Source organism: Indicator indicator, chromosome 20 (genome assembly GCF_027791375.1).
Source record: "Indicator indicator isolate 239-I01 chromosome 20, UM_Iind_1.1, whole genome shotgun sequence".
Lineage (NCBI taxonomy): Eukaryota > Metazoa > Chordata > Aves > Piciformes > Indicatoridae > Indicator > Indicator indicator.
In genome coordinates, this window is record NC_072029.1 from 6,833,780 (window position 1) to 7,122,137 (window position 288,358).

Genomic DNA, 288,358 nt, shown 5'->3' on the forward strand with positions numbered 1-288,358 from the left:
ATATCCCAGTACCACACTGTGGAGTCCCAGTGAGACCTGGACAGGCTGGAGAGCTGGGCAGAGGAGAACCTCATGAAGTTCAACAAGGGCAAGTGTAAAGTCCTGCATCAACACAGGTGTGAGGTGTTGACCTGCTAGAACACAGCTTTGTGGAGAAGGACCCAGGAGTGCTGGTGGACAAGTTCACCATGAGCCAGCAATGTGCCCTCGTAGCCAAAAAGGCCAATGGGCTCCTGGGGTGCATTAAGAAAATGTGACCAGCAGGTCAAGAGAGGTTCTCTGCCACCTCTACTCTGCCCTGGTGAGGCCACCCTGGAAGTATTGTGTCCAGTTGAAGAGATACAGGGAACTACTGGAGGGCTGTTGAGGAGAGGCTGAGGGCTGTTTAGCCTGGAGAAGAGCAGACTGAGAGGGGATCTTCTCAATGCTTATCAATATCTAAAGGAGGGGTTGGGGGGGGGGGGGGGGGCAAGAAGATGGGGCCAGACTCTTCCAGCAACAGGACAAGGGGCAATGGGCATGAACTAGAAGAAAAGAGGTTTCACTTGAACTTAAAGAAAAACTTCTGTGCTGTGAGACAAATATCTAAGGCCAGCTTTGCAACTGATGAGATGCTCTGCCTGGACATATTGCATGTGATCCATCCTCTCCTATAGCTCTGCTCCAGGAGATTTCCATACAATTCTCAATACACAGCAGAGTGTTTTGATTAGGTCTGGGGTTGTCAATTTTTTTGTTGTTGTTGTAATTTAAGTGCTTCTGTTTCTTTGTTTAGCACATGTGGGCAAGTGTTACTGACAGCAGTAGAGCTTCTTGGACCTTGCCAAGTGTAAGAGCAGTTGCAGCAGGTCAGCTTAGAGATCCAGTCCAACAACCTGTCTCAAATGGTGATGCTTATCTAGGGCAGAATGCAGGATCAAGGAGAGTATGTAGTGAAACTTTAGGAACATCCTCCCAACAATATATGGGTAAGAGATCACTTGAAAGAAAACAAGGAGTGTGTTTGGGGTTTTTTTTAACAGTTCTTAATGATTTTTTTTTCCCCATTCACTTTTTCATTTTTTTTTTAAAACTCTCTTAAAGTCAGCAGTGTCCTACAGCAAGAAGTTCCCCATCTCACCAGCACTTCCATAGTGCTCTGTGAAGCTGATATTCACATCTATGTATTTTTTCAGTCACAAGCCTTCTTGTTTCATTTGATGACCCTGCAGGCTGTGTTGAGAGAGACAATGAACAGTCTTTCCCTATTCAGCTTCTCTCTGTCACTCATGTTTATAGACCTCACGCAGATGTTTTGAGTCATCTGTTTGCAGAATGGAGAGTCCTACATAATTTAGTTGTTCCTTGTACAGAAACTGTTCCATAACTTTGATCATCCACGTTGCTGCCTTCTTAATATTTCTATTTCTGCTATATCTTGTCTGACCTGGAGTGAATTAAAACCGCATGCAATATGCAAAACGTGGGGAGGCTGTGGACTTGGACAGTAGCACGAGGATATTATCTGTCTTGTTCACTATTCTTCTCCTCGCTTTTTCCATCATCTGTTTGGCTTTGTTTAATCACTAATGAGCACCCAGCTGAAATGTTCATAAAATGTTTATCACCTCAGTCTCTCTTTCGGAGCAGTAATCGTCCGTTCAAAGCCAGTGTGCATCGCTTTACATTTGTCTGCATGGGGTTTTGTCTGTCAGTTTACTGCCTAGTCAGGGGATCGTGTGGAGTGTCATCTTCATAATCAGCCCTTGTCTTCACTGAATATGGTAAAGTTCTCAGCAAGCTCTGCCACTTCCTTTATACCTACTCTTCCAGCTCACGACTGCTGAGAGCTTCCTGAAGCAGTGTGCTCTCTGTGATGCCATTGGTAATCTCCATCCCCTAGGAAATTTTGCTCCTGCAGGGGTTTTCCTATCTTTATTCAGGTTTGGTTGTTTTTTTTTTAATCATTGAGAGGATCTCGTCCCTTAGTTTCTTTACCAAGAATGCCCTGGGGAAATCCAAGGGAGCCATATCTGCTGGCTGTCACATGTCTGTTCGCTCACTGAGTTGGGAAATGGAAATGCACTTCCTGCTCCTGCTTTCCTCAGCCCATACGATCTGGTGTTCCAGGTTCTCCATGCAACATTTCATTGTTAACTTCACAGGACCCCATGTGGATTTTTCTGCTTGCCCAACACATCCCACGTGCAGTGAGTCAAGAGTCCTGCTGGGGAGTGACATGTCCTGCTTTCTGAAGCTGGGGGAAAGTGTTTATGGTTCTTATTTTAGCTCCATCAGCAAGAGAAAATTACAAGCGGTAGTGCCTCTGTGGCTGAATTTGTGGTTCATTGAAAACTGTGGCAGAACCCACAAGATGAGGAGAGAAAATAAGGTCTGATTTTAACTTTCAGCTGTTGGCTGCAGCTGCAGCTTTCAGAAAGCTTTTCAGCCTGGTTTCTGCCCCATTTTCTCCTAGCTTCCTTTTACTGCAAAAGGAAGCTCTTTTACCCCATTTGGACACTCCATGAGTTAGGTTCTTTAGCAGGCAAGCAAATATGACTTCAAGTGTCACAGCTTTGAGCATAGGTGTTACCAAATGTACTTCACTTAAGAAGGGGCTGAAGATACAAACAATTCTAATTAGTATTTTTTAGTCTGAATGTATAGCAATGAATTCTGTTTTAAAAAACAGAAAGTGAATGAGTTAAGCTGTCTGCAAGGGGCTGAGGTTTTGTGTTTTAAAGAGATGTCACTCCCTCCATGAGCTAACAGCCTCAGAATTCAGAGTTGTTTATCATATATCAAATAAAGCTGCTATATTCCTACAGCTGGGGACAACTTCTGCAAGATGAAGGGGAATTAGTCTTTAACCAAATAAAGAATACCTGTGGCATGGCAGTCCCATGCTGATGAAGACAGCTGAGCAACTGAAAACATGCTACCTTTCAACAGCTAAGGCTTTATTCATGTCTTGGGAACCCTCCTGAGATTCACATGGAGCCATGAAGTAAAAGTCTTTAGTGCTGATTTGCAAAGCACTGCCACAGTTCTAATGCTTACAACTAACATCAAGGGCAGTGTAAGACAGCGTTGAAAAAGGACCTCATGCTGCCCAGCAGGCCCAGTGCTGCCTTGTCCTCAAGAGGAATATTTCTCGGACCCTTAAAGTCAGAAGACCACCCAGTCTTTTCCTTGCAGGGTGGAGAAAACAAACAAATTACCTTCTTAGATGGTCGGGCAAGGAAAGTGATTGATAATTACTGCCTGTAGCATTCCACACACACCACCCCACCCCCAGTTGTGGGATTCAGCCTGTATATTCTGGCTGTGTTTAGGCACTTCTTTAGAATCATAGGATCAGAGAATCCTTTTGGTTAGAAAAGACCTCTAAGAACATTGAGTCCGACAGTCAACCTGAAACCACCATGGCCATTGTTAACCCACATCCCACAGTTCCAGGTCTACATGGTTTTTTGAACACCTCCAGGGATGGTGACTCTACCACCTCCCTGGGCAGCCTGTCCCAATGCCTGACCACTCTTGCAGGAAGGAAACTTTTCCTGATATCCAATCTAAGAAAACTATTCAGACTTGATTTGATTTAGGTGTTTCAAGTGATGTTAGCCCTGTAAAGGCCTCTGTCCTCATTTCCATTTTGCAGACTATCTTGTGCTCTTAGGTTTACTCCCATAGTCCTGGATAGAGGAGAGCTCTGGATAGAACTTCTGTACTAGGCTCCAGTTACTCTTGCTCTGAGCTCTTACTCCTTGCACAAAACCAGACTAGAAGCATTGACTGAATACTTCTCAACTCATCCTTCACTTACCCAATGCCCTCTTCCAAGGGCATTTCTATGTTACTCTCCACTGTGAGAGAGGATTTATAGGTCCTTCTAAAACTGAAATGGGGGCTTATAAGTAATATTGTCACCTTGCCTCAAAGAGATTTTGATACTTCTTTCTTTCCAGTACTTCACCCAGAATTTGCAGTGAGGTAGGTGTTGATCTCTTCTCCCTATTATCAGGTGATAGAATGAAAGGAAATGGCCTGAAATTGTGCCAGGGAGGTGTAGGTTGGAGATGAGGAACAATTTCTTTGCTGCAAGAACAGGCTGCCGAGGGAGGTGGTGGAGACATCATCCCTGGAGGTGTCCAAAAAACATGTAGACCTGGCACTCTGGAACATGGGTTAATAATGGCCATGGTGGTATTGGGTTGCTGGTTGGACTTGAGTATTTTAGAGATTGTGGTGGGTTGAAATTACCCCCCAACTAATCTGGAGAAAAATTCCTCCAAAATAAAATTGCCGGACTAGCTCAATTTGGGATGGAAGCAAATGCAGCTCTAGGTACAAGCAAACTACAATCTAGAAATATGAAATGCAATGAATATGTACAAAATACACAATGTATGTACAATAGATGTTTATAAATTGTATATAAATATATATATATATATATATATATAACACAGAAACTCCTCAGATCCCCTGGATGGATCCAGGGGACCCTTCACCTCCTCCCCCACTCCCTCCCTCCTTCCTGTTACCTCACACAGTAGTCAAAACACAGATACCCCTGGCAAGGCCACAGAAGAGAGAGAGAGGAAAGCTGCAAGCAGAAAGCAACAGAAAAAGAAGAGAGAAAGAACTCTTTATGCCTCTGCTCTATATTCCCATTAGCAATCCAATGAATTATATAGACCTTATCATTGTTTTTCTTTTGCATCCAATGGTAATTTGTTTTCAGTCTTTGCAGTCAGGGACTAGGTGAGAGTTCCCCCTGCAAACTGTAACAGAGATCTTTTCCAGCTGAAACAATTCTATGATTCTATTTGCAAAGCCACCTTATCCCAGGTGAGGCATGAGACTCAGTAGTTACAGTGGTGACTGTTGCAGGATGGAGGATCATGGAAGTCCTGCTGCTGCTGGCCATGGTGTGCCTGAGCTGTCAGCTCCAACAGCCACCTTTCACGGCCCTTGTGTGCAGAAATGCCCTCAAATAACAGCCCTGTAGCACTGGAGAGCAGCTCCCCATGCCTTTAATCACTCAAGCACACTGCTTTGTACTTTTGCAACCAGAGCCTGCAGAGATCCCTGAAACCAGCAATAGTCAGTCAGTATTTCAGACGTTAATTCTGTTCTTCTGGCACTGTTAAGAAGTTGGACCACTTTGAAGCCAAACTCTTACCAGAGCTCTGTTTGAGTGAATTCGTCCAAAAGGGAACTTATCAAAACCAAAATGCTTTACACGGGGGAGAAATAGAATTTGAATGTAGAGCAGATGGACTTAAAAGCGACCTTCTCCCCTCCCTCTCTTCCACCTCCCTCAGAAACAATTCCCTGCACTGTTCCTTCCCACCCACATACTGCTTTTTATTTGATTAAACTCTAGTGATTGAAATTTCCGCTATGTAAGGCACATTTTCCTTCCACAGAGCTATTTATTTGGTACCTTACAAAACAGATGTTCATATTTTCTATTCCTGTGTTTGCAGGCTGACCTCATCCCTTACCATAGGTGATCCTTCATGGCAAGTGTGATGTGTTGGCCAGGCTGGCAGGTGTGAGGAGGAGCTGCAGTGTGACAGTGCACTAATATTGTGCACTAACTGCTTCCCATGCTGGGATGACAATGAGGGGGGATAAAAAGCCTGAAGTGAGGTGTTGCATTACATGAGTCAGAAATGTTCATCCTGCAATTATGTCCATTTAGCTCTGTTTCACCTTACCTTGAGTAGCAGGAAGGGAAGTTTTGTTAAAATGTGCCAAAAGTTAACTTTATTGGGATTGTTCCCCATTAGAGAGGGAGGTAAAAGCTACAGGTGAAAGACAAGAATCACCTCTTTTGTTTTGTTTTGTTTTCTTTTGTTTTGTTTTTTGTTTTGTTTTCCCCTGTCTTCTTAAATGTTAGCATTTCTTTGCTGACCACAGCCTCTTTTCTCAGTTTGATGCTGGGCATGCACAAGTGTATACTGCTTTCAGACCTTCCAGGAGGAGGAAGGAAACGAGGCTAAAGCTTGCAAAACAGGAAGTCTAACCTATTTAACATGATGTTAAGTGTCCAGGTGGGAGAGCTGTAAGCTTGAGCAAAATGTCTTTTGGAGTGAATGAAGGATGCTCTGTTGCTTGGAGATGTGTAAGGCACAGCACAGTGCTTGTTGGCAGGAGGTGGGACTGGGGTACTGCATCCTTCAACCTGAGAGCTTGGTGATGCCAAGTAACAGGTGATTATAGCTGCTCCCCAGAGCTCTAGCTGAAATGGCATTGGAAAGATGAATCTATCTTCTGCCCAAATATCTCATATTCAACCTCTTAGTGAGTCTTTTTAATGGTTGTTTTAGTGATTAAGGCTGGTGGCAGCTCTTGGCACCACTGTTGGTCTCTGAACTTCTCTGAAGAGCTGAAACCTGTAGATCTGACTTATGGAGATGTGGAGAGGAGCTTATACTCAGGTTTTGGTTTTGCTTCAGCTGGGGTGTTTCTGTTGCACTCCTTGGGCTACATTTTCCTTGCAAGTATGAGAGTTCTTAACTGGACTGGAATGTATGAAGCCTAAATATTGAAAGTCCATGGATTTTTTAACAGCCAAAGCAGTTTCATGATAAATAATCCCAGAGGTTTCATGAGGTTATGTGTCATCATAACTTTTATACTCCAGTTCAGGTGTTTTCCTTTAAATTAGCCACTGAATAACTGAACTACTATCCTTGCCTTAGAAAAAGGACCCAATTTATTGAAATCCCTTACTGAGCAGGTGAGACCAAAGGATGATAAAGCCTTCCCCCACACCCTAAATCTCTGATTCCTTGTTGTGCCATACCAGACAGCAGACAACTGCTTTTGAAAAGTCTTTCCCCTTCAGATCAATTCCTATCAATAGACCTCAGAGATTTTTATTCTTTTAGCTTGTACAGGTGATTGTCTGCTATGAGATAATCTTTGGTAATACCCTATCTGAGCATAGGCCTTTGCTCTTAGAATTGTAGAATCATTAAGGCTGGAAAAGACCTCTAAGATCATCAAATCCAACTGTCAACCCAACATCACCATGACAACTAAACCATGTCTCACAGTGACATGTTTTTTGAACACCTCCAGAGATGGGGACTCCACTGCCTCCCTGGGCAGCTTATTCCAATGCTTGGCCAAAGGAGTGAATTCACTTTGAAGCACTGAGAGACCACAGCAAGGGCCACTGTGACCTTGCCAAACACTAAGGGCAGTAGAGACCTGCTAAGGTGGATTGCAGCAATGAAGCTGCTCTCTGCTGTCCCCAGTAGAAAGCAGAGTTTCTCCACCCTCTGTGCTGGTTTTACATATTTTTTTTAGTTACTTTCTCCATTCCAAACCTGACCAGTTGGCAGTGAATGGCTACCTACAACTCGCTGGTGTGGAAGGGAAGTTTCCTGACCTGCTGGAGCATCCCCTTGATATTGCTTTCCTCCAGGGCAGGCCCAAGCAGTCTCTGGCTGTGTGATGACTAGGAGAGGTGCTGCAGCATGACCCACTTGAGTGCTCTTAATTCCTTCCAGGCTTCTGCCTCACCACTCCACGTCCAATATTTCTTTTGTTTCTGGACTGCAGTAGGCTAGACAGTGTCAGGCTGGCTTCTGTAGAGAGCCTTCAAGATGTTTTTCTCAGTGACTCCATGATTTCACATGGACATTGAGATAGCTCTTTAATTGCAGAATGCTTTTTCTGATTTAACTATTACTAATTAACTTCCCTTTTTTTCTTCACTTGTGAATAATTGCTACAGCCATGGAGTCATTGTTTTATATATATATATTATAATGTTGACTAATTGAGCACAGCCAGTGTTTGTTAATGGTTCCTGTTCCACACACACTAAACCCAGAAGTGTTTAAGCCACTCTGGGACACTAATTTTAAACACAATTAAAGCAGCATAACCTGTAGGCAATTATTCTCTGTGTATTGTTTTGATATGGATGGGTCCAGATCTGAGCACAGTAATTAAAAGGAGGCACTGTTGTTGTTGATCCCACTGATAAACAAGCGCTGATTGCGTGCTGTGAACTGGTTAATCAAGTTTATTTAACTTGTCCTTAGTGATTCATCCCAGTGACTGTGCTGGGGAGCTCTTTGAGCCTAACAGTAGAATGCTTCTGGCTGGCTCCAGTTTCTCAGCTGCCAAAGAAGTTTCACTAATTCTTTTAATCAGACTTAGGTAACATCTTAAAGAATGGCATTGTTACATACATTAATTAAATCCAGTTTGGGATCAAGGACTTTTCCCTTTTCCTTTTGAGGTCTTGCTGTCCTGAGCAGCAGCAGAGGTGGTTATGTTTCCTCTGAGGCTGGGCAGGCTCTTTTGTTTTGTTTGATTCTGATGGTACCAAAGTGTGTCACGTTATCTCTCTCACCTTTTGCCAGTGCTCTTTAATTCCTCTGAGACTATGTCTCAAGCTGCAGAAGTTCTCCTAAGATGACACCCAGTTTTCAAGTCACAGGTCCAGAATCAAACAGGCAGCCTCTCTTAGATCATCTCTGCATTTTGGAGGTCTGTGTTGTTCAGGCCCCTTAGCAGCAGCAGCAATACCATGTACTGTCATTCTCAGCAGTGGAAGCATCTTGCTGTGGCCATGAAAGCAACAGTTCCAAAAGAAGGCTGTCACTGTCTCAATGGGCAGCTAGCTGCTCACTAGGACATGTCAGTGGGGGAGTCTGCAGACCAGCTCTCTGTTTTGTGCTTTTGGTTGTGCAAACTAGTGGTGCTAGCTAACAGTAGAGATTTTTATTTTAATTAATAGTTTTTTAATCTTAAACCTAATTTTCTAGGTTTGTTCTTTATTCCCTCACCTCAGAATTGAGGCAATGCCTCCAAAGGAGGTAGAACACATTGATTTTGATCTTATTAAGGCTTTTGGTATAAACTGTGCTGATCTCCAGAACTAACCTAGTTTTTTTTATAAGGCTTCAAGCCCACCTTCCTTTCAGACATTTGTAGGAAAGTGTGTTTTGTGCTTTCTGGATAAGGTTTCTGGGCTGCATCCAAAGCAGTGTGACCAGCAGGATGAGGGAGGTGATTCTGTCCTTCCATTCTGCTCTTGTGAGACCACACCTGGAGCTGGACCCCGCTGCATCCAGCTCTGGTGCCCACAGCATACAAAGGATATGGAACTGCTGGAGCAGGTCCAGAAGAAGGCCATGAAGATGATCAAAGGTTTGGAGCACCTCCCCTGTGGGGACAGGCTGCAAGAGTTGGGGCTGTTCAGCCTGGAGAAGAAAAGGCTCCAGGGAGACCTTAGAGCAGCCTTCCGGTACCTGAAGGGGGCTACAAGAAAGCCAGGGACATTTTTCAAGGGCTTGTTGTGATAGGATGGGAAGGAATGGATTGAATCTTGAGGAGGGCAGATTTAGACTGGAGATTAGGAAGAAATTCCTTACATTGAGAGGGGTGAGACACTGGAACAGATTGCCCAGGGAGGTTGTGGATGCCCTCTCCCTGGTGATGTTCAAGGCCACGCTGGCTGGGGGCCTTGAGCAACCTGGTCCAATGGAAGATGGCCCTGTCCATGGCAGGGAGGTTGGAACTAAACAATCTTTAAGGTCCTTTCCAACCCAAAGCACTCTGTGAATCTAAAAAAGATGCCCTTAGTTCCCTAACTCTCAGTTTCTGAGCCCTGTGTCCAGGTAACATCTTGGTACACCTTTCATGTGGCTACTCCAGGCAGCTGCCTTGGCTTCCTTTTCCCATCAGGGATTTTGGAGTTCTTTGGATGTTTCTTGAAGTTGTTGGTGTTCATTGATCACTATTCCTATAACAGCCCTCTTCTCCTTCCAGCTGGCTCTGCATGTAAGTTGCAAGAGGCTCATCATGCTTGTCCAGAGTCTGGAAAACGTCAGTGTTAACTGCACATTCCTCCACGTCACAACAGGCAACATCAGATAGACGGGATGGCTGGCCATCACTTCTCCTAAAATAGTCCACAATCAGAATGAGCAGGAGCAACCCATGGCCAGTAAAAACACTAATCTGAATATATATATTGCAGGCAACTATAGGAGTATTCTATTGGGAGCACTGTTCTGCAGACCTTAAATAGCATTGCTAATGTTTAGGTTGTATTTTCATCTTTTCTGTGTTTTCTGTGCCAGATTTCTGGGAGCTTTGCCAGACTCTAAGACCATATAGAATTAATTGTTAAGAAGGAAAATAAATATTTCTGAAGTGCCAGAGAATATGTCTGTCTGCTCTAATGAGCAATAGTTTTGTTCATTTATCAATCATTCATTGTAGTTTCCTCAAATGGTGGTTCTGTCTGCAAGGGGGAGGATTGGGCCATGGGGAGAGTGATTCTCCTTGAGCTTCTCTATTGAATTTATATATACACAAAACATTTCTGCATTCAATAACCTAAGTAGATAGGATGACATTTCTGCCAGACAGAGACATGGAAGGAAGAGAAGGGGAATTTTCCTAGCCTGTCTGGACTGGGTAGTTGAGAGGTCATTGCAAGCAATTTAGCTGATGTTATACTGAAGTCAGAGTTGAAGAAAGCTTGGAAGATCAGATTATGCTAGGTCTGTTTCAAAAGGCATCCAAGATACTAACTGCTATCTGGTGTTGCAGTATGAGGTTGATTTAAATGAGAAATTGCATATTTTTATTGGTATCTCAGTTATGCTTTGTTCTTAACCTAATTCAGAAGTTGTCGTGCATAAACTTTCTGGTCTTGATGCTGTAACTCAACACTCAGTCTGCTCCACCATTTCTGGCTCTGAGTGATGATTTTGATAGACTAATTTAGTTTGATATTCTCCACTAAATCAACACATGTGGCATCTGTTGGAATCTGTGGGATTTGATCTCGTTCTTCACAGCCACATTACTTTTTGCCTCCACAGCCTGGTGGATCTATTGATGCTTATGCAGGATTCCAGGCTCTTATCTGCCAAAAGAGAATTAGTGCTATGTTTCTATATGCTTTGCTACTGAGGCTACAAAATCCCTCTTAACCAAAGTCACTGCTTACATATTGCTACCATTCATTTTTATTGGCTTCACTAAAGTTGAATTCTTCTATCTTGATTCCCCCCCGCCCCCCCACCTAATTCATTCTCTGAGCAGCTTGAAAGAATTCAACAGAAAACAAAACCTCAAAGCTCTTTATATAATGAATTACTTTTAAACTAGACGCTAAAAAAGACAGAGGAGCATTTATCAGGACCGTTTGTGGGCTTGGTGGTTACGAGCTTAAAAAAATATTCTGTGGAAAGGCTTTTGTCCCATGACAGAGATTTAAAAGGCTATGGATTCGGATTCCAGCAGAGACTCAGGCCTGTAATCATGTTTGCAATGTTCCCTTTCATACGGCTGCCTGGCTGCAGCGGGAAGCGAGCCGGCTAGGGGCGAGCCGGCAGCAAAGCCATCACCTGTTGGGGCCCAGGGCTTGGGGGGCGCGTCCGGCCGCTGCCCGCTGCCCGCCGCTGCGGTGAGGAGCCCGGGCATGCGGGGCGCTTAGCGGAGGCTTGGCACCGCCAAAAGGAAGAGTTTTTTTCCTTTCCCCTCCCCGAGCCTGGCGCTGACAAGTCCGAGCGCTGAGCCTTCCAAGTTGGAGCGAGGAGCTTGTGCCGTAGGCAGGGACAATGGAGGAAAAGGAAAGCCAGAAACTTGAGCTGTGCCTGGCTTGCTCCACAGACAGCAGACAGATGAAGGGTAAGTAAAGAGAATCAGGCAAAGATGGAGTTACATTTACACGTGCCCCTCGGTGCCGATTTGTGTGCCTGGAGGCGGAATGGATGGGGGGAAAGAAAGGCAACAGGCATGTGTGTCTTGTGGGCTGCTTGTGCTAATGGCTCTGCAGATTTCCCTGATGCACCGACTCCCAGAGTGTAACTTTCTCTTCAGAGAGCTTGGAAGCAGGGAGCGTGCCGAGTGTTGCTGTCACAGCTGGCAGGACGCTGCCTGGCGTGCAGGGTGCTGCTCCTGTGAGGGGGGAAGACGTTATTTAACGAGTGCCCCCACCCCTTCTAATGCTTGGTGTGCTTCACCTAGGCTAGGGAAATAGCTCTTCTTCCCTGACTGGGTTTGAGCTCATCTTTTCCTCAGGACGGCTTTTGCGAGAGGGGAGATTCACGGCAGATTGTCACAGGGTTAGTTTACTTTGTGTGAAACCAGTTGGATTTGTTTTGGAGTGGAGCCAGGGACTAGGGAGTGTGGTTTCACGGTGGGTCAGCTGTGGTGGGTTTCTACACTCGCTGCTGCACTCCGTATTTTGTCTAAAAGTGAATGAAAACCATTTCCTAATGAATTCTATGTGGGCTATTCCACGTGGAGCATAACGTTCAGGTAGCATGACAAATACCTAATCTAATCTTTAGCTATCCAAGTATTTGTGGAGCACCTGTGACCATTCCCAGTTTCTGTGTCTTGTGTTCCTTAGAGGCACTTCAGACAAAGTTGTGCTGCTGTGCTTCTGTGAGTTAAATAGTGCCTGGGTGTGTTCACCTGGGTTTAAAAATCCCAGACAACAAAATAGTGCCTAGAGAACTTAGGAGAGAAAAAAAAAAGCTTTTTTTAACCTTTTTTTTTTTTCCTTCTTGGGGTTCATTAATTGCTTGATACTCTTTGAAATAATTGGTTTAAGTTAAAAAAAATTGGGCAATGCAAGTCACATGTATCTGTCTGTAAATGTTTATGTTTAGTGGGATGGAAATCATCACTTAAATTATGTGTCTTAATAGAAGGGGAGGAAAAAAAGAAGCCTTCAGTAATGTTTCTACTGCAGGAAGATACCTGAGATGCAGGTGGAGGTAGGAAAAGAGAGGCCTGACCAGGCAGACTTATGAAGTCCACAAAATTTTGAATGCTGAAAGCTCGTAACCAAATGTAGCAGTTTTGCCCCATAACCTAAATTTGCATTTGAAAGTTCCTTGTAAAGAGAGCCAATTTAATGACAGTGGAATAAACTGGAACAGTTCCAAATCATCTCAGCTTTACTGCTAACATAAATCTAACGGAGGTGGCTTTGACTCATGCTGTTAAAATTGTATTCTGTTTTAAACTCTCAGTAGTGAATGTGGTTTGCTTCAGGGCTCAGTTTCACAGTATCGGGATGGGTCAAGTCCATACTTGGTCCTTTCTGAAAGGGCTCTGACAATGTTCCTCTCTCATGGCACCTGGGTTGCAAAACAGGACTATTAAAAACTTCACAACATTAAAAGTAATGAAGCAAAGTGACTGTCCTGACCTTTGTAGACTTGATGGTGGGTGTGACTTAAAAGAATTGCATACCAGGACATGATGAAGAACTTTTTTTCCCTTCTTTTTCTTCTTTTTTTCCTCCCTTTTTCTACTCTTTTTCTTTTTTCCTTTTTCTCCCCTCTTTTTCTTTTTTCCTTTTTCTCCCCTCTTTTTCTTTTTTCCTTTTTCTCCCCTCTTTTTCTGTTCCTTTTTTTTTCTTTTCCTCTTTTCATCTTTTTCCTATTCTTTCTTCTTTCTTCTTTTTCTTTTCTTTTTTCTTTCTTCTTTTTCTTCTTTTTCTTCTGTCTTCTTTTTCTTCTTTCTTCTTTTTCTTCTTCTTTCTTCTTTTTCTTCTTTTTCTTCTTTTTCTTCTTCTTTCTTCTTTTTCTTCTTCTTTCTTCTTTTTCTTCTTCTTTCTTCTTTTTCTTCTTCTTTCTTCTTTTTCTTCTTCTTTCTTCTTTTTCTTCTTTCTCTTTCTTTCTTCTTTTTCTTCTTTCTCTTTCTTCTTTTTCTTCTTTCTCTTTCTTTCTTCTTTTTCTTCTTTCTCTTTCTTTCTTCTTTTTCTTCTTTCTCTTCTTCTTTCTTCTTTTTTCTTTTTCTTCTTTCTTCTTTTTCTTTCTTCTTTCTTTTATTTTTTTTTCTATTTTCTTTTTATCTTCTGCTCAATCCTTCATTACAAACTTCCTGATACTCCTGGGCATACTGCTTCCAGGCTGCAGACCTGGGCTTTTCCTGTAGCTATATCTTCTGTAGTAATGGGTGATGTTAAGAAATCTTGAAATGTGTTTTCAGATTGGAGAAGCAACTCAACTGTAAGATTTACTCAAGCCTTTGATAACCAGAGCCCCTCCCCTGTCAATCAGCAGGCCCTGCTGTGTGTTGCCCTCTAGACTTGCTACTTTATTGAATGGGAAGACCTTCAGCTTTTAGCTTATGAATATGAGGGAGGGAGAGAGGGAGACAAACTTATCTCACACCTCTGTGTTTTCCCTCAGCTTCTCTTTACTCCTTTTCCAAGGAGGGTACTTGCATAATTCATCCTCTTGCTACTCTTTGCTCTCTTCTGGGAACCATCACATGATCCTTCACACATTTCACTGTTATCTGTGGGGATTGATTTTATAGGTCTATTATCTTCGGTTGGAAGATATGGAAAGTTTGGCCACACTGTTATTGAGCAACTCCAGAATCCAGAAATCCTCTCTCAGTTTCTCCTCCCTGTAGCACTGTGGCTGACACAGCAGCTGTGGAAGTTTATGTGTCTCAGGCTACATAGGGAGTGAGTTTCACCATCCCAGCTTTCAACCCTGCCATCAAAGTCACTTGTCTCTGTCTAGGAAGTGGTCAAGGAAGACTTTTTTAGCAGTTACTAGGGGAAAGACCAGATTCAAACATGACAGAGAGTTTGGTTTGCAAAGGAGGTCATGCACTGCTGTGTGCTGTAATGCTGCTGGGTCCTGCTGAATGCCCAGGTCAGCTCGCTGGCAAGACTAGCAATTAGTTTGCATAGTTTGCATTCCTTTCTTTTCACTGGTATTTATACAGTATTTTCCAAATATATGAAAGAAAAATAAGAGAAGTTGTTGATCTTTCTAATATAGCATAAGAAAAATATGGTTTTTTTGGATTCTTTCTCAAGGTTTCATTCAATAACAAAGTGGTAAAACACTTTAATTCCTATGTCTCCTTATGTTTCAAATAATCAGCTTGCTCTTAAACTGTTGAAATGATTGAATTGCAGAGTAGGTAAAGGCTTTGCATGAGAGAGTTAGGACCCAAAAATCCACATTCATGGTTTCTCAGTTGTGTTTCTCAGTGCAGGTTTGCCTGCCTTCTTGAGAAAGTGCCTGACACCCGTTCAGTGATTGAAGCTGCTGCTGTGACCATACTTTCAGGGCTTATACCAAATTGCTGCACTCAGTCACCCACCCTCACGCTGACTCCTTCGAGCTCCAAGGAAATCCCTTATTTATGTCTGCTGCCTTTGTTCCAACAGCCTCAGGGATATAACCTCCAGACTCTTGGTGCAACAAATTAAAGAGGGTAAATTCTAGCAAGCTTCATCCTACCTCTTTTTCCTCCTGTGTAAAATCCATTGAAATGACTGTGCAGCTTTCAGGCTCCATTTTGACTGAGTGTATCTAGAGTGGCCGCACTTACCTATTGCAAGCAGAACTCTTCTTATTGCCACTTTTCTCAAACATTCTGGGTGTAGCTGGCTCTGAATTTTCAGTAATCAGTGAGGCTGGATGTGTTTTAATGGAAAAGTTGAGCCTGTGGAAGTGTGATTTGGCAGGGGGGTTGGACTAGATGATCTCTCGAGGTCCCTACCAGCCCCTAACATTCTGTGATTCTATGATATACATGTGAGGCTGCTGCTCTGAGGGTTTAACAAGGATTGTACTCCTAAGAAGGTCTTAGAAGGTGCTATGGAGAAGTGGTGGAGTCACCATCCCTGGAGGTGTTAAAAAATAATGTGGACATGGCACTTCATGACATGGCTTAATGGCCATGGTGGTGTTGCTGGCTGGACTTGATCTTAGATGGCTTTCCCAACCTTAATGAATATATAATTCTAGAATTTTTCAGTCTGTGTGAGAGTAAAACTTCCCCATGAACCAAATCTGTTTCCAAAGTCTGTATCTGTGCTCATGGAGCATGGTGCCACCTGAAGTCTTGGCTCCTATGCCCAGTTCTGCTTTCAGGATAGGTTTCTATGAATGGAAATGGAAGGGTGGTGGTGACATTTTGGAGTCCTTGGGCATTAATAGGAAGCTTACAGAAACATGCAAGTCTTTGAAGACCTTCCAGGGCACAGTCTTTGTGAAATCCCTGGGAACTGGTTCCCTGTGTGAATTGTGGTGGGACATCACACCAGCAGTGGCTCCACAGATAGAGAGAGGATTTTTATTTTATAACACTTCATTACCAGGGCTTGATGTTAGGTGGGAGTTGGCAGATAATTGACAGCACACACTAGAAAGCTGAAGAAGCCTCCATGTACATTCCTGAGGCAAGTGGTAAGCAGAGTGTCAAACTGCCTGGCTGAATGGTAAAAAGCAAGTGAGAGCCTGCTTCCAAACAACAGTGCCATATAAATGGCAGCACATGAGGGAGGTGGTTGATGGGATAGCTAAGGTCTCTGAAATGGAAAGTGTTAGAGGGAGAGAAATAGAAATGTGTTGAAAACACCTAGAGGAAAGAACTTCTGCTCCTGTGCAGGTGATGCAAAGGGTTAAGGCTCACAGGCATCTGAGCCTGCCCAGGAAAGATGGGAAAGGCCACATCAGACTTGGAGAGGCCTTTTCAGTACTTCTGATTTTCTTTTTTTTTTCTTTGCTGACAAAGGAGTGAGGGAATTTTCAAAGGTATTGGGTAACAAGGCTCCAGACAACACTTTGGCAAGCACGAGAGGGTTTGTGTTACCCCCTTACCTGAAGATAAGCCAGCATTTAGGTACCCTCAGCGTCTGCTTATCTCTTTACAGTTGTCATCATGGTCTTTGGTCTTACAGTTGTAAAATTTCTCTGAGGATTTTTTTTTCATTTTATATCACACAAAATTGTCTTTTATTCTGCTTCTTAAGAAATTCTTTACTGAAAAAGTGATGTAGTATTTTCCAGTCTGCTGTCCTGAGACATATAAAATCCAAGGGAGATCCATGAAATTTAAAACCACACCACAGTCAGAAATCTGGGGCGGGGGGGAAGCCTCCAAAACTCTCTTATTATTTTGTAGGTGTTTCAAAGCACGTTGAAAGCACACTGGAAAGAGATTAAGGATTTCAGATCTCCTCATCAAAAGGAATTTTATCAGTTGCTGTCTTTTGGATACTGGTTATAGGGCCATTAAGTTTACTGGAGCCTGTTGAAGAACTCACCTCTCCTATGAGGACAGACTGAAAGAGCTGGGGCTGTTCAGTCTGGAGAAGAGAAGGCTCCAAGGTGACCTTCTTGTGGCCTTCCAGGATCTGAAGGGGGCTACAAGAAAGCTGGGGAGGGACATTTTAGAATATCAGGTAGTGATAGGACTGAGGGGAATGGAATAAAGCTGGAAGTGGGGAGATTCAGACTGGACGTAAGGAAGAAGTTCTTCAGCATGAGAGTGGTGAGAGCCTGGAATGGGTTGTCCAGGGAGGTGGTTGAGGTCCCATCCCTGGAGGTGTTTGCAGCCAGGCTGGATGAGGCTCTGGCCAGCCTGCTGTAGTGTGAGGTGTCCCTGCCCATGGCAGGGGGGTTGGAACTGGATGATCCTTGAGGTCCCTTCCAACCCTGACTGCTTCTATGATTCTATCATTCTGGGGGCAAGCATGCAGATTTTAAAGATCAGGGAATGAGGGCCCTGTCAGACCTTCTTTTCAAGCCACAGAGTAGTAAAGGTGACACAAAAGGAACATCTTCACTGATGCTCACTTTCCTGTGAAGCAATGTGTGTTAAAAGTACCTTTAGTCCTGTGCATGGTTAGAGAAGTGATTCTTTGCAGGCCACTTCTTCCCCCACGTGCACGCTAACGATGCAGAGCACGCTGTTGAACACGGGCAGACTTGTGAAAGAACCTAGCTTTGGCACCCATGGTTTCCTTATTGAGGTGAACGTGGGGGTGAAGTCCCTTTCACCTACTGTTTGGGTTTGGTTTTCTTTCAGACCAGGCAAAACCCAGTCTGCATGTGACGTCGCTAGACGATGCGGAATGCCTCCGATCTAAAGAGCTGCGTTCGGCGCCCGGCAGCCACACTGCTCCTGGCTCAAAGGCAACCCGCAACATCCCTCGAAGACACACCGTAGGTGGCCCTCGCAGTTCCAAGGAGATACTGGGAATGCAAACCTCAGAAATGGACAGGAAGAGGGAGGCCTTTCTTGAGCATCTGAAGCAGAAATATCCCCACCATGCCACAGCAATAATGGGACACCAGGAAAGACTGAGAGATCAGGTATGACCCCCAAATTTCTATCTTGGTTTGGTTTTAAACAGTCCTCCCAACTCCTACAAAACTTGAGTGTTGCTTCGTTCCGAAAGGTGACAATATAACACAGCATTGCACAGATTCTTTTGGTGTAGCCCAAGAGTCAGTTGCTCCATTGAAATTCAGGGAAAGGATCATAACAACGAAACTATTCAATATTACCTCCAAATTGTTTGTTGAACTGACATTTTTGAAGCACTTTCTTTTTTTTTTTTTTTTTTAGAGTATGCACAGAGAATGAGATGAAGGTGAGACTCTTGATCTCAGTATATGGGTCTCTATCTGCTTTTCACAGCTGAAGGGAAAATATGGAACAGCTGTTAACTTCTGTTGCACTTTCCATGCTGGCACCACTGCCCAGGAGAAAAGAAAATATCTGTGGACTGTGTCTGTATGCTTTAGCTGGCTCCGTTACCCTTTCATTTGTTTTCTTCTCTGGTTTTGAGTCTTTTATTACAAACAGAATGGACTTATCCACAGGTATCTGCCTCCTCCGAGCTGTTTTGACATCCACATTGGTCTTTCAGCAGCATACCTTAAGGTGGTTTGCTTCTTGCCTGCCTTCAGTTGTTCTTCAGCAGTGCAAAGTAGATGCAGGGTCAGAGGAGATGTGACATGTATTTCTCAGAGCAGGTGGAAGCTGTTGTCACTCTGCCTTCTGAAGTCACCCTAACTCTGGGCTCTGGTTTTGGGTGCAATGCTAGAGTTTAATCTGTTGAGCCTTACTTTACAGACAATCTACCTTCTATTTCATAATTCATTTTTTTTTCAAACAACCATCATCATTTAGAGTTGAGGCTCAAAAATCTCATGCCTGTTATTCTCAGTTTAACAAATGATTGACAGCAAAAGCTTTTATAAAAGTTTTCTTAGGGTACTGTAGGTTTTTCAGCACTAACAGCAAATTGATGCTCAGGAAGCAATAAAAAACAAGCTGGGAAAAACATTGTACTCTGTCATGGGAGTTCTTAGTGAATTCCCAGCCTCTTTTGAAGCCTTACAAACCTTTGGAGATCAGACTCTTGTTACAGGTTTGGAGAAATTGTCACTTGGTAACTCCCCCCTGCAACTTCTCTTTGACACCTCCTAGAGATCCCAGGTGCTGTCGCTGCCTCAGAACACAGCTGCTACAATCCATATGTAGCCACCTAAAAAATTGCTGCAAGAATTCAGCCCTAAGGAGGATGATCTATTCCTTATTTTTAAACAGTTTCCCTCCTAGCCTTTGAAAGTCTCGATTTTTTTTTTCCCTTTCTTCCCACTTATCTCTTCCATGAACTTTAGTGACTGTGTGGAATGTGCTTGAGTGGTGGATAAAGATAGCATACAAATTAAATAAAGGAGGTGGGGGGGGGGAGGGGAGATGGGGTGAAATCCAAAGATTAGATCTTTTAGAGTCATGTAAATATTTAGTTCCAGTGTTGCAGACGTTGCAAACCCAGTTTGAACAGCCTACAGCATTACACCCTACACATTTTGTAATTTGAGCCTTTTCTGAAGGCAATAAATTACAGAAGGAATGCAGTAACTGTTCCTGCTATTTGTTTAAAATGTGTCATCCTTGGCTAATTTATTGAGGGTAAAATTCGTGTGAATGTCTCCTGCTTCTATTTTTTGATAATTAGACGTTTGCGCTGTGTGCAAGGGGCTCTGAAATCGTTTTAAACCAAAAATAACTTTAAAAATTACTATCAGAGCGTCAAACAATCTTTCTTGGGAACAGGAAAGACTGAAAAAAAAAATCCATCCATTCAGCACAGCTTAAAAACAAAAAAACAAAACAAAACAAAACAAAACAAAAAAACCCAAACAAACAGAAAACCCCAAACAAACAAAAACAAAACGAAGAAAGAAAATTATAAACTGGGTGAAGTCACATTAAAAACACACAGAAATAAGTTGTAAGAGCTGATTGTGAGAAATCTGCTTGGTTGAAATGTGCTGTCTCAACAGCCTGGCTTATCAGATGCAGTAACATTTAATTTTCAGGTGGTACGTGAGGGACTTTTCCTAAGGGTGTCCATGATTGGATGAGGGGGAGTGGATTGAAGTGGAGGGAGAGGAGGTTTAGACTGGATCTTAGGAAGAAGTTCTTCAGTATGAGGGTGGGGAGACTGTGGAATAGGTTGCCAAGAGTGGTTGTGGATTCCCCCTCCCTGCAGGTGTTTAAGACCAGATTGGCTGCGCCTTGGGCAACTAAGTCTGGTTGAGAGGCATCCCTGCCCATGGCAGGGAGGTTGGAGCAGATGACCTCTGAGGTCCCTTCCAACCTGAGCCATTCTCTGATTCTGTGGTCATGGCATTACAGTTCAAAGGGGTTTTTTTCTTCCTGAGTGTGTCTGTGTGTGCACACACACGTATCTCTGTGTTCTGTGTGCATGTTTGAGTGTGTGCATGTGCATGCACCTGTGTGTATAAGTACACATAGGTGTGTCTATGTATACACAGCTACATCTGTGTATATATATATATGTGTGTGTGTGTGTGTGTATGTACTATGCACACTTGCTTAGCTCTTTCATGAGCAAGACCATAATATTATTTTGCTTCAAAGGGTGTATGTGTGTTTGGCATACATACCTCCCTTCCCCCCTCCTCTTTTTCTATGTGTATGTGTAGCAGTGGTACAGCAAACAAACTAAAACGTAAGTAGTAGGGGGGTGTATATAACATACATACATATATATATATACACACACACATGCATAGATATATAGATATATCACATATAAAATCTGTAAGATGTCCAGGTTCCTCTCCTCCATTCTTACTTCTCCAGCTGCTCCAATATTTGGAAAGTGGCAACATTTAGTTCTCCAGCAGAAAAAGACCTGGAGGTGCTGGTTGACAGCCATAGAAACATGAGCCAGCAGTGTGTCCAGGTGGCCAAGGTGGCCAACAGCATCCTGGCCTGGGTCAGTAAGTGTGACCAGGAGAAGTAGGGGAGTGATTGTGCCCCTGTACTCAGCACTGACAAGGCCAGAGCTTGAATATTGTGTTAAGTTTTAGCCCCCTCAGTACAAGACAGACATTGAGATGCTGGAGCAGGTCCAGTTAAGAGCAACAAAGCTTTGTGAAGGGTCTAGAGAACAGGTCTGGTGAGGAGTGGCTGAGGGAACTGGGATTGTTAAGCCTTCAGAAGAGGAGGCTGAGGGGGGACCTCATTGCTCTCTACAACTCCCTGAAAGGAGGTTGCAGTGAGGTGGGGGTTGGTCTCTTCTCCCTAGTGTCAGGTGATAGAATGAGGGGAAATGGCTTGAAGTTGTGCCAGGGGAGGTTTCAGTTGGAGATTAGGAAAAATTTCTTTGCTGCAAGAGTGGTCAGGCATTGGAACAGGCTGCCCAGGGAGGTGGTGGAGTCTCCATCCCTGGAGGTGTTCAAGAAACCTGTGGACATGGCACTTTGGGACAGGGCTTAATGGCCATGGTGGTGTTAGGCTGAAGGTAGGTTGATGATCTTAGAGATCTTTTCCAACTGAAACAATTCTATGATTATCCACAATGGGAATTTCCCCACTGTGGGAGATCTATAGTAGTTAATGCAACGCCTATGTCAAATGGTGAAGCTAGAACATAAAACATTCTAATATGTAGAGTAAGAAGATAGTCCCCTGGACATGATATAATTTGTCTTCTGGGTTGCTCTGAACCCTGTCAGGTCTAGAACCAATCATAAATGGTCCAGAAAATCAAGACTGGCTATTGTCTTTTTTGTTGTGCTCTTTCTTCTCTTGTCCATTTTAACCATCAGTATCTGAGTATGGCAAACTGTCTTCTGGCTTACAGAAAATAAACATCAGGGAAAAAATATTTTTACTGTTGTCAGATCATACTGTATCACCTCCCCCAGCAACATCAGCTCTGAGTGTTGTCCATGTCTTCCACTATGTATTAATGGTTTCTCCAGGCTTCGTTTACTCAGATAAATCCCTCTCTGGATGTGCTTCCTAAGGACCTGTTTCTTGCCTTGATAACCTGCTACAAATCAGCAGTACAATGATGGCCAGGTAAAATGCCAGCAGGGATTACTGATGGTTAACCACTGTGGTGACCTGAAGCCTCCCAGCTGTGCACACAGCTCATTCCTCCTCCCCCCTGCAGGTTTGTTGCCCTCTGCAGTATCTTATTCTGAAAAGGAAAGCTCAGAGGCAGGTCTGTCTTTATTTGCACAGGGCATTGGGATTCTGCTGCAAGGCAAATAACCTGCAGCTAGGCTGGTCTGTGTGGTAAATCGAGGTGTGTGTAGCTCTGCCGTGCTTTGTGCACCCCAACATGCCTACAGCCCTGCAGCTCACCCTCTTGCTTCAGGTTTTCCCCCCTGCAAGACAACCCTGCAGCTGGGCCCCTGATATCCTTCTACCTGGAAGCCTGAGAAGATGAGGAAGAAAATCTTTTTTTATAGGTAATGCAAGTTTCTGCAGGATCTTTGGTTGCCTTGTCTCTGCCAAGGCTGTCTCGTCTAGGTTAATGAAAGCAAGGTGCTAATGTAATCCCCAGGAAAGTTAGGAAGAAAAATGAGAAAGGAAGGAGGAGGAAAACAGTTTTGGTCTTCTGAAGTCTGAGGGGGTGTGAATCATCTGCTAAGCTCATGGCAGGATGTGGTCACCAGTGCGGGACTGACTCTGGTCAGCAGAGAGGAGCAGGAACAAGAGTAAAAGCTGGGCCAGCAGCTGCAAAGATGAAAAAGAGTTGGCAATTAAGAGGTTAAAATGGTAACCTGGCTGTGGGAGGGGGGGGAAATCTCTGCCATGAACCTGTTTTACAAGTCACCTCTCAAAAAAACACAATTCTTTCTGAGGGGCAGAGAGTAAAAATGAGCATGTAGAAGTTTTTCAGAGCCGGAGCTTAGCAGCGTGGCTGAAGAAAACGAGCTGGAAGGTGTTTGCCACAGCTTTCTTTTGTCGTTGTTTGACTAGGAAGTACACTGGGAGGTGTGGAAGGGTCAGGAACAGCTCTGGTATTTCAGCCAGTGCTCTGTGAAGAACAAATTTATTGGCAAACAAAGTCAGATTTCCATTAATTTTAGAAGAATCAAAACCTTCCAGTGCCTGTGCAAGGCTGAGTGTCTAGAAAGTGGTTGTTGAGAGGGTTTTTTGTTGTGCTCAGCTAGGTCTGAACATGACAGGTAACTCTGGCATCTGGGCAGGTGTGGTTAAGGTTACCATGGAGATCCATGATGTCATGCTTGATAGAGCATGTCAAGACAGCTAATCTAACATGTAGATGTTCAAAAAGTCCCATAGGCCAGGGCTAAGCTTTATGCAAATAACAAAGTTAGGCTGCAAAAGGGTGAAAGAAAATACAGCTGAGATATGGCTGTGCTCTTTACCTGGCAGCTTGGGAGGGTTACTACTGGCTTCATCATAAATTAAAACTTTTTTTGGAACTAAAGGAAGAGGATTTCAGACCCTCTCTGGCCTCACCTGTGGAGCGTCTCATATTTCGGTAAATAAGCCTTTTCCTTTCTTTCTTTCTTTCTTTCTCTGCCTTTGCTGTGAAAAAAAAAAAAGTGCTTTGGAAGCTGTGGAGTTTGCTTCCCCACGTTGTTCCTCCTGGCAGCAGGGCTGTGTCAATACAGCAAGCTTTCTGGCATGGCACGTTGCCTTTCCTCTTTCCAAAGTGAGCTCTTTATTGAATGAACTGAGAATTCGGAATGATTCGAAAGGCATTGTAATGTATTAGGCTGATTACATGAATCATGCTGCAAAAATGTCCTAGGTAGTGTTTTGGAGGAGAAACTGAGAATGGAGACACTGTATTTATTTGTAGATTACTGCCAGATGTCTCTCCTTTTTAACTATTAAAATAGAACCTGAAAGATTACAACGGCATTTATCCCAGGGTTTGATACCTGAAAGAATAGTGAAGCTTTTGGGGTTTTATTTTGTTAAATGGATTCTAGTATCAGCTGGTTGAATTGACTTTTGAGTTTGTGCTTGGATATCATGGGGTAAAGCTGGAGCATTTCTAAATAGAGTTGTGTTTTGGTTGTTTTTTTTTTGTTTTTTTTTTTCTCTTGGGTAAAAGTGCATTAGAAAAGGGTAAACACATTTGGAGGTAAAAGTCCAGAAAGGCTACTGAGAGTCCTGGGTTTTAGGTATAAACAAAAGGGGTATTTTCAGCCCCTCTGCAGAGAGAGTCAGTTCCCTGGGTTCTTAGTTGCAACCCCTTTTGTGCTTCCATTAGTGATGACAGGGCAAGCAAACAGCAGTAGGGAAGGGATAGCTCCCCCAGCCCCGCACTGCTGTGAGGTGATAACGGGGAGCAGGCTTGGGGATCCAAAGTGCAGTTGGTTCAGTCACTCAGCATGAAAAGGGTTAGATCAGGGTGTGAAAGGTGGGAAGGGGGGTGGGAGTCTTGCCCTGGTTAATGTTAGAGCTTAAAAACGTGAAAAATCTCAAGTTCTGCTGAAAGACACCTGAGAAATGTAAACCCGAGAGAAACTTCAGTCGAGTGTAAATCCTCGGCAGGATTTAGGGAATGAGGGGGCTGCGGAATATGGGAAACACATTATCTAATTCCAGGTGAAAAAACAGGGTAGAAAAGTTTTATAACGTTCTGCACTGCTTGATCAGGTAAAGTTAAGTAAACATCATTTGGAACCTGTATTGATTCTTAAATGGAATGGATTGAAAGGAGGACAGAGTGAAGAAATCACTAATGAATTTTGGCTTGGTCACATCTCTTTTACTTCCTAGTTACATCTTGCAACTAAACCAGTAGTGGGGATGGTTTTGAATTAACTTCAATTTAACTTTTCTCCCAAACTCTGAGTGTTAATTAATTAGTACTAGAATAGGTACAAATGACACCGTGTCAAATGACATTGGTGTATTTTGCACTCATTACACTTTTGCTTCTTGATGCCATGAAATTGGGTAAGGAGAAATTGATTTACACTTAATACTGTGTGAATAATTTTCTGGTCTGTACTGGTTGGCGCAGATGGTTGGACACAGTGATCTTAAAGGTCTTTTCCAGTCTAGGCAGTGCTGTGATTCTGTGGCTAAAAAACAGAGCCTGAAAATTATATTTGATTTTAAAATGTACACAGTGCCTTGTGAAGAATGTGGGTTTAGTATGGATAGATGTTGCTGCAGACTTTCCTAGTCAAGAAAATCTTTTTTGTTCGGATTTGTTTCGGTTGGTTCCCATACTGGGGTTGGACCTGATGATCTCTTGAGGTCCCTTCCAACCCCTAATGTACTGTGATATTGTGATATTGCTGTAATGTGCCATCAAAAAAAAAAAAAAAAAGAAAAAAAAAGCCTTTTTTATCTGAGAGGTCAGAGGTATAGCAGCTAGAACTTGCTGTTGTGTCACCATAGGTTGTAGGAGTTTGTTCAGGAGGAAAACAAAAACGTTTCAGAAGTGGTTGCAGGAGATTTCTGTGACTCCCTGCCTCCTCTCCACCAATGGGTACTACCTCCCTGCCCACATGAGATGGCAATTCCCCCTCCTCCCTGGATAGTCTTTGTAAGCCCCACAGAGCACGTTGCCCACACGGGAAGGGGGAAGCCAGTGCAGCATCCACACGTGTGCCCTGTCTCGTGTGCCATCTGGCGCAGCAATTTATTGCTTCCTACCGCTGCTGGATGTTAAGGGCAACTGCTCTGATCTCACGTCGTGAAAAGCACCTTCGAAAAGCTCTGAAAGTGAGCGTATGAAACATGATTACAAGCTGAAATCTCTGCTGGATTCCAAGCCCTTAGCCTTTGTTTGTGGAAGGAGGTGAGGTGACACGTCCATTTGTTTTGAGCTGAAACATGCTCTTTAGCCCCCAGATAGTGCCGCGATTGCGAGATATTTATAAATAGCCCGACAGGGAGGTGAACAAAGAGCTGGTTCATTAACAAAGCAAAGGGGCTCCACTTTATATGCCCTGTTAAGTGAAAATACTGAGGAAGAAGAATATTCCTAGCAGAGTGTCTCAGTGGAAAGTCTTCCAGTTTTACTCTGAAGTTTACAAAAAGTAAGGTACATATTAAACTGCCAGCCCTAAGGTATCTCTGGGAGTAATACTTGCTTTGATAAACTGAAATGTCTTCATTTATATCTATCAGTTAAAAGTAATTTAAAGGGAAAAAAAAAGGCAAACAAAACAAAGCTGCAAAAGGGCTAATAAAGCAATTCCTTTTCTTTTTCCTTCCCTCCCCCCACGCAAACCACGCTCCAGCGCAGTTACTTTGCCCCAACAGGATTAGTAACTTTTCTTCTGTGGCAACACCTCTGCTTTTCAAATAGCCTGGATTGTTTGTAACCCACGAGTCCCAGGTAGTTCTTACATGCTTACCTTTGTTCATGTGAGTTTTCTGCATGTTTGTTTTTTTTAATCTAATCTTTGTGACAAAGGAAAATATTTTTAGACTCCTTTGTGTTCAGCTGACTGTCTGAATGTCCACGGTAATCTTGTTTTGGTACTTGTCATTAGATCCCATAAAGAATCCAGGACTTTGATATGGCTTAAAGCATAGTTCAGGCAGTTGCATTCAAGAGAGTTGCCCATGGAAACCTCTCCCAGTGACTACAGACACCTAAGATTTCTTAGCTTTTAGAGACCTACATTTTTTCTCACCAAAAGTACCTTGAGGCACTTAGAGATGTGGGGTTTGTGTATACTCTGTTTAGTCCTGGTGCTTTCTGTGTTGCCTCTGTGGATGGCTACCAAAACTGCACTGAAGGTGTCCCATTTGGTGGATGGCTTCACTGCAGGATGAGTTCCTTCAGTGTTGGTGAAGATGAGAGCATGAGACCTGCACAGTGACCTGGCAGTGACCACCCCTGTGGCAGAGGCACCTCCTACGAACCTGTGCCCGATGCTCTTCTTCCTCTGGGGGTGCTTGGAGATTTGGGATAGGCAAACCCTACCTTTTCCCTTTTGAAGATCAGCTGTTGGACAATGATGTGTTACAGGGTTCAGCCTCCAGAACATTGTGGTTAGCCCCACAGGTCACCTGCTGAATGAACCTCATCTCAGGACTGCAGAATTCTCTTTTCATGATCTCCCATTCTTCTTGGCAGTAAATTTACAGGAGTCAGTGACAGAGAGCTCTGGCCCTGTGTTGCTTTAGCCTGGTTATCAAAGTCCTCTGCCCAGAGATGGAGATGTGACTGCAGGACTTCTTTCAGGCTTGGGTAACCAGAAAGCTGAACCTTCCCCTTCTACATTACATGTTCTGCAGAAGCAGATTGGTGTATGATGTGTTCTTTGCCACTGTTTCCTCTTCCAACTCTATTCCTAAACCAAAGCACCTCAAGTTGCTGGGCTTCCTGCCCAGCTCAGGTGCGAACAGCATGGGAGATGTCGTCAGAGCACCATTCTAGGTGGGGGTTGTTAGGTGACCTTAAAGTTCATTTCAAGCCCCATATTATCTTATGAAAGCAAAATAAGTTTGTGACAGAAGTGAAGATGAAGCCCCAGTCTAAGATAATCTTTGCCCCTGCTGTTTTTCAGCAGGCACTCCCTCTTGTCCTTACTTCTGGAGGTGTGTTACAGGCATCAGGAGTGTTTGGCAGATGAGGAGCAGGCAGATGTGTTGGATGAGGGCAACAGTTCCTGCTGGTGGTAGACCTGAGGCTGCAGTGCAGTCTCACTGCTTGGGGGTTCCTTCAGTAGCCTGTGATTAAGCTCAGTATTTATGAACATTTGCTATGGCTCAAGATTATTTCTCTGCAAATGGTTGTGAATATAGCTGCGTTGTTCTCTTTCCAGGTGAACAGTCCTGTTAGCTTCCAACTGGGAACATTTCTGTCCTCTTTGTGTTTACACTAGGGAGGGGAGCACATATTTATATCAACCACTTGCAAAGTAAATGCACCTCTGGACCACTGCTGATGTATTACAGCATTTTCCAGTTGATTTTCTAGCACAGGCAGATTGCACCAATGTCACCTGATTAACTAGCTTGCATTAGCCATAATCCCTGGGATTTACATCTCTTTTCTGGGCTCAAATAAGAGAACAAGAGTAAATAAGACAAGCAAATAATTTATGACCGTGTACTCCAATTTCCTTTCTTTACAAGTGAGTTGAGTACTCCAGTAGAAGCAGTGCTTTTGTTGAAAGAGCAGCCAACACCTGTGACCCTGTCAGCAGTCCCTGAGATGTGTCTTGTGATGTTTACCCAATGATGGTAGTTGTGCCAGATCAGTAAATTCATAATCTGATGGGTTTAAGTTTTGCATCTTGCCACACCAACCAACATAAAGGCTTTTGGTTGGTTGAGATTATTCTGAAGGGTCCTTTTTTTCAGGGTGGTGGGTTTTTTTTTGGGGGGGGGGAAGGGTTGCCACAGATGAAAAGAAAAAATAAAGTTGGCCTAAGCATTAAAATTATTTGTTAAAGAAAGAAGCTGCTCTCTTAGGTTATGTCTGGAATCCAGAAAACCCAGTATTTTTTTTCTCTGTGGCTTCTGTCATGGATTCTTAAGGAGGTTCTAACAACCTCTCAGGAGGTGGGTGTTGGATAATCAGCCCATGTGCATCATGTACATTCTGATCTTCAGTTAGTTACAGATTCTTCTGCCCCACAGTTTGAGATTTATCTTCCAAAATTGTGTTCTTCTTAGTTGTAGGACTGGATCTTCTTGGTAACCTGCAGGAATGTCCAGTTCTGGTTTGGGTTGCTAAATTCTTCACTATGATAATGTTTCCTGACTCGAAATCCCAGAGCTCAACTAAGTTTTAAGAATATTTCAGCCTCTAAGGGATTTACATTTTTTTACATATATATTTAATAGGCTATCTCCATCCCCTTACACTGATTTCATTCAAAATGGAAAAAGCTAATTGTAATTCAGTTTCAGTCAAAACTAAGTAGTCAGTCTGGAGGGACACATCTGTCTTCCAAGGAAGGAGGAAGTAAGAAGTGAAAAACCTAAGACTTAAACCATCTTTTTCTATTTGAAAGAAGTTGAGTCTGATTTTTAATTTTCCATGAAATGTTCCCTTCCAGATACACTCTCTGCCAGATGAGGCTTTTCCAATTTGCACCTATTTTGTGGCTATGTGGGTGTCTAAAGCCTGGAAACAGACCTGCCTGTCAATGCCTATGTATGAGCTTTGGGCTTTCTTCCACCATGCTTTGAAAGCATCATTTCAGCTGCATTTGTTCATTTATAGCTCTGGTTTTAGCAACACAAAATACCATACATCAGACTGTTGTAATTAGTAATAAATTACTCACAGAAGGAGCAAATATTTGACTGTGATTAGAATAAGTAAGGAGAAATGTCACTTATCTCCTACTGGCTGAGCAAATAAATAGTTGTATGACATTGGTTGGTTGATTTAAATAACAGTAAATATTGTTTGGATGGAAGAATTACCATGTAGCACGAGGTAAAAAAGAATTAGTTTAAAATGTAGATGTAAATGAACACTTCCATTAAAAATATGAGTCTGAAAAGCTAGGTCATTTGTAAAAATTCCTATACATCTTTTTTTTTTTTCTTTTTTTTTCTTTTTTTTTCTTTTTTTTTTGTCTTTAACAGAGAAATTATCATTTCAGTAAATTCTTCATCTAGGTTATTTATTTCCTCTCCAGCTTGCTGGTTCAAGAAGGACAGCGACTTGCTGGAGAGGGTACAGAAAAGGACTACAAAGATAATGAGGGGACAGGAACATCTCTTATGAGGAGGAAAGATTGAGAGGATTTGGTCTTTTTTAGGCTGGAAGAGAGCAGACTGAGGGGGGATCTAATCAATGCTTGCAAAGGGTGGGAGTCAGGAGGATGGGACCAGTCTGTTTTCAGTGGTGCCCAGTGATAGGACAAGGGGTAACAGGCACAAACTTGAACATAAGAAGTTCCAGCTAAACATCAGTAGGAACTTCTTTAAGGGTAACAGAGCAGTGGAACAGGCTGCACAGAGAGGTGGTGGAGTCTCCATCTCTGGAGACATTCAAAACCCACCTGGATGCGTTCCTGTGCAACCTTCTTTAGGTGAACCTGCCTTGGCAGGGGGGTTGCACTCGATGATCTTTCGAGGTCCCTTCCGACCCCTACCGTTCTGTGATTCCCTAATAGTCATTTAAAAACCCTCTCTCTGAAACCTCACAGATGCCATGTGCTAATTTCACTCTTTCATGGTGTGTATCATGCATTCTTTGTTTGTGAAAAGTCTATTTCATAATAAAATTGCTTAATAGCTTTGCATCAAAAAGATAGCACTGTGTCAACATCTACTCCCTAGGGCTATGGGACAACCTCAGTACTCCTCCTCTGTTCTTAGTCTGGAGTCACCACAGGATTGCAGATACCATGATTTGTTGGCAGGATTTTGTTTTTTGTTTTTCTACTGAGGGTCACTGTTGCTTCAATTGGTTTTCAGCTGCTAATCCAAGCTTCCATCTTTTTGGCTAATACTAAATCCAGCAATAGGGGCTCAGGCAGAATGGTTCCTTCTGCCAGCCCAAACATGCTCCAGTGTGGGCGAGAGGAGCTAAGAAGGGTTTCTGTGTTACACAGCCTGGGGACTCTCTGTTTTACCACAGGCAGTTAGTGTGGTGTCTGTTGCTGGAGAATTTAAATGAAAACATGTGATAGAAACAGCATCAAAAGCTTTCTGGAAATTGGTGCAGAACTTCTCCCCTCTGAATGCTGCAAAAGGCTGGGGTGGGATGGCACGAGGGAGGTGTAGATCACAAGATGCTTTTCTTGGCCCTCATGGCCCAGGTAATGATGTCATAGAATAGAGTCATAGAATGCACTGCCTGGAAGGAACCTTTAAAAGTCATCTTGTCCAACCACCCTGCAGGGACATCCCCAGCTAGATTAGATTGCTTAGAGCCCCATCGAGCATGACCTTGAATGTCTTCAGGGATGGGGCCTCTACCACCTCCCTGGGCAACCTGTGCTAGTGTTCCACTATCCTCATACTCAAGAACTACTTCCTAATGTCCAATGTAAATCTCTTCTCTAGTTTCAAACCTTTGCCTCCCGTCCTACAAGCCCTTGTAAAATGTCCCTCCCCAGCTCTCCTACAGCCTCCTTCAGGTACTGGAAGGCTGCTCTAAGTTCTGCACAGAGCCTTCCCTTCCCCAGGCTGAACAAGCCCAGTTGTCTCAGCCTGTCCTCACAGAAGGGTGCTCCAGCCCTCTGTCAATAAACACGTTCCTGCTGTCGTGTACAGCTGGCTCAAACCCTTAGCAGGTTGTGTGACCGATGGCTCCTGCTCTGGTGTCAGCTGCAAGCCTTTCATGTCTGGCTCATGTGTACTTCCCTTCGGGGTTATTTTTACCAAGTGCTTTCCGCACCGGACGCTGTCTCTGGTGCCTTCCCTCAGGGCAGGCCCTGCAGGCACCTGCTGCTGCCTGGCACCCTGGGCACTCGCAGCTCGCTCAGCCCAGCAGCTGACGGGCGCTGCTGCGGAGGCAGGGCTCCCAGCCACCGCCTTCTAATCCCATCCTGAACAACTGGGATAATCCCATACCCAGCCTGGGACCCCACTGCAACTTGGAGTCAGCTTTCATCCCAAGGCCAGTGAACAGCTGGAGAAGAGGAGGCTGAGGAGAGACCTCATTGCTCTCTGCAACTCCCTGGAAGGAGGATGGAGTGAGGTGGGGGTTGGGCTCTTCTCCCTAGTACCAAATGGTAGAAATGGCTTCAAGTTGCACCACTGGAGGTTTAGGTTGGATATTAGCAATAATTTCTTTCCTGAAAGAGTGGTCAGGCATTGGAATAGGTTGCCCAGGGAGGTGGTGGAGTCACCATCCCTGAAGATGTTCAAGAAATGTGTGATCAGGCTACCACAGTTTAGTGGCCGTGGTGGTGTTGGTTTGACTGTTGGACTCAATGATCTTAGAGTTTTTTTCCAACCAAAATGATTCTGTGATTCTCTGAGCTCAGGACCATTGCAGAGGTCACATATGGTACTTGGTTGCTGCTGTAGTTCAATACCACAAGAGATTTCACCATAGCATTAACTGTTTGGATTGATTCCTTTGCTCACATTGTTTTCATGTCTTCTTACTGTGCATGTTTCACCCTCTTTCTCCACTGCCAAATCATGACTTCCTTGGTATTGGGTATTAATCCTGTCACAAAAGAGTAGTCCTAGCCCATGTGTAAATGTGTATTTGCTCAATCCCCACCCGTATTTCAGCATGCAACCATGAAAAACCAGTATTCTTTTACACATGAGTCACTCATACACCCGGATGTGTGACCAAATTTCACACCAGGTGAAGCTCTGCTTCATGTGCACACCTATGGAACATCTGCACTGGGAGCAAGAGGGACTCCTGCTGCTGTTGCTCCTGCTGCTGTTGCTCCATGCTGGTGGCAGTCTGCTACCGAGAGGATGGTGTTTGAGGAGGAAGCAACTGCTTGTGCTCCTGTGGCACAACCAAGAAAAAAAAGGAGCTTCTCAGCTCTTTGCTGCTCCTCTGGTGCCTCTTCTGCAAGCAAGGTACAACTGTGATGAAGAGCCAGGGCTTTCCTCTGTGGGGCTTGTGTTAGAGTTAGTGGAAACTCTGGGAGAGATCTCTTTTTTTTCTCACAAGACTGCTCCCTGTAAGCAGGGTTGTCCTTAAGTGTTCAGTAATAGTGTCCTATTGTCTGTGGTGTTTCTGGGTTGATTTTGAAAGGCTCAAAACCTTTTAGGTTACTAAAGATGCTTTGGAGAGGGAGACTGACAGTCTATGGAAGAAGAGCTTCCCTTGGACTGTGCAAATACAATTTGATCTCATCTCACGGTGTCAGAACGTGTCGTACGCTGCCCAAAACTCAAGCAGCTTCCTTCTCTAATTATAGAGTGTTTAGATGTAAGGTTTAATCTATGTGCTGAAAGTCTGCCAGGACTCTGGAGTCACTGCTCTTTTGTGGGGGCCTTGTGAATTGAAGGATTAGAAAACAGTAGACCTGTATTCTGAAGGCACTTGGGCAGAGAAGATGAGTGACCTGCTTTGTTTCCCATGTCTGCTCTTGCTTCTGCTGTAATATTTTGTGTTTGGGATACCTTTTCTTTTTCCCCTTATGCTGTGCCAGCAGGTATTGTTTTGTTTTAAAGAAACTGGGAACTCACAAGTTCAGTCTTGTTTCTGGATGACTTCAACCTGTCTGAGAAAGGTTATTTTGCCAGGAATAGTTTCGCTTTATAATATGTTAGACAGATTTCTTTGTGACTGTGTTAGATCAGCAAAGCCAGCTTGGAATTTGGGAAAGTTGGAATTTAATAAACTTTTAATAGTTCATAAAAGGAGAACTGAGAGGGGAAAGAATAAAACAGTTCACAAGTACTCAAACAGGCACTGGTGAGATGCTTCTGGTGTTGGGTTGGGGTTGTTTGGATGTACTTTGGGGGATTTCTCCCAATGCCTGTTAGTGATATATTACTAGAGAGACAGAAGAGGTTGCTTCCCATGTTGGATTGAGGTTGTTTAGATGTACTTTGGGGGATTTCTCTCAATACCTGTTAGTGATATATTACTAGACAGACAGAAGAGGTTGCTTCTCATGTTGGATTGGAGTTGTTTGGATGTACTTTGGGGGATTTCTCCCAATGCCTGTTGGTGATATATTACTAGAGAGACAGAAGAGGTTGCTTCTCATGTTGGATTTGGGATGTTTAGATGTACTTTGGGGGATTTCTCCCAATACCTGTTACTAGAGAGACAGAAGGGGTTGGTATTTTTGTGCTGTATCACAGATATGTGAGAAACTGACAAATAATTCCAGATTGATTAAAAAAAAAATATTTCTGTTAAGGATGATCACTCTCTCTGAAGGTTGTTTTTCCTATGGAGATGTTTAACCTTTTAGATTAGATTTACTTGCTCTGTGTAGCATTTTAAACACACCAGGCTAAAACTAATGCAGGGTAAAACCTACAGCTGTATTGAGTCGCCTGGCAAAACAAGGGCAGCTTAGATAACCATTCAGTAGCTTATTGTGGTAAGATAAACATGGAATTCCAGGTATTTTCTACAATAAAAGAACTTGTGTGTTCTTTTGATCTCTGCTTTCTGCTGCTGCTTGTCAGACTTCCCTGGACACTGCCAAAATGTCTGTGCTTTTGTCATTGTATTCCCCCCACCTCCTGTTTTTTAAATGTTAGGACCACACTCAAATCTAATAGATTTTGAAGGCAGAATAGCTTTCCTAACTTCTAACTTCCTCTGCAAAAAGCAGTCAGGCAAAAGTTATCAAGCCTTTCAAGTGGGGTTTGTCTAGCCAGGGCTGCTTTGTTTTTGGCTTATCTTCCCTGTGGTTTGAAAACTTCCTTGAATGTCTGGGTTCTGTGATCTTTCAGGGGCCTTTTAAAATGCAGCCATCATTTCAAAATGTTCACTCTGCCTTCAAACAGTGGAGAGGAAGGTGATGGTCTGGTTTTATTTACCTCTATATTCAGCAAAGTCCTATGTTTGGAAATGTATGTTTGCCTACTGCTTGACTGCTCCTTTAACTAAACCAGCCAGCCTGAATTCATGTTGCTAGCTCTGCCAACCCACAAAATCACCTGCATTTGTTCCCTCCAAGTCAGCAAAGTAGCTGAGTCTGGTGGTGTCACACTGCAACAGGCAGATTTGAGGTATTTTATCTGAAACTTAAGAAGGAGGGAAAGTTGGACAAGAGTTATGTGGGGAAGAAAAGCTTTGAATAGCCACGGAAAGCGTTTCAGCTTGAATCAGTTTGGAGTGTGTTGGGTGTTGTACTTAAGAGGAGAACCACTAAAATCCTTTTGAAAACTAATGTCAAGCACAGGTTGCAGGGTTAACAGTGCACTGTGATCCTGTGCTCAACAACAACACATAGCTTGTCTCTTACATGGCTAGACTGCCTTGGTTCACAAATAAAGGGAGAACTTCCAAGTTTCTCATTGTAACAGACAGGTAAGTAGTCATAACCATAGCTCTGCTATTAGATCATTTGAAAGTTCAGGCAGCAAGAAAACATTGCAAAGAACAAATCTGCCCAGCCCCACACCCCTTGCAATGTGTCTTACCTCTCCTCTCTCTTTGTTCTCATCTGAGAGGAGGATCAACCAGTTGTTTCTCATCTAAGCCCCTGCTTCAGACACATATTAGGCCTGATGCTCAAATATCCCCCCTGGATCACAGAATCACAGAATGTTAGGAGCTGGAAGGGACCTCAAAAGATCATCCAGTCCAAACCCCCTGCCAGAGCAGGATCACCTAGAGCAGGTCACAAGGAACATATCCAGGCAGGTGTTGAATGTCTCCAGAGAAGGAGACTCCACAACCTCTCTGGGCAGCCTGCTCCAGGGCTCTGTCACCCTCACAGGGAAAAAGTTTACCCTTGTGGAAGGCTACCCAGGGAAGTGGTGGTGTCAGAGATGTTTAGAAGATGTTTGGATGAGGAGCTTAGGGACATGGTCTAACAGCTGTGCACAGGGAGATGTTAGGTTATTGTCAGTCTGGATGATCTTCATGTTGGTTATCAGCAGTGTAATGAAGGCACCATTTCCCCCACTGTCTTTCCTAAAAGCTCTGTGTACATATGGGACAAGGCAGGTGGTGCATTATAACCAAGGTCTTCCTATTGGAAGGTCTCAGTAAGTAGGAATACACAACATCAGGGTTGTTAAACACTGGAAAGGCTCTACAGAGAGGTGTTTCCAAAAGGCAGAGATGTGGTGCTGAGGGACATGGTTTAGCACTAACCTTGGCAGAGTTAGAGAATGGTTGGAGTTGATGATCTCAAAGGGTTTTTCCAACCAAAACACTTCTATGAATCTATGGTCAAGCTGACTTCACCATCCCAGGTGAATGAGCTTACAGCAATTCACTGTAGATGATTTCTAAAGCATCCAATCCAACTGTTGATACAAATACTATTTTTCAGCAGTAAATTTTGACTGGTAACATGATTGCAGTTTATCTCTGTGGGTCCAGAAGGCACTGATAAAAAGAGAAGTGATGCTGAGATCTGGAGGCAGTGTGGGAGCTGTGCTGCTTTTCCTCAGCCCAATGCAAAAAGACACAACTGAGACAAGTTAATAATTCATCATATTGGAAAGTTTCTTAAATACTGTACTATGAGCTCTGTTTGACTTGAAGGAGAGCAGCTACTCTTCCTTCACTTACATCAGAGAGGGAGACTTCTTCTTATCAGTAGAGCTGTATCTTTCCTGCCACATTGTGTGCTGGTCAGAAGGGATAAGGGATCAGATCATAGGCCATGTACCAGGCTCTTTTCCCCCTATTTTTGTAATCAGCAGTCTGAGAGTCAACAGGACAAAACCTGTGTTTGTCTTTGTGACACTTGGCTGTGCCACTTGACACAAAAGCAGTGCAGTCTTAATCTAAGCAGTTTTACACAATTTGAATCAATCCAACCATTAAGTAAAAGCTCATTTTTTAAAGCTTTGCAGATATTGTTTCACAGGACAGGAAACTTCTCAGAGTTTTGTTCAGCATTAGGCAGGCAAAATGAAAGCAAACCATGATGCAGGGGATGTTTTTGCTTTTTATTTGTTTTGCAGGGTTTTCTGTTTGTCTTCTCTGCTACATTCAGGCTGGCACAAATCATTTGTAGAGTACAGTGACCTTTACAGGGAGACTAGTAGTAGGAAGTCCTTAGGGATCACTGTCTTAGTAGCTGGAGAGAGAAGATTATTTGTAGCATCCAGGAAATGATCTAAAGGATGAAATACCAAAACGATACCAAAGAGTGGCTGTCAGTGGCTCCATGTCCCAGTGGAGGCCAGTGACAAGTGGAGTTCCTCAGGGCTCAGTCCTGGGACCAGTCTTGTTTAACATCTTTGTCGGTGACATGGACAGTGGCACTGAGTGCACCCTCAGCAAGGTTGCTGATGACACCAAGCTGTGTGGTGCAGCAGACAGGCTGGAGGGAAGGGATCTATCCAGAGGGACCTTGACAGGCTGGAGAGGTGGGCACAAGACAACCTCAGGAGGTTCAACAAGACCAAGTGCAGGGTCCTGCATCTGGGTCAGGGCAATCCCAAGCACTGATATAGGCTGGGCATGGACTGGCTTGAGAGCAGCCCTGAAGAAAAGGACTTGAGGGTGCTGGTGGATGAGAAGCTCAACATGAGCTGTCAGTGTGCACTTGCAGCCCAGAAAGCCAACCAGAGCCTGGGCTGCATCAAGGGAAGTGTGGCCAGCAGGTCAAGGGAGGTGATTCTCCCCCTCTGCTCTGCTCTGGTGAGACCCCACCTGGAGTACTGCATCCAGTACAAGAAGGATCTGGAGGTGCTGGAACATGTCCAGAGAAGGGTCATGAGGATGATCAGAGGGTTGGAGCACCTGAGCAACCTGATCCAGAGCGAGGTGTCCCTGCCCATGGCAGGGGGGTTGGAACTAGATGATCCTTGAGGTCCCTTCCAACCCTAACAATTCTATGATTCTATGTAGATTCCTCCCAGCCTCAATCCCTTAGAGAGGAGCCAGAGGTGTATTAGCTGGACCATTGGAACAGTTCATCTGGTTTTAGTCCCTTGGAATAGGTAGTCAGTGATACAAGCATAGTTTCTACTCATCCTACTGGCAGTCTGAAATCAAGAATGTGACTTACTGCAGACACAGTGGTGGTTCTGTGAAAGCAATCTGAGAATCACTAATTTTTTAATCCATTTACCCTATCAAAATAAAGAGCCTCTTTGAGTAAGTAATGTTAAGCCTCTTGAAGCAGGAGAAAATATCCTGGGTTTGTTTTGGTTCTTCAGAGCAGTAATGGAAATCACAGCACAAACTTAAAGGCTATAACTGCAGCGTTGGGAAGATTCAAATCAAGAGTAATGCACAACATTTTTCACAGTAGAAATGATTCATTCTTCTGACAAATTATCAAGGGAACCAAGAGGTGCTTCATCTCTCTAAATCTTCCAGCTATGACAAGTTGCTTTTCTAGCTGATATGCTTTAGTCAAACAAAAGTTACTGATGAATAGGGCTAACTGGCAGAGATTTATTGGTTTCTCCTTGGCCTCAGTTATGCAACTGAGGCTCTTGGCTATTCATGCAATTTTAATGTTTCAAGGACTGTTCACAAGGAACTGAGTTTGACCCAGCTGCTCTTGAAAAAAGAATTAGCTAATTCAGAAATTAAAAAATAATAATAATAAATTTTGCTTTAGTTTTTTAGAAATTCAGACTCCTTGAAAATTGAAGATACTAATAGGAATTTTAAGGGAAATGTAACAAGAAAAAAGATTTGGGTGAAGGGAACTGGGGTAGAGTTAGAGTAAATAGAATTTACCAGGTATGTTTAGAATAATGATATATTTTCCCTTGTTTTCTCAGTCAAGGTATCAATATACAGCTATCATAAACAAGCACATGAAAGACCTGAGTGGTCACTGTCTCAAAAACCCCTTAGCCTTAAGATGCCCTTTAAGTCAGAGGAATTTTCTTCATTTATCAAAACTTTGAATTTCTCCTTAGCTATTCCTTGCAGTAATTTTTGCTTACCTCAGTAAGAATTTTGCCAAAATCAGAGATCTCAGGATTGGTTCACCCTGAAGTTGTTACTTTGTAAGGTGCTACCTTTGCTTGTTTCATGTATGTCACTTCCAAGTGATGGGTCTAGTTACAGTGGTTTTTTTTCATGAACATGGACAAAACTATGATGCACCTTAAAGCAATCAACAAATAGCCCATATCAAATTATTTTGGGCCTCACCTTGAGTGCTGTGTCCAGTTCTGGGCCCCTCAATTTAAGAAGGATGTTGAGATGCTCTAATGTGTCCAGAGAAGTGTAGCAAGGCTGGTAAGAGGTCTGGAGCACAGCCCTGTGAGGAGAGGCTGAGGGAGCTGGGGGTGTTTAGCCTGGAGAAGAGGAGGCTCAGGGGAGATCTTAGTGCTCTCTACAGCTACCTGAAGGGAGGTTGTAGCCAGGTGGGGGTTGGGCTCTTCTCCCAGGCAAGCAGTGACAGAATGAGAGAATACAGTCTCAAGCAGTTCAGGGGAAAGTTTAGGCTGGATGATAGGAAGAAATTCTTCCCAGAAGGAGAGATTGGCCATTGGGATGTGCTGCCCAGGGAGGTGGTGGAGTCACCCTCCCTGGAAGTGTTTAAAAAGAGACTGGCTGAGGCACTTAGTGCCATGGTTTAGCTGATTAGATGGTGTTGGGTGATAGGTTGGACTTTCCAACCTGGTTAATTCTGTGATAAGCAAGAGACAAACACACACCCCCTCCCCCCTCAACCCTTTACTGAAGCAATGTTCAACAATGCCTAGAAGTGCACCCAAAAATAGGGCTATGAGAATTCCACAGCAGAATGAGAAATGGGAGTCTGTCTGGAGGAGGAAGGTGACAGAAATCAGAATTGACTTTTCCAGGGGCGAATGAGAACGAAGTTACATGGCCTGAGAATGAGGAACCTCTGTTAGCACTCTGGCCAGAAACAAAGGGACAAATGTTAAGTTTGCTAAAGTAATGTGGGAAATCTCTAAGCAGACAATAATTCTCGATGTGCTTTTCTAATCACAGCAGTATGTAAAACAAGGAGGCGAAGCAGGATGTAGCATCTGTCCTGTTACAGGCTCAGGGCATGGCATGGGTCTTGCTGAAAGGCATTATCTAGTTTTGGAAGGGGTTACATGAACCCCTGCTGTGCTGCAGAACTGAAGAGCTCTGTGAAGCCAGGGACTGAGGAGAGCGCTGCACAAAGCTGCTGGTGCTGAGGAGCTTAGTTCTAGTAGCAGGGAAGGATATTCTGAATGAGGTCTGTCCATCTGTGCCTGGAGAAATTAGGGTTTGATTTTGTTGTGTGTAGCCCAGCTGGAGGTAAGTGATGACATTTTTGCTCCACTGGATGGTGTTGGGGTTTGGACCGGTGGTTGCAGAGACCATCTGAGCCATATCTCCTTTAAAATACATTTACACCTGAATAGATAATTTATTGAAACTGTCAACAAAAGTTCATCTTTTTGTGATTTGTAGTTTCCAGTTTAAAACATTTCTTCTTCTCCAGAGTTTGTCAAATGTTCTTTACTGTTAATTTCAGCCAGGAGCTCCTCCCTTTTAAAAGGAAAGAAGTTTTTGTGCTATAAAACAGAAGACTAATGCACATTTTTGTTTTTATTAGAGGTGTTTTCATTCTCTATCTGACATAAAATGAATAATTTAAAGCAAGACAAAGCATCCAGAGAAAGTGGTAATGAGTCAAGTGCATAGTCATTCTTTGAGCTCTTGGTGGGGCTGAATGTTCTTTGGCACAGGGTTTTGGAGCTTTGCTAGCTGCTACAGCACACCTGTAGGATGTGAATGATGGAGTCAACCAATTAAACGCTCAAAAATCCCCACCCCAGCACCACAATGCACCCTGCCATCTGTTATGCAGTTCTGGGTCTCTGTCTCTGTACTCTTCCTGAGTTTGGGTCCTGCTGTCTATGCAGTCTCCAGGCTGTGTGCAGAGCTTTGTGGCTGGTGAGAAGCAGGCTTCTGATGTTCTGTGCTCTTTGACCTGAGCAGTCGCCATTCAGTCTGCAGTTCTCAGGGTGTGGATTGTTAGTGCTGTGTAAGTTCTCTGAATAACACTAAGCTTATTGAAGACCTTTGACACGACAGGTTAACCAGTGTGTAACAAAGGGTCTGAGGGTGTAACTGAGGGTGTAAAGCTCCTTGAAAAGCATGCTGGAGTGGAACATTGAATCACCATCCCTGGAGATGTTTAAAAGAGGCAGAGATGTAGTGCTGAGGGACCAGCACCAGCCTTGGCAGGGTTAGTTAATGGTTGGACTCAACGACCTGAAAGGTCTTTCCCAACCAACATAATTCTGTGATTCCATGATTGGCTATTTTTTACCCCATCCCCTTGACTCTTGCTGTTACAGACCCAGCATAATCTCACAAATCCTCCTCTCCACAAGTACCCATCCTGTGCTTCAATTTCATCATCTCTTGAGGCTTCTGACTATTTCCCATGGTCTGAAGAGCTCAACCTTGAGTGTGATGTACCCTTTCTTTCCAGGACCTGTGCTGGACTTGTATGGCCCTCTCCTGCCATGGAGCACTGAAGCCATGCCCTGACTTGAACACATGCTATCCAATTCTTCTCTGAAATGCAAGCACATTGTGTATTTGACTTAAGTCCCTCTCATTTCTGCATAGAAATGGTACTCCCAAGCTCTTTCCTTCAGAAAGTTTCAAAGGATTGCTGCCTCCCCTTGCTGTGACAAGGCTGGAGACTCTGGGAAAGGGCTATCCTGGCATAACGGTCAAGGCAGCCCACAGACCTGTGCTGTCATCTGAGTTCAGCTGGGCAGCAGTGAACTTTGATGTCCCTCAGGCACCCTGTGCCAGCAGCTGTGGTCATTGATGTCACCACATGACCTTTCCTAGGAGAAAGCTTTCTCCCACAGCATATTTGTGGAACTCTTGTGTTCAGGCTGGGAGAGGAGGGGAATTTTGCCTTCTGTTTATGCTGAGGGATCGTATTTATGTTTACTGCCAGTGGGATCATATTTATGTTTACTGCCAGTGAAGCCTTTTGCACAGCACAGTGCTGTTTGGACAATAAGATGCTAAGAGGAGGCCACCAGAGTTCACACCCCTTTTAAAGTTCATGTCATTCTTTTAAATACTGAAAATGTTACTTGTCCTTGTGCTGTTGTGTCACAAGAGTAAAACAACAGCACATCTTGCTTGAGACCTTGAAAAAATTTTCCTCTTTCTTACAGGATTGAAATAACTTTCCAGGCACTTGCCTGGAAAGACAGCAAAAGGCTGAAGAATAGTTGCAGAGTTTTGCTATTGAGGTTACTTTCTGTGATTATGTTCATACCTATGTGGAGAGACATTTATTTGTGCAGAAGGAAGCCTCAACTGTGGGGGAACAAATCTTAGAATGTGTGTACTTTTGACTGGTTTCTTCACTGGAAGTTGAGAAAACTCAGAGTCCTGCATTAAAGTGAAAATCAAAACGTCCCTTGGCATCTTAAAACTAAAAAAATGGGACCTGTTCCACCACACCTACAGCTAGTGGAAAACTTTACAGAGATCTGTGCTCTAATCACAGGATCACAGGATGTTAGGGGTTGGAAGGGACCTCTGGAGATCATCAAGTCCAACCCCCCTGCCAGAGCAGGACCTTAGAATCTGGCACAGGTCACACAGAAATGCATCCAGATGGGTCTTGAAAGTCTCCAGCAAAGGAGACTCCACAACCTCTCTGGGCAGCCTGTTCCAGTGCTCTGTGACCCTCACAGTGAAGAAGTTCCTCCTCATGTTGAGGTGGAACCTCCTGTGCTGTAGTTCATATCCATTGCTCCTTGTCCTATCCCAGGATGCAAGTGAGCAGAGCCTGTCCTCTCCCTCTTGGCACCCAGCCCTCAGATATTTATAATATTTAATATATATACTAAATCCCCTCTCAGTCTTCCCTTCTTCAGACTAAAGAGCCCCAGGTCTCTCAGCCTCTCCTCATAGGGAAGTGCATGGTGCTTGCTTAGGATGAAAGCAGCCATCATTTTAGAAAAACAAAAAGCAAACATTAAAATCCATTTTCTGCCTTGGTTTGTAATCCATGGATCTAAGAAAAGTTAGGGCCTTAGGCTGTATCAATCACAGAGACTTTGCCATGGTCACACCAAGATTTTAATAGCATTTTGATGTTCCTTATAAGTGATGAACAGCTTTATGTAGAGTTGTAAATATGCAGGAAGAGCAGCATCTATTAGAGATTATTTTGAGCTCTGTGTAGTGAGCTAGCACTCATTCAGCTGATGGGCCATGGCATGGAGGCTTTCTCTGCAAAATAAAAGGAAAAATAGAAATAAGTCAAATCCAGACAGATGTGAGCCAAAGGTGAATATTCAGTGTGGTGAGCACAACAGGGATGTGTTTAGATAGGAGGAAGGGCATCCACCTGCCATCTTCAAACACTGCTTGTCACCAGGAAAGACACTTTCCATCTTAGCTCTTCATCCATAGGTAAGTGTGAAAGGGTTAAGGGCACCATCCAAGCTGCCTTCCCATCACAGCCTCAGGAGTGACACATCAGGTGGGATTTTGCTTCATTCCTCTGACCATACAGATAAGCTCTGGCTAGACAGGAGGAATTTCTCCAGCAAAAGGAAATTGCCAGGTGATTCAAAGCCAGGTTGTCCAACTCTGCCCAATTTCCTTGCAGCAATACTGCAGGATGTAGCAGAGGGGTCATGGCCAGTGCCATAACTGTCTGGTGGCCAATGGCTGCTGGCAGCTTCCCAGGGACAGCAGGAACTTAGGAAGCCCATGGGCCACTCATGGTTGTGTCAGGGAGGTCAAGAGTTACAGAAGCAAGGAGGTAGCTGTCTCAGCTCCCTACATTCAGCCAGATCTGTGGTTCATGTGAGTTTGATTGTGACAATTTTAACAATGTCTGAAAAGCTCAGACACTGGTTCACTGAGGCAGAGTAGTGAAATTTGACAGGCACCTAAAGAAGACAGGATGAGAACAGTGTAAAAACCTTGGGACCAACAGATCTGAAAATACCCTTCAGGATTTCTACTGAAAGCAGGAGAAAAAAAAAAAAAAGAAAGAAAATAAAAAGAAAAATAAAGTAAGGGCAGGGTGATTTTTGCCTTTTTTATTAAATAACAGCAACCAAACCAGATGGGAGGCATCACAGATTTGTGTCTTCCTAATGTGAAGCACCAAAGGGTATTTTCTCTGTTTTTCATTTTGAATGTGGGGGTGGAGACAGATTAATGGGGTTTTGGTTTAGCCTCCAGTTCTTACATGTCTTGCACTTGAAAACAGTGTTTTTCTCCTCCTTTATACCAGATGTTACCCTCTGGAGAGTAATTTCTTAGTATTTTCCAAGTTCAGTGAACTGCCTTGTGTTTTAATGATGTTGGGTAGGACATGTACCAGTTCATAACCAATAATACACCTAGGGCTGTTTATAGACTGCAGTATGGGATCCATCACAACTGAGATGCCTTCAGAAGATGAAACTTGATCCTTTTGGGCAGCTGTGTGCTTGCACTGAGGAGGAGCAATCAAAAAGAGGATGACACTGATTTCTTTACACGATGAGAAGTTGGAGAGTTTGCAGTTATTTAAACAATTTTTCAGGATTTACAGGATCTGAATGATCCCCAGGTGGCAGGGTCCTGCACACAGCAAGTTGAGGTGGTTGATGACTTGATTAAGCTTGGGTATGTTAAGGTAATTTAGATAATATTTGTGAGCAATTTGTTTGGGGATTTTTTTGTTGTTGTTTTTTCTTTTAGAGGGAAGGCTTAGTGAAATCTGAATAATTTCCTGATGGATTTGTTTTGTCTTCTCATTGTGGACAGGGTGTAGCACTAGGCATTTCTCTGAAGTTCTCAGTTCCAAGTATTATTTCCAGCAAACTAATTATGAGAGGCCATTTACCATTACTCACTCCCTCACTCTTTTTCCTTTGTTTTGTAACATGTTTCTCTGCTTGCTTTTCTCCTTTTCTTTTATGCACCTGTGAAGCCCAGAACAAGCTGCTTAAATGAGTTGCAAGCTGTACCAGGGGAGGGTTAGGTTGGATATGAGGAAGAATTTCTTTAGTGAAAGAGTGGTCAGGGATTGGAACAGGCTGCCCAGGGAGGTGGTGGAGTCACCATCCCTGGAGGTGCTCAATAAATGTCTAGACATGGCACTTTGGGACGTGGTCTAGTGGTCTTGGAGGTGTTGAGTTGAAGGTTGGACTTGATGATCATAGAGTTCTTTTCCAACCTTAATCATTCTGTGATTCTATTCTATGAGTTTGTTCCTTAAGATTTCCTGCCTTTAAATCCCTCTTGCTGAGGCACATTCCTCTGTGAGATCTCTGGATACCATGGCATTTAGTGGGCTTACAGAGAGCAGCTGCATGGCTAGTTAGCACAAGTAATCTCACCAATTAATAGAAGCTCCTCTTAGGGAGTGGAATCTCCAATTCAGTACTCAGCCTGAAGGAGTTATCTAAAAGGGGTCAGATGACATGGGTCTTAGAAGTGCCCATGGATTTTTAAGGGAACCCAGAGTGACAGGCTCAGCTGTGGGAATCTACAGTGTAGGTATCCTGGGTTAGCATGAGTGAAGATCAGTGTTTGAATAGTTTTCTCTTCTAAAAACTGTTAATTAGTGGAGTTGGTGCATTGCTGTCCTTTCACAGAATGGTGGGGGTTGGAAGGGACCTCTGGAGATCATTGAGTCCAAGGCTTGCCTAGAGCAGGGTGCACAGAAACATGTCCAGGTGGGTCTTGAAAGTTTCCAGAGAAGGAAACTCCACAACTCTCTGGGCAGCCTGCTCCACAGCTTCAGCACCCTTAGAGGAAAGTTCTTCCTCGTGTTTAAGTGAAACCTCCTGTGTTCCAGCTTGTACCCACTGCCCCTTGTCCTGTCACTGGGCACCACTGAAAAGAGCCCAACCCCATCCTCTTGACCTCCACCCTTAGCTCTTGCTGAGCATTGAGGAGATCCCCAAAAGAGATCTCTTTTCCAGGTTAAAGACCCCCAAGTCTCTCAGCCTCTCCTAATAATAAGAGAGATCCTCCAGTCCCCTCAGCACCTTTCCTTGTTTTTGTTAAGGGCTGGGCTCTGTGGGAAGGGCCATCTAACTTCTTTGCCCAGTGCTTAATACATGGTGGATGCTGTCATGAGGCCATGGTGGTGTTAGGTTGACAGTTGGACTCCATGATCTTAGAGGTCTTTTCCAACCCAAACAATTCTATGATTCTGTGATTGTTAATTAAGGTACTAACAACTTTTAGAATGTGAGGTCAAGGCTGACAGAATCAGAGGTGTTACAGGGCAACAAAAGGGCTGCAAAACTTGGTTCAACATTCAGAGTTCTTGCTGCAGGCTCCTGTCCTGTTTCATGAAAAATGTTGAGATACCTGAGGATCTTTTAGATAAATGACAGTTTTTTAAACAGCTGCATCAATCAGGTTACAAATAGGAAGCAAGAAGCACCATGGAACGGCACGTTTCCTTTAGATGGCAACTCCATTGTGGCAGTAGTTCCAAAACCAGCAGAAGCAAGAAACAAAATCTGGTTGAGTAGTTCAAATAGGAGGATGTATAAAATGTCACACAGGGCATAGAATCAAATAGTAGCTGGGAAGGATGCCAGAAAGACTTGTGGTTTCAGTTCAGAAATGTCTCTTTTTTTTTTTTAATTGAAGTACCATTTTTCTCTCCCGTGGCCTTTCCTTCAAGGGCTTCTCATGTAGTTGTTTATTAGTAAACAGCTGCTTGCAATGAAAGACAATTACTTTATAGCCTTAGTGGTTTCTGCCAGATGTGTTTGTTGATTAGGGACTGGTTGAACTTCTGTTTGTTCTAATGTAATCCAGATAAGAATATGGGAGTTTTCTTAAACTGAACAGATAACTCACAGAAAAGCTACATGAAGAGCTGATAACCACCGTGATTTTTACATAGAATTTTTGATCTTTAGAAATCCTTAAGGTAAAATAACTCATGAAGGCCTATTCAATGAGCATGCTCATAGAATCATTCAGGTTGGAAAAGACCTTAGAGATATTCAGGTCCAACCATTAACCCTACTCTTCCAAGTTCACCACTAAACTGTATCGCTAAATGCCACATCTAAATGACCTTGAAACACATCCAGGGTTGGTGGCTCAACCACCTCCCTGGGCAGCCTGTTCCAATGCTTCATCACTCTTTCAGTGAAAAAGCTTTTCCTAATGTGTAGCCTAAACCTGCCCTGGTGCAGCTTGAGGCTGTTCCCTCTTGTTCTATCACTTAATTACCTGTGAGAAGAGACCAGCACCTATTCCTCTATATTGTTCTTTCATGTAGTAGTAGAAGGTGATAAGGTCTCCCCTCAGCCTTCTCTTCCCCAAACTAAACAGCCCCAGTTCCCTCAGCTTCGTAAGACTCATTCTCTAGGCCCTTCACCAGCTTAGTTGCTCTTCTTTGCACCCACTCCCAACACCTCAAAGTCTTTCTTGTAGTGAGGTGCCCCAAATTGCACCCAGTACTCAAGGTGTGCCCTCACCAGTGCCAAGTAGAGGGGGGCAATCACTTCTCTACTCCTGCTGGTCACACTATTGGTCACACTCATATGAAAGCTTTTATGCAAATATATATAAATATATATATAATTGCTATCTGTATATTATCTGCCTAGATGCTATCTGTGTTTTCAAAACCATGTAATTATGGCACTTCATGACATGGTTTAATGGCTGTGGTGGTGTTAGTTCAATGATTGGACTCAATGATCTTAGAGGTCTTTTCCAACTGAAATGATTCTGAGATGTGTATATAAAAAAAAAGGAAAGATTATTAAAAACTTATTTATTGAGCTCTCCCTATGAGGTAGGTGCTTGGGAACACTGTGAAGTAAGACACAGTGCTTGATATTTAGGTACAGCAATACAAGAATTGCTGCTGTCATCACTTGATGTCTTGCTTGTCCAAATTCTTTAAAAGGTGGGATTTATTGGAGACTGAAATCTATGAGAGTCAAATAGTTTCAAAATCTGTTAAAATGTAGTTCAAATCTGTAAGATACAAATTATTTAATTGCAGTTATATAGTTACCACTCTCTTCTCAAAAATGTGATGCTGGCTAATTGCAGTTGAGTACCTGATACAGGCTGATGTTTCAGTTGGGGTGGGTTTGTCCACTGTGGAGTGGAAAAGGGATTGAACTCTGGGACCTTAACATTTTGTAAACTTGAAGCTTGCTAAACAGGTGGAAGATGCCAAGATACAATATTGCTCATGTTGTTAATCTGAGTGTATTCTCACAGCTTTGAATAATCAGGATCACAGGATGTTAGGGGTTGGAAGGGACCTCTGGAGATAATCAATTCCAACCCCACTGCCAGAGCAGGACCATAGAATCTAGAGCAGGTCACACAGAAATGCATCCAGACACGGCTTGAAAGTCTCCAGAGAAGGAGATTCCACAACCTAAAAAACATTGTCTCTAGGATATGGGAAATATTATTTAACACAAACAGGTTACTATAGCTGCACTTGATTTGCTTTATTTAACTACAGAGGCAGGTGGATATTGTAATCTAAAAGACTTGAGCTTCTATGAACATCATAATTATATCCTAGTCTGTAGATTATTACTAACCTTAATTTCATGTATAAAATGGTAAGCTCTGAGCTGAGAGTTACCACTCAGGGATAAGATCTGAAGGGTATTATGGATCCATGGACATGTCAGTGCAGCATTCAACAACAATTGGAAAAGCAGAACTAGTGTTTGCAGTTACTAGAGAAAGAGGACAGAGACCAAGGTAGAAGGTATCACCTGCTGCTATAAATTCCTGGGGCATCTGTGATGTGTGCAGTTCAAGTGGCTCCAGCACCAAAACAGTGTCATGGAACTGGGGACAAGATTTGGAGAAGGACACCAATGGCCAAAGCTAAGGAGTGATTCCAGGGGCAGCTGAGCACAGTAAGAGATGAGATGACTGAATGTGATGGGTGGGAGGAAGAACAGGCAAGTTACAGAGCTGCATCTTAAGTCTTTAAGCAGTGTGTGGGAGAAGAGGACAAGAAGGGTAGTAGGTTATTAGCTCAGGATAGACATAATGTGCAATTTGACCCAAAGTTAGCCATACTACAGTAAAAACTAATGGAAACAGCTGATCTGTATTTATGGGATACATGGCTTGCCCAAGGTCACAAAAGAATCCAGTGGCCCTGAATATCCTCATCTCCCAGCTAGTACTTTTATATTTCAGTGAAGCCTGTGCCTTCCTCCTTCCACAGATACATTTTCATAGCCTTCCGCCCCAGGAGCTCTGATTTCCTTCACCGGATGCCGTTACCACCAGCATTCACTGTAGCTGCCACATCAGTTGCCCTGTGAGGCCACACCTGGAGTACTGTGTCCAGTTTGGGGCTCCTTAGTTCAAGAGAGACAGAGACCTGCTGGAGAGAATCTAACAGACAGCCACGAGGATGATTAGGGGACTTGAGTATCTCTCCTATGAAGAGAGACTGAGAGCCCTGGGGCTGTTTAGTGTGGAGAAGAGAAGACTGAGAGGGGATCTGATCAATGTCTATAGGTATCTGAGGGGTGGGTGTCAGGATTAAGGTGCCGGACTCTTTTCAGTGGTGCTCAGGGATGGGACAAGGAAGAATGGGTAAAAACTGGAACACAGGAGGTTCCACCTCAATATGAGGAGACACTTCTTTACTGCGAGGTTGACACTTCTTCTCCGAAGACTTTCAAAACCCACTTGGATGCATTCCTGTGTGACCTGCCCTAGGTGATCCTGCTCTTGCAGGGGGTTTGGACTCAATGATCTCTGGAGGTCCCTTCCAACCTCTAATGTACTGTGGTACTGTGATACTGTGATCAAGCACAGACAGAGCCACCAGGAGCTACATTCCATCTCTTGCTCCTCCACCTGCCACCTCCATCTTGCCCCATCCCTATCCTGGCCTTCATGGGAACCTCCTGACCACCTCTGCACCCCATCCAGACACCAGACAGCACCCCACGGACCGAGGTGCGCTCGCCCAGGCACGTGTGCGAGGGCAACAGATGTGAACAATAAAGCCAAAAGAAATCCAATTATCTCATACTTCACAGCTGAAGTTTATGGCTGGGAAAAGGATATAATGGGTATGGTACAGGCACATAAAGTTGATGGAAAATTCACCTAAACCCACCTGTAAAACTCTGTTTTGTTAGTGATTTTCCCCATCAGCATTACCTGCAGGGATTTATGGGCTGCAGCGTTCCCAACAGCAAATACAAATGCCGAGGGAAAACACTGCGTCGAGGCTTTGCTGCCGCATCCAGCCTATAATTAAGTTTGCATAGTTTTGACAGCTGAATTAAAAGATTCTGTAAATTCCCCAGATCATGTTTCAGCTCAAGACTGACTGAAATCGTGAGCAGTGCTCCGGGAGGTGTGTGAACTCCTGCCCTGCTCAGGTGGCTGAGCCCTGTGCTGATGCCAGCACTTTGGTGGCAGCACCAGCTAGCAGGGCAGCATGGCTCCGTGAAATCTGCTTCAGAGACAGACTGGGGTTTAAGGCAGAATGTTTCTCAAGGCAGCTTCTAGAAAACCGTGGCAGCTTTTCCATCATCCAGCCATGTCCTCTCTATAACCCAGTCACGTATTTCCTAAGGAGGATGGCACCGGGACAGCTCAGCTGTAACAGCCATGAGAGCACACAGGCAGAACGACTTCTGCTGGATTATCACAGTCGTTCCTTGCAGGCAAGCAGCTAGGAGCTGATTGATTTTTGGAAGCAACCTCGTTGCTCACATTGCTCCAGAATTGCCTTCCAGCTACCCCAGCAGAGAGACAGCCTCTTGCCTAAGTTCACCCAAGCCAGCACTTACTAGCTGGCCTTACTCCAGTGCTCTCCTTGGCTTTAAGCAGACCCTTTGTGCCCCTCTTTTTCACCTGTCTAATACATTACAGGGAGCAATCGAACACCTCCAATAACAAAGCTCTCTGGGAAGGGATACCATTTTTTCAAGACATGCTGCTTGCTCCCCCTCAGTCCACAAGTTCCCAGGATGGGCTCCTTACCCTTCTGTCTTTAGGATGGTTTCTCTCATTAAAGCAGACAGCTAAGTTAGGAAATGCAACCTCTCACCTATGAGGGACACCAGCCCCCTGCCAGAGGCAAGCAGGAGTCCAGATGCCCTCAGGGCCCTGGCCTAAACTTCAGTCTGAACTCAGACTGAAGGCAGCACAGGTCCTCATCCTGGCTGCTAAGCAGAATGGATCATGCTGATGTTTTCCTGGATCTTTGCTTCCTTTCTGTTCCTGACTCGCAGATACTCCTTACAGGTGAGGGATCTTCCCTGAACTGTCACTTTGGGGACAAGGAGGCAATACTTCTTCCTTTCTCTTCTTCCTACTTCATGAGAGGGAGCTACCACAGGGCAACATATCCTTCAGGGCACATTTTCTCTAGTCTTCAGGTCTACCACTGCCACAAAATACTCTGTTCTGTGCTTGTAGCTGCTTGCCAAAGCTCCTGGCCACACCACTGTTCCAGTCTGAATTTGAAGGCTCTTCTGTTTCAACAGATTGCCAAAATTATGAATATGGTCCAAATCCATCATTGGTCTTCCCATGCAACTAATGAGCTCTGGACCAGGTTGATATTAAATTTCCCTGTGAAAGGTATTTTCTGTTTCAAGCATTTGATTAAAGACTGGTTAGGCGTTAACATAAAAGATGTTGACATTTAAAAATTGCCATTGTAATTGTGCCAATTTACATTCTAAATTAACACAATTATCTAAAGGAGCAAACTGTAGCATAAAACTCTCAGCTGCTGCTGCTAACCAGCAGCTGTAATCTGATCTATTAATCAATTACCTTAGATAAAAGTGAAATAGTCTCGAGTTTCAATTATACATAAAGAAAGTTTCATTTCAAGAAATCAATTGATATGCAAGTCAAAGTTGCACTGCAGGCATGAAAGTATAATATTTTGGATAATTGGTTTTAGGAGGAAAAAAAAAATACAAATTGCAAAAATATCTCCAAAAGAAAGTGTCTTTAATTGCATATAAAGTAGTTTATGATTATTTCCTGTAATTAAAACCATGATTTGCTGGGACTAAGCCTTTTTGCAGATGACTAAGGTATTTTTGATTCACACAATCCTCACTAAACCAGAAAAGCAGAGTGGCTGCTGTATTTAAATGCACCATCATAGCCTTGGCTTTTCATGTATTATTTATCCACCCCAAATGTAATTACAGGCTTTTGTGTAAGAGCTGAAAGGGCTGTGACAAGGCTGCCCAGCTGGCCTCTGCCTTGCAATGCCACTGCCTCTGGTCAGAAACCTCATGTTTGATCTGGGTCTCACTCCCAGACTGCATGGTCCCTCTAGTGAGATGGACACAGCAACAGGAGATAAGCTCTCCATGCCCCTGGAGGTAATGGTCATGTGGAGCCAGCTCTGATCATGCTGTGGTGCTTCCCTGGGCTGTGGAGCAGCACCAGCTCCTGCCTTCACCACCAGTCCTTCAGAATCCCTGAGCAAGTCCACAAACTGCTTGGTTTTCATCTCTGCAGTTTTTAAGGGTGGATTACAGGCCGCTCATCTCACTCCTGGGATTCTCTCAAGGTGAGAAGATTGTTACATTTGGGTAAAGAGGACTGGAGAAAGATCTGAACAAAAGGGCCCAGGGGAAATAGGTGACATGTATTTCTAGTAGTGTGACACGGTGGGCAATCTTCTTCATGGACATCAGATGCCAACAATATGTTTGAGGGCTTCCCTATTTTGAAGATAGAACCCCCTCTTCATTCTACCTGCTTCCAGGATCACTGATGAATGATGGTCTGTTTCTGTTCTCTTAGCTTGATTGTTAGACTTAAGCTAAGATCTTAAAATTTAAGTTGCACTTTAATTTCTGAAGAACTCTGTGGATAAGAACCTTCCACCTCTCCATCTAGCACTGTCAGTGATCTGATATTCTTCCACCTCTCCATCTAACACTGTCAGTGATCTGATATTTTTCCACCTCTCCATCTAACACTGTCCGTGTTCTGATAGTCGTCTTCATTTCTTCATTCCCTTCCTAGCCTCCTCCCAAACCTCTTGTCACTGTCTCCATAATGCACTCAGTAGATAAACAGATCATCTGTCTCAAACATGGCTACAAAAGAGGAGCAGATCTTGAAATCTAAACACCAAATGCAGGACAGCATATCTTGAATATCATACCTGTGTGTGAGAGAGAAAGCAACTTCCAAATCCTTCAAACCATCTTTGTGGCAAGTGACAGCACTTCCCCTCAGGTCTGCATCAGCACTGAAGCATCTCCATGAAGCTGGAAACCAAGATGTTTGATTCTTAGCACAGCAATACTGTCTGTCTTTACAAACAGTTAGGATGAGAAATTTCCTCCTTAAAAGACAAATACTTTCCCAGTTTAAGGAGTATCCACGTCAGGATGAGATATGCAAACAACCAGGAGGACAGGACTGGCAAATGCAGCAATGTCATGCACAGATACTTCCATCTGATCTAAGTTCCTTGAAGAAATGGAAATGCTAAGTTCCCTGCCATGGGCCAGAGTGACTGAGCTGTATTAAATCATCTCCACCTCTACTCTGCCCTGGTGAAAGTACATCTGAAGTACTGTGTCCAGTTCTGGGCTCCCCAGTTCATGAGGGACAGAGTAGAGAGAGTCCAATAGAGGGCTCTGGGGATGCTGAAGGGACTGGAACATCTGTCTGATGTGGAAAGGCTGAGAGACCCTGAGAGTGTTTAGTCTGCAGAAGAGAAGGCTGAGAAGAGATCTTATTAATGTCTGTAAATATCTAAAGGGTGGGTGTCAAGAAGAGGGGGCCAGGCTCTTTTCAATGGTGTCCTGTGATAGGACAAGGGGCAATGGACGCAAACTAGAACATGGGAAGTTCTGCCTCAACATCAGGAAAAACTGTTGTCCTGTGAGGGTGCCAGAGCTGGAACAGGCTGCCCAGAGAGGTTCTGTAGTCTCAATCTGGAGACTTTCAAAACCTGCCTGGATGTGTTCCCGTGCAGCCTGCCCTAGGTGATCCTGCTTTGGCAAGGGGCTGGACTTAATGATCTCCAGAGGTCCTTCCCTACCCCCTACCATTCTGTGATTCTATGCATTTGTGGTTGTGCTGTACATGGCACTGCAGTGTTTGCATCCCCCCTCAGCTGAAGGCATGCTCTGAGCAGGCTCCTGGCAGTGCCTTCAGAGGTGAGGCAACAGAGGGATGGGGCAAGGAGGCTCTGACCTGCCCCTCTGGCAAGCAGGTTTGCAAATCAGATGTGAAGTGAGGAAAATCAAGGCACAGTTTCATAAGCACTGCTCAGCACTGCACTGAGGGCAGCCAGCAAGACAACATAGATGCCTCACTGTTTCTGACCTGCCTTTTCTTCCCACCCTGCAGTTGCTGCCTTTCTGTCTCCAACACTAGCAGATAACAAAGAGGTTTACTTGCTTCACCCTGGATCATAGCAACATGAAGAAGTATGTCCAAGCCTTTCTTTTTTTTATCAAATCATCTGACTGCAGGCTGAGCTTTGTGAACTGCAAAGCCACAGGACACGTAGCAATTCCACCTTGCAGCCACTCAGAGGCACAAGGAGTTCCCTGAGGAGCTAGCCAGTGACCCACACACTGCAGCCAGGCTGTGTTTTTTCCAGCTGCTGGCAAAGGATTCAGTTTCACTTGTTTTAAGCACAGCTTCTGTTTGAAGGCTGGTGTTTTTCCTGAAAAGTTCAGGTTTGTGTTTGCTGTGTGCAATGGTTACACCTCACAGGGAATGCATTTGAGGCATTTCCTACTGCACAGAGGAGGCATTTCCCTTTGTGCAGTGAAGTGTCTCAGTCTAAGCTGCATCTTCTGCTTTTTTTCTTTATTACAAAGACTTTCCCAGGGCAGATTTAGGGTATATTAGAAAGAAATTCTTTGGAGTAAGGGTGGTGAGACACTAGAACAGGTTGTCCAGGGAGGTTGTGGTTGCCCCACTCTCTGGATGTGTTCAAAGCCTTGAGCAACCTGGTCTAGTGGAAGGTGTCCCTGCTCATGGCAGAGGATTGGAACTAGATGATTTTTAAGGTCCCTTCCAACCCAAACCATTCTGTGATTCTATGAATGAAGCGTGTGCTAAAAAATAGGTTAAAAACTTTTATGATCCTGTCTCTGTACAATTTAATGTATCCGTTATTGCATTTAGTTCTTCTGCATTTTTCCCCCAAGACTTGTTCCTCAGAGACCTGCTCCTTCAGTACTGTGATGTGGCTGAGGGACTGGTTTGAGCCTTACTCTTACTGAGGAGCCAGGAACTATGCAAGGCAGCCTGTCCCTGTCCTCTGCTCCTCTTTTTCTCATAGAGGAGCTGGTTAGGATAGCTGAGCCACAAACAGCAGGTCACAGGGCACCTCTGTTCTCAGACAGGAGGAAGAAAGCAGTTTTAAACCTGAGTGTCTTTCCATCTCTGCCTTCTGAGCCTACCTTTCTGTCCAATACATGCCTCACTCCATGCCACCAAATTTGTTAAATTTATCTGCTTAGCCTTTGCTGCTGGTGTGAGCTTTATGATTTAAACAGTGGGAGAAGTGTGTTGATGTGATGGCCAGCCAGCCAGGCCACACAGTTAAAGGCTGGAGCTGCTGCTGGAGGAGCAAGCTGCAGGTCCACAAGGCCCCAGAAAGTCTTGTAAAAAAAAGGCTTAGGATATGCTTCCTTCATTGCATTCCTCTAGAAATGGGAAATGCCTCTGCCTCACTGGAGATGTGAGCACTAAGCCTCCCTCCTTTCTGTTAATCTAATACAAGCCAGCCAGAAGGATACTGCTGGTCCCAGGGGTGGGATTGGAGCTTTAGTGCTGGTGATTAAGCAGTGCTGGAAATAAGATGATGCATGCATGCATGAGTAGAGCACTTAAAGAGCAACATTCACAAGAGGTTGAGAAATATTTCCAAGACCTGGAATAAGAATGGATTCTTCTTTATGAAAATTAATGAATGATTTTCTTCCTTCCTCACATTTTACTGCACCTCCTCTATAAATCTCAGCAAAGCCTGCTTTGGTTGAGATTTCTTCTGAGGCAGTCTCAGGGAAAAAATAAAAAAGAAACTCTGAAATTAGAAAGTGTCAGTTCAAGAGTCTCCTGGAGGCAAGTAGGTACAGCAAGTGTCCTCTACAGCAGACTGTTTTCAAGTTGAATTAGAAGCCATGCAAGGCACCATGAATCAACTTTGCACGTTGCTTACTGTGTTCAAGTAGCAAGCAACAATTTAAATACAGCTGAAAACTGCCCACTTCTGGATGTAATTACATGGGGGGGGGAGGGAAAAGATGAGAGGGAACTGGGTTTAAGCTTAAGGAGGGCAGATTTAGATTGAATGTTGGGAAGAATTCTTTCCAGTGAGGGTAGTGAGACACTGGCACAAGTTGCCCAGGGAGGTTATGGATGCCCCCTCCCTGGAGGTGTTCAAGGCCAGGTTGGATGAGGTCTTGAGCAACTTGGGCTAGTGGAAGGTGTCCCAGCCCATGGCAGGGGGGTTGGAATAGATGATCTTTAGAGTGCCTTCCAACCCAAACCATTCTGTAAATCCACAAGTCTGTGAACCAACCAAGAGATGAAGTATTGCCCAAACGTACAATGAATGTCAGCAAGAGGATAAGCTGAAATACAAAGGTAAATTTTCTCTAAGCCCTCTGTCCAGTGATTTAATTTCTCACTTGCACATTTTTGTTTCAAGACAAAGTGCAAATTCTTAGCCAACAGTGTTACTTTAAGGGCAACAGCAGCTATGTATAGTAAAGCACCCATGTAATACTATGGCCAACTTTAACTCCTGCCTGCCTGCTACTCTGACCTGCTCTAGCCTTCTGACATTTAAGTTTCTCAATCTCAGTATAGCAGGACAAAGCCAAAGGTCATGTGTAAGATGATATAAGCTGCATGTCACTAAGTATGTGAGAGTTTAACTTGGTACAACATAACGATGAATGTGGCTGGAAAATGTTCAACCATATCCTCCTGCCTCCCACTCCTCTGACTTTCATAGCTGGAACAGAGCAAGCTGGCTGCATGCAAACAGGTTTGCATTGGTGTTGCAAATCAGCTAGTGAAAAAAAAAAAAAAAAAGAAAGAAAAACAAACCAGGGAAAAGGTGCTTGTCCAAGTCATGGAAGCAGATGGTCAAAGCACCCTCAATAAAATTCAAACAATAGCACACTGGAGGGAAAAATTACTGACAAGAAAACAGTCTTCTGGAAAAAATATAAACTATTTGAAACAGGACATTGGGCAGCAGCTGAAGAAAGACAGCCTGGTGAGAGCTGGAGAGATGGAGACTTTCTGGGCTCACCACTTATGGCAGGGGACCCAAATGGCAAAGTCTTTGCTTTTCTCCCCAAATCTGCTGCTTCATCCTAGCCACCCAGGGGTTACTGTAGCCCAGAGATTATTTCAGGAATAAGAAGGACCAGTCTTCTCTAGCCTGTTTCTACCACCAGCTTGAAGAACATACCCATGGAAGAGGTTAAGAACAGGGATGCAAACAGGTGATGGTACTCCAAAAGTCTCCCAGTCACTAGAGCTTATAACCACTATCCTTCTTTTCCTCTTTTCACACACACTGCTTAAAGACTCTCTGAAAAAAAGTGAAAATCAGCCTTCATGTTGGGGAATGAGGGGAGAAGGCAAATTGTTTCATCTTATGCATAGGGAGAGAGATGAAGACGTGTGACTGGGAGGGGGAGAAGGAGAACTGAGGAGCTGGTCTGTTCCCCTTCCAGCTGCACTGAACTGTTAGATCAGCTAAGCCATACATGTGTGTCTTCAGCCTTTAATTAGTGCAGGATGTAATCCTTCATCTCAGCTCTTCCCAAGGAGTCACTGCTGAAGCTCTTTTGCTAATAGCAAAAATATTTATTCAGATACAATTATAACCATTTGTTTCACTTGTCCCTCCAGAGACACTTGAGCAGATGCCATTTAAGTAAATGAGAGTGCTGCACACCTAATTAGAGACAGAGTGAAGTCCACAGCCCCGTGCCAAAGTGCTACATCATCAGCTAAAATGCATGGAAACTTAATCCAGAGCCATAATGTATTTGCTATATTTAAATCACACTTCAAAAATTAAATGAAAACCAATACACCCAATAAAGCCCTGTAATGCAGGCTGTAATAATAAATCACATGCAGGGATCCTAGATGAGGGTGAAACTGTAAGTGCACTGACATTAATGTCATAGCACCTCTTGACTTCAATAGAGCCAGGATTTCTTTGGTAATGTGCTTAAGAGTCTTAATTTACTAGTGGAGTAAGTCATTTGAGATTTCCTGTTTCCCTCACAGCCACCAGTGATGTGATCAGCTCCTGGGACACTACTCAAATATATCAGCTGGATTTCTCTGTCAGCATCAGCTGCCTCTTTTGGGTTTGTTTGTTTTTTTTTTTTCATCTGCCTCCCAAAGCCACTTTTGTGTTTCTTACTGACCTGCCTGTACTACACAGCCTCATCAGGTGCAGTGCCTTATTTGGCTTTGAGATTGTTTCATGAGAAGAGTCCCAAAATAAGTGGGACATAGACCTGCTGGCACAGGTCCAGAGGAGGGCCATAAAGATGACCAGAGGGCTGGAGCACCTCTCCTATGAAGACAGGCTGAAAGAATTGAGGCTGTTTAGCCTGGAGAAGAGAAGGCTCTGGGGAAACCTTATAGCAGCGTTTCAATAGCTGAAGGGGACCTACAGGCAGGCTGGGGAGGGACTGTTTAGAAGGACTTGTAGTGATAGGACAAGTGGCAATGGTTTGAAACTGGAGCAGGGGATATTTAGGTTGGACATTAGGAGGAAGTTCTGCACAATGAGAGTGGTGAGACACAGGAACAGGTTGCCCAGATATGTGGTTGAGGCCCCATCCCTGGAGACATTCAAGATCAGACTTGATGTGTCCCTGTGCAGCCTGGTCTAGTTGGAGGTGTCCTTGCTGACTGAAGTGGGGCTGGTGAAGATGAACTTTGAGGGTCCCTTCCATCCTGATGCAATCTGTGAATCTGTGAATTCATATGATTGATTGTGTGCCCTTTTGTCTGCAAAACTGTCTTGGACAATTTTACCAGAGTATAAAAGGAGAACAAGTAACCTAAAGGTCACTGGGTAGAGTGAGAAACCTACACTGCCCCAAGTGCACTTTGGGAGGGTACTGGAGACAGCACTTCAGGCAGCTGACTGCACACAGCACATAACATCACTGCAGAGTGACCATGGCAGGGGTCTTTCCTTCCTCAGTGAAAGGATGGTGGACAGAGTATGTGTGTGGGTGGGTTTCACACTGTCATGATGAGTAGGTGAAACAAGATTAGAGGTCAAAAGACATGAGCAAAAGGCAGAAGAAACTTTCTTGTTGTGTGCTTTGCAGAACTCTTCCTCCTCCCAGCATTTTTATTCTGTGTGATGTCATCTCCTTGCACTGCATGGTGGCAACACAACACGATGGACTTTGCCACAGTGCCTCATGACATTGATTTAAGAGGTGTCTGGTGGTGGCAAATCAATGCCAATTGATTTGCAGCTTTTCCTGTGCTTTGCAAAAAGCCATGTGAGTTTCATTTGCACTAGGTGATGGAAGCAACTGCAGAGAAAGTAGTTTGTAAGTTAAGTAATAATTCTTGGTATACAGCAGTGAAAATGAAGAGACTTAGATCTTGAAGAAAATTAGCTTCTGTTATTACATATTGCATTACCATACATAGATGGTGATTCATTTACTGCCCTTGGAGATAGAAAACAATATGGAAACCTGCAGAAATACTCCAAACGTATCATTTTAACAGCTTTTTGTGCTCAATTGTTGTCATCAAATCAATGTGGGATATGTAGTACTGTGTCGGTTTAGCTGCAGCTTAAAGCTGGGGCTTATGAGGTGGGAAGAAGGTAAGGTGCATGTTCTCTCTTTACCCTCTTTTATTCCCTGTGCACCTATATTCTCTTTGCCTTCCAAAGTATTTGTGAATGTGAGGCACAGGACTGACTGCTAATTTGCTGGCTACTCCCTCTTACTCTTTTGAAGGATTTAGCAGCTCCTTTATGGAGACTTTTTCATTCATTGTGTAGTTTTCCCTGGTTAAAACTAAAGGGCTCATTTTGCATGCTCCTGTACATGTGTTTGTCTTTAAAGGCATCAGCATTGTAGTGCTATGCATGTTAGGCAAGTTTCTTGAAGTTAAGCATGTGTGTGTTTCTGCAAAGTTTAAGGAGAGGCAGGGGGACATTGAGCTGACTACTGAATAACAAATACTTCCATTTTCAGCAGAGGTGAGAAGAGAAATGTTCCTTAGAAGGCTGCAGGCAGATTTCATGGACAGCAAAGGCACTCAAGACTTGATCTATGAGCAGCTTTTGTCTGCTAGATGAGAGCATAAATATGTTTATTCTGATATATCACAGTAATGAGGGCAGTGCCGTGGCAAGCAGGCACCTGGCTGACCAGCAGATTGAAGGAGTGAGAAGAAAATTCATAGCTCTGCTTTGACCTTGACAGGCTAGAGAGCTGGACGAAGGTGAACCTCATGAAGTTCAATAAGGATGAGTGTAGGGTCCTGCATCTGGGCACCAGTATAGACCAGGGGTTGTCCTGCTGCTCCATGGACAAAGGCCTTAGAGTCCTGGTGAACAGCAATGTGCCCTTGTGGCCAAGAGGGCCAACGGTATCCTGGGGTGCAGCAAAAAAAGTGTGTCCAGCAGGTCAAAGGAGGTTCTCCTGTCCCTCTGCCCTGGTGAGACCACATCTGGAGTATTGTGTCCAGTTTTGGGCTCCATAGTTCAAAAGAGATAGGGAGCCTCTGGAGAGAGTCCAACAAAGAGCTATAAGGATGATTAAGGGACTTGAATATCTCTCCTATGAAGAAAGACTGAGAGACCTGGGTCTGTTTAGTCTTGAGAAGAGAAGGCTGAGAGGAGGTCTTATAAACATCTATAAATATCTGAGGGGTAGGTGTTAGGATTAGGGTGCCAGGCTCTTTTCAGTGGTGCTCAGTGATAAGACAAGGAAGAACGAGTCAAAACTGGAACACAGGAGGTTCCACCTCAGTATGAGGAGACTCTTCTTTACTGTGAGGTTGAGAGAGCCCTGGAGCAGGCTGCCCACAGAGGTTGTGGAGTCTCCTTCTTTGGAGACATTCAAAACCCACCTGGATGCATTCCTGTGTGACCTGCCTTAGGTGATCCTGCTCTGGCAGGGGGGTTGGACTCAATGATCTCTTGAGGTCCCTTCCAACCCATAACATTCTGTGATTCTGTGATCTTGTAAACCAACGTTATGGTTCTAGTGTGCCTGAAATTAGGGGTGGGTAAAAGGATATCCTTGGTGTAAACAGAAATCAGATTATGGTGGTATGTTACTGATGAAAAGGAGAATTCAGTTAGAATGTTTACTCCATTATTATTTTAATTCTATAAGGAAGACTTTCTGTACTGTTTGGTGGGTAGGATTCACCTGTAACCCAGTTTGCTTATCCCAACCCACCCTTCCAGTCTGTGTGTGCCAGGAGAAGGGTCCTATATGTAATTGTTCCCAATCAAAGTCTTTGCTGCAGGCAGCAGCCAAGAGTCAGTCAGTGCTTAAATGGTGCCTTCCCTAGAGAGGAGATCCTGCCTCTAAGCTCTTCCTTCCTCTTCATTATTTGATACCTATTTTATTTTTGGCAGGAAAAAAAAAAAACAATCCAGAGAGAACTGGGCACTGTTCTCCACATCAACTGTTTCTGCCCTGCAGGTATGAGGGGAAGAGTTTCTTTTCCACAGGAAGAGTAGCCAGGAGCCTTTTAGCCAATTCCTGCAGCATGTGTAGGGCACAGCAAAAGAGGGATTACCTCTGCCTTCTGCAGAAAGCATTAACCACTGCTGTGCTACACAAATGGACCTTCTATGTTTTATCTACTTTGATATTCTGAGGACATGAGAAGTCTTGAAATGACAAAGCCCTGGTAATGCTGAGGTGAGTTATCACCACGTGATTATTATCAAGAGCGTTTTCCTTTTATACTAATGTGTGTTGAGAAGAGGCAGGTCCCTTGTTTGCCTTAGAAGGAAAACCATTCAAGTTTACTCTTGTCAGGTTTCTGGGAAGAATAAAAGCTTGTTATTGTTCATGAAAGACAGATGACCTAGTCAAACCTGGCCCACCAGTTTTCTTCCTGGAAGCTGCAGGCGATCGTATCTTGAGGTTTGCCTTCAGCTGTCACATTCAGCTGCTGGTGCTGGCAATCAGTTCTGCATTACTATACTTGCAGTTGATCAGGCAATTTAAGAAACAGTTGGTTTGGTTGTTTTGTGACCAATATGGACATTACCTGTAAGGCAGGAATTCTTTTGGACAATGAGATGCCCCCTCCCTGAAAGTGTTCAAGGCCAGGCTGGATGAGACCTTGAGCAACCTGGTCTAGTGAAAGGTGTCCCTGCCCATGGCAGGGGATTTGGACTAGATGATCTTCAGGGTCCCTTCCAACCCAAATCATTCTGTAAATCTACAAGTCTGTGAACCAACCAAGAGATGAAGTATTGCCCAAATGTTTTATGATTCTATGAACTGCAGCAGTTCTCCTGGAGAAAGCAGCAAACCTGGCAGTGAAAGACTCTTTAGCACCTATGACAGGTTACAGAGCGGTTAAAAGCTCGAGCTAAAACTCACAATGAGAGTGGTGAGAGCCTGGAATGGGTTGTCCAGGGAGGTGGTTGAGGCCCCATCCCTGGAGGTGTTTAAGGCCAGGCTGGATGAGGCTCTGGCCAGCCTGATGTAGTGTGAAGTGTCCCTGCCCATGGCAGGGGGGTTGGAACTGGATGATCCTTGTGGTCCCTTCCAACCCTGACTGATTCTATGATTCTATGATTCTAAGTCCCAGGTAAACCACTGAACAACAGACATCACAAGAGCCTGAAAAGAGAAGAAACAACTGTCTTGGCTAAAAGGCAAGTTACTGCCCATTGAAAGCAGTGACCCAGCCAGGTCACCGGGACATCTCGTGGCTCAAAGGTTGATGCGGTGGTTGAGCTGTCTCCGGTCTCAATGAGGCCAGGATTTCACCTCAGCACAACTCTTGCTTATCTGGTAATCATCTCTCTCTTGTACTTTGGGAAATAAATGAGACGTGCTGAGAAAGGCAGCATAACAAAGTGATGACTGGGTATCTTTTCCAGCATCAGCCTTTTATTAAAGGGGTTTGTTTGCCAGCTTATTTTTGCAGGAGCTGGAGGGGCCCAACTGCATACTCGAGAGCCAGTGCTCCGCTCCAGCTTTTGATGACAAAATGCCAAAATCGAACAGGCAATGCCAAACATTCCAGAAACCTCCATCACAATAGCTGCTTTAAGTGATGGCTTACTTTTCCTGCTCCACAAAGCAGCAAAAATGTTCTTGTCCTTTTTTTAATTTTTTTTTGTAAACACAGTAAGACCCAGTAAGGTTATACAGTTACCAATTCCACATGGGAAAGCAAACAAGCACACTGACCCAGCTCTTCAATTCCATGTTTTGCAAAGCTATTAAGATGTGCAGCAATTCACACATCCTACCTTCCAAGTAGATTAGTGTGCACTATTTATGGAGGCACATGCCACAAATTAACCCCTTAATCCATATATTCAGGGATTTGTTCCCTTTCCTCTGTATTGGATTGTTTGCAAAACATTGAATTGTTTCCCTCAAGTCTTACAGTATATCAGAGATTGGAAGGGACCTCAAGAGATCATCAGGTCCAACCCCTCTGCCAGAGCAGGATTGCTTAGGTTCTGCACAGGAATGCATCCAGCTGGGTTTTGAAAACCTCCAGAGAAGGAGACTCCACAACACCCCTGGGCAGCCTGTTCCAGTGCTCTGTCACCCTCACTGTAAAGAAGTTTCTCCTCATGTTGAGGTGAAATCTTCGAGTTTGAATCCATTGTTCCTTGTCCTATCACTGTGAACCACCAAAAAGAGCCTGGCCCCCTCCACTTGACACCCGCCAAGATGCAAGAGCATCAAGCACACACCACTCAGTGAGGTAGCAGTTAGCATGCCAGCTGCCCAGGCAACCTGAGAGACTGGAGTGTTAAAGAATGCTTTGGAAGAGGGTGTGTTACCAGCTCTGAGGAGATCCACAGCTTCACCAGACTGAAATGTAGTTTGATCCTTGAAAGGCAACAAAGAGGTTGCAGGAGTCTTCCAACAGATGGCTGTGTGCTTGTGCTAGTGACTCTGGAGCACAGTGCTGCTGCAAAGGTCCTTACACATCTGGATGGTTTCACTGAGAACTCTCTGATGCACAAAACATGATTACAGGTTCTGCATGGAAACCAGATTAATGCAGGAGTCACAGTGAGCAGTGATTTACTAATTCCTTCGGCAGCTGTTACCCTATAAAATTTAAGTATATGGTCTACTGGCAATTAATTGTATCTAAATCAGCTTCTGTTTATGGTCAGACTACTCCAAATACAGCCTGAAGGACATCAGGCTATGAGCAGAGATATACTTTCTTTGGGACCTTCACTGCAAAAAAGGATGTTGAGGGGCTGGAGCCTGTCCAAAGAAGGTCAATGAAGCTGGTGAAGAGGTTGGAGAACAGGTTTGGTGAGGAGCATCTGAGGGATCTGGGGTTCTTTAGCCTGGAGAAAAGAAGGCTGAGAGGAGACCTTATTGCTCTCTACAACTCCCTGAAAGGAGGTTGGAGCCAGGTGGGGGTTGGTCTCTTCACCCTGGTAATGAGTGATAGGAAATGGCCTCAAATTGCACCAGGGGAGGTTTAGGTCGGCCATTAGAAGAAACTTCTTCCCTGAAAGGATTCTCAAACACTGGAATAGATGCCCCAGTGGGGCGGTCGAATCCCTATCCCTGGACGAGGCTGAGTTGTGATGCTGGGGGACATGGTTTAGCACCAGACTTGGTAGAGTTAGAGAATGGTTGGGCTCAATGATCTCAAAGGTCTTTTCCAGCCAAAATGATTCTAAGATTCTAGAAAAACCTTACCTCAGGGACATACAATGTGACCATTTGCTGCCTCCCAGGGCTTGACTGCAGTGTGGAGATGAGAGCCTTAGTAGCATTTGAGTGTTGCACTGCTGTTGAGTACCTGAGCAGTGACAGCAGTGTCAGTGCTGCTAAATGACTCTGGGAGTTTTCTGCTCACTGTTATTTTTTTTTTCCTAGTCTTTTTTTTTCTCAGGATGGTTCACTTAAGATTCTTCCTGATTCCAGATCTGTGCAGCTAATAGCCATGTTTGCAACATTGTCTTAATTATCCTGCACTCTTGCCTTCAAAAGGAAATATGTGGGTTTAATATGTGCTCTGTGGGATGCCTTGTAGGATAGCTGAAGGAGGAAACAGGAGCAGTGGTAGTCTGGAAAAGTAAAGCAATAATATTTAGGTATTTAATTCATAAATTACTGTTCTAGTTAGGAAATTAAAAAAAAAAAAAAAGAAAAAAGGAAAAAAGAAAGAAAATTGGATTCTCTTCCTCTGTATGTGACTTTCTGTAATACAAATCAAAGGGGAGGATAGAGAAGCTTCTAAAGTAAATTGCTCATGGTTACTCCAGAGAAATTACAGAAATTGCAGCATCTCTCCCACTGTGCCACACTGGCAATGGGAGGCTGGAAAAAGGAAAATACTGACTTAAGAATCAAAATCATTTAGTAGCAGGGAAGGCCATGCAGACACCACATGCAGCAGAGCAGGTACACTAACAAAGCTGTCTTCCAAATACTCTCGTGTATGATTAGGTAGGTTCAGAAGAAAATATGTTTTTATGAAACTGCTTATTTTGGAAGGTGCTTATCCTGTTTTCTGTTTCCAAATGAAACACTCTTGAGTGTATTCAGCAAGTCTGATGGTGGTACAAAACTGGGAGGAGTGGCTGTGCTGCCATTCAGTGAGACCTGGACAGCCTGGAGAGCTGGGCAGAGGGGAAGCTCATGAAGTTCAACAAGGGCAAGTGTAGCGTCCTGCACCTGAGGAGGAATAACCCCCTGCACCAGTACAGGTGAGAGAGTGACCTGATGGGAAGCAGCTCTGTGGAGAAGGTCCTGGGACAGCTGGTGGACAAGAAGTTCACCGTGAGCCAGCAATGTGTCCTCATGGCCAAGAAGGCCAATGGGATCCTGGGGTGCATTAAGAAGAGTGTGGCCAGGAGGTCAAGGGAGGTTGTGTGCCACCTCTACTCTGCCCTGGTGAGGCCACACCTGGAATACTGTGTCCAGTTCTGGGCTCTCCAGTTCAACAGGGACAGGGAACTACTGGAGCCAGTCCAAGAGAGGGCTGCAAAAATGCTGAGGGGACTGGAGAATCTCTTTTAAGAGGAGAAGCTGAGAAACCTTGGGATGTTTAGTCTGGAAAAGAACAGACTAAGAGAAGATCTTCCCAGAGGTGATCAATATCTAAAGGTTGGGGATCAAGAGGATGGGAATGGGCTCATTTCATTGGTGCTCAGTGATAGGACAAAAGGCAACGTTACAAACGAGAACACAGGAAGTTTCACTGGAACTTAAGGAAAACTATCCTTGCTGTGAGGATGTCAGAGCACTGGACCAGGCTGCCCAAAGGGGTTGTGTATTCTCCTTCTCTAGAGACTTTCATAACCTGCTTGGGCACTGTCCTGTACAGCCTGTCTAGGAGAACCTGCTTGAACAGGGCTGTTGGACTAGATGATCTCCAGAGATGCCTTCCAACCCCTACCATGCTGTGATTCTATGAACTGCCTTCCCACTTCTCTGGCTGGTTATGCCAGGCACCTGTTGCTGCCTCAGAAGGAGCCCACATGTGTCTGGCAGAGCCAGCATGTTGATTGATGGCAGGACTTAAATAATCATCTTCCCTCATTCAGAGGACAGCACTTGTTAAACATCACAGCTTTAGTAATGAGGAAACTACTTCTGATCAGCTGCAGTGTCAAACAGTTCACAGACTCACAGATTGCACTGAGTTGGAAGGGACCCACAAAGGTCATCTTGTCCAACCCCCATTTGTGTTCTGCATGCTGTTCAGTTATTGTGGAAATATTTAAGCATAAGGCACCCTAATGTGTTTCTGAAGCAGCTCCCTTTCATCACAATTTGTTTTGCCCTTTCAGTTTTGAGAATGCACCAAAAAAGTGCTCCTTTGGGAAAATATTATTATGAGTTCTCTAACCAGGAGTGTGTTCTGGTATTTTGATAGACTGGAAATGAGCAACATTGGTTGTTTGTGGCTTCTTTCTTGCTAAATTCAGTAGCTGTCATCTCCCAGGGCATTGGACAGCATTGTCTGCACGTGGTCTCTGTTCCTCATAGAAGCAGCTCCAGGAATTTTGTTAAGCTTGGTTCTCTTTCAGGATCCTTGATTCTGGCTCTCTTAGTCTCACCAGAGTACAGCAGATGTGGTGTGCTGCACTCTTCTCCTCATGTCTCAGGCTTGTTCAGGGTGTGCATAGACAATTCCTCTCTCACCTCTTGTGGCTTCTCCTGTGCAAGATATTTTTTGCAGCCATCTTTCTTCCTCCTGACTTCTGGAATAGCCTCAAGCACTGGAACAGGTACCAGGCTCTACTAAATGAAGTTTACAGTGGGCATTCAGAGATTGTGACACTGTGTTTGTGGTCACAGCCAGATGTTAACCTTCATCCTCTGTGGGCAAGATTCCCAGTATCCCAGTTGTGTTTGCAGAGTTGTGGGAGCCATGGACCCCACTTCTTTGGGTCCAAGAGCTCCATGAGAGGGAAGAAGGCTCTTGAAAATCTCTAATTTTGTTGTACGTGCACTGGCATTGGAATGTTTTAAGGGAACTGAAAAAGTAAATTCCTCAAAGGAGCTAGTTTCAGATCTGAAATAGAGTGGGTTTGGCTTGTCAGCAATGGGTGAGATGGAACACAGAGAATTCACTCCCTTTATCTACTCTGTAGGAGCCCAGCAGGCAGGATGTACAGCAATCTGGAAATTTCTGTGTTCAGCTCCTAGAACAGCTGAGTCAGCTCCAGGGTTTCTCATGGCCGTGTTTTCAGCTGTCTGTTACATAGATGGTGACAGGCCTGTGGCCTGCCAGTGACAATAAAAACAAACATATATTTGTGGCAATTAGACATTGATGTATCTCTGGAGCTAAGCAGCACTGCTGGCAGTATCACAGGAGCCGGGCTGCTTGGAGATTTAATGTGCTCATTGCGGCTGTTGTAGGGCAAGACTGAAAGCTCATAAAGCTGAAGGCAAGGCATATCCACAAACCAGTGAAACACCCTGTGTATGGTGGATACAGATGTTTGTGAGCTACACAGGGATCATTATTTCTGACCTTTCAGCATGAACTCTCTTGAGTCCCCATCATATTTTCACTCAGGATAATCTGCTAAAGAAAACACAGTCACAGAGTCATAGAATCATGGAATGGATTGGGTTGGAAGGGACCTCAGAGATCATCTAGTTCCAACCTGTCATTGGCAGGGATATCTTCCACCAGCCCAGGTTGCTCAAGACCCCATCCAGCCTGGCCTTGAACAGTTCCAGAGAGGGGGAATCCACAACTTCCCTGGGCAACCTGTTCCAGTGTCATCACCCTCACCATAAAGAATTTACTCCTAATATCCAGTCTTAATCTACCCTACTCAAGGTTCAATCCATTCCTTCTCATACTATCACTCCAAACCCTTGTAAAAAGTCTCTCCTCATCTTTCTTGTGGGTCCCCTTCACACCACTATGAGGTCTCCCTGGAGCCTTTTCCTCTCCAGGCTGAGCAGCCCCAAATCCCTCAGCCTGTCCCCAGTGGGGACGTGCTTCAGCCCTCTGATCATCTTTTCTGGCCCTGCTCCACCAGTTTGATATCCTTCTTGTGCCAGGGCCCCCAGAAGTGGGCACTCCAGATGGGGTCTCACTGGAGCAGAGTTGAGGGGGAGAAGTTAGACAGGACTTTGTACAGTCCTTGACTTTAGTTAGGCTTCTGCAGTCCTGCTGACTTAAACCAGCTCAGCTTTAATCACTGCAGTGATGCGGGGGAACAGAGCAAGCCAAGTTTTCCTTTCTGTGGTTTTCACTATGTAGGTCATCTAAAAAGATGAAAATGTGGTTTTCCTGACAAGCATCCTTTTTCCCTCCAGAGTCTTTGCTGAAGTCGAGTTTGGATGGATGATTATTGTGTCCAGTTGCTTTGATTACATATCTGCAGATGGCACTTTTCTTTCCTTTTTCTTTTTTTTTTTTTTTTTTTTGACCAGGAGACAGGAGAAGGTCTAAGGATTTTTTCTGTTCATTGAATCATAGAAAGATAGAATGGTAGGGGTTGGAAAGGGTCTCTGGAGATCACCCAGTGCAGCCCCCTGCCAGAGCAGGATCACCCAGGGCAAGTCACACAGTAACACTTGTGGTGATACTGTTAATGACACAACTACTGGAACAGCAGCAAGATAACTCAATGTGCAAGCAGAAGGCTGTTAAAACACAGATCACTTTAGACATCTGCATTCACCACAAATTTCTTTCTGTCTCATCATTGCCTGATCAGTTTCTAACAAGATCAGCTTTAGCACATCTTTTCTTCTTCTTGCATAGAGGCTTGTTTACATGATGCAGATGGAAAGGAAATGCCTCTTTAGCCTCACTTGGTCATTTCTGTTGTGATTAGACTTGAAGTCTAATAATCTTGCATGGCAAAAAGTGACTGAAAGCTATGCAGGGCCTTAATTCGTGGCAGAAAGCCTCAGAGCCCAGCTGGTGAGGAGGCTTCTTAGTTGCTGTGAATTGGAATGTGCAGACTTGGAGCTTTTTTTGAGGACTTCTTTTACTACTTGTCACTGAAACCACACTCAGCCAGGAAGTTGATGCCCTGGTATCAGTTGAGAAGGGTGATGTGATCACAGGATGTTAGGGCTTGGAAGGGACCTCTGGAGATCATCGAGTCCAACCCTCCTACCAGAGCAGGAGCATAGAATCCAGCACAGGTCTCAAAGTAATGCATCCAAATGGGTCTTGAAAGTCTCCAGAGAAGGAGATTCCACAACTTCCTTGGGCAGCCTGTTCCAGTGCTCTGTGACCCTCACAGTGAAGAAGTTCCTCCTCATGTTGAGGTGGAACCTCCTGTGCTGTAGTTTACATCCATTGCCCCTTGTCCTATCCCAGGGTGCAAATGAGCAGAGCCTGTCCCCATCCCTTCCTTCCTGACCCCCAGCCCTCAGATATTTATAAACATTTATCAAATCCCCTCTCAGTCTTCTCTGCTCCACACTAAACAGCCCCAGGGCTCTCAGCCTCTCCTCACCAGGCAGTGCTCCAGTCCCTTCCTCATCCTTGTAGCCCTCTGTTGGACTCTCTCAAGTTCCTGTCCCTCCTAAACTGGGATGCAATATTTCAGATGGGTCCTCCATGTCCAATCAAAACCATGACAAAACCCAACTATTGGCCAACTGGCAGCTGACCTGGCATCATCCTTCTTCATGATGTATTTTTCTCTCTGGGTTCAGTGGAATAAGCAATTTTTACCTTACGGAAAGCTGTTAATCAAGGACCTTTAAATGGCATTAAACATTGAAAACCATTTATTGGAGTTCCATCCATTTCTTGCTGAGCACCTTAGTTAAACTGTTGCAAGCCACTATGCCTTATACTTTGTCCATTTTCATCTTCTCTCTTTTTTTAATGCCATGGCAACCAGATCAAGTAATAAGTAATGAAGAAAAGAATGATGAGTAAATTTCAGTTCTTAAAGCTCTATTTAATAATATAAATGAAAGCTAATCTTGTCCTCTGATTTTTGTCCTGCTGAAGTCCAGTTCTTTCTATCAACTAAAATCAGAGTTTCACCTCCAGAAATACAATCTAATATTTTTTTTAAATTGTACTTCTCTGCATTTTAGGACCAAGCTGATTGCTATAATAGCTGGGGTTTTTCACCCATCTTACCTTCTTTTTTTCTCCTGATGAAATTGTGCTTTTTTTAATCACCACTTCATTGTAGGTATTACATCATCAAGTCACTTTTTCCTGTTCTTTCAGATAAAGCCTGCAGGGAGAACTTCTCTGGCATCTTCCATAATTCAGAATTTTATTGCTCTTTTCTGAATGTGCTGAAGTTTTTTCAACATTACTTTTGAAATACACACACCAGAACTAACCTTGCATTATTTTATGGTCTTGTCAGAGCCACATAGAGGAGTAATGCTGCTTCCCTACTGTTACTTTGAATTCCCTTCATATATTGTATTTATTGGTTGCAGCATAGCACTGCGAGTCCATGGGCTGGTGTTGCTTTGGGTTCTTTTAAACCATTGCCTAAAAGATTGTCATTTGTCACTGGCAGGATCAGCAAAAGCCTCACAAATTTCACAGAATCATAGAATTGTTTCAGTTGGAAAAGACCTCTAAAAACACCAAGTCCAATCATCAACTCAGCACCACCATGGCCATTGAACACCCACAGGGATGGTGATTCCACCACCTCCCTGGACATCCTGTTTCAATGCCTGACCACTCTTGCAGCCAAGAAATCTTTCCTCACATCCAATCTAAACCTCCCCTAGCACAATTTCAGGTCATTACCTCTTGAGCAGGGATAAGAGACCAACCCCCCACCTCACTCCAACCTCCTTTCAGGAAGCTGTAGAGAGCAATGAGGTCTCCCCTCAGCCTCCTCCTTTCCAGACTAAACAACCCCAGTTCCTTCAGCTGCTCCTCACCAGCCCTTTCTCCAGACCCTTCACCAGCTTTGTTGCCCTTCTCTGGATGTACCTCAGCACCTCAATGCTCTTCCTGAACTTCCTGACCCAAAACTGAACCTAGTGTTTAAGGTGCACCCTCATCAGTGCTGAGCACCAGGGCACAATCACTTCCCTAATGTACTAGACTTAATTATGCAAAGTGGTGGAGAAAAAAAAGCTTATTTAGTCTTTAATTAGCTTTCTAATTAACTCTTTACATTGCTAAGGCTGTTTACTAAGCAAAACTCTTTAACTGATGGCAAGGCATATCAATAATCATATAATCAGTAATGCAATGTATTACTTACTTAAGGTTTTTGACAGTTGTTGCAGCCAAGAATTGCAGCCCTCAAATATCCCTACAGAGGGGGGAGGTAGTGGTTAATTTTCAAGTGGGGAAACTGAGGCAGAAATCTGTCAGTGGTCAGAGTGTTGATATACCTGTACTGAACCCAGCTTTACTGAGTCAGTAACCTGTTAGTTCATCTTTCTTGGGCTGCTGAAAGAGAAGAAATGTTTTGTACTTGATGTCACTCCATCATGATCACGAAGTCACAGAATGGTAGAGGTGGGAGGAGGCATCTGGAGGTCATCTAGTCCACCCCCCCTGCTAAAGCAGATTCATCTAGATCAGGTTGCCCAGGGACATGTCCAGGTGGGTTTTGAAAGTCTCCAGAGGAGATCTCCCCAGCCTCTCTGGGTGGCCTGGTCTGGTGCTCTAGCACCATCACAGGAAAGAAGAGTCTCCTTAAGGTGAAGTGATGTTACTCTGAAAATGCTTCCTTAGGTGTGAGGGTCGTGTGTGCTTATAAGACAGTTCTGTCCTCTTCCTGTGGAAGAGACCAGTTTAGTGACCTCTTACCAGCACATGAAATGCACCATGGCTGCATAGACTGCATCTTGTAACAGGTCTGCATTCCTTGGCACACAGAGCAGGCTAATACTGCTGGTGTCCAGACCTCCTGTTTTCATAGTCCTGTGTTCCCTCACTAATAGCTTCTAAGGCAAATGTTTAAGTGCTTATTGTTACATATTCTCCTTTTATCTCATTATTTATAGAGCAACTGTTAGTCAGGGTTGTGAAACTACCATTTCTTTTCCTTTGTGAAAAATGAGATCAAACAGCAGAAGATGAAGGCTTCCAAGTGTGCACTTACGAGTTTGTTCCATGGCTGTTTAGTCTCCTGTGGTTCACTCCTGGGTGCTCCTTTGACTTAGCATCCCCTGACCAGTACAGCCTGCTGTGCTCCAGCACCTGACCTCCTACAACACCTCAGTGTCCTCACTGGGAACAAATCTGAGAATTGTCAGGCCCTGGTAGATAGATCATCTCCAACCCTTAGAAGTCATATGAAGTCCACTAAAGCATCTTTGATGGTAGAGAACAGACACTAAGTGCTTCACAGGACTTGCTCAGTCTTGCAGCTTCTTTTTCCTCTCTGCTCTAAAGATATGGTGCTGAGGTCAAGTTTCAGCATGGGATCTGCAGCATAGAAACTTTTGTACCAGAATGAGAAGCTGACCTTGTGGTTACACTGAAAGAACTTTTTAGGAACTTTTGTACTTTAGCTGGGCTGTGTGCCACGCATCTCCTGGCAAGCAGGTTGTCCTCTTTGAAGTGGTGTGTGTTTTGCTCCCTTTTGGACCTGCAGAGAGTTTTAGCTTGAGTGTGTTTGATGCTTCTATTTTTCCTGATCATCCAGTACTGCTGTAGCAAAGCACTCTTTGTGATGTTCCTTCTTCTCCTCAGGAGATCAGTTGTTCCTTTGACCAGAGTTGATTCCTTGGATTCCACTTTTCTCACCTGCAAGGGGATGGCCCCTTTCTCCCCTTCCCAGTCCCCTACAGACAGCCAGATTTACCTTGTAGCCTGGATTGATCCTCCATGCCTGTCTTGTCTGGGAGCAAAAGCAGGAGATGATGGGAGCTGTTCAGACAGCTGGGGCTGGAAAGATGCTGGTGCTGATCCTGCAGAAACTGTTGGGAATCCCTGTCTGAGAGGCCTTGTTCTGAGCTGCAGCTTTCAGCCCCTCTGCTTTCCCCACTGCTGCTTTGCAGGTGTGAGACAGAAGGAGGCTGTGTCCTGCTGCCTGCCCCACTGTATGCCATGGCCTGCCTCTGCCACAGGGCAGAGCCCAGGGGCTCCTGCAGCTCAGGGAGGAGTGGGACATCCAACAGAGCCTCCCCCCAGTCTGCCTACCTGCTTACCCCCTGCTGCTCTGGGACAAGCCTTGTGAGCTCACGCAGCCCCCAGGCTCCATTTTCCAACCTTCCATTTGCTAAGAGAGGAGGAATTTCTAATTATTGTTTTGGTTGGATTTGGGTTTTTTGCTTCAGAACATGCATCAATTCTAGAGCTCTAAAACCAGGATCCCATCCAAAATCTTATATTACTGCCCTGACCAAGTTTATGTCATCATCTAGTGGCCAGTGTCTTGTCTCAGAAGGTTGAGTGTTTTAGGTGCAGTTCTCAGTTTGGGTACTGGGTTGAGATCCTGCCTTCTGCTGTCCAGAAAGCTGGTGATCCACCAATACAAGGGGATAATAAAGAAGGATAAGGTGAAACGGCCTGAAGTTGCAGCAGGGAAGGTTTAGGTTGGATATTAAGAAAAATTTATTTCTTGCAAGAGTGGTGTGGCGTTGGAACAGGCTGCCCAGGAAGGTGGTAGAGCCACCATCCCCAGAGGTGTTGAAGAAACTTGTAGACATGGCACTCAGGAACATGGTTTAGCAGGCATGGTGGTGTTGGGTTGATGGTTGGGCTTGACCCTAGAGGTCTTTTCCAACCTTAATGATTCTATGATTCCAAGATAGTGATACACATTTGGCTAAGGAGCCTTTCTTTAGCTTGCCCTCCTGCCATACACCCCTTATCATAAGTTTCCTGAATTTTTTGAGGTTTTAAAGGTACTTAACTGAGTGGTTCTCTCTCCAGACAGAGCCTAAGCATTTGCAGAGGGGGATGCCACTTGCTGTGTGGCCCTTCCACTCTTGCAGTCACTGCCACACTGCAGTGTCGTTACTCAGTGTTTATTTTCAATGTCTGAAGTGCAGAGCTGTGCTGCTATGTTAAGCCACCACCTTTGTGTAGTCTGGAAATGTTAAAACTATAAATTACTGTAAACAACATGCCTTTGGGGGAGCTTTATATCTTGTGGTTATTTAAGTAGTCCTATAGTGTAGGGCTCAGAGGATGCATACACGACCAGAGGAATGCTCCACAGTTCACTGGAGAACAAAGGTATAGTTAAGATGTATTTCTACTCAAGATATGTTTGTTTGTAGTTTGGTTTTTGGTTGGTTTTTTTTTTTTTTAATTAGGATTTTAACTTAAAATATTTAGTTTCAGCTTGCTTCATCTGCTCTCCTTATGTGGCTATTTCAGGGAAAGGTTTCCTTGAACCAGTGCCATAGGATAAATACAGAACTTCTGTCCATGGACATTCCTCATTCCAAAAGATAGCTAAGTGACCATTAGAATAATTTAATAGGAAAAGTATTTGGAAGTGTTTTATGAGACCTAAGTTCTCCTACATAAAATCCAGCATGCTGGAACTAATTTTCCTTTAGTTTAGTTAGTGGTAAAAACTTTTCAGTCTGTGCAGAACCATTTCCATACCATTGCCCCATCTGTTTTAAAGAGATCTTGTTTTGAATGATACTTGGTTGTTGAGGAGGAGCTCCCATCGTCCAATGTGTACTCATTGCATCCTTGGTATCCTTAGTTCTTAGGTTTGAAAGATTCAGTGTTGCAGTCTCTGGGCATCTTTAGCCCTCAATGAATATTTTGCCAGAGCAGATAAAGTGCATGCCAAGTAAACTTCTATAGTTTCCAACCACAGCCACGAGGAACAAAGTGAATTAAGGCTGGAGCCTAAAATTTGTAGGCAGAAGTAATAAAGCTTCTCTTTGTTGAGGTTTTTAGATGCCTCTTTGTTCTTATATGCCCTGGTGAAAAAAAAAAAAAAAAAGTGTGTGTCTTTTAAAAATATATTTTACAGACACTTAATCTTGGTTGCATCTAATGCCTTTCAATATTTTTAAAAGAAATTCCAAGTGGATGAGTTATTTATGTGTTTAGCTTTTATTTTTCATTATGTCTTTTAATAGATTCCAGATCTCATCCATATTGTAATGGCTTCTGTGTTACGGAGACACAAAATTTACTGGGTTAAACAGCCATTTTTCCTGCCTCTCTGACATGAAAGCGTGATAGACCTATACAATAAATTGTTAACACATTTGGGAGCTTGAAAGTCCCCCACTGGCACCCTCCCTGGCTGCATGCAGCCCCCACCAGGCAAGAGGAGACCCTGGTGCACTTCGGCACACCTGGAAGCATCACACTGTTCCTTAGGACTCAGGTTAACGTGCTTGGAAGACATTATGATGAAAGGCTGCAAATGGAGAAGTGTTCAGGCTTGAATTCTTTGTAAGCTCCCTTCCCTCCACCAACATGTTGGAGCACACGGAGAGTGTAATTTTATAGATTTGTCTGAGACCTGGGGTATGGAGATGGAATATGTGAGGTGATGGGAAAAAAGGAAGAGATAACCTAAACTGTGATGTTTGCCTCCCCCTTTCCCCATCCTCTCTTCTCCTTATTTCTTTTTTTTTTTTTAAACTTCTGGCTAGGTTTATTTGAGTTTCTGGGGAAAGCAGATGTTAGGGACAGAAGAGGGACAGGGTCCGAGTTTTTAGCATCTTGGAGTTGCCACCACGAATCCCTAGTTTTATTTATTTTATTTTATTATTTTATTTTACTTTATTTTATTTTATTTTACTTTATTTTATTTTATTTTATTTTATTTTATTTATTTTATTTTATTTTACTTTATTTTATTTTATTTTATTTTATCTTATTTTACTTTATTTTATTTTATTTTATTTTTTTACTTTATTTTATCTTATTTGACTTTATTTTATTTTATTTTATCTTATTTTACTTTATTTTATTTTATCTTATCTTATTTTATTTTATTTTATTTATTTTATTTTATTTTATTTGACTTTATTTTACTTTATTCTATTCTATTTTATTTTATTTTATTTTACTTTATTTTATTTTATTTTTCCTGTTTTCTGAGAGGATAACCTCCAGGAATCAAAATACAGCATTCTGCACTCAAGAATTATTCCACAGAAGATGTGAAGGAGCCTATAATTAAACACTTGTGCACAGATAGCACTATTGGAAGAATAAATTTGGTGCCTGTCTCTCCAAAAATGGTTGAAACCCATGAATCATGTATAGAACAGATAATCACAGATATAGCAAACTGTAGCTGCATCTGCTGATTATTTTCTCCTCAACCTCTTGTGTACAATTAAGAATTCAGATTTAACAGCTGGGAATGATTTTCAAATGTTGATCTGAAGCAGAAAGTTCTATTCAGAAACTTTCAGCAGTTCTTTTATCTTCCCCCTTCATTATTTTTTCTGGAATAGCTTAAAAAGGATAGTGCTTGACCTGCTCTGCATTGGGATAGAAAAGGGATCATTATAAACTCAGATATGGATTTATGCTTAATGGTCCATCTTCTTACATGGCTGAGTTCAATGGCAGACAGATTGAATATCTGTCAACAGGCTAAACCTTCCTTGGTCAAGAAACTTTGTCTGTTAATGTTTTACTTTCCTTGTTCAGCAGGGAGGAATTTTTTGAAGGTTTCTTGTTGATAGTTGTGGCAAAGGAGCTAAGGTATCAAGCTCAAAGTGAGTGCCTGGTGGGTTGAAGTTAGAGACTATGCACAAGTGAAAACTATTACCAAAAAATATAGAATCACAGCATTCACAGAGCAAGAGACCTCTAAGGTCATTGAGCCCAACCACCAACCTAACACCACCATGGCCACTAAACCATGTCCCAGAGTGCCATGGCCACACATTCCTTGAACACCTCCAGGGATGGTGACTCCCACACCTCCCTGGGCAGCCTGTTCCAATGCCTGACCACTCTTGCAAGAAAAAATTTTCCTAATATCCAACCTAAACCTGCCCTGGCACAATTTCTGGTCGTTTCCTCTTGTTCTATCACCTGATACTAGAGAGAAGAGACCGTACAAGACGGGGAAGTAGTCAGCAATGTGGAGGTTCTTAGTACAAAATAATCTGCGTCAACTCAGCTCAGAACAATGATGCAATTTTCAGTGCTCTCAGCTGTCAGGATGTACATCCAGGAGCAAAGATCGTGGGCCATGCAAGATGCTGAGGACTTGGGCCTGTGAAGCACTAACTTCAGAAGAAACTGAGAGCTGGTTTTAGATATTCGACCTCCCCATGTGCCTTGGAGCGGGAGAGCCGGCATGGTCTCGGAGTCTGTAGGAGAAGGAACTCTTGAGTAATGCTAGGAAGACTACGCTGCTTACCCATCTGGAATTAAAGGAATTTCTCCTAGAATATCTTTTCTAGTTCTGCTTTCCCCAGTTCATAAAGAGTTTTGGAAAATGGTGAAGACCCAGAAGAGTCTTCCGGTGAATAGCCTGATCAGATTATTCATCAGAGTAAGCAGGAGTTCCTGACTTGAGTTGAGATCCTAACAACTGGAAGATCAAGACAAGGAGGAGAGGCTGAGGGACCTGGGGCTTTTTAGTCTGGAAAAGAGAAGACTGAGAGGGGATTTAATAAATGTTTATAAATATCTGAGGGCTGGGTGTCAAGAGGGAGGGGACAGGCTCTGCTCAGTTGCACCCTGGGATAGGACAAGGAGCAATGGATGTAAGCTGCAGCACAGGAGGTTCCACCTCAACATGAGGAGGAACTTCTTTACTGTAAGGGTGACAGAGTACTGGAACAGGCTGCCCAGAGAGGTTGTGGAGTCTCCTTCTCTGGAGACTTTCAAGACCCATTTGGATGCATTCCTGTGTGACCTGAGCTAGATTCTATGGTCCTGCTCTGGCAGGGGGGTTGGACTTGATGATCTATTTGGGTCCTTTCCAACCCCTGATATCCTGTGATCCTGTGAAGATGTATGCTGTTGGAGTCTGTTTTCACATGAGGGGAACTATGCAGTGGAATAGCTGGCTGAGGAATGTGAGCACTGATTTCTTTCTTTTTTCTTGTTTTGTTTTGTTGTTTTATTTTTTTTTTAAAGGAGGTGACTTTTAATATATATTTTTGTGTGCTTTATTCTAACAGAAATTAATTTGGATTAGTCCCATTGCCTGGGTTCAGACTAGTAGGTTACTCTGAACTTTGGAGAATAAATCAAATGCAGAGTGACTGAAGGAGCTGGGGCTGTTTAGTTTGAGAAAGAGGAGGCTGAGGGGAGACCTCATTGCTGTCTACAGCTACCTGAAAGGAGGCTGTGAAGAGGCTGGTGCTGGTCTATTCTCACAGGTAATTAGTGATAGAACAAGAGGGAGCAGCCTCAAACTGCAACTCGGTAGGCTTAGGCTGGATGTTAGGAAACATTTTTTCCCAGCAAGAGTGGTCAGGCATTGGAATGTGCTGCCCAGGGAAGTAGTGGAGTTGCCAACCCTGAATGTGCTTAAAGGTGGTTTGGATGTGGTGCTTGGGGATATGGTTTAGGGGTGAACCTTGTAGAGTAGAGTTCTGGGTTGGACTTGGTGATCCTGAGGGGCTTTTCCAACCTGAATGTTTCTGTGATTTCTGTGATTAAGCTTGGTTTGTGTGTTTTGATTTTCAGGAGGAACGTGAGCTTTCCTAAAGTCAACCTATTTAAATAAGTAGAAAATTTATAGCAACAGTTTGTGGGATCCTGGCATTTCTGCTTTGCTGTCATACTTGGAGATGAAAACTTTCCAGTAATAGGGCTTTAGAAATAGTCTTGTGAACAGAGAACCATTGAACCCTTTGAATAAAAATCAAAGCAGTGCTACTCTCCACCTTAATCAATAGAAGGGAATGTTTGGGCTGTAGGGGTTTTGTATTTATTTTTTTGTTTACAGACTTACAAAGAGAGTCTTCCAGAGTCTCCAGGCCCTCTTTCAGAACAGAGTTGCAATGTAATTGTCAGATAGATGTTGGAGAAGAGGGAGCATGAGGGAAGGGGAAAAAAAGATAGCAGTGATGGTGGTTTTCATATAATATATTTTTATACAGCAGGAAGAAAGTGATTACTGAAAGGTTAGCCCAGATTATTATTCATGAGTTTTCTGATTTTAAACAAATTGTTGTGCAGATGTTCATAACCTCATCATTTGCTCTCTCTCTCTCAGAAGGTGTTTGGATCCTCACACGTGCGATAGATCAAGCAGACATCCAAAAATAGGCACATTGTTTGTGCTTGCAGCTCCAGATGATCTTGTTATGGCAACTGAGTCTCTGCAAGGGGAGTGATCTGTGGGCTGTGTGGATCCTTTTTCACGCAGTTCCTCCTCCTGTGCCTGGGAGCTGCTACTGTGCTGCAGAGCAACCCTCTGCTCTTTGGGCGCAGGGCTTTGGTTTCAAAGCCAGATGCAATTAAGCCATCCTGATTAGATCATTACAGCCTTCAGTGAAATCTGCTCAGTAACATGCCTGAACTTCCACAGTGGTTCCAAATGAATAGTTTTTTGGTATTTGACTTTGCTTTGAAATGTGGGGTGCTCTTTGCCCCAAGGGGTATCTGGTTTTGTATAAACATGGAGGGTTTCAGACCTTTTGAGGGACACAGTGCAGAGTAATTCAGCCTTGCTGAATATCTGAAGTTTTTCAGCAATATTATTAACAGAGTGTCCTGTAGCTGCTTCATCTTTTAGAAATTTTACAGATCAGGAGGCCTCCTCACAAACATGTCTGGCAGAGCTTGAGATGGCTTCTCCCTGTAGAACTGCTTTATGTTTCTGTAAGTACATTCAGCACGTGGCATGAAGTTTTTAAGGGCATCTCCTTCCCTGTTCATGTCCTGTGGGCCATCATATGCCATCAGGGTGGTAACTGGGTGCTGCAAAGCATTGAACATTGGCTGTTGACTATTCACTATGGCACAGGGGCATCGTTTGCCAGCAAAGGGGAAAATCAGGGTCGGTTTCACGTGCTGGGTGCCATTGAGTTGTGTTCTGTGGCATACCTCTCCCCTTATCCTGGTGGTCAATAGGAGCAGACAGCCACCAGATTCATGTGACTTTTACTTTGCATGTCTTCATAGTATTGTAGGGGTAAGACGTGGCCCTAAGAATCACCAGCTGAAGAAAATACAGGGAGGAATATGAAGGGAATCATGAATGACAAAACTATAGATATAAAACTGTGAAGACAAAATATACAGAAGAAATCCCCTAACCATCTGACACCACCAGCTGTGCCTCCACCTACTTGAAAGTAGTTGGATTGTTTCTTGTGAGCACTCTGACTTTGTTTTTGTTTGGCTGGTTTCAATGCTAGAAAGTCAGAGAGATTTACTGTGGGGTTAATCACAGCTCAAGAGGAGCTAGGCTAGCAGAATTTGACTGCTTGATGTTATTTGAGAACCAAAATGTATCTGTGTTTGAGTTCATCTGCATTGTTGTTGCTAGCTAGATTCCAGTTGAGTAAATAGAAAGCAGTTGGGGTTTATTTCTCTAAGATCTGAATATTTAACTTATTTCTCTAAGATCTGAATATTTAATATCTGGATATTTAATATATGGGGTGCATCTCTACCCCAGTGAGACCTCACCTGGAATATTTCATCCAGTTTTGGGCTCCCCAGTTCAAGAGGGGCAGAGATCTGCTTGAGAGAGTCTAATGGAGGACTACAAGGATGATGAAGGGACTGGAGCACTGCCTGATGAGGAGAGGCTGAGTGCACTGGGGCTGGGTAGTCTGGAGAAGAGAAGATTGAGAGGGGATTTAATAAATGTTTATAAATAGCTGAGGGCTGGGTGTCAAGACGGGGGGGGGACAGGCTCTGCTCAACTGCACCCTGTGGTAGGACAAAGGGCAATGGATAGAAACTACATCACAGGAGGTTCCAGCTCAACATGAGGAGGAACTTCCTCATTGTGAGGGTCACAGAGCACTGGAACAGGCTGCCCAGAGAGGTTGTGGAGTCTCCTTCTCTGGAGACTTTCAAGACCCATCTGGATGCATTCCTGTGAAACCTGTCCTGGATTCTATGGTCCTGCTCTGGCAGGGGGGACTTGATCTCCTGCGGTCCCTTCCAACCCCTAACATCCTGTGATCCTGTGAATATCACTGTCTTGTTTGGTCCTGGATAAGGCAAGCAGTTACAACCGAAGTGTAAATAGTATGATTTATTTATGCTTTATTTGGCCAGTAAATTTAAGGTGTATTTGTGTAAGACCTATTTGTCAGAAACCAAAAGGCCACTGAAAATTCAAAGTGCAGCTTGCTAATAGTCCACATCACTTCTTTTATTCCCTGTAGCATCAATCTGATAATTGATAGTTAACACCATTTGGGTGCCTTTTGTTTTAGAAGCCAGACTGTTAAAGATACTTACTTTCAGAATTCCAAGCTTTTGTTTGCAGTTGGTAGAAACAGAACATTGGTGCTTTAGATTTTACCTCGGCTCTGTGCCATCGGATTCCACTATATGAATAGCTGACTTCTTCCTTCCAGCAAAATGTGTACTTCACAGCAAGCACTTTGTGTGCTTTTCTGAACCTCTCCAGTTAACAGAAGACAATCAAGAAAAGGAACCATGGCCTGAAATGTAGTTGGCAAACATTTTCTCTTTTATTACTGAAATGTGCTGCTTTTGCCAGTAAGTTTACTAAAATTCCTTTACATATATATTTATATTTTTTTTTAACTACAGTGCCTTAGGAAAGCTGCAGAACTTGCTAGGGAGGCCATATCTATTAACCAGCAACCACTAATTGGAAAAGAGATGAAGCATGGTCTCTTGCTTTAGAAATTATTCTTTGAATTGGCCAATTTCCAACTGTAAGGAGGTCTAGAAGGATTTCATCCCATTTCTGCCTCCTAGCTTTATTTTTTTCCCTCCTTCCCATTGATAAAAGGTTTCTTGTGTGGCTTCTCTTTTTCCAATAGACAGAGGAAATCTAAATTGCCTCTGGGTATTTTAGTTCTGATGAGTTAAGCCTAGTCCAGAAAGAATACAGAGAAACTGGAGAGAGAGAATTTGGAAATGTGTTTTGCTGTTAGTTCAGGATGTTGTGAAATAGCAGATGGAGGCATTAGGAATGCAGCACTTGGAGGTGGCTGGTTGTGACTGAACTTGCAGCAATTTGCATAGCATTTTCTGTGGGGCTCTATCAGTTTACTTTTACTGCTACTTCATTTCCCATGATGAAAAAAAAAAAGTGGAAGACCCCCTTCAGGCAAAGAAAGTGCTCTCTGCAAATTGTGCTGCCCAAAAGAAGAGCTGCCCTCCCTGATCCCTCTCCCCCCTCTACTCTGCCCTGCTGAGACCTCACCTGGAATACTGCATCCAGTTTTGGGCTCCCCAGTTCAAGAGGGACAGGGATCTGCTTGAGAGAGTCCAATGGAGGGCTACAAGGATGATGAAGGGACTGGAGCACTGCCCTATGAGGAAAGGCTGAGAGACCTGGGGCTTTTTATTCTGGAGAAGAGAGGGGATTTAATAAATGTTTGTAAGTATCTGAGGGCTGGGTGTCAAGAGGGAGGGGACAGGCTCTGCTCAGTTGCACCCTGTGATAGGACAAGGGGCAATGGATGGAAACTACAGCACAGGAGGTTCCACCTCAACATGAGGAGGAACTTCTTCACTGTAGGGTCACAGAGCACTGGAATAGGCTGCCCAGAGAGGTTGTGGAGTCTCCTTCTCTGGAGACTTTCCAGCCCTGTCTGGATGTGTTCCTGTGTGACCTGCACTGGATTCTGTGGTCTTGCTCTGGCAGGGGGCTTGGACTGGATGATCTCCAAAGGTCCCTTCCAACCCCTAACATCCTGGGATCCTGTGATCCCACCATCCCATACCCACCACAAAGGTTTTTAAATGTACACAGTTACTGGTTTTCTCCTCTTTGTGCTGTGCTTTGACTGTGGAAGAGATACATCTAATCTTACCCAAGAAGAGCAGATACTTAGAAGAGTTTCTCCAGTACTGTAATACACTGTGATTGCCCTTTTAAAATACTATTCTATTATTCCTTTTTTAGCCAAAAAGGCAAATACTAGAAACACTCAGGAAGCAGCAGATAATTCATAAGGCATATGTGAAGCCAAGGTATGGTCTGTCAGATGTCTTTAGCTGTGGCCCATAGATAGTTTGTGGCAGTCTCTAGAGAGAGCAACCTGTCTCTTTTCGTGTGTGATTTACTTTTCTTCACCTTGCACATGAATTAAATGAAGCTAAATATAGTCCATACATTGCCATGAGTGTGTTGCTATATAAGCAACTGCAACATTTGGTGCAAGCAATGCATGCAAGTGCAGTTGAGGAGATGTCATCACAGGGGCCATGACTCTTAGAGCTGCTCTGCTGTGGGCCAGGAGTTCTTGTTTCTGTTGATGATCTGTGATGCACTAATGTGAATCAAGTAGCTGGAGAGAGCAAGCAAAAAATGCTTCTTGGAGCTTTGCCTATAGATTTAAATGTATGCAGCTCTGGAGATGACACTCAGCAGGTGTGGCTGAATGGATGTGTTCCTGGAGATGCATTCTCCCACTGCTTGTAGCTTCTTTCAAACTGCCCAGTGTGAGGCAATTTAGGAGATCTCTTTAGCAACCTTAACTTATCTGAGCCATAGCATGGCTTTTATGGCCTTGGCTTGAAGGAGCTGAGGAAGCTCCAAGTGGGTGATAGCTGTTTGCTTTGTCATCCCCACAGCTGAAATCTGGCGTATCATAGAATGACAGAACAGTAGAGGTTGGGAAGGGACCTCCAGAGATCATCGAATCCAACCGTTTGAGAGCTTTGAAAAGGGATTTGCTCACCTTCTGAAGGTTAACATCTGGGAAGGTTTCTTTCTTTGCTTGCTTTCTGGGGATACTTGACAAAGTAAGAGAAGTTTGCAAACTGTTTCACCTGTCACTTGGACCATGATGTTAGCACACTTTTCTCACTCCTGGTACTGTAGCTGGTGTAGTGGATTTTAATAAGCTGCTGTCTGTCATAGATCCTCAGAAGAAAGTTTTCAAGGGGTAAGTACTGGTTTGTTCCCCATCCATTTTAAATGCTGCTCAGGATTCATTCTAAACCATCTGGATCCAGTGGAGGATGTCCCTGTTTACTGCAGGGTGTTGGACAAGGTGACCTTTGGAGGTCCCTTCCAACCCAGTGCATTCTGTGATTCTCTGATTATTTGTCAGGTATTTACTAAGGCATAAAGAGAGAGGTGCCCACTCCCACGGTGGGTTTTGTGCCAAGTTTCCTGTAAGTATTTGGTGTAAACAGGATGTGCAGACTCTGCTAACTAGATTGAAAGGGCTCATGATGGGAGAGTGTTTTCCCAAATTGTCTACAAAATGCTTTTAAAGATATCTGGGGGGGTTTGGTTTGGTTGTTTTTTTTCCATTTGCTTTTCAGGCAGGTAAAAATAAGAATACCCAGCTGATTTAGAAACATGCTTTTCTGGATGTTCTTTGTTTATGTCTTTCTTTTGTTTTCTCCAAATTATTCAGCTGTCTGCCTTTCTGTCTCTCCTCTTGGTAGAGCAACTTCAGTTTTCCTTCCATACAGAAGGAGTTTTTGTAACCTTCAATATAAGCAATACTGCTGGAGAGCTCTACCTGCCCTCATCAGTCAAACCTTTCCTAGAGAAGGCTCTGTGTTTTTAATGAAAAATCCTGTTTTCATAGAGTTTTAAACCCTTCATTTATAAATGATACATTGTGATACTGAATTAGCTCTGTGCCTCCCAGACAAGTGGCCACCTGCATTCAAACTTCACACCTTTAAGTTCTGAAATTCAGCAAATGCTGTCCTAACAATTATTGGTGTTTGGGACCTAAAATTCTTCCATGAGAATTTTCTTAGATGCTTTCAGATTTCATTTAAATGAATCTGTTGAAAAAAAAAAAAAGTAATAGATATTATGGTGGAATCTAAACCATTATTTATAAGCAACAAGCAGTCCCTCAGTTCACATCCCAAAGGGGGTCTGTGGAGTCATGAATTTCCTGAACTGCAGCAGTGAATCAGGAGAGACAGATAGGTATTGCTGCTACTATGCCCTGCTTCCTTCTGTTGGAGCACTAGCAGAAAGATATATGACATTAGATTATTTATTAGTAGCTTCTGAAATAATATTTTGCTTTTTTCCTATTTTTTTTGTTTTAGAATTCAGAAAAATAAAACTTAACATATGGCATTAGATTATTTATTAATAGCTTCTGAAATAATAATATTTACAATTTTTTTCTGTTTTTTTTTTTTTTTGTTTTTTTAGAATTCAGTATTCTTTCAGGAGTAATAAATAATAATTCAGGAATAAATAATTCAGGAAAATAAAGCTTAACTTTCTTCCTTGCAGCAGTGTTGTACAACTTATGCCCTTGCCTTATTAGATACTATCAAAATTGCTAGCCATTTATTCAGTTCCTGAGATAAGCAGAGCTGAAAGCTCAGTCAATGCATGTCAGAGCCCAGAGGATCATCCCCTAGTTTATATTTTTTTCCCACTTGATTTTCTTACCCCACCTAACCTTCAGTGAACTCCCCTTAACGTCTGCTTTCACAGAAGTCTCCTTAATCCACCTTCACTGTCAGACTAGGTTTGCTGTTTGACTGTTAGCAAGAGAGAAATAATGATGCTTCTGGGAATTTTGGTAAGTAGACAAAGTGACTGATGATGGGAAGTCATTTAAGGTGGTTAAAGGGAGTGTCAGGAAGATGAGTTCTGGAGCCCCTATTGCAAGAGGGATCTGGAGGTGCTGGAAGGTGTCCAGAGAAGGGCCACGAGGATGATCAGAGGGCTGGAGCTGCTCTGCTATGAGCACAGACTGAAAGAGTTGGGGCTGTTCAGTCTGGAGAGGAGAAGGCTCTGAGGTGACCTTCTTGTGGCCTTTCAATATCTGAAGGAGGCGACAAGAAAGCTGGGGAGGGACTTTTTAGGCTATCAGGTAGTGATAGGACTAGGGGGAATGGAATAAAGCTGGAAGTGGGGAGGTTCAGACTGGATGTGAGGAAGAAGTTCTTCCCCATGAGAGTGGTGAGAGCCTGGAATGGGTTGTCCAGGGAGGTGGTTGAGGGCCCATCCCTGGAGGTGTTCAAGGCCAGGCTGGATGAGGCTCTGGCCAGCCTGATGTAGTGTGAGGTGTCCCTGCCCATGGCAGGGGGGTTGGAACTAAATGATCCTTGAGGTCCCTTCCAACCCTGACTGATTCTATGATTCTGTGATGTCCAGTGATGGGACAAGGGGCAGTGAGTGCGAGCTGGAGCACAGGAGTTTCCACGTGAACATAAGGAAAAACTTTGTCAGTGTGAGGGTGACAGAGCCCTGGAACAGGCTGCCTAGAGAGGTTGTGGAGTCTCCTTCTCTGGAGGTATTCAAAACCCACATGGATGCATTCCTGTGTGACCTGCCTTAGGTGATCCTGCTCTGGCATGGGGGTTAGACTCAGTGATCTTTCAAGTTCCCTTCCAACCTCTAACATTCTGTGATTCTGTGATAACACAATCAATGTGACTGGAATATTTTCATGTCTTCATAAGAACTTAGTGTTCCCTCATGAGTTTACTGAGATCAGAGTGTCTCTTTAAGTTTTGAATTACTTTTGCCCAGAACCTTCAGGATTTGGGGAAAACAAATAGACAAACAAAAAATCCCAAACCAACCAACCAACCAACCAAAAAAAAAAAAAACCCAAATGCAACAAAAAGAAAGATCCTGTAGCATGGAATATTTGTCATCCACCTGTTATCTACCACAAATACTCTTTGCATCTTTTTTCTGTGTGAGTAGGATTAAGAAGTATGTTTTCTAGCTACTCAACCTGGAGGTTATTGCTGAAGCCAACTACACCTGTGTCATCAGTTTATGTTGTGAAAAGGATGTTGAGTACTGCAGCACTGCTGGGTGTATCTCAGGGTCATCATCTCTCTCGATCAGAATTGATGCAAGTTGCAAACAAGATAATCTTTTGGGGACACTGAAAGGTAAAAAATACACCTCTACAGTGCACACCTAGATGCTGCAGCCTACCGTGCCCAGTATTTTCCTTACTAACAGTTACATTAAAGAACAGGAGGTCTCAGTGTTTGGAAATGGGAGAGTATGCACATCACTGCTGTTTGGAGAATAAAGGTGTATTTCTATTCAAGAAAAATAGGCAAGTGAATGATGAGGAGCAAAGCCCAAAAAAACCCTCAAAAAACAAATGAATGTAAGTATTGCTCCATGAGCAAAACAAGAATTATTTTCTAGTTTCCAAGATAATAGCAAGGCAGAGCAGGAAAAAGCTACTACAGAATGTCTTCAGAGTCTAATAATGCATTTATTTTCACAGGCTTAGGCACCTTCACCCATGTTCAGACACACAGGCAAAGGCCCACTGCCAGGATGCTTTGCTTTACAAGGAATTCCCTACAGAATCACCTGTTGGAAAGTGAATTATTCTCAGAAAACTCCTGAAAGGACACATTCTTTCTTCACATTGACTCTTTCTAATCCATTTTTAAGGCTTAGAGATGCTAGAAGAGAGGAACACTGCAGGGATGAAATCCTGGCCCTCTTTTAATGCCTGTAGCAAAATGCATTCCATGAGCTTCTGTGGAGACAGGATTCCTTTTGTGTGCATACCTGTAAATCATCAGACACGTGCTCACAATAGCTTCAGTAACCAGGAAAGTAGATAATGCTCAAGCACAAACCCTGCATTATGTTCTGGCTGCAGTATGTATTTGCTAGTGAAGACTGCACCATGTATTTAGAAGAGACTGAGACACAGCTTTTTCAAATATTTGTGTGTATCTCTTTTGTTTGAAGAGATAACATTGCTGAACTTAGGGCAGGGAAGGCACTCAGCAATACAAGGTCCTTGAATGTTTGTGCAAGTGCAGAAGACATTGTGTACTGCTCATCTGATGTTGTCTGCTAAAGGTTGCTTCTCTTCCAAATGGTAAGCTTTGATTTGGTAAATGTTCAGTGGGTCTAAGAATGCTCATGCATGTGTGCTAAAAGAAAAATGCATCAGCAGAGAGATGGAAATGTGCATACGCTTTCCACTGCAACTCCCTAGATGTTAGCATCCAGAAAAATGTGTCCATTGGCTCATATCAGGAAGAATTTATTTCGTGGAAGAGTGGTCAAGCGTTGGAACAGGCTGCCCAGGGAGGTGGTGGAGTCACCATCCCTGGAGGCATTCGAGAAACATGTGGCCATGGCACTTTGGGATGTGGTTTAATGGCTGTGATGGTGTTGGGTTGGTGGTTGGACTGGATGATCTTAGAGGTCTTGTCCAAATGAAAGAATTCTGTGATTCTGTGTGTGCTTTCTCTTAACTTTTTGATACTTAGTCATTTTTGAGTGGTGCTAGCACAGTCGCTATAAAGAAAGCTTTTTGATGAGCAAAGATATTAGAGAGTAAAGATCCCAACTTGGGAAATGTTTAATCACGTGAAGAGGGGACAAGTGCAATAGAAGAAAGCAGGATTGTGGGAAGATATCTATCTTTGCAGTACAGGAGGACATGGAATTGCACATTCCTTTCTGCAGGAATGTGTTATATCCCCTCCCTCACTTTCTCCTCTGAAAAACCCCCAAACAGCATTGCAAATTGTTATCCACTGGCATGGTGCCTGGAGCCCTTACAATTTGGAAACCATTTTAGATGCTGTATATTCTTTTTGGTTTTAAAGCCCTGTGTTGGCTTGTGAACAACAATGACATCAACTCTTGAAATCTAACTCTAGCTCTATTGCCTGTTCTGTAACGCTTACAGAGCCAGTAGCATCTGTCTATTATAGTTTCCAAATGGGATATCTTTGAACTGACATTTCCAATTAATGAGCTGACATTATGGTTTCTTTATTATTGGTTTTACACTGCTTCCCTTAAATGTGAGTAGATCGTTTTAAGAAGTAGCTTTTGCAATATGTAGTAATCATAGAAACATAGAATGGTCTGGATTGGAAGGGATCTCCAAAGGTCATCTAGTCCAACCCCCTCTGCAGTCAGCAGGGAACATCCTCCACTAGATCAGATTGCCCAGAACCCTCTTGAGCCTCACCTTGAATATCTCCAGGGATGGAGCCCCAAACACCTCCCTGGGCAACCTGTTCCAGTGCTTCACTACCCTCATGGTAAAGAACTTGTTCCTAACATCTAATATAAATTTGCTCTTCTCTAGTTTGAAGCCATTGCCCCTCATCCTATCACTGCAGGCCTTTGTAAGCAGTCTCTCTCCATCCTTCTCATAGGCCCCCTTCAGGTACTGGGAGGTCATTATTAGGTCTCCCCAGAACCTCCTCTTTTCCAGGCTGAACAGCCCCAGCTCCCTCAGCCTGTCTTTGTAGCAGAGGTGCTCCCACCTCCTGATAATTTTCATGGCCCTCCTCTCTGTGAGGTCCATGTCCTTCCTATATTGAGGGTCCAGACCTGGATGCTGTACTCCAGGTGAGGTCTCACCAGAGGAGAGTAAAACTTATCACAATAAGGACGTTTGAAAAATATGTAATACTTGAATATCTATCTATCTATCTATCTATCTATCTATCTATCTATCTATCTATCTATCTATAAATCTGAATTTGTAGTTAATATTTAAATTTCCCTCTCAATGAAATCCTACAGTGTTGTTTTGCAATAGTGATGTCAAGATCATTTTCCATCACCTAACATGTGCTGGTATTAATTAGCCCCCAGTATCATAACAGTGATATCTGATGGTATCAAACCCAGGAGTCGCTCAGGACCTTCCAGGCTCTCACTGTGTACAGCATTATATGTACTTAGTATTTATCTGTCTGACTACTATGAGATAACTGATACTCTGAGATAATGAGACTGATTTATTCAGCTGGATTCTGTGCTAATTAGAACAGTTCAGGTGTAAGCTGGTATATGCTGCACAAAGGCATTTCTGAGCTCATCTCTCTGCTGTAATTGTGTAGATGACAGGTATGTGTTTAAGAAAGGCTGCAAGGTAATAAATTCAGTTGAAAATGAGACAGGGAGGATTTTTGTTTGGTGTTGTAGTTCAAAGTTTTAGGTGTTGTAAGAGATAATCTGGGAGACTGAGGTTAACAAAACCTTGCTGCTGTGCTGAGACTGATCTTTACCAAAGGTTAAGAGCAGATTTGATGTGGCATATAAACGGCATACTTTTCTACAGCAAGTCTACCTGCAGTGTGCTGTTCATGGGTTAATTATTGCAGAAAGCTTGTAAGGCAGATAGTGTCCTGAATTCTGTTGGCTGTGGTGGGTCAAGGACGGGGAGAGTGCGTTTGATCGATAGTGAAGGCCAAAGTGAAGTCTAAAAGAACCTGCAAAAGAAACCTTGCAATTAAATTTAGATGTTGGAAGTTGACAAGGCCATGCGTTTTTCTGCAGTTCAGAGGGTGGTGTTCTCAGCAGACCATCAGTTGTCACTGCATATGCCATACTGTGCCTTTCAGTGATGGTTTTTGTATGGATAACCAGGTCAGCCAGTTGTTTAAATAAAGGTGAGAGGAAAAATATCACAGAAAAAAAGGAGAGAGAGGAACAGCTATATTCTTTAAACATCATATTTTCTCTATTATTCATATTACTTTTCAAAATATTGGAGACAGGTCATGAAAATCTTTTCCTTCTTAGGTCATCATTGTTTCTTTATTCCTTTATGAAGGTTCAGAGTGGGGGTTTTGTTGTTTATCTTCAGCAATATGTTGTGATGCCAAAAAAAGATGACAACTATAGGAGGAAGGGATAGAATAATAGGAGAGACAAACTATTGGAAGCAGAGATACTGTGTTTGTCTAATTGTCCCCATTTCTGGCTGTGGGACAGATAGAGAAGAAAGCTAGGCAGCATTCCTGCCACTTGACTTTGCAAAGTTTAGTGTCTCAATATATATTTAAACCTCCAGACAGCTCAGAGAGGTGGTCTCTTCTCTCGAGTAACAAATGAGAGGATGAGAGGAAGTGGCCTCAAGTTGTACCAGGGGAAGTCTAGATTGGATACTGAAAAAAAAAAATTACTGAAAATAGTGGTAAGGCATTGAAACAGGCTGCCCAGGGGGGTGGTAGAGTCCCCATCCCTGGAGATGTTCCAAAAATGTGGCACTTGGAGACATGGTTTAGTGGGCATGGTGGTGTTGGGTTGACATTTGGGGTATTTTCTAACTTGATTCTATGATTCTGACTGAACCACTAATTCAAAATTGCTGTGTTCCCTGCAGATCTTACCAGAATTAATAGGAGGTAGCTCCTTGTAAACTCATAGACATCATTAGGCAACCAACTCTGAGATCTTCAGCCAATCTGTTTTTGCAGTTTTCCATGTCTGTACAATGCAGGCTTTTCACCTAGAAAATTTGACATCATGGAAGAGTGGTGCAGATTCAGGTTCAGGATGCCTTAGAGAAACTAGACTCAACCATCCTTTTTCCTCCAGCCTGCACCAAGCAGCCTGAGTTTGGTTACTTTTGTGTGAAATAGGGGTAGTAAACAATCCTATGAGCAGACACCACTATAAGTGTTGGGGCCAAAAAGCAACCAAATCATCAGCTCATGCCCAGCTTGGTTAATGAAAATAGTCTCATGGACTTCTTATGTGATTATTCTTAATTATATGCTTAATTATACATATTTAAGCATGAGTCTGTGGCAAAGCCAAGATAGAAATCCCTGCAGGGTCTTGTTTTAAAAACCCTAAACTTGTAAGTCATCTAAGGTGAACAAGACATTGTGTTTTATTTGCTTGCTGTTAGTATTTCTGTTGAGACAGTGCAAATCCGTGGAGTTTCAACCATAGCATCTCCACATGGATGGAGAGGCAGCAAAAAGGGGAATGCTGTGTGACCCTGAAGAACTTCTGCACCTCTTGAATATCAGACTTTTTTTTTTTTTTACTTTAAAGGTGTAACTATTTTATATCTCTAAAAAGAATGGATGATTTGGAATATGATCTGGGTTTCCTTGAGAGGCTTTCAAAGCTGTCTGGTTCTAGTAGTTTGGTTTTCATGTTTGTCAAATATTACATGAAATTACATGAAGTATTATCTTGACTTTAATCCTCACTACAATGAAATGGAACTCAAGTTTTCAGGAATTTTTGGTTAAAACCAATGAAAATAACAACAACCAACAATGGGGACTCCTATTCCCAAAAAGAAAAGGGATGTTTTGCTAAGTTAACACATGTCATTTTCAGCTGTAATGTTCAACGACCTGGACCCAAAGAACATTTACCCTTGAAGGGATGCTGTAGATGTAGAGGTGCTGGAAAAACATAAACCCTGAACCATAAGAAATCCTAATGTTGTGTGCAGACCCTTTCCTTTGTTCTCAGTCTCTCTGATGTAGTCCCTGGTTTACATTTCAGTGGGCTTTTTGTCTCTGTGCTTCCTTTTGAACCATTTGTTACTGACCATCTTCGGGGTTTTCTGCAGTTGCTTAAATGCTGTCTTGCAGATTGCTTGGAGTTGATCCTGTACTCTGTGTGATAAAAGACTTCACCCTTCCCCTTCTTTGGCAGACAGTTGTGTGCTTAAAATTTCTGTTGGAAAAACATCTTTGGCCTGAATCCAGCTGACTTTTTTCCATCCCAGCATTATTGAGAAACGTCACTTTCTCACACCCTCCCCACAAAACCATTGTGCACAGGAAACAGGCAGTTGATCCTCACTTCCTTCCTTCAATTTCAAGCTGTTTAAGAGGACTTATGAGTCAGCATCTCGTTAAGTTGTATATCATCATCTACATACTCATCTCTAGCCCTTTGTGTTCTCATTATCATTTCTCCCCAGCCTCGGCTGATTGCATGTCTCTGCAGGATCTCACCCGGAGACTGGAAACCTGGGGAATGCTAATTGGCATCATAACATCCTGGCTAACCCAGCTTTGCTCCATACCATACCTTTGCAGGTCTCTGAATTTAGCCACTTCTTGTCTCAGCAGCTGTGTCCTCTCCCTGGGTGACTCACCATCAATGGGATGTGTTTAATGTGTTCTGCCTTGGTAAGGATTTCCCTTTTGAACCCATCAGAACCATAATCCAAAGGTGTATTACACAGACTGAAAAAAAAAAAAAAAAAGAGAGGGGGGAAAGCCTAACATGCTTCTTGATTTCTCCACTTTCCCAACACTTCCAGTACCTCAGTGACCAGGCACTGTGGCTTGGATGGTCACTGCCAGCAAGAACAGCAGAGCTGCATTCCTGCGGTGGGAGGACATTATGCTCCTAACATCCTCCTGTGACATTGTTTCAGGCTGACTCAGGGGGACAGATGTCTCCTGCTAAATCATCAGCACAAATGTCTCAAGCATCTGCGTTTTCCTTTGGAGACTTAGAATTTCAGTGTTGAACACGCCTGATCCTGCTTGAAATGGTGAATACTTTCCTTTGATCTGCTTAGCAAGCAGATCCAGCAAGGCAGACTTACAGTTTGTTCACTCTTGTTTTGAAGGCCCTGGGATAATGACTAATACAGTCAGTCAGCCCCATCCTTGTCCTCCCTAAGTTACTGCTCACCAATCCTTTGGGTACTACCTTAGCAAGTGGTATTCACCAGACTTTTCTGATGACTTCATGTGATGACATTCAGTGCATTCCTGGCAACTTTGCTTTCCTCCTATGACTTTTAGCTCTCTATACCTTTCTCCAGGGCCACCACTTGCTCCATTACGGCTTAAAGTGCAAAAGCAAAACGTTTGGCAGCTGTTTCCTTTGTTTCTGGTACCTCTTTCCTTACAATAAGGACTGGCTCCTGAAATTAGTTTTTCTCCATCCTGCTCATACTTGCTGCTAGCAAGGCTCTGCAACTGTTCTGTTAGCTGCACTTTGTGTTCCAGCTCTGATCTCCACTCTCCTCCTTGGCCTCTAATTTTCCAGAGGAAATTTCTTGTGCTTTTTCTTTTGTTGTTTTTCTCTATGTCTACCTGCCTGTATTAAGCTGTTTCTTTGCATGCCAACCCAACATGGCCAAGAGTTGGTCCCTCTTGTAGTCTGGCTATTTGCTTTCACAACTCATGAAGACATAACAATAGTTTCAACAGAAGCCTCTCTGCTCTGAGAGTGTTTTGTAGCCAGCAGTGAAAACCTCTGTCATTCTTTCAGCTCTTTGGCACAGGCCCACCTTTTGTAGGTTGTCTTTGTGCAGTTCAAGTTGGTTCAGTAATCTGCACCCTCAAACAAATCTCTGTACACCATTTAGGAAGAGGCATGAGATCCTATCTTCTGACCAGCAGAGGTTGCTCAGAGCACATTAGTAGAGTGTTCTTGCTCCATAGCTCTTTATTTTAGTAAATCAAGTCCAAGGCTTTCTAATCTTCTGTGGGATTTGCTCCAACATCCTGTTTGTCCCCTCACGCCAGGTATTTGTTCTGATGCTTCACTTCTCTTGAACAGAGTCAGTGAGGGAAGCAGGAGATGGGGGATTGTCCCAGAAACCTGTCCCTGGGGTGGGCAACCCTGGCTGTATTTGGAAGTTGCAAAGCTCTCCTTGAATTCATTTCCCATCATTGTGGTCTATATATATCCACATACATGCCCACAGATGGAAAAAAATAGTGTTCCCTACAATCTAGGGGGAAAGGAAGAAATAGATCATTATTGTTTTCCCTCTTAAAATACCCTTGAGGTCATCAGAGTGCTGATGAAGGCATCAGCGTGGTGTGGAGTTTGGAAAGGAACATAGAAAATCAAGAAATAATTTGGAAAGTTCCAAAGAAAGCCATACTCCAGGTTTGGATTCAGACCCAAATGTCTTCAGATTTCATTCATAATAAGGTTTTTCCGTGGGCTGGAGTAGTGGTCTCAGTTATGTTTCTCCTGTGTTGTCATGTCTGGATCTTCTCTGGGTGATCCAGAGTTCACTTGTGGAAGCCTCGTTTGCCTCTGTGTGCTGCCTCATGGCAGGAACCGGTGAAGCCTGCAGCTGCGGTTCTGTGCTTCTGCCATGGTTCCTTGGTTCCCGCAGGACTGTTGTCTCAGAGAACATTAACTCTTTAGTCCTGCAGCACATCCCTATGATTTCAGATCAACTCCCCTAAAAGAAGGGAGAGACTTCTGTGCCTAGGTGAAATAGTTTCATGTGTTTTAAGTGCAACTCCTCACCTATCAATTTGCTTTAAAACTAAAATGCATACCACGTTATGATAAGAGGAGGGAGAGAGATGAGGATACAGACAACATTTTCCCTGGATTAAGGGTGAGAGATGCTGCTGGTTTCATCCTTATTTCCTTACCCACCCTTAGATCAGAATTGATGTTTCACTTCCTTTGAGAGTAGGAAAGTCCAGAGAAAAGTGACACAGATCTACTTCTCCAGGAGGTGACAGTGCTTGAGGAAACTTAAGTAGCCATACAATCCTGTACAAAGGCTTTAGGGAGGGTGACTGTTGCACTTTTAATGCTGCCATTATGCAGGGTAATGTCTCTTCCAAAGTGTGGTCTGGATGTGTAGTGATGCCTGCATGTCAAGCAAACATGCAGAATCACTTATTCATTTGGAAGTCTCATGTATTTGGCATTGAGATGGAATTTAGTCCTTTGAGAATCCGTAAGTCTTTTTTTTTTTCATTTTTCTTTTTATTCAGCATAGTTTAATTAAAGGGCAAATAGAACTTGGAATCATAGAATGGTCTGGGTTGGAAGGGAACTCCGAAGGTCGTCTATCATTAATGAGCTGACATTGTGGTTTCTTTATTGTTGGTTTTATATTGTATCCCTTAAATGTGAGTAGAACATTTCAAGAAGTAGCTTTTGCAATTTGTAATAGTCATAGAATTGTAGAATTGTAGAATGGTCTGGATTGGAAGGGACCTCCGGAGGTCATCTAGTCCAGTGCCCTCTGCAGTAAGTAGGGACATCCTCAACTAGATCAGGCTGCCCAGAGCCCTTCTCAGGTTTGCATGTGTGAGGTGGTGGCATTCTAAAGCCACAGAAAGCCTTAATACAGTTTCAGCATTACTGAGGCATTAGCAGCAGACTGTTTTGTCTTTGTGGTTTGGAATTGGAATTTATCCAGTTGTTGCCGGAAGGCTACATTTAATTTGTACTGTGTTTGCATAAATAGCTTATTTGTAAAAATCACATTTGACTTCAACAATTCCAAATGATGCATTTATCATAGAGGGGGAAAAATGATCTATTGTTCTCTTGAAATAAAATGGCACTGCCCTTCCAACGTTCCCAGTCACCAAAAAATGATGAAAAATCACAGTGTGCTTCTGTGGTGCTTATCTCGTCCCCAGAATCCACTCTTATATCCTCTGGGTTTGTAAAATTCAAAAGATTCTTTGAATCACTCCCTTAATTATGAGGTTGGCATTATAATTGCTTGTTAAATAAGATTCTTTAACAACAGCATCCTTGTTAGCAAAGCAGTTGCATTTCTTTGCCTGGGATGAATAGCTGCATGCTCTGAATGGGGCAGCAGCAGTCCTCCTGGGAGCCTGACTGTGGCTGAAGGAGGAATCATTGCTCGGAGAAGGTTGTTTAGAGCACTATGCAAAACTCTCTTCTACCCCCCACCTCCACCCTGCAGGCACAGGAAGATGGAGGAAAATACAAGACCTTCACCTACAAGGACTCAAACAGCAGGAGGCAATTTCCCCCCTCCAATTTGCATCTCAGTCAGGTGTTGTAAGGAAAAAAAATGTTTGTGGTTATTTTGGCCCTTAAACAGTTCCTTTTAGTACATTTTCATGTTCTGTGTGCTTTAAGATCAGGTGTAGAATAGTAAAGAGAGTTGTGATCAGAGCACTTTTTAAACATACCATGGCCCATCTTTTATTCTTTTTAAAGTTGTGGTAATCAAGAGTATTTCTCTGCTCTGCTTGAGTAATAGAGTATTTCTGTGTTCTGCTTGAAGGACTCCATGTCTCCACTGTAAGTGTCAAACCAACACAGGAGTGTGGTGACTGCTGCTAACTCCAGCCAAGAACTGTATCATTGCTTAAGAAGGCTTAATTTGCTGTCTCTTGTCAGAGATGGCTGCTGGATAAATATTTGAGTCTGTGTGGCTCAACTCTCTGCTACTAACTCGTATATTAGAAGAACATTCTCTGTTTCTTTGACACATCACCTCATGTAGTGCATCTACACTAAGTCTAGCAAGGAACCTGAAAATACTGCATATTAATTATTGAGAGCATACTGTTCTCTGGCACATGTGCCTCTCCTTCATTATTCTTCTGTGCCTTCTCTTCTCTTCTCTTCTCTTCTCTTCTCTTCTCTTCTCTTCTCTTCTCTTCTCTTCTCTTCTCTTCTCTTCTCTTCTCTTCTCTTCTCTTCTCTTCTCTTCTCTTCTCTTCTCTTCTCTTCTCTTCTCTCTCTCACTTCTGTTCTCTTTTCCCTTCCCTTCCCCTCCCTTCCCTTCCCCTCCCTTCCCTTCCCTTCCCTTCCCTTCCCTTCCCTTCCCTTCCCTTCCCTTCCCTTCCCTTCCCTTCCCTTCCCTTCCCTTCCCTTCCCTTCCCTTCCCTTCCCTTCCCTTCCCTTCCCTTCCCTTCCCTTCCCTTCCCTTCCCTTCCCTTCCCTTCCCTTCCCTTCCCTTCCCTTCCCTTCCCTTCCCTTCCCTTCCCTTCCCTTCCCTTCCTTCCCCTCCTCTCTGTTCCCCTCCTCTTTCCTTCCCTCCCCTTCCCTTCCCTCCTCTCCCCTTCCCTTCCCTCCTTCTGCATACCTTACAGGTTATTCTCTTTCAATTTCTACTGTTCTCATTTTTCTTTTCCTGTTAACAATTATTTCTTCCCCTCCCCTTCTTTTCTCTCTTTGATCCACAGGTTTTGCAGTGCATGTTGGTCTCCCTTCATTCAGAACTTGACATTCAAAGGTACTTGATGAAAATTGAATCCTCTCAGAGAGTTAGTACTGTACTTTCTTTTTTCTGCACTCTGCTGTGGGTTGAGTTTGTTACCCTTTAATTACGTGTGTCTTGCTGCACAAGTAGCATTCTCCAGTAACTATGGACCTGCATGCTTTCCCCCTCTGTATTTCACAGCACTGAAGTGGTGTTCATATAGATGAATGGCAACTGGGAGAGTGATGCATGTGCAACCTTTGACAATTATTGAACTCTGACTTTCCCCTTAATAGCGTGACAGACATGAAGTCCACACTCTTGTCTTAGATACCTTCAGACCCACCACACATCAGAGGGAGCTCCCAGATAAATCAGTGTTCCCTACCAGCTGTCTCAATTCTAACTTTATGTATGTATTTATACATATTTGTAACTGGCTTAAGGGGTAAAAGTCTCACTGCAAAGCTAAGGACAGCTCTGTAGGCAAGAGGATAAATATTTTTGTATTTGACCTGCAAAAAAGCTTAGTTCTGCAACTTGCAAAATGGCTTTATTTTATCTACACTGTGCACCTGTGCAGTCACCTGTATCTCACCTTCCTTCCCACTGAGCTCCTCTTCATTTCATTGTGGTTTGTAACATTATACACAGTGGATGCCTACGACAGGAACTTTTTTTGCTCACCCAGGCAGTGTCTGTGCACATGCATTTTGGATACTTATGTCAAGTCTGCCTCTGTGTGGTTTCCACTGCAGTCATAAGTGGATCACAAAAGCACCAACACATGCTATGAGCCAGGAATGAGCCCTTGGAGCATGCAGAGTGCACAGCAGCTTGTTTGCACCTGATTTGTCCCTTCCCAACGTGGTTTGTTTCCTTTTCCAGGAGTTAAGTAGGCCAATAAATATGCCAACCACAGGGAAGGGTGGGAGAGGCAGAGATGTGGAGAGCAGAAAGGCTTCTCCTGCCATTACCGAGGAGGTGGCCTCGAGGGAGGGAAAAGGAAGTGAAAGGGAAGGTTGGAAGAGAGGAGCAGAAGGAGCAGGAAAATCTTCACAGCATCTCTCTTGCAGAAGATCCCTAACTCTCCCCAGGTGCCAGAAAAAGAATCACTGAATCATAGATTGGATTGGGTTGGAAGAGACCTTAAAGATCATCCAATTCCAACCACCCTGCCATGGCCAGGGACACCTTCCACTAGCCCAGGTTGCTCAAGGCCTTATCCAACCTGGCCTGGAACACCTCCAGGGATGGGGCATCCACAGCCTCCCTGGGCAACCTGCTCTAGTGTCTTCCCATCCTCACTGCAAAGAATTTCTTCCTAATCTCCAGTGTAAACCTCCCCTCTTCCAGCTCAAAGCCATTGTCCTGTCACTGCAAGCCCTTGTAAAGAGTCCCTTCCCCCCCTCCTGTAGCCCCCTTCAGGTATTGGAAGGCTGCTTTAAGGTCTCTTTGGAGCCTTCTCTTCTCCAGGCTGAACAGCCTCAACCCTCTCAGCACGTCCTTATAGGGGAGGTTCTCCAGCCCTCTGATCATCTTCACGACCTCCTGGAGCCACTCCAGCAGTTCCATGTCCTTCTTGTGTTGGGACCCCCAGAACTGTTGGGCTGTCAGCAGAGCAGAGCAGAGGGGCAGAATGCCCTCACTCACCCCACTGGTCACGCTTCTTTTGATGCAGCCCAGCACCCAGCTGGCTGCTGTGTGTTCACCAGGCGTTCACTTCCCTGAGGAGTGGCTAAAAATAAGTCCTGCTGTCGGCGGGGGTGTGCCGCTGCCAGTGGCAGCTCTGCCTCCCTCTGGCTTTGCCAGGGTGTTTGTTCTTGCTGGAGGCTGGCAGCACCCACTGGGCTGGCCCACACAGAGGGCAGCTCCCACCCTGCCCTGAAGCCAATGGTCCCACTCAGCAGCCTTTGTGTTGATGGCTCTTTTTTTTTTTTTCTTTTCCATTTATTTTTAAAACAGCACGTTAAGGAAGAACTCCTTCTTAGCTTGCAGAAACCCAGAACAGGTTTTTCCAGGCCTGCTGCATGGTGTTACATTGCTTTGGCAAACAGACACCACAAAACCAGACCCTCCTCCTGTTTTCCTTAGGGACTTGTGTGGGAGAACAGGGATGGGTAGAGAATCATTTTCTTGAGTCAGAACACAGTATCCTCTAGGTACTTTTAGGCATCTGGTATATATATTCCTTCTTTTTTTTTTTTTTTTTTTTTCCCTTCCCCTTCTTGTTTTTGCATGTGGTTTTAAGCATGTAAAGATCTTTCCCCTTTAATCAGCATAATGACAATTTTTGTGTAAATCAACCCTTTTAATCTTCAGGGTTCTCATGACAGTTGTGGGGATTGTGTAGGTAGGAGTTACCTCACCCGCTGCTGATGAAACGCAGCCATCTCCTGGATGGAACCAGAGGTCATGCTGCCTCATGAATACTTCACAGTAGGCTTTTTAGGAGGGAAAAGAGAAATAGCTTCCAACTGAAATTGCCATAAGATTTTAATTAAGACAAATCTTGATGTCCAGGCTGGAATTCATGGATAACTCATTTAAACAAAGTAATAATAAACTGAAGCTCTGATGCCGGAATATGAGCGAGACTGTGAAAGAACTTTTTGCTGGGAGCAAAACTGATGAAGCCATAGAAGCCTTCATGGAGGGGAAACAAAAAACAGTGAGGTGATCAATCACTCTTTAAATTTGGCTGGCACAGATAAATAAATACTTCATGTCAGAAAATATTAAAGCAGAGAGCTGTTCTCTTTGAGAATGAAAGATTTCTTCCATGCCTTGTGATTTTTGCTTGTTAATAAGGTTTTAGTACTCTAAGTTTTGTTATGGTTTTGCTTCCGTTTCTACCCTAAAATCTCAGGATGCCATTTGTAGGAAAAAAAAAAAATCAAATTTGGACAGAAACGTGCTGAGAAATATTTTTACACTCTAACATGGCTCAAGTTTTTTGGGGTTTGGTTTTTTTTTTCTTTTCTGAAATTTCATGTGCTCCAAAGAGATGCCACAGCATGTTGCATATTTCAGTCTGGACTTGTCTGGACCAATTAAGCTGCTCTTAGATGGGCTGCTGAGTTCCTTAGGGCAACATTTTCAAATGCAAGTTCCTCCAATTAAACATCTGAATGAGAAGTCTGGCAGCCTAAGTGCTGAGCACCTACAGCTTTTATTGCCTCTAATGAATAACTTTACTGTAAACACCTAGTTTTCCTGAAAAACAGGCTTTGGCTTAACAGTTAGAAATCAAAGCTGGAAAACGTTGCTTTGTGTCAGTCACTTGGAACAGAGCTTCAGGGAGGTGAAAAATGTTGCTAACTCTGGGGATCGCCCTGCTGAAGACTGAGCCATGGTCTTGTGAAGAACGAGCAGGAATCAGCTGTCTGTGGACCTCCTGCTCCGTGATTCCCAGCACACAGGATTAAAAGAATCGAGTTTTGGCAGCCTGCCACAGCAGGGAGCATGCAGCTGGCCACCAACAGAAGCTAGCAAGGCTCCTGGGAAAACTTTCGGATTTTTGGGATGATTTGAATATCATTCCAACCTAAAAATGCAGCAGATAGATTCTGACACATCAATAGACATGTTGTAGGTTTTTTTTTTCCCACTAGGTGAAAGAAATTGGGGTTAACATCAGAGAATACAAAGAGTTGTGATAAAGATCCTGTTGTAAGCAGAGGGGAGTTCTGCCTTCAGATAAATTCATAGAATTCACTAAAATAAACACTTGGCATGGTGAGGAGCAGCTGAGGGAACTGAGGTTCTCTAGTTTGGAGAAGAGGAGGCTGAGGGAGATCTCATTGGTCTCTACAGCTCTCTGATGGGAGGTTGGAGCCAAATGGGGGTTGGTCTCTTCTCCCTACTATCAGGTGATAGAAGGAGAGGAAATGGCCTGAAACTGTGCCAGGGGAGGTTTAGGTTGGAGATTAGAAAAAATTTCTTTGCTGCAAGAGTGGCCAGGCATTGGAAGAGGCTGCCCATGGAGTCACCATCCCTGGAGGTGTTCAAAAAACAAGTAGACAAGGCCCTTCAGCACATGGTTTAGTGGGCATGGTTGTGTTAGGTTGATGGCTGGACTTGATAATCTAAGGTCTTCTCCAACCTTCATCATTCTTAGGCTGCTGAGAGGTTTGGAGGGCATGTCATACATGGAGCAACTGAGGGAGCTGGGGTTGTTTAGTCTGGAGAAGTGGAGGCTAAGTGGAGATCTTACTGCCCTCTACAACTACCTGACAGGAGGTTGTAGTGAGGCTGGTGTTGGTCTCCTCTCCCAAGTCACTAGCAATAGGACAAGAGGAAATGGGTTTAAGTTGTGCCAGAGGAGGTTTAGATTGGACATTAGGAAAAAATTCTTTGCTGAGAGGGTGATGAGGTGTTGGAACAGACTGCCCAGGGAGTTGCCATCCTTGGAGGTGCTCCAGAAGTGTGTACATGTAGCACTTCAGGATATGGTTTGGTGGTCATGGTAGTTAGGTTACAGTTGGACTTGATGATCCTAAAGGTCTTTTCCAGCCTTAGTGATTTTATGATTCAAAGTCAGGGAGGCTGCAGGCAAGTGGGGTGCCTTGGTTCAGTTCTCAGGATGGTGGCCAACTGTGTCTCTCCTTATCAAAGAGGAAAGACTTCTGGCCACTCATCCCACAGAAATTAATATTGCCACCAAACTGAGACTGATTGTGAGCAAGGACCAGCTTTGCAACTTGTTGCTGTTGATTCAGCAGCAAACAGTGAAACCAAAGTACAGAAATAAAAGCCAGGGACATCCCAGTAGCATTGGGGAATAGGAGAAATATTTCCTGCAGTCTCTATGATGTCGAGTGGGCAGCTGCCCTCCTGCTCTCTGCAGCTCTGAAGAAGGTGGATGGTGGCCTATGCCTGCTCCTGCCAGGATCCCCTTTCCAACTGATGGTGTCTGAAAGAAAGATGCCATAGAATTTTGTTATCTCCTGATGGTGAAACAACAGACAGAGAAAAAGCAAGCTTGTCATAAAAGATGGTTTTATGTTGCATTCAGCTGCTGAATCATCTCTCCCCACCCCTGGTGGCCCCAGAGACAGAGAGTATCCAACTGCATCCACAGTACAAATGTAATAGGAAACTGACTTTGTACAGACATGGAGAAGCATTTGGCTTTTCTGAGCAAGTGCTATGGGAAACATTGTTAGAGTAAATGCTTAGGAATAAGAACATGTGGGCAGCACTCATTTTCTCTCCAAGACTAACATGCCTGTAATAGCACGTCCAGGCAAGTAAAACCCTGCAGCTCTGCTTGTATGAGACCCCCAAAGACTCTCTGTCTTTGGGAAAAAACAGATCCATCTGTAATTTGGGTCTGATAGAAATATGAGGAAGAAATACCCTTTTTGCTGTAGTAAGAGCTTGTGTGCTGTGACAATATTTCAGAATGAATAAACTCATACACTGAACACAGCCTGTTTATACACAGACTTGCAGTCTGCCACATGTCCTGTGGCCATCTTCAGCACAACTTACAGGTCAGATAGTTTATTTGAAGGTCAAGAAAAGCAGATTTCCATTTTTCTTGCTTTTTTTTTTTCTTTATTTGATATGTCAAGAAGACTCTCAATGTTTTGGTTTGGTTTGGTGTGTTTTGCCTATGCTAAGTGTGTTCTTTAGGATGATTTTACTAGTGCTCTATTACTCTTAGATGTCTTTTTTTACCAGTTGGACACTGCCAGGAATGCTAGCAGCTTCAAAAATGTGTATGGTAAGATTCTTCTCCTGAAGAGATAAATTGCAGCTGACACCAAGCTGTGTGTTCCACTACCCTCATGGTAAAGAACTTGTTCCTAACATCCAGTCTAAATCTTCTCTTCTCTAGTTTGAAGCCATTTCCCCTCGTCCTGTCTCCATCCTTCTTGCAGGCCCCCCAGGAGAACAACTCTTGTGAGGAGCAACTGAAGGATCTGGGGCTGTTTAGTTCGGAAAAGAGGAGGCTGAGGGGAGACCTCATGGCTCTCTACAACTACCTGAAAGGACATTGTAGAGAGCCTGGTGCTGGTCTCTTCTCACAGGTAATTAGTGATAGAACAAGAGGAATGGCCTCAAGCTGTGACTGGGGTAGGTCACACTGGACATTAGGAACAAATTTTCCCAGCAAGAGTGGTCAGGCATTGGAATGTGCTGCCCAGGGAGGTGGTGGAGTCACCAACCCTGGATGTGCTTAAAGGTCATGTGGATGTGGTGCTTGGGGATATGGTTTAGGGGTGAACTTTGTAGAGTTTTGGGTTGGACTTGGTGATCCTGAGGGTCTTTTCCAACCTGAATGTTTCTGTGATTCAGGTACTGGAAGGTCACTATTAGGTCTGCCCAGAGCCTCCTCTTCTCCAGGCTGACCCACCCCAGCTCCCTCAGCCTGTCTTTGTAGCAGAGGTGCTCCAACCCCCTGGTCATTTTCATGGCCCTCCTCTGGACCCACTCCATCAGGTCCCAATCATTGCTTTCATTTGGCTTATGCACCATGTCCTCACTCTCTTGACAGCAGCCTGCAACTGTGACTCTAGCTGGGTGCTGATGGATCCTGAAACATGTGGTGAATATTTCTTTTGGAAATGCTTATACTCTGCACCCATATCTCCCAGGTTCTGGAATAGCCACCATTGTTGCTGTGCTTGAGGATCTTTTCGTAATGTGTTTCAAATTCAGAATTACTCCTGGAATGCAGCATTTACTCTAGCAGAGAGTGACAAATAGCTTGAAGCCTTCCCTAAACAGTATGTGTGTGTGTGTGATGGATCTTGCTAATAACTTGTATTGGTTTGAAGTTTCTGTTACTCCACTCACCAGAGTGGAACTACTGTGGGTTTGCACTGGTGTATGTGAAGAGGAGGACTGGAATTTACATCTGAGCAGAAGCCATGGTGTGCTGCTTCCTTGCTTCAGAAGGCTCTGGTATGCCTTTTGGGGCTGCAGTATTTGGAGTGAGGAATGAGGTCTAGCTAAAAAGGTCTTTTTTTAGTGTGGTAGGTTGACCTTGGCTGGATGCCAGGTGCCCACCAAGCCACTCTATCACTCCCCTCTTCATCAAGACAGGACAGGGAGAAAAGAAAATGAGAAAATAACTCCTGGATCAAGATAAAGGCAGTTTCATAAAGCAAAAGCAAAGGCCACACATGGAAATGAAGGAAAACAAAACATGTATTCTCTGCTTCCCTTCAGCAGATATGTCCTTCCACTTCCTGGGAAGCTGGGCTTCAGTTCACATTGAGTGGTTGCTCTAGAAGACAAATATCATAATAACAAATGTTGCCTTGCTCCCTCCCTAGCTTTTACTGCTGAGCAGACATCACGTGGTGTAGAATATCCCTTTGGCCAGTTTGGGTCAGCTGTCCTGGCTATATCCCCACTCAAGATTTTGCCCATCCACAGCCTACTGTGTGAGGAGCAGTGGAATGCTGGAGAGACAACCTTGATGCCAGTAGTAGCCAAAATGCTGGTGTGTTACCAACACCTTCTAGCTGGTAATGCAAAGCACAGCACTGTGAGGTCTGCTGGGGGGAATATTACCTCCATCTCATAGAATCATAGAATTGTTAGGGTTGGAAGGGACCTCAAGGATCATCCAGTTCCAACCCCCCTGCCATGAGCAGGGACACCTCACACTACATCAGGTTGCTCAGAGCCACATCCAGCCTGCCCTTAAAAACCTCCAGGGATGAGGCTTCTACCACCTCCCTGGGCAACCTGTTCCAGTGTCTCACCACCCTCATGGGGAAGAATTTCTTCTCTCAGCCAGACCCAAGGTATTTAGTCACAGCAGTGATGGCAGAGGAATCTGAGATGCTGTGTATTAGGTCCTCAAGAATTACTCCAGGGTCAACACAGCATTGCAGAGGTTGGCTCCATCTGCACACTGACAAGATAGGCTGGGCAACTGCACAGCCAGAGCTGTGTCTGCTGCTTCTGGTGCTGAAGGATCCCCTTACTGCTGAAATATGCACCTGTTCCCATGTATCAAGACAGTGCACACATGGAGCTGCAGGTCTCAAATGACATGTGGGGATTCAAATGAAAGAGAAACAAGAATAAGCTAAAGTGAAGCAAAATAAGCTTGGTCCTATTATCAGAATATTCTTTAAGAAACAAAAGCAATCCCTTCCCAACAAACTCTGGAGTTAAAGAACTGTTTGCAGGTTGATTTAGTTGGTTTGGGTTTGGTTGGAGTTTTTTTTGGCATCTGGTTTTCTTTTTAGTTATGGCTTTCTAGAACACAAGAGTTAAGTGCCTTTTAGCTCCTTCTTAATGAATACCTACATTGAAGTTGTTCATCACTACAGTGAGATACAAAGATGTATCACTTGGTCAAGGCTGAGAGGGGATCTTATTAATGTCTATAAATATCTGAGAGATGGGTCTCAAGAGGAGTGGGACAGGCTCTTTTCAGTGGCATCTGCTAATAGGACAAGAAATAATACAAGATATAAGCCAGAACCCAGGAAGTTCCAACTCAGCATGAGGAGAAACTTCTTTACTGTGAGGGTGCTGGAGCAGGCTGCCCAGAGAGGTTGTGGAGTCTCCTTCTCTGGAGACTTTCAAAATCCACCTGGATGTGTTCCTGTGTGACCTGCCCTAGGTGACCCTGCTCTGTCAGGGGGGTTGGACCCAATGATCTCTGGAAGTCTCTTCCAACCCCTAACATTCTATGAATCTATGAATCTACTCCTGGAACATGCCTGTGTAAATAAAATACTCCAGCAGTTGTGGTTCCCAAGCCATTCCCAAGCTGAATGAAGAAGTCCTAACTAATCAAATTCTTTCTCTGTGTTTGCAGGCCACTTGTCACCTCTGCAAGTTTTCAGGCACAAGTCCCTGCGTTCACAATCTGCAGACTGGTGCTGACCATGTCACAGGCACTTCAGAGCATGTTTTAGTTTGCTCAGAACAAATGTTCTTGGCCTTAAGTCCAGCAAGAATTCAGTGCTCTAGAAAAATTTCACTGCAGGGCATGGGATAATCACCAATATTTTAATATTAGCATTTCAACAGTTCAGGAGGATCTAGCTTTCCTGTGAGGTACTTCTGATCTATTGTAGTTTGTGAGCAACTGAACAACTTGGCAACAGCCCTCTCTAGGCAGCTAATGAAAAATCTAGTAAAAGGTAGAGTTCCTCATACATTCAGGGTCACATAGGGAATACTGTTTGGTGCATACTATTGCTGAAAGGAGCTCACCTCACTTCACTTGAAAAACCACTGAAGGAAGCAGATGTCAGCAAGATATGTCATCCTGACTTCCCAGAAAGCAGTAAAATCTTTTCTGGGTCTTGACAGCATTTTCAAACCTGGAACTGAAACTGATTTTAATACAGGGGATTTTTTTTTTTTTTAATGTACTGGCATCAGACTTTAAATGATAGGGAAGAGGAAAGCATATGTTTTTGGCATCTTCTGTCTGCTGCTGATTATAGGTCTTTTATAAAGTTCATATTTGCATACTGGTTTGGGGACAGAGTAAGCTTGCTTGGGTTTGAATCGCTGCTTGCACAGTGTCTGTTCCAGTTTGTTGTGATGCAGAGTTTGCTTAAGAGACTGGAAAATTATTCTTAGAATCATAGAAGGGTCTGAGTTGGAAGGGACCTCTGAAGGTCATCTAGTCCAACCCCCTCTGCAGTCAGCAGGGGCATCCTCAACTAGAGAGCCATGTCAAGCCCCACTTTGAATATCTCCAGGGATGGGGAGCCAACCACATCCCTGGGCAAATTATTCCAGTGTTCCATCACTCTCATAGTAAAGAACCTGTTCCTTATATCTGATCTAAATCTGTTCTTCTCTAGTTTGAAGCCAAAGTAATAGTAGCATGTGGTTGAGGGAGCTTCACTAAACAGTCTCGAGTATGCTTCTTAAAGCAACATCTCTTTGTTGAAAGCACTTAGGATGTGCACACACACACACACATACACACACACAAATAAATCCAGGACACTGTGTCTCCTATTGAATGTGGTTTCATTAGGTATCACTTCTACAGTGAGGAGTCAGTAGAAGTGCATAAGTTAAACCATCCCCTTCTGAGAGGCAGCTTTTTCCAGATACTGTGTTTAGTGATTTACTGCTATGATTGCCCACTAAAAACCATGGATAATTGGGTCAGTTAATGAAGACATTTCTGATTTATGCTGATGCAACTTGCTGATGTTACTTGCTGTTGCAAGCAAACCAGTAATTTGTGATTTCAGCTAGAAATATCGGGTGGATATTTTGGCTGTGCTGCATGACCTGGTGGCACAGCAGAATATGCTGAGGATATTGATAACTTACAACTGCACTACAATATCCCTTCTCAGAGGATTTCTCTTAGTAGACTTGTCCACATAAGTGTGTGTGTGGGTATGTCTATGCCGTAGTGGTTGTTTGAGCAGCAAGGAGTGGCATTACCATACATCTCCTCAGCACATGTCTTATCCTCAGGGCCTTGTTAGCAACAAAATTTGCAGTGTGTGGGTGTACAACTATAAAATCCATAGCAGAATACCCAAGGACACTGTTTTCCTAATTAACCCACACAGAAGTGACCTTCAGCATACCAATATTTGAAGAAGTTTGAACTTCTTCCTCCTGCTCTTTCTGTGTTTTGTTTTCCCCCCTCTGTTCCAGTTTCAGTATACCAACAATGAACTACTCTGTTTTGCAGACTAGAAGCCCAAAGCCGTGCCAGAGCCCGCAGCCCACTCTGGGAGACCAGACAGAACACCTCTCTGAAGCATCTGCTGATTCCTTAGAGGCCATGTCCGAGGGGGATTCTCCAAGCCCCTTCTCGAGGGGCAGCCGCACACGGGCGAGTCTTCCCGTGGTGCGGTCGGCAAACCAAACCAAGGAGAGATCACTGGGTAAGACCTTCCTGCAGTCCTTCTCCTCTCCACTTTTAGCCCGTGTTCTCCGTTTGGCCTTTCAAAAGAGTTTTTAAATTGAATCATTGACTCATAGAATCATTAAGGTTGGAAGAGACCTCTAAAATCAACGAGTCCCAACCATCACCCCACCACCAGTATGTCCACTAAACCATGTTCTGTAGTGCCATGTCTACATGTGTTTGTAGGACACCTCCAGGAATAATGACTCCACCACCTCCCTGGGCAGCCTCTTCCAATGCCTGACCACTCTTGCAGCAAAGAAATTTTCCCTAATCTCCAACCTAAACCTCCCCTGGCACAGTTTCAGGCCATTTCTTCTCCTTCTGTCACCTGATACTAGGCAGAAGAGACAAACCCTCACCTCATTCCAGCCTCCTTTCAGGGAGTTGTCAAGAGCAAATAGTTTGGAGTTCAAAAAGTGAAGACTTTGCTAGCACATTATTTTTAATGTCAGCTTGTTCCTTGGGCATGAGCTCAGAAAGGGGTACTGGGTACCCCAGGCTGTGTAGGGTGGTCTCAGCTCTGAAGATCTATTTCAGATGTGAGCTGAGAATTGATAAACAGCTTTTGGGACACATCAAAGGGGGCAGCCTGCAATGCACCAGTTCTTTGTGAAGTGTTTTCTTCCCCAAAAGCTGAGCTAGAAAAAGCTTTCTCGCTGTCAGTAGTGTATACAACAGCCTTCTTTCTGGACAAGACTTCAGTGCTCATCACTGTGAATAAACCTGGCAACAGGACCTGTACTAGATTAGACCAAGAGTCCACCCAGCCCCATAGTTTGTCTCCAAGAATGACCATAGGCAGCTAGTCTAGGCAAGAGTAAGAACAGGCCAAGTATCCTTCCCCAACTACTCTCCCAGCCTCAAGCTATCTCTAGCTTAGGGATTTCTTGGTTAATGGTTTCTGCCTGTGTAATAACCCAGAGGAAGTGTCTCCTCCAGGTATTTGTTCAGTCTCCCTTTGAACCCATGTAAATTTTTTGCATCCACAACAGTGCAGCTGTGACTTTGGCAGCAAGGTTCTGTTGGTTTACTGCCCAGCCATTGCTTTTCTCTTGCTTTGTTTTGTATTTGCTTATCTGCTCTAAGTCATGCCCTCTTGTCCTTGTGTTGGAACTGACAGCAAACATTAAATCGCTGTCTGATCCCCCTGGGCCATAATCTGGTTTTGTAGGCTTGGCATTTCCCTCAGGTCATCTCTTCTCCAGTCTGAGAAGTGCTGCTGTTCTTCATTCAGGAGCCATTGTGGACTTTCTGTAAGCATTGTTGCCCTTCTTTGCAATTTAACAGTACCTTCAAGAGATGAGAGGACCAGAAACTCACTATTAAGTAGTCTACTTTCTTTAGCACCTGTTGCATACACACTGAAATGTGTTGTCCAGGTCCTAATGGAGGACAATCACATGAAGATGTACCATTTCATGCATTGGTCAGGATTCCAGACCCTATCTCAGCCTGTCTGCATAGAATCACAGAACGTTACAGACTGGAAGGGACCTTGAAAGATCATCCAGTCCCAGCTTTCTTGTAGCCTTCTTCAAACACAGGAGGGCCACAATAAGGTCTCCTTGGAGCGTTCTTCTCTCCAGACTGAAGAGTCCCAACTCTCTCAGTCTGTCTCTTAGTCTGTGTGAGTTTATTCAGTGCTATATACCATAGAAGTAGCTACCTTGAAAATACTCTAGGTAAAACAGATAGAAGAAAGAATGACATGAAGTAATTAACCCCCTTCAACTCTGGCTTAAATAACAGGCTTGAGGGGACTGGCTTCTGCAAAGCAAAACCAAAATGGGAAACTCCAGGAAAAGATGGAAATACTGGGTTTGGTCTTTTGTAGACCCAAATCTGCTGCAGTTAACATTCCAGAGGTAATGGACCCATTTCCTTCAACAGAACCAGCATAGGATCAGTGAGAGGTGTGACCTGCTGCAAGTACCCAAGATCCTCTGACAAAGCACACACATATCCCACTTCATCCTAAAACATCCCTTTCCTTTTTGAGATTCTGATCCTTATGCAGGTTCTTGTTTTACTAACTGCATGTAAGTCAGTATGGTTTTAAATTGTGGTCTGAATTAACATGGAGCAGAAGAAGGGATAGCAGGAATGCATTTTGGCTCCCCCAGCATCATGGCTGTGCCAGTCAGGACTAATCTAATAGGACAGGGTATTCATGTGGTGTTGTCCCAGAGAACAGTTTTCCAGTTGTGGGCCCATTTAAAATTTCAGCCCCAGCTTTCAAAAGTGAAAGTCTGTCTTTCTTTCTTGGCTAAGAGTTCCATCAGAAATCAGCACTTGTCTCAGCAATCTGCAGCCTGGAGACAAAAGTGTGATGTTAAAATAAATGAATTCACTCTGCAAGGCGAAAAGTAAATGTATTTTTAAATCTCTTATTTGAAAGCTGGGAGTTATTCCAGTGTGATTACTGTGGGAAAAAAAAAATTATCTAGCAAAACTGTCAGAGCCAGAATCAGCTCTGGAAATCTGGAAGGTGCTCAAAGGCTTTCAACAAACTTCACTTGCAGTTTGCCTGGAGGAAGCAGAACCTGACAAGCACCCAGTGAGGTTATGCCAGCAGCCAGCGTGTGCCTGCGCTGCAGCTCGCTGCTGTCACTGCTCTGGTGCCTCCAGAAAGAAATGAAGGCTGGCAGATGGTTTCATTTGGGTGTCACATCCATACAAATGATGGCCCTGGCACCAGCATCCTCTCTCTGGTGACCAAGGGTCGGGGTGGTTGATGCAATGGGTGGCACACCCCAAGGGCAGGGTGTGATCACAGCCTCCAGCTGCAGAAACAGCTCCCACAGAATCAGGCTGTGCATCTTTGCCCTGGGGAGACCTCACCTGCAGTATTGCGTCCAGTTTGGGCTCCCCAGTTCAAGAGGGACAGGGATCTACTTGAGAGAGTCCAACAGACAGCTATGAGGATGATGAAGGGACTGGAGCACTGCCCTATGAGGAGAGGCTGAGAGCCCTGGGGCTGTTTAGTCTGCAGAAGAGAACACTGAGAGGGGATTTGATAAATGTTTATAAATATCTGAGGGCTGAGTGTCAAGATGGGGGGGACATGCTCTGCTCAGTTGCACCCAGTGATAGGACAAGGGGTAATGGATAGAAACTACAGCATAGGAGGTTCCACCTCAACATGAGGAGGAACTTCTTCACTGTGAGGGTCACAGAGCACTGGAACAGGCTGCCCAGAGAGGTTGTGGAGTCTCCTTCTCTGGAGATGTTCAAGACCCATCTGGATGTGTTCCTGTGTGACCTGTGCTGGATTCTATGGTCCTGCTCTGGCAGGGGGGTTGGACTCAATGATCTCCAGAGGTTCCTTCCAAGCCCTAACATCCTGTGATCTGGTGATCCAGGGCTGGATGCTGGATTGAAGGAGAGTGTAGTATAAGGAGGGATTTCCATAAGTGCACAAGGAATTGGGTTTGAGAAGTCAATGAAGAGGATGGAGCTTTATGGCTTGAGGGTTGTGAGTACCTTCTCTGGGTGTGCCAGCTAGGACTCATGGCCGCTCCGGTCCAGATGGATAAGGAGTAGAGGATGACTGGACTTCTTGCTGGTAAACCTGTGCCTAAAATGAAGTAGCATGGAAAGGCCTCTGCAGAAATACCTGATCCTGCCCACATTTGCATTTTATTTTCCTTTGGAGGATTACTTACAGAAGTGAAAATTACACAAACCCTTACAGACTGGCATGCAGAGGGCCTTAAGCAATCATGCAGCATTCCAAAGATTATTTGTTAGTCCCCTAACCTGAAGTTTTATCAGGCACTGATTTTGGTATCTGACTAATTACTTTGCTGCCACCTTCTATGAAAATGCTCCTACCGATTCTAATATAGTGAGAGCTAGATTTTGGTAGCATTTCTTGGAGGTGCTTCTCAAAGCCTGCTAAAAAGAAAGTCAGTGTTGTAATTGCAATGGGACAGTGAGATGGTAGCTATCACCCAGCAGCAGAAAGAACTCTCTCTACATGTGTCCTGTAAAACTTACACAGAAAAGCAAAAATGCTAAAGGTAGACTTATATATTATATTGGTGGTAATTAATTGTTATTTACTATTTATGAGCTAGAAATTAGAATAGGCATATTAAATCAGGCAGCAGATGTGTGAGTGGCTATAGACTTTACAAGAGAAGCCTGTGGTTTGTTGGCATTGACACTGCCCTCTCTGATTCCTTGGGGCCTGATTCAAGCCTAATGAAGTCAGCAGGATCTTCAGTTTAATTCATGGGAGAGAAACTCCCTGGGAACTGCATTTCAACTTAAGACTGAGTATAGCTTTAATGTATTCAGTCATCCTAAAGAAATCTTCCCTATCTTGTCTTCTTACAGTGTATGCAAAGCAGCCAACATGCAAAAAGGTCATGTAAATATTTGCTGACATGGTCAGATGCATTAACATGGGCTGGCAGGTCTGTAGGAAAAACATCCTGAAACAACTAGTTCCAATTATTGAACTGAAACACAGAGCCTAGGAAATTACACTGTTCCAAAGTAACAGCACTTTTCCTGTCCAGCTTTTCTACACTTTCTCTTCTTACGCATTTCTTCAAATTATAGTTTTAGGAATTGGAAAGAAAAAAAAAAAACAAACTAAACCCAAAAACCACAACATATCTTTCACCTGAAATAATTTGCATCAAAAGAGCATCAAAAGGCTAACCATCCTATTGACAAACCATAGTGCTGAGATGCTTTTCTATTTCATTTATTGTCCCTATATGATTTATGAAAGACAAGTCAATGGAAGGGGGGAATATGAGCTTTCCCAGGCTGGCATTTGTGCACTCAGTTATTGTTTACTTAGATTCTTCCTCCAATAATCATTGAAAGATAGAATTGTTTTGGTTGGAAAAGACCTTTAAGATCATTGAGTCCAACCATTCTCTAACCCTACCAAGCCTGGTGCTAAGCCATGTCCCTCAGCACCACATCTCTGCCTCTTTTAAACACCTCCAGGGAAGGGGATTCAACCACTTCCACAGGGAGCCTGTTCCAGTGGTTGAGAAACCTTTCAGGAAGAAGTTTCTTCTAATCACCAAAGTGAACCTCCTCTGGTGCAACTTGAGGCCATTTCCTCTCATCCTCTCACTTGTTACTAGGGAGAAGAGACCAACCCCCTTCTTGCTCCAACTTCTTTTCAGGCAGTTGTAAAGAGTTAGAAGGTCTTGCCTCAGCCTCCTTTTCTCCAGACTAAACAACCCCAGTTCCCTCATCCAGCCCTCAGGAGAAGGTCCTGAGTGTACTTTAAAAAAAAAAAAAAAAAGAGAGACTTCCAAGAAGCAAGATCTTATTTAGTACAAACTCTCTCAAGAGAAGCACATTCTGAAAAGCTGATAAGAGGTGTATTGTAGATGCTGGCTCACACTGGAGCTGAGTTTGTCTCCATTGTAACAGGCTGTATCAGTATGGATCCAATGGGTTTGTTGCAGTGGTACTGGAGGGGATGTGCAGTGTGGTAAATAAGACCATTAGTTCTGCAGGTCTGTACCTGTCACTGCTAAAAACCTTTTTGAATGGAATCTTTATTATTTGTTTGTACTACAGTAATATTAAAGGGCCTTGGCTGAAAATGAGACCTCACTGTGTTGGGCAATATACATAGTGAGGAAATATTCCTATTGCAGGACCTTGCAACATGAATATAAACCCCAATGAAAGTAGTGAAGGTAAAGGGTAGACTAATTAGAATCCAAACTGATAAACTGAATAAAGCTATGGCAAGGTGCCAGTAGCTTTCCTCTTTACTCCAAATCATGTCCAGGCAGAAGGTGCAATGTCTTCATCTACCTCTACTGCCACTTCTTAATCTGATTTAGTAGCAGCAATTTGGGCTTTCAGCATGTGCTGTCTGCTGGAAGAGGGATTTGGCAACAGGAATCGCTTTCACTGGTTAAACTACCATTCAGAGGAAAGGCAGGAGACCAGATGGAGCTGTCCCATGGGTCATATCTGGCACAGGAGCTATCAGTTGGACAACTTGGATCTAGTTTTCACATGAGGCAAGATTTCTAAGTCTACCTCTACACAGTAAGTCAACCAAACGGCAGACCCTTCCATTTGCACATGGGCATGCAAAGGAAAAAAATGAATTGTGATTCTTTGTGCAAGAAGTGCAAGGTGTTGGCTGAGCAGAGAAGCACAGTACTTGCCTGCCCCTCAGCACAGTGTGTTGAGGATTTGCTGCCAGGGCTGACAGCAAGGCCCTGAACGAGAACAGCTCCTGGGTGTCATCCTTGCTCCCAACACTGGGTATGTGTTTAGGTAGTGCTTTTAATGCATAGTTATCATGCTAGGCCTGAGTTCAGGTTCCTGTTCTCCAAGGGAAATAATGTCATCTCTGTGGTATCACCTAAGGCTGCCTCTTGCTTGCTCAAGTTCTCTCTCTTCTGCATTTTCAGCTGTAGAGAGTCAGATTTAAACAGGATAAGAAAATAACCACTGCATCAGAGGCTCGTTGATAGCTTGCTGCTTAGGGTACTCTCTGCGGACAGTGGGTGCAGTGGTCTGAGCATCTCTCAAGATGGGAGCCCTTCTGGATAAGTCTTTAACTGCTGAAAGGTGTCATAGATGACAGGCATTTGGTACCACTGCTTCTACCCAGTTACCTTCTCTGATGAGTAGACCATCTGTGGGTATGAGGGCTGAGCAGTGGACGTTGTTTTTCTTGGCTTTAACAAAGCCTTCCACACATCTCCCATATCCTCCTTGTGGCCTCACTGGGGGCATATGGGTGGCCTTCAAGGTGAGTAGGGTTTAGTTCTTTCAAGTCTAACTGGCAGCTGATTTTCAGTGGTATTCTCAACATCAGGAACCTGGCTGTTGGGATAGAATGAACTATCAGCAGGCTCAAGTCTGATGCCAAGTTTGCAAAAGTTTTTAAAATGTTAGATGATCAGCCAGGCACTCACTGGAACCAGTGAGCCAGAGGGATGGTCTAGGAGGAACTTGAGGCCATTTCCTCTCATCCTATCACTTGTTACTAGGGAGAAGAGACCAACACCTCACTGCAACCTCCTTTCAAGGAGCTGTAGAGAGGATATGCAGGACAGATTATCAGTAAGGAGTAGCTAATGGAAGGTAGTATGAAAGCCTGGGGCTAGAAATACCACAAAGATCATGGCAATGGCTTCAGACTAGTTGAAAATGTGTGGGGAGAAAAAGGAGAGTCAGGTCTTGAGGGTGTGGAAAGTGAGAACTGCATATGGAGGGATTTCTTTCACGCTGCAAGTGCTGGTATTGTCATAAACTTGTGTCTGCAGAATTTGGTGACAGGGGCACCAACAATGTGCAATCTCTGTTCATCTGATAGCTGGGGGTAGAGGGGCACAAAGAACAATATGATTGTAAAGCCACCCTTAAGAGTTCCGTATATTGCAATTTTCTCAAAGAAAAATCAAAGAAAAATCTGAAGAATCTTGGCATTTGGATAAAAAATAATAATAATAATTTTAAAAAACTGTAAACAAGATTTTGAGGAAATGCCTGGCAGTGATCCTCTCTGGATTGTCCTGAAGCGTCCCAAGAAAAATACCTATCACCAAGAATTTAAAATTGATCCTTAGTTGCTCAAACTGCTGCGAGTCTCAATGTATGATTTGTCATAAGTATGAGGAAGAAACAAGGGTGCAGTTTCTCACATTTTCTTGGTCCCATTGCAGTATGAGGGAAAGTGCAGGCAGAGCCATTAGGCTGACTCGATGAACAGTGTGGTGGAGGATTGAGCTACACCAGCAGGAAAAGACAAAGATTGGCCATCACTTAGTTAGGGATAACTGATGGATGGGGCAAGAGTGAAACAAATCTGATGACAGGTTACCAACCTAACTCAGCACTGAGTTATCCAATTTACCTTACAAAACATAACTCAGCCTGATTTCTGGCAGTTCTCACTCCTTTTCCTCCATGTATATCATATTTCTTCACTTTGAGATTGTAGAATCATCGATTGCATTAACTTGGAAGGGACCTCCAGTGATCATCTGGTCCAAACCTCTGCAATAAGCAGGGACATTACCAACTAGATCAGGTTGCTCAGATCAAGCCTGGCCTTGAATGTCTCCAGGGATGTGGCCTCCATCACCTCCCTGGGCAACCTGCTTCAGCATTCCATCATCCTCATAATCAAGAACTTCTTCCTAATGTCCAGTCTTCTCTGGTTAAAAGCCATTCTCCCTTGTCCTAGTGCTTCCTTTGCTAGCTTATCTAATTTTCTATTACTTACTATCCTGTACTAATTCCCACTATACTTTTTTTTTTGATGTTGCTCTTCATCCAACAAGGTCTGAAGGCCTTCTGTAGGTATTTCCCCCTGTTTTTGTTACACCTAGTTTTCCACCTTTGATTTGAAACAAATTCCAGAGGTACCAATTCATCCAGGTTTTGATTACTGTGCTCCAACCAACTTTCAAACTTTTCATAGACACAAAATCTGGGTCAGAAGAGAGCAGAAGTATCTTGCTCAAGCCCGTGATTTCTGGTTCCATGGGAAGGTTTCAGTGCTCCAGCACCCAAGCATCTCTCAGCCAAGTCAAGAATCATCATCAGTTAATGCTCCTCTTCAAGCACAAGCCCATGGATGTAAGTGGTGTTGCCAAATGGCAGTGAGATTTTTCAGTGCAGAAATTTGCAGTCTGTCTTGCCCACACAGAGAGTGTCCTTTAGCTTCACAAGGCAGAAGCTCACCCACTCCAATTTAAGCTTTGACAGTATTTTATTTCCTAACACTGAGGAACTATTTATGCCTCAGTTTTCTTCATCATGAAAGTGATGAGAGGATTATGTGAGTAACTGTATTTTTCCATTTAAAATTCATTATGTGAGAGAATAAACTGGTATTTGGAAAGGTCACAGCAGATGACTCAATCATGTTTGTTAACTTTACTCTTATCAGGTATTTAACTTTTTATTTGCTGTTGTGTGCTTCATGCTTTTATCTCTTAAACAAGCAGCTTGTAAGGATAATTACTGTTCTGTAAATAAAAGCAATTTGTGATTAAATCTCTTCTAAGCATCTGAGCTGCCCAGCACTGAGATCATTGTTAGTAATACAGCCATGATAACATGATCCTTAGTCAGGGTTAGGTCAGCACCCTGGATTAGATGGAGGTGCTGAGAGATGTCAGCTGAGTGGTGTCATGCTGCCATGAGGAGTAAACCTTTACCAGTTGTAACTAAGGAGTTATGATCTTACCAGCCTGAGTACAGTGCTGAGCCATTTTGGTTATGCAGCTCCTCCTTTAATGCCAGCCTAGACCCCATGAGTTCAGCCATGCTTCACCCTTACCCCACATGGGCACGTCCTCAGCTGCCAAGCGGGTTGTGCAGCCCAGCAGCAATGCCAGAGCCAAGCACCTTGCCGTGCATCTGGAGTGTCTGTGTGAGCTGCAGCCACAGCATGGGCAGTGTTAAGGCTCTGCTGGCTAGACTGAGTGCAGGATGGCTGCTGCAGGCACCCTCTAACCCAGGAGGCCAGCAGGTCGAGGGAGTATTGTATCCAGTGCTGGGCTCCCCAGGTCGTGAAGGACAGGGAACTAGTGGACAGAACCCAACAGAAGGCCACAGAAATGATCAGGGGACTGGAACATCTCATCTACAAGGAAGGCTGAGAGACTTGGGGCTGTTCAGTCTGAAGGCTGTTCTCTTCCAGTGGTGCCCAGTGATAGAACAAGGGGCAACAGGCACAAACTGGAACACAGAAGGTTTCGCTTAATATTAAGGAGAAACTTTGAGGGTGCTGGAGTCCTCAACCTGGCTGCCCAGAGAGGTTGTGGGGTCTCCTCTGGAGATTTTCTAAATCCACCTGGACACGTTCCTGTGAGATCTGCTCTAGAGGAGCCTGCTCTAGGTGAAACTGCTCTAGCAGGGGGGTTGGACTTGATGTTCTCCAGAGGTCCCTTCCAACCCACTCCATTGTGTGACCGAGTCTGTAAACCCAGCACTGGTGGGTTCATCTTGCACAGGAGGCACTGCCTATGTAAATGAAGTTAATGGTACATCTTCCATTGCACTGAGTTGCCTTTCACTTAGGCCATCTCTGAGAGAAATGATGAAATAGTTTGCAAGTCCTTCTGTCACTGACCCTTGCTTAAAGGGGGAGCAGAAAGCCTCTTGATTTTGAGAGAACTCTGTGTGCAGGCAAGGAATGGTTGCTTACATGGTGTGTTTGCATGACCATCAGCAGATCTGGGGTTTATGCTTGTAAACCTTCCCCTGAGCATGTCCTTTCACCCCTTGGGTGTTTAATTTCCCCTACTATAAAACCTCTCTGCTGACAGGAGTGCTGTGAGGCAATTTGTACAGAGGCTTAAGTTAAGGCCTGGCTTACACAGAAATGTTTTCTGCTAGGTCCTTCCTGCCTTTAATCCCGTGGCCTGTTGCACATAGGCTGAAGGCCCATCAGAAATTCCAGAGGTATTTCTGAAACTGTGCTATTCCAGCATGACAAAGGGGAAAGCTTAACATCTCATCTTGCTGTAGCTGACTTAGGAAAGCCCATGGCTGGCAACATCTAGGAGCACCTGGAAGTGGGAGCTGCAGTGCTGCTTGACTTGCACTTCCCAAACAGTTTGCATGGTGGTGGTCCCTCCTTCTCTCTGGTACTCACACCTTTCTTCCCAGAGTAGCAGGGCATTTTGCAGTCCTCTTTGGTTTGTGCTTCATAAAATTTGGCACAATCTTCATGTTGCAGGTAGATCCATTGTAACAGAAGCAGGAGTGCAAGAGGGATTTCAGGGTGCGTGGAGACATTAGCATTCATTGTGTTTAACTTTCTTTCCAACAGCCTTGCTGGTGTATATGCAGTGCCCTAACAAAAGCTGTGCCTGAGTTAGATTCTGTTTCTTTTTGCTTTAATTCTCCATGGGACTAATTTTTCAGCTGAAGGTAAAAAGAAACCTCAGAGCTCCAGCAGCTTCTGTGAAGCTAGCTGAGCCTGTGGGTATTGCCAGTGTTCTGAGTTTCAGCTAGGCAATGTGTGGGAGAAAAAAAATAATGTCAATAAGTTAAAATAATGGATTTAGAATCTCTTTATTCTGTCATGCTGAAATGGGATTTTGAGCAGTGAGCAGTTAATTTTGTCAAATGGGAAATGCCCTAAAGCATTGCTGCTTCATGATACAGGTCAGACAACTCAGGAGGGAAAGCAGTAGGGATTTTTTTTTTTTAAGGGCATGTGATTTAAGGAAGAGTAAGCAAAAACAGAATTTATTATGCCTTTGAAAATGTTTTTTCACCCTAGCAGTGAGACTGTGGCCAAAATATTTCTTTGAGTTGTGTGTTAAAGATGTCTATTTTAAGGCACAGTCTCTTTTGGATAACATTGCATATTTGCTTTGAAAATCCAAGCCCCAAAGACAACTGGAATTTTATTTTGCATCAATATTTTGTGAGAGTGCTGGAAGACAGGCAGAGTCAAGACTATTCTGAAATGATTTAGACTTGCATGTAAGGAAGGTATTTTTTTTTTAACCTTACCATTTCTTTTGTGTTAATGGTTTCAGTAGCTCAATATTCAGCGTGGGTTTAGTGGCCTGAAATGCAAACGCAGCATTTTGCACTAAGTTTTAAACTGGACAGAAGAGTCACACACAACTCAAAAGCTGATACATAAAGTCTGTAATTTTAGCCAAAAAAAAAAAAAAAATCATTTTCACCATTTACACAGAATCACAGAACATTAGGGGTTGGAAGGGACCTCCAGAGATCATTGAGTCCAATCCCCCTGCCAAAGCAGGATCACACAGCGCAGTCTGCACAGGAATGCATCTAGGCAGGTTCTGAATGTCTCCAGAGAAGGAGACTCCACAACCTCTCTGGGCAGCCTGCTCCAATGCTCTGTCACCCTCACTGTAAAGAAGTTTCTCTTCATGTTGAGGTGAAATCTTCTGGGTTCAAGCTTGTACCTCCTGTTCCTCATCTTACTACTGTGCACCACCAGAAAGAGCTTGGCCCCATCCACTTGACACCCACCCCTCCAAGAAAGTTTCAAATGCCAAAGTACAGGAAACTCTTTGTGCTCTCCTTAAGAACTGACAGCTGTCATCAAAACTAAAGAATATTCCTTGCGTATATTGGAACAGTGAAATAAATGCAATCATTAAAAATACATGTACTTAATTTTTTTTTACTCATATAGTTAGTTTCTGAATTCTGAAGAATGCTTAGCTGCATAAATTGTTTGAATGAGTACTAAAAAGCCAATTTTACTTAGGAGAATGTAAAGAAATAAATTATGAATCCAATTAAAATTTAAAAAAAAGAAAAGAGAGGAAAAATAGTTTAATAACTCATTAAATACTGGTATTAAAAACAAAATTCTTAGGCAAATTCTCCTCAGTCTGTAGTAACTTTTCAGTCTGAAACAGTTTTTCAAGCCAGAGGAAAATGGAAGTTTGCAGTCAGATTCATAAAGTGTCTGATTGCAATCTTAATGAAAGAAAAAGTAGAAGCTCCTGATAATTGTAGGGAAATGATGTTAACAGCTCCATTTTATAAAAGCAGCCTAATATTAAATAATGGTTAGGTAATGTTGAGTAGTTTGTTTAGTATTCAGGGGGAAAAAAAATTAACATCTTCCTTCCCTGAGTGCAAGCACAATTATCTACCCACTGACTGTAGGAGCAACTGACTAGGTACATGCTCACTCCTTACAGCAGCCATGTAAAACTGGGACAACAGTGCTAAAGAGTAAGGGGAAAGAGGGCTCAGATTAAAATTTCTTCTCTTCTTTTCATGAAATACCTCTGGATTCTATAACCTTAGCCTTTCCCGTTGCTTTTTGCTCAGTGTTTGCCTCTCAGCACCATAAACTGCCCATGCCGTTGGTGATGACTAAGTGAGTTGCCAGGCTGTGTGATTGGCTGAGATTTGCTGATGATTGCTGGTAACTGCACTGAGGACCTTGTGTTCCCAACCCTTCTGTTTGTGTTGGCCATGGGAGAATGACATCTACACTGCAATTACTGTGGTGACTTCAGTTTGTGTAAAATACTCTGTGTAGTTCTAGCCTGCCTGTGGTGGTTATTGGGTAGTGCAAAGGCATGGCAGCACAGAATCTGCTTGGGCTCCAAAGGCTGCCTGAAAATGTCATGAAGCCTTCAGCAGTTAGTTCAGCCTGAATACTGTCCTCCTCCTGTCACTTGACAGCAGCCCAACTGCATGGTGTAAAACTGCTTTGATTGTATTTTTAGATGAGCTGCAGTGAATTCACTGTAGGTGTTCACAGTCTCACAGTATATCAGAGGTTGGAGGGACCTCAAGAGATCATCAGGTCCAACCCCCCTGCCAGAGGCAGGATCACTTAGGGTAGTCTGCACAGGAGTGCATCCAGGTGGGTTTTGAAAGCCTCCAGAGGAGACTCCACAACTCCCCTGGGGAGCCTGTTCCAGTGCTCCATCACCCTCACTGTAAAGAAGTTTCTCCTCATGTTGAGGTGAAATTTTCTGTGTTCTAATTTGAACCTGTTGTTCCTTGTCTTATCACTGTGGTCACCAAAAAGAGCCTGGCCCCCTCCACTTGACACCCACCTGAAACAGTGTGAGAGCTGAAATCCCCCCCTACACCAACAATGACCAGGCTAGCTCAGTCTGGAAGCAAATCACACCACCCCTCACATATAGACATTGATCAGATCCCCTCTCAGTCTTCTCTTCTCCAGACTAAACAGCCCCAGGGATCTCAGTCTCTCTTGTTGTTTCTGTAATCACTGATTCTTGAGCAGATATGATACTGTTTTCCTTTTCCAAATACTTTGCAATGGCTAGAGAGCTTCTGAGCCATTCACAAAGCATTTCACTGTGGCAGTGCCTCTCAGTCAGCTGGCAGAAATAAAACCTAGTGGTATCTTTATTGTCTTTGCTGCATTTTTTTCTCCTCCATCTGATTTTGGGCTGCTAAATGTCTGCAAAGTGGATGCACCAATATTTCTCGGAGGTCACCAAGCTGGAAAGCAGTTTGCCAGAGCAGGGCCAGTAGTGTGCCCTCGTGGTATCCTGGGATGCCAGCAGGTCAAGGAGGATGATCCTTCCCCTCTTCCCAACACTGGTGAGGCCACACCTGGACCGTTGTGTCCAGTTCTGGGCTCCTTGATACAAGAGAGACTTATGAGCATGCTGGAAAGAGTCCAACAAAGGGTCACAGGGATGATTAACTGGCTTGGAGCATCTCTGCTCTGAGGAAAGGCTGAGGGAACTGGGACTGTTCAGCCTGGAGAAGAGAAGGCTGAAGGGGAAGGATCTCATCAATGTATAAAAGTAATTGATAGGAGGAAGATACAAGGAAGACAGAGCCAGGCTTTTTTCAGTAATGCCCAGTGACAGGCAATGGTCTTCAGCTGAAACACGTGAGGGTCTCTCTGAATATCAGGAAACTCATCTTCACTGTGAGGGTGACCCAGCAGTGAAACAGGTTTCCCAGAGAGCTTGTGGAGCTCCTTCCTTGGAGATACTCAACAAATGTGTGGACATGGTCCTGGGCAAGTGCCTGTAGGTGTTCCTGCCTGAGTGAGGGAGTTGGAGAGGTGACCTCCAGATGTCAAGCACAGTTATCAAAGCACAAGAAGGTCACTGTTCTATGCTTTCTCTATTCCAACAGCGTGTTTAAAAGGAAAATGTTGTATGTGCTTTAGGAGTTGACAGCTGATTTTTCTCCCTCAGTATGTGTTCCACATTGACTCTGAAACCCAGATCATTACTTTGCACTTAAGAATATGTAACCTGCTATTCTGTTTTGCTTGCAGGTGTTTTATATCTTCAGTATGGAGATGAAACAAAGCAGCTGAGGATGCCAAATGAAATCACAAGCACAGACACAATTCGTGCCCTTTTTGTAAGTGCCTTCCCCCAGCAGCTGACAATGAAAATGCTGGAGTCTCCCAGTGTGGCCATTTACATCAAGGATGAGAGCAGAAACATTTACTATGAATTGTGTGATGTGAGGTAAGTAAATGTGGAATTACAGCTGTTGGGGTGGGGGATTGCTTTTGTTTTGGTTTAGTGCACTCACAGAATGAAAAGGAATGGAGCTGATAAGTATCTGACAGATAGTGGCCTGACACAAAAGGCAGGTTCAGTGGTGTCTGAATAATATGGGAGGCCTGGCCTGACACTGCCTTCAGCTATAGGTGCAATGTCTGTTGCACAAGCCATTGATAAGTGGTGTGCCTTGTTCAGATATCCATATAATGCACCCAGGTTCACATATTTAATATTTTATTGAGTTTTTAACTGAGACAAATATTTAAATTCCAGACCTCAAACTAGCCATTTCCAAAAAAACTGCTGTTTCCTTTGCTGGTAGGGCAAAGTCTCATCCTTGTGAGCCTGAAGTTCCAAATATCAATGTCACTGATGTCCTCACAATGGTGCCAATTGCACATCATCTAACACTGCCAAAGATCCCTGGCACTGCAGCAGCCCCACCACCTTCCTATTGCATATCAGGATGCAGCAACTAATGCAGTCACTTCCCTTCACTGATCCAGAGCTTGGTCAATAAATGATCTCACCAACATCTGGGTGCACCTTTCCATCCTTTATTTTGTGGAAGTGCAGGTGCTTAATTAGCCATCTTCCTGATGTCTGTGCTCTTTAAGCAGAAGCAACAAGTTCTCAAGGTCCCTAGAAAGTCCCAAATCATTCAGCAGCAAAGCTCAGGCACTCCTCAGATATTACACTCTGCAAAACTGTGCAAGAAACCACAGTGAAACTCAGCACCATCTGTTTCATAAGTTATGTGATAAAAAGAGTAGGCAGAGGAGCATAAGAAGATGAAGGAGAAAGAATAAAAGTTGTTTCTTCTACATCAGACTGCCACTAGTGCCATGTGGAAGTCAGAGAAGTGTACTGCCCACTGCTGCCTTCTTTCTTCTGGAGATCCTGTGGCTTAGATGCTTCTCTATATAATGCTGTAGTTGAAAGAGCAAGTTTGAGCTTTTCTAACCTTGCCACTTCCAAGTCTCCCATTCCTCTTAATCTTTGAACAGCACTATATTCCATTTTCTCACCTCTGTCTTGCTCACCTCAGTCTGTCTATACACTACCTTGTCATTAGCCAGCCTCTTGGATTTCGGTTTCTAGGTTTTTATCTTGCTTTGCAGGTTCCCACACCCCTGTTTGGCCACTGTAATGCCTGATGTTAAGACCCATCTGATTTTTTTTTTTTTTTTTTTTTTTGCATCATCATGTACTCAAGCTTCTTCTCCATCGGTCTGTTCACAAGACTGAATCAACTGATTAAATCAGGATAGGGGTTACTGTGTCTCTGTTGCCAAGTGCATTATTGCCACCATCATCCACCCCATTGGCTCCTTCTCTCTCACTTTATCCCTGCATCTTCCCTTTGCTTTCAGACTAACACTTTATGATTTCATCTCCTCCCTGCCTCTGAGAATGTGGTTGCTGATTATCTTAATACCACTCCACCTTTTTTTCCACTTGCTCCCATTGCAGGCGTCACTCTGCCAACCTCAGGCCTGGCTCAGTCCCAACCTCTGCTTCCTCTGGTCCTATGCCTGTATTGTAGAGCATTTCTGCAGGAAATCCCATGGCCCAGCTGTCTTCCTCCCTCCTTCAGTTCTGCCACCCTCCTGACTGAGGAAACCTCAGCAATCCCAGCTTAATGGAGTCCAGAGCATGCTCTACCAGCTGCATGTCCCCCACCTTTGAATAATTTCCACAGCAACTTCTTACTCTTCACAAGGTCTTGCCAGTGTCTCCCCTCAGAGAACAGATGAATTGTCATTTGCCCCTCCTTTCCTTGCCATCTCTTCCTTTAGTTTTCTTTCTTCCTTGTCTTAGACACAGGTGTTTCAGCCACCTCTTGGAGGCTGCCTCATGTTCCACTGCTCCCCCTCCCCCTTTATCTTTTTGTTAACTTATTACTCTATTAAAGTGCCTTCTCTTACATTGCAAACCTGATTCTGTGCCTCCCAACAAAACTCTCCCTGTGCACACTATACATTTCCACTTTCCGCCCCATCACCTTTCTCTCTTGCATTGAGCAGTCAGCACAATTTTTGGCTGGAGTTTTACTTTTCTGATTCTGTCCCACACCCATTTCCAACCTGCCTGAGGTTTTATTCTTCTGATTCAAAATTGTCTTTTTTTTTCCTCTACTCTTCCACTGCAATATCAAAATCACCAAATGGCCAGCTTTTGTGATCACCATTTTCTTCTCATATCTCTCATAGACTTTTAAAGTTCTCCTTCATCTCTTTTTAGGGGTTGGACTAGATGACCTTTAAAGGTCCCTTCCAACCCAAACCAATCTATGATTCATGAAACTGTGATTTCCCTTTGTTTCTACAGCTGTTCTTTTCTGATTTCTTCTTGTCTCTCTCCTCTACATTCAGGTATCACCTGAGAGGTGCTATTCTCAAACACTGATTTTCTGGGCTTTTTTTTCAGGGCTTTGGCCTCCTTCCTTTTCCATGCCTATACCTGTCTCCATCATCTTATCCCTCTGTATCAGTTGAATTATCAAATACCTTGGTGACTCTCCCATTTACTTTTTTGTCTCTCCTTTACTCTGGGATTCATCTGACCAAATGGAAATTTTACTTCCACATTTTGAGCTGGTTGTGATTAATCCTGTGAACTTGTCTGATAAATTACACATGCCAGAAATCTTAGTTGTTGAAGTCTTCCCTGTGAATGTGTGTATTGGATGACATGAATCCAGCCTCTTCTGCCCAAACTAAAATCTTCGTCTTCTCTTTTAATATAGTCTCATGGACCATTAGTTTTAACCTAGTTTATGGTCTCCTTCATTAGGCCATGACACTCCTTCCTCTTTTCTTTCTATATTTATTTTTAAATCACTGAGGACAAAGTACTGCCTTTCTACTTAAGCCCATAACTTCATCCTTCTCTTAAAGTGGTTGAGGGTTCTACATCCAATGGTATCCTAGGATGCATCAAGAAAAGTGTGTCCAGCAAGTCTAGGGAGGTTCTCCCCCTCTACTCTGCCCTGGTGAGACCACACCTGGGATACTCTGTCCAGGTTTGGGCTCCCCAGTTCAAGAGAGAGAGGGACCTGCTGGAGAGAGTCTAAAGGAGAGCCATGAGAATGAATTAGGGCACTTGAGCATCTCCCGTGTGGAGAGAGATTGAGAGGCCTGGGGTTGTTTAGTCTTGAGAAGAGAAGACTGAGAGGGGACCTGATCAATGTCCATCAATATCTGAGGGGTGGGTGTCAGGTGGAGGGGGCCAGGCTCTTTGGTGGTGCACAGTAGTAAGACAAGGAACAATGGATACAAGCTTGAACACAGAAGGTTTCACCTCAACATGAGGAGAAACTTCTTTACAGCGAGGGTGACAGAGCACTGGAACAGGCTGCCCGGAGAGGTTGTGGAGTCTCCTTCTCTGGAAACTTTGAACACCCTGGATTCATTCAACTTTCATCTGGATTGATTCCTGCACAGACTACTCTGTTCTGGCTCGGGGCTTGGATTCGAGGATCTCTGCAGATCCCTTCCAACCTCTAACATTCTGAGATCCTGTGATTTCAGATTGTTTATGTTTAATATCCCTATGATGCAGACTTTCCCAGCATATAGTGAAAAGACTCAGCTAATTTTGACAGCAACTGCTGTAATGGTCTTTCCTCAGCACTTGATGCAGGTGATCTTGTTCTCTCTTACCCATTCAAATGAAGCAACAAAGATCATTCTTCTAGTTTGACAAGAAGACTGTTTCACATGCAGTTTTTTCATTTGTCCTCTGGCTGTGTCTTTTCCATCTCATTAAATACAAACTATTTGTCTTCATTATGAAGGTTCCTTCAAGCCCACTTCACAGCTACTTTTCATTTCTTCTTCAGTACCAAGTGCCATCTGCCTCCACTTGGTGAATAATGCCAGCTACACGTCTTCAATTTTCAAACACGTGCTTTCATGCTCCTTCTCAGACAGCCCTCTAGAGTGCATGGAAGGTGTCCTCCACAGACATCTGAAAAGCCACTGCCTTGCTCTCCTTCCCACTCTCTCTGTCGCACTGCCTGCTGAGAGCATGCTCCTGGTCCCAGGCTCTGTTTATTGCTCTCCTGGCTGAGAAGACTATAGTCTCCTTGTTTCTTTTCTGTTCCCTTATCTTCCTGCAGCTATCCTGTTGGCTTTTGTGTCTTCTATTCACCTTGCAAGCTGGTGAAGAGGTTATATTCCTGGGGTGTTTGTACAGCACACACAGATCAATGAGGCCTTTGTACATGCCAAGGGCATCTGGGAGCTACAGTACTGTGAAGAATAGTAATAATACAAGCACAGTAATATATAGCTGTTATCAGTCATGTTTATCTTAGAACAGCAACATGAGGTGAAACAGAATTCACTTTGGAGATCAAATGCTTAGTATTTTGGTGCTTTGCCTCGCAGCAACGTTTTACTTTCAAGTGTCATGTTTCTACAAGAAATATTCATGGAGAATGCTTTCAAAGCAGTCTGATGTTAGCTGAGGTACCAGCTCATCATCATCAGGCACAGAGGACAGCAGATAACGTTTATTAACACGAGTAATATGCTGCTGCTTGAACTGAAGATTGAGAGCTTGCTCTGTATCAGAGAGAACGTATTTCCTCATCTGAGGCACACAAAAAAGTGTTAACTGAGCCTCCCAGTGTGCACATCTCAAAGCAAAAGGGTCATGTCTGCAAGATGGAAGAGAGTTTGGGTTACCATAAATAATTGAAGAACTTGAACTTGCCACAAGGTAGCAATTTTCCTATGCACTCTGCAAGTAAACACTCATAAATACTGAACTTCTCATCAGCCCTGCAGTTCTTACACAGAAGACACTGATCTGTCTCTCAGGCTGTAGGGTTTCTTTAATAACTGCTTGACATCTCCAACAGCAGCACAAGTTCTGACTAGCCACCCATTCAAAGCAATCACTGATTGCAATATGACATGGTAAGAAAGAAATCGGACCTGCCCAAGAATCCTTTCCTTCATTTTTAAATGATAAACCCAGCGATTAAGATCAGTTCACTAGGCTTGTAGCTGCACCTGGAGGAAAGGAATTCAGTCACATGTGTAAGTAAATTCTCTAGAGATCACTACTGGGAAATGAAAGGAATCACAGCTTTGAGAGGATGTAAACAAGTGTAGATTGGAGGCATTGCTAGTGATTAAACATGAACAAGAAGTCAGCAGAACTCAGGGAAAGTGTCTAAGCCACAAGATTGTTGGAAGGTAGGTTTTGAAACTCAACAGAAAACTTCTGCCATCTACCTCTTTCCTAAATGCAGTAGTTGAAAAATAAAACTAATCCATGACCAAGTGTTGGGTCCTAATTAAACAAAGATATTCTCTTAGGGCTTTCCATCTAAGCCATTTCTGTGATACCTTTCATCAAAACCTTTTGCTTGTTTAATTGTTTTTGTAATTATTTTTTCCTCCCCTTTATTATAGATAAAGTTTAGAGGGAGAGTTTAAATGCTACTGAATTTTTGGCTTCTGTAGATTTTTTTTTTTTTTTGCCTATTTGTGAGCAAGGCTGATAATTGGAATTGACTCCAGAATAAGTGCAGTTAGAAAGGCTGTTTTCCTTTTGATATTCTTGCTCCTTAGAAAAGCAAAAGCAACTCCTGTAGGCTGAGCACACAATAAAACATGTAAATATTAACTAAATCCTTTTGAGTGCCGTGTAAATGCTGAAGCTCTATTGTCTTCAAAGTGTTTTCACTCTATGGCAAGAGCTTGAAAGAAACTTTACCCTATCTAATTTTTATGGGTGTGGACCTGGAGCTAAAGAATGATACTTCCCATGGGAAAGAGAATCAAAGTAGGCTTTTGTTTGTTTGTCTGGGTCTAAGTTATGGCATTTGAGTTTTTCGTACAGAGAGGCTGCAGACCTAACTCTGTGTTACCTGAAACTTTTGGGCAACAGAGTAAATAAAACTACTTTCATCTGTTATCACTGCTGATTCTTTTGATTCCAGGAACATTCAAGACCGATCTTTCCTTAAAGTTTACAACAAAGATCCTGCACATGCATTTAATCACACTTCCAGAGCTGTAAATGGAGATATAAGGGTAAGTGACAGTGCTGCATTTATGCTCCTCTTCCCTCCAGCTTTGATGTTAAATGTTTAAACTCTTGGTATGTACACAGCAGCTCATAAAATCGAGGGCGTATAGGACGTGTATAGAAGTGGGAATTGATAATGCCTTCTGTAATGTTTCTTAACTACTTTGCTTTCTCCAGTTATTTGCCCTCAGCATTAACTGTTTTCTTCCTGTTTACTAGCATTGAAGCATGTGAATCAAAACACAGCCTTTAATTACTTATTTCGAGACATAAACAGTGCTCAGAATTTATACAACTTCGTATTTGGTGTTTCCAAACCCTTTGCAGTGAAGCATGGCACTCCAGCAGTACTTCAGCAGGGACAGGTTTGCAGTGGCTGAGCAGATGTACCTAGCTTGAAGTCCATTAAAACATGTTGTAAATGCCCATTTCAAAGAGGAAATTCTGATGAATACCTGTTGTGGTGTAAATGGCTTTGCCTTTTTCTAACATTTTCTACCTGTTCTGAAGAAGAACCAGTCTATTTGTATTTTCAGATGAACATTTTGTGTTGGAAAATCATAAAGATGGCATTTAAAACATATTTGATTTCTCTCTGTCACTGTCTTTATCCTTTGCTGGACTGTGATCTCCCACCTTGATGTGGAGAGGGCAGGAGATGCAACCCTGCAGCACCTCTTCCAACACAGCTAATGTGGCAGCAGGGGTGGTGGTGCTGGGAATACACAACCTTACCTCCTCCCCACCCATCCTAGGTCTGTCCCCATGAAACAATGCAACCAAATGAGCTGGATGAGGCCAGAAGGGAATGCTGCTACTGTCCTACCTGCTTTGTGACTTATGTGTGGGAATCCAAAGTGGATTCAACAGTGTGGAAAATTTCCTGTGAAGTGATTTGCTTAATTGTCCATTTGCTTCTTGGTTTCATTATCAGTTCTGAGCGTGTCTCACTGCTTTATTATTAACACTGCATGTGAGCACTTCTGCTGTTCCAAAAGTTTAGGGCCTCATTATTTTAGCAGGATGGCAGTAGTTTATTTACAGGCACTGTTCCCAACCACCTCTCATTTATGTACTTCAATTATAAAATGGTCTTTTTGATAGGTCAGAATTCTGATTACTTGGTTGTTCACACTGCTGCACATGCAACATGGGAGAGCAAATACGCATGCTCCAAAGGGCTGATGTGATAGTTTTCAGTCCCTTCTTTAAGATCCTGAAATTCTTCAGTTCTAGTTATACTCCTGTAGCAGTAACAGGGTGTAGACTGGATGTTAGGAAAAAAGTTTTCCTAGCGGGAGTGGTCAGGCTTTGGAATGTGCTGTCTGGGCAGGTGGTTGAGCCACTGCCCAGGCAGCTGGTGGAGTCACCAACCCTGGATGTGTTGAAAGGGTCGTTTGGATGTGGTGCTTGGGGATATGGTTTAGGGGTGAACTTTGTAGAGCAGGGTTCTGGTTGGACTTGGTGATCCTGAGAGTCTTTTCCATCCTGATTGTTTCTGTGATTCTGTGCATGCAAAGCATCGCTTTCCTCTTGGAAGGCATGACAAACTATCGTTGTGTCTTATGACCTTTACAGTTTCCCTGTAGCTTTGTAAAGCAGTGCTGTGCTGTTCTTGTTCCACGTACAGTGGATACTGAAGGTTTCTACTTCTTAGTTGTGTGCTCTCTACCAGTTTTCAGCTAGGGTAAATTACCCTGTTAGCTGCAGATATTCAAAACCAAAGATTACTTCTTTGGCCCTCCTCCAGGTGTTTGTTAACAGAGTTGTTGTGAACACAGGTGCTGCTTCTGTGCAAAAACTGTCATAATTTGTACTGCTCATTTTAAAGTATCATGGTGCACAGCAGATATGCACAGGTGACATCTCCTGATTATGGTTGAGTTAGCTCTCTTTGGCCATAACTCGAAAGTAATGGTGACACAGTGATGACCTTTGCAGAAGTGGTGATTTCATGGTAGGATGTTTTATTTTGCTCTACTGAAATGCCAGGCATGCCTTTTGAAAATCCTGTGCCTCCTCAAAATAGCTATTTTCTCACTTGCCTTTCCCTTGCATTGGCAAATTGCTCCCTTTTTCTGGTCTGAGAGGTGCAATCAGAGCCAAGACATTCATAGGGGCTTTGTGGAGAAGCATGCAAAACAGCCTTCTCTTTGATCTGTGTGAACTGCTGCACTTCAAAGTTATGAGCATGGAAAAGAAGTGATTTCTCGAGCTCCTGAAACAACCAAACCTGTATGTTTAAAGATGTGTGTCTTCTGGTTGGGTTCTTCCTTGTGTGGCAACATTCAGATCCCAGCTGAGGCTTTTCCCAAAGTAGAGCCTTGTGCAGTGCTCTCCCTGATGCACATCCTCTGGACTCTGAACAGCTGGAGCACACACTGCAACTTTTCCTCTGTTCATCAGAAATGCTGCAGGATCTGCTCACAAATCTGTAGTTTGGCAATGTTTGTTGAGACGTGGTGGTCTAATGGCTTCTACCCTTTGGTTAAATCTGGTTGAAGTTTGCCTCCAGATTCACAGGTAGCTAGGTCAGAAGAGACAACCATCAGTGGATTATAGGAGACAACCATCAATGGATTATGTATAGGGGACACCAATCAATGGATTCTGTATAGGGGACACCAATCAATGGATTATGTATAGGGGACACCAATCAATTCATTATGTATAGGGGACACCCATCAATGGATTCTGTATAGGGGACACCAATCAATGGATTATGTATAGGGGACACCAATCAATTCATTATGTATAGGGGACAACCATCAATGGATTCTGTATAGGGGACACCAATCAATGGATTCTGTATAGGGGACACCCATCAATGGATTCTGTATAGGGGACACCCATCAATGGATTGTGTATAGGGGACACCAATCAATTCATTATGTATAGGGGACACCCATCAATGGATTCTGTATAGGGGACACCCATCAATGGATTCTGTATAGGGGACACCCATCAATGGATTGTCTGTAGGAGACAACTATCAATGGATTCTCTATCCTTCTTTGTTTAGCAAACCAGATTAAAGGGGGTAGAAGTATGTGGCAGCTGAGCAACATGTACAATTTATGTGCTGGTATTGCTTGGTAAGCAACAGATTGTGGAAAAACCTTTGCTTCTCTTCCCTCCTCTTGTGTTTGGTCCATCTCTGCCCTGGGTAAATTGATGGTTTTTAATTTTGTGTGACCTATGAGTGCTAAATTCACTCTAGTAGGAAGTAGGGAGTAACTTTTGTAAACACTGTGCTCTGCATTGTGGTAAGAGCAGCTTTTTGTCAGAGTGGTAGAAAGAACAATGTTTAGAGTGAATTAGCCACTGTAAATACATTTTTCCATGGTGATACTGTGAGTGTGGTTGTATGTCCTGCCATATGTGAGTTAAAGCTTCAGGGCTTTGAGGTTTGGGAAAGTTTTGCCTTTGCAGATTTTTCTACTGTTTGCCTTCTTGTCCCTTTGGAACATTTATCCCTGTGTTTGATGATGTTCAGGCTTCTATTCATGTGATTTATAATCATTTCCATGTAACAGACCCAAAATAATCCCAGAAAATAATGTTAGCTGCCAGCTTGGACACCTGTTTTAACTACCAAACAGATGTGAGACCTGTGTAAGAATTGGCAGTAGCTCTTGAAGTATTAAGTATTATCCATATGGAGAAGAGTCAGAACCTGCATGAGGAGCGTGGGATCTGTGAGTTTCTGCTATCAGACCGCTCAGCTTGCAGGTCCATTAATTCCAATTTTCCTCATCTTCTCTCTGTTTCCTGCATGTTTCTGAATGGGTTGTGTTTGAGGAAAGGGCTTTTGCAAGCTCTAAAGGGCAGTGTCTCTTGAAAGCCTTCAGAGTGCCTTACTTTCTTATTGCTGATACATTACTTTACATTACTTTCTTATTGCTGATAAATGGCTGTGGCCATTTATGTCCTGCAGAGCATGGTTTCTTTGACAGCTCTGCCATGCTGAATGCTGTTTCACAGAATCACAGACTGTTAGGGGCTGGAAGGGACCTCCAAAGATCATCCAGTCAAACACCCCTACCAGAGCAGGATCACCTAGGGTAGGTCACACAGGAGCACATCCAGCGAGGGAGACTCCACAAAATCCCTGGGCAGCCTGTTCCAGTGTTCTGTCACCCTCACAGCGAAAAAACTTTTCCTCCTGTTTCCATGAAACTTCCTATGCCTCAACTTCCACGTTGCCCCTGGTGCTGTCATTGGGCATCACCCAACAGAGCCTGGCTCCACCCTCTTGGCACTCACCCTGCACATCTTTATCAACATGAATGAGGTCACCCCTCAGGCTCCTTCTCTCCAAGCTGAAGAGCCCTCAGCCCCCTCAGTCTTTCCTCCTAAGGAAGATGTTCCACTCCCTTCATCATTTTTGTGGCTCTTCAAGCAGTTCTCTGTCTTTCTTAAGCTGAGGGGCCCAGAACTGGACACAAAAGTTTGAGTAAGAAGTAGTCACATGCTACCATCTCACTGAATATCTGTGTTTATGCTCTTCCTTTTTAAAATATTTTTTCAGTTCTTGCTATTCCTTTCCCAAAATGTACACTGAAACTCTGTAGCAGTTGCTGTCTTTGGAAAATATATCTTCACCTTGCTGCATTTCATTCATTTGTTCCTTGTATTCACTTACTCCTTATGGAATCATGGAGTCATAAAAGTTGACCTATAAGATCAAGTCCAACCATCAGCCCAACGCCACCATGTGCTGAAGTGCTATGTCTATATGGGTTTTTTTTAACACCTCCAGGGATGGTGACTAACACCACCCTGGGCAGCCTGTTCCAAAGCCTGGCCACTCTTTCCATAAAGAAATTTTTCCTAATATCCAACCTAAACCTCTCCTGGTGCAACTTGAGGCCGTTTCCTCTCGTTCTATCACCTGATAGTAGGGAGAAGAGACCAACCCCCACCTCACTCCAATCTCCTTTCAGGGAGTTGCAGAGAGCAATGAGGTCTCCCCTCAGCCTTCTCTTCTCCAGACTAAACCATCCCAGTTTTCTCAGCTGCTCTTCAGCAGACCTGTTCTTCAGACCTTTCACCAGCTTCATTTCCCTTCTCTGGACCCACTCCAGCACCTCAGTGTCTTTCTTGTATAGAAGAGCCCAAAACTGAACAGAGTGCTGAAGGTGCAGAAAGTGCCTGTAACGTTTATCAGCACTTTCTGGGGCTCTGTGCAGTGATCCTCTTTTGACAAAGTACTGTCTTGTGTCCAAATGTTTGGATGATCTTTTTATTCTCTGTTTTGAATCCCAGTGCAGGGACATGTGCCCAGCCAGGCTGTCCTGTGCCCTTCCAATGAATGTCTGTGATTTGCATGGATATGAAGGGAAAGAGACTTTGTCTCAGAGTTACTGGCCGTAGTGTCCAGGTTGTCTCTCTTCTCAACATTCAGTTGTGGTACACAGGTTGAACATCAACAGATGAGACCAAAGAACTGATGGAGGACCTTGTAGCAGAGAGACCTTATAGAAGCCTTTCAGTACCTGAAGGGGGCTAAAGGAAAGCTGGAGAGGGACCTTTTACAAGGGCTGGTAGTGACAGGATGATGGGGCAATGGATTGAAGCTGGAGGAGGGCAGATTTAGACTGGATGTTAGGAGGAAATTCTTATAGTGACGGTGGTGAGACACTGGAACAGGTTACCCAGAGAAGTTGTGGATGCCTCTTACCTGGAGCTGTTCTAGGCCAGACTGGAGAGGGCCTTGAGCAACCTGGGCTAGTGGAAGGTGTCCCTCCCCAGGGCATTGGCTTGGAACTAGATGATCTTTAAGGTCCTTTCCAACCCAAACCATTCTATGATCCTATGACTTTTGTATACTGCTGAATGAATTGAATTTCTTTGGAAGTGTGACAGCTCCTTTTATTATGGGATGTTGCTCTAAACCCCTGGTGACTCCAAGTGGAAGTGATTCCCCCACTGAATGTTCCCAGCATGATTTCTACCCTCTTTCCCTACACCCTCCTTTCATGGAGTGGCTAAAAGGGGCAGAATCCTAAATTGTCATCTCCCCCTTCTGCCATTGCAACTTGTCAGAATTTCTGGTGGCTCAGCTGGATACTAATCATATTGGTTTATGCAGCAGTTTGCTTTGAGCTTCATCTGTCTGCCAATTTTGAGAACTGGGAAGGAATTTTTGCCTCATAACAAACTGGTGGCTGTTTTCCTTGGCAATCTTTCTCTTCCCAACCACCTGCCCTAGAGCCTGTGTGTTACACTCTGGTTTAAGTTGTCCCAGAACTACCACATTTCAGCTTAATTCCCTGACTTGCATGAGTCCTTAGCAGGTCAGTAATCCATCTCAGCCCTCTGCTGGGTGGGCAAGGCCACAATGCTTGTTGAAGCTGCTGTTGTATTGAGGTGTGATGCTGTTGAGGTGTGCTGTGAGGGCTTTGGGATTTTTTTTTTAGAGTTGGTCTCAAAAAAAAAAATCCTCCTAATGGAGTCAGAGTTGAGTTGGGGGAGTGGGGGCACCTGGAAATTCCCCCAACAATTTTGGGGAGTTAGAATGGCAAAAAGGTGATGATGCTGGTGGGGGTTTGGACTGCCAGGATGCTAGGGGAAGAGTGAAAATGAGGTGTGCAGTAAAATGAGGCAGACATTTAATAAGGTAGGGAGACTGTTGTGCTGAATTGTTTGATTCATTTATTATTGTGCAAGAGCCACTTTTCACTTATCCCCTGAAAGTGCCTGGCTAGCAGGTTGCTAATATTTTAACTCTCTAGGGTTAGATGCAATTTGTGAACTTCCAAAAAAAAACCCAGAACCCTAAAAGTGCTCAAAACCCACAAACAACTCCCCAGGGTTTTTTTTTTAAGCATCCAAGGAGCCTGAAATTCAGTGCTGGTTTGCAGGGAAGATAGATAACAAAAGCAGGATCATCATTCTCTGTTCTTAAGATACCTGTAACTATGCATCCAGCTTTCATATCTCTTTTCATTGGATTGGTTGTGATCTTAATATCAATATGAAGTCTTGGAGTGCTGCCAGAATGTCATTGGTTCATTGCATACTAGGGCTGAACAATTTTTTCACTGAAAGAAAAAACCAAACCAAAACAAAATGACCAGCTCCTTGGAACTATGTAGAAATACTTAGAAGCAAAGTATTATTTTATATTCTCTATTCTATTCTATTCTATTCTATTCTATTCTATTCTATTCTATTCTATTCTATTCTATTCTATTCTATTCTATTCTATTCTAATTCTAATTCTAATTCTATTCTTTCTATTCTAGTCTAGTCTAGTCTAGTCTAATATATAGTATAGTATAGTATATTACATTATATATATTATATATATTAGTATATTATCAGTTACCTGACTCTAGATGAGCCTGATGAATACAAAATAGAATTAATTCTGTCCTTATCTTCTTTTTAACAAAGAGAATTTAACCAGTACCCAGTATTTATTGGAGAATCATTCAAACAGTAACTTGGGTGACTGCAGTTTTGTGCCAGGTTGCCTATAGGACAGCATTTCTATATGTTGCCATGTGTTTGCCTTGCTGAGCCTGTGACTGTAAAACTTTGTTTTCTTTTGGGAAGGGGAAAAAAAAAGCAAAAGTAAAAGCAAACACTAATACCTCTATTATCTGATAGAGACCTTCCAAATGATACAAATCCCATCTTTCCTGCTGCTTTGCTGTCTGCTTTTCCTAATGCTCTTTTTGTCATTGAGAGGTTATGACAACACGAGCCATATTGTATTTATAAACATCACGTGTTTCCTTGATATGACTTGGCAGTGTCTGCCAAACTGAACACATGGAAGAAACATTTCTCATTAGCTCAGCATTGGTTTTGGTTATACTGATTTCCGGGACAGGAAAAAATGCCTTCCCTACTCAGATGGAACTTTCATCCAGTAGAAAGCAAGCCTCTGAGTGTCCATGAAATGTTTTGAGCAGCCACGTTACAGCTCTTTCAGCCCACATGCTTTGTCTGAGGGAAAGAGAAAAAGTGGTTTGTTTGAAAGAAAGATGTCATGGCATGTGTGGCTGAAATGAATTCTGAATTAGAATACCTGCCAAAGCCATCCAGAAACAGAACTCTCCACGAGATGTAAGGTAAGACGATGATGCTTATAAATAATGAAAGATACCTAATCCTTTTTCTTCTTCTCTTTTCTTTTGTTATTTTTCCAAACTAAAAGATACTTTCAGATTCACTGAAAGTATTTCACAGAAAACTGTTTCCTTGAGCCATGTGGGAAAACAAATGTTTGATTGCTCTCTAAATCACCAAACTCTGCTCTCAGATTTGATGTCTGCGCTTCAAACTTACATATTAAACATAAACTGTTACTCTCCAGCTTACCTTTACAAACCTTGCTGAGATTTGAACAAGACCTATAAAAGAAGCTTCTGGTGTTCTGGATGGTTTTTTTGTTAACTGATAGGGATTTTTAGTGCTTCAGCTTTGAGTGGGTTGTCAGTAGTTACCAATTATTTATGCAACTACAGATCTGCAGACACAGAGAAGTAGCTGCATCAAATCAGACTGTGATGAAAGACCAAATGCACCTCTTCTCTTTCATTCATATGTCTTTTGATGTACAATACCTGCTGCTGCCTAAAGCCTGTGGTAGAGGGAAAGTGGATGGGGTTTGAAGGAAAAAAATATTTTTTTTTTTTTTAAGTTTTAGCTGCACATAAAACAATATCTAAATCTCAGCTGCTATCTGGCAAAAAGTTGGTGTGTTTAAAGGTACAGATCCTGCATTACAGTTGGGTGGATACTGTATTGTGGCTTTTTTATAGTAATCTTGCTGTGTGCTTTGGTGGCTTACATTTATTTCACAGAGTGTGTAAGGAATATAACCATGTAGATCTTACTGCTCTACCAACATTTTGCAGGATACCTTTTTGAAAAATTCCAACTAATGGGGGTGGATTTTAAGTCTGTATCATGCTGGCTGTTGAAAGAAGGGGTCAGGGGTAGTAAACCATTCAAGAAATGTGAGCTTGCTGCACCCATGTAGTAACCCTCCAGGTAGCCTGAGAGGAGAGTCATGTGGTAGGTGTCACACACCAGTTACCTGGAAACTCACAGAGAGTTTTGTCTGTGCAAACAGTTCCACTTGCCACCACAATGCAGTTGGTTTAGTGGAAGCTTTAAGGGGGAGGGGGGAAGGGGAGCTCTGTATTTCCCACCAACAGGCCTACATTCAAGCTAGCCTGCCTTTCATGTGAGCTTTGCTTCCAGCTTGCCCTGAAGCTGGTGAAGTTGCTTAATGACAACATATGATCTGTCTTGTGTGAAGCTCAGTCTGAGCTTCTCAGAAAAAGCTTTGTCTGCCTTCAGTGGGAGCTTACCCTGAATAAAAACATAAGGCTTGGATTTGAGTCCATTCTTATTGTCTGCTAATTTCTGCTTTTATTCTTACTCCACCTCTTTTTACGTAACGTTTCCTTGTTCCAATTCTTTGGATGCTTTACTCTTTCTGTTGTTGTTGTTCACTGCCTTTGATTTTAGTAATACAATTTGCACTAACTTGGCTGTTGACTTGAAATTCCTTAGTGTCTGGCAGAGTCAGATGTTGTTGATAAAAATGCCCATGGCTGTGACCTTTCTTACCAGAAGGGGTGGTCCTCCTTTACCTCCTTTGTAAACCAGGTAGCTTATCTGAACTGCTGGAGTCCCATCAGGCAAAGTCCAACCAAGCTTTATGACTTTCAGTTAACTGTCTGAATGAGCTGTTACTGAAACAGGGGTTAAAAAGCACTTTGTGAAGGTGGATGTTTTGGTACCACAGTTTCTAGAACCCAAGTAAAGTTAGAAGCAATGCTTTTTCTTCTTCAGATCTTCCTTTCGCTTGCCATTTGGGAACCTAACTTTCCCAAGAAGCTTTTCACAAATCCTAAATGTGATACTTTGTGACCCAAATTCTCTGCTTTCCACTGAGTCTTCACTTCAGTATATTAGTAGTTACCTGCCTCTAGATAAGCCTGATGAGTACAAAATAGAATTAATTCTGTCCTTATCTTCTTTTTAACAAAGAGAATTTAACCAGTACCCAGTGTCTGGGAGAGCACAGCTTCATATCTGAGGACTTTGATGCTTTTCTGTGTTGGATTGTACGTTTTCTAGTAAGGGCTCTGGAAAACTAATCAGACTGCTGAAAATGTAAGCACTAAAAATACCTTTTTGGGGATACATGTTATGATCTGGGGTTAAAAAAAGCCTCAGCTGGCAACAGCAAGGCAGTTGCAAGTATCAGCAGGCAGCAGGACTCCATGAGAAATGATGTGATGCTGAAGTTATTTTTTGTGTGTCTGTATGCCTTCCTTACATCACTGCAAACTAAAACTCTATGTGACTATGTGAAAAGACCAAAAAGGGTGTGTGAATGTCCCTCAGTCTCTTAATATTTACTATAGATAGCTTGATCTTAGGGTAAACTAGGTTGTTACTGCAGCCATGTTGACCAATTTTATTTTTTTAATGGGTAGGAGGAAGTAATATGAAAATGTAGGGCTGAAACAATAGAGGAAGAAGTTTGTGATCTAAGAAGACTCCTAACTGAGGCACTGATAGCACTTCTAACATTGCAAAAAACGTCCTTACTGCTGCAGGTACTGCTGGGCCTTGTAGCAACGAGATGCAGTTCTGCTTGGACACTGCCATGGCAAAATCCAGTTCTACTTACAGCTTCCGTGGCCGTTTCTCCTGCCACTGGTGCTGATTCTAGCACTGAGCACAGCAGCTTATTCCTTCTGAATTGCTGTGTCCTTATAATGGAAGGAGCAGCTGGTTAGAGGTGTAAATGTGCTGCTTAGCTCTCTTAACTATCATCTCTGCTTTAGAGCATTTTGCTGTTACTTACATCCTAACCTATTCCATATATATCTGTAACAGAAATTGTATTTTGACTCAGCTGTTTGGTGATGCCAGATGAGACCAAGGATTACCCTTTTACTTTACATTCATTTAAACCATATCAGCTTGTTCAGTTTTATTTGGCTTCAGTGCCAGGGAGAAGAGATACAAATGTGGGACAAAAAAATCAGAGCTGAGTCGTTAGCACAGCGAGCCCCAGAGCTATGCTTTTATTTTGATTTATGAGTGCAGTTGCTCAAAGTATTTCTTTTTTTAAAGAGCAGAAATCTGATCTCCAGCATATTTAAGGCAAATAAAAATGCTGATGTCTACCAGAACTCTACATGTTTGAAACTATTCCTTTTTTGGAAAAAGAGGGGGGATGACCCCATCAGTTCAGTGGTGCCCTGAGGAAGTGCTGAAATTGAGACTGGTCTGAAGGGTTTGGCTCCCTGCATTGGTGGTGATGTCGATGCTGTGCATATGATGTGCTTGAGCTCTTCAAAGAGAATAGAGAGGGGGTAGAAAATCTGTATCTTCACAGCCTCAAGTTGCACCAGGGGAGGTTTAGGTTGGAGACTGGAAGAAACTTCTTAACTGAAAGAGTTCTCAACCACTGGAACAGGCTGCCCAGGGAGGTGGTTTAATCCCCATCCCTGGAGGTGTTTAAAAGAGGCAGAGGTGTGGTGCTGGGGGCCATGGTTTAGCACCAGCCTTGACAGAGTTAGACAGTTCTTGGATTTGATGATCTTAAAGGTCTTTTCCCAAAGAAACTAGTTCAACGATTCTATGAATTACAAGACTCCTGTTTGTTCTGAGAAGATTCTACCTAAAAAGCAAAAGAAACCAGCAGTTTTTCTGAAAGCAAAAGAAACAGTTGGTTTGGATGCAGCACAAGTTATGAGGGGTGTCATGATGTTAACCTAAAAAAAACAAGAATAGATCACTAACAGCTTTTATATGTTCAGTCCAGACAGTCTAAGAGCTTATGGGATGGGTGGGCCATGCTATGCTGATGAGATAAATGTGGATATTGGCAAGCCAATGATGTAATTATGTAAATCCAACCTTTTTTAGGCTTGAAATGTGTTATGTTTCAGTATGTTTATGTTATTGTCATTTGTGATAATACCCTGACAAATCTTGGCTGAAATGCCAAGAGGTTTCTTAACGTACTCACCACACTGTTCTGTCTGGAGAGTACACTGAGGAAGCACAGGAAAATCAAGTATGAGAGATTTAATAACTTCTCTCTGCTTAATTGGGTGATTTTAACATGTTGGTTTTTGTTTTTTTTCCAGCTCTCACATTCCATTTGTTTGCAGGAAATGAAATACACTCATAAATATGTAGAAGTTAGTTCACTGGTCTGGATGCTTGTCTTGCCCATTAGAAATCGAGTGATGCAGACTGGTAGCAGGGAGATAGCTCCAACAGTGAGATGGTGCTGGGGGAATAAACCTCCACACAGAGGCACTGTGACTTCAGGCAGGCCAATGCACAATGTGCTGTATCTTATGCTTCATTGTGCTCAGATTGCCTTTCTTTAGGCTCCACTGGAAGCCCTCATGGAACTGCTCCAGGTCAGGCACTGCATGGCCTTGTGCTCCCTTCCCTTCTGAGCAGAGTTCACCCAGTGTGTCACCAAAGTTGTCTCACTGACAGCTAATCTGTAATGACGTCAGCTGGGGAGAGTCAACAAGTTTGGCACAGGTGTAACCAGGCCACTCCAAATCCAGAGCCTGCTCATTCACCTAGATCTGAGCTGCTGCATGCCCAAAGTTCAACATTTTATAGTGATACTTCTTTCCTTTTATCTTTCTCTTGGATTTTTGTTTTATACCAGAAAAAATAAAAGGTGTTCTTAGTCTAGGAATGGAAAAGGCTGTTGGGCACTACCATAGAATATGAGAATTGTTTCAGTCAGAAAAACCTCTAAGACCATCAACCTAACACCACCATGGCCGTTAAACCATGTCCCAGTGTGCCATGTCCACACGTTTCTTGTACACCTCCAGGGATGGTGACTCCACCACCTCCCTGGGCAACCTCCTCCCTCCTTCCTTCTCTCCTTCCTTCTCTCCTTCCTTCTCTCCTTCCTTCTCTCCTTCCTTCTCTCCTTCCTTCTCTCCTTCCTTCTCTCCTTCCTTCTCTCCTTCCTTCTCTCCTTCCCTCCCTCCCTCCCTCCACCTCCCACACCTGCTATGCTAGGCTACCTTATTGTAATAACAACAACTAATTCAAAATCATCTGTCCTTGAAGAAATTTGCAGTAATTCATTGTTTTCCGCTCTCATTTTTCCTCATTCATTGAATCTTTTGTTGGATTTCCCTTCTATGCTACAATCTGTGTAACTCCTCTTTTTTTTTTCTCATGAGTTCCTCATCTGCTAACTTAAGTCTCTTATTTTTCTTTCTTTGTTATGTATTATCCCTTTCTTGTTTCCCTGTTTAGTTCACAGCACTCCATCTCCAATGGTGCCCTCTTTCATCTCTGGCCTCTTTCACAAACTCCTATTGCTGTCCTTCACCCTTTCTCTTTCCCTTTTTGTCTTATCCTTTTTTTTTGTCCTCTTCTGTAGTTCTACACTCAGATACCTTTTCACAGAATTTTTCTTTACCTACCCTATCTCTTCCAAGTGCCACAGAATCATAGAATCATTGAAGTTGGAAGAGACCTTTAAGGTCATTGAGTCCAAGTCATGAGTTATGTATTAATTAAATGTTTGCAGCATATAGCACTTGCCATTTTTTATTAATATTTCTGTATTGCATATAGACTGAGCAGGAAACAATTATAAAACTCACTCCTCCACATATGGGCTTTTAAAAGTTTAGTCATAAGTAAACATGCTAATGGTAGGGCAGAGGAAGAGGAGAATGAAAAGTGGAGGTGCTTCTGTGTTGGTCTCTTCATAAATAAATCATGGTTATTGCCCACTTCAGGCTAGAGATCCTTAATTCTTAGCTCAGTCAAACAGGAACCACAGCACTGATTGAATCAACCACTGGAACTGGCTCCCCAGGGAGGTGGTTGACTCCCCATCACCAGAGGTGTTGGAAACAGGCAGAGGTGTGGTGCTGTGGGACATGGTTTAGCACCAGCCTTGGCAGAGTTACAGAATGATCTTAAAGGTCTTTTCCAACCAAAATGATTCTGTGATTCTAAGGTAGATCTCAGCAAAGTCCATTGCACGGACTCCCAAGCAGCAGCTGGAATGAGGCTGCCAGTATCCCTTGTAGTTATAGTATCTCAGCTTGACTTATAAAGGAGAGGGAAAAAAAAGAAGAAGAAAAACAGAGCAGAGAGTGAGCTAAATGGAAAGACACATGGGCAGGCTGATGAGAGAGAATTAGGAAAAAAGTCTAATCCTTGTAAACTTAGGGTAGAAATCACCACCCACTGCAGTCAGCAGTGAGAGGCTGGGAACGCCAAAGGGCAGCTTGTCCCACCCAGCTGTAAAGGGAATGTGGAGGGAATTCTGGAGGATGCCTGGCTGACTGCCTCTTAATGCAACATCAGGTGAGATGAATCCTCCATGTAGAGCAACTCATAGTTGCTGTCTTAACTTTGGAGAGGTGCTTTATGCACGACTGTCTGCTATGCATGCTGTGATCGTTTCCTACAGCTAGGAAAATGTCTTTGTTAACTGGCTACAGGAATGAGGGGGAAGCATGAGGTTTAAATTACAGGGTAGGGAGACAGGCAGCAGACCTGACGTCATAGTTCAGTTTTACAGAACCTTCTCCATGTGACTCCGGTGAGAGTTGGCTGTGTTTGAACTGGTAAACTTAAAAAGAATTCTGAGAGGCTTGTAGAGTTTCCAGCGCAGCATTTCCCACTCGTGCTTTCTTGCCTTTAGTTTTTTAGTCTCTAAAAGTCTGAAAGTCCTGATTATGTTGATCTGCCATCACCAAAGGGCAGACCAAGAATGTACTGCTGATGTGGAAGACATGTATCACAGAATCAGAGTGCTGGGAGTTGGAAGGGACCTCTGGAAATCATCTAGTCCAGCCCCTCTGCTAACGCAGGTTTGCCTAGAGCAGGGTTGCCCAGGAATGTGACCAAGGAAGTTTTGAAAGTCTTCAGAGATGGAAACTCCACAACATCTCTGGATAGCCTGTTCCAGTGCTCCAGCACCCTCACAGGAAAGGATTTCTTCCTTCTGCTTAAGTGAAACCTCCTGTGTTTCTGTTTGTGCCTCTCACCCCTTGTCCTATCACTGGGCACCACCGAGAACAGCCCAGCCCCATCATCCTGATCTCCACCCTTTAGATATCAACCAGCACTGATAAGATCCCCTCTCAGTCTTCTCTTTTCCAGGCTAAAGTGCCCCAGGTCTCTCAGCCTCTCCTTGTGAGAGAGATCCTTCAGTCCCCTCATCATCCTGATGGCCCTAATGAAGCACTATTAGAATGAAGCACTGTTCTCTTGGAGCACAGATGCTGCTTGTCAAAGGCTTCATACACAGCTTGCTCTACACTGTGAGCTCCAGCTGTCCTACCAAGCTGTAGAGCTGTTTGTCCCCTTTAGAGTGGTTCATTTTAGCTAGGACTTACGTGCTCTGTGGTCTAGGAGGGCTTTTTTATTTATTTGTTTGGGTTTTTTGTTTTTTTTTTTTTTTTTTTTAAGAATTAGGGAGTTTGGAATAAGTAGGAGAAGACTTTCTGGTGCTTGTGTCTACCCCAAAGCAGACATATCTGTGGAACATATCTGCTCCACTGCCTGCCTTGGGGATCAGTGAACAGAGGGAATAACAAACAGTACCTGTGTTTGGGAGAAGGTAGTGTAGTCTGTACCTAATCTCAAATCCAGCATGTGTCAGGCAGGCAGGGCTGTTCTGTTCCTTCCCTGTTTGTTTAGCTTAGCCTCTCAGATTCACAGAGCTTCTGCAGGATTTTCAGTCTTGGAGGAAACACACACATCCATGTAGTTATAAATATGGTAAGGGGCTGGAGAGCTACTGAGGGAAACTTAAGACCACTTTGAAAGAGTTATCTGAGGTTGTGGAGAGCAGTGTGGAGTGTGGGGTGGCGCCTGCACAGCTTGGCTGGGTGCAGGGGGTGTGTCACCTCAGTCCCTTTTCGAAGAACAGCATCTTGGGGGTCTGTGTTCTGCTCCCCCAGTTTTGCCATGGGGAAGCAGCTGAGTCTGAGGTCAGGGTTGGATACAACCACTTTTTCATCCTCTGCTGAATGTTTGGAAACAAAACTAGGAGCTAGACTCTCTCCTTCCATTGCAAAAAGTGGACAACCACATTGAGGTTTCTGTCGTGGTGCCTGCCTAAGCAGAGGGAAGAAAGACACTGATGGTGCTTCTCCAGCTTCCTTCAGGAGTTTTGTGTATCAGAGGCTGCAGATTTAGGAGATCTTGCAGGTGAGTCCATACATAGCCTTTTGTCATCCTACAATGTGGGTTTTCAAAATTAAAAGATGGGTGGGCTGTAGGGCTGGTGAGATGGCATGGGACCTTCATTGACAAAAAACCCACTCCTAAAAAAAAAAAACAAAAACAGAACTTAGGCACCAAAAACCAGGAGAAGATGCTTGTTTTGTAGTACAGCTGTAAAAGCCATCATTAGCAAACTGTCTGCCCATTTGGGCTCTCCTAGACTGAACCGTCTTGTTGCATTTAAGCAAAAGCTTATTGAGTCCATCACAAGCTTTGCTTCAGAGTGCTGAGAATGAACCCAAGTCCTGAGTTAGTGACAAGCAATCCAGCCCTGTAAGTGCTTCCCTATTTTCTCCCAAGGAAATGGATGTTTACAGCAGTACAGGGCATTAGCTGCTTAATTTTTTCCATCCATAAAAATATTATTAAGGGAATAAGAACCAAAAGAGCTGCTATCAGGAACAGAAAGAACTTCGATCAGCAGTCAAGCAATAAGTGCCACCTGTGTAGACTTCCAACCATTCTCTGGCTCTCTAAATGTGTGTCTTACTGACGTTGTGTCTCTAAGAGGTTTTTCTGCTTAAAAACGAGGGAAGCCAACAGAAAATAAATTCATGTGGTGGGCAAATTGATGGGAAGGTACGACAGCCCAGGATTGTTAATAACAAAGAAGAAAGTAGGATGGCTGGTGGTTTATCAGTGGGCCTATCACTAATATAGACACTAGCAGTGATTTGGAAGTCATAAGCTAACCTCAACTTACAGGCTTGATCTCAGTGAAGCATAGGATGTTGGTTTTCTTAGGGGCATGCCCTTTGTTTATACACAGGGGGTTAAGCTGACAGTGAACTCTTGTTCCTTGCAGTACTTCCAAACAAATATATAGCAAGTAATTGCCCACAGGATAATACATGGCAAGTTAGACAAGGCTTGAGGGCTCTGATAAAGTAATTGAAATGGAAAGAGATGCTCCAATGGTTTGTGTGCATTGTTAGAACCTACACATTAAATTACAGCCCCAGTAATGATATATCCATGCGGTGTTCATGGTGGCGTGCCTGATGTGTTTCAAAATGAAAAGATTCATTCCTCTCATGGAAAAGCTTCTTGTGTGCATCAGACGTACTTGGAGGCTTGCATACAATGCCAGATCTATGGAGAAGTACTCAGAGTATGTCTGATGCTCTGGGATGTACTTGATGATGCTGAAGTCCAGTTATTGGAAACATGCATCCTACCAGCTTGCAGTTCACTGCAGTGAAATCACAGAATCACAGAATATTAGGGGCTGGAAGGGACCTCCAAAGATCATCCAGTCCAACCCCCCTGCCAGAGCAGGATCACCTAGAGCAGATCACACAGGAACACATCCAGGCAGGTTTTGAATATCTCCAGAGAGGGAGATTCCACAACCCCCCGGGGCAGCCTGTTCCAGTGTTCTGTCACCCTCACAAGGAAAAAAATTCCTCCTCCTGTTTCCATGGAACTTCCTATACCTCAGCTTCCACTATTGCCTCTTGTGCTGTCATTTGGCATCACCGAGCAGAGCCTGGCTCCATCCTCTTGGCACTCACCCTGCATGTCTTTATAAACATGAATGAGGTCACTCCTCAGTCTCCTCTTCTTCAAGAGGAGAGCTCTCTCAGTCTCTCCTCGGAAGGTCTTTTTAATCCTTCCTATTAGCATAATAATGGATATCTCATGGCAGGTCTCTTGGCCTGTAAGGAAGAACATGGATGGAAGGGAGTACTCTGCAGCTGTTGGAAAGCATGCATGGTGGCACCCGAGTGTGCTAGGGTATGTGCTTATGGTTTTTCCTCTTGATGGTTTTGAGCCTGGTTGGTCAGCAGACCAAAGGAGCTTTTTAACTAGGTCAAGTATATGCATCCCTTCATTAAAAGGGGATGCTTGGCTGGTTAGTTAAACCTGCCAAATACAAACCAGATGCTGCAATGGTAAATGCTGCTTTACTCCTACACTGCAAGGAGCAAGCCTTGACTAATTCAATTTGAACTACAAAAAAAATTGATTTAGTGTTGTTTCTGCACCAGAGCAATGCTTTATTCTGGTTCTAGTGCAAACATCTAATGAAAACATTGTACAACGATTTACAGTGAAGCTGAAAACTATAGACGTGCCAGACAAAAGAAATATCTCTTCCATTTCTGAAAAGACTGTTTGCATTAGACTACACAGAAATTTGGGGAAGTTCTGGTCAAGACCAATAATGCCACACAGATTTACAGCCTGCCTTACATGTCAGAATACACAGCAGCCCTCTACAAAGCTGGAGAACTTGTCAGCTGCTGGGCTGGGTGTAGCAAGGAGCGGCACACCTGGATTTTTAGTTCTGATTATCACATCTGCTCCAGCCTTTGTCCAGTTAAATGCTTTGTGTCAGGTTGCCTTCTGCAGTGGAAATGAATGATGCCTCCCTCACTAATGGCTGAGAGCTGGAGAGCAGTACTGTGACACTGAAGTGTCAGTCGGGTCCCGTTCTAACTGTTTTGTTACAGTGGTATTAGCTCATGGCCATGTGCTTAAGTTGTGTTTTGATTCCTTTGAATGCCACTCCGGATGATCTAGGCAGTTTTTCACTTGCATGAAAACAAAACCAAGGAGAAAAACCCCAAACCAACAGCATAAAAATCTCAACATCCCCCCCCCCCCCCCCCCAAAGCTGAGAAAGGTAATTACAGGACTAGGAAGGGCTTATGAGATGAGATTTTGCCCTGTGATATTTAAGTGCCATCTGCTTTAGACTGTGAATGCTGTGTTTTTAAGACAACTTTTTCTGTATCCTGTGATCTTTCAGATGAGGGGTTGGAAGCCAGGAAAGCATCTCTTTTGTTCTCTGTTCTTTCATTTTGCTTTTGCCTCCTTTTTAAAGCAAACCAGCCAACAACCAACCATAATGGCTAGTGTGGTGTGCAGCAGAGATAACAACGAGATTGATTTACAGGGGCCCTGAAGTTCAGGTTAGCCAAGCGATGCAGGTGCCTGGTTAATGAGTAGACAGCCTCCTCCATGGGAGGGGCTTGTGCTTCCTTCCACCAAATGTCACTACCAGGGTGAATATGTGAAAAGTTTCTGAGGGTTAGCACTGCTGTGGGTTTTTTTCTACAATTGTATGTACTGGGTTTGCTCCATAATTGTAGGTCTTCACCTGTTGGGGAATGAATATGTATGTGCTTCACATTGTTGCCTTTGAAATGCACCCTTTTGCCTCAATGAAGGTTACTCACTATTTTATTTATGGCATTCCCCTTTGTGAGTCCCTCCTGTGCTTCGTTCCACGTTAGTCTCTTTCTATAGATCTTATAGGCACACGTTAAAAAGTGGTTGAGCGATTGAATCACATAAGTGTTGCACAGTTAGTGACTGGGTGACATGCCAAGGAGGTTATTTAGTGACTAATTTCGAAGGGGAGGAGAAATTGCAGGCCTGTCATGTGGAAAAGTACTTCAGTCTGTTGAAGCAGCATTACTTAGATGATCAGGGAAAGCAAGATGGCCTGCCCCTGTTCGGAGCAGAAGGAACAAGGAGCATTTTTACTGTTTCAAAACCTTTTCCCGGAAGACATGGATGTACAAAATATTACCCCATAGGCTGAGGATTTAGATTCAAGACTGAAAACAAGAAGTGCTTTATTAGAAGAAGTGGAACCAAATGTTCATCTCACTGCAGTAGCCATTCAAGTGATTTCCTGATGCAACAGTAAGTGGATTTAACCATTTCAGAGCAAAAATCTCATCAAAGGTTGTTTTGTTTGTCCATAGGTCATGATGTTGTCTAAGGGTTGTAATAAGAGTGCTCCTGCTTTTAATTGTAGAAACAAATGCTCATGGTAGCATCAGGATAGCTGAAGAAAGCATGCCTGAAAGAGTAGATTGTCTAGGATCTGTTCTGAAGCTCTTCCCTCTGCTTGTTTGCATCCTCAGCCTGCTCGTTGGCTTAAAGGCAAGGTGAAGCAATCAAAGGTTATTTTTGATACTGCCATCACATTTGTTTTGTGGTCAGCTTGGAATTTTATGGATCTGGTTTACATTCAGTAAGAAGTGAAGTAGGTATTCTTTGTTTTCCCCAGGGGAGCTTTGGGATATGGGATGTATTAAGTTTAGATGTAGTCAGGGATTTAAAAGGACATATTGAGACATGTAAAATACCTTGAGGTAAAACATTTGGATTGCTGGAGGGACTGGGTTCATGCACAAGTGTACATGAAAGACAGGTATAAAATAGGTATAAGGCTCAATAATGCTAAGCCTGTGTTCGATGCTCTGTGGCATGGAACGGGAAGTGATGTTGTGGCTGAGCTTGCAATGTGGTATCCTAAAAGTTCTGCTCTTGAGGATGAAGTAGTGCTTGTGCCAGAACCTTTGTGTACCCCTGCACAGCTGGCAGGAAGGTGTGGAGACTCGCTGTAGTAATACACAGTGCTGTGGTGATGACACCTGATGAAAGTTCATTCAGGATGCCTGCTTCCTAGAGGGTCATGTTCGTGTGCTCTAAACTCTACCTCCCTTGACAGTGAGCATCATCTTCTTGTTCTCCTGTGTTGTTCCTGGCAGATTCTAGCCAGCCAAACCTGACCAAAAAAAAAAAAAAAAAAAGAAAAGAAGTCTGTGAAAATAGAAACTGGAAGACTGGGAGGATTCACCATCACTTAAGACAGACTCATAGAATGGTCTGGGTTGGAAGGGACATCCAAAGGTCATCTAGTCCAACTCCTTCTGCAGTAAGCAGGGGCATCCTCAAGTAGGTCAGGTTGCCTTGAGCCTGTACAGTGGATAAGGAACATCACAGGCTCGTCCTAAGAAACAGAAAAAAATAAACAGAATTATGAGCATAAATGGAAGGAGAAAAAGCCAATGGTTCTCTTGCCATCTCCATATATGTCCAATTAAATATTCTGTTCTGGTGTAGTCAGTCACTGGAACTAGAAAACTACCATTTCATAGGTGTTACGAGTATTTAGCTCAACTCTTCTTTCACTGTGATACAGAAATTTTACAGCTGAGCATATACCAAAACTCTGCAAAAGGAGCTAAAGAAGTTAAACCTAGACACATGCTAAGAATGGGAAATTAATTATAATAAAAACTGAGATTTCTTGGGGATTCTGCAACTCCTTGTCTGGAAAATTATCCAGGAAAAAAAAAAAAAACAAAAAAAAAAAACAATGGAAATCTGTGGGACATGTTAAGAGCAGCTATCTGAGTCTTGGAATTCCCCATTCATGTGAAGTTTGAACATTTGAAATCAGTTTTATTTTACCAGCATGTGGTTCCCATAATGAAAAACAATTGTGAGCCCTGGCAGCTCCTAGAGCCTTCTACTGTGTGGCCAGACTGTTGAGGCAAGGTCTCTGACTTAGCCTAGATCAGCTGTTTCATGGTCTGAACTCTCTCTTGGGCATCAGGGGACAAAAACTGCCAGATAAACTTCTAGTCTGGAAGTATTGCTGAGGACTGATGGACATTGAAACTCTTGGCATGTCTTACTACTTGGTCTGGGAGATCACCCCAAACATACCAAGTGCCTGCTCCAGCGCAGGCTCTGAGCAAGTTGCCCCAGCTCTATGAATATGGAAAGCCAAAACTCTAGAGCACTCCAGAGTTATCTGATAAGAAACACTGTCAATGTTTGACTGAAATCTGCTGGGTGTTTTTTTGCCAGCTTCTGTCTTTCCTGATGTTTCTACCAAATGTTTCAGCTCTTTTGGATTAGCGTTGCCTGCTGAAAGGATTTATCACTGGAAAGTTCCTGATGAGAAAAAGGTAAAAATGAGGCTAATGTGCTTGCTGTTGTCAAAGGTGGCATTGGGCAGCTGCAGCCAGCTTCTTGTTATTGTTTTTTGTTTCTTTCTGTAATGACCCAATAAAGTGGGGAGATGTATAGGAATGAAAGGGCATACTGTGAGAAGAGAAGAACGGACTAGTGTGACAAGCTCTTGGTGATGCCTGATAGCATAAAGATTTGGCTTCAGGCAGATAGTGGTGGCACAGATACTTCAAAAGTTTAGTTTTCAAGCTGTTTACCAATTCTGGAATTTTTGAAAGCACCATTTCTTTATTGTAAATGACCTGATTTAAAAAAACATTAAACGGGGTTTTGCAAAACCGGGTTTGTGTTTTCAGCTGTCCAAACGCAACCTAAACAAAAGATGAGTCACAACAGAAATGGTATCATACAGTGCAACTACTGATTAAAGTGAGGGATTTGGACAAATAGCACAATAAAGCTGTCAATGTGGGTTTTATGAGGAAAGAACAAGCTAATGGATTGCATTGTTGTTGGGTTTGGGTTTCTTTAAGTAAGTCTTTCCCAGTTAGAAAAGCAAAAGGGTTTCCTCACTTCTGAGAGGATTTTCTTCTGGGGAGCGATTTCCATTAAAGGTCTCTACAGCCAGATGAATGTGTTCGTGTTGTATCAATATTTAACATTTCTGCAGCTTTTTCATCAAAACTCTCAATAAAATTCTTGGCAGGTGTCCTCTCTTTCCTCTCTTGAGTGTTGGGTGAGCCAGCTTGAGGAGCATCGCTGCAGTTTCCTCAGGCAAAGGCAGGGTGTCAACGGGAGAGTAAGAAAAGTGATAGCTTCACATGCCTGAGAGGTGATTAATGGAGTCTGCTGGGAACTCCAGGGTGTCTCCAGGAGGGTGCATGGATATGTTCCATCTAGGGAATATGTTCCATGTAGGTATTTTGGCAGGCTGAAGCCCTTGGGGCAAAGTCAGTTGCGGTGATCTGTGTTGACATAGGTGAGGCCTGGGAGAGCAATGGGAAGGGCTGCCAGGTCAGAAAACCTGGCCTACTTTTCTCTCTGCCCAAGTTTTGCTATGAGATGTTAGCAGATAATGGTGTGGTGAGGTGAAGGGTTGGTGATGAATCAGTGGCAGGCTTAGTGCTGAGTGCTGGCTGGCATTGCCCTGGTGTGCATGCAGGCACGGCTTCACACGCCCTGTCTGCTGCCTGCTGCATGTGTCTGAGTGATGTGCTGAGGCAGCTGGACAGACAGAAGCAAGGACAGCTTCTTCCCTGTGAGATGTCCATGTTGGGACAGATCACCAGAGTGACCTATGAGACAGAGCAGCTCTAACAAATTTAGAATAAAGATCAGTGTAGTGTTGGGTTGGTGCTGGTGGACACCAAAGCAGACTGCAGTGCAGGAATCGCCAGCGGCTGGGCTTTGCTACCTGTAAGGTTTGTGGCATGTAAGGCTTAGCATGCCAGGCTCTGTCCTCCTTGCAGGGGGCTGGTGGAGAGGCCTGGACTTTGTATTCTGCTGTATGCAGAGATGCTGGGACTGCCTGCCCTGCGTGTGAGCTGCCAGGAGCAAGACTCTTGAGAAGATGACCTCTTTATAAAGTCACCCATCTGGGTGGATGGGTAGCTGGTTTGCTAGCTTGCTGTGTTCAAAATACAGTGAGTTACTGAGTATACCAACTGGTTTTAATGTAATGCACACAACTGGTTGTGTCCACCTTTGGGTATATAGCACACTCTGTTGTGTCCTTATTGCTCTACTGTAGAAAAAAAATCCAAATCTTTATCTTACAGACTTAAGTGCTGTTAGGCTGGCTGAAAACCTCCACTAGAGAGAGGTTTAAATGTGGTGTGATCTTTTTTTTACTACCGAAGGTGAAGGATTCTTAGTGATGTTTTCCCCGCAGATGTAGACAGAAATTGTTGCTAGCTGTTTGCCATGTTTCAACCTAAGGATTGACAAAGCAAGTTGCTCTTTCAAGGATGCAAAGTCTACAGGCAGGGAGAACAAGGAAGAGCTGTGTGCTGAAGAAAACCACACCCTCAGGCAAACGTATTACAGTGCTGCACATGATCCTGTGCTTGCACTGAAGTCTTCCGTTTGCCCTCGAAGCAATTGGCTGTGACAGCACCTAGTATTTAGAGGCTCAGATATGCCCAGTAGCCTCTTTCTCTGTCCCTGAGTCACAGGATCACAGGATGTTAGGGGTTGGAAGGGACCTCAGGAGATCATCGAGTCAAACCCCCCTACCAGAGCAGGACCATAGAATCCAGCACAGGTCACACAGGAGCACATCCAGATGGGTCTTGAAAGTCTCCAGAGAAGGAGACTCCACAACCTCTCTGGGCAGCCTGTTCCAGTGCTCTGGGACCCTCACAGTGAAGAAGTTCCTCCTCATGTTGAGGTGGAACCTCCTATGCTGTAGTTGCTATCCATTGCCCCTTGTCCTATCCCAGGGTGCAAGTGAGCAGAGCCTGTCCCCTCCCTCTTGACCCCCAGCCCTCAGATATTTAGAAACATTTATTAAATCCCCTCTCAGGCTTCTCCAGAAGAAGTTATGCAGCTGAAGTCCAAGAAGATGTGGCTCAAGACAGCCTTCATATCCAACTGTGTGTTTTCTTTGAGAAACGTGGGAGTATTGTGGTGGAGGAGAGAAGAAAAGCAGCACAGAAAGTGAAGTGTACGTGAGAGAGAGCAGTGTGCCTTGAACAGCTCCCAAAAGATGTGTAGACGAGAAGCAAGAAGAGAGCATCATTCACATTTTTAAAGTTGCCATTAACAAAGAACCTGGAGAGCCTGAAGAAGAGAGATGACTGTAAAGACAAACTACCAACCAGGTGGTAGAAGACACTGTAATCCAGCCAATATGGCTTCCTGGATCCCAGTCCCCAGCACATGTCCCTGCCCAGTCCATTTGCCCCAGTGCACTTGCCCCAGGCACCATGGACTCAGTGGCTCTGCTCTCCCCTTCTGCACACTCCACCCAAAGGCTGAGTCATGGCTTAAAATAGAAAGGGAACTTTTCAGGAAGGGGTTGACTGCCCAGGCGTTTGTGCCCTGCCCAGCACAGTGGGGTCTTGACTCAGGCTGTGTACACCAAGTGGTATTTTAAAGCAAAAGGAAATGGTGTTACAAATGTCAGTGCTCAGACACAGGGCTTCAAGCAGTAGCTCAGACTCATATTGGAGCTCCTCAGTTCCATCTTCAAGTACGGGAATTAGGGTGGAAAATAGTAATTCTTCTTTGACAGATTTCTTGGGCTTGTGAGAAATGAATGAGCAATATGAATCCTAGAAGGTAGTGGAAATTAAACCTGTTACTTTCAAAGCTTCCCGTGGAAATTTTCTCCTCACTGTAAGGCAATGGTTGGAATTTTCCTCTTACTGCAACCCAGAGCAAGATTTGTGCCAGATACCATTGCATCTGTTGCAGCTTTAACTGAAGCAACTAAACAGGGCATGGTATAGCTTGCACAGTAGAAACCAAGGAGAATTTTCTTTCTGCAATTAATTCCCTTAGTGCAAAACATCTGGGGCTGCCTATCCCTGGAGGCACGATCCCAAAGCTGCTCAAGTCAGCAGGAGTCTTTTAGTTCTGCTGGCCCAGGTCCAGAGGCTGAATGCACAATACAACTCAGTATGGTACAGTGTTTCTTCAGGCCCATAGAAAACTATGTTGAATGCCCACTTATAATTTGATGAATACTGTTTGGTGATATTTTATTTTAAATTCCAGACTACAGTGATTCTCTGTGCAAATTCAAAAGCTCCAATATTACCCTTTGGCTTGATGACTTGGCCCATCCCTGCATGCTCCTTTGTTCTGTTACACTTCTTTATTGCTGCTGCTGCTGCGCTCAGGTTATCTCCTTTCTTCTTTCTGATACCTGATACTCCAGACTTTTGATCTCTGGCCCTAGGGAACGTCATTTGTAATTCCCAAGTGCCTAGCCTGCCATGGTGAGAACATCCATTGTTTGTATATGCAGCCACTGCAACTCCCTTACCCAGTGGAAAATCCTGTGATGGGGCAGGGACAGAATACGATTTCTTGTTTCATCAGCCATGGCTCACTGTATCCACAATGGTTCCAATCATACTGTCAAAGCAAGGAGTGAGAGGGGAGAAAGAATAGGGAGGATTTCAGCTCAGCTGCTTCCAGTGCACATGAGTGTGTGCCTTGTCACTTTAGGAACGTGGTGACGCTCAGTTTTCTGCAGTCCCTTGGAAGAGATGGAAGCTGAAACTGCCAACACAACTTTTAGAAGCTGTAGGATTTTTTCTCATGTTGGTGGAACCCAGTTGACTTTTTCATCTTCCTGTTTATCTTCCTTGCCCTAACAGCACCAGAGCAGGCACAGGATGCTTGAAAGGAGAATTTCTCCTCTGTCACTGACAGTGTTCAGCCATCTAGAGAGGTCATTGCTGGGGTGAGATGCTGCAGTCTCAGGAACAGATGTAGCTGTTGTAGATGTTTGCCAAGGCCTCTGTTAACAAGGCACTAATATGGAAGTTTTTCCTTTCCTTTGGTTGCTTGCTCATTCCTACTACTTACAAAACTGTGATAGATTGTCCTGTAATTTTCTGAGGGTATGCTCCACCAGCTGGCTGAAGCACTCTTACCTTTGGTGAGGCAAACCCAGGGCACATGTGTTACAGAATCAAACTGTTTCCATGCAGTGTAGCTGTGTTCCAGGCAATAAATGTCTGTGTGTATTGTTCTCCTATGCTTTGTGTATCCTTTGTGTAATGCAGACCACATCAGGTTATCAGCAAAAGGCTAAATCCTGCACTGAAGCAAATGGCCAGTTAATTGCAGTGTATATTTTTCTTGTCTAAGGACTTCAGGTCTGTTTGTAATGCCAGAGCATCAGCATTTTCCTCCTGTCTTGGCACCAGCGAGCTCTAGCGTGTGTCTGATCAATAAAGTGTTTAATTCTGTCACTGGTACCTGGACTTAGAACACCTGGCGCCTTGATTTCAGCTGCACTGGCTGTGAATATCAGATCAGGGTAAGATGGTATTTGCATAGGCAAAAGCTTTTTCAAACTCTCCTCTTCCTTTCTCGTGGAGCCCATTGTATTGCTCTTTGTAGTGCTTATTCTCTTTAGGCACCCAGGTCCGAAGTGTTTTGTTTATGCAGACAAATGATTTTATCTCGGGGGCTGGTTTTCCTTTCCCTTTTCCCTCTGTGGTTGTCCAGGTTGTCACAGCCCAAATCCTGTTCTGTTCATTCAGTAGTTTTTTTCTCTCACATGTTTCTCCTTTTCTTCCCAGATGCAGAGGGAAATTGCTTATGCAGGTCGCGATGGCCCGAGTGCTTCCCGCCCCGGCTCCACCACCCACCCTCCTCACGCGATGCCCAGCTCGCCACCCTCCACCCCGGTGCCCCACTCCATGCCTCCCTCTCCGTCCAGGATTCCCTACGGCGGAGGCCGCCCCGTGCCGGGCAACGCCACCATCCCCCGGGACCGGCTGTCCAGCGTGCCAGCCTCGCGCTCCATCTCGCCCAGCCCCAGTGCCATCTTGGAGAGGCGAGACGTGAAGCCAGACGAGGACGTGAGCGGCAAGACCCTCGCCCTGATCCGGAGCGAAGGTCTGTACGGGGACCCCTACTTGTACCACGAGGGGAGGATGAGCCTGGCTGCTTCCCACTCCGGACACCCGCTGGACGTCCCCGATCACATTGTAGCCTACCACCGCGGTGCCGTGAGGTCCTCGAGCGCCTACTGCAACCCCTCCGTGCAGCCCGAAATGCTGGAGCAGTCCTTGTACAGACAGAAGTCTCGGAAGTACCCGGAGAGCCACTTGCCCACTCTGGGCTCCAAAACGCCTCCCGCCTCGCCCCACAGGCTGGCTGACGTGAGGATGATGGAGATTCATCCTCACCATAGCGCTCACATCCCCACACACACCCTCCAGCCCGACAGGGCCTCTCCCAGCCGCCAGTCCTTCAAAAAGGAGCCAGCCCTCCAGCCTGCCTTTGTGGATGCCAAAGCACGGAGCGCCCTCGGCCTCTCGGGCATGGCTGAGGTGGTGCCACCCCCCGTCGACAAGCAGGCCTTTGGCTATGGCTCGCCTGTGATGCCCAAGGACAAGGAGACAAGGTAAGGCAGAGCAGGGGGTGGGTGGTTCCTAATCTGCACATCTTGTGCCATTTTACACCCCAGAGATGATGTGAAGTGTAGGAGGCTGCTGTGCTGGGCTGCAGCCTTTATCAGCCCTCTGCCCAAGGCAGTTGGTAATTCTGAGGAGGTGCAACACCACCCCTTACTCATCTGAAGGTATTGTCAACCCATGATGAATCCCTGGTTATTTTCATTGGTGTAAATTTCAGTCGTTGGGAAAAACTAACAAAACCAACTAAACAAACAAGCAAAATAAAAAAAACCCAAACCACACACACACACACACAAAATAAAAAACTAACTAAACAAACAAGCAAAATAAAAAACCCAAACCGCACACACGCACACACACACAAAAAAAACCCCCAAACTAAACAAAAAAGCAAAATAAAAAAACCCAAACCGCACACACACACACACACAAAAAAAACCCAAAACTAAACAAAAAAGCAAAATAAAAAAACCCAAACCACACACACACACACAAAAACCCCAAACTAAACAAACAAGCAAAATAAAAAAACCCAAACCACACGTGCACACACACACACACACACACAAAAAAACAAAACACCAAAACCAACCAACCAAAAAACATAATACAATGAAATGATGAACTAGGATTTTTCTTTCCAGACAAGCAGACCCTGTTACAAGGACAAATGATGTTCTGTTCCTGCTAATAAGGGAATATATCTCACCCCCGTTAGGAGTGACACAGTGATATTACAGTTCTGGTTTTTTATGGAGTAGAGGTTTTTTTTCCTCATCTAGTGTTAGGAAATGGGCAGAATTTATCATCGCTGTCTTATCTCCTGTAAAACATGCATTTGCATAAAAATAGGACAGTTGTTTATAATAATGTTCCTCGAGGGGAAACTGCTGAGAAGAGCAAGCCTGTTCCAGGGAAGAAATTGAAACACAAATGCTCTTCCCAACGATTTTTCCAGCGTCACTAGCAGTTGGTGACCTGACTGTTAACTTCTGCGTGCTGACAATGATGACAATCATCTCTCCTGTCTCTTTAAGGACCGGATTTATGCAAAGGTCTGTGAAGGCTTCTCCTGCTATAGACCCTGCCCTAGGAGAGAAAAATCCTTGTGCTGCCAGTGGGCTGCTGTGCGTTTGTATGAGCTGCACTAATCTCTAGCGTGTTGTTTGTGCTGCTAACTTTTGTAGGGTTCTTTAGGGAAGTGAGGATGAATAGCTGCAAAATGCTGAGCTCACAGAGGCCAAAGGTAACTGCTGACTGCTTTAACCACTGGGGAGATGCAGAGCTTTTCACAGCCCCAAACCTCCCTTCCACCTGAGCAACTTGCTCAACGATTACTTGCCTCTGACCATGCTTGTGTTGTGAGGCCCATTCATGGGAGGAACATGGAGGATGGAAGAAAATCAGCCATCCACAACAATACAAGCTTATAGCTTGGTAGTTCTTTTAACACAAGAGTATGACTAGGGTCTTATTACAATCTAGGGTCAGTGAAACCTGATTTGTACCTGTTTATATCCAAGAAAAAGATGCAGGTACATGAAATGTCATTTCAAGCTCCCATTGTTAGAACTTGAAAACAATTTGAACTTTATTTAGTAATTCTAATCCAAGAGCTTCCAGATCAATATTTTACAAGGTGCATGTTAGGGAGCTGACTATAAGGAAGGACACCAACAACTTTCCAGTCTGTGCAACTTTCTCCCCTCTGGGCATCTCATCTGTTCACTCAGCTACAGAGATAGTCACGAGGTTGTGTATATTTGAATACATAAGGAGCAGCGGTACAGAGAGTTCTGCAGCTCCTTAAGGGGAGCTTTGCACCAGGAGTTTTAGTCCTGGTCTCAGAGTACATTTACAGTGCTGAAAATTGCATTTGCATAATTACACTTCCAAATAAATCCATGACCTTAAAATTCAGCATGGTGTGTATTAGCCACATGGCACTGGAAAAAAACTGTTCTGAAAGCTGCCCTTATGGGATGTGGGTTCTTTTTTTTAACCTTGACAAAGTGTGACTCTTTAAAAACCAGCTGTAAATGCCAGCAACAATTCATGCAAATTGCTGTGTTTTCTAACCAGTGCAATCTTAAGATTGGGTTTGAGTTCTACAGACGTGAAATCCTCGAAGCCTTGGTTTAGCTTTGTGATAATTTCATCATCTTGCAAAGCAAACGTTGTTGAGGCCGTACCTATCTAAACAAGGAACACTAAGGCATTGGAGTGCTCTTACCCTGCTTCAGCAGGAGCTGAGTTGTTACAAGGGTGTTAAGGACACCTGAAAGGTGACACACATAATGGTAGAAAGTTACCCTGAACCTTGCTGGGTAGCATTCACAGTTTGCACTCAGAAGCAGCACAGCTGGGCACATGTCTGTGAGTAAGGATATTTTGGGACTGGAGAGATAGGGCTAAACTCATCCCCTCCCAGGCACAGTAAGAGGTGGGTGCTGCTCTGTCCTGCACGTCATCCGTTTGCTGATGACTGTGTGAAGAGCCTAAAAAGCAGGCCACAAACAGTGAATGATGGGAGGTGTTCAGTCGGTCAGCAAGCAGATGGTGTGAGGTGTGGAGTTAAAGGGCAGGTTGAGTGTCTGTTCTCTTTGGGGATACTGAGGAGGGAGGTCTTTTGCATTTGGGCACTGTGACAAGAGAGACTCCCCATCCTGACCCATTCAGGAGTGGGCTGAGAAAACTGCAAGCATGAAACCCATCAGCTCAGAAATACTGTTTCTTTAGTTCCTACTGCAGTGAGCTGACAACAACAATATGTCTTGGGCCATCTCTTTGTGGAGATTGCCTTGCAGTAGCACTCTCCAACCTCAGGACAATGCATGGTTTCAGTCTGAGGAAAGATTAAAATCATAGAATCATAGAAATGTCTGGGTTGGAAGGGACCTCCAGAGGTCATTCAGTCCAACCCCCTCTGCAGTAAGCCTGGACATCCTCAACTAGATCAGTGGATAGTAACAGTGTCAGAAGATAAAATGACTCTCTCTCTTCCTGTTAATTCTCTATTTTTGCCAGCTGGGGCTGAAGTGGGATATGTGTGTGCTTTGTCAGAGCATCTTGGGTACTTGCAGCAGGTCACACCTCTCACTGATCCTATGCTGGTTCTGTTGAAGGAAATGGGTCCATTACCTCTGGAATGTTAACTGCAGCAGATATGGGTCTACAAAAGACCAAACCCAGTATTTCCATCTTTTCCTGGAGTTTCCCATTTTGGTTTTGCTTTGCAGAAGCCAGTCCCCTCAAGCCTGTTATTTAAGCCAGAGTTGAAGGGGGTTAATTACTTCATGTCATTCTTTCTTCAGTTTTACCTCGAGTATTTTCAAGGTAGCTACTTCTGTGGTATAAAGCACTGAATAAACTCAGACAGACTGAGAGACAGACTCTGAGAGTTGGGGCTGCTCAGTCTGGAGAGGAGAAGGCTCCAAGGAGACCTTCTTGTGGCCTTCCAGTGTCTGAAGGAGGCTACAAGAAAGCTGGGGAGGGACTTTTTAGGGCGGCAGGTAGTAATGGGACTAGGGGGAATGGAGCAAAACTAGAAGTGGATAGATTCAGATTGAATGTTAGGAAGAAGTTCCTCCCCATGAGGGTGGTGAGACACTGGAACAGGTTGCCCAGGGAGGAGGTGGAAGCCTCATCCCTGGAGTATTTTAAGGGCAGGCTGGATGTGGCTCTGAGCAACCTGCTCTAGTGTGAGGTGTCTCTGCCCATGGCAGGTGGGTTGGAACTGGATGATCCTTGAGGTCACTTCCATCCCTGACAATTCTATGATTCTATGAAACTCTCACATCAGTTCATTTACCAGAAGAATTCCATATTTTACAGCAATAGGAAGAAACCATTTGTTGGAGATTAAAAAAAAACCATACAGTATTAGTATCTAAGCACAAAAGTATTACAAACTGCAGCAAGTTGCAGCAATTCATCTTTGAGGGGTCATCATCTCTTAAATCTGAGGTTTACAGGGAGAATGAGTTAATTTCTTGTGAGTGAGCATGAGTTGTTATAACAGTAAGACAGTGACTTGCCATCATATTTTTGGATGGCCTCTTTATGTAGCTTATGGTAGATACTTCTGGAAGTTACTGCAGGCAAAGCAGATGTTCCAGTGTTGATACATTGGAAAAGAAGCTGTTTACCCAAAAGTGCATTAAGTTAAATGCCATTTGACTTACATTCTTTGCATTTAAAACACACATTTTGTTGCAGAACTCTGGGTTATTTGCTAGTGCTGAATATGTACATGACAAGAGCTGCTGCTCACTAAAACACAATCCTTAGAAGAGCAAAAATATCTCTATAGAAGGTTTTTCCTCCAGAAGCATTTCAGGAGTGTGTTGTGGTCCTCCTCTGCCTGGCCACAACTTTTGTCCTCTTTATGCCAGAGTAGTGAGAAAAGATGGTAGTACAACTGGGCAAAAAATGGAAACATTCACAGTTCATGGCTTGCAGTTCAGGACTAAAGTGTGATGGCCATGTGTAGGTTATTGAATATTGGTCCCACCACAAAACCACTTGATTCATAGATTCACAGAATGCTTTGAGTTGGAAGGGACCTCAAAGATCATCTTCTTCCAAACCCCCAGGCAGGCTGGGCAGGGACACCACCTAATAGACCAGGTTGCTCAAAGCCTCATCTAACCTGACCATGAACACCTCCATGGAGAGGGCATCCACAGCCTCCCTGGGCAACCTGTGCCAGTGTCTCACCACCCTCACTGTAAAGAATTTCTTCCTAATCTCCATCTTCAATCTGCCTTCCTCCAGTTTAAAGCCATTGCCCCTCATCCTATCACTACAAGTCCATGTAAAAAGTCACTCCCCTTTCTTGTAGCCACTTGAGATACTGGAAGGCTGCTCTAAGGTCTCCACAGGGCCTTCTCTTCTCCAGACTGAACAGCCCAAACCCACTCTCACAGCCTATCCCCATAGGGGAAGTTCTGTAGCTCTCTGATCATCTTCCTGGCCTTTTGTGGACCTGCTCTAGGAGCTCCATGTCCATGATTGTCTGATATGTTAAAGTATGGAGGGACTCTCTATGCATTAGGAAAAAATGATCACACTCTGTAAAGCCACAGACAGTGAGAGACTACATCAGCAATGCACTGAGAATTGTGTAAGAAAAGTGGCTGTGCAGATTTACCCTCCCAGCCACTTTCCATAGGGTCAAAATTGCATCTTCTTTTGGGATAGATGTTGAATAACCAGGCAGAAAAAGATGAAAGCAAGTGAAAAAATGGAGGAAAGGTAAACTGTGCTTTGGCTTCCTTCTGTTGGAGGAACTGCTTGTAGGAAGATGAGATGCAGACTCTTGGATAAGAGTTGTCAAATAGTATTGCATCTGGCAGTGCTTCAGAGCTTCCATTTTCCCTTTAGCTACAAGCTGTAGAAGGTCTGAGTTTAACCTGAAGTATTCATCTGTCTGTACCTTTCCCTTGGGAAGAGACTACAGAAGGGTTCTGCTGGTCACTACCTTCCAGGGTATCCACTCTGCTGTTTTGGGGGGGACTTTGGGGTAAAGTCTCTCTGTACTACAGAGTACAGAAAGGTTCTGCTGGTCTTCACTACCTTCCAGGATATCCACTCTGCTGTTTTGAGGGGGGGACTTTAGGGTAAAGTATGTCTGTACTACCTTCCCTTGGTTCTAGGGAAGCCATTGGGAAAGTCCAATCTACTCCTGTTTTCTTTCTTTTCCCACTGAGATAAAAAAAATCCTAATGAAATATTTTTCTCATAGTGTAATATAGCAAGAAATATATTTTTCCCTGTCTCTGACCCTCTTTTTGATTACTACACAGACTTCACTGGGGATTTAACTATAAAATATGAAGTCACTGAAAAGCTTTCTCCAGGATACTGTGCCAATTAGTTCATGGTGCCAGACTTGTTATTTGAGTCCGTCTGTTATGGATGATGTACTGCACAGCCTAGGGTAGGACAGGAACATGAATGAACAGTTACACAGCTCATTTCTAGTCTCTGTCTGTATGATGTATCCTTCCAGTGATGTGAATATTAAAGATGTCCCCAAGAAAGGGAAGGAGCATGCAAGTCACACACAGATAGCATCGCTGTGAGAAGTGGGTACCAGTTTGTCTGTGCTTGGCATTACTGGCAGTTAATTGCACTAGAGGGTGAAGCTGTCAGGAAGAAATCTGATGATGAAATCTGATGTTTCAATGCACAGTCCCCACAGAAGCAAGAGCTTGTTGTGCTACTGCTGAGTTTGGAGAGAGGGATGTTAAGTGTCTTGATGTTCCTGGGCCCAAGGCTGTGGATCAGGCTGCTGAGGAGAACAGGGCTGGCCAGAAGCCCATGCCTGCTCTGCTGGCTGAGGTCTGTGACAAGCCAAAGCCAAGTCTGGCAAAGAGGCTTGCTAGATCTGGGAGCAACTTCTGACCTTGTCCCCTCCTTTCCTCCCCACCATGGTACCACCTCTGACTCTCCCTGCATTCATGGGAGAACAATGTGAAACAATGCCTTTCTGTGCTCAGGCTGATAAAATACTCATTTCTTTCCTAAATTCTGTAGAAGGGGCCCTCCCTGCTCTTCCTGGGTGGTGGAGAGATGCAGATCTATCTGGGAAATTAATCTGGGAACAGAGAGGGGGTTCAGTGTTCCTGTGCTACCACTGCCAGCAAAGAGGCACCACTGCATCATGTTCTGCCTCACCCTCTCTCCTAGTGCTCTGCATCCCAGCCTGCCTTGTCCATGGGAGACCTGACCTGTCCCATGTCACCAGAGTGCCAGCCTGTCCCGTGCCCTAGGAGCCCTGCCCTGCCCCATGTCAGTGGAGTACAGGTCTGCCCCATGCCGTGGGGACCCTAACCTGCCCCATGCTGTTGGGGCACTGGCCTGCCTGGTGCAGGAAGGGATGATGGGGCAGGCTGTTCCCTTCACCTTCTCTCTCTACAGCAGGAAGTAGAGACTGTAATGCTGACAAACTAAAATGTACAACTGCCATGGCCGTGCCACTGTCCCTGCCCTGATAGAGCCTTGCCTGGCACAGGCTGAAGGAAGTGTTCAGTTTCTCCCTCTGGAGCTAAGGTTGCTCCAGCACTTCACAGGGAAACCAGAGGAGAAGGGGACTGCTCTAGAACCTGTCACTGCTCCTCAAGGGCCATGTGGTGGGTAGCAGGACCAAACCACCAAACTCTGCTGGGGCAGCCATGCTGCATCCCTCCCTGCTGCTGGAGCACGCTGCCTCCCACCACCTTCAGTCAGGCTGCTAGCTCTTCCAAACTCAGCTCATCTTATTTAAAGCCTAAAAGCTGCCTCCTTCCTTCCAGACAGCACCTGGTTTTGAACTGTTTGGTCCTGCTGGCCATAACAAGTCTGGGCATTACCCAGGAATGACTACAGGGAAAGTCCTGCCTTGTCTTTAGCAGAGTAACTCCAGAGCACACAGAGATTCTTCACATTCTTAATGCTTTTACCATATGCAAAATAATGTGCTCTGTGCAATTGATTCCAGTATTTCATTCGTTTTTCATCATCTCCTATCTCTGGAACATCCCTCTCCCTCTTAACAGCATATTTTCCTAGATTTCATGGCAAAGGACAAGATCAGCTTTGTGTTGCCATAATCTCTTTTGAAGCAGAAAATTGTTTCCAGATTATTGAATGTGGGATGGAAAAAACATCATATTTATGAATTGGTAGAACAGATAGACTTCCAGTTGGGTTTAGTTCCAGGAAGGTTTTGTGATGATTATCTGGGGGGGGGGGGGGGGGGAGGGGGAGAGTGGGGATTTAAAAAATTCATTATTAAGTGTCAAAAATGCTGCATTTAAGTTTGTTAGAATATATTTATCCCAGGCTTTTAGTCCTTGTTTTTGTTCCAAAGATGACTGTAGCCTGAACCGGTTTCTCATTTTAAAACTTGTAAGAGTGGAAATTCTGTAACTTTATTTCTTGGTTTGAAATGAATCAGGTCAGATTCACTAGCCTTCTCTTCACCCTTCAAAATACCTTTCAACAGGAAGACAGAGAAGTAAGATGTGCACGCTGTAGTAAGTCGCAGTAAGAACAACGTCTGCCAGCCGGGGACTGGCTGAGCACCCTTCTTCCCTCCTTCTCTGTTAGCATCTCATGGCTTGTGGTGCTGCCCTGTTCCCTAGGCATCTGGGTGTCCTGGAGTCTCTCCTGGCTGTGGTATCTGCCTGCTCTCCCAGTAAAGCTCTATTTCATTCCCTGAAAGTGAATGAAATAATTAGCCTGGCTAATCTGGCTGGCTGCATGCTGGGCTCGTTTCTTGCTTTGTATCCTGTCAGCTTGGTTTTCCCTGGTGTTGACACCTGTGCTTGAGTTTGTATGGTCCCTGTCTAGTGGTGATATTGCTTTGGTCACCAAACAGCAACTAGAGCCAGGGGTGGCCAGAGCTTGGCTGCTTCCATGTGCCTGGAATGAAGCAATGGTGATGGATGGCTCTTGCAGCAGACTGAGCCTGGGGCTGTGTCTGTCTGCCCCATCTTCTTTCATCAGTCACTGCAGCTGCTCTCAGTCACTTCGTTTGGAGAAGTTTGGGTCCCAGTCATCTTTCAGTGTCACAGCCTGCTGTTAGCATTTGCTTTTGTGTTTCCCCACTGACATAACTGCTGGCATATGAGGAGACATTTTCAGAAGGTCCTGCCTGAGGTCCCATGTTGTTGTGTGTCTGTGTTGTGGTGTGGCATTGGGATGCTGGCATGTGAAAGTAGTCACCTGTGTCAGCAAAAGGCTGTGTGGGGGCTCACTGAGGAAGTCACTTGGTGCCTGACCAATATATGCATTTATGTAAATAGATAAACACACAAATGTTAGTCTTTCTACCCAGAAAAGTCGTTGTGGTTGTTTAGTGGCCTTTGGTACCTCTGGAAAACACTAACCATACTTATTACAGCTTTTCTTCATCTCCTTTCTTCAGCTTTTCAGGAATTTCTCAGGATATGTGCATGAAAGCAAATCTATTTTATGCTAATGTTGCTGCATTGGGTGTCCTGTGCCTGTCTGTCACGTTGCTGTCCTTTTCCAAAGCAGACAGTTGTGATGTCAGGTGCAAAGGATTTGGGCTGGGAAGTTGTCAGCTTGGGCAGATTAAATGCTTCACAGACAAAACATCCTGGGTTTGGGGAGAGTAAAAATAGCATCAAGAAGTGTTAAAATCTTTAATCCTGAAACCTTCCATTGCCCCAGTGTGGGTATAAGAAAAAAAAAATATATGTAATGATGAAAAAAATTATTTTCACTAATTCCAAGGGGCATTAACTGATTGTTAGAGGTCTTGTGAGATCATTACAAGTTTATTATCTGGGTGGGTGGTTGTTTTGTTCCTTTTTTAACCAAGCAGCTGTCTTTTTTTTATTGTCTGTTACCATGCACAAGCTGTCCAAAGCAAGACAAGGTAAGCTGCTGCGACAAGGTACAATGCAAACTGGCACCCCTGGGCCTTTGCACAAGCTCTGTAGTGTCTTTCCAACCCTCTGGTAATCCTTCACCTAGAAAAACGAGTCTGCAAGCAAAAATATCTGGCTTTAACAAACGGTTCTCTTGTCTTACAGAGAGAGGATACAAGCCATGGAGAAACAGATTGCCAGTTTAACTGGTCTTGTTCAGTCTGCGCTTTTTAAAGGGCCAAATACAAGTAATAGCAAAGAGGCTTCTAGGTAAAAACAGAATTCATTCAATCTGTTTCTCTGTAATGATTTCAGTGATCAATCAACAACAACAAAAATAATATTTGAATGTAATAATAATTAAAAAAAACCCCAAACATCCAGACCCTGAATGCTCAATCATTTTAAAGTATCTTTATCGACCCCCCCCCCACGCCCATGTAAATGCTAGGCAGAGAGGAAGAATGTGCCAACTGCTAGATGGAGATTAACTGCATTACTCTTCATTGTGGTAAAAAGAATTAATAGAGCTACATCTCTATGCTTCCTACTGCTTATGCTCCATGCCTTGCTTAACTTGTGTTAAAAGCTGATTTAGAAAACAAACAAACAAAGAAAAACCCCAAACAAACAACTGACAAGCTACTGGTGATTTAAATTAATTATATATATATATATATATATATGCTAGACAAGGCCATTTAATTTGCTGATCATAAACTTCTCTGTTTTTTTTTTTGTTAGTAAGTTACAATTATGTTTTTATTACCTTAGTGAGAAGATGATGTTGAAAATTGCATCCAGCAAGAGCAGCCTTGACACTGCAGGTAAGAGAACTCACTTTTAGTTTACAAGTTGTTCGAGCATATGTGAATAGCTCTAACATTGCTACCATCCCAGCTTATGGAAATGTCAAATTTACTTCAGTTCCCATAGTGGTGCTGTCAGAACTGAAGTTTAAGTTCAGGGTATGGGAGTTGATCACATCTTTGGCAAGAGGAATTTCTGATAGGTTGAGTCTTTGAAATGAATTGCACACCTGCTGCTGAATGTTTTAAATGGGACATGGAGTCTCTTTACAAATGGTAAGTTTCCCAGTGACTCATGCCCCTGTAGTGTATCTCTGTCAGTAACCCTGGATGTATCTAGATTGCTGTAGAAGGCTAAATATTTCATTCCTATCCTGGTCATCTGAACTTCCCTCCAAGGTTCTTCCAGCAGCAGGATGCTGTGGATGTAACAATGCCAAGGAAATTAGCAGTCAGCAATTTAGTGCTTTGTAGAATCATAGAACCATAGAATTGTTTCAGTTGGAAAAGACCTCTAAGATCATCAAGTCCAACCATCAACCTAACACCTCCGTGGCCATTAAACCATGTCCCAAAGTGCCATGGCCACACATTTCCTGAACCCCTCCAGGGACAGTGACTGCACCACCTACCTGTCTAGGCAACCTATTTCCATGCCTGACCACCCTTCCCTTCCCTGTATTGATCTGTTACTAATTGTTACTGTATACCTAAACTCTCCTGAGCTAGCATCAGTTATGAAGCCAATGAAAGCTGGCCTTATGTTAGCTTCCCACTTGGTGAGCTGTTAAGTGTTTAAAAGATGGAGTTAAGGCTGTTGGGAAAGAAGGTCCCCACGTGACTGGAGCTCTTTATGTATGGGCTGCTGCTGGAGAGGTCTGCAGGGTGTGTTTGCCTCCTCTTCACCCTTCCCTGTGCACTGAATGCAAATAAAGGCAGTTCCCTGCTTCCTGGTAATGCTTTTCCCACAGGGAGCTCTGTGCTACAACAGGTAGTAAACCACACACATTTATTAGCAAATCTATTATGCTCTTTACTAGCCTTTGTGTTGGAGCTGTTAGTTCACATTTAGGATTCCTGTTTCTCTGGAATTGCAGCTCATGCACGTCCCTCCAACCGACAGAAATCAAACCAGACCTGGAAACTATCAAAACATGCAAGAGAGAAAGAGTTAAAAGTCCTGGTACTGGGCCTTTGCTCCCAAGCCACTCTCTGGTCCCATTCCAACTCTTCCCTTCCTGCTGGCCCCTGGATGGGGTTAGCAATATCTCAGGCTGTGAAGAAATAAGTTGTAATTTATCAGTTTCAGACAGCTTACTGAAAAGTCCATCGTTTTTCAAAACAGCTGCAAAAGGCTCTTAGACTTTTTCCTATTTCAGTGTTATTATACTCTGAGAATTTATGTTATTTCCCCCATGCACAGGTCTCATCTCCCACAGAGCACCTGTGAACCCATCAAACCTGCACACACATTCCCTTGTGTTCCTCTTTCTCTTGTATTGCTGTTGGGCCTTCCTGCTTTCCCTGTGCTTGACTCATTCAGAGAAATACTTGGTGGAAGGCGTTGAGTTGGAGATCCTGATCCAGATGGGCCATGTTTGGAGTGAGACTCTAGACCAGGAGAAATCCAGATGTCCCTTCCAACATAAAGTATTCAGTGACTCACCTGTGTGTGTGAATTTGCTCTCCAGGGAATGAGAAATGGAATAATATTAATTGGGAAAACAGCCTGTGGTGGGTTGGAATTATCCCCCAACATAAAACTGACAGACCAACTCAGTTGAAAGCAAATGAAGCTCTAATTACAAGCACACTGCAATCTAGAAATATGAAATGCAATGAATATGTACAAAATATACAATATTTACATATATTTATGATTTATAAACAACACCAGAAACCCCCTGGACAAAACCAGGGGTTTACCAACACCTTCCCCTTCCCTGCTCCCTTCCCCACCCCCTATACAAGGTAAATGTGGCAGTTTAGGCTGGGTGCCCCCTGCCACTGCCGCATGAGATACACCTCTGGTGTCCTGGGTGCCCACCCACAGGGGTGGACACAGGAAACGACGTATTTCTACCCATAAATCCTGCACCCTATAAGGCCATCTGCAGAGTCATTCTCTTCCTCTTTCTTCCCTCTCTGCTCCCACGGGAGATGTCCTCTCTTATCGGGTAATGCCGGGGGAGTATCCTCAAGGCCTCTTAGGCCTGTCTAGGCCTAATGCCAGGAGGAGAATGGAGGGTGAGGCAGTCTCAGACCTGGCCAGCCTGAGACTTGCCTAGCAGTGGGAGGGGGAAGAAAGAGCCCTGGGGGGTTTGGGTTTACCCTCAGGTGGGAAGAAGGGAAGGATTGGGAAGCTTTGGGAATTCTGTGAGGGGTTCTGTACGCTTTGGGATACTCTTTGTCACTATGCTTTGTAGCTTGTAGTTCTCTGTAGCTTCACCAATTGCTTTTCCATTTAAACTTTCCATCACTCTCCAATCCGCTTGTGTGAGTCTCATTCTTTTGTCCCTTTCGGGGCAAGAGACGATCTGTCTGGCCCCAAACCAGCACAGTAAAAGAGAGAGAGAGAAGAACAGAGAGTAGGCTGTTAGTACATAGCCACAAGAAGAACACAGCCAAGGTCAGCAAGGCAGCAGAAGCACCACCTAATATCTGCTAGAGCAAAGAAACCACAAAGAGAAGAAGTTAAGTGTACACAACTAATTTTATGTTAGATGTCAGACCAATGAGATTATTTAGACCTTATCATTATTTTCCTTTTTACATCCAATGGTGATTTATTTACATTCTAGCACTTTCTGTTCAAGATCTGTGGAAGATTTTCCTAGGCACAGCCTAAAACTGCCACACAGCCTTACACAAAGGTGGGGATTCCTTGGTGTGAAAGCCTTGCCCAGCCCACCAGAACAGCCTGGTGCAAACTGACTGTTTCCTTCCACTGTAGTTGCTGAAGGCTCCTATCCTGTGACTGAACCTGCGTCCCTGGAATGGCAAATGACATCTAACAGCTGTGTGCCCGAGCATGGGTGGGTGCAGGGCAGGATGTGTTGCTCAGTCTGGAAAGATCAGGTCAGCATCCACATTGTCCTGACAGTGATGTCGACTCTGTCACATGGCTGTGCCTGTATCCAGCATGTGAACGAGGGTACCAGCATTCAGGTTATGCAATAGGGTCCTGGCTTTGCTGGATCAGAATCCCAGGCCAGCCATGGGCTGCAGGCCATCAGCAGCTCTGAGTCAGCTGGGACAGATGAGCTGAGTTGGCTACAGGTGTGTCCCAGGCCATCAGCATCACACTCAGTGTAAAGGGGGAAGTTTGATGAGGGGGGAGCCAGGCTTCCTGTTTAGAGGGCTTTTCTTCAGCCTGCTCACCTCCTGCTCTCAAGACCTGCCTTCCTGGTTCCTGTGACTGCTGCATCTATGCTAGGCTGAGTATCACTTTATATATTTTGCATCGACATTGGTACTGGTTTGGCTGTTTCAGTAAATCTGTTTTCCTTTCAACCTGTAGCTCATCTCTCCTTTTCCTAGTTCTCTGCTGGAGAGTGTCATTGGGTGACAGAGTAACTGCTGTGGTTTAACCCTAGATAGGAGCTAAATGAAGACAGATGCCTTTCTGATCACTTGGGAGATGAGAATGGGGCAGTGGGGACAGGCATGCAGCCAGCTGTGTGCAAGGTTCCCTATGGTGCTGTGAAGTATAACTGTAACTCCAGCATCTGCATACCTAAATCCTGTCCTTCCAGCATGAGTCAGCCACAGAAGTGAATGGTAGCAGGCAAGGGAGACAAGGTGTGGTGCTGACCCCAATGTACTGCAGAGCTGTACCCACCTCAGCTATGACTGAAGCCTGCTGTATCATAGGACAGTCCTGTGTAATAGAATATTTTGCTTTTGCACCTGCTTTTGAAATGGTGTGAGACAGGCTCTAATAAGTCAATGCAGTCCCTGCTTGCTTAAAAATCAGGCAATCTGCCAGGGCATGCTACAGAATATTTCTCTTTTTTTGTGGCTATGCTTGCACTTAAACACACCAGCAGCATCTAGAAATGCTTGAGGTGACTGCTGTTTTGTTCTTTGGTTCACACCAATCCTTGCTAACTGCAGCCATTTAGACAGTTGACTCTCTTAGTATACAATTCCACTTGACAACTGTGCACTGAGATACCAGTTTTAGCAATTTCAAAGTCTGCTTGAAAGAGAAAGTGGCATAAAATGTTGATGGAGCAGTCCTTTCTAGAGCACTGGTAAGCAGAAATGTGAACTGCTTCCCAGTGCTGAACAATAAAACATCTGTGCAGGATGAAATTGGCTCATCAGTGTTGAACCAACTTTGTATTTTGTAGTGTGTGTGTGTGTGTGTGTTCCAAGAATAGAAGACTTCCATGCAAAAAAATAGAGAGCTAGCTCACTGGGGAAGGGAAAGAACCCAACATTTCTAAATCCTAGATAACTCTATATAGCTAAATTGTAAATACCCTGCTTGGAATTTCATATAAACCAAATTGTTGTATTTAACATGTTTGTGCTTTGCCAGTCTGTAGTGAATTCCTTGGCCTCAGATATTAAAGAGCCTAAATAAAAAACCCTTTTTTTTTTTAGTGAGGAAAGTAAGCCTGTAGTGATCATGCTGGTCTGTTTTATTGCTTTAGGCTCAGTTCTTTCATGGAGGGTGTGTTCAAAGAGCAGTAACCTTCCACAAACTGGCTAAGTCTCTTCTACTAATGTCGGGAGAAATCCCATGACTGAATCCTTATAACCTTCTTTAGTTCATCAAAAGTGAATGGTGAAGTCAAGGGACTCTGCTTGGGAACAGCATGTGACTCTAAATCAAACTATACCAGGAAGAGTCTCCTTGAGATTACTTACAAACATGCTGAGGAAATGCTCACTTGTTCTCATTCCTGTTACAATCTTGTTCATCAGTTGCTGGGAGTGAATGATTGAATCCTGGATTCATTGCTTGGGGGGTCAATCTCCCCTCCCAGGCAAGCAGTGACAGAATGAGAGGACAAAGTCTCAAGCTGCACCAGGGGAGGTTTAGGCTGAATGTTAGGAAGAAATTCTTGACAGAAAGAGAGATTGGCCATTGGAATGGGCTGCCCAGGGAGGTGGATGGAGTCACTGTCCATGGAAGTGTTTAAAAAGAGACTGGCTGAGGCACTTAGTGCCATGGTCTAGTTGATTAGATGGTGTTGGGTGATAGGTTGGACTAGATGATCTCAAAGGTCTTTTCCAACCTGGTTAATTCTGTTATTCTGTAAATTAAGATGAGTTGTATCATGGATTGCCAAAAAAAAAAACCAAAACAATAGCTCTTTGCTGTTTGCTGCCTTGTTGGAAGAGGAAGAAGGACATTTCAATATTTCCTGAAAAGGGATCGAGGAATACATCTTTCTGCACCAACACCACCAGAGATGACAGCAGGGAGAAATGGAACAGGTTGCCCAGGGAGGTGATTGGGTCCCCATCCCTGGAGATATTCAAAATGAGACTTGAGAGGGCTCTGGGCAGCCTGATCTACTTGAGGATGTCCCTGCTGACTGCAGAGGGGTTTGGACTGCATGACCTTTGGAAGTCCCTTCCAACCCAAACCATTCTATGATTCTATTACACATGTAGGGCTTGATTCCTCACGCTTGGTGAGCTGTGTTGTCAGCCATACATATCTGTGTGCCTTTTTCACATGCATCACTTGTGCTGTGGTGATGCTTGCATTAAAAACATTGCCTGTATCTGCTTACTTGGCTCAGATTCAAAGACAGCTCACACCAGTCTTTGAACTCTCTAAGTGTTTGCAGGTAAAACATGATCCTAAATTCATTCAGGCTTAATGAGGTGAAGTCACACACTAATATGTATAGAATAGTTGATTCTTTTAGGGGTGCCTGGCCATTCCAGCTCATTAAAGATTGAATCTCAGCCTTAATGTTTCATTTGCCTGTGTGTTTAGTGGGTTCTAACTGGATGGAAAGAGCAAAATAACTCCAAATGATGCTTCAAATTGTTGTGGCCCTTTAATAAGGAGATGAGTAATTTGGGAAGAAACATTGTTGGGTGTCTGCTGGTGGCCTCTTCTTTTTTTTTTTTTTCCCTTTTTTCCCTATCCTGCTTCAAAATCAATTCTTATCATTGTAGAAATAATAAAAACTGGAAAATGGAAGGAGAACAATGTCTTTGCAACCATGGTAAAGGTCAAGTGTCAGGGAGTGGATGTTGAGTTCCTTGCCTTCCTGAACCTGGGCAAAGAGCAAGCCTTTCTCCTTTCTGCACATCACTTCTCTTTGTACTTTGAAAATGGCAGCTTAGTTTGTGAGACTTTGTGGGAAAAAAAGTTAACATTTGGGTTTTGGGTTTTTTTCAGTCCAGAGTATAAGAAATCATGTAGGGCTTTTGCATTCTCCTTACCTGGCTCCAGCAAGGGTTCATTTGAAAACCTTAGAGCCAGTGCTGTTTCTTTCCCTTCAGTCCATCTGGCTGCACATCTAATAGCAAAGCTACAGCCTGGGACTGTCTCCAAAAGCAAGCTACACTCCCTGGATGAAGCAGTGCTTCATTCAGCTGCCCACTTACTCCTTTTTGATTTCTCAGTGTCTCTGAGAAATCAGCTGCTGATCATTTCTCCACTCCCATGCTCACTCAGTGTCTGTGGTTGTCACACCCTTGGGAGTCCAACATCATCCTCCACAGGCTCAGCAAGTCCTGCAAACAGGGGCACCGTGGCAGCTGAGGGCACCTAAGGGTGAGAGGAGGTGGCTGAGGCAGCAGAAGAGGAGAGGAGCTGCTGCACAGGGAGTCAGAGACATTTATTGTTTGCAGAAGCAGATCACAGTCCACCTACTGTAAAAGGAACACAGGCACCCCTTCCTGAGAAAATATGTGAACTGACTGGGGGCCAGCATGGGGGGAGAGACTGGTGGGGACTGATTCATGCCTTGGCTGCATCATCACAGGGTCAGAGGCTGAGGTTTTGGGGATTTTGCTCAAGGCAAAGAATAGCAGAAAGGTAGATGTGCTTTCAAAAATAGTCCAGATTTGTGGCTAGGGATCAGAACTCTTGGAGGCTTATCCACATTTTTCAGACTCTCTGGTGGTTTCTGTCTGTAGGGTTTATGAACTATATATCCTTTTCTTAAATATAAAAAAGGGGGGGAGAGGGGAGCAGGGAAGGGAAATTAGTGCATGTGGGAGAGAAATAGATGCTTGACTGTTGTAAAAACTGCAGTGTACATGTAGACAGGTAAGTATTAGCATATATTAGAGTGAAGCATGGAGTGGGTACAGAATGGCAGTGAACAAGGACTGTTTATTTCTTGAGTGCTCCTTTCTGTTAAGTGACTCTTTGAAAGTCAAGAGAGCATTGAATCATACCTGAGTACAGCAAAGCTGAGCAGCAGCTTGCTCAGCAGCCAGATGAAGAGAGCCCTTGTAGGAGCACTGAGCAGATCTAGCTAGGGCACGCTTAGGTAAGGTGTAGCATTACAGTGGCAGGCACTGGGCTAGGACAGCTTTTTGTTGGAGCATGTTTCTGGCAGCCTGTGGCCTAGCACCTCCTACATAGCATGGGTGCAACTAGGGGTTGCAAATAAAGGTAAAGCAAAAAACATGATTCTTCAGAAAGCCTGCAGCCTAGTTTTCAGGAAGAAAAGTCTGGTGTCGTTTCCATCTTCTAACAATGCTTCCTCCCTATGAACTTTGCAAAGGCTGTGTTTGAGGTCTCATCACTTGTTGGCAGTGGAGCAACAAGGTGTTATGCTCAGCAGATCTGGAGACTTCACTGGTTGAAAAGACTACATGGATGGGAGGGCAGAGATAGAACTTAACCACTTTTGGGTTCATACAGAAAAATGTTTTGCTCCTTGGTGCGCTGAAAAGTTGCCCTCAACAGGCAAAGAAAAGCTCTCAACAGTCGTTCCATCTGATTTCCTTGAACTTGATAGGATGTGCACTGCTGGGAACAATGACCAAAACCCCAGTGCAGATCCATTCATGAGGTGCTTTCTGTTCTCCTCAACCTGTGCTGCTGCTTCTTGCAGGTGCTGCTAACACATCTGGGGGGAAGAACGCGTTGGTCACTGTGGACTCAGCTGTCACCCATCACCACCCTGCTGCAGCCCCATCCATGCAGCTCAGCCTGCACGGTATGAAACGCAACGTGTCGGACCTGCGGCTGCAGCTGCATCAGATGAAGCAGCTACAGGTATGCCTGCCTGGCTAATGCCAGGCAAGTGGGCTGGCAGCACTGCCTTTTTCCTTTTTTTTTTTTTTTTTTCTCTTTTTTATAGAGTGATTCTCAGTAGCAGAGGTCTAGCAAAGCCCCAAGACAAAAGTGTTGTGCTCTAGCATACACTGCTTGCATAGTCTTAGAGGTATGAGAATTAGCTGGGTTTAACTACTGCTTGCTGCTCAGATACTGAGGAAAAAAACCCTTCATTTCTAGCCTTGTTTGGTGACTCTAGGCATTAAATCAGTTTTTATATTACAATAATATCAAGGCTGTGGTTGCAGTTTGAACACTGCAATGCTATGTGCTGTATAAACATGTTGGAAGAGCCATGTTCCTGCTCCATACTGTTTACAGCTGAGACAGTTTTTAAGTCCCTGAATAAACAACTTTGATGTCAGGAAACCCAAATGTAGCTAAGGATCAGTAGATGTGCATTAAGCCAGAGTCTGAATCCTGTATTTACAGAATCCAAGAGAATAGCCAACTTGAGCAGCAAGGGGGGGGAAAAAGGCATTTCCAAAGTTGGTGCAGGGGTTGGTGTGCCCTGCCTGCATTCAGGTTTTACCAGTGCCTTCATAACACACACCACCACCTCAAAACCTGCAAGAAACAATAAGAACAATGAAACATTAACCAATGTTCTGTTGACACCTACAGTCATGCTGCAGATGTCAATATGCTGTTCTCCTCAGACACTGAAAATAAGCATGTGCAGCTGTGCAGGTCTTCAGCCCTTTGCTTAATTGGAAACTGAAGAGCTCTGTGCATTGTCTGAGAAGATGTAAAAGGAGGGAATGCAATTTCTTGTAAGACAAAGTGGACAGCAGGGGAAAACGTCAAGGCACTGCCAGTCCTACTTGCCTGCAAAGTTGCATCAGGTGTTTGGTATTGTAGGGCTGCAGCTACTGCTGTTACCACCAGGATAGTTTAGAATGTAGGAGTGGTACTTGCCCTGATTTCACTGTTCAGGAAAGCTCCAATTTTTTGAGAAGACTTCAGGACTCCCTTCAGTGAGAACAAAATTGCTAAGGCACCTTTTTGTGTGTAAGTGTGAATTCTTCCACATTTGTGCCACAACCCACTGCAGCCCCTCTGTCCTTCTGTAACCTCATGTGCAAATGCAGCTCCTGGCCAATATCTGTGACCTGGCCACCAGCTATCACAGAATTGTCAGGGTTGGAAGGGACCTCAAGGATCATCTAGTTTCAACACCCCTGTCATGGGCAGGGACACTTTCCCCTAGATCAGGTTGCTCAGAGCCCCATCCAGCCTGGCCTTAAAAACATCCAGGGATGAGGCTTCCACCACCTCTTTGGGCAACCTGTTCCAGTGTCTCACCACCCTTATGGTGATGAACTTCTTCCTAATGTCTAATCTAAATCTCTCCTCCTCTAGCTTGGATCCATTCCCCCCAGTCCTATCACTACCTGACACCCTAAAAATTCCCTTCCCAGCTTTCTTGTAGGCCCCCTTCAGATTCTGGAAGGTCATACTTAGCTATACTTAGTACACTTAGCTATACTTAGCATGTGGCCTCATAGAGCAAGGATGGAGGCTGCAGTGCTGTGCTGGAAGCAGCAAGTGCCTTGTTACCAGAAGGGCTGCTGACTGAGGAGGTGACATTTCCCCAGCTGCACCTTGTCTGCACAGTCCTGCCTGGGGCAGTAGCCTTGTTTGCAGTCAGATAGAGCATTATGGCACACAGGAGTGAGGAAACTTGTACCAGCTGCACGAATCATGCTGCCAAGGAAGTCTTGAGGAGCAAAACAGGGCATATCCTGAATGTGCTGATAAACTCTGGTTGGCTTCCCTTATTTCAAAAATGAGAGCAAATTTGGTGCAGTGTGTCAGTAGGAAGCAGGCAAATTTGTGATAGTTGGCTGGAAGAACCTGTAGCTCAAGAGAAACTTTGGTATATCAGATACAAATTACCTTCATTACTGACTTCTGTCATGGCTTTCCTGAATGGGTGGAATTACTTTGAAAAAGAGCTCACAGTTCATAGGGCAGCAAGTGGAAACAGGTAGTGTTTGAAAGTGAAGAGTGCTGAACTGTCACCCTTCTAATGGAAAAATTGGGCACTGTGTTTTTTGTAAAGTAACTCTCAGCAAAAGGGAAAAGTGTTTTGGTTTGGTTTGTTTTTCTGTTTTCCAGGTTGCTTGCGTAGTATGTTTGACAGTACTTCATATTTTTCACTTTCACTGTTTCTCCTGGGTTTGGCAGTCAGTTTGTTCCTGTTGGTGTGAATTTTTCATAGGATGACAGACTAAAAGAAACACTTCCAAAGAACTGAAAAAAGATGATTGCAGAGGCTCAAAAGCTGGCAAGATACTTAAGAAACAGGAACAGGACAGAAAGTGCTATTTAGTATTGTATATGGTTCAGCTTTCAGTTGATGACATCACAAAGTTCTTGCTCAATGGGATGGAAGAATCACACAATGAGAAGGAGCTCACGTAGCCTTTGTACTGGCAAAATCCTCTCTTTAAAACATATCCAGCAGCCAGCCAGCCAGATTGACACACCACTGAAAGGTGTATGTTACTAGATGCAACTGGAAAGTTAAGGCTGTTTCAGGCTGCGATTGGATTTTAATGAGAGATTCTTGAAGTGAAGATGTTTGCATCATGGCTAGAGATGAAATACACTTGCTACTCCACTAGCATCTTCCCCAAGTGCTCTGATTTTCAGAGAAACTCAAAGACTAGTCTCATGGTGCTGAGGGATGTGGCTTTGAGCAACCTGATCTAGTGTGAGGTGTCCCTGCCCATGGCAGGAGGTTGGAACTAGATGATCCTTGAGGTCCCTTCCAACCCTAACAATTCTCTGATTCTAACTCAGCTGTGTCCTGGATGCATTTGTTGTTGGGAAGACTGGAGGCCATCATGAGTTCAGTGGGGTTGTTCATTCTGCTCTCCCAGATGATGAGAACTCTTAGTGACAGGTTTGAACCAAGCTATGGAGTATTTGTTCATGGTATATCACAGCTCATAGAATGGTTTGGGTTGGAAAGGACCTTAAAGATCATGTTTCAAACCCCCCTGTCATGGACAGGGACACCTCCCACTAGATCAGGTTGCCAAGACCTCATCCAGCCTGGCTTTGAACACTTTGAGGGAAGGGCATCTGCAGTGTCCCAGGGCAACCTGTTCCAGTGTCTCCCCACCCTCACTGTAAAGAATTTCTTACCAATCTCCAGGCTAAATCTGTCCTGCTCCAGCTTCAATTCATTGCCCTTCATCCTATCACTACAAGCCCTTGTAAAAAGTCCCTTCCCAGCTCTCTTGTAGCCCCCCTCAGATACTAAAAAGGCTGCTCTAAGGTCTCCCCAATGCATTTTTTTTTTTCTCCAGGCTGAGCAGCCCCAACTTTCCCATCCTGTCCTCCCAGGAGAGGTGCCCATCTTTGTGGCCTCCTCTGGACCTGCTCCAACAGTTGATGTCATTCTTGTGCTGGGTTCCCCAGAACTGGACACAGTATTCCAGGTGGGGTCTCATGAGAGCAGAGGGGCAGAATCACCTCCCTCACCCTGCTGGTCACACTTTTTCTGATGCAACCCAGGGTGCAGTTGCCTTCTGGGCTGCAAGTGCACATTGCTGGCTCACATTGAGATTAGGTATGATTATCTTATATGTACCTTGGAATTGTTTTGTCTATTCCTTCCTTTAATTGCACACATTTTAGGAAGAAAGCAGTTAGATATGATTGAAGTTGGGTGTTAAGAAAGTGTGTGCACATTTGCATTTTCTTTAAGTAGTAAGTGCAGGGAAATGAGCACTGCAGAAAGAACAGAAAATGTAATAATAATACTGTCAGAAATGGTATATGGTACCCAGTCTCACAAGTGTGTCTTTGAATTAGAAATGCAAATATGTTTTGAGCTGCTTTATGGAATTGGTGAGACTACACTTAATCTATGTGGAATCAGAGAATCATTAAGGTTGGAAAGACCTTGGAGATCACCAAGTCCAACCTTCTACCCCCATGACCACTAGACCTGAAGTGCCATATCTACTCAATTTTTTAACACCTTCAAGGATGGTGATTCTACCACCTCCCTGGGCCTGTTCCAATGCTCCATTACCCTTAAATCACAGGATGTTAGGGGTTGGAAGGGACCTCTGGAGATCATTGAGCCCAACTGCCCTGCCAGACCAGGATCATATAACCATAGAATTTAGTGCAGGTCACACCAGAATGCATCCAGATGGGTCTTGAAAGTCTCCAGAGAAGGAGATTCCACAACCTCTCTGGGCAGCCTGTTCCAGTGCTCTGTGAACCTTACAGTAAAGAAGTTCCTCCCCATGTTGAGGTGGAACCTCCTGTGCTGCAGTTTCTATCCATTGTCCCTTGTCCTATCCCAGGGTGCAACTGAGCAGAGCATGTTCTTTGTGTTTACATGGATCTTTTTATGTTCCAGTTTGTGCCTGTTACCCCTTGTCCTGTCAGTGGGCACCACTGAAAAAAAGCCTGCTCCCACCCTCCTGACATCTACCCTCTAGGTATTTACTCCACACATACCTAATTTTGGTGTTGCTGGAAGTCACTGTTACCAGCTGAGGAACACAAATAACTTAATTTCTGGACACCTGATACTTAAGTCTGTCTGTTGCTGACATTCTCATTGACCTGGGATCAGTTGTTTCACATATCCCAAGTCACTTCCCTGTGTCAGATTTCCCCCCTTTCTAATGAGCTGTGAATCAAGTGTATGACTGAAGTGTTACATGCTCGTTCACTCATTCATTCATTTATGTTTTCCTCCTTGAAAAAATAGAGCACAGTGAAAAAGATGTGTGGCTCAGATAGCTGTGCTGGCCTCACTGGGAGAGGTTTTAATTTATCAAATCCAAACTTTAATCCCATTGTGGGGAAAAATCCACATATGCACTGTCTTCAAAAGAATCCAGTCTAGTATAAAGCAGCTGACAATGTTTAGAAATCTGTGCTGTTTCAAATGTTTCCCAGCTTCACTTCCCCACCCCTCCCCCAACTGCTAACACTTCTCTTCAGCTGAGTTTTGAGTTAACACCTCCTGCTTGTCACAGCTCAGACCCCCTCCTCCGCATGCACTTCCAGTGGAGGGTTACCCTCCCTCTCATCACACTTGTGTTGCTGGAGAGGACAGTCAGCCACAAGGACTTAAGAGTTGGGAGGGAAGAGCTGGGTTTGTTCCTCTAATTTCTGCACTGATTGGAAACCTGGGCAAAGGTTGTTTTTTGTTTTTGTTTTGTTTTGTTTGTTTTTTGTTTTTTGTTCAATGATTCCCATGAATTGTCTTAAATGAACTTAAAAAGAAGTCTTCTTGCATTGTACTGTCATACAGGTAACCCATTTTTGTGATTCTTCCTGTTAGGCAGTGCTCTGCCTTTGGCTGCTAGGCCTGGATGTTTAGCAGGCAGCTGACGGTTTTAAAACTGGAACTTTGTCTCTCAGTTGCCCCAGGTGGTTTTTAAAATCATACAGTATGGGATGGCTGCTGGGCTAAGGGTGTTGTGTCCCTATTGCCTGTATCACAGACTCTCAGAACTGGTTTGGTTGGAAAAGACTTCTGAGATTATCAAGTCAAACCTTCAACCTAAGACCACCATGGCAAATAAACCATGTCCTGATATATCAGGGTCAGTGACTCTACCACCTCCTCGGCAAGCCTGTTCCAATGTCTCACCTCTCTTTCCATAAAGAAATTTTTCCTAATCTCCAGCCTAAACCTCCCCTGGCACATTTTCAGGCCATTTCCTCTCATTCTGTCACCTGATCCCAGACCAACCCCCACCTCACTACAACCTTCTATCAGAGAGTTGTAGAGAGCAATAAGGTCTCCCTTCACTTCCTGTTGTCCAGAGTAAACAATCCCAATTCCTTCAGCTGTTCCTCACATCCCAAAGCTGAGACTAGATGGAGCCCTGCTTCTCACTTTGAATCTTGTGATTTGTGGGGGAGGCTTAAACAGGTTTGGTTTGTGTAGAACTGGATCACGGCATCACCAAGGTTGGAAAAGACCTGTAAGATTATCAAGAGTAACTGTCAACCCAACACCACCATGCCCACTAAACCATGTCCCTGGGTAAGTGTAAGTGTAAGCCTTAGCTGCTCTAAGGCTACCCACAGAAGACTACAGATCAGTTTGCTTTCTTAGCTGTCTTTTGTTCTGCAAACTTGGTACCAGCAAGGAAAATGAATGTTTTAGATATTTAACATAAGACTAAGACTAGAAGGAAGGTGTGACTTTTAGAATTCTCAGGAAATGACCATATTATAAAGGGGTTTGTGTTGTTTGGGTGCTTTTGATGGCTGAAGAAGGTCTTATGCATTGCAGATGAGCTGGAGTCTGTAGCATCTTACACTGGGTGGCACAACCCTTTCGCTGCCACTTGAGAGGCTGAAGAGTTCCATTCTGAGAGCAGCAGTGCATTCCAGCCTTGGCGTTAATCTTTGGGATTATCCAGTAGGCACAAGTGGGCAATGCAATGCAGAAGCTTAGGAAAGATGTGCAAAGGGTTAGTCAAGCTTCTGGCTTTCTCCTGAGGCTGAGCATAAAAAGGGGCTACAATCCTTGCAGAAGTTATGCACTGAAGGTGGTCTACTGATCTCAATGCCTTTTGTTCATCACCTTACAACTGGAAATTAGAAGTTAATCAGAGTTATACTCTTCTCACCCTTGCCACTTCCCCATGGAATAATGTTTATGGATAAAGTTAAAGAGGGGATAGGAGGTAAAAACTTCCTCTCACTGTAGGTTTGTGTTTATCCCAAGCTGCTACTGAGCTCTGCAATGTATTTGGTTGCCAGGGATGTGTGTCAAGCGGGAAAAATTGAAGTTGATTTCTTTTGTGCAACAGCTGCAGAACCAGGAGATGCTGAGGGCGATGGTGAAGAAAGCAGAGCTGGAAATCAATGGCAAGATGATGGAAACAGTGAAGAGGCTGGAAGATCCTGTGCAGCGACAGCGCAACCTGGTGGAACAGGAGAGGCAGAAATACCTCAACGAGGAGGAAAGGATCGTAAAGAAGTTGTGGTGGGTTCAGAAACCTCGTAGAATGTGTTGCTTTTGCCTGGCTTTCACCACTGTCTGCAGTGAAACTGCACGTGTGTGTGCTGTGCTCGCTGTGTTTCCTTGTGCTCCTCTTGGCTGCAAGACTGTGTTGTACAAATCACTGGTCTTGGCTGGCAGCACAAAATGTTCAGCCTCCTCAGGAGTTCCCTGTGAAGGGATGGATAACAGGAAGGACCATGACCACCACCATCTTCTGAAAGCCTCCCCCTACACTAGCTCTTCCCTTCAGCTTTATGCATTGTGCTTTAGGGGAGGAGAAGGGAATTTCTGGTAATGAGTCTGGCTTTAAGTATAAAAATCAGCTTTCAATAGTAAGTGCTTTGGCTGTTACATGGGAGAGGTAGAGGAGGCTCCTAAATAGAGGATTGAAGTTTAATTGCAGTCAGCAATGTCAGTCTCTGTCTAAAATTGACTCAGTGGGATTTCCATACCCTTAACTGCAGATAAAAATACTTTTTCTGTTGTTGTGGTTGTTGCTGTGTAAGGCTTTGTAAGACTTTTTTTTTTCTTCAAAACCTTGGCCTATCAAGACTGGTGGGATCAAGTTGTTTGTTTTAGCCCATGTTCAGAGTCAGCAGGAGGCAAGATGAAGCCGAAATCAATAAACAATTTAACTTGTTCTAACACTCCCATTTGTAAGGTGCTGTCTAACTAATTCTTCCTCATTAGTGCATTTAGCTCACACCTGAAGAATAGCTCCATAACAGAGAGAAACCTTCTAGTCAGCTTGTCACTGGAAATGATGATTGAAGAGCTGTAGGATTACAGTTATTGGCAGCCAAGGAGACTAAATCTTTCCTGTTGATCAGTGTGTTGTCAGATGAATAAGGTTTGTAGTAACAATGGTGCCTCTGTGAAGACAAAGTGGAGTGTTGCTGAGGGACTGTATGTCTTGTATGAAGAAAAGTTGAATGTGCAGCAGCAGTCCATGCTGGGGTCTATCATCCTTTCAGCTGGTCTTCAGTCTTAACTAACTTTGTGTTGTAGTCTTGAATAATTACCCTCCTGTTCATCACTGTATTCCCATGTACCTCATTGCCTGGTTTCTAGCTTGTTTTTCCTCTGTGGCAAGAGCAATTTGTGTGATGGCTGTTTATTGCATTGCCTCAAAGTGAGGACTGAGGGGAGGTCAAATGGCAAAATGCATTCATCCTGACAACTGCTCATTTAGCATACAATTCTGACTGCAATGTGATTCTGGTTCATTAGGGTTTGGATTTTATCATTTTCCTTTTTTTTTTCCCAGAGTTGCTGCTGCTTCTGTGCTACTTAGATCAATCATAGGTTGTAAATGTTGCCTTATAGGAACACAGAATCGTAGAATGTTCTGGGTTGGAAGGGACCTCCAAAGGTCATCTAGTCCAACCCCCTCTGCAGTAAGCAGGGGCATCCTCAATTATATCAGGCTGCCCAGAACCCTATCAAGCTTCATGCTAGAAACAAACATTAAACGACCATTATGTTTCTTCAGTTAGGTTCAGTGAGATTTCTTTGCCATGTATTTGCATGTTTGCAGGATCAGAGCCCAAAAGAAGTGGCACAGCAATGCTTTAAGTTCAACAGCTGATGGCTATTTACAGTGGAGAGCATACATCACAAAATGACACATCAAGGATCACTTGGCAGTATTCAGAAGGTTCACAATCTATGTAGGCACCTTCAGTTAAGCTGATCACAGTGCAGATGTATAAACAGATGCAACAGGGCAGAAAAATTACCATTTCTTAGCATTTCAACTGTTGTCCTCTTGACCTTTCTTTGACCTTTCTTTAGTCATAGGAGTAAATTAGCAGACTGGCTTCCTGCAAGGCAAGGGAGCTTAAGGATTTCTGCAATACTTACAAAAGCATATTTACTACTCTGAAATGGTAAATCCCAGCTCCAACAGCTCTCCTTTCTGCCATTCTGAAATTAATTTCTTTATTTCCCGGGACATAAAAATAAAATATTGGCAGTACGATGTAGTAAACAGCAGAGATGTCAGTGTACACTTCAGAGCATGCTCTCTGCTGAGCAGCTACTCATGATGGTGCCTACAGAAGGGTGCCCATGTGTGTCACAGCTGGAGCAGGATGATGGTTCAGAGGTACCTAATGAAATCGAAGGAACGCTGTTAAGGGTAGCATTTATGCACACTTGTAACAGTGAAATACACTCAGAATTAACTGGGCAAGGGTGGTTTCTATCTAGTCTTTTGATTCAACATTAGAGATGTCATATATGACACTTCTGGGCTTGTAGATACTTGAAATTTAGCAGACCAAGGACAAATTAGGGTGGTATGAAACACTGACTAACACAGTGTTTATGTTGTGAGGAGCATGTTACAGGTATGATTACTACGTGTTGTAGATTGTGAGCACCTTAATAGGAGGGGGTTTATAAGCACAGTATTTAAGTTACAGCCACATCCAATTTGATTGGATATGGTCCTTAGCAAGTTATTTTTCCAAACAAGAATATAAATTGTGCCAGGCTTCTTATTGAACACAGGAATTCTTCTAAAAAAACAAAACTCCACTGAGCAGTCTTGGAGAGCCACTTGTAGCAGATACTTGGGAAAGGAAGACATGGCAAAATGCTCAGAGCTCATCTCCCTGTTTTTGATGACTTGTAGCTCAGGGATTTTCTGAGTCAGAGACAGTATCTTCATATGCAGAAGGATTATTTACTTCTCATAAACTTAAGCATTTTAAAACTGTATGTAAATTTTGTGTGCAGCATCTAGGCACGATGAATTCTACAGAGTAATTATTTTTTCGGGGGGGCAGTAGAAAGAACTTTTTTGTTTGTTTTTGAATCTGTCATCTGTCAGTCACTCCCCAACTCTTAAATCATGCACAGCAGCATATTTCACCCGTGCCATGCTAATCAGGATGCTACAGATACGTTCCTAGTCCCTTTATACTCCCTTTTCCAGCCTGAAAAAGTCCTAATCTGCTTTGTTGATCCTCTTGTAGTAGCCTTTCTCCACATTTCATCATCCTCTTGCCTTTCTCTATGCCCTTTCTGACTTTAGGGTCTGTCTGAGAGATGGGGAAGGGGAGGGGAGAGCCCTGCAGCAGCACATCATAACTTCATGCAGTGGCATGGTGATGGCTTCCCTTCATGTTCCACACAAACTTTCCCTTCCAAGTCCAACATCTCACTCACAGTGGATGATTATTACTTCAAAATTCATTGTTGTGTATAAAAACTCAGGGGCTGAGTGGTTGTTTGGTTTAGGTGGGGTTGGTTTTGTTTCTCCTTTTCTAATAAGCATTACTTTACATTTATTAGGAGCTAATTTAATCTTTGGGGTTTGCCTGGTCCATTAGTACCAGGTGGTCCATATGCACCTTTTATTTTCATTCCCCTGGATAATTCCCCTGAATAATAACCTTTTGAGATTTTTTTTTTTTACTATATTATTCATCCTCTTTTCTAAATAATTGATAATATGTTGAAAAAGCCCCAGCCTTAGCACTGATCCCTGTGGAACCCACCAGCAAACCACACTCACTGAGTAAGCTCTTTGTTGATCCTTTTACTTCACTTCAAGCACTTTATCCATGAGAGAATTTCCTCTTTTGTCCCATGGCAACTTTGCTTGCTTGAAAGCTTTTACTCAAATACCTTGTTGAAAACCTTTTGGGCTATAGTTTGTCCCCATGCTTTAATTGTTTCCTTGTGGATTTGTGAGACTTACCTTCTCTTCTCACAAATCACAATCAGTCCTCCCTAACATGGCATACTTATGCATCGGTCCACTGATTATTTAGTCCTTATTTTGATATCTGTCAATTATATCAGGACCGGGGAAGTGATTGTCCCCCTGTACTCAGCACAGGTGAGGTCACACCTTGAATCCTGGGTTCAGTTTGGGGGCCCTCACTCCATGAAGGACATTGAGGTGTTGGAGAATGTCCAGAGAAGGGCAACAAAGCTGGTGAAGGGTCTGGAGAAAAGGTTTGGTGAGGAGCAGCTGAGGGAGTTGGGGTTGTTTAGTTTGGAGAAGAGGAGGCTGAGGGGAGACTTCCTTGCTGTCTAAAACTCCCTGAAAGGAGATTGAGGTGAGGTATCAGATGATAGAAGTGAGGAAATGGCCTGAAATTGTGCTGGGGATGTTTATGTTGGAGATTAGGAAAAATTTCTTTCCTGCAAGAATGGTCAGGCATTGGAACAGGCTGCCCAGGGAAGTGGTGGAGTTACAAATCCTGGAGGTGTTCAAAAATGTGTAGACATGGAACTTCAGGACATGGTTTAGTGCCATGGTGGTTTTAGACTGATGGTTGGACTTGATGTTAGAGAACTTCTCCAACCAAAGCAATTCTATGATCAGTTTGAGTGTCAGTCTCACCAGAGTGCAGATGCCTGGATAAGTCTAGCCCCTTTTAAAAATAATCTATTTGCATCATCTATGACACTTCCCACCACTCTGATGCCAAAGCAATTTTAATCAAGAAGTTAGATGCTTAGCATTAACAGTTCAGCTGTTTCACCCTCAAGTTGCCATTGAACTCCAGGGCAAACAGCAGCTGGTCTGAGTGTTTTGTTACTCTTCATTGTGTCAGTTTCCTTGTAACCTGTTCTACTGACACGGCAATCTGAGAGGGAGCTTCTGATGCTTTTTGCCTGAAGAAGGATCTCAGCTTAAGCTAAGAGTTTGCCTTGGTTGCCCTGAGAGATGTGTAGATGCAGAAAAATAATTTCTCTTGTATTAGCCTTCTGAAGTAATAGGAGGGAGTCTCTTGTTAATTGGGTTTGCTCAGTCCAAGCTATAAAGCCAAGTTATGTCCACAGTTACAGGAAAGAAATGCTTCAGTTGCTGGATCTGCTTCAGGCTTTGGCTCCTGAGGGCTGAAGTTTCCTTTCCCTTCTAGTTAGCAACATAGGGCAGTGTGATGTGGTATCCCCTGAGTAATTTCAGGATCAGTTGTCTGGTTTGATAGTATCACTGTATGGAATCAAAGGGGTTTGTAATGGCCCTTTCATTTCATTTCTGCTCAAAGAACAAAGGGGGAAGAAAGCCATTGTCAGCTATATGGAAGCCTGTCCTTCATCCCCACGTTTCCAACAGTCATAAACCTACCTTAACAGTGTTCTCTGTTTGTTCCTGTCTCCTTTTTTCCCCACATGTGAACAAATTTAAGCTTCCGCCCTTAGGATTTTTGGGGTTTTTGTCGCATGGTGGATACAAATATCTGGGAAGCTGTTTTTCCAGCCCTGATCTCCAAAAGGGAGAGTGAGCACCCCATGATTCCCAAAGCATCACTGCCTGGCCTGAGTGCCAGTGTCAGAGCAGGGAGGATGCATGACTGTAGAGCACCCAGAAGGCAGGAGCCTTTGCACTGTACCTGAATTGGTTTTCCAGCTCCTCCCCAGGCTCTGTGGGCTCCCTTGCAAAGGCAGGCAAACCAGAGCAGGTAGCTGCAAACCAGAGCAGGGAGCTGCAGCAAAGGCAGGCAAACCAGAGCAGGGAGCTGCAGCAAAGGCAGGCAAACCAGAGCAGGGAGCTGCAGCAAAGGCAGGCAAACCAGAGCAGGGAGCTGCAGCAAAGGCAGGCAAACCAGAGCAGGGAGCTGCAGCAAAGGCAGGCAAACCAGAGCAGGGAGCTGCAGCAAAGGCAGGCAAACCAGAGCAGGGAGCTGCAGCAGCGCAGCCTCTGCCACTGAAGAGCACCCTGAGAGGCGTTCCCTTGCTGCCATCGTGTGGTGCACTGCATAGTTGCCTGCAAGGATGTTTGTGCTGCTGGAAGCTGGGGCTCCTCCAGTTCTCAAGGCACAGAGAAGTGGGCTTAAAATGGGAACAGGATCATTCACCTCGGCTTGCTTGTGTCCTGTTCAGAAGCAGCTTATGATTCCTCATTCAAAGTTGTTTTATAGCTTCTAAAATTCTTGGGCTTTGGATTGAGCTGAGCTCTGTTTGTGTGCACTTCATGTTCAGGTCCTGATGATACTATTTCTGTTTCTCTGTGTATCAGGACTGTTGTACTGCCATTTATTCTTATGCTTCCACTTTACACTCACCTAAATGTGGAGTGGTGCTGCAAGGGATTCTATCCTGTTTATCCCATTACTGACCACCTATTCCTTTCTTTTCCTTTCCATGTCACTTGTTCACTGATGTGGATCTAGGAAGAGACCTGCCTGAAAAGAAATAATTTTCTGCTGTTTTTTTCTGCTGGATTTCTCTTGCAGCAGTGGCTGTGCTGGTACAAGGAAAATATAGAATCATAGAATTGTTTCAGTTGGAAAAGACTTTTGAGATAGGTTAGGCCAACAGGAGGACTCTGAAGTGCCTTGTCCATACCTTTTTTGAACACCTCCAAGGATGGTGACTCCACCACCTTCCTGGGAATCCATTTTTAGTGCCTAATGAACGTGGAAAAGCAAGACTTGCAGTTCATAGAATCATAGTAATTATTTCATTTGGAAAAGACCTTCAACATCATCAAGTCCAACCATAAACCTAACACCACCATAGCCATTAAACCATCTCCCAAAGTGCCATCTCTACATGTTGTTTGAAAACCTTCAGGGACACTGACTTTGCCACCTCCCAATGCCTGACCACTCTTTCAGGAAAGAATTTTTCCTAATGTCAACCTAAACCTTCCCTGGCACAATTTCATTTCCTCTCATTGTATCACTTTATACTAGGGAGAAGAGACTGACCTCCACTTCATTCCAACCTCCTTTCAGGGAGTTGCAGAGAGCAATGAAATCTTCATTTTTTTCAGTCAATCAGCTTCTACCTTGGTTCTCTCGAAGGAATAGCAAAAGCTGAGTAGATGCAAGAAATGAGGCCCAAAATGAGGTTAAAAGGAGTAGCTGATTTGCTTTGCATTGCAATTAAACTGCTTCCCAGAATATTCCTCTTAGTAAATTTGGTATTTTAACAGAGGTGGATTTCTCTAGGAATAAATATTCAAGTGGTGATCCTTTTAAGGTATTCACATGGGTGTTTGTATAGTTGTGAATTTGGGGAGGGGCCAAGGGGATTGAGAAATTTTTAAGCTTCCATGTAGAAACTCCAGCTAAAGAAATATGGTCTGAACTTTAAATGGAAAAGTCATGGCTGCCCCCAAAACAAAAATGAAGTTTATGAGTCTGAAGGATTGTGAAAATTTGTGTGTTTTATGGAAGATACGGGGGAAATATTGGGAAAGGTGAGGAGTAAGCACCATATGGAGCCAGAGGAAGAACAGGATGGCATCATTTGGAATAAAACCCTCTGAAGTGATTCATTCATGACTCCAAATGTTGAGTGAGAGCTGCAGGCTGCATTCTTGCTATTTCAGTCTGGCTATTTGTGGAAACAGGACCCTATAGCCTGTCTAGCAAGTCCTGGCAGATCAGCAAGGTTGCATCAGGGGGCCAGTAGTGCTAGTTTTTGGGTTGTTACTGCACTGTTGGGCATCCCTTTGCATGCCATCAGCAACAAGAAAATGCAAAGTACAACCCAGTATCACAGTATATTAGAGGTTGGAAGGGACCTCAAGAGATGATCGGGTCCAACCCCCTGCCAAAGCAGCATCACATAGGGTAGTCCACACAGGAATGCATCAGGTGGGCTTTGAAAGTCTCCAGAGAAGGAGACTCCACAACCTCTCTGGGCAGCCTGTTCCAGTGCTCTGTCACCCTTACTGTAAGGAAGATTCTCCTCATGTTGAGGTGAAACCTTCTATGTTCAAGTTTGAACCTGTTGTTCCTTGTCTTATTGCTGTGAACCACTGAAAAGAGCCTGGCCCCCTCCACTTGACACCCACCCCTCAGATGTCTCACATTGATGACATCCCCTTTCAGTCTTCTCAAGACTAAGGAGCCCCAGGGATCTCAGTCTCTCTTCATAGGGGAGGTGCTCAAGGTACAGTGGGGCTTGCATCCTCAGAGGGCTGGCTGCTAGATGTGCTTTATCACCCCATCTGCCCTTTGTAGCTCAGCTGCCCTGAGGTCAATATGCTCTTCTCTAGCCTGGCACACAGATCAGTACCTTGGGCTAGTTACAAGCCTGTGCCTACACTGTGAGTGTCCAGCACCCTCACCTCCTTACAAGGTACCCTAATGGCTGTTTCTTCATCCTGTGATGTTAGACATAAAGACACCACAGTTGTGGTTTCTGGTTAGGTTTAGTCCATTCGTTTAGAATCCTTTAGTTGTAAATGGAAAGTCCTGCTTATGTTTTATCTTCACTTTTTTTTGTTGTGCCAGCGAGCTGGAGGCATTTGTTGAAGACCTGAAGAGGGACTCCAGTGCTTCCAGCAAGACAGTCACGCTGAAGGATGTTGAAGATGGAGCCTTTCTTTTGCGTCAAGTGGGAGAATCTGTTGCCACCCTGAAAGGTGTGTGCTGCTCCTTTCCTCTTCTGGCCCTTTTCTTTTAACCACAGTGGCTGAGAACAGTTGTACCTCTGATCTGGGGCATTAACTTTCACTTCCAGAAGGATTTAAAGTTGGGATTAAGGAGACGGTTGCACGGGCCCTGGAGAGAGGTAGACGCTTGTCTCTTTAACATTCACATCTATGTTTGAGCACTGAGCTTCCCAGCTGTTGTCTTTGCAGGAGAGTTCCCCACGCTGCAGAATAAGATGCGTGCAATACTGAGGATCGAGGTGGAAGCCGTGAGGTTCCTGAAGGAAGAGCCACACAAGCTGGACAGCTTGCTGAAGCGTGTGCGCAGCATGACCGACATCCTCACCATGCTCAGGAGGTGACTTTCACATTAGCTTCTTCAAAACTAAAGGATTGCCTCCAGCAGGCCTGGAACATCTTCCGGGTTTTGGGTTCTTACCCTTTTTCCTAGGAAATTCTGAGAAATGCAACTTGCTTTCAGTGTTTTATAGATTCTTCTTAGAGCCCCCTCAAGGGAAATCAAATTGGCTTCTCCTGTGCTCTGTGAGGTGTGTCTGTTCAGACCAACAGCTTCAGTGGTTGAGATCTTATGATTGAAACTAGCTCCCTCTGAACTCAACATTTCCAGATTTAAAAAGTCCCTGCAGCAGAAAGCTAACAGGATGGCATCAGTCCCATATCTGAGCTAAGTAACTGCAGACATTTACAGCAATCTAAGCTTGCAGAAATATTCTGATACTGAAATGTGCATCCCCAAAAACGTGATGGTAGGAATTAAACCAAGCAAAGATTCTAAATGGATGAGGATAGCCTAACCTTCTGTGCTGGAGCGAGTGCAGAGGAGGGCAAGGAAGCTGGAGAAGGGCCTGGAGGATAAATCTGATGAAGAGTGACTGAAGGAGCTGGGGATGGTTAGTTTGGAAAAGAGGAGGCTGAGGGGAGACCTCATGGCTGTGTACAACTACCTGAAAGGACATTGTAGAGAGGCTGGTGCTGGTCTCTTCTCACACAATTAGTGATAGAACAAGAGGGAATGGCCTCAAGCTGCAACTGGGTACATTTAGACTGGACAGGAGGAAACATCTTTTTACCAGCAAGAGTGGTCAGGCATTGGAATGTGCTGCCCAAGGGGGTGGTGGAGTCACCAACCCTGGATGTGTTTAAAGGTGGTTTGGATGTGGTGCTTGGGGGTGTGGTTTAGGGATGAACTTTGTAGAGTAGGGTTCTGGGTTGGACTTGGTGATCCTGAGGGGCTTTTCCAACATGAATGTTTCTGTGATTCTCTGAAAGAAAGAAACATTTTTCCATGTACTTGTGAACTCTTGCAAATTCTTTATTCTTTGCAAGGAAAATGTGTTAGAGAAAGCTGAAATGCTAGATGAAGTTTGTGTCCACTAAGTGCCAGTGTTTAGCTGTATTTGCCAGCACATATGAGCAGCAAATGACTGCTGATGTACAGGAGGCAACAGGCATTGCACTCAGGTCCTATTGGAAACCAGGGAGTCAAGCCAAGGTGTCAGTGGTGGTGGTCTCAATTTTACTTCAATTACAAGAAAATGTAAGTCATAAATCTATTGTTGCTACCATTATTCTAAAGAATGTAGGATTGTCATTGTTTCCATATATCCTGGAGCATATGTAAAATGGATTTGCCAGTCCTGGCAGCTGGATAAAGTGGTTTATGGAACAGATTTCCTAGGAGCCATCGCTTATTTTTCCATGTAGATAAACATCTATATCCTTTCTTGTTCATTTCCTTTTCTTAAAACCAACCAGTTGTTTCCTGTCTTAAACTCTTCAGGGCAAAAAAAAAACCCAACACAATAAGCCATGCATGCCAGAGTGTTACCAAAAGTCATTTTTTTTGCAGTGAAATGATGGATTAAGCCTCATAAAGTCTGTGTCAGTACTGGAAAACCTGATGGCATCTGATAGCTAGCTACATTCTGAAGCTCAGCCATTTCACAGCTAGCTGCCACAAGTAGTCAGCTCTTTAGATCCTCATCTCATCCCACCCCAAACTCTCGACAGACAAAACCTTGGGGAAGTATCACTTGAAGGTTTTCTTTTGGCAGTTTGTAAATATTTGAAAAGGCAAAACCATCCTAATTAGTGTGACCTCTCTAGAGCTCTGAGCCCCTGACTCTGGCAGGAAGCTATAAAATCACACAGCTGGGAGCATCAGGAGGCAAAGCCACCACTTTAATTTTTTTCATAGAGATGCTTATCCCTTCCAAGAGTTGATTGTTGCTTACTGCTCACAACTTGCCTGTGTGCTAACCATGTGCCATGCTGTTGTGTTCCATTTGGCTGGGCAGACATGTTACAGAAGGACTGCTGAGGGGTGTGGACCCATCCCAAGCCATGCAGTACTCTACCATGGAAAAGGCCACGGCAGCTGATGCCCTGAAAAGCCAGGAGGAGCTCAAGCATGCGCAGGGGCACGCACAGCAAGGCCTCACGGCAGTCACGTCAGAGAACCAGGTGTCATCAGTCAAGTCAGAAGTCATCCCCTTCTCCACAATGACAGTCCATCATGTGCAGAGCTCTCCTGTTGTCATCCATCAGTCCCAGCACTCATCAGCCCTGGTCAACCACACCCAGGCTTCACCCACTGCAGCCAGCCACAGTGAAGGTGCGCCGGTGGGTGGCCACCTCTCAGCCACCCCTACAGCCCCGCTGCAAGAGCCCACAGCAGGATCCCAACCTACACAATCCACACCAGCACAGGTCTCTGTCAATGGCACCACCATGCAAAGTCTTCTCATTGAGGAAATCCACAGTGCAAGCACCAGGAACCGAGCTGTATCCATTGAGGTATGGTGGTGTCCTCTCTTTGGCCCTGAGCTCCCAGTCTCACTCTGGAGACTGAAGCTGGCATTCTTCACATGCATTCTGGGGCTGCATATAGTTACCCCCTTACTCCACTCTGCAGTTCTGGAGATACCCTCTGGGTTTAGATGCAACAGGATAACAACATGTAACCAAAAGGAGGGGACAGCCTCTTCTCACAGCAAAGGGCAATGGATGTCAACTACAGCACAGGAGGTTCCACCTCAACACGAGGAGGAACTTCCTCACTGCGAGGGTCACAGAGCACTGGAACAGGCTGCCCAGAGAGGCTGTGGAGTCTCCTTCTCTGGAGACTTTCAAGACCTGTCTGGATGTGTTCCTGTGTGACCTGTGCTAGATTCTGTGGTCCTGCTCTGGTGAAGGGACTGGACCCAAAGATCTCCAACCACTAACATCCTGTGATCCTGTAAACTGTATTTTATTTTTTTAAAAATAACCTGTATTTCAAAAAAATACTAAAAGTAATTTTTTTAGAATACGTTCTCTTTGAACACTACTGTGATTTTCTGGCAACAATTGTACCAGTGAATTTCATTCACTCTTTAAATGTCCATATACATCTTTATGGAGAGGTAAGGGCCAAGGAATGTGAAGTTCCAGTGGTTTCACACAGACAACACCCAAGTGAACTCTCATGTCTTACTATAGAGTGCACTTGAATCACCAGTAAGGGGTGACCCAGTTTTACATTTTGCCTCTGCTCCTGTAGTGAGCAGTGGCCACTGTCAGTCTGTGGTGTACCTAGCACAGTGGGGTCACAACCAGTGTACAATCAGTAGCAATGTATTTCCTCCAGTTGCTGGATTGAAATGGAAAAAACCTCTCCATGCTGACCTGTAATGTTTACACACAGATTTCTGATGAAGTAAGTCACCACAACAGAAATCAGAGGGATAAATAGATGTTTTACTGATTTTTGTCTAGAAAGCTGAGAAGAAATGGGAAGAGAAAAGACAAAATCTCGATCACTATAATGGAAAGGAATTTGAAAAGCTCTTGGAAGAGGCCCAAGCCAACATAATGAAATCAATTCCTAACCTGGAGATGCCTCCCCAGACAGCAGCACTGCCTAAAGGGGATGCAGTGGAAAAGCTAGAAGTCTCAGGTAAGGTTTGCTAGAGTAAATGGTGCTATAGAATTGATTATCTGGAAGAGAGGTGCTTCTTTCTGCTGTCTAGAGTGGTTTCAGTTTATCTGTGTTCCTGATGGTACCTCTGAGTATGCCCCTGAGGAACAATGCAGGTCCTGTGGATAGGATGCAGTCATTTTGCAGATGCCCCAGTGTGGGTAACCAGCTTAACATGAATTTCCCTCTATTGCAGCTGAGAGTGAGTTTCTCCTCTAGTGAAGACTCTTCATGAGCAGGAGAGTAAGAGTACACCTTGCTTTTGACAGAGATGAGAGTATCTCTATGCCATACTATACCTACATTTAGTATACTGTGCTCAGTTTTTCACTTAGTAGTTTAGCATTACAGAGAGCTCTGGAAAGAGCCACAAAGAGTTTGAGCAGGAATGATCTTACCATCAGAAACCTAAACATAAACATAAACCTGTAGCCATATTTGTTATCAAAGATATGCTATTCAAGACATGTCTGAGGTTTCTGAGGGTAAGGAGGCCTTGAACTGGGCACAACATGTTCCAACAAGATCCAGCAGTTGGAAGCTGAAGCTAGAAAAAGCCACAGTAAAAGTTAGCTGTCAAATTGTAACATTCTGGGTAACTAATGACTGAAGTTTAAGTATGAACACATGGGATTCTCCACTACTTCAATTCTTTAAGGAGTACTGTTTCTTTCTGGAAGGCTGCTCAAGCAAAAGCTCTGTGCTTTTCACTTACAGGATTCACTTAACAGGAATCCTTGAACCTGTATGAAGTGGAAGGGCAGACTGTTTGATCTTGGTGTTCCTTGCTAACTTCCTAATCTTAGACTTTAAATACAAGCAGTGTTTTGGATGAGTCCCTCAGAGGTCTGAAAATGACCTGTGATGCTATATCACAGTTCTTGGGGAAGTGATAGATATGTGGGACAAAAGGCAGTGGGTACAAACTTGAACATAGTAAGTTCATCTAAACACAAAGAGGAACTTCTTTACTTGTTGTACAAGCTGCCTAGAGAAGTGGTGGAGTCTCTCTGGAGTCATTCAAAAGCTGCCTACATATGCAGTCTGCTCTAGGTGATCCTGGGGTTGGACTAGAGATGATCTCCAGAGGTCCTTTCCAACTTCCACCGTTTTGCAGCTCTGTGAATGAGTGAGAGTGACTTTCACAGTAAGACTCCACAGCTATGATACAGATATACCAAGTTTCAAGTCAAACAAGAATCAGACTGGCCCTGTAGCAAGCAAAAAAAAAAGGGCAAATGTCATAATGAAATTAATAGAAAAATATCTGTAGGATGCAGGAATCTGCTCAGCAGGTTTCCAGAACCAAGGAATTCTTAACAAATAGGAGGGAGTCAAGAGGACAGTGATGATGATGACCACAGCTCTGAGGAACAAAAAGAAAGAATTGGTTTTGTTTAGCATGAGGAGGTGAAGGCTGAGGAAGGGCAAAGCAATCTCTGAAAATAAAGAATGAAGCCCAACTTGCAGTGTGTGGGTAGAACAGCAGGAGAAGCTGGCAATTGCAACAAGGGCAATCCAGATTACATAACATGGGAAAAAACTTCACAGTGCTAAGGAAGGGGAAGCACTGCAGGTGGTTGTATGAGGCAGTGAGGAGGATGTAAAATCCCCATCACTGGAGAGGGATGAGCTCTCTGGCTGAGATTAGCATTGATCAAGAATTATATAGGTAGAGCAACTTTGTGGCACAGCATGATGGAGTGTCCTTCCAGTCCTGTTCCTTTCACAAGTTAACATAAAAATCCATGTCTGAATCTCCTCAAAGTTCAAGGGGCACAAAAGATGCCTCAGCCAAACCCTGGATTTCTCTCATCAGCCAAACATGAGTCAGCAGGCACACGAGGGAATTAACAATAGTCCATCTGGCTCAGGAGCCTGACAGAAGCATGGGAGATACTGTGAGCAGCACAGGACCTGGCCACCTTCTGCAGCCTGCTAGCACTCCCCCAGCACCCCCAGCTGACATTAGAGGGAATATCCCAACCTCCTCCTTTTCACATCCATTACTGACCTTTTACCCAGTGTTTTCCTCATACCTGCTTACACTATTTGCACTCCACAGCCGTGGCAGCAAGCTCCCATCTTGTGAAGGAGCTTTCCTTCATGTGGTCAAGCACTGGAACAGGCTGCCCAGGTGGTGGAGTCACCATCTCTGGAGGTGTTCAAAAAAAACATGTAGACATGGCACTTTGAGACTTGGTTTAGTGGGCATGCTGGTGTTGGGTTGGACTTGCTGATCTTAGAGGTCTTTTCCAACCTTCATGATTCTATGACTTCTCTGTGTCATGTTTGGAGTATTGCGTCCAGTTCTGGAGCCCCTGTTACAAGAGAGATATGGACATGCTGGAGTGTGTCCAGAGAAGGGCCACCAGGATGAGGAGAGGGCACAGTCTCAGGTTGTGCCAGGGGAGGTATAGGCTGGATGTTAGGAGGAAGTTCTTCACAGAGAGGGTGATTGCCCATTGGAATGTGCTGCCCAGGGAAGTGGTGGAGTCACCATCGCTGGAGATGTTCAAGAGGAGACTGGATGAGGCACTTAGTGCCATGGTCTGGTTGATTGCTTAGGGCTGGGTGATAGGTTGGACTAGATGATCTTGGAGGTCTCTTCCAACCTGGTTGATTCTATGATTCTATGAGCACAGACTGAGAGAGTTGGGGCTGTTCAGTCTGGAGAAGAGAAGGCTCCGAGGAGACCTTATTGTGACCTTCCAGTATCTGAAGAGGGCTACAAGAAAGCTGGGGAGGGACTTTTTAGGATATCAGGTAGTGATAGGACTGGGGGGAATGGAATAAAGCTGGAAGTGGGGAGATTCAGGCTGGTCATGAGGAGGAAGTTCTTCACCATGAGAGTGGTGAGAGCCTGGAATGGGTTGTCCAGGGAGGTGGTTGAGGCCCCATCCCTGGAGGTGTTTAAGGCCAGGCTGGATGAGGCTCTGGCCAGCCTGCTGTAGTGTGAGGTGTCCCTGCCCATGGCAGGGGGGTTGGAACTGGATGATCCTTGTGGTCCCTTCCAACCCTGACTGATTCTATGATTTTATAAATGGAGGTAGCTCAGTGTTTCATTCTGCACTCCCATAGGTGCTGCAGGCAGTGTAGAAGGAGCACTTCTGAGCTGCAGCAATGTGGTGTTGGGTGATGGTTGGACTTGCTGGTCTTAGAAGTCTTTTCCAACCTCTACGATTCTATCATCTATTTTAAAGCAGTGCATACTGGCTTCACTGAGGCCCCATAGTTCTGGTATTCTGCAATGTGACAAACAGCTCTGCATTCCCTTCCTAAAACCATGAAGGCATTGGACAAACATTGATCATACCCTGGAGGTGTCAGCCTGCCCCACAGTCTCCAAACTGCAAGCTTGCAGCCTTTCTTGTGCCCCCATCTAGGCCAGCTGCTCCCTCCCCAGGCTAGTTTCCATTGTCCTTCTCTACCACCACCATGTCCTCCTGGAGCTGCAGAGCCCAGAGCTGCGTGCTGTACTCAAGGTGTTTGGCAAGCAAGGATTTAAATAGCTGCAAAACAATGTCCTGGGGGCTGTGTAGAGAAATTCACGTTGATACTGGGAGGAGTGCACCTTCAACACTGATGTGTTGTGGCTCCTTGGGTGTTTCATAACATACACGTTTAAAATAAATTCTCTTGAAGCACATAAAATGATTTTAGACTTCTGGCACCGTTGATTGAGGTTTCTGGCTATCAGTACAATTAACTTGTATAATGTGTGGCAGAAAAAGTCAGTGAAAATAAATAGCATATGGGTGCAGTGAGCTGTGACATCTTTGCAAGTGCAGAGCACAGTGACAGAGAAGTTTTGTAACTTTTGGTTAACCAAGACACTCCTAGAATGCAGTTTTGCACAGTGCCTCACCAGCAGATTTGAGGAGAAATTCGCTGAGATCGAGATGTTTGCCTTCTGATGTGCATACTGAGCCCTGTAATAGGAACATCAACAGGGTAACAGCAAAACTTGGGCTTTAATATCTGAGTATCTCACAGGCCACCCAACTCTGCTGTGATTCAAGATGAAAATTGCAGTAGCAGCCTGCTGGTAGAAAACTGAGCAACAGAAGGAAAGAAAGACCACCTGCTTACTGCTGCAGACACTTTGGCCATAGATTAGCAATCCTCTCTTGGCTTTACTGCAGAACCCAGATAGATCACATTGCCAGGATGTGTTGGCTCAGCCATTCTCCACACAGAACCCACTTGAGAAAGTCTTTGTACACAATTTTGCAGATGTTCCTGTAAATACTCCTTTAATGTCTTTAACCCACATTTGTTATCGAGACTGGGAACTGACCTGTTGGAGAGCAGCATGGGGAAAAGGGACCTGGGGGGGGTCTTGGTGGGTAGAAGGATGACCATGAGCCAGCAATGTGCCCTTGTGGCCAAGAAGGCCAATGGCATCCTGGGGTGGATTAGGAGGAGTGTGGCTGGTAGTTTGAAAGAGGTTCTGCTCCCCCTCTGCTCTGCTCTGGTGAGACCGCATCTGGAATATTGTGCCCAGTTCTGAGCCCCTCAGATCAAGGAGGACCTCAGGGAACTGCTTCAGGGAGTCCAGCACAAAACCACAAAAATGTTGAAGGCAGTGGAACATCTCCCTTGTGAAGAAGGGCTGAGGGAGCTGGAGCTCTTCAGCTTGGAGAAGAAGACATTGAGGCTGCCCAGGGAGGTGGTGGAGTCAGTGTCCCTGAAGGTATTCAAAAAACATGTAGACATGGCACTTTGGGGCATGGTTTAATGGCCATGGTGGTGGTAGTACAGTTGATGTCACTAAGAACTCTATTGACCAGTCTAATGTAAAGTTTATCTGGAAATTCCCTCTTCTTACAGTCCTGCAAGAGAGTTCCAGGTAACCAAGGAGGCAGAGAACACAACAAACCGTTTCTCTAAGCTTAAGCAGCTTTGAAGAACATCTGAGCCAAGAAGGGAACAAAGAGGAGGCTGGCTCAGACAAGGGCTCCATCCAGTCCCAGGGTCCAGCTGGCAGAGCAGAAGAGCCTGACACAGCCTCAGGAGTGGGCAGTTATGCAATAACTTGCCCAGAGGGAATACGTAGCCCTGAACAGCTGGGTAATCCCAAAAGCAGGATGTTTTATCTATCTGGGTTATGTTTATTCCAGCTGTTTATATAACACTGAGTAGCTGCAGAAAGGTTGTCCTTCTCGCCTTTGAAAACAAACACTCTCAACAGCACTGTGAAACTGGTGGCTGTTACCATGTGTGATGCTGAGCTTGTGACCAAAAAAACAGGTCACAAGCAGGGCAATGCTGCTTCTGGGAAGAAACTGCTGTCTCATGACAGTAGGGAAGGGGAAGTGGCAGCTGGGTGGGGAAGCACGGTGGAAAGAGTTGGAGAAAACTGGTCCCAGAAGACTGGGAAATCAAGGGCTGGCTCTGCTCAGTTGTTGTGCTTGGTATGTCAATTTCATGGATTAGTAAAATGTATCTAGGGCTCTTATGTGGTAATTCAAGGGCACACTGTGCATTCCTGGAATACTTAGTAGTAGGTAAACTGAAAACAAATGCTGCCTTACCCTGCTGAGGGGTGAGGTGCAGAGGTGGTACCTCTAGAGCAGTGTTTGTGTTTTCCCTCTCAGCCTTTGCCTGAATTTAGCTAGTTTTGTCTAACTGTAAGACTGGCAAAACTTTTCAGCTCCTCTCCTAGCACCTTGCCAGCAGCACCTTCCATGCATAAGCAGAAACATGTTGACTTGGTGAGAACAAGAAGGTCCCAGGTTTGGTGTCTTGCTAGCATCCACATCAGTGGCCATGCTTTCCAAGGAGACTCCAGGGCCCTATCTGTAGGCAGGCTCCCAGCTGACCCCGCACCTTATGTGCTCCTTCACCATGACTGAGTTACCAACACGTGCTCTGCCATCACACCCGTACACTAAGGGCTGAAATCCAGCCACAGTGGCATGGAGGACAGGAGTTCTGCTGCAGAGCTCTGGCTGAAGTGACCCAGTTTGAGTAAGAACACCACTGCTGTCTTTAATTCGAAACAGTTCCCCTTGAATCCTAAACATGTTTCTGTTTATAGATTTTCAGCAGCTGGACCTTTAAGACTTTTTTTCTCTCCTTTCTAATTGAGACAGGGATGCAAACACTTTTTTTCCCCCTCCACCTGTGGTCAATTTGTGCTGCTCTGTTTACTTGCAGAAGAAGTTCCTGATGGAGAACAGGATAATGACAAGCTGACCAAGTCTCCACCTCCACCACCTCCACGGCGCAGTTATCTGCCAGGGTCAGGACTAACCACAACAAGATCAGGAGAAGTCGTCTATGCAGCCAGAAAAGAGGCTGCTGCTGTCAAGGTTGGATGATGCAGACTCTAAGCAGTCAGGCTGTTGATGAGTGGCTGGCACAGAGAAACATTCCCAGTCTTGGGCTGGGTCTATAAACCACAAAATAAGTTAAGGCAGAGCTCCATCCAGGAGAGCTACTGGAACTGCTTATCAGGAAGCACCGCTGCTAGGTCAAATGAACCAGAAAGGTTTGATCAGTTCTGTTGACAGGAGTCTTGCTGCTCTTATCTTCTAAGCAATGGAGAAGGCAAGTCACAGGCTGCTTTTGTTTAGAGTGGCAAGAAGATTAAAAATAAAAAAAAAAAAAACAACAACAAACATGCCTTAAACAGATGGGGGAGATCAGTTCAGATTTGAAAGTGTTTTTACAGAAATGTTTCAAATAAGTTTCTTGGGACTTCCTTCCTCCATCTGTTCTGTTCTCTAAAGGAATTGGAGGGAAGCCTTTTAACCAGTGGCCACACTATCACTTCAGCAACACTGGCTGATGAGGGAGCAGTCTGCTTAGAAAGAGGGACCTTACAACAGGGGAATCGCAGTAGTGTTGAATTTTCTCTCTTTGCTTTGCATCTGGAGGACTCAACTATATTACATTGCCTGTCTGTGCTTTTTCATCTGCTTGTAGGAATGCAGTGAAGATGCTGGGCAAGTAGGACAATCCAAAGCCTCCAAAGAGGAGCAGGCATTGCCTCGGAGCACAGGGCATGCTGTAGCATCAGCTGCAAAAGATGACGAGGAAGAGGAAGGAGATAAAATAATGGCTGAATTACAGGTATGCCTTTGGCTTGCATGTGGAGGCACCTGTGCCAGATATCACTTCTAAGACCTCAGCACAGTGTCTAGCCCACAACATGAAGGACAGTAGGTCTGCCAGTCTCACCAGGTCCCCATCCATTGCACTTTGCAGTACACATTTTGTAAGCACCACTCAAGTTTTGTTCAAGAGGTCTGGGACTGAGAGAGTAGTCAAGAATGCAGTGGTTGCTACTGGAGAATCTTACACATACAGATGGGACAAGTAAGATACTGGTGTGCTTTTGGTGGGATTGTCCCTGGCCTACCACTTCTCACTTAGTACCAGCCTGCCAAGGTGCTGGGAGCCTCTCACTTGTGTTAACATTGGAGGGAATAAAGAATATGGGGTCTGCTCCTGGCAGGTGGTGCTCACTTGTTCTGTGCTGTGGTGCAATGTTTCCTGGAGTGTTTGGACACTGAAACATTTCCTGTTCCCTCTGGTGTAGGACGTGGCAGTGGCACAGAAGGAATGCTGTCACACTGGTCCTTCACTTGGTAGCACACAGAAGCTGCTGTAGTTCAGGGGCAGCAATGCTGCACTAAAAGCCAACTGTTCCAGTTGGGCTCCATCTTCCCAGGGGCATCTTGTGTCCTCTTCCCTGCCCATGAAGGAAGGAGTTGTGGATCAGCTTAAGTGGCTGTCACTCCTGATGTTAGGGTGTTTCAGAGCACTGTCACCACATGAGGTGGTCCCTGCTGTCCACCTGCCAAAAGATGGGTTTGGTGCTGCCCAGGGAGCATTTGCAGCACAGGAGATGTGGATGTGGAGCAGTAATGGTTGTGTGTGATGAGTGCAGCCTGCCCCTTTGCTCAGCTGTCACTCAGGAGTGCTTCAGACAGTGTGGTTTGTGTAGAGCAGTGGCTTACCCATATCCCATTTGTGTGACAATGGCTAATGCAGCAGGAGAACTGGGGACACTGAAACTGTCTTAGCATCTCCTGTCTCTAGGAAAGTAACCTGGCTGCTGTGCAACTGGTAGCAATGAAGCAGAGGTTCAGGGTTAGACAGGGGGCTCAGGGGAGCTAAGGAGCAGAAATAGACATGGTAGCTCAACAGGGAATGAGTGTTTAAGTGATACTTTGGGGACAAGCAATGCTCATTTTAAACCAACAGCAAAATATCAGGTGTGTTTTAGAAGGTTGCCAGAGCATCATGGGTTAGAGAGGGCAAACTGCTTGATCCTGGAGCTACAGGCTCATTAGTCTGGTACCAGTCACAGGCAGGGTAATGGGAAGCAGGGTACGTGATTCAGCAGTGAAGAACTAAAGGACAGATATAAATATTTCTGCTAATGAATGCAGATCTGTCAACCCAAACAACAGCCTTTGGTCAGGTACAACAGATTTGGCTGCTGAAAGGGAATTGTATACCCAGAGACATTTCTGTAAATAATTCACTCAAATGTGATACAACATTCTGATAACATTCTGGCACCACAGAGTATACAAGAAAGAAACAACCCTGTCACAGAATGATTGAGAGCTGGCTGGCTCTGAAAATGCTGCTGGTTATAGTCAGGTCCCATTGGGATTAGCTACAGTGTCATTCTCTGGAAAAACATTTAAAATCCTTACTGTCTACATCAGCTTACTTCAGACTAGTGGGGTATGAGAGCAGGGAGATGATAGCAGACACTTAATAGTCATCATGCAGTCACCCAAATAGAAAGCCCAAGTGAAAAACAACAAAATGTGGGCCAGACCACAACTGCCTGTCCTGGAAAGAAACAGGAGCTGCAGTCATAAGCTGACAGGCACTCCCAAGCCAGTGCTGTGGCCAGGAAGTCACTGTCTGCTTTGCATGGTGTTTATATCTCTCTGTGCAGGATCAGGGAGATCAGCATTGAGCTGCTCCATGGTTATGTGTCTGTGTGTCAGAAGCAGCTCTACACTCCAATTTTTGCACTGGACTTTTGGATATTGTTACTTTCCTCACTTTGCATAAACATGCTCTACCTACAAGGAAGACAATGTCCAAAGAACACTCCTGGTTCTTAGTTGTAATCAGAGCTACTGATTGCACGAGAGTGGCCAGGAATTAAAGCATTTCCCTAGTACATGGTACAAGAATATAATCTTCTTGTATGTCATGGTGTGTTTGACTCCTGTCAGCACTCTTCCCTCAGTCCTCTGGCTGGCAGAGATGTTCTGCCTATACATCTCACTGAAGGCAAACCATGCCAGCAGAGGCCTTCAGAAATGCCAGTGATGCACACTTGCAGCCAGCACTATGCAGTGCTGGCAGTGATGGTTCAGCTCCTCCAGATGCAGGAGCCAGAGGGATAGAGAAATCCAAATGAAATGGAAAGAAGATAGCAAGATAAAGGGCTGAAAACTCCAGGTCATGCCCTAAGGTGCACGTGATGGGAGGCCCATAGGTTGGAACCATCACCATCTGGAGCCTTAATGAAGACTGTGGCAAAGACACATCTCCCAGTCCCCAGTTTTAATAACAGTTTGTGTGGGGAGAAGGAGAGTTATGTAGCACTTCCAGGATTATCAACCAGCAGGAAATAGGTATTGTCACAAGCCCAAAATTAGTCATGGGCTTTCTAGTTAAGTATAAATAATTTGCAGCACCTCTGTGTGATTTCACCTCCCCCTCTGTTAGAAGTCCAGCTCATCTCTCTGTAGGGAACGTTGTGGTCAGTGTGATGAGTTAGAGTCAGTCCTGGCAAACTGGAAGGGATGCCCCTGTTAGTCTGATAGGCTCATGAGATGATAGAGATTTTGAGACTGTAGCTCACATTGTTGAGCTGTGACTGTTAAAAAACAAATGCTCCTTTTGTAGTTGGTTATCTCCAGACATTTCTGTGTAAAAGCTCCTGGTCTCCTGATAACCTGCAGTATTTATTTCCTAGGCTTTCCAGAAGTGCTCTTTTATGGATGTAAACTCAAACAGTCATGCTGAACAGTCCAGAAATGATGCACATGTTAAAGACATAAGGCCTGGGACTTTAATGCATCACAAGGAAAAGAAGGTAACAAGTGGCACTTGTAACCATGCCACCCGGTCTTGGCATAACCTTCTTTCCTTCAAAACTAATCTTATATCTTGTGTCCTGTTCTCTCTAACCCCTGCCCACCACTGCCCAGTGCTTTCCTTCCCTTTGTCTCAGTATGGCTCAGAAACACTCATACAGAAGCTTTTCTCAGTGTGTTATGTGACTCCTCAGAAATTATGCAATGAAGGTTTATGATTCTGTGAGATATAAAAGAGGCTCTATCGGTTTCTGCCAAGGAGATGCTCTAAGTCCTTAAAACATCCTTCCTGTGCTGTTCTGGAAGTGGATGGTGAAGCATCTCTCTTATGCCTTGGGCTGGTCTTGAGAATTAATGGTTCATCTCAGGAGACACTTTAAAGAATTTCTGCTTTATTTTGCTTTGTTTATTGGTCCCAGAAATGGTTATGAGATATTCAGAAGTCCCATTCAGTGTATTGGAAAAGAGCATCAAGGTGGATGGGCTGAGTTTGCCCTTACTCTCTGAAAGCTAATGCCCAAGATTCTCTGGACAGAGGACTTAGACGTGGAAACATGAGGAAGAATTATTTCACTATGAGGGTGGCAGAACAGTGGAACAGACTGCCCAGGGGGGTTATGGAGTCTCCTGCTCTGGAGATACTCAAGACCCACCTGGATGAGTTCCTGTGTGACCTGGTATAGGTGATCCTGCTTTGGCAGGGGAGTTGGACTGGATGATCTCTCACGGTCCCTTCCAGCCCCTAACATTCTGTGATTCTGTGAAAGCTCCTTTGCCAGGTCCCTAAGGCAGAGCAGGACCAACCTGCCCTAACCACAGTGAGCTGCATCTGCACATGGCACTGCAGCTGTAACCCACAAGATGATGCCTAGACAAGATGACACCTAGATAACGAGATGGTGATGCTTGATGTCTTATTAGCATCAAAATCCACAACTCCCAGGTCAGAGCATTGCATATATGGACTTGGCTTGGAGCTGCCCAAACAGCTCTAAAGCTGCAAACACCTGGCTGGTTGAGGATACAAGTTCATGGATATGAGTAAAAGGGGGAAAACTGGCTTTGTTTTGGTGTGTGTGTGACAGTGTTACAGAGCAAAAAACTGTGTGACTGTGTCTCTGAAGGTCCTCATTACTACTCAGAATGAGAAGATGATATTGTTTCATGAAAGCCTGGGTCAGCACTCAGGACACTGCACACCCTGCAGCGCAAATGTTTTTTGAATGGTGCTGCCATAATCTGCTATTCATTGGGATAACTCAGAGGCCAGGAAATGAAGGTTAATGAGAGCTGGTTTTGTCATCTGGCAGGACAGAGTGTTTATTGGCTTGAAACGTGGGCCCTTGTGGTCATGATAAACTCACAGAGGAAGTGACTCTTCTTGTGATTTGCTTTTTTTAGTAGAAGGGCAGCAGTTCCTAAAAGGAGAGATTTGGTACCATGCCACCACAGGTGCTTGTTGTAGTGGTGCTTGGAACAAGTGGAACTTGCTACAAAGGGTATAGAGAAATGGGACCTCAGTCAGTGGGTCAGCAAGTGCCACTGAATGGCCTGGCCTAATTCTGGGAGTTCTGACACATGATGGCACTGGAAGGTGAGCCTGGGGCTGGGGTGATTGCAAGCCCTGCTGATACCAGCTCCCAACATGAAGTGCAGGCAGTGTCAGCCTGCCCATGGATACCTTATGGCTGTGGCTGCTTTGGCTGACAGCTCCTCCTTGTCTGGAAAGAACAGGGATGCCAGGGTGTCCAGAGCCTTGCAGCTGCTAACCAGCCTTTGCAGAGATGAACTGTGACTCTGGTCCATCACAGGCTGTCTTGCTCCTACATTTTGATTGTGTGTGAAGTTTTTCTGTGTAAATCCTCAGACAGCATATCAGAAAACATCACCTGAGGTGTAGAGACTACACCTTATGATGTTGTATGGGCAGTGCCTGCAGTAGCCAACCTGCACCTTTCTGTACCAGCATTCGTTCAGCTCAACTGGGACAGCAGCTCTCCTGACTGATCTTCACTCATCTGAAAGTATTATCTCTTTTTCTGGTGTGTTAGAAAACAACTTCTAGTCTCAAGCTCTCTAGTCTTCACTTCAGGACATGGTTTAATGGATAGGGTGCTGTTGGGTTGATGGTTGGACTTGATCTTCCAACCTCAATGATTCTGTGATAAGTAACATCATCAGCAGCACTTCTGGCACACTGCCTGCAGGTGCTTGAGGCCAGTTTCCTTTCCTCCTTGGCAGTACAACTTCCGACAGTAGATTTCTCTCTTGCCTGTTCATAGACATGATGTCTCCTCAGGTCATTCTCTCTACCACGTGTTGATCCTAAGCTGTCACTAGCACTTAACAAACCAAGCCCCAAAGAAGAGTAGCATTGTGAAAAAGTCTCTCCAAGCAACCTGAATGGAAAATGTGCTGGGAACATAACTGCTTTGAGGTAGTGGATGATTGGTTGCTAGAAAAAAATGTGGATAATTGATACTAGAAGAAGATTGTGGATGATTTAGACTGGATATTAGGAAAAAAGTCTGTATTGAAAGGGTGGCCAAGCATTGGAATGGGCTGCCCAGAGAGGTGGTGGAGTCATCATCCTTAGAGGTGTTCAAAAGACATGTGGACATGGCACTTTGGGACATGGTTTAGTGGGCAGGGTGGTGGTGGGTTGATGGTTGGACTTGCTGATCTTGGAGGTCTTTTCCAACCTTCATGATTCTATGACTTCTCTGTGTCATGTTTGGAGTTGCTATAAAGGGAGGTACCTCAGTGTTTCATTCTGCACTCCCATGGATGCTGTAGGAAGTGTGGAAGGAGCACTTCTGAGCTGCAGCAAGGATTTAGAAGTGCTCAAAGGGTGAGTGTATTAGGGTTTTAGTGTGGTGGAGCAGCACTGCTCAGATGCAAGCAGCATTAAAAAGGGCAAAATGTTGTAGTTTGAAAATCATATTTTCCTGGTGCAAATGTCCATTCCAGGCTAGCTAGACACTCTCCTTGGGCTCTCTGGTGAGCCATCAAGCCCTGGTGCCCTACTGCCAGCCCTTCCACACCAGGTTCCCTTTGATGCATCCCAGCAGAACTTCATCACATACCATGAATCCTTTCAACCTTACACAAAGTGGGGATCTGGATTTTTAGCTGACAAGTGAATGGGTCAAGGTTGCCACTGATGTTGGAAATAAGTTGCTTTCTGTGGTTTTGCATATTCTGGAAGCCTTGTTTTAAAGTAGGAGCACTAGGTAACAACCCCCGCTAGCCACGTACATGGCACAGAGCAGCAGCAGCATGCACTGTTCTGCCAGAATTTAGAATTCTGCCCTGAAGATGGGCAGCAATCAGATGACACCTTCAGACAGGCCTCTGCAGCAGTAAGCAGAGTGGTGAGTTCATGAGGTCTGTGCTTCCCCTGAGAATGTGATCATTAAGTTGGGGGAAAGAAAAAGTCCTGTAGAGGTAAGAGCCCGGAATAACTGAGTAATCCAACTTTCCCCCTTAGGTGTATGGGGCTACAACAGGATCTCCCACAGATAGTGACCATCCTAAAGAGAAGAGGGAAGGGAAAACTGAAGAAGAATTGGGTTCTGATTCATCCAGCACAGCTGACAGTAAAGCTGGCTTTTCAATGAATGACAGTCCTACATTTAGCAAGGGTTTGTTTGTAGACAGTAGAGACTATTCTAAGAAAAACCTTCAGAATGTGAGCACAAACCTGTCTGGTGTCAGTTTGCCAGAGGATGACAAAAGAAGAGGGGCTCGAGATATTTTAGGATCTCATTTTCCAGCTGTTGAAACTGGAAACCAAAAGCCAGACTACAGACCCTCCCAAGATGCTCCCCAGGGCCCGCTGCAGGGTGAAGGCTTGCAGAGCACAGGCAGGCACATCCCCATCAGCAGTGTCGCCCCTCTCCTGAGGCACACGCAGGAGCCTGAGGGGCCTCAGCCTCCCTCGCAGGAGCAAGAAGCTTCTGCAGGCAGCTATAACCAGGTTGTGCTAAGACCCAGAGTGTCCAGTGGTGAAGAGACTGACTCTCCCTCGAGCTCTCCAAGTGAAGACAGCCCACCTACAGAAAACATCGCCTTCATGATTACTAAAACAGCTGTCCAGGTCCTCTCCAGTGGGGAAGTTCATGACATAGTCAGCCGGAAGGGTGGAGATGTGCAAACAGTGAACATCGACGCTAGGAAGGACACGGTGTCGGAGAAGGGCACCCTGGGAAGCATGGACAGCGAAGAACCCGTGGTGTGTCTGGACAAGAAACCTGTCATCATCATCTTTGATGAGCCAATGGACATCAGGTCAGCATACAAGAGGCTTTCTACCATTTTTGAAGAGTGTGATGAGGAGTTGGAGAAAATGATGACAGATGAAAAGATAGAAGAGGAAGAGGAGGAGGATGAGAATGAAGTGCACAACATCTCCAAGAACCAGAAGGAAGAGCCCCCAGCAGCTGATGACAGAAGAGCAAGCATGGAGTATTCAGCAGCTCAGAGTCTCGAGGAGCAGCACATCACTGACCTTCAGCCTTCCTCTGACCCTGCAGAAAGCAGACTGCCTGTAGAGGAGGAAAGCACGATGCCAAACCTTGACAAATACCGTCAGATCTATGGGCTGAGCACACAAACAAGCCTGGACTCTGCTGATCAGTTTGGAAGCAGGCAGGATGCCAAGAAAAAATTCAAGTTCAAATTCCCTAAGAAGCAGCTGGCTGCTCTGACACAGGCCATAAGGACAGGAACCAAGACTGGAAAGAAGACCTTGCAGGTTGTGGTCTACGAAGAAGAGGAGGAAGACGGGACTGTGAAGCAGCACAAGGAAGCAAAGAGATTTGAAATCACCAGGACTCAATCTGAGGACAGTGACAAAAGTCCTTCCGGGAAGCAAGAGGGGGCCCCTGGAGCTGCAGCATCCCTGTCTAGGACTGATGAAATTCGGCAGAGCACCTACCGGACATTAGACAGCCTTGAACAGACCATAAAGCAGCTGGAAAACACCATCAGTGAAATGAGTCCAAAATCTATCCCTGAAAACACACACAGCTCTGAGGGAAGCACTGTCCCCTTCTCTGCCCAGATAGTAGCAGAGACCCCACCCCGAGAGCTTGTAGTGCTGGATGAGAGCCTTGCTCCGGCTGCCCCAGCCACCTCACGTAAGGTACCTTAGTCCGGACCTCAAATCTCCAGCTGCTTTCTTAAAACCTGCGATAATCAACATTAAACCAGAGGCTCTTGTGATTGGTTTGCTTCCTTTCAGGTGGCTTGGTTGGGCTCCCCACGAGGTGGCTAACAGCTAATAGATGGTTGGGGTTTGGTTGTGGGGGTTTTGACTCTCTGCTGCTGATTGGTGATGGGCAAATGCAGGGGAGCTGGGTGGAATAATCTGCTGTGTGAACTGAGGAGTGTCACTGACACCGACTCCAGGCTGATCAGTAGTGAGCAGTGCTCTCCATTTGATTCTGGGAATTAACCCCTGCCGTGTGAAGCTCTCAAACTTTCCCTGCATGTAGTACTGTGGCGGTTTTTTTTTTTTTTTTTTTTTTTTTTTTGTTGCATGGTGTGCAGCCTCCTCTGCCAGCACACCAGTGCTGATCACACCTTCACCTTGTCTCTCCTCCCTGCCTTCCTCCACGTGTTCCTGCAGGGCTCCAGCGCCGCCTCCCAGACCAGCCGGATGCCAGTGCCCATGGCTTCAAAGAGTAGGCAAGGAAGCACGGAGAAGGCAGGCAAACAGCACAAGCTGCAGGACCCACGCCAGTACAGACAGGTAGTGTTACCCTAACCCTGGTGTCTGGATGGACAGTTGGTGGTGTCTGTGTCTGTCAAAGCTGCAGTAACTGACTCAGATTATACCAAATAACGGATGCCTGGCTGTCAAGTGAGCTCTAACTGGACGTCCTGGAGCCTGGGGGCATGACAGTATCTCCTGATCTTTTTGCCATGCTTGTGCATGCGTGTCTGCAATAAAACACCTGCTGCTTTGTTGGGTTGGTTTGGTTTGTTTTTTTCCCCCCACCTCTTTTGTATGTTTCTGGTTTGGTTTGGTGCTTGTTTGGTTTTTAAAACTGTAGTATTCGGCTGGAATTTTAAACCCTCAGCTACCTGTTTACTTTCCCTCTGGTAAATGTGGTGGTTCCTTAGGAGAGCTTGGAATGCTTCTGTTCAGAAAGCCCTTGCAGGAAGCCTTGGACACCTGTTGGTGTCAGAGAGGGCAGTAGCAGCATATTAACATCTCTGTTCACACCTTAATAACCCAGAAGCATGGCCAATGTAGCGACTGGTCCATACTGGTCTGTAACTCATAGATTGCACCTTCTCACAACAGCTATGTTGGACCTTTCTCTCTCTCTCTATGCACTCTTCCTTGTGCACTTTGGGGTTTCTACCAGGTCCAGTCCCTGGCTGCAAGCCTTAGCTCAGGCCTCAAACTGTTGATTCTTGTTCTCTGCAGGGCTGTTTCCCAGGTCCTGCTGGATTATTATGTTACTGGCTTTCTGACAAACTGTCTCCTGCCATCTTTATTTGCAGGCTAATGGAAGTGCTAAGAAAGCTGGTGGGGACTATAAGGCTACTTCCCCTACCCTACCTGCTTCTAAGATCCCAGCCTTTTCTCCCACTTCTGGGAAAAGCAGCTCAGCACCTGCTTCTAGCAGTGACAGCTCTAACCCTCTTAATCCACCTACTAAAAGCTCTATTCCTTCCTCTACCCTTCCTCAGACAGGTCGCATAACTTACTCTACCTCCCTCATCCCCTCTGTCTCTAACGGTTCCTCCAAGTTTCAGAGCCCCTCTCACCCAGGGAAAGGTCACCATCTCTCCTTCTCACTGCAGACTCAAAATGGCCGGTCACCCCCTCCTTCCTCTTCTACCTCCCCCCCCTCCTCTACCTCTCCCACTTCACTGAACCAAGGTATGAAGAGCATCAGGACAATCCACACCCCTAGCTTCACCAGCTACAAGGCACAGAACGGAAATGCCGGCAAGTCCACCCCAGCCACCGCAGCCAAGGAGCCATCCTAGAGGCTGAGCTCAGCACGCCTGCCAGCTCACCAAGGCTTTGTCTTCACTTCCAAAGAACCCGCAGCCAATATTTTAACCAGGGAATGTAACCATTTTGCTGTATTGCTGAAGGCTTCATACTAATCCCATGCTAAACACTGAGTTACCGCCCTAGAGTAGAGTGAAGCTTTTTTTTTTTTTTTTTTCTTTTTTGGAAAGCTCTGTTGCTGTTGTAAGGATTTGGGAGCCTTTGCTCCCTGCAGGCAGCACTCCTGGCAGAGAGGGATGCAGGGGTGCGAGTGGAGCTGGCTGTGTGTGACAGCAGTGGCCAGAGCACGGGGAGGTGCCTGGGCACCACTGGAGGGAGTTGTTTTGTACAAAGCTATTTTTCATTATGGGGACTAGAAGCAAACAGAGATCTACTAAAGTGTGATTATATACAACTGTAAAACTGAAACTAAACTATTTTTGGTTTTCCTCTTTTATTTTGGTGTTATTTAGCTTTGTTACAGATTTCTATTTTTGTCATGGTTCCTTTCCAGATCTTTTTTGCCAAAACATTTTGATACTATTATAATGTACATGTGAAAGGAGTATGCTGGACAGTAAAACCTCTGCACAGAACGAGCCTGCTCTTGGTGTGCATGAGGCAACTCAAACCTATTGCACTGCCATTCAGATTATATTTAAGAATTTGCCAGCCAAGGAAATTTTAAAATTAAATAAATAATAACTTGTTTTAATGCATAGAGGTAGTTGCTGATTACTTTGTTTGTTTTCTTCACTAAATCCACCCTTTTGTTCCTTCAGTTTTATTTCACATCAATGTATGGCATTGTGGAGTTTACAATGTATACCTCCATACTCTTCTGTATACTGGCAAAACTTTTTGTACATATCTATAAATATCTATAAATAAAGAAATACTGTATGTGGCTGGGCACATAGAGTAGTTTTACCACACCAAAGTTCATTTTTATGCATGCCTAAAAAAAAATAATAAATATATATATATATACACACATATGGGGAAGGGGTGAAAAAAGATAGCTCTATCAAATAGGGAAAAAAAAAAGGCAAGAAGCTTGCAGAGCTCATGGATTTGTAAATAAATTGATTTGTATAACCATAATGTAATATACAAAACTATGATAATCAAAGATCTTCACCAAAATAAAGGGCTGCATGCTTATGTATTTGTATTTTGTCACTAATAACTACTACCATGGTCTCAATTAGCTGCTAAGGCTGTTAAACCATTAAACCAGTAGGGATAAATTTACTTCAGATTAAAGCCATCCATAAATCACAATTTTAAAATGGGGTTGGGGCTCAATGATCTTCAATTGAAATGGACTCCATGGTGCATCTCTTGCAACTGGAGTGTTACAAGAATGCAAGCATTAGCTCATACCTCATGAACTTGACAGACGGTCTGGTTCCAGCAGGGTCCTGCTGAGTGCTGTCCTCTCTGCTGTCACAGTGGCCAAGGCCCCAGGCCAGTGCAGACCAAAGCAGCTTCAGCATCAGGCTGCAAGCCAAGCCCAGGACGAGCTGAGAGGCTCCAAAGCAAAGCTTAAAGCACAGGTCAGAATGCTTGCCCTGCTCACCAGAGTGAAGCCAGGTCCCTTCCAGCTGGTACAGAAAAGCAGTGGCTCAGAAGCTCGGGCTAGGACCAGCACACCCTGCAAGAGAGTTTTCTGCTTTCTCAAGCAGTCAAGAGGATGGGGCTGGACTCTTTTCAGTGGTGCCCAGGCATAGGACAAGGGGCAATGGGGACAAACTAGGCACAGGAGATGTCAATTGAATTTAAGGAGAAACTTCTTTACTTTGAGGGTGCTGGAGCCCTGGAGCAGCTGTCCAGAGAGGTTGTGGAGTCTCCTTCTCTGGAGCCCTTCAAAACCCACCTGTGCAACCCACTCTAGGTGACCCTGCTTTAGCACGTGGTTTGGACTTAGATGATCTCCAGAGGTCCCTTCCAACCCCCACCACTCTGTGATTCTCAATTGTTGGGTCTGTTGCTCCCTTGCTCTGAAGGGAATAAGCTTGATCCAATGCCCTGTATCTTGTTACCATACAGGGCTAATACATGTCTCCACCCACAGACAGCAAAACAGAGAGCTCCAGGAGGCAGGTGTCATGCTTCTCCTTTAGGGTATGCAGCTAAAACCCCACTTCAAGATAAATGATGGACATCCCAGGATGTCTTAACTCCCCCTGTTCAGTGCTGGGAGTGACGCTAATGGGGAGGGTAAAAAGCCCTTCAGACTCTTACAAAGCAGCCACACAGTGCCTCCCAGCCAGCAGATACCAGCAAAGGGATTTCAGACCAAGCCACCAATTCCCCCTGAAACAGGAGCTGCTGTTTGGAACCATTTAAAAAAAAAAAAAATCCCAACACTGCTGCTGCCAGCACAGTTCACCATTACAGGATCTCCCCCGCAGAGCTCAGCTTAGACCTGTTCCCAATGACCTGCAGCTACACAGCTCCAAGCAGCCTTCAGAACAAAAGTTTGTCCAAGTCACTTCAAATCCTGATAAGTAGAAAACAAAATGAGCACAAATGGAAAGACTAAGAAATTCTGCTTAAACATAGAAAAAGGGCCCCTTTTGCCTCTATGATGCCCAGGGAGATTTGGAAAGCCTCCATCCTTGGATATACTTAAGCCTCAGTAATCAACACTTGTTGATTACTTTGAAATTAGTAATAAAATGCATCAAGTATGAACTGTTATCTTACAACATGGCAGGAAAAAAGCAGCACACTGGAAAGTATCAGCTGCTAAGCCAGAGCAAAGGGGTCAAGCTTTGTCTCTGCAGAGACAAGTGTGAAGAGGCAACAGTGGCTCTCACTGGAGTGTACTCAGTGAACAGGAGGAGCTGTATTTTTTCTATCAATAACTAAGTCAAAGCAAGACATCTCTCTTCCCAGCTAACAGCTGGCTCGCAGAGGTTGGCACAGGCCTCTGGAGATCAAGCTCAAAGCTCTGCTCAAAGCAGGGTCAGGCAGAGCAGCTCAGGGCTGCTGCCACAGCAGCACCTGCCCACATGAAGCATGCAGCAGTGTTTGCATGACTCACTAAGCCCAGCTCTGCCCTACTTCCCACTCCACACCCACTTGAGGTACCTATATCTCCTTTTTCACGTCAGAACTGAAAAACATTTCCGAAGAGCATCTTGGTGTTTTATTTTCAAGCTCAATACACACTAAACCTGGCACCTAACTTGAATGCATCCCATGCAGTGCAGCTTCTAGGCTAGGATGAAGGCATGCAGCAGTACACAGGACAGCAGCCAGCATAGCTGAGCTTAGGTCTCCCTAGGAAGAGACAACTCAAACAAAAAGTAAAACACAAAAGTTTGTCCAAAACAGGATTTGCTACCAAGGAAACATCTATTGCCAGTCCAAGAACCAAATCCCTTGAGCAAAACAGTCACTTCAGTGTCTGCTGTCCCAATCAACAGGTCCCTCCAGTGCTCATTTGCCATAGCTTCAAGACAAGCACCTTCCCTCAAGTACCACCATGAGTCGTATCAGAGAAGACGGAGCCAGCACTTACCTGGATGTAGGAAGGGCACATTCCAACAAACAGAAAGGAAGAACTTCAACAAATGTCATAACCCCAGACACAGCTATAAATACTTTGTAACTGACTGTCTAGAGTTCTGGAACCCTGAACCTGACAACTGACACGTATCAAGACAATCCTCCTTCTTCCCCACAGAGCACATTAACTACCACCCATTTCCAAACCTCTGTGCCCACCACAGGGTGTCCTGCTGCCCTCCCACACCACAGGGCACGCTGCCAGCCACTGCTCTGCTGCAGTAGCTGCACGCTGACATTCTAGGCCCAAGATAAGTTGAAAGCAGAGACAAAAAGCAAGAGTAACAACAGTTTCTCACACATGACAGCCTATGAGCTGTCGCTCCTGGAAGACAGTCCCAGCCTTGGAGATGAGACAGTGAGATGGACCAGACCTGCCAAACCTCAGTCATTCTGCTTAGCCTGACATCTCAAGCTGCACAGAGAGTGTACATATGACTTTGGCTCCAGTTTTGGAAGATATCAGAGACATTTCAGTAGGCATCAGTAATTCCATCTATGTAGATTTCACAGCTTTTGCCAGCTTCAGTATGTTTTACAACTCTACATTCATCCATCTATCCCTCCTTCCTCAGGGCATCTTCAGCCATGGTAGATTTACTGCTACTCTGCAGACGCCACCTGCCTACAGCAAATGGGATGCAAAGCCAGACTGCAGGATGCTTTCTGCACTGTATGTGCATAACAGGCACACAAAGCAATTTGCTCTTCAGACTGATGAGAATTTAAGAGATTAGGAGGGGATTTTATCCCAGACTCCCTTCCCACGGCACATACATGTTTTGCCCTCCGTTTTGTGAAACCATGAACTGCTCCCAAACCAGTTGTGACAACACACAGAGACTTCTGAGAGTCCCTCCCCATCAGACAGATGTAAGATTTAGCATATTTACAGCTCACACAAGAATAACCAAAAAAGCTAAAGCAAAGCCCCACATACCTTCTGCTCTCTTCTCATAAAAATAAGGCTGAGAATGGCCAAGCTCAGGAAGCTGAACCATGTTCACCTGAGCCAGCAAGGCCTCATTGCAGCCAAGCCCTTTTACCTTCTGTTTGTCCTAAGCTAATTGTACCAACACTGTTTGCTTTGGCTGATGGAAGGCACTGTCCTTGCCAGGACCATTACCATGCCACTCTCCACTGGGCACTGCCTCTGTTCCTGTCCCTGGTGTGGCAGCAAGGTCTGCCCTCTTCCAACCTCTTCATGGTTACTTGGTGGCCAGGCCTGGTGCTGCAGACCAGGGCAGAGCTCAGGCAGACCCGGGCAGAGCTCAGGCAGACCCGGGCAGAGCTCAGGCAGACCCGGGCAGAGCTCAGGCAGACCCGGCTCCTGACAGCACTTCAGTGCTTACTTGGCTTAACGGTTCAGAGTATCCCAAACACTGCTTCAACAGGAACAGATTTCTACTTGAACAAGTTCAGCTGAACATGGAATGACGCACAGGATGTGTCCATGCTGTGAGCAGGGGCTGCAGTACCTGAGCTGCTCCAACAGGCTGGCACTGCGGCTGCGCCTTACACAGCTCTCAAACACAGGTGGAGTGTGTTCAGGTTACTTCCACCTCTAAACCAGCAGCCCTGGAAATCACTCACATCCCTGACTTCAGCAGCTGCACTCAAGAGCGTGGCCATGACAACCAGCTGAACAGGAGGTTTGTGAAGCAAAAGCATATTAAAAACTGAGAAACGTTGTAACTTTTTTTTTTTTGCTAATGCCACCTTTTAGGATCCAAACACAAGAATCCAGTTTGTGACAATAAGCAATCACTGGATACTCAACTACATGAGCACTGCATTCCAGAGTCACTTTCTCCACCTGCCCAAAAGGAAACAAACCAAATTAGTTCAAGGTGAACAATGGTGCAGCCATCATCAAACGTCGCCCAGTACTGAGGAAAGGCAGCCCCTCTCCTGTGTCAAAATACTCAGCTTCTGCCTAGGCTGAGGGGGTCCTGGAGAGCCATGCTATGATTATGGCAACATTGCTGACAAAATTCCATGCACTTTTACACACTAAGTAACAGAAAACTGGGTCCCAAGGGCAGAACAGGATGCTCCCCAACTGAGGTTGTCTTACTGCTTGCAGTTCACATCACCAAATCCTCATATTTAACTGACTTTTCTAACATGGAGAAATTTGCAGTGCCCAGTGTACTCTGCTATTCCTGTTTTGTCCTTCTCTGCTGGGCATAAAGGAGTGAGGAAACACAGCAGCAAGCAGCCTATCCTGCCCAGAGGCTTACTGAACTTCCAGCCTGAAGAACAGTACTGCAACATCTGCCAAGATGCTTTCGAAGCAGAGGAGCTGTTAACACTTCCATGTTTAAGTTAAAACTTGGTCAGATATAGCTAAATGAAAGACAAAGCTTAAGGAAAAAACAAACAAACAAAAATTTTAAGTATTTCCAACATGGATGTTTTTTACTTGGAGGATATCCCAGCAGCTTTTCCTTCCTAGAGACATGACCATGATAACCTCCAAAACCAGCCAAAGACAAAAATGATCCTGAGACTTCTCTGCATTCAAGAGCTGTGCAACCAAAGCACTAGCCCAGACATTAAAATCCACATTTAAGAAAAAGGCAACAGATTATCTCATAATTTGAGGAACCCACTAATGAAGATAACCAGTAGTAAACAGAAACATCACAACAGCTTTGGCTTTTAAAAGTGAACCAGTCATAGTTACCCAAGCAATGGACACTACTGTCTTCAGCATTGTAACAGGTGTTCTTGCTGCTGCTAGGCAGTTTCATGATTATTACAACACACTGCACAGTGAAGCAAAGAATTTTTCCCCCCCAAATTAGAAATAGACAGTTTCCAAAAATGGGATCAAAACACAAAAGGTAATGAAAAATACTGCTGAAGAAAAGTTTAATTAAAAAAATCAGGAATTCAACAGTGCCTAAATCTTTATTTTTCATAACCTACATATTTTTGTTTTTCAAATTAGACAGTTTTACATTTTATGACACAAAAGGAAACTTAAATTACTGATAGTTTACATGTAAGCTTGATTCCAGTCTTAATGGAAGAAGAACAAAAACAAAAACCCTCAAGAAGGCTCCCATATTACACTTCTGTTTCGTAAGTTGGCAGCTGTTAGGTCTCCTCAGAACTCTTGGATTGTCTGCTGCTATTAGTGTAACAGGTTACAAAGCACATAAAAACCCCTAACCATAGCTAGCTGGAGCAGATACAGAGATAAGGTCTGCACCATTACACTCAGCTGTTGCTCCTGATACACTGCACCACACTCAAACAAGGGCCCTTCCATGCCAGCTGCTCAAATCTCTGAATGATAAAGCAGCCAGGTAAAAAAAATTGCCACTGCTCACAAATTTCCAGGTGGCAAATGACAGTGCCATGGTAGAGGGCTGATCCTGATCTGAAACAACAGGCAGTTTTAAAAGGAACCTCTTTGTTTTTTTTGTAAAATTCCTTGAAGAAGAGTCTCAGATCCTGTTTGGACTTATTTTCAAAATAAAGAACAGCACCACACAGTCCTACCAGGTAAAATGCCAATTTTCATGACTGTATCCCTGAACCTTTAACTTAGCTGCTGCTTTTGGCAGGTTTTGCATTTTAAAAGCCACATTTTAATCTCTTTATGTATCATAGCAACAGTCTGCATGCAACTCCACAACTCTGCTCCAAAAACTCCATTTTGTCACTGAGTGGAAAAACCAATCCCACAGGAAGAGGCAGTAAGGGTCAGTTGTATGCTACACAGCTCCGTGGCATGTCACTACTTTGCTTTGTAAAATAAAAAAACAAACTGTAATAACCACATCAGAGGAAGGTTCAAACTTTGGATGCAACAGCCTGTTGCTGGGCAAGCAGTAATTACAGTGTATTGACCTAGCACAAATGGCAGCAGAATACATTAGGACAGCACAACACACCCTGCTGCTCTCAGCAGCTTCCCCTAGGGACCAGGTGAGCATCACCACTACAGAGTCGCTGTAAGGAACCACTTGTGATTGTTTGCAGCTGGTAAAGCCTTTCACTTGCAGCAGACAAACAAAATGAATCATACAGCTGGCCTAAACCATACACACATCTAGCTACCACTTTCACTGCCACTGGGGAAAAGGAGCAAGGTATTAGAAGTCCCATGACAGAACTGGGTGAGCAGTTTTGGTGGTGTCAACAGAGTCCTACCTCCTCCCACAGCATTCATAAAGTGTACTTTTAAAACAAGGAAACAAATCATCAGCTTCCAGCATGCCCTGTTTTGACCAATTCTGCAGCATACAACAAGCTGGATTTAAAAGGTCAATTAGTTACCAACTGATGCTTGTGATAGGATCAGGAGTCAACTTCTACAGGTACTTTACAGTTCTAGGAATCATACACTAAGGAATGCACTGATATTCTTGAAAGCAGACAAGTAAGCTTCAGTGTATGTTTCTGTAGCAGTCTAAAGGGTTTTTTTCCAATTAAATTCAATTTTATTAATGACTTGGAATTAGTTTGACTGTCGAAATTCACTATTTACATTGCAAAACACTTCTGAATTGGTTAAACTGCCTTTTTTCTTTTTAGAGGGACTTCTGAAAACATTTGAGGGCTTTCAAATAAGACTTTCATTCCATTTCCCTTTTGCAGTGAAGAGGCAGTCAGTTCAGCACACCAGAATAAAATAAGAAAAAGAAAAAAACCAACAAATTAAAGTAATATTCAAACCACAACATTTAGTTTATCTACATCCAGCTCAACAGCAACATTTATAATATCAATAATTTTTATCAGATTTTTTTTTCTTTAGGGTACCTTTTTTTATATGTTCTGATTATTTACAACTGTACAAGCAAAGCACACACTTCCAAGTGCACATATTTAATACAGTATTGACTATTTGCATTTACAGGTTTTTTTCAACAATCTGAAAAAGATCAACTGTTTAAGATCTTTAAGGTATATTACAAAAACTGCTGCTAGTTCCTGTACTACAGTATGTTTACCCAGTAAGACCAGTGACAATAGATACATACTGTAACTGAGTAATTCTGTATTCCACTCACGCTAACCCTCCACAGGGTCAGACCTCATGAACTCTAAGCTGTCTTGTACAAAAGTTAAGGCAAAGTCATTTTCAAGTTTAAATAAAATTCAAGTCTTTAAATATTGGATGGAAATAATTCTTTAAAAAAATCAGTTGTTTAAATAAACTTCTTTTTTTTTTTGTGGAATAAACTGTACTGTCATAAGTCAGCAGGAATGAGTTTTGTCTGAACTTCCTGCAGTTTAAACACTTAAAGAAAAAAGTTTAGGCATTTTAAAACAAAAATAATTTATATTCAACTTTATTAGAAACTTGCTAATTTAGTGCATCCTTGTCCTTCAGAAAGCGCATCACTTCTAAAGTAAGTAAGTGTGAGAAACCTCGTCCCAGAGGCAAACACCAGGGATCTCTTCCTCCAGCACACAAAACAAACACCATTATCTCACGGCTTGCAACAATTTGGATCTGTATGCCAATGCTTGTAGTTCCAGGAAGGTGTCAACACGAGGCTGACTTGAGATATGAACTCCTGCAAAGAGCACTTGGGGTAGAGTTTAACATAAAGTCTAGAGAGAGCACAGGGGTAACCAGAACGTACAGCGCTGACTCCGCTAACTCCCTTACAAGCACAGGGAAGCCAAGGTTATCACAAGAAGGCTCCAGGGCTTTCTCCTGATAACATCCACTAACAGCCTTCACCACCAGAGAAGCTCACAGACTTCATTCTTTCTGTTCACAATGTGCTTTGTTTTTGCAAATTATAACCTCAGTTTTATTCTGGAGTGAGGAGATGGTTACTTGCTTGCAGTAAGTCAGGAAAGGAAATAGTTTAGAAAGACTGCTCTGGTGCTCTGTAGAATTCGCTTTGTGTGTGCAAAACATCCAGAAAAGATTAATTCTTTAAAACTGCTAGAAACAACTACTCATTTAACCTAAAAGTGCAAGTTCATTTGCTGACACTTAGTACAGCAGCCCAATAAAAAAAAAAAAAAAAAAAAGAAACAAAACAACAAACTCCCAATAGATCTCCAAGGTCACATACTAAATTGTAAAAGCTATCTACTCCCTTGCACTCTACACACTAGCTGCTGTTACCAGTCTTTTGGACACTTCAGATATGTACTTGCAGACCAGTTGATTAAAAATATTGCAGCAGCACGTTTCTGCTTAACAGTTTAGAAAAAACTCACTATACAGAGCTTGCACTCACACAGCCACAGAGAGGCTTCATAAAAAGTTGATTTTTTTTTTAAGACAAATATTTTACATCTTGGGGGGAAAAAAATAATCACACTAAGCTTCACCTCCAATTAAGCACCAACTTAAATGTAAGGTTTAGAACAACTATCCAGAAAAAAAACAGAATGTTTGTTCAAGAGGGGAAAAAGTATTTCACAGAAAAATAACTTGCAGGCATTGTTACATGCCTAGTATCACTGCAAGCTCCTAACCAGCAACTCATTCTCAGGTATTTTAGTGGGAACATGGGTTCAATTTGTGGGAAGCAGACCTCTTTTCAAATCCCTCCCAGGTGCTAGTTTCACTGAGGAGATTTTGGAGGGGTATTCTGTTCTTTGTTTAAACGTTTGCCAACGGCTGGAGGGGATGATCTGCGTCCTGACTGTCTCCTCTGGTCTTTGGGTTGTCCAGGATGTGACTTTGCAGGAGGAGGTTCTCTGTTTTTCTCTATTGTTTCTGTGGGCTTTCTTTCTTCTTTCCCACATGCTACAGTGTTTGGCTTCTGTTCTTTCTGGGGTTGCAACACAGGAGGATCTTTAGTTGTTCTCTGGCAGATTTCTGCATAACTAGGTTTTCGCAGTTCCTGTGAGATGGAAAGCGAACAGGGCAGCGGAATTAAACAAAGCATCCCGACGAAAAATCATCTGCTTTCATGAAGAAAGGGAAGTCTTTGTCCCAAAAGACTACTGTGCTAAAAAATGCAGGTGAGGACTTGAGGATGAAGTGTAGAGAAGTTGTACAGGCAATAAGGTTCAAGGCAAGGTAAAATGCAGGACAGTAGGCCACAAAAATGAGATACTGCAATAGGGCAGAATACTCTCTTAAGACTTCTACCCTCAAGGATACCACCAGGAAGAGAATTGAGATAGAGAGCTATCATTCACCAAGTTAACTTGAGCACTTTTGCACTCTTAATTGCACAATTTGATCATGCAAGTCATCATGAAGCCACCAAGGCAAATTTCAGGGTGCCAGGCTCACATGATTAAGCAACACTGGGTAGCAATGGAAGCAAGATTCTGTTAAATCCATCAGACTGGACTGTTAAGACAAAGTGCAGTAACAAGGTCACTTACTATGGCAGCCCCATTGACTTGTACCGATTTACATGCAGTACTGAGCGTGGAAGAAGAAAGCCTCTCTGTGCTCTGTGTCTCTCTCTGCTGTTTATCCACAACTTTGGAGTCCCTGTAAACATCCAGCAGGAAGCAAGGCTCATGAGAAATGAACTTCAGGATAGATGAACAATCTAATAATAGGTCTAAAACTCTTGACTATAAAGAGGCTATAGCTACAATCTCCTAGCATATAATGACAAGCATAATATAAAAATGCAGTCAAATATGAAAGAAAAAAGAAATTCCCATGGAACTTTAACTGTAATTTGTGGCACTTTGACACCATTTGGTTACTGACTTATCTTACTCCTGCTATTCAAACACCTCAATTTGATCTGCAGGTTCCAAATAAACAGCTACTGAAAGCTTTCTTTATTGCATGGACAGGCGAATCATAGGCCCAACTCTCTAGACTCAAAAAACTATCTAAATTGAAAGTATTCATGTAACACTTGAAGAGACTAAACCACAGCACTGAATGTCTGCTGCAGGACTGTTGAGACTGAATCGTCAAGATATTGCTCAGAAATTAAGCTTCGCTGTCTTTACTACAACACACAACAGAATACTCTTTCATTGATTAAAATTTTAATAGCTTTTCACAGTGTTCCACCTAACCTTCTGCTAACAGACATACAAAGGTGATTCAGAGCAGGCTAATTAGAGCCATGTAATTAAAGTGCTTACTCAGAAGACTGGACTGGCGAAGGAGACCTTTCAAACGTCCTGGGCAACGGAGAAGAAACTGGCAACAAGGGTTCACGAGGAATCCCCGATGGAATAGTGTTTGTACTGGCATCCACATTAATGTTCTGGAGGAGAAAAGGCACAGAAGGGCAATCATAACATCCAATTAATATGGTTTGCCTGAACATTAACACAAAGAACTTCACAAATTGATTTGTAAGGTGATATTAACCACAGAAGGATCCAATGCATGTATTGTGACGAGCATGCTTTTCGCCACTGTAATTACTGAGAAACACAAGCACACACTGCAGCTATTTCATAAAACCTGCAAGTTTAATTCCCTTTGGGTCATATCTGGACAACAAAAATCACTTCCTCCAAAGTAGGACTTTTGTGTCTGATGGTGACAAAACAAGATTTCTCCTGGTTCCCATAATCACACTTAGCCTATTAAGGCAAAAGCCTCCTGGTGTTACACACTAAGAACTGTCTTCTTCATTTAACTGCATAATCCCAAGAGCTGGTGCTAAAAGAACCCTAAACCTTAAAAAAAAAAAAAAAAAACACCAAACCACAAAACAACACACCAAAACCCAACCAAAACCAAACCTAGGATATAACCATCACTAAAAGTCCCTTTCTTTTGCTATAGTGTCACTTCCTACCATGCAAAGGAGGCTTCTTCCACAGCCCTCAAAAGATTCTGCTAGGATCAAGTGATGCAGTTCTCCCAGATAAAGGCCAAATAGGTCCAAGACACATGAATTTGAATTGTCCTAAGAGAAGACTTTGGATCTTGAAAAACTTATTCCTGACCTTTACAACCATTCTGTTTTAAAACATGATGTTGTTTTAGTATGGCTGCTGATCTGCCCAACTCCAGAGCCAGAACAGAGGTGAACAGAAGGAAGAGAAGTGGGAGAGCACAAGCACGGAAGGAACAAGAGGGCCACCCTTCCCCCAGCACAGCCACCATTCAAAGGTCATAAAAGATGACAATGTTAGAAAGTGTGTAGCCTTAAAACAACCACAGAAAGGAAAATGCTCTTTGATGACCTGGTTTTACATCAGGCAGCAGAGAGTACTGCAGCAGATCTAAGTCTAGATTTAGTCTAAGTAAAACCATAAAATGTGGCTGCTTTGAAATAAACTTCTGTAGTTTTACTCGTTAGAATAGCATACAAAAGCTTGAAAATGCAAGCTGCTGAGCATTCTGGCTTCACCAAAACTTGTAGGTACACAGTCAAGCAGACAGGTGAGTGGGTGTTGCCAGGCCAAAACACTCAGTCCAACAGCACCACAGTTTCCTAATTAGAAACCACAGGATGATTAGCACCTGTCATTGCTCAGAGAGACATCTAGAAGGGCATCACAAAGCACAGAGCACAAAGCTGTGCCTATTGGCTAACTGTTGGACATACAGCCTACTCTGCTTCTGTACACTGGGCCTGCCCACCTACAGAACAAGAGTAGGACCCTGTAGCTACTTCAGTACTTTATAACTCAAGAGTAGGTGACATGAGAAAAGTATTGAGATCAAGAGTGAAAGCAGCTTGTGTATCTTAGCGAGATTCTACTGTTAGCTCAAACACCTTTGTAAAAGAACACAGCTGCTCCTTGGAGCTCCTTACCGATGCCCACAGGGAAAGAGCATAATCCCTCTCTGCCACACAATGGGACAGAGCAACTCATGCAGGGCAGAGAAAGAACCTGAGAAGTCAAAGGAAGCTTGTTAATGTGACAACACCCTGCACTGTCACAAACTCTCAGTGCCTGACCACTATCAAGGCTGCCTCTGCAGGGGAGAGGAGTGAATTCTTTGCAGCAAGGACAGTGCAAAGCAAGGACTAGTGGGAGTGCCACAGGAGGAGCAATGGGTTTCCAGCTGCACTGTCAATAGCAACTGCTGGATTCACATTTAGAAGCTGAAATAGGGTAATTGAAGACCACTTCAGAAATAACAGGGGTAAAACACATCAAAAGAGACAGATCTTGGCTAAGAGCAGACTACATACTGGAGTACTGGCTAACAGCAAGTCAAATGCTGCTCCCATGGTACTGTCCTGCACAATATCCTTCAGTGCAACCCCGGAACACAGCTGTCCCTATTAGCACTTGCAGGAGGCAGAATGGATGGCTTGCCTGTGCAATGACTTCTCCAGATGCAGGCTGCCCTGCCCCTTCCTCTTTACCTGACCACAAATACCCTCCTTACCCACCCCGATGTGTAGGCACCAAAGAAAACGCTTCTGCAATGGTTTTAGAGATGAGATACAGGAGAGATTTCGGTGTTTCATCAGGTTACTCTGTACTGCTATATCCAGAGGTTAGCTTCCTCAGCCATGGTGCAGCTAGAAAAACCCAAGATAATTAGAGCTACCAAACAAAAAGCCAATACAGACTTCCACAGCCTAAACTATTCCATAGTGCACAGGAGAGTTAGAGAAGTCTGGAGGAGAACATCCTGCCACTCACAGATGGCATGACAGAGAGAGTTCTAAGAATGAAATCTATGAGCAGCTACTGAACATTTCAACTGCATCACTAGAAAGCAGTGGCTGCCAAGTAATTCTGGAGTATTTTTCTCTCTAAGCACTATGACAAGACAAGGATGGGATCCAGCTGCTTTTGAGAACAGCTCTGGTTCCAGTGTACTCATACCATGCGGACAGCTTCTCTGTCTTTCAGTGCTTAAATGCTTGTCTCTGTCACTCTGAAGTGTTTTATTCACAACTAACAAGTCAGACATTCAAACAAGAGGGAAATTTATCACATATTCTTCACCTGAGTCTATTAACAAGTCTGAGGCCATGACAAAGAGTGTGTTTTCTAACCTCTGCTACTAACATCCACAGATACTGGTGCTCGTATCCCACACCATTTCCAAGAGAATACCAAACAAATTCCAAGATGCAAGTGAAGAAGGCAATGGCACATCATGTGACAGCTGTTTTTCAAAAGCCATTTCTTCTGATCCATTTAAAACTACAAGTTTTTCCTATAAGCCACAAAATCTGAACCCAAGAGGTATGCAGTTCTTTTGTTTTCCCACGGTTACTCACTCTCTCCTTTGACGTTCCTATTACCACACTGGACAGTCTGTTTTCAAAAAGGTCTTCTGTCTTTAAATTGCCAGCAGCCCCAGGTAGTGGAGGAAAGCTAGATAAGCCCAACTCAAAACTAGGAGATGGAGGTTTTGGGGGTGGTGGAGACTGTGTTTGGCCTCTCTGGAACAGAAATAACACATTCAGGTTACTGCACCAGATGACAGAAAAGACAAGACTGTATTTTGCATTTGATTCATATCTGTGAAGCCCTAAGAGAGACCTCCCCCATCCCACCTCCCAGGACAGCCACATAGTAACAAGGAACAGATGTTTTCATTTTCCATTGTTGGCCTTCACATATTGAACTATTTTAAATGAGACGCCATAAACATCATATGCCTAAATTCTTGCTATAGTAAGAAAAGTCTTCTTGCTGACCCCTTCCTTCAGGATGGACACTTGCACTGACAGAAAGGAAGACAAACTGGTTTAGATATTATGATACAGTGACTATATGGCCCATTGGTGCAGCTGCTAGCATTCTAAACAATAACCAGGAGTCCTATTCAGATATTCAGTAATGGCAAGACACCATGGCTAGCAGGGAGTGCACATTACAGCAACCTTCATCTAATTAATCTCAATTTATATGGTCACTTCATAACAATGTAAAGAGACAGGTCAAAACTTTTTCAATAGGAAGAATGTTTCTATCTCAGAAAGAAACCAGCACAAAAAAGCCATCAGTGGGCTAACTTCAACTCTTCTGCACTGCAGACAGCAGTTCAGGAGTTAAGAGCAGCACAGTTAAAGATCATGTGTGAGGATTTGTAAAGCTAGATTCTATTTACACTGAAAACACACAATTCCTTCTGTAACATGCTGGAAGTGAAGTTACCCATTAACTTCACCTCCATCATGTCAACTGTCTCACTGCCCCACTCAACAGGCCTGTGCCAAGATGACTTCTGCAGCAGAGCACCAACTGCAAAGCAGCCTTGGGGACAATTCCTACTTTGAAAAGGGAAGTATTTATGGGGATACAGCCAAGATTGTGTGAAGGTGAGAACAAGGCTTCTGGACACAAAGGTTTTACTGGTTTTTCACCTTCCTTCTCACAAAGAGCAACAAATACAAAACTACCCTCAAGGTGTTTTTAACAAACTGCAGGTTATGTCGAAAGAAGTGTGCTGAGAAGTAAGTAGGGAAAGAATAAATATAGGGACAACTGCAGCTCCTAGGACTGCTACTGACCCTCAGAACACTGTCTGAGTGCTACAGCAATGGAGGCAGCAAACCCCAGAAACAGAAATCAGATGATCTGCCAAAGGGTGACTGGGAGCCTGTACTTGTCTAACTCAAACTGCAAGAGGAACAATTTTTGGGTTTTTAAGCACAGTTCAAGTCACAGCTCTTTGTTTGCTTAAAGGGGACTGAAGCCCTATAATAGATAATGCTATTTGAAGTTATACAGATGAGTCCTAAAAGCCCAACACATTAAGAGACAAGCAGCATTAACATCTTGAAGTATGTGTTTTAACTGCCAACTGTATAAAGTTTCTCAAGTCAGCCTCCTGTGGTGAGTAACTAGCTTATGCCTATAGCCTCATATACCAGCTGATCAAGAGGTTTATGCTCTCCCATGCAAGCATGCATACTCTATTTTGTCCTCTCAAAAAATAAAATGGAAGTCATCACTCCATTCAGACCTAAGTGGTTGTTGTGGTGTCCCACACCACTACTGTGCACTATGTAATCACTGCAGCATCACACAAGAAACAGGATCCTGCACTCAATTAGCTTCACAGTCTAATGGAGAACAAGTTTTGATCTTTCACTTGAGAGTACTGTTCATTCCTAGCACACACAGCTGTGGATGTGCAGCAGCTCTCAACTTCGTTCAAGTTGCATCACTAGACAAGACAGACTAAAGATTAACAGGCATGGGGAACCTAGAAGGAACTGGCTGCACAGGAAGCAATTGAATCCTGGGTGCTGAGAGAAGGGAAACATGGGTCTGTCATGTCTACAAGTTCAACTAATATTTAAAGTCAGCTGAGCAAGAAGAGCCTCTCCACTAAGCGTCCTCAAGTCCTTCCACTCCAGCCACTCACAAGACTAAGCTGTACCACTGCCTTGTTCTTTCAAAGGCAGGAAAAAAAATGGTGACAGGAAAATATTAATCTTCAAATTCAAAAAATTCAAAATTGCCTTTTTGTGAGGGCAAAAGAAAGCAGTTCTGACAATCCTACAGAGAGGAGTCTGGTTTTATCAAATCAGTTTCTATCAACAATGTCTGCTCCAGCATTGCAAACTGTGAAGGCTATTCAGGTATTCACCTCGAATTTCAGTTTACCAAAGCTGCACTCTGTGTTAGCACACCCCTACCTGGACAGGCACCTGAGAAAAACTGCTCACACCACAGCTGCCACCCTAGCTGTCCATTGTAACACATGGATCTGCTGCATGTGCTTCAACAGGAACAACAATCAAGGGTTTGGAACGTCAGCTCAGCTATTTAGCTTCCCCTGAATGTGAACACTGGCATGCTGGCAAAGATGGGATTTTTTTTTGCTACTACAAAAGAATAATTTTTACTTTTTCCTGACTTCTGAATTAACAGAGCATCTTCACCTACCCAAACACAGCAAACTCCTGGGAGCTGCTGTCTTCAGTCAGCTGTGACATACAATTTCTTGTGCAGTAACTTACCTCACCTGCTACTCCACATAATATCCATACTATTGCCTTGTTACCCTACTTTTATTAGAGGTGAATATGACCATGAACACTCACTGTAAACTTGTCCTCCCTTTTCTTTCGGTAGCCATATGAGTTTTTCCTAAAGGAAAGAAAGCAATTATCAGAACCTTGCCTACACATCAGCAAAATGCACTTGATGAAAACAGGAGACAAGAGACTGCTGGCTTTGTGTTTGGTTTTTAAACTGAATTACAACAGTTTTCTTAGCTGCATGCAATCATTTTTCCTCCCTCCCTATCTCCCTCCAGCATCTTGGTTATTGTGAATGCCTAACTTGGGCAAAGTTCTGACATTTCGACCGAAAAAAATTAGCGATGAGCACTGCCAGTACAGGCTGAGGTGCACAATCTGCTGAGCAATGGCAGGAGCAGAGCTGCTTCACTGAAGTTAATGTACAAAAACTCTCTTAGGACAGATGTAGACAGGGAAGAGGATGACAAGCTCTTATGGCTGTAAACTTGGCCAGTTGCCATTAATGATTTACATCTGGCAGGGAAGCATGCAAGGCCACTGCATTTGTTCTAGATTTTGCAATTGCTCTGAAGCACTTTCCAAGATTTCAGCTTTGTGGAGGGACAGTCTGAGCTAAAAACAGTACTGAGAACAGTACCACTAGCATGCCTCCAGAGTAGAAGCAGCAGTTTAGAAGCAGCAATCCCAGGCTGTTAGAGGTCAGCTACAGGCTAGACTCACCTTCCTCTCCCTAACCCAGGAGAAGAGTCAACGCTGGTCTGTTCCACGCGGCCAGTTCCCACCTCCCTCTTGGTGTAACTCGTCGCTGCATTCTGCATCCGTGCCCTGCTTTGCCCCGGCTGCCGCGTCTGTGGACTCCTGACGCCATTGATTAAACGATCAGCAGAAAAGTTGAATATTGTGGGACTGTCTAGAAGCCCAGGTCCCCTTTCTGCACTGGGAATTGTGTGTCGTATATGGGACTTGCTAGGATTCCTACAAATTCAAAAGTCATTTCAACATATGTACTATGAGAGATCTTCTGAGGCCCAAGGCTATACGCAGAATTCAGAAGCAGTAAGATCTTTAGTGCTTTATTGCATATTTCATTCAGATAAATGATAAATATTCATTATAACAGGTCACCTTTTCGCTGTATGTTCAACTACAGCCTTACTAAAAGCTTTTTGAAACTGAAAACACTAATGAGTAATCCTGATTCACATGCCATCATTCAGAATATTTCATCTGACTACCCTAAGTCATGGAATGGATATGGTCTTGGCTTTCAGACAGTCCCTTTACATTTAGAAGCAGCACATCAACTAACTACTGCCCAACAAACACCATCTGCCCTTTGGCCTCACTTAACCTAGCATCAGGTTCGATTTTACAAGTATTTCAAGTTAGCTGGTGTCACTAAGAAGCAGATTGAAACTCCACAAGGCAGATAATAAAACATGTATAATTGTCCAAAGGTGGTTCCACTTGCCTGGTTCTGGGAGGATACTGCCTTAGTGTGGTCAGTGGAGAAGCAGCAGGCTTGAAGGTTGGAGATGTGAACCCATTGATAAATCCAGTACTCGGAAATGGTGTTACCTAAACAACATATTGCATGCTCAGAGCAAGAAACATTGAGTGCTGGGTTTTCTTACCCCTGTATTCTCCATCACTGAGTAGGGCAGTGCTTACTCTACATGTGAATTATTCTCTTCTTGTCCCAAGAAGTAACAATAGCAAAAGATTTTTTGTGGTGGGTGCACACCAAAGTCTTGTATTAACAAGATCTCAAAATACAAAGCATATTCATAGTAATTTTTCCAGCTTCACCAACACAATTCTTTTTTTCTTTTAGATGTACAAGTGAGTTTCATAGAGGAAATATTAATAGCAATGGCAAAGGCTGTTATGCTCATATTCTGAAGATCTGATTTCTAAGGAGGTTTTAACCATGACTAAAACATGTGTTTAGTAATGATTTATTTTGGTGACAGTTGATTAAAACTTTAGTGCAGAACTGCCTCAGAAATTAGATTAAGAAGAGAATCACACTGCAGTCTGAAATCAGAGGCAATTTTCAACACTTAACCTTGTACACCAAAGGAAGAATACTGAACAATTTTTTCAAGAAGAATCAGCACCTTAAGCTCCCCTCTTCTTGATACACAGGCTTCCTATGCCTCAAGACTTCACAAAATACCAGCTTGGGAAAGAAGGCAGCTGCTTCATAAGCAAGAGACTTACCAGTGAAGGGTCCAGGTAGCTGTGTGTGGCTGACCAGGTCTGTGGGCCAATTAAGCTGTAGAGTGGGAACTGCTGGTGGGGACTGTATACTGGAGGTAAGTAAAAGGATGTTGTGTAACGCTGCTGTGTGTAGAGGTTCATGTCCAGGGGTCTATATCCGTTCTTTGGCAAAAATGTGTTTATAGCTATTGCCTTTGCTTTTATCCTTGCCTGCAAAGGAGATTAGATTACTTATTACAGCAGCCTTTCAAATTAAACCGGGGTGGTTCAAACTAGCAGCTCTCAAACTTTTACTGGACACTTGTCAGTCACTGCTTTCTCCTTCAAGGAAGGCAGGAACAGCTGAATGCTTCCCTGCTGGCCTGATGCTCAGATGGATAGACTGCTGCCAGAGAAGGAGGAAAAGAAGTAAGACAGCATGTGATATGTTTCAAAGCCCATCTCCAGGTCAAACAGTCGCTGAGATTGGACCACTTAGATTTTTATTAGGAAACAGTGAGCCCCACAAAACCCTGAACAGAGACACACACATACCCCCAGAACACCACCAAGCTCTGTTTACCTTAATTGGTTTTCCTTGGAAAGTTTTCACTTCTTCTCTAAGGTATCTGTAAGCCTTTAAAAAGTAATTATAAAATTAGTCAACTATATTAAGCAAATGAAATTTAAGTTTTGACAGAGTAGGCCTAACAATAATTCTTAAAGAGCCTGCTAATATCAGACTACAGAAAACCCTTACATGCAATCTGTGTTCAGAAAGAGCTAAGTTAGCACTGCAGAAGTGCTTCAGCAGCATTACAATAAGATTTTCATTCTTATGATTGAAGCATTTCAATGTGTCATCCAAAATATCCAATTTCTTAGTATAGCTTGGGCCAAGATGCCAGGATATGCAAACAAAACAAATTACTAGCTGAAACTCGGACACAAGGCTATGTTTAATAGTAGTGACAACTGGATATTAGCCAAAGGGAAGCACTGCTCTTTGCAGAGGGTTTGGTATTTTTCTTTTTGTTACACATTTGTAACAGTGCATGACCCATCAATTCACCCTCACCCCACCCTTTCTTCACTGTTATACTCTAAAATGCTTCTGAAAAAAAGCCTTACCTGCTGTGCATCAGCTTCTGATTCAAATGTGATGAACCAATTGTCATTATAGGCAAACTCACAGTTGATGAACTTAGGCAAATTATCTCCTTTGAAAAGTGCCTCAACCTCCTAAGGAAAGTGGGTTTGATAAGAAGAGAGAAAAGGGTAAGAGTGAAAAAGATAAATAAGTAGATAGAAGAAAATATCCATTTGATGTGCAGAACTCTAGAACTCCAACTAAAATAGATAGCACTTCTGGGCTGAGAACTTCAGAACACCTGCAGTGGTGTCAGCTCCTTCCAACGTCCTGGCTAACTAGAAGGAATGCAAAGCAGCATTGTCTAAGGCCATCCTGTGAGTAGAAGCTGCTTGCTTCTTAAGATATCTTAAGATATATACCACTAGGATATATATCCAAAGTGATGACAGAAAAAACCCCAACCCAAGACCCACAAAGCCCTGTCCTGTTAAAAGCTAGGCAACCTCTGAAAGGTTGCACTTCACTTAGAAGGCTAAAAGCAGCTGATATTTTAAAGCCATGCATATAGAGCATATCTAACTTCTTCCCTCCAATTCCTTTCAGCATTCTGGTTCATGCTCCTATTTTTTAAGGCTAGTTTACACTTTAGCCTAAGTTTTTAAACTGCAGTACTTCTTGTATGAAGAGTAACTCTCAGAATCTATTCTTCCTCGCAAAATGACAGACAGGAAATTAAAACACCTGCCCATCACCAAGAATCTGTGCCTGCTCCTTTAGCAAAACTTCACAGTTTGATCTATGGCCTAATCATTCTTTTCTAGTCTTTACACTAGTCAGAGTCCCAGCTACATCAGATACATTGAACAGCCTCTGAAGAATCAAGTTCTCCATGCTCACAGTCCACAAGCCAGCAGAGATCCTTATCCACTTAACACCTCTGCCCTCAGCATTTATGAAAATGTTTGCAGAGCTTTAAGTACTTAACAAGAGTCGGGGTGCAGCAGTGGCATTTTCCATTTTAAGAGCTATCTTACCTCATATTCATTTGCTATTTATCCAAGGAGGTGAGCACTGAGAATGCATGGGTAAATCAGTCCAAGAGCATGATGGCATCTCTACCAAACAGCACTGTCAGTTTTGCACCATGGTCTTCCTACCAGCCATGTGCTTCTCAAATACATTTATTATCCAAACACACACACACCAGACTAAGGGTTACCAATGTTGTTAGAAACTAACAATGTAGTAAGAGATTGTGATATGCTTATGAAATCTGGAAGACATCTAACTTCCCAATGCCAAGTGAGAAGCATTGCTACTGCACAAGCAAACCCTTACTTCAATGGGGGTAGACTCAGGTACTTCCCGTAGGATCACAATGCAGCGATTCTGGTTTGGCCGAACTTTTTCTCCCTTCTCATCTACTTGGACTAAAGGCAAAGCTAAGAGAGAAAACACAAAAGCGTATTTCAGCTGTCAGCAATCACCAATGGATGTGCACAACAAAAGATGCTGCAGACACAGCTTTATAATGCTGAGCTTTTTGTCCTAAACTCCAAATATTTATGTACATTATGTACAAGCAGAGGATGACTGAGGACCCTTTCAGACAAACTGAGAAGAAGTGTTCTTTAAAATCTCCATACTCCTCCTACAAGAGTGTTAAGATTTCTCAGCCTAGAAATTCCCAATTCATTGGATTTTTCTTCTAAGGCACATGTTGAGTCACTTTTTTTTTTTTTATTCTCAGTGGCAACATCCAGTAGCCTGAGAATTGAACCATAGAATCATACAACTGCAGACTAGAAGGGACCTCAGGGATTATCTGGTCCAGCCTTTCTTGGCAAAAGTATGGTCCAGCACAGCCCAGCACCCTGTCCAGCTGAACCTTACTGTCCAGTGTTGGAGAACCCACCACTTCCCCGGGGAGATTTGTTTCAGTGGTTAATTGTTCTCATTGTGTCCAATGGGAAGCTCCCAAGGAGCAGCTATATCCATGACTCCTGCCTCTTTCATGACCCCTTGTAAAAGGGGAGTCTGCATCTTCTTTGCAGCCACCCTTCAAATACTGCAGCACAGTGATATGACTTCCCCTAAGCCTTCTTTCCTCAAGCCTGAACAAACCCACTTCTTCTCAGCCTTTCTTCATATGGCAGCTTCCTGCTCCTTTGATCACATTTGTGGCCCTTCTCTGGACCCTCCAGGGTGTCCTCATCAATTTGGTGTAGTGGTGACCTAACCTGAACAGGGGTGAAGTGGCCTGAGAGCCTGAGAGCTGCTGAACAGAGTGGGACAAAGACTTTGTTATCTCTGCTGGTGGTGCCCTTGTTGATGCAACTCAGCATCCTCAGCATCAGCTTTCTTCACTGCTGCAGCTCACTGTTCACTCATACTGAGCTTGCTGTCAGCCAGGACCTCCAGGTGCCTTTCCACAGAGATGGTCCCCATCTGGGTAGATCCCAGCCTGTGCTACACTCCTGGATTATGTCTTCCCAGATGCAAGACCTTACATTCTACAATTTGTTCTTCGTAGCTCCTTCATGCTCCACTAAAGCCTCCCTCAGAATCCCACCCAAGTGAGCTCTGAGCAAGCTGAAGTTTGCTCTTCTAAAATCTAAAATATGTCTTAGTCCTAACCTTTAGGGTGCTCAACAGGATCCCAAACTCCACAATATCATGGTCATTGCAGTCAAGGCTATCACTAAGTGAGGGATTAAAAAGCAGGTTTTCTTGGTTTGCAAGTAGCAAGTCCAGCAGTGCTTCATTCCTGGTTGGCACATCTAACTTGGATGAGGAAGCAGTCCTCTACACATTTGAGGAGCCTGATGAATGACATGTGAGCTGTTTGGAGTTTTCTTCTGTCAGATATCTGGCTTGTTGAAGTAACCTGGAAGAACCAGGTTCTGTTGATCCAAAGCTTAAGTGACCCAAATATTGCTTCATTGGTCTTGTCTTCATTTGGAGGTCAGTGACAGATGCCTACTGTAAGATCCCCTTTGGATACAACTCCTCTGATCCTGACCTAGAGGGCTCCCACTATCCCTATAGCAAACTTCTGTACATTTAATGTTCTTCATAACAAAGTGTGACTTCTCCTTCTCTTCTTCCCTGTCTCCACAAAACAGCCCCTAGCTATCCATTGCAATCCTTCAGTCCTGTGAGCTGTCTCACCACATCCCACAATTTCAGCTCAGATAATTCTCATTTCCACAGATCATTACTCAAGATCTCAAATGTGAAGCAGCTTTGATAATCCCACAGTACTATATTTGTGATGGTCTAAACTGGAAGCTGCTTGCTCCATGTGCAACAAAAGAGGAAGAAAGGATGAAAATTGAAGCAGCAGTCCTTAAGCAACTACCAAAACACTGCCTAGTATTGAAGGGTTTTTACTCACATCTCAGCACTTCAACAATCAAATCCATATCAGTACTGAGTTTCTTGACATGATCAAGGTTTGCTACTGTCATTATTGGCACATACTGATCACTGTCCATCTGGGATATAAGGTACATGTCACTGGCAAGATTTTCTCTGTTGGGAGAGAAAAAAGACAGAGGCAAATGTCAGATTAGCTTTTGCCAATAAACTAGAGACCAAAACTTATCACACAGTAGGTGGTGATTTCCTACATCAAATTTCTTCTCAGCATTTTCACCAACTTCCCAACCCACTCACTTGGTTTCACTTCCTAGAAAACAGCAGGCAGCATATTACCCCACAAACATGCAACAGTGCTGGAAGTTTGTAACTTCAGATGACCACTAACTGATTACTCAGGAGTACAGATCAGGAGTTGCTCCAGGTGATTGAGAGCTATGTCTAGGATGTTCTTCATGTAGATAAAAGCACTGAGAATAAGTACAAGTAAACTGCTTCCATGATCTCTCATCTATCTATGCCCAGTGTGATTCAGAGCCCTTAATTTTCTTTTTTTCTTTTAAAAATTATATTAAAATATAAAGGGACCTACAGACGCACTTACAAATATCCTACTCTGAATTAATGCAAACCTTAAAATGATTAAGGAGAGATCACCAATTGGCTCAAGTAACTAAGTTTTAATCTGAAAAAAAAAAAAAACAAAACCTCAGTAACAGTCATAAAAATTGCCCTGATCTGTAGCTGCTTAGAACTATTCTCACTTCAATGTATTTGCTACTTTATCCTCTAGGCCCAGAAGTTTGGGTAAGCTTTAAGAAGCACACCAATACAATACTCTGGAATTGATGTTACTTCCTCCAAATTCTCATCCTTTCCACTCCATTTTAAGTAACAGCTGAGAAACACACATGCCAAGGCAGGGAGTGGATCCTGCTAGCTCTGCCCCAGTTTGCTAGGTGGAGGTACATGCTTACCTGGACAAACAGAACTCCAGGGTTTTCTTCAGTAATTCTCGTAAATCTTCCTGACCTTCTGGCTGCAACTGTTCATTCCCACCTAGTCATTACAATACTTCAGTTTAACATTTAGTTCTGCTATATGACACAACAGGTGATTTAATTGTGCTCTCATGTCTACTGCTGGCTGTACAACTAGGAACATGTTTTCAGCTCCACAAATGTTCCCTGTGTACTAGCTCACCATCCACCAAAACTGTACAGGAGTACTTTAAGACTGAAAAATAGAACTGTCTTCACTTGTTAACCTCTGCTCTGCAAATGCAAACATTTGAAGAGGTTCTAGAAGAGCAGCTACAAGCATCTCCAAGTAGATACTGAACCATCAGTTCCAGTCTTTAACCTTTGATAGATAGATGTGCAAAACATCTACACTAGGGACTTGCATTCCAGAAAAAGATACTCAATTATATCCAGAATTTATGATCAGTTCTGTGCAGTACTCTCCCAAGGTCTACAATCAAACAGCGAGTATGTCTAAGCCTGAGAGCAAGAGAGAAGATTTCCTGAGGTCTATTTATAGAAAACATATTGAACAAAGAGGCTAGCCTGGGGTTTTTGTTTGGGTTTTCTATTCTGTTTGGGGTCAGTTGGGTTGTTTTGGTTGCTGGGCAGGGGGCTGTTTGGTTGGTTTGGGTTTTTTGTTTGTTTCTTTAATGGATGCTCACTGCTCATCTCAAAATATATTTCCTTTTGAAAACCAAACCCAAGCAAATGTATCTTTTCCTTACCTGTCTGGGTGGTTTCATGCATAGACTCATACTCGGAATGATCAAGAGCCAAAGGGTTCATCTCTGTCTGGTCTGCCACTGGCAGTGTTGGTGATGGCTCCTGCAGCTCTGTCAGTACTGCATTCTGGTGCTTTTTGTCGCCATCCACACTGGCATCCAGTCCTGCAGCAAAGATGGCACACACTCAAAAAGCATCCCTTCTGATCACAGTAACACCATAGGTACACCCACATCTGAAGCTGCTTATCTATTTGCATTCATTGTTTTACCAGGAAAGGAGTGTTACATTTCTCTTGACCAACAGCTGCAAACTTGCTCATACCTTCTTGACAAGAATCTGGAGGCTGCTCAGGTATTTCTTCCCACGTTTTGCTCACACTACCATCAGTGGCACCACCTGCTTCCAAGTGTAACATATGATTTCCCCAAACTTTTGCATTAGGATTTAACTCAGAAACCTTCGTTGACTCCTGCAAAACAAAAACAAAACCCCAACAACAACAAACAAACAACAAAACAACAAACCCACAAGTCTATGATTCTGCACTTTGTGGGTGCAAAGCACACATCTGTGTGTCTATGTTCAAATAACCCTACCAGATGTACCACTCAAGATGGCACTGTCAAGCTTTTCTCACATCTAAATGTGTTGGACTGAACTGCCATCCCACAATTGTTCCAGGTACAAAAATGGCAGAATTGTGCTGTAGAGAATTCATTTCCCTGATGAAGAGTCACCAGAAAAGGGTAGCCAAGCAGAGCAAACTACAGCAAAGAGTTCATTCTTCGCCTTTGACAGACTGACTCAACCTGTACTTGCCCCAGACCCCAGGCAGATCTCCATCCATGGTAATTCAATGCTGACTGGTACCTCTATCTGCTTCTGCTAAATATCACTACAAAATAAGGACAGTTCAAAACCAAAGGGTGAGGGTTTTCTGGACAAATAAACAGGTAACACCTTTAAGGAAGCATTATAAAAAACTTGAGAGCAACAATATGTGCATGACAACTTCTGTCATTACTGCAGGAGAAAAAACAGAGCATTCACAAAGAGTTAGGTTAGCTCCCCCCAGGCAGGACAAAAAGAATGAATTCTCAAGATCCACTGAAATAACCTTAGGCCAATCTCCTTTGACCTGGACATGTTTTATGGTTATATACAAGCACTGTAAAAATGGTTATCCCTGGTCTTCAGAGGTTTCTCTCTGTAGTGCCAACATCTACAACACTTTTTTGATAGAAACAGGAGACAGTTTTCTCTTTTTGCTAACGTCTGAGTAAAATACAATAAGCTGTTCCATACCCAGAATATCTTTGCTATGTTTTAATATGAGGGCTATACAGCAAAGTGCATTGCTCACAATCACAAATACTAACAAAGGTTATTAAAGGGGGATTTGTGAACCTAGGGATGCTAGGAACAGTACAGAGTTTAGAAGACAGGCACTTCAAAACCCCATGAAGCTTGAATTATTCTGAAACACATGCATTCAGTATCAACAGTGCACAGAAAACGCATCCAGGAGATCTAAAGAATCTCAGCTTAAACACATCTACTGAATGATAGACAAGGCTTACAAGAAGTAGAAGCATTTGACATAACTACTTGAATCCAAAGATGATAGCAAGTTGTGTCAGTTCCCACTTTTAATACAAGAAGAGTTGCCCCAGGGGAGGGCACACAGCTTCTAGTACCACCCACTGCCATCACTGTGACCACTGGGCAAGGTGCGAGCAGCTGCTGTACAGCAGCCAGCACAGGGAGCCATGCTCAGGGCCAGCTCTGCTTGGCAGGGAAGGAAGAGGAGCAGCAGCTGCCACAGGTCAGCTTTGTTTTTCTTACCCCAGGCTAGCCAAGATCCAGTCTAGCTCATGCCCCATGCTTCTCCTGTAGCCACTCCTTTCTACAGCACTTCAGAAGATCATCTCCGGAAGTGAGCAAAAGGACTCCTAATTGCTACCAAGCCATAACTTTAAGATCTCAGGAGATCCACACACATTTCTCCCTATACAAAGGTAAAGAGCACTATTGAGAGTCTGTAGTAAGTTCTCATTTAGAACTGAGAATCTACAACCAGAAACTTTGCCCAATGTTTAAACTTTCACAGGAGGTAAGCAAAATCAAAAAGGAAAAAAAAAAACAACAAACCAAAAAACCCACAACCATAAATGAAAAAGGAAACCCGTAACAAAAAACCCCAAAAGCCCCATATGAAATATTTATCTATGTAATAAAACAACAACTTGACTTGGCCAATTCCAATTCCTAGCCTCAGCTTAAAGCTGCAACATCAAATCATTTAAGCAGAATACTTACAAACGTGTCTTTGTCTTGCCATCCCCAAGTACCACCAGGTTCGGGTGCCAGCAGCCCACAGGGATACCTTCCCACTGCACATGAAGCAGCTGTTACAGCTCTGGGGTCACTCTGGAAGCCTTCAGTGACTACACACAGCCTGTCACCCTTCACACAGCTGTCAGGGAGGACATTATTCCATGGGAAGCCCACCAGATACTCCCCATTACCAGCACTAACGGTGCCAGAGAAGAGCTGATTTGTCCAGTCAGCACTGCCAGTCTGAAGACTGATAAAGTGTGGCCACACTTCAGCCTGGGGACTGTGTCTGTCCAGTTCATAGGTGTGCTGCTCTTGGTCACTTGCTCCCTCTGCCATTGGCCCCTGGGCACCATGCTGGCAGCCTGCAGCCCTGCAGGCACTGGGGATTTCATAGGAAGGAATAGCAACGTGTTTGTCTACCTGCTTTGGGTCAACAAGATCTCCAAGCTCTTTGTTTGAGAAAATCTTGTGATCTGCCTGCACCTGTTCCCAACCTGTGGTCAAGTCATTCATTTCAGTACTTAATATGTAACAGGTGGTTCTCAGTTCAGCGCCCTCAGCTTCTACCTGCTTTACATTTCCTGTGGTAAAAGCTCCTGGATTCCCAGCAGACATCCTAAATTCAGTCAGGTTCTCCTCCTCTGAGTAGACACTGACACGCTGCTCCCCTTCTCCATCCTGAAGATTAAATTCATTTACATCACACACACTTTTTTCATGAGTTTCTGATCCTACTTCAGCACAGGGTCCAACGGAACCTTGAGTGTTCCCAGCCTCTGGCTCTGGACTGGCACAGTGACACAACTCAGACTCTTCCACTGGTTTCTCATGCACGTGTGAACATGACTTTTGACACAGTGAAGGGAAACAGTTCTGGGCCTTGTGAAAGAGATCGTTTGCATCTTCCAGCTGTTTAGGGGAATCTACCAGTTTTACACTCCTGTGCATACAACTGTCCAAAGCTATGGGTACAGTGGAGTCAGAGTAAGTACTCTGATCATGAGGCAAGCCTCCATTGCACTTTAAGATGTTTTTATCACAATCAGTGTTAGCACCCAAATTCTGATTTAACTTTTCCACCTTCTTATCAATTTTCTCATTGAGGAGAGCTTCAAATTCTGTCTGTTTTACAGATTCTACCATATCCCCAGCTCTTTTGGCCGAGTCTGTCCCCACACTCCACTGATCTACCACTGTGTGGCAGGAATACAAATCCTGTTGCTCATCCTGCCTACGGTTCATGTCCATCTTATCCACATCCTCCTCTTTCACAGAGGAAAGGGTGTCTTTATCACCTGAATTTGAATTTTTGCACACTTTATTCTCTTGTGACTCTTGTGAAGTACAAGACTTCAGGCTGTCTTCCTTCAGGCACGTATCTTCTGTGCTTATGGGATGTAGTTCATGAGGTGTGACGGTGCCATCATGTTCCCAGGACTGAGTTCTGCTCAAGCCATTGGCTTCCGTGAGCACGTCGCCTTTTAGCTCAGCTATACTCACACAGGTATCTTCTTCAATGCCACTGCAGTTTGCAGCTTCAGATGATGTCTTTTCAGGGCAACCCCTCACTTGAGTGTGAAAACCAGAACTTTCTTCCAAGGTTTTGTGCATTTCAGCTATATTCAAAGCTTCCCAGCTATGCTGAACTGCACCTGTGCATTTCTCTTTCAAGAATTCTTCCAAAAGGCTGTGATGGTCATTAGAGTCAGGTGTAAACACTTGGCTATCATCACCTGTTCTTTGAGATATTCCCTTTTCCACAGCTGAGTTTACTTCACTTTCTTCAAGTTTTCCTACCTGTTGACTCCCCAAGAGAGAATCATTGTCCGAGCTGAATTTAACATTCTCTGCCAGCTGTTTAGCAGCTATTTCCCTTACAACACTGGAAGGATGCCTACTGAAACCAAGCAAGACAGCCTCACAATCATGACTTTCCTCAATTTTCCCTGACTGACATACTGCAGTGTTTAGCAGTGCACTGGAAATGCAATCACTGTGTGTTATTTGTAATGAGTTAGGACCATATTGGTTCTCTTCAGCAGCATCCACACCTTTCACAGGAGCTCTGTGGAGGGATTTATCACAACTGACAGCAGCACCTATAGTATGTGTGTCCTCTTGCCAGCTCCCAGGGATGACTTCATCATATACTTTTGCTCTTAAGCCATCTGTCACTGCACTGCCAGTATCTACCCTATGCACCTGACTCCTGTCACCCAGTGAGTTCTCATATGGAGACTGGACGTCTGTGCTGCAATATTCCTTTGTTTCCGTTCCCTGCATGTTTGACCCAACCACTTTTTTATATTCAAACAGTTCTTTCTGTGAACTAAACTCAGCTTCCACTTGTTCTGACTGCTGCACTGGAAATTCCTCCCCAGTGTCTGAAGGTCGTGCCATGCTGTGCATTCCTTCATCAGTAACAGCTGAGTTATCTGAGTCTGCTGCAGCCTCTCCATGCACAGTAGCTGGCACCTCTTCAACCCCTTTCAGATCTTCAGCATCCATGACACAAATACTGTAAAACTCCCTGTCCTTTGTATCTTGTGCATTGTCTGCATCACGACAGGAAAATGCTGGAGACGTCTCTTTATATGAACTTGAAACTTTTTGTAGGCTGTCAGTCTTGCTGTCTTCATCATTTACATTTGTTTCCCTCTGCCCTGAATCACCACATGTAACTGCACCATCCTCCAGAAAACATCTCCTTGAGGAAATCCCACCCTGTAAGCCTCTGTCTAGGATGTCTGGGACATGGGAAGGAGAAACATGATCAAAAAAGCAAGGCTGTTCTGCAGCTACATTTTCAAGATTCATGTTACTGTTAACCCTTCCTGTGGTGCTCACGTTCTGACTGCTGTCATCAGGATTTTCAGGCGCTCCTTTTTCAGTAACTCCGCCTTTCCTTTCTTCAGCTTTCTGAGGGTTTCCATAGGTACCAGAGACCTTCAGGAGGTGACTAAAGGAATTAAAAAAGCTAACAGGTCTGTCATACGTCCTCTTAGAGCTCTCACACGGAGTATTCTCCACGCTTTTGTATGAGGGATATTTTGCTTGTCCATCCCAGAGCCCCGATGCAGAGCCCGCCGCTGCGCAGTCATTGCTGTGCCCGCGGTCCCTGCCGGCCAGCACCGCTGCCCCACCAACTGTCCTTCCCACTGCACACAGACCCTGGCTTTCCACACTGCCTAAAACTGAAGAGAAAGGTTTACTTATCCTTGGCTCTCTTGCTTCCTCTTCCACAGATTTTTGTAACAAGCTGGTTTTCTCCTCATTCGTGCTGTTACTCAATTCTTTACTGAAGCAGCAGCCCATGTTTAATAAGCAGTGTCAGGGGAGTCTTCTCATTGCAATCACCTTCCTCTACACACCAACTTTCTACTGCTACTGAGGAGACAAGCCAACACCCAGCTGCCAAAAATAGCACACTTTAAACCATGCAGAGGTTCATGTGTCATTGCCACTCAAAGTCCAGATCCCAGTTGCTGAGCAATGTTGTAGTATTTCATTATATGCACTGTAATATTCAAGCCAAATCATTCTCCCAATGTGATTACAGCCTGTTTACAAGTATTAGCAAGTCTTACAAACTTCCATTGTTTGATTTCCCAAAGAGTTTCCTTCATACAAATCATTAAAATATTTAAATGACATCTTTCACAACACCCATGAGTGCAAAAAACCTGTTTGACCTTGTATCTAATACAACTCCTGCCTTCTGTACAAGGATAGAACAAATTTTGGCTTCACATCTTCAAATCTGATTTAAAGGCTAAAGCAGTGGAAGCTATTAGAACAAACATTTTGCACTATTTTCTCCTTCTCCTCCCTTCCCCCAGAGCTGAACTTACACCAGGATTACTTCTTTAGGAAAAACAGGATAAAGATAGATAAGAGCTCATGTATTCCATTGAGCAGCCATTGTACGTTATCAGGGAAGCTAATTCTGGTCCAGGCCTTTTTCTCATTCGTTATCAGCATGGAAAAAAAAACACACAATGCCTCTGACTTAGAGCACTGGAAGGGGCCTCAAGATCATCTGGCCATCTATCTCAGTACTGTGGCAGGATAAATCTACACTTAAGATCCAGAAAACATGTGCATTCCTCTATCCACAAAACCCCAACCCCGGATGGTTTTCAAGGGTAGCTTGCCTAAAGGCTCCTCCTTCCAGAAAGAAGTCTGTCTCCAGCATAAGTTCTCTTTGCTGCCCACAAACAGGCTTCTTCCTGACCTTACCACAGCTGGAATGTCTTCATACATGTGCATTTACTCACTGCAAGACTTCCTCTAGTGCAAGTCCCTTTACTTGCTGAAAAAGTGGTTGTTTCTTCAAAAACAGAACCCCAATAAGAAGGTGGAAAATACACAGCAATCTTTTCTGCTCCAGAGTTCTTGCTTCCCTTCACAAAACCTTAGGGTCAGCCAGGCCTCATCTCAAACCCACTGCCATTATTTCTTTCAAAGAGCCTGCAGATTGTACCTCTACAGCACTCCATTACCCAGAATATACCAAAAACAGAAGAAAGGAAGACAGGAGAGACCTTTCAACTCCATTTCAAATATTCTTTCAGCTGTACACTGAAAGGCTATTTTGAAACTGATTGTGCACCTCATGGCAAATGTCATCACAATGTTCTTGAAGTAGAGCTTTAAATCAGCCTGACAGCTTGCTTCATTGCATTCATACAGCAGTATAGGAGGGTACTAAGGCTAAGTCAGGTACTTGCCTTTCAACTGGTGAGTAAGAGATCTGGTTTAATTTCTACTGTAAAATTTACTTGCAGAGTAAAGGCTGCTTAGCACAGATGCATGCTCTAATATTCTACTATCAATTACTTTTTGTTCTGCTTGATGGCTATTGTGACTATCTTTGCAGCTGCTTTCACAGCAAGTCCATAGGCTACATAATACTGAATCGTGTCTTAAGCCTTTATCTATACAATCTGTATGGCCCCTGCTACCACCACACTGCCAGATTTCTGCTGTTCTCAAAATTCCAAGGAAGAAATAAATAAATCCATGTCTACCAGAGAAGCCCAGTCACTTCATTCTTTCAGCCTCCTTCACTGACTTCTGATAGAGAATCAACACAAATAAATTTTTAGCTCCTCTTTTAGTCATTCTTATCTATTTCATAAACTAAATTTTCATCCTTTTAGAGTAATGCACAAAAACAGAACCAAGCACTTTGTTTCCCCTTGGAAGCTGAAGACTAAGAAGAAAAGTGATGCTGCACTGAACCAGAGTAAACTAAAATCAGATACAAGAGAATGTGAGAACTTGCCTTGTTTTTACTATCCCAAACTGTTCACAATCTTATGGCACTAACTTGCAAGTACAAGGCAGTACTGAGCCAAGGCAGAAGGACTCCAGAAAGTCAGAAGGTTCACTTTGGTCTGCACTGCAGCCACAGTAACAGGAGTGGAGTTCATGTTCAGCAGGATAAAACTGAGCAGAGGTAAATCTCTTCCTTAGCGTGAAATGCTTCTCTTCTGAAGCTTTCTCAAGCGATTCAAATGTTGAGTCATTTCTCATTATACTTCTCTTTACAAAAGCATAAATGCAAAGCTGTAACAGCTGCCAATGTCACTTTTTCTCTCCAGGTAAGTATTCTGCTCCCAGGACAAACCAATCACAACAAAATGTGCTTTGGATTCTTAAACACAACTGTAAATGCCACAGGCAGATTCAGATTTTGTATGTGAAAAACATACTGATTAGCTTTCAGGGGAAACCTATTAGGCAATAATTCTCTAACCATGAAAGAGACTTCTGAGTTGGCCAGGAAATACATTCCCTCCTCAGCAAGGTTGCTTTGAAACTGCAAAGTAAGAAAAGAGGAAGACTACCTTGCCTCCCCCCAGCTTATCCCTCCAGGGCCCGCAAGAGATGGGTTTTTGGGACAGGGAGCCTGGAGCACCATTGCTGCCATCTGGTGCATTGTTTTTAATTCTCCTGTGGGCCAAAGTTATTCAACATGCTTGGATCCAGACTTAAACTATGCCAAGTCACTCCTCTCTTCAGCATTCCCTGGAACCAAGTCCAGGGAAAGGGGGAGGGAGTTACTTATAATAGCCAGTTTTTTGAAGAACTGCCACAAGCAAACAATTCAGCTGCTTTTAACATCTGCATAAAGTTACAGCAACACTTGCAAAGTTTGCCACTGCTCAGAAAACTCCCCCAAACAGATCAAAAAGAGGCAAGATTCTTCCTCTCTGAATTAGCCATTAGTAACCACACACTTCTTGCAGAGGACCTGAGTGCCTTTAAGAGACAGACCAGGGCAAAGTCCACTTTTCCAGGACCTAATAAGCACTTCAGCTATCAACTAATGGGGAGAAAATGGGTGAAGCAGTCCAGGCAAGCAGCAACTGCTTCCAGCTTTCCCATACTCTTCTCTCCTTATGTACAAAGGCACATTTTGTACTCGTTCCTTTGGTTTTATCTAACAGTTCCAATGATATCCTCTAGTTTTAAGCATGTATGGTGCACATTTCTCAATACTCTTGATTTGGGGATTATCATTAAAATCCCAAAACAAACAGCAACACAACTTTAAGCAGAAAATACCACATTATTGTTCTGCTACATCACCTGAGCTCCCTTGTTTAACTTTCAAGACTTTAAATCTTAAAAACCTTCCAGTGAAGTTAAACATTGCCACCTGCTCTAAAAAAGCACATCAACAAAATTTGTGCTCTGCCACTTCAGAGCCCAGCTCAGACGGGGGGGTGGGTTTTGCTTATTTTGGGTTTGTCTTCCTTGATAGATAGATAGATAGATATATACATATATATATCTTTTGACACTGATCTAAATAGGTTTTCCCTCTCCAAGAAACAAAACTGCTCTGAGGCAGCACTTCCATAACCTAAACAATTCTTTTTTTATTAATAAGTATTTTAGCCCTCTGTCCTGCACACAGCTGTGCAGAAGGCAAGAAGTCAATACAGACTGAGGGATGAGGTGTTAGAAAGCAGCCCTAAGGAGAAGGACTTGGGGGTGCTGATGGATGAGAAGCTGGACAGCAGCAGGCAGTGTGAGCTGGCAGCCCAGAAGGCAAATCACATTCTGGGCTACATCAAAAGATGTGTTGCCAGCAGATCCAGAGAGGTGATTCTGCCACTTTACTCTGGTGACACCTCACCTGGAGTACTGTGTACAGGTCTGAAGCCCTCAATACAGGAAGGACATGGACCTGATGGAGCAGGTCCAGAGGAGGCCATGAAAATGATCAGGGGGTTGGAACACCTCTGCTACAAGGACAGGCTGAGGGAGCTGGGGGTGTTCAGCCTGGAGAAGAGGAAGCTCCAGGGAGACCTAATACCAGCCTGCCAGTACCTGAAGGGAGCCTACATGAAGGATGAAGAGAGACTTTTTACAAAGGCCTGCAGTGACAGGACAAGGGGCAATGGCTTCAAACTAGAAAACTAGAGAAGAGCAAATTTAGACTGGGTGTTAGGAACAGGTTCTTCACTATGAGGGTAGTGGAACACTGGAACAGGTTGCTCAGGGATGTAGTTGAGGCCCCATCCCTGGAGATATTGAAGGTGAGGCTCAACGAGGCCCTGGGCAGCCTGATCTAGTTGGGGATGTCCCTGCTGACTGTGGGGAGGTCAGACTGGATGAGCTTTGGAGGTCCTTTCTGGCCTGGACTATTCTGTGATTCTAAGTCAACAGTTAATTGATGCTAACTAACAGGAATACACCTATCCATCTACTTTCATTTTTACATGTGCCTATTCCTTTTCAAGGACAGGGCTTTATCCCAGCATCTTATAGAGCTAAGTTTTAAAATATAATCTGATATCTAATTTTATTCATCCCTTTTCTGTAATAAAGTAACTAGTCCTAAAGAAGATTGTCCTGCACTCCCAGGCCATATCTGACTTCATGCCCAGCTCTGGTTAAGGGAAAAGAGAAAAGCAGCATCACAACAGAATGATTGCTCAACTTCCCCTCCAATATATCAAGTTCAAATGGACTGTCAAGAGTTTAAATGCCCATTTTTCACACCAAAGCAATTAAACACTAGCATGAGAAGTCCCTTACCAGGTGTGTAAGTATTCAGCAATTTTCTTATGGTCTTATGTGACAGAATGTAAACACTGAGCAGTTTTGATCCTTCATGATGCTGATATCCTACATCTTCAGTCTACTCCTCCCATCCCCCATTTAAAGCTATTGATGACTCCTTGAATTATTAAATACCACCTAAACATTGTACAAACTGCTGCTTAACTCTTCACAGGCACAGACTGTATGCCTTCACCAGTGATCCAAGGATTACATGCCACATCAAATTTTCCCTGAACTGTTACACAGCTTCCTGTACTAAACTAGTACATCTCATTTCCTCAGACTCTATTTATTCCATGAGGTTTATTCTTCAATGGTTGCAAAAGGATTTTTGAACAACATAACCTAGCAGCTCCAGGCCCAAGACATGCTTCCATATTATCTCCTATGAAAAATGTTAGGAAGTACGACCAAGTCCCATCTCAGGTTTCTTGACTTGCTAGCTGTTTTTCTTGTGCTTAGAACTCATGATTGAACTTGAAACTGCCAATCAGGATACAAAAAATAAAATCCAATGACAGGTCTAAGGAGGTTGTAGTGAGGTGGAGGTCAGTTTCTTCTCTCTAGTATCAGGAGATAGAACAAGGGGAGATAGCCATCAGATGGACATCAGAAATGTCTCTCCTTCCTATTGCATTTCTGGAAATGTCTTGATGGTTTTATTTTGCCAACTTCCTCCTGTACCCCATGAAGCTTTACTTCAAACTATAGCCTTGTTCCCAAAACCTGCAAGTGAAGTGCTGAAGCACTGGCACAACACACTCATGCAAGCCTGCCATTATGGAAGGGACCAGCCTGGGAACACTGCTTTTGAACAAGCTTGTGTTAGCAACGATTCCTACACAACAAAATGACCTTTGGAAACTGTGCATAAAAGTATCATACTGATACAATTTTAAAAAGCTTAATAAGCTACAGTCTTTTAAGAATATTCAAAGGAAAAGCTTTCATCTCAAAAGAATTAGTTACTTGAAATGCACCATTACAGCACTATTGATACATTCCAGGATATCCAAATTGACGTTATTGTCCTCTACTAAGGAAAAAAGGAGACATTTTCTGAAACTGAAAGAAAGCCTTACTCTCTCCAAATCAGCATGAAAGAACAGAAATTAAGACTTAGATCCAACTTTGCATGTAGCTTTATAAAAAATTGTAGTCTGCCAAGTTAAAAACTAGCATCAATGTAAAGACTAATCACAGCAGCTTTAATACTAATGCACCTGCTGCAAGTGCACTTCAAGCTTTTGAAGCAAATCTGCAGGAGTCATACTCAAGCTTACACACTGGTCTCTTGGAATTAATGCCTTGAGTACAGGGAAAAAAAAAAAAAAGTCAGAAATGCTCAACTTTCAAAAGTATGGCACTAAAGTGGATGCAACATTTTCCCCTACTGTCAAATAGACAAAATTCACATCTGAGAAATGCAAAACAGCAAAGAGAACAAAGAACAAAAAAAGAGGGGGAGAGGGGAACAAAGGAAAACCTCACAAGCTTGCTTAGCAAAGAAAAGCAGGAGTTTACAGCATTTTGCATAATGTTGCTTACTGCTTGCTGCAAGGGAAGTTGAAGCAGCAGGCATGTGCTGCCTAGCACAACACAGGCTAAGTGCCTAGCAGAACACACACAGAAACCAAACCCTTCAAGATGCCCCAAGAGAAAACATTCCCTCCAACATACAGTTGATGATCAACGATGAAAACAAGTAGAGCTTATATCCAAATCAAGCATTCAGTCTTGAAGACAGATGTAGCATTTACTGCAATGTGTGTACGCAGCCTGAGCTGCTGTATGAGCTGCCAAAAGCATCCCATAAAGCAGTTTCCTGGATCCTGCACAGGAGCACAGCAGCACATTGCCACTTGGCAGAACTGACAGCAGAATTCCTGTTACAGAATGCAATTTCCTATTTGTGTGTCTTTGGACTTTTCAATTACAGACACATGCCAAGTGCATTTCCCTCACATGTTCACATGAGAGCTAAAAGCTAGCTCAAGCTTGGTAACAATTCCTGCATGGTCTAAAAAGCCCTGCACTTTGAATGTGTGCAACCTGTTGTAACTTGCAGCTTATTTAGATCCCCTGATGTTCCCACTCAGCACAGAGAGCTGGCTACCTTTAACAGCTCTGTTCTAGCATTTTATGCTGCAGTGCTATCAGACAACTGTCTTTCAAAAACGTTCTGATATACAATTTGATGAGTACAGCTGACCAAGTCTTTCGTGCACCCCTCAGACCTGGGGAGTCTGCAGTTGCAATACTTACGAGATGAGAACCGTCTTTAACTTCTTGTACTTGCTGCACCTGCGGTTCAGCCACAACTTTAGTGTCCTGATCAGAAGTCATGAGCTGTCTGCTTTTTGACTGCTCAGAGAGAACTTCACTGGTCACCTTTGTAAGCTGCGGAAACAGGAAGACAAAAGATTCTGTAAGTGGTGGCTGAAATTCCTGAGAACTCACAGCCATTCCAGTCATGCCATGCCGGTTTAGACCAAAGGTCCAAAGAGCTTCCACACAAAAGGGTCAGGATTACAGCTCAGAGAAAACCTTATGGCAGAGGCAAGGATAAAGCAGGCCTGCAGACACACTCAGCTGCCAGCTGCTGCCTGCTCCAGGAGAGCAGATGGACACTTACTACAGCATGGGGCAGGGGAATTCCACTGGGAAAGTTTCCCTAGATTCTCACCTTAATTTTTCAGATTGCTTTTCAAATCCTGACTTCATCCTACCTGGGAGGCTTAACTTACTAAGAAGCATTTAGTCATAAACCAAACTTTGTCTTCTACAACTACTCTGTTTTTTTAAGAAACAAGTTACAACAGCTCTGCTGTATTAGTAATGCTCAGCAAATTGTTCTGCTCCATCATCCTAAAATGTTATTTGATTAGACAAGTAGAAAACTGAGCTGAGTTTAAAGTCTGACAGCAACTTTGCCTTGAAATTTGATGCTATTATTTAATATTGTTATTTCAAAAAAAGAAAAACAAACAAACTCTGGGCTTCAGAAAGCAAGAAAAGCTCATTTAAAGCATGAAGTCTCAGAAGTACATTTTGGGGTGTAAAATCAGGGTGAGGTTTTCTCCCTTAAAGGACCCTGAGCAAGTTGTAATATGCTTTTTCAGTTACTTATTCACATGGAAATTGCAGTACTGCATCTGTAACATGAGAGACAGTTACTGCCTTCAGACTGGTGACAAACCTCAGGGTGAGATTCTCTACAGCCTCCTTTAAAAACAAAAGTAAAAATCTGAAGTGCAGGGAAGGTAATAGCATGAGCCCTTTCTTTAGCAGCATGAGCTCCTTTTGGGGTATCATAAGCCCAAAGAGACTGGAAAGTACTTCTGAAAGTACTTCTTTCAGTCTATGGCATTATAGCCTTCCATGGAACCTCCTCTATGCCGCGTTTTCAAACGGGCAAAGGTCTTCCATACACCTGATTGAACACTGTCAAAATCCACCAAGGTAAACTGTGGCCCTCACCTATGAACAGAGTCAAGTGCCTGCACTGTGGGGTTTGCACTGTGGGGTTATGCAGCAGATATTTTGCACATACAGTTGAAAAAAAAAAATACACTGACAACCTCCACAGTATGAACTACCCAGCTTTGATGAACAGTTGCTTACCACATATGCTATGGATGTTAAGACAGTTGAAAAACATGGGTTTGAAAGAAACATTCACTGTGTCACTGTTGTGTTCCTGAAAGATTTTTTTCCCTAACACTCTGCCTGTCATCTTGGAATAGGAACTATTTAAGTAAGGCAGAAATTACACAAACAAAACACCCAAAGAAACAACAACGACAAATCCCCAAACAAACAAAAACCTCAACGCCACCAATCTCAAACAAACAAAAGACAAAAATAACAGAAACAGTTCTGTCCTTACATACAGTGTTAACCACACACGAGCACACACAGAACCCACACAGCAGCAAGTCTGGAATTCACTCAGGATGTTTCTGTTTCACAAAACAAAACAAAAAAATCATCCTCAAGGTGAAGGCAATTTTTCAAAAGCAGGTATTAAATAGCCAGCCTCTGTGTTGGCTCAAACCCAGGCATGGGAAGTTGCATGCCCAGTATTAATGTGGAAGGTGTCTAAGCTTCCTGGAGAATGCTTCTGTTCATATTCTTTAAAGAAGTTTAGTTTAGCCTCTTAATATTTTGGTCTAGACTTCTTATACATTGTGTTCATTCTATATAATCTCCACAGCTGCTCAGAGTAACCTTGAGCATGCACATTAGTCCAGATTCACAAGGTGAAGTCTACTTCACAGTAAAACAGCTGTGTTGGTCAGCAATGACAGTAACTACTCAGCATTTTGATCCCCAAACCAGTGCCAAGGTACTTCCTTGCATCACTTTATGTCACCTGCTTCTCTCTCACGTTCCCCTTCCCTTCTTAGACCAGACTGTCTCCAGTCATGCTGCAATCTCCTCATTCCTCTGGTATGCACTGTTAGCAGCAATACTTCATATATCTCCAGATCGTGGAAGGAAACCAGCTCAAATCATGTGAGTCCAGCAAACAGGAGTAAAGTTCCACTACATACATCCTTCAAAGCATTTGCTGACTGGCCACAAAGTATTCAGCTCAATCATTAATTTCAGCCCAGGGCAGACAAGTTGTTAACCAACTTGACAGATAACACATGACTGCAATGTGCACATTGCAACTTCAGATTTCCTGGGCAAGCCAGGGGCAATCAGAACAGCAGCACAGCCTCCTGCTGCTTTTCAGAAGCCCTTTAGATGAGATTACACAAGACTCTTATCAGAAGTCCTTTAGATGAGATTATGCAAGACGCACAGGTCTAGATTGAAGCTTGAGGTAACTCTGTTTGGATTACTCAGACTAAGATCCATACTCTTAGTTACACAGATTTTCTGTGATAGACACCACACTAAATCCACCTTGGAAACAAATTATTTTTAATAACTACAATGCCAAACCCATACATTTAAGTTGTCTTTTGATCGTTAAGGATCAAAACAGCTCTCAAAACAAGTGTTAGAATCTGTTTAAAGGGCACATTCAACCTGCCTTCTGAGTCCCAAGCTTTTAGGAGTGAGCAGCTACTGTCTCTCTGAAAACAGGTAAGTCACAGGGAAAGACCTCCAATGCAGAGGAATTTCCTTATTATTTTCTTGACTTAGTATTGTCACAGCTCTGTGGCCCCAGCATGTCAAGTGGGCAGGGTTGCACTGCAAAGTTAGGATCATAACCTCTTCCACTGCAGAGGTACCACTCACCAGCACGTTAGAACAGAAAGCTTCTATAACTGCAGGCTTCCATGAATATCAGGTCAGAAAATAGTGTTTGTGGAAAAGGCAATGAGAAACAGCAAGGAAGAGAAACAGTAACAAAAATCATCATCACAAAATGTTGAAGGCTCTCCCCAGCATATGTTGTAGCATGTCTTTCATTAGTATTGATAGGCACTTTCATACAGAAGTTTATTTACCCGAACCAAAATCAGTATGTGGTGGCTAGGAACTACAAAACTAGAACTACAACTACACTAGAAACTACAGTCAGGATTGACAGTTTGGGAGTTCATCCTCTTTTGATGCTAGTTTAATAATCAAAATAGTGAACAAGTTAAATGTGGCAAATTTTATTGCTGCATTAAAATCACTCCACTGAAGAGTTAACTTGGCCACAAGTTAAAAGGCTACACTGAACTGCTAATTGGTAAACCTCATTTTTGCTTAAAAACAGCTGCTGCAGTACAGAGACACTAAAAAAATGCAAGCCAGCAGACCCATTTGGACTGGAGAGACCAAAACCTATGGCAGAACACTGAGCTACAGAAGCAGGATGCAATTCTTCATTCAAGTTATTACAAAACCTAAACCCACAAGAAAAACCTTCAGAAGCCCACAGTCTCTTAAATAAGCTTTTAAATACTTAATTTGTGGCAGACACAGGATTTATGTCTGGTCACAGTCAACTGCATTTATGAATTGATTCAGAAGCAGGCAGTTAGAATTTTGGTACGTTATGCACAATTTCAATCCTGCAAATGCATCCAGAACATCTTTATTTTATTTTCTGGCTTGCCATTTGGTAATTAGCCAAGTTCAACAATTTCAGATAGATTGTGTCAAGTGCAAAGTTACTCCCAAGACATGCAAAGATTTACTTCCAGACTACTTAACCCAAGAGAAACTGCACGGATTTCACTGAAGCTTATCCAAAGCAGTTTGAATTTGGTTTGTAAGCAGACAAGAGACTTATACCCCAGAAGTTTAAAACACAGGTAAAAAAAAAAAAAAAAAAAAAAAAATCACACATTCCACCAGTGCTAACACACTGCTCAGCCTGCTGTTAGGAACTGCAACAGGAAGAGCATCTTAACACAGTTGTTCTCTTCACAACAAGGAGGACTTGGGCAGGACCTCCTTACTCACCTGTACAGATCTGCCCCTGGGGGCACCTGGTCAGCAGTAGCTAATATGAGGAGCTACAAAAACACTCTCAGGAGGGACTGACACCACCTGGCTGAGCGACATGGGAACTGAACACTGTTTTCCCCCTACAGAATCTACAACCACCTTTCACAAGCAAGTTGTTGGTTGGTTTTGGGTTGGTTTGACTTTTTCTGATGGGGAGGGAGAATGTTGTTGTGTGGGGTTTTTTTCTTTTTTTTTTTTTAAGTTGCCAATATGGTTCTTTACTTTCAGATACTTTCAAATGCAGCTTGTTATAAGAAATTCCATCATTTCAGAAGATAGCAGATAGAAATCAGCAATGGTCCACAGGGTGACTATACAGATAAGTGCACACAACCACATGATCACGTTTGACTGGGTGCCAGGGCAAGCAGAGCTGAGACTGTGCTCATCCAAAAGCCACATGTGTGTGCTACTGTGGTGTCAACACCAGCCTAACCTTTACCTAAGCCTGACCTAAAGTGCAGTGTATCACAGCACTGGCAGAGTTAACATTTAACTGTCTGAAGGTATTTACACACACCCTGCATCCACATACACCACAACCTTGCAAACAGCTCAGAGACATCTACCTGATTGTTACACAGGCAACAAAATCACTACTGCCCCTAGCAAGCCCCCCAAAGCCTGCCACAAATGTATCCCCCATTCCCCAGCCTTCATCAGCACTCATCTGTCATTTAACTCATTCCTGTTCAGTGCTTTTCTGCTGTCTGCTTTGCTGTCTAGAGTTACAGGAGTATGAGCAGCAGCGAGCAGTCCCTCAGTCACACCAGATAGATAGATCTGGGTATTTAAAAACATGCAAAACCCCAAACAATGCTCTAGGGCTGAAATCTTGCCTGCCAACTTTCAGCCCAGAGTAATCAGCCCTTAAAAAGAGATTTACAAATGCCAAGTGCTGACAACTAACTTTCACCCTGCAAACAGCAACACGTAACACAAAAAAAGCTCTCTAGAATAAAAGGTCTTTTCATTGCTCTTCCAGCAAGCACAAACAAAAACAGATTTGAGTTTGGCTTTCCTAGCAAACATTTTAGAAACTTTAAACACAGATCAAGATAAACTTTTCACAAGGCTAATACAGAAAACACACTTCCAGTAAAATCAGAAAGACTAAAATGTTTTCAAAACAGAAGAGCACCGCTCAACTTCAGCCTCCTAATGAGGTTCCATTTGCAGGCCAGAAATCCTTTCTCCTGTCACAGATAACAGGCTTTCTCATCATCTTTCACACCCCTATGTAACTACAAGGATCACAACACCCAGGAAAAGCAATCAGAGCTCCCACTGACTGCAGCTTTGAAGTTTTAGCACCTGCTGAATACATCAGAGCTGATACAAGAAATAACAGGTGCTGCTTCCAAATGTATGCTATTCACGTAACACATTAACTCCAGTTTAAACAAAGTTTACTTTTCTTTATTACTTGCACAATTGTTTTCAATTCCCGAGGCACACTTCAAGAGTTAATAATGCTCTCAGCCCAGGTAGAGCTACTAAGTCAGATAAAGGCTAAGCTTAAAGACCACCATCAAGAAAACATGACAAATTCTAATTCCGAAAGGCTGCAAGTTTCCCTTCATCTTAGTCTCAAAAGCAGTAATACGAACTACACCTTGTAATTTTAATCAGATGGCTGGTTTAGAAGGCTTTCTCAGCTGTTAATGCAAGCCTTGAACCACAATCCTGTGCATGGGGCACATGTTACCCTTCTGCTGGTGAACAATCCTCAAAAGCAGTACCCTCCCAATCCTGAAAGCCAGGGACAGAACTCAAAGCAGGAAACCAGTTTCTTTACAGAGCAGATGTGACAAGCAATCTATCTTTAAACAGATGGCATTATTTCAAAGAAAATATACTGTGAAGCAGTAACGGTACTACAGTGGACAAAACAGCTGTGAATGAGAAATTGAACAATCCCCAAAATCCCATCTGCTGGTGGTGATCTCTGCAGTATCATTGTGCCCACGTCAGTTGTAAACTCAGGATTGCACAACAGCAATTAAGCTGACATGGCATAAACGTTTAGAGACAGCGTGTGTCTAAAGAGGGACTGAACACGCAGCTACTTCAAAAGTCATCACAAGGCTCGGATTTTTTTAACTGCTAATTAGCTAAGCAGTGGGAGCAAAAGGTAAAAATTGCACCTCTGCAGCCTAGTGCAACCCCAGCGTTGCTGACAGTCTGTCAGGTGGAGGTTTCAAAAGGTGCATGCATCCAGCATGCTTGCGGTGGTGCCTGGAGCATCCCATTTCAGAACAGTCCCAACAACAGTCCTATCTGATTTGTTTCAGTTTTCCTTCCTACCAAGAAAGTTGCTTATGCCCAGGCAGCCCCCAGAGCAGGACATTTGGCAGGTACAAGGTATTTTGTTCAAGGACAGGGAACTGCTCGAAAGAGTTCAGCTCAGAGTCACCAAGATGATTATGGGAGTGGAACACCTTCCTTATGAATAGAGCCTGAGGGAGCTGGGGCTCTTTAGCTTGGAGGAGAGGAGACTAAGAGGTGACCTCAATCGTGTTTATAAAGATGTAAAGGGTGAGTGTCAAGAGGATGGAGTCAGGCTCTACTCGGTGATGGCCAATGACAGGGTAAGGGGCAACAGATAGAAGTTGAGCCACAGGAAGTTCCACAGAAAGATGAGGAAAAAATTTTTCCTTGTGAGGGTGACAGAACACTGGAACAGGCTGCCCAGGGGGGTTGTGGAGTCCCCTCTCTGGAGATATTCAAGACCTGCCTGGCTGAGTTCCTGTGTGATCTGGTATAGGTGATCCTGCGTTGGCAGGGGGTTGGACTGGATGAGCTTTCGAGGTCCCTTCCAGCCACTGGCATTCCATGATTTTAAAATCCACAGGGCAATCAGGTGTGAGCAAGAAATGCAGTGTCAGAAACTCACCTAAACCTGAACCCTGTATGTTGTGAACCCTCAAGAGCAAACACTAGTGCAAATCATTTAGAACCACTGCTGCATCTACTTCAAGAGCTCTTCAAAACTGTTCTTTACAAAGTTGATAGCCTCCAAAACTGTCCTCCAATTCTATTTTTTATCTCTTCAAAGGTAGTCTCTCCCCTAAGACTGAGATTTCAAGAGAAGCAGCAAACCTTGCTCTTTAAAGGCAAGGCTGCATTTCCTTATTTAAAGATTTATGAAGCATTTCTGCACCAGGCTTCACAAGCAATTTGCATCTCCATCACTTACTGAGCTTTCTAACTCAAATACAAAGCTTCCTCATAGAGTGGCATACCAGAACTGACTGCTCTGCTAATCTAGAAATTCAGATTGCTAATTAGTTGACAAAAGATACCAAGCAGTAAGTTACTAATCAACGGTGATAAAACATGAAGGAAGCCCGACAGTGATAACCGATAAGGACTTTGTGCAGGTCCATGAAAAACACTGCTAGTCAAGAGAAAGAAAAATGGAAAGGGGATGAAGTTACAGCCCTATTCACTCACCTGTCTCAAACAGGAAGAAAACAGCTTAACAGTACACAGCAGATAACAGGGTGATGCCTACCAACAAATAATACTAATTATCTTTTATGTCTAGCCTTTTGTGCATTGTAGTTGAAGTATATATGCTTAAAATAAAAGGAAACCCTTTCACTATTGAAAGGTCTCACACAATTTCTGCAGTCCTCTTGCATACCAAGGTAAGTTTCACACTAGATACAATCTGATGTGCCCCCAAACATCACTCAAATAATAGACCAATAAGCCCATGGATCATCTCCTCAGTCATGCAATGTATCAGACATCTAATGGTATACAGCCTAAAAAAAAACCTTACCATTGAAGAACACCACTAGTAAACAATCCACGGGGAAGAATTTTTTTGTGCTTGGTAGAGTATCAGGTGCCTTGCTGACAAGCATGATGGTGGTGTGAGCATTTTCAGCTTGCTGACAGCTTGCTCTCAATTTTCAGGTCTGAAGCAGCACTCACAAGAAGGGACCATTAAGAAACCCAGCTCATTAATGAACAGGGCTTGCTTCATGTAGCACATCCATCACAAAGCCACAAGCTTGTTTTCCTCACTGTAAGTGGACTAGCAGCACACACCCTGCAGGTCAGCCATCAAGATGCATGTTTCATTTCTATTAAACTATGTCAGATACTCTTTTATCAGAGTATCTGACATAAAGAACCAAACTGCTCATGAAATAAACCCCTTCATGTCCCATTTGTGCCTTATCCAAGCAAACCGATGGCAGAGTTAAACCTGTCAGCAGCTCAACCAAGCCATGACAATTCTGAAATGGGAGGTGAGATGCTGACTTTATACAACCCATCTATGATCACAGATCTCCACAAACTACATCTTTTCTTGAAAAGCTGCTTTATCTAGTTGAATGTTGAGGCCCAAATTCTATGTTCATTACAAAGGCCTACAAAAGCAGAAAACGTCACACACTGGAGGGACAAATCTTTCATCTTCCTCAGGAAAGAGACCAGGAATTTGCCACTTAAGCACACTAGGCAAGTGTCTCAAAGTTAGACTTCCATTAAAAGACTCCATCACTGGCCATCTGTCAGGTTCATGAGCATTTGACCTCCTCCCTGCCTCTCGGCTGTGATGTCTCTTTTTACTTGTCTGAGACAGAAAACCTCACCATCAAGAACAGAATCAGAATAAATCTGAACAACCCTCCATTTCTACAAACAGACAGAACTACACAGGATGTTGCCTGTACACATAGTTTACTTCTGGGACCACCAGAAGAGTAGTAGAGAAACCTGAGTTGAACAACTGATGCTACTAATTCTTCCTTCCTGTTCTCTAGGAAACCATCCAGAGTACTGCAGACCGAGTACTGCAGTTCAGAGTGAAATTCAGCAGGTCAAGTCCACATCACTCTATGACTGCTCCCAGCACTCTTACTTACAAAATCTCACAGGTAGTTCCTACTACAAGAGAGATTAAAAAAAAAAAAAAAGGTAAGCCAGCAGACCAAGAACACAGCAACATACCTGCAAGACTTTCACAAGAGAAATCGCAGCAGATTGCCTGTACTGAATTAAAGAGTAAAAGAACAGGTCAATGAGAGCCACTTCTTGTACATGAAAAACAAACAACCAGAAAACCAATTAAGCCTGAACATGGGGCTAAAATGCTTCATATTACCTACAGAAGGTCAAGCCTGGAGTTCCAGACCCCACACTGCACAGCATTTCGGATTTGTTTCTGTTTCCAAGCTGCGTAATAAAGAACACATTTGTTAAAAGAGCCTGACTGCAGAGGGAGGCTAACTTTTCACAGCATCCTCTAAAACAAGTCAGCCTCAAGAGCTGCCAATTATTCACAATAAATAAAAACCTCAAGTTTATGCCTAACATGGATTAACTGAACCTGTAGAATGATGGAAGCTCCCTCCTGTCACAATTAAAAAAAAAAAAAATCAAGGATCTTTAAAACAGATGTTTTTCCTGAGAGCAAAAGCTGCACAGCTATCCACCTGCAGTTACCTGTGGCACTTGACTAAGCTACAAGGCAACAGTGTCCAGTGCAGGGGGATTCTGATCTGCAAAATACAAGTCACAACTGAAGAAATGCAGGTAAAAGCATTTGTAATTTTACTAATATACATCATGTTAACTGCTACACAAATATTAACTTGGGACTCGTTAGGGGATCTTTAATAGGCTAATTGCATTTTGTTCTGAAAATCAAAGCTTCTCAGATATCTTTACACCTACAGACTAAGTGGGAGAATATTCCAGGCTTTCAATGTAACACCAATATTTAATGGCAAATACTCTGATGCAGGAATTTTTTTTACTTAATGTATATACAGGAATGCATCATAAACATCTGTTTCAGAAGTTTAGCACTATTAAATGCAAAACCTCAACTATCATCATCCATGCTGCTTGTCTGCACTGAGGTCACATGAATTAATAACAATTGACTAAAAGCAGTAAGCTGAGTTGGAAAGAAAATTAAAGCTTACCCTGCAGGGGACAGGGCAGGAGCTGAGACCTATTAGTACCAATGACTACGTATTTCAACAAATATTGTTCATTTCTGGGCTATTTTTAAATAGGCATTTTGAGAGCATTAGATGGTAAACTCCTAACTCTGATTTATTTTAAATGAGGCCAACTTGAAAAATTTCCACCTACCTTCAGCCTCTACTGCTCCTTCCCACAATCAATCAAGACACCACATGAAGAGATTAACATGGCTATCAGAAAAAGCCACCGGAAAGACTTGTCAGATATTGCTCCTATAAACCATAGCTCTTCCATTTTGACACATATCTATTTCCAGCAGGTGAGGCTACTCTGGCACTCTGGATACAAAGTCTGTCTCTGTCTATCATATCTTCTCTGAACTCATGCAGACAGGAGGAATTATTATGCAAGGTACTATTCCTTGCATAATAACACATTTCCCTTGTTTCCCTTCCTTCCCCACACAGCTGGCTTGCTCTCCCTTAACCGAGGGGAGGGGGTGTCAAGTTTGTTTTTCTTTAAGTATCTACTGAAGGGAAGTCAGAAAAATTAAACTTCATGTTCCACTCTTGAAGGAAGCAACAATTAAATTTGCTAAGAGCTGAGTCAGAGTAGTAAAGTTTAGAGAAACTGGTGCACTTTCACCACAAGAGGCAGTTTTCATTCCAAGACTGAAACTGATTCCTGACCAGGAGTGAAAACTAGGAAAGGTCCTAACCTTCCCTGGCCAATGGACTCAGCAGCATCTTTGTGTGCCAGCCTCACAGTAGGTAGACATGTCATTTTACTAATTTTTTCACAGCTGCAAGCACTGCAATGTTTTACTGGCTGCCTCAAATGCTTAAAGCCAAGAAGCAGCAACTCGTGGTCTCTTTGGCCTTGCCAAATTCGTCCAAGAAACACTTCCGTTCTCAAAAGTTCAAACACATACAAAGTCGAAGCAGCTTCAGCACTTAATTAGAGGGCCCAAGGTAAATGCTGTGTGTGAAGAATGTCAGTTTAGCAATGCTGGGAACAACAAACTTCCTTGTTTCAATTACTGACTGTTCCTCCTCCTGATTTACCAATGTGATCCTTAAGCCTTCCGCATACTTCGTTACCCTGCAGCCAGCAAAAGGCCAGCACATGCTCACCACGCTACCTGTGACTGCCCAGATCTGCTGGGCACAGCTTTCGGGACACCGCCTGCAGAAAAACTCAGGAGTTGGCAGACGAGGATGCAGTGATGCAGGATTTTATGATGAGGGACGGGACTGAAAACATCACTTCAAGCTCCAAGGCTAATATTTAGGGTAGTTCCAAAGGTGAGGTTGGAAGTCTGGTGCTCTTTAACAGGTCTCAATATGCTTATCATTGTAGAACACTGATACTAGTTGGATTCCACGTTTCAAGTCTGCAATCAGAACTTATGTGTTATGTGCTTATACCAAGAGATCAGAAACTGCATTAGGAACTCCTAGGACACTTAGTATTTTTTTCGCCTTGAATTATTCTTTAAGGCACACACACAGCTTCAGAGCAATTTGTTATCATCGCATTCTCAGACCACACAATAAATGTCTGATTCTGGGAAGCAGGAACATTACACCAAGGATCTCCAATTCAAATGCAGGCAGAACTCATAGTCTGGAAAAGATTTGATGCATCCTGGTGGGACAGCTGTTACAGTGCTCCTAGAATACACCTTCTGTCAGAAGAGGTCTGAGAAAAGTGAGAGAAAAGGGTCTATGCCTATGCAGGGTCCAGGTGAGAGGCACGTATAGAAAGATGTCAGTAATTGCCAGGATAAATGAAAAGGCACAATGAGGAGTTTTCTTCCAACACAAATGTGTACAATAAGCCTTCAGTATGTAGCGTTTATTTTAACAAACAGTTGTTCTGCAAAACAAATATCCCAGGATTAATTCCCCTCATGCTTTCAGGTTTAAGTATTTTTCAGCTGACCTAAAAAGCATGTATTTACCTAAAACATTGCCACTTTAAGTTTTCAAACATGTTCAGGACCAAACCTAAAGTGAAATTAAACTACTTACACAAGAAGCATCATTTAAGGCTCTGTAAAAAGAAAAGGAAGTTAACGTTTTTGCCAGTGATTATTTCATTAACCTCTTTGCCAAAAATAGAAATTAACCCAAATAATCCAGTCATTTCAGTATCACTTCCTCTTTTGAAAAAACTCATCATCCTCCATTCCAAGCTTCACCAAAACCAGAAGCAACTCTTGCTTACTTTTAAAACAGTGTATGAAAGGCCACCACTGTATGAAAGGTGCACAGTTAGAGCACCCCACCTTTCAAGAGTATCACTGCACTCAAAGCTACTGGTAATTCAGGTTTTGACTCACTGTTAAAGGATGAACTGTTCCAATATTTGAGTCTTTATTTGAGGACAACAACTCTTCTTGCAAGCAAAACAACTGGGCACAGGTCCTCCTAAAAGTTCCACTGATTCCTTGAATCCAGGCAGTTAAAATACACAGTTAATTAAGAAACAGAATATTATAAACATGACAAAATAGACCATAAACTAAGCTGCAGTGTGTTCATTAAAAAGTGTCCCACTCCCTTTTTATAATGCAAACCTTTTAGACTTCTACCAGAAGACACTGGACAACAAGCAGGGACACAAACCCAAGATCTTGGAGACATGCCAGTCCAGGCAGTATTTTGCCTGGTTGCTTTATACAGCAACATGTTGACCATTTTCTCTGCCTATCTGTCAGGCACCAACAGCATTGCATAGGAATGAAACTGCAAGATAAGACTGCAAATTCTGCACATATGGGCAGCTCAGCACTTCAAAGTAGCCGTGCCCCAATGCATTCTTCACTTTTGCTCTACTTTTGTAATTCATAGATCAAGAGTAAGAAAACATGAAGATACATCAAAGCGTTTGAGCATGAGCCTTCAGAGGCAGGGTATGAAAAAGCAAGCTACTTTGGACATTGGCCTGTTGATTCATCAGTTCCTTGTTTGAACAACAGAGTCAGACTCTGCTGTGGGGCAACCTGCAACAGCATATGTAAAAATATGCTTATGGATACCAACACTGACCAAAGCCAAAACCATAAAGCTGCCAAGAGACATCACTGTAAAGCTGTTCAAACATTTCATTACACTTCTGACAAGTGAGATGGATCAAATGGTGAAATATTTTTTCCTCACCATAATTACTATTTAACTAATATTTTGTTTCTCAGAACTCCCTGTCAGATCACCGGCATCCTGTGATTACAAAACACTTGAAAACAGGTTATAGAATGTTACATCCCTCCAGAAACACAGAGAAACACCAATGGAATAAATCTAAAAGTTTCAGAAGCAAGTTTACAACTCCATTATGAAGACAGATGGAAACCTGCCTTATGAATACCATCAATAAAGTATTGGTATTCATTTCTGCTGCTTATTTCCAGAAGGTAGCAAGGAGGGGCCAGTATGAAGTTGATGGAGAATTCATCTAAGCAAAGGGAAAATACTGTTCTGATGCTTGTGCAAGAAAACAAAAGAAAAATCAAGCAATACAGTATTTAGAATTGCAAAAAGCACAGCATAAGCATTAGGTAAAATATATCTACAACTATACCCTTGAACAAGTCCCACGTGAACTTCTGATAGCATGTGGAGGTGTAATTTCCAAACTCTCTGGTCAGTGGTTTCTATTTTCAATATTAAAGTGATACATGTGTTTTAGGAAGGAGTCCCTAAGAGACAAGCAATTCTGGGTCTAATTCATCATAAGCTATCATGAGGTTTCTATCTAGCTACACATGCAACAGGCCCAAAACTAGAAGTGGTGTATAGGTACTACCACCTTAAGCACACATACAGAGAACTTGAGATACCCATGAGCTTAAGCTGGCCACAGAGGCAATCACCAACAAAGCTTTACTGCAGGACATGCTCTGGGGACACCAGCTCCTTACATGCCAACAGCCTCATGCCAATAACACGAGAGCTGCTGGAAGCGCAGAGGCGGCAATCCATAGAGCTTATGAACCAATGATTCCTTTTGTATTACATCATTCAACTACCCATTAAGGAGCTGGACTGACAGGATCCCGAATATGCATAGCCCAGCCCTCCATGGTAAACGAGCGTTAGAAAAGATTAAGGCTCAAAGAAATTGGTGATTCATCAGGGCGTCAAAACAGCGCTTCCCCAATTCCCTGCAATGTTCTAGGCCAAGCACCTAACCACATATTAGTAACCCCTGCCAGACTTCCAATTTTGGAGTTAATTGCTGTTCCTGAAACACATACCCAGACACAAAATACCTGCAGCAGCACACATCACAGAACAAATGCTGTCATGGCTATCCCAAATCACACAATTATGCTGTGGTGCAGTCACGCTTAAGTTAAACATTCCACAGCACCTCTGTTATCTGCAGGTACTACCCTGTGGCACCTGCTCCCAACGGGGGGGGGACACGCCTCCCTTTAGGAAGAGCACACAGCATTAGCACACAAAGCATGCTTATGTGACAGGCCAATGGAAAAAACAGGATTGTAAAGCCTTGGCTCCATCACGTCACCAAACCTTGAGAAATACCAGCTATGAACCAATTACTTTGTGGAACTTGGCTAAGAAATGCCTTGGTGGTAAAGAAAGCAACTTCTTGTCTCCCGTTTCTAACATGTTCCTCCAACATTAATTTTTACCACAACCCAATCAAAAGCTGTATGTCCTTAAAGAAAGAGAAACAGATTGTTGGAATAGCAATGAGTCTTCTTCAGTTATCCAGCAACAAATTATTTTTATTGACCAAGTGAAGTATCCTAGTTTTAGATCCAAAGAAAGTGCTCCAGAGATACTCTATTACGGTGTTGGACTGTCTGACACCCTAGCTTGCCTTCAGTTTACTACAGAGGAACTAACATACAGAAAAAGAAAACAGAGCATCCCCAGAGAAGTAGTTTACAACTCTATTTACATTTTTAGCTGGTAGCTTTGATAAAGCACATCACCAGTTTGTGGGAAAGAGGGGCTGTGTGTGCAGGTTTTCTTTTCTGAGGTATCACGTAAGACTAGCACCCTTTCAAAGGTTGGCTTTTCCACCACTTTCCCCTCCCTGATTTAGTGACTGGCTTACAAGGTGAAATTCACTTGTATCTTTTTTTATATGGACTGTTCGTGCAGCATGCATTTGCCTTAACAACCTTAAATACTTCTCCAGGGCCTGTACTACAGGAGTAACTTTTCCTCTCATCTTCACAGTCCTCCACATACTATTGCCTTTCAAAACTGCAGGAGGAGGAGATAATTTTCTTCCTCACAACGTCCTGTTTTGTAACATCCTTCCTTTCCTACTCATACCTGCGTGTCCATTCTGAATGCAAATACTCTTGTCAGTCTAGTATCACAGATTACATACAGGAATAAATGCAGCCAAAGATTATTTTCTACACTTACTTCTAGAAGTTACACAAACTTCTTGTCTGAACACATAATTTTGCTAGTAAATGCTTACAGCAATGTAAATGCTTACAGTAAATGACCACAGCACTATCTAATCCACGTTTTGGACAATGTTTTGTGCCATAGAACAGTTCCTCACACGTGCATGAATGCACAGGTACAAAATAAATTCAATCACACTCCCCAAGATTGATACTCCCCAGATTTGAATTTATGTTCCTAAGCTCTCTTCATGTGGCCTTTTTTTGTTTTGCTCTGTGCCAGTGACAGCTTTCTCAACCTTCTTCCCACTGCATTTGTTAGCTACCTCTACAGCCACCTTTGCACCTTCCTTCACAGAGCACCTCCAAGACAAGAATGATGTTCACGGAGATCAATAAGGCTGCTGCGCTTGCCAAACCTGCACAAGAAAAGATAAGCCAAGTGCTCTACATGCTCAATTGTGTACCTTACCTGTTAATTTACAAGAAAGTGAATGTTTGATGAATATATACAGACACCATTGCATTAAACATTAGTAGCACCGAAGTCACCCAGTTTAAAAAAATTAAACGGATGAAACCCATCTACACCTAATTACTTTGTTCTTTATAGCTCCTTTCTTGGACCTTTCAGCTGTCACCTTAGATTTGTCATGCACAATGGCCAGAAACATGCCTCTTCCGTGTCCAGCATGTGCATTTTGTGAGGTAGTGTAATAAATATTTTACAAAGAGTTTATATTACCATGCCAATTAAGCTCACAACTGATTTAAAGCCAAAGCAGTTGCCAGATACAAGACTTGAAGCAACAGATCTCTACAGAACACACAGATTAGACATACCTGACAGTATTTATCCTGCACTTCAGCCAAATAAACCAAGTATTTCATTTCACTCTACTCAAAGAGAACAGAGACACGAGTTATGTACATGGTTGCTCCATGTCTCAAAAAGAAAAAACAAAACAAAACAAACAAACAAAAAAATCCCAAAGCCCCCACAACTGCCTCCAGTTCCATATCTTCCATGTTTGTACTGAAGGAAGAGTATTTAAGTGCCAGTGACATATCTAAACAATACATATGTACATATTGGTTATCAATGCCTTTCTATGGGTATCCCTACATTAAAGCAAGGCATAAAAGCAGCCGAGGCAGAATAGGCCTGTGCAGGCTTCTTTACTCCCTTAAGGTGTTTTGTGTGCAAACACTTGAAAAACAGAAGGAATTGCAAGGCAAACATTCAACATTCAAGAGGTCTAATGTTTTCTATTAATTCATTTATGCAAACCTTTTATTTCAGTTTCCATTTTTTTCCCCCTCAAATATAAGAAGAATTAAACCTAAGAGTAATTTTTGCTTCCATATAAATTGTTTATACACATAAATAGCAACACACATCTATTTTCTATAGATATTACGTATAAAATATGTAATGTTTTTCGTATGTGCTTTACCAGGCCTCATCCTCATTTTCTCCCCATTCATCATCCATAAAAACTGAAGAAAACAAACAAAAAAATAATTATGGTCTTCTAATAGCTAGAGTGAGTAAGCTGATTTGCTTCATCTCTCCAGAACTAACTTGAAGAAATGCTTACAAGTCAGCAGGAAAAAGTGAAAGTTCAACTGATAAAACCAGCTACCAGATCAGAATCAAAACTCTTGAGTTGTGAAATCCCAGCAAGTTTTTAAAAAGAACACAACATGCTTTGACCTTTGAAAATGTATCTAATCTGTAAAAGTTTGACACAAAACTTAAACCATATTAAAGGTTAAAGCCCTTTGATAGAGATCCTGAGGCAGTACTTAAGATTCCTACTCCAGTTTTACTAAGGATTCAGACTGAAACCAACAAAATTAGGCCAGAGACAATATGCAGGATTGGAAGACGGAATTCCCATGTTTTTACCCTAACCGTGACTCAAGTTTAAACAGTGGTTTTGGAATTTGCTCTCTCTGTGGCCACAGGCAAGTCTTAACCACTTTGCCTCAATTCCCTTACCTGCAGAACAAAAATAATTATACTTATCTGCCACACAAGGATCTTGTACAACACTGTTTGGCAAGCACACATCTGTTTAAACTGTGGACAAAGCTACATAGTAATTTTGAGCATCTGTACAAACCGAAACTAAGAGTGAAAACAACATAGCTGAAACAGCTAGTGAAGGCCTAAATGACAGCAGAATCCTAGGGGCAAAACACCGTTTGTGTGGTGGCTGCTTTTGCAACTACTGCTTCACAACCCGTGAGCACGGCTGGCCTACCAGCTCCTGCACAATCAATTCACCTATTGAGGACACAGCTCTCATGAAAAGTCAGCGCTGCCTTACATCTGCCTTGAGCGATGGGCTGGTAACGCCTGCCGCTTACTTCTGCCGTGCTCTTCAAGAGAGGGTCACTGCCAAGGGTGGACAGCCAGAAAGTTCTACAAAGCAGATGCTTCAGCCATGCCCTTACACTCCTCACCCTTTTCCCGCTGTCTCCAAAAGCGCGCTCACCCGCTGCCCACGGAAACGTTCGGCAACGCAAAATCAACACAGAGGGCAAAGCTCACTCGGCCGCTGCCCGGCTACCGTTCGGGGCCGGGGCAGCAAGCGTTGCTCGGTGAGACCGCAGTGCGGGAGCGGCCCCGGCGGCCCAGCCCGGCGATTCGCCCTACCCCCCCCCCCGCCACCATCAAGGCCCCGAGCCGGGATCCCTCCTCCTTCCTCCTACCTCTCCCCCGGGAACCGCCTCGGGTGGGAAGATGGCGGCTCCGGCCCGGTGCGAGGGGGGTGGCGGAACAAGGGGAGTGTCTCTTCTTCCTCAGATCCGCCATTCCCCCTCACACCGGGAGATGGGGTGGGGGAAGGGAGAACGGCCCAAGAAGGCGCTGCCGCCCCGAGGGCGCGGGGCCTGGGAAGCCCCTCGTACTCACCTGTCACCAGCAGTCGCCGCCGCCCTCGGGCCGGGCCTCGACGAGAAGACGGGCAGACACGAAAGAAAGGAGGTCGCCGCTGGCGCCGGGGCCTCTCGCTCCTGCCGGGCTTTCCGCTAGCGCCGGGGCCTCTCGCTGCGCCGCCGCCGCCGCCGGGGCCTCGCCACCGCCGGATACCAGGAGGAGGAAAGCGGAGAGCGGGGCGGGGGCCGGGAGGAGGAGCAGGCGGCGGCAGCACAGCGGGGAGGGGGGGCGCGGAGGAGGAGAAGGAGGCGGCGGCGGCGGCTTCGGGGCCCGCAACGTCTCCGAGCCGAGACTCAACCACCCGCTCGCATGAGAGACCCGCTTCCGGCTCCCAGCGGAAGTCCCTCCTCCGCCGGCGGAAGGGATTGGCCTGCGACGCCGCGCGGAGCGGCGCGCTCAGCCGGCACCAGTGCCCACGGATTGGCGGAGTGGACCGCGCGCGCGGCGTGACGCGCAGCAGCACGTGACGCACTTGACGTCAGCCGCTCTGAATGAGCGCGCGGAGGCGGGTCGGCGTCGGTGCCCGCTGGAGCCGTTTTATTTCTTCGCGCTTGCCCTACCCCGGCCGGCGCGGTTCCCTCAGTTAGGGCCTACACCCGGCGGCCCTACCTGGTGTGACCCGGCCCCTCTCGACCCGGCAGGTGTCTTGTGTTGTGCGGCAGCCGTTTCGCCTGCCTAGGGAACTCTGACGGGCCTTCACTAGGGCGTTTCATGGAGCGCTCGGGCAGTGTTTCCCTTTAAAGCCGAGAAAGGACAGAATTCGTTTTAACAGCCTGTCCTTGGGGCAGCAGCAGCCAGCGGCAGCGAGGCCGGGCGGGGAACCCTACCAACGCTGGCCCTTGTCGAGGGCTCTAATACTGGCAACGTTCTCAGGCCTTCGCGCTGCCATAGGGTATATCGCCGCCTTCTGAAACGCTGTCACAACAGCGATGGGAGGGTCTAGATGCTTCTCCAGTATCACCGGTCCTACCACAGGATATTCTAGCTCTTAATATGGCAACTTCTGTGGGATAAGGCTGAGTAATTGTGGCTTCAAACGGAAGCGTTGAAGATAAATAGGATTTTAGTAAGAGAGGAATTAATGTTATGAATCCTGTTTTGTGTAGGTAATGAAAGCCAGGAGGCTGTGTTTTCAGCAGGACTCCTCTGACTTCTTAGCCTTAGTTTACCAAGTTGGAGACTAGAGCATGTCTTCAGTCTTATAAAACTGAGGTGAATTCTATGAGATGCAAGGCTTCATTTGTTTGACCAAAGAACAAACAAGGCAAATAGAAAATGTGCTTTCTTCTCAGGACTTCAAAACAAATGTTATGAAGGATCATCTTCCAGGACCGTGCCCAGTTCTCATCTTGCCTTCAGCCTCAACAGTGGCAAAACAACTTCATCACAGAACTAACTAGCAGTAAATAGTTATCTGCATTTTGTTGCTTATCTTTGCATCACAGAAATTAATCCAGATAGGGCCTTCTGGATCCTGTTTTTAATCCTTACTAATAAGAATCATATTCCTGCCTTCAGGGTATCTGCTAGAAATTCCCATAGGGACAATACTGCAATTAACCTATAAGACTTATTCTGAGGACACACATTATTCTTTGGAACTGTTCAGGAGGTGGCTATATTGTTCCAGGTCCCTAGCTAGTAGAGGCAATAAAGCACATCACAGTGCCTGAAATGAGGTCAGGTCTTAGCAGACGTGAAGCTTCTCTGTTCATCCAAGGGGAGTGTGTCTCAGCATTCATTCTTGGGCAGACAAATGCTTCTGTGAGCACAGGTGGTGTTTTCCATGGTAAGTTGTTTCAGTTTTCCAGAATTATGAGGAAGAAACCCTGAACAAAAGAAGGTGACTAGGGTAGAGCCTGATCAGTAAAAGGAATAAAACTTGAAGCATAGGTATTTAGAAGGACAGGAGACACCTCAAGCAGTGCAGGAGGTATAACTGATCCATTAGGTGGCCACCATACAGTTGCTATATTACTTTAAAACAATGAAGCAATTGTTATTGCTAATTATTTTCTTATTTTATGAAGGAGCTCGGTATAATTTTGTTCTTCAATGCCAGACTCTTTTTAGCAGACTTTTCTTCCTTGTCAAGAAAAGGAAGAAAAATAAAGGTCTAATTTTAAGCTCTCAAACATGAGCCCCACTATAATCCTTGTTCTAGAGGGGCCTCACCATTTCTGGTAGTTCCCCTTTCAGATACATACAGTCTTTGTTTCTCCCCCAAGCTGTCCCCCTGTGCAGATGCAGCGTTGGGGCAGCAAACCCAATGCATCAGCCCAAGAGGAAGACTGCACAGTATCATCCCTCTGCTGAGTGCAGAGCTCACCTTCTCCCTGGGGCCAGCACAAGAGAGAGAAAATGACTGATTCCTGTCAAAGACCAGCATGTGGAGACAGCCTCATTGTAGGCAGAAGTTTTCTTTAATGAACTTATTTCTGATTCTTCTGGACTTTTTTTCTCAAAGCAGCTTAACTGTGTTATTAAAGGAGAAAACCATTTTGAGACTAAACTTTTAAAAAGCCTAATGTTACAGAAGTATTATCCCTGGATAGATGTGTCACATACATACGATGGAGCTATGATTTTTATTTCCTTATTGTTAAGTTTTATTGTGGTTGAGAAACAGTCAAACTAGAGCACCTTTTCCAGAAAGTAACAGGAGTTGCCTACATGCCTGAGCTGCTTCTAATTCCCCTCGCACTGTGGGGGATGTAGAACTTGGTCACTGAGTGTGTCCATTTTTTAATGGCACACTGCTGAGATGAAAGAGATTTGACCTTTTTCCTTGGTCTGCTCATAGCTGAGGAATGCGTGCACAGACATTAGTAAAATCCTGCCCAAGGACAGCGGATGGTGTGTGACAATAGAAAAGTATTCCTGGTTCTGCAGCTCAAAAGCAACAGTCTGAAGAGAGACTGTCTCTGAAGGAGCAGTGTCTGTGAGCAGTGAAAGTGCTAGTCCACAAAAATCAAGCAAGATTAGACCCACTAATTGGTTATTGATCTGAGGCAAGTGTGCAAGGGACTAGGTAAGTTACTTCTCAATCTATTTGTGATGTTAAAGTTTTGCAAGGTTTTTAAGTGTGGGGTTTGGTTTGGTTTTTTTTTAATCAGGATTCTTAGCTCACCAAACAGAAATGAGGTGTTTGGGTTATGTAAGAAGGGAACTCCATACAAAGTGGAGCTGCAAAAATACAGTGTTCCTGGAAACTAAAACTAGAATGAAGCAATCAGAAACTCAAGGCCTTACAAATCACTACATGTACTGGAATGCTTGGCCTTTACAGTCTTCATGATTTTCTCCAAGGATAATATTTTCTTTCTCGCAAGAGCATGGAGGATTAATTAACTGAAGTTTGTGGAGCAGTTGAGTGACATGGTAAAAACTGTCACTGGGACAGGACTAGATTGCTGCTTTGTAAGGAAGGTCATATTCAGAGCTACCTTTTGTCATCCCCCCTGTTTCACTCTTTTTAAACACACTGTAGTAGCTGCATGCTGAAAATACTTGATCTTGCAGATCTATGGATAAGGCTTCATGAATCACTAATATTTATGAATTGCTGACCTGGAACACTTCCCAGAACCCACAAACCACTCGGTCCTTTGCAGCTGGTGAGATCTTAAAAGCCAAGTAATATTTTACAATCCATGATGCTCTTCCCCAGCTTTGCAGGAACAGAGGGATCCTTTCAAACATGAGATGCTGAATGACAGCACACAACAGACTATTCCTGTCATAAAACTGCAACTTAAATAGAATCCAGTAATCATCCTACGTTGCTCTGATTTGATGACTAGCGTTTTAAATATCTGTTATTTCTGCATCAGTGTCTTTTGTAGGTTACAAGTAAGTAGTTGACTGTCTGTGTACCAGACAGTTCCAATTCCAAGTGGAGTACCACCTCAACAGGCAAAGCAGGTATAGACAAGGAGAAACTAAATAGTTCTTCCAAAGGGAGGGGAAAATAAGAGAGATTAAGTGACCTGTCAAAAGATTATACAAGATATCTACATCTGAGCTGAGCTCTTTGTGGAATCCTATAGTTTTGTGAGATGTTCAGGCTTCCTTTTGTAGCTAAATGAAGTAAACTGATAAAAATCCATTACTGATCACAGAGATTTATGATCCCTGTTACTCATGCATCTCTAACTGTAGGAGCGTTCCCGGTTCAGATGAGGTAGCCAGAGATATGTTCCACTGCAACTTTTCTTCTTATTTGATTTTTAATGACATAAGTTTCATTTTTCTTAATTAAGTGTAGATATGTAATACAGAGTATTCAGTCCTGATAAAAATAGATGTGATCATTTGGATCTGTTTCTTTTCCAGCTGAAGAATCATTGCTATTGGTAACAAACCTTGTAAAAGTGCTGCTGTAAACCTAGTTAAAAAAACCCCAGGCTTAGCAAATTTTTCCCTCTAGCCTTGTCCCTTCATCAAGCACGGGGGATCCTTTCTTTACTCCATGCCTTATTCTCCCTGCTAAGTCTCTGTCATGCTTTATCAGAGTACATGGCTCCAAAGAGGTGGAAAGAATGTTCACTGTTTGATTAGTCTATGTAGCTCCTGCCTGGTTAATAGAATCACCTAGGCTGAGAAATACAAGTTTAAAATATCCACAGGTTAAGCAGGCCAAGCACTTGGTGTTGATGGATTAACTCTGGAGCTGAAGCTCAGCTGATGCCCAGACTGCCCTAACAGTTCTTGCTTCTCAAGAAAGAAACAAGGGCATCTGCTCTGCCTGAGAGAATGAGTTTCTGTCGCACCACAGTTTTCAGCCCAGTGTATCAAGATAAGCCAAAACTGAACCAGGCAGATGAAAGTGCATCTGTCTGGGTGTGCCAAGCTGAAAGCAGTGGGGATGTGTGTGCCAGCTTTTGGGAATGGATTGATCCGTAAAGGAACAGAGGAACCCCCCCACAAACAATGACTGCTACAGAGCATAACCTACTGGCATGTGTTAGACATGTCAGCTGGGCTAGGACAGAGCTCATGTTCTTCACAGTAGCTAGCGTGGGGCTGCGGATTTGTGCTGGAAGCAGTGCTGATAACACAGAGGTGTTTCAGTTACTGCTGAGCAGTGTTTACAAGGAGGCGAGGCCTTTTCTGCTCCTCATGCTGCTCTGCCAGCAAGTAGGGTGGGAGTGCACAAGAATTTGGGAGGGGACACGGCTATGGCATCTGACCCCAGTGCACCAAAGGGGTATTCCATACCATATGATGTTGTGCTCAGCACGTAAAGCTGGGGGGAAAAGAAGGAAGCGGTACGTTTGGAGTGATGGTGTTTGTCTTCCTAAGTCAGTGTTACACCTCATGGAGCTCTGCTTTCCTGGAGATGGCTGACCACCTGCCTGCCAGCAGGAATTCCTTGTTTTGCTTTGCTTGCACTTGTGGCTTTTACTTTACCTATTAAACTGTCTTTATCTCATACCCATGAGTTATCCCACTGTTAGTCTTCCAATTCTCCTCCCCCATCTCATTGGAGGAGGAGTGAGCAAGTGGCTATGTGACACAGGTATACTTAAGTCACTGTGGAAATCACCATGCACCTCCAGGTACACATAAAGACAGTATCACTTATGCAGAGGATTTTGGGCAGTACCAATTCTAACTTTCCCTTCAGAGAGGAAATAGAAATCTGTTTAGAAAGCAAACCCAGCTTATACTATAGGAGGCACGAATAGCAAGCTCCAGCTGGCTGTTTACTGAGCTAAATGCAACATGGAAAATTCAGTGCTTCAGGGACATAACACAGCTTTTCCCTCCTGGTGGCAGGCAGCTGTGAGTGCTGTTACTGGCCTGGTCAGCTAACTCTGACTTGGGACACAGATATTAATTCTTTTGGTATTACTATAGGTGGGTAAAATCTACAGGAGAGCTACCTAGCAGTGAAAAATACCTGTTTATACTGTTTCTTCTCCCAGTTTGGCTAAATCAAGTCTCAGCTAGGTCTGTGGGGCTGGGAGCATATCTGGTAGCTTCTGTAGGTTGTGCAGGTCGTTCAGTGTGTGCTGGACAAATATGTGCCTCAGAAAATACTCTGCCTGGCTAAGGCCAATGCCTGCTAGCAGAAGGATGAGCCCAGGAGTGACAACTGCAGTGTGACCTATGCATCTAAGAGATGTTTTCTTCACCATCAGCTTTCTGGCACAGAAGCAAAGTGTTTACCTCCAGCATTCTGTGCCTCTTCTGTGTTTGGAGAGAGTACAGTACATTTGAATAGGTCATGAACTATACAAATGCATCTAACTCCTGATTTTCAATACACAGTGATTTTTAAAAGCTTAATGCTTCCTTTAATGCCTTCTGCACTTCTAGCACCTCTTCTCCTGTATGTTGCACAGTGGCAGCACATTCTGGTGTCCATTGCAATATGGATAATGCTTCTGACTTTCCTCAAACTGAGTAATAAGTAGGAATGGTTAAAGTGATCTTGTGTCTGAAGAAACACGTGCTTAGATCTGTGAAGTGAGTTGGGTGATGGTGTGCAGGGAAGAGTGTGGAAGGTAATAGTAGGTGGTGCTCTGAGATGGCACAGCAGGACTGATGTTCCCAGAAGATGAAGAGAAGGTCTGGCTGAGAAGCCAGTAGGAAACCTCCATGTTGGTACAGGGCCCAGTCTGGAGGCTGGATGACGGGCAGGCACATAAACCAAGAGGATCTGAGGCAAAATGGATGAATGTGACCTGCCTCACTTTATAGATCACCAGGGAAAGAAAGGCCTTGTATGTCTGCTGGTAGTCCAGCCCTGAGCTTGTTCACACCTGAACCAATGATACACAAGTAGATGCAAGACATCTTAAATAGGATCACATGGAATTTTTAAATTATTTAAGTGCAATCTTTCCACTGAGAAATGGAAATTGTCTTGAGAACCAGGAAGGGGGAAAGAAAAATGAACCATGCAGGGTTTGTGTTTGTTTTGTTTTGTTTTGTTTTTGGTGTGTGTTTTGTTTGTTTGTTTTTAATTGAGAAGTATATAATTTTAACAAATAAACAGTGGGATAAAAATTATTTTGTTTCTCCTGACTTTTTGACTAGCACTGTTACCTCTTTTGCTCGTTAACTTCCTCTCTTCTTTTAAACTCCTGGCATCTTGTTTTAGAATTAAATTGTAAGATCTTCAGGGCAGAAGTTAGCTGCAGTTATGGAGCAGAAAACACCCTGCAGCAAGCAATACTTACCCTGATTGGCACCACTAAGCAATATAAACACTATGTAAATAATGAGAAAGCCTGAGAGGTGCTGAGTGCTGGATAGACACTGTTCCTTTCCAGTGCCTTACATTTGAGTTACATTAATTCTAACATACCAAACCATGTCAGTGCCTCAGCTGAAGGCAGACTGGATACTGCTTGGAGGTATGGAAAGACAGGAAGAGCCAACTGAGCCCCATGATGTCCTCTGAGAAGAAAGATGCTCTGGGGAGATGCTGATTGGGAACTTGGAGCCAAGCTTCCCACATTTGGGAAGAAAAAAACAAATGACAGTCTTCATCTATGTGACATTCAGGGTGGCATTTATTTCACAGGGTAGGTGTCTATGTGTGAGATACAGCCAAACACCCATCACAGGAAGTGAAAGCTGGAGAACTACCCAGCTCACTGGTTCAGTTGCCCACATTGTTCTTCTGGTGCCATTTGAGATGCTCGGTAATAGGCCCTCAGGTTCTCACTGCCACTTTGGATGGAGAAAGTTCGTGTTTAATATTTGGCAATTCTGCCTTGGATACCACAGGCAAAGCTGGCATTAGACACCTGAGCTTACACAATTGTTTTGCATTCTGAGAGGTCTACCTTAGGGTGAGGTTAGCAGATCTCTGGGCTCCACTGGCTGTAACAAAAGCTTGGACATCCAGTTCACATGTGGATACCTGCCAGGTGTCTTAATCTGCAAGGTGAATCATGGTGTCCTTTAAGACGTGCTCTAAAACAAGACCTATTTTAGTGTCTTTTATAATTACAAAGAACTGCCTGATGCTAACATTGTGAATGTGCCTTAGCCTCCTCAAAATCAGAGGCCTTGCGATGTGAGAACAGAGGCTCCAGCTCTGCTTGGCACAAGTGTGCTCCCCCTGAACAGAGGAATGAAGCCAGCACACCTGAGCTGGCCCAGCCCCACAACAGTCTGGTACCAGGGGGGCTAACTAGTGCTGAGGGGCAGGGCAGAGTTAGCAGGAAGGCCACTGGCCTTGCATTCTGCACTGACTTGTGCAGAAGGCTGTACAAAGAATCACAGAATGAGGGAATCCTTTTGGTTGGAAAAGGCTTTTAAGATCATTGAGTCTAACCCTTGTCTACCAAGCCTGGTGCTAAACCATGCCAGATACATCTTCTGAGATGTTACAAAATGCATCACTCTTGGAGGTGTGGAAAGACAGGAAGAGCCAACTGAGCCCCATGATGTCCCCCCCACTCTTTCCTTCTCCTTAATTTTTTTCTTTTTCCTCAGAATATGTTTCTTTCTGAGCATGTGAATGTACTGCAGCAAGAACTGTCTTTAATTTATATGTCTATAGAACATAAACACGAGGAGCATCTAGACTCTGACAAGGACACTGTGGCAAAAGAAATTAAATACAGAGATAGAAAGTCAACGTATAGAGAGGTTATGTGTCAGAGATGACACAAACCCTCTGAAACAAGGCTGAGGCCTTCTGAGTTTGGATTAACTACTTCAGCTATAAAAATATCCATATTCTTTTTCATGCCTTATATTATATATCCAAGTTGGTATTTTGTGTAGTGCCCAGAGGTTACTCTTTGGTTCAGATGGAGGCAAAGAAACAGTCTGTGACCATGAAGGACTACAGCATGAGATATAACCAGGCACAGGAAATGAGGAGGGTATTTAACATTGTGGGAATGCTGCCTAAGTGTAGGAGCAGGACAGATGGACTGACTGCCTCGGTGTTCCCAGATGTTCTCAAAGTGAGCAGGAACTGACTACCACTAAGAGTTTCTATCTGGAAGTCAGTACCAGTATGTTTTTTCACCTCATATAAACAAAGAAAAAGAAGGGTTTGTTCTGCTTCACTGGAGCAAAAAAAAAAAAAAACAACAATAGATTTCCATTCAGGCACACAAATAGCAACTGTCCTGTGACTTCTCTATTTAAATGGGTCTCCATGGAGAGGTCTGCAGAGCTTTCATTAGAAGGCTGCAGAAGGCTGCTGTGGTTCACTATGCAGACAGGAAGGAAAAGGCAGCTGAAAATTTCCCCTTAAAATGAATGAATGAACGAACGAATGAATAAATGCAGTGAGATATCAAATCACTGCTGAATCACCCTGCGAAAGTGATGCCTGTGTTCACCACTGCCTTACTGTCCCTCTGATCTGCTTTTCCAGGCCCATTCAAATGGAATGCTACTCTGTGCTTGTAGGCATAACCCTGACCAACAGATGGTTCACAAATAGGTGTAAAAACTGCAGCATTACAAGGGGCTTCCTTCCCAGGCTGCATTTCATGTTTGCTTTCTTCTTTCTTTGCTGGTAGTTAGGGTTAGTAATCTGCTCTGTGATACACAAGCCTGGGTCAGACCCCTCTAGGTTCTTACCTGTCTTGGAGCACACAAGGATGACCTGGCACTCTAGGTACCAAGTGCAGATGTCTGCTGTGCAAATGGCCTCTAGCAGCAGAAGAGCACTGGGGGCAAGATTGTTGGACTTCCTGAATGCCTGTTTTCTGGGGAAAATGATGGAATACCTAAAATTCAGGATATTACCAACAGATCATCAAGGCTGTTTATATTTGGGATCTGTTAAATAAAAAATTAAAATCAACTAAAAAAGGCTAAACCAATGAGCAACTTCCTGGTATTGGAGGAAGGATTCCAATTGTTCTCAGCTCTTCTGCCAAACATAAGCTTTTAAAAACAGTGCATGTAGCCCCAAAATAAACCAAAACTGGATTAAGGAGTGAAATATGAGAGAATGACCTTTGGGTTGTTTATATTCCACATCTGAGGGGGGTCACACTTTTGAGATCTTACCTGTACATCTATCAGCCAGAACCATTTTGAAATGTCATATTCTGGTAGTAAGTTGAAATCAAAAATCCCTTTATAGATCACACAATCACCACACAATTATGAGCAATGCTAATGCTGGGTTGTAATGGGAAGGTACTGGTACACCAGTGATAATGCACTGACCTTCAGTGTAAGTTAGACCCAGACCTGACCTACCTGGTTTATTAAATGTCATCTCCAAGTGCTAAAATTTGAAAAGATTAATACAAATGGATTCTCTGATTTCTGTCACCAACAGCTTTTATATGTACCTTTTACCATTCATTGTTTTATTTTGCTTCCATATAAAGGTGGAAAGTGCTCAAGTAAGCATTCTGTTTGCTCAAACCAAGTCAGGAGGTTAGGTGCTAAACCCAGCTGCCACCAGCAGCTCTTGAAATGTGAAGGTGCAGTTGAAAAAAACTAATTTTAAACGTGTTTTCCTGTGGAATCCAGCCAGCTTTTGAAATCAGACTTTTGCTGCCTTCACTAAGCCATCCAGTTGTTACAAACTCTGGAAATACTGCAAAGGAATGCTGCCAGCCCCCTGGTGCAGACTGATCAGCTCACACAGCTTCTCTACTTGGCTGTCTGGGCAGGCCAGGACAGATGCTTGTGGCATGCTGTGGTCCTTGCTTTTCTTAAGGAGCAGCAGAGGAGATGATTCTGCTTGTGCCTTTAGGTCTGCAAGCTGGAGATGGGCGCAGTGCAGGTTCCATGGACAGGCTGCCCCTGCTTCTGTGGAGCAAGTATGGGGAAAAGGCAGAACTCAGCAGTGCTGCAACAAGGATGGGATGGGAGGAATGAAATCTGCTATCTGAGAGGAAAGAGAGAGGCAGGCAAGATTTACCAGGAGTTGGAAGCAAAGCAAACCAGGCAGAGGTAGATGCTGGTGCAGTCCTGGGGAAGATTGTGGGTGTCCACATGCATGAAGGCACAGCAAGCATGAGGAAAGCTCTGTAGTGGGTTTGCACCGCGGAGGCACAATCAATGGTTTGGGTGGTTTTGATCTGTGCTTGGGAAGCAGATGCCAGTAGAGTTAGAACCAAACTGACATGGTTTCCAAATGCTCATATTTATCATTCTAGCAAGCTGGAGCAGATGGCAGTTGGAATACTCTGGGCTCCATTTCTGGGCAGTGGCTGGAAACCCTTCAGGCCTCTTTGGAGAGTGGTGTGGATATGCCTGCTTAAGGAATGGCATCCTGGGATTTCCTGCTCCCTTCTGCTGTCTCTGCCTAGGTTTCATACCATGCTTAGCTCCCTGGAACACGTGCTCAGTGCTGGTGCCACAGCTGGGGACTCCCTGCTGGATCACTCACATGGTCCAAGTTGTTCAACAGTGGTAGTGTGGAACTCACTCAGTGCCAGCAGAGTTACTCTCCTTCTCAGGTGGAGATGTGCAAGAGCAGACATTTCTGGACTGTTTGAACACCTTCCAGAAGCTAAATCATCTGTAAGCACTGTGGATGTGGATTCAGCATGCTCAAAAAGTAAGGCACATCTGATTTCCTGTCACCATTCACCCCTAGGAGCAGAGTAGAAGAGTTTCAGAGCAGCCTTGGTCGCTGGCTGGGAGGATCTCCCAACCAAGAGTCATTACCAAATGCACTCACCATCTCCCCAGGCTGAGGCAGACAACACCAGTTTGATTCCACCTGACTATCCCCATACTGAAGCCAAAAAAAGTATTCTTTTCCCTTTCCAGTGAGAGGAGCTGCCCAAAGCAGGTGAAACTGGAAGCAGGCTTTAACCTTATGCATGTAACTTACACAGAAACCTACAGAAACTTTGCTCATTAGCTTGTAGCAAACCTCACTGTGCAGCAGAGCAGCTGTGCTTATGCAAGTATTGTCTTCCCACATGAGGCTTCTTAAGGTCTCCTGCTCTAGCTAGAGCATCAAGTGATAGACTTAGCATTTATGACTTTCACAGGCTCTTCTAGAGAGCTACACCTTTGAAGACAACTAAAGGAGAAACTGGCCATCATACCAGCTGTGTTGCAAGCAAGCCATGTGCTTGGCTTTTGTACAGGTTCATCACCCAGAAAGAAACAGAGGAGGGAAAAGGCAGGATAGAACCTGCCAGAACTGATGGACAGGCTGGAACTAGCCCTGGTCAGTCCCCTCTTTACCAAGTTCTACATTGGATAACCTGAACTGGTAACCAAGGGCACTCACTGGTTGGAGGTCTGCACTCCACATGTGGCTTTGGCAGCTTTCTAGACGCTCATCAGGAAAACTGATTCTGAAAGAGGAAGGAGATGATAAAGCAGCTCAGGAGGAGAAGGCTGTCATCACTACTGAATGAGACACAGCAAGTGAAGTAACAGGAAAATCAAATGATGAGAAGTGAAGAGGACCTATTGAAAGCTGGTAAGTAGAAGATTGATTTCAGCCTGAAACTACCACTCTGCCCTAATGAAGCCATAGATGTCCAATTCAGGAAAGAAGCAAAATGCTCAGAAGTCCAGGTTTCAACATTGAAGTTCAACATGAGCTGCAAACGCCTGAGGGAAATGGCAGGCAGATCAGCAAATAATGAATCACAGCAGAGAAGTCAGGATGTAATAAATGACACAGTATCCCTTTGAGATAACATTTGCTTTCACCTGGAGAGGTTCCTGAGGGGGCTATGGGAGCTTGAAAGAAAGCACGAGCTCCAAAACTGCAAACCTCTGGAGCAGGAAGGAAATAATTGCCTCCCAAAGAACCACATAGGTAAGGAGGTGCCTCTGCTGGAAGAGGCCAAGTCAGTAACCAGCATGTCTGCAGGCATCACTGAAGTCCTACAGTCAGAAGGCAGTCATGCAGGACATGGAAGGATTACTTTAAAGGCTGATACTGGGTTTTTTTCTCTGTATATTAAAGATGAGACTAAGTGATGAAGTTGAGCTCTATCTCCGGATCCAAAATTCAAAAAAAGATTTGATTTGGGATTTTCAGTTTGGGCTAATTCATCTGGACCTCACAGGGCTTGGGAATGTTCAGTTCTGTGGGGTTTTGGCTCACACCTACACAGGTGTATAAAATCCTCTGCAGAACTGAACCAGGAGCAGACTTCAGGCACAGGTATTTTGTGCACCCAGGCACTAGCTGTGTTTGTGCCCTGAGGAGCTGGGACGTTGTTGCCTTGTCACTGTGCCTGTGCTCAGCCTGCTTTTTGGCTGAACTTGGTAGCAGTATGAGGCTGCTGCTGCTCTTGCAGCTGTACGTTCACTATGGGGATACTACTAGTGGTAAATGCTAGCAAGCCTTTGTGGCTAGGAACATAGATGGAAAGTTCTCTTTCCTCACCAGACTCTGCTCTTCAGCTAATCTCCTCTTGCTGGGGGACACAGTCCTTGGAGGGTTCATCATGGGAAGCCATCGGACAGGATGTCACAGGGGACAGGAAGAACTGCTCACCTTCTGGCTGTCTGCTCCCTGCTTGAATCTATCAGTCATTTGGGGCTCCTCTGATTCCTCCTGTGTGTTAAAGAAAGGGAGGAATGGTGCTGGTGAGGAAGCAGGAAGGGTTGGAGGGAAAGGCAGTTTGTGTGTTGCCACAGAGAAGTGCAGGAGGGAGGAACCACTCCATCAAGGTGGCTCTGAGCAGGGCTGCACTCAGCGCTGCCAAGCAGGACATATGACTGAGATGCCAGGTAGCACTACTAGTGCTACAGGCAGTATTAGTGCCTGCTAGCTGTGGTGTGGTTTGGTACCATGTCCTTTCAGAGTCACAATACGTGGGATGCCATCTGTCACTTCTGCAAAGCTTCTGGTGTGCAGCCAGGTTGTGCTCCTGCCACACAGAGCGTGGGCAAGCCCTGCCTGCTCCAAGCACTGAGACAGCTCGGGGCTCACCGAGGTTACAGCAGCGCTCCAGAACATCCTTCTGTGCATCATGCAGGGGCATGACTCTCCTGAGGATCTGTGGCCAGGCCTGACATGGAGAGTGGAATACTGGAAGCCTTTGTGTTGTGCTGGTTATGAGAGGATGCTGAAGTTCTAGCAAGGGGATGTTGCCATGGCTGATACACACCTGCATGGATACAGACAGTGCTGGAGGAGGGAAGGGGTGGAAGTTGGAGAAGTGATTGCTAGAAAGGTCAAGATATGTGGATAGGAAATACCAGAATTGAAGAGGATTTTTCTGGAATATCTTCCTCATCAATTTATTCATTTTGGAGGAGGGCTAAATGGTTAACAATGTCATTCAACCATTTGCCAGGTCACTGTCACAAATATGTTGCTAGGTGACTGCAGATGTTATCAGCTACTAAACTACATGCATTTTCCAGATGTAGTCATCAAATAAGTTTCAACTGAATGAATCTGTAGTACAATAAAGTTGAATGCCTGTTTTAGGGTCTAAATACTTAAAAATACATAAACTAATATGAATTATATTGAAAACTGTTGTCTGTTGTGAAAGCAGATGAAAAGGATTCAGATTTGGAGTGTTTTGACCAAGGATTTATCAAGAGTCAGCTCCCTAGGAACTGCAATTTTACACTCTCTTGAGTTTTGTAACTTCTGTGCATACCTAATGCTCACATTCTGCATCTAATTATTCTACAGCTGATCCCTGTTGATTGGCATTTCTGTCAGCTAGTGATATGACTCATTAACCCTTCTGGATGTAGAGTTTGAGACTTGAGGCTGACATGATACCCAGTCAGAAAATTGCATGAGCTGAGACAGTGGCCACGAATTGTGCTTGGGCTGTTCAGGCTGGACCAGATGACATCTTGAGGTCCTTCCAATCAACATTTCTAGAGTCCATAGAAGACCTACTCCATGGCTTGACAGTTGGATCCATGCAGGCTCTCAGTGATGGTGAGAGAGGGAATACCCAATGCTGATGGCAGAACCACTGTGCCAGATAAAGCCACTGTGGAGAAAGAGAAGATTCTCACTAGCCAGCACCTCTTCCAGTGGCTTCTTCTTCAGAAGAGGCACCTGAATGTTTAATGCAATGGAAGAAGTTTCCAAAGAGACTGCAAAAATCTGTAGGAGTAGCAACAACTGAGCACCAAGCCTGTCTACTGTAGCACTGACAATGTCTGCCTCACTTTCTAGCTAGCTTGTGTGGGTTCCCAGGGCTGTTTTCTACCACAGGAACCATCAACAATAACCAGAGTCACCTTTGTTCCTAAAGGCTGCATTTTTGCCCTTGCTCCTAATGACCTTTGACATAACTCTAAACTTTCAGCAGTCCTGCTGTGCCAGAAGTGTGCTCTCCAGTGCTCCCATTGCACCTGTCCATCTGAATTTCCCCCTGATTGAGCCTGAGTGGCACTAAGCTGACTCTGAGAGCATGTATGGTCCCTGTGAGCTGCTTAAAGCAAAGGAACTAGCCATGCTCTAGAGTTTGGGGCTTGCTGATGAGTTGATATGAAGTAAGTGCTGGTGGTGAGAATTAGGCTAAGTTAGTGGGCAGGTTATCTCTTGTCTGTGAGGTGCTCAGTGGACTAGAAAGTGTAGGGCTGGAGGCATTTCAGTGGCATACCAAGGTTCTGCCAGAATGGACCCTTTGAACACAGGATGAAGTTACTGGGATTTGTTCTGCCTTTTTTTTTTGTTTGTTTTTCACTTCATTTGACCTGTCTACACATGTCTGAGCCTCAAATTCCAAACCAAGCTTTAATCCCTTCTCCTCCAGAGCCCTTGGAGGTGGAAAACAAAGTTGTGGTAAATCATATCGTTAGACTTTAATAGCAATGAACAGTAAGCAGCATTTTTCCTCCCAAGGGAGCTATTTAATGTTTAATGAAAATAACAATTTGCATAATTCACTTGCAGTATAAAGGTCACCATCAGTCAGTCACTAGGATAACAGGGTAATTACTTCAGATAACTATCTTCCAGCCATAAAAGCATGCTAAGTTGTTGAAAAGGACAATTTGAAATGATTGTATTTTAATTATTACACCACCTTTATTCTATTTTTAAGACTGCCAGAACTTCTGCAGCACAGCTCTCAGAGCCATGTATCACTTTCTCAAAGGCAGTGGATACTGAGACCCAGCAGACCAGGCTTCCATACTAGCTCCTACAAACCTTCAGTTTGCTCCACTCTTTTCCATCTGTCTTGTTCACCTTCAGTATTTGACAGTTAACATCTGCAAACTGAGACCAATGGCAACAACAACCATAAATATGGGAAGTCTGGAGGAGTCAGGGTGAGGGACCAGCATACAAGAACATGTCTCAGGCAAAGAGAAGATGGTCCTGCAGCATGTCCCCTCCAAATGTGGTGAATGTTTTCACTCTGTGCTGGGGTCATCAAGACCCTACCCAGGCAGACCACTCTGTCATACACTGTCACCAAACCCTGTGGGGTCATGAATGAAATATTATCCAGGTAAGAGCCCATTTCTTTTTCTGTTATGGTCTAAGAGGAAATAGAGTGGCTCTTAGTAAAGCACAGCTAGGCCAACAGCTGCAAACCTGCTGAGCCTTTGCACAGCCAAGCCCAGCTAAAGACTTAAACATCAATACATTCACACAGGAGGAGGCAGCTTATGGAAACATCTGCTGGAGAAGGGTGTGAACCCCAGCTATTGACTCCACTACAGCAGGCTGAGTAGTGCAGGGGCCACCACCACACTGGCCTGCTTTCAGCTGGGATAGAGTTAATTTTCTGCCTAGTAGCTGGTACAGTGCTGTGGTTCTGATTCAGCGTGAGCATGGTGTTGACGACTCACTAATGGCTTGGTGCTAAGTAGCACTTATCCTGAGTTAAGGATTTTTCATCTTTCCATGATCTGCCAGCAGGCAGTGGCATAGCAAGCTGGGAGGGGGCATGGCCAGGCCAGCTGACCTGGAGTAGCCAAAGGGCTATTCCATACCATAGGACATGATGCTCAGAATACAAACTGGGAGTGGTTGGCCTGGAGGGGTGGATCCTGCAGTATCACTTTTCTTGGGCTTTATTTCTTCCTTTTCCTCTTATATGAATTTTTTTTTACTGCAATTACTATTGTATTTTATTATTATGACAGTTTAGTTATGGAACTGTTCTTATCTCAACCCATCAGTTTTACTTTTTTCCAGTTCTCTGCATCCCACTGGGAGTGGGGAGGAGTCAGTGAGCAAGCGGTTGTGTAGTGCTCAGTAGCTGGCCGGGATTAAACCATGACACATGCCCAAATAGTATGAAAGGAGGATCCAGGAACTGGCATCTAGATGCCAGCTGTGCTGGAGCACTCTGCATTCCCAAAGGAATATGTGTCAGAGCTGACCTCCACAGGGACTTGCTAAATTTCAAGTACGTGCATTGCAGCCACGCTTACACAGAAGCAATCGTGGCATTGGGGCAAACAGTGTCACTTTATACTTAAGAGAACATCCTCCTGCTCCTCTGGGGACACTCCTTCCAGGGCTGCAGGCAGTGCTTGAAAAGATGATGCAATGTAATGAACTCCCTTTCACCCTCACTGTAAAGCCAGGGTGAATTCTGTCTTACACTCCTGGGTGCACCATACAGGTATCTTTAACACTGGGAAGGGACCCTGTGGGATGCTGTTTGCAGAGGGACAGACCTACTGCAAACCAGCACAACAGGCCAAACCCACACAGTGTTTCACTTAATGATTGCCCCTGCACAAAGCTTTCAAATAATAAGCACTAGTCTATTCTAAACCTGGCCAGGCAAAACATTTCATTTAGTATTCACTTAACTCCTCTTTAGATCGTTAAAAGCTTCTGCTTTGTTGGAGAAGACAAAGAGAGCTGTGTGCTTAAGACAACACAGTTAGGACAAGGAAGAAAGGGTTTCTCTTAGCTGAAAGTTGAGGAAAACCTGTCCTTTAGAGAGATGCAGTGGGCAGTGCTGGTCCCTGGCCAGGCCAGGAGGAGGGAAGCCCCAGGCACCATGTTTCTTGGGTACTCTGCAAGGCTGACCAAATGATCCAGCTGTGGAGCTGTGTTTCTTGGGGGTACAATATTGATAACTCCTCAGCTCTCCTTATCCAATTCAGAAAGCATCCTCTTGTACTTCCACAAAGAGTGATCTGTAATAAACGTGTCACTTTCCACTGTGAAACAGACGAGACACAGCAACTACAGTCATAAAATTCTAGCAGCTGTGACAAGATGGGGAGTGCCAGCTGAGTCTGTTGTGGTGTCCCTGCCACAGCAACAACGCTGTCCTGCAGATGTTAGGGTTGATGGCCTGGCCTGGCCTCAGCCTGGCTGCATCCCCAAGGAGGTGCCTGATGCCCAGGGATGGGGCTGCCCCTGCCACCCCCATTCCCTGCCCTGCTTCCTTGCAAAAAGCTGAGACACCACATCAGCTTTTCATGGATGTAAAATGTGCAATTCCTGTAAAATCTGTCTTCTGTTTGCATTTCATCACTAAACTTCTTTCTCCATGTCCTCCCATGTATAAACTATAACAGTCGGTGCAGTTAAGCAGATTTGTGGTCAGAGACTCCTCTGCTCTCCAACCCCTCCACCA

At 43.9% G+C, this 288,358-nt stretch overlaps 1 protein-coding gene across 5 annotated transcripts; it reads left to right on the forward strand.

The window, feature by feature from the left end:
- Positions 1–11,591: 11,591 nt before the first annotated feature.
- Positions 11,592–212,856, forward strand: KIAA1217 (KIAA1217 ortholog). 5 transcript variants are annotated; one of them, XM_054390019.1, is made up of 20 exons: positions 11,592–11,661; positions 17,833–18,119; positions 108,599–108,794; positions 123,567–123,765; positions 129,764–129,857; positions 157,125–157,954; positions 167,516–167,620; positions 168,125–168,177; positions 176,205–176,368; positions 183,238–183,413; positions 191,645–191,775; positions 191,995–192,142; positions 194,103–194,601; positions 195,562–195,742; positions 201,926–202,080; positions 202,697–202,843; positions 205,728–205,847; positions 209,339–210,994; positions 211,481–211,603; positions 212,365–212,856. In XM_054390019.1, the coding sequence occupies exons 1-20, from the start codon at positions 11,592–11,594 to the stop codon at positions 212,854–212,856; spliced, it is 5,826 nt and encodes a 1,941-aa protein (XP_054245994.1). The 5 variants fall into 5 exon arrangements, with proteins under 5 accessions (XP_054245994.1, XP_054245996.1, XP_054245997.1 ...); XM_054390021.1 differs by lacking the exons at positions 167,516–167,620; positions 209,339–210,994; XM_054390022.1 differs by lacking the exons at positions 11,592–11,661; positions 205,728–205,847; positions 209,339–210,994 and having other exon boundaries at positions 18,006–18,119.
- Positions 212,857–288,358: the final 75,502 nt, after the last annotated feature.

What these genes read in the sequence shown, in the direction of transcription:
- KIAA1217 (XM_054390019.1), top strand. Translation starts at nt 11,592, where the DNA reads ATGGAGGAAAAGGAAAGCCAGAAACTTGAGCTGTGCCTGGCTTGCTCC. An exon ending in AGGAAAGACTGAGAGATCAG is followed by an intron (nt 18,120 to 108,598) that starts GTATGACCCCCA and finishes TCTGTTTTGCAG; the next exon opens with ACTAGAAGCCCAAAGCCGTG. An exon ending in AACCAAGGAGAGATCACTGG is followed by an intron (nt 108,795 to 123,566) that starts GTAAGACCTTCC and finishes TTTTGCTTGCAG; the next exon opens with GTGTTTTATATCTTCAGTAT.